The 288358-nt window shown below is 36.3% G+C and overlaps 7 protein-coding genes and 1 pseudogene across 27 annotated transcripts; 5 read left to right on the forward strand and 3 right to left on the reverse strand.

The window, feature by feature from the left end:
- The first annotated feature begins 80614 nt into the window (after positions 1–80614).
- LOC131151808 (flowering-promoting factor 1-like protein 2) lies at positions 80615–80962 on the forward strand. Its single transcript, XM_058103228.1, has one exon. The coding sequence runs from the start codon at positions 80615–80617 to the stop codon at positions 80960–80962; it is 348 nt and encodes a 115-aa protein (XP_057959211.1).
- Positions 80963–83479: 2517 nt separating this feature from the next.
- On the reverse strand, positions 83480–93421 carry LOC131151803 (replication protein A 32 kDa subunit A-like). 3 transcript variants are annotated; one of them, XM_058103222.1, is made up of 11 exons: positions 93127–93421; positions 92810–92920; positions 92483–92580; positions 92346–92387; positions 92100–92177; positions 87396–87474; positions 87170–87265; positions 86994–87073; positions 86432–86500; positions 85991–86110; positions 83480–83861 (listed from the first exon to the last, which is right to left on the reverse strand). In XM_058103222.1, the coding sequence occupies exons 1-10, from the start codon at positions 93226–93228 to the stop codon at positions 86035–86037; spliced, it is 831 nt and encodes a 276-aa protein (XP_057959205.1). In that variant the 5' UTR covers positions 93229–93421; the 3' UTR covers positions 83480–83861; positions 85991–86034. The 3 variants fall into 3 exon arrangements, with proteins under 3 accessions (XP_057959205.1, XP_057959204.1, XP_057959203.1); XM_058103221.1 differs by having other exon boundaries at positions 86333–86500; positions 93127–93369; XM_058103220.1 differs by lacking the exon at positions 83480–83861 and having other exon boundaries at positions 85768–86500.
- Positions 93422–96262: 2841 nt separating this feature from the next.
- On the forward strand, positions 96263–99462 carry LOC131151481 (auxin-responsive protein IAA13-like; annotated as a pseudogene).
- Positions 99463–111167: 11705 nt separating this feature from the next.
- On the forward strand, positions 111168–182902 carry LOC131152090 (protein ACTIVITY OF BC1 COMPLEX KINASE 1, chloroplastic). 2 transcript variants are annotated; one of them, XM_058103717.1, is made up of 14 exons: positions 111168–111615; positions 112069–112275; positions 112881–112970; positions 113055–113201; positions 133897–134061; positions 134348–134488; positions 134603–134782; positions 135986–136181; positions 137656–137783; positions 156897–156968; positions 181830–181942; positions 182033–182180; positions 182274–182343; positions 182474–182902. In XM_058103717.1, exons 1-14 carry the CDS (start codon positions 111319–111321, stop codon positions 182539–182541), a joined length of 2022 nt encoding a protein of 673 aa, XP_057959700.1. In that variant the 5' UTR covers positions 111168–111318; the 3' UTR covers positions 182542–182902. The 2 variants fall into 2 exon arrangements, with proteins under 2 accessions (XP_057959700.1, XP_057959702.1); XM_058103719.1 differs by lacking the exon at positions 111168–111615 and having other exon boundaries at positions 112138–112275; positions 112870–112970.
- Positions 182903–183814: 912 nt separating this feature from the next.
- Positions 183815–210151, reverse strand: LOC131152317 (pentatricopeptide repeat-containing protein At5g24830). The gene is made up of 6 exons (XM_058104141.1): positions 209889–210151; positions 209635–209786; positions 208283–208477; positions 205799–207379; positions 184855–185140; positions 183815–184778 (listed from the first exon to the last, which is right to left on the reverse strand). Exons 1-4 carry the CDS (start codon positions 210042–210044, stop codon positions 205960–205962), a joined length of 1923 nt encoding a protein of 640 aa, XP_057960124.1. The 5' UTR covers positions 210045–210151; the 3' UTR covers positions 183815–184778; positions 184855–185140; positions 205799–205959.
- A 32449-nt stretch (positions 210152–242600) lies between these two features.
- LOC131152222 (uncharacterized) lies at positions 242601–260105 on the forward strand. Of its 8 annotated transcripts, XM_058103954.1 has the most exons (13): positions 242630–243074; positions 248338–248455; positions 249509–249667; positions 250030–250251; positions 250620–250697; positions 251539–251825; positions 251934–252044; positions 252143–252275; positions 252345–252630; positions 258308–258476; positions 259169–259408; positions 259496–259630; positions 259735–260105. In XM_058103954.1, exons 2-13 carry the CDS (start codon positions 248356–248358, stop codon positions 259858–259860), a joined length of 2046 nt encoding a protein of 681 aa, XP_057959937.1. In that variant the 5' UTR covers positions 242630–243074; positions 248338–248355; the 3' UTR covers positions 259861–260105. The 8 variants fall into 8 exon arrangements, with proteins under 8 accessions (XP_057959935.1, XP_057959941.1, XP_057959937.1 ...); XM_058103952.1 differs by having other exon boundaries at positions 242601–243074; positions 252143–252630; XM_058103953.1 differs by having other exon boundaries at positions 248338–248459; positions 252143–252630.
- A 5226-nt stretch (positions 260106–265331) lies between these two features.
- On the forward strand, positions 265332–270945 carry LOC131152223 (uncharacterized). Of its 11 annotated transcripts, none has more exons than XM_058103965.1 (7): positions 265353–265645; positions 266619–266662; positions 266752–266837; positions 267020–267114; positions 267671–268735; positions 270289–270325; positions 270447–270945. In XM_058103965.1, the coding sequence occupies exons 5-6, from the start codon at positions 267816–267818 to the stop codon at positions 270323–270325; spliced, it is 957 nt and encodes a 318-aa protein (XP_057959948.1). In that variant the 5' UTR covers positions 265353–265645; positions 266619–266662; positions 266752–266837; positions 267020–267114; positions 267671–267815; the 3' UTR covers positions 270447–270945. The 11 variants fall into 11 exon arrangements, with proteins under 11 accessions (XP_057959947.1, XP_057959956.1, XP_057959948.1 ...); XM_058103972.1 differs by having other exon boundaries at positions 267829–268735; XM_058103963.1 differs by lacking the exons at positions 266619–266662; positions 266752–266837.
- Positions 270946–274241: 3296 nt separating this feature from the next.
- LOC131152225 (cytoplasmic 60S subunit biogenesis factor REI1 homolog 1) lies at positions 274242–285560 on the reverse strand. Its single transcript, XM_058103974.1, has 5 exons — positions 285202–285560; positions 275495–276073; positions 275221–275390; positions 274877–275095; positions 274242–274620 (listed from the first exon to the last, which is right to left on the reverse strand). The coding sequence occupies exons 1-5, from the start codon at positions 285481–285483 to the stop codon at positions 274461–274463; spliced, it is 1410 nt and encodes a 469-aa protein (XP_057959957.1). The 5' UTR covers positions 285484–285560; the 3' UTR covers positions 274242–274460.
- Positions 285561–288358: the final 2798 nt, after the last annotated feature.

A 288358-nucleotide genomic window follows, 5' to 3' on the forward strand; every position in this document is an offset into this window, starting at 1 on the left:
GGCAAACATTGGAGTAGCACCCTTTGGTGAAGGACAATCCTCAACCCGTCCACCAATCTTTTGTGGACACAATTACACTTTTTGGAAAAAAAAATGGAAATATATCTCCAACACATGGATTGGAAAGCTTGGGAAGTTGTTATGGATGGAAATCTTATTCCCTCTAAGTTAGTTGATGGAAAACATATTCCAAAAGAAAAGAAAGACATGACCGACTTAGATTATAAAATGCTTCAAATAAATGCAAGTGCTATAAATGCGTTAATTGTGCATTAGATGCAAATGAGTTTAATCGAGTCATGGCCTACAAAACAGCTAAGGAGATTTGGGATAAACTAGAAGTAACTTATGAAGGAACCGTTGATGTTAGACACAATAGGATAGACATGCTGACGAGTGAATACGAAGCTTTCAAAATGAATTTTGATGAAACAATATCAAGCATGTATACCAGATTTACCCACATAATAAACTCTTTAAGTGCCTTAGGAAAAACCTATACTACATATGAAATGATCAAGAAAATTCTAAGAGGTCTACCCTCTATTTGGGAACCAAAGGCCACAGCCATCACGGAAGGTAGAAACCTTAAAACTACTTCTTTGGATGAACTTATAGGTTCACTTCTTACATATGAAATGGCACTGAAAGAAAGGAATCCCGAACCAAAGCATAAAAGATCCATAGCTCTAAAAGCATCTAGCCATAGTTCTAGTGAAGAAGAAAGCGAAACAATTGACTTAGATCAAGATGAATTGGCATTCATTACTAAGAGACTAGGAAAATTCTATAGAAGAAATAAAAGGTTTCCTAGAAAATTCTACAAAAAGAAAACTGAAAAAGGAGATACAAGTAGGAAAGAAAATAAAGGTAAGAATGAATTACCAATCTGTTATCACTACAAAAAACCAGGACATATTAAACCGGAGTGTCCATTATTCAAGAAGGACAAGAAGAAAAAGAAGGAAGCAATGAAAGCTACTTAGGACAATTCAAGCTCCAGGGAAACTGAAACTGAATCAAGTGAACAAAAGATGGCAAATATATGCTTCATGGCAAACAATGAAGAGGTAAATTCTTATTACTCTTCAACAGAATCTCAAAATGTATCTTGTGATGAGTCATGTGATAGTTTGCCTTCTTACAAGGAATTACAAATTGAATTATTTTCACTACATAAAAGATTTATAAAAGTGTCTAAGAGAAATATAACTTTGAAAGATCAGAATCAAGAACTAGTAAAGCAACTAGAACCATTCAAAGTTATTAAAGAAGAAAGAAATAATTATATTAAGAAGTTGGAAGAAGAAATAAAACAAGAATTAGATAAAACTCATATAAATGGTTTGAATAAGAAAGATTTAGAAATAAATGAACTCAAAAAGATAGTTGAGAATAAGGAAAAGATTATCTATAACTTTACTAAAGGTAAAGAGAACTTTGAAAAGATGATTGAATAGCAAAGGCTTCATGGAAACAAAGAAGGAATAGGCTACAATGGTAAAACAAATAAAAAGAATAAAAAGCTATACATGGGATACTTTAATAAGGAAGCTAGGTTTTATGCTAGCACTTCATCAAATGACAAACATGAACACACCACTTGCTATATGTGCAAGATGTTTAATTGCCCATTAAAGAAAAAATATGTTAAAGTTCAAGGAGAATGGAAAACAAATAGTGGAACCAACGGTAAAACAATGAAAGTCAAAAGAATCTGGGTTCCAAAAACTAACACTTAGTGTCCCTCATTATAGGTTTGCCTTAGGACAACAACAACAACGGACAAATGGTACTTGCATAGCGGATGCTCAAGACATATGACCGGTGACAAGACCAAGTTCACTACCTTAAAACAAAAGGATGGGAGATACGACACCTTCGGCGACAATGCCAAAGGTAAAATTGTTGGTATAGGTAAAATCGGTAAAGAACCTTCACTCACTATAGATAATGTGCTATTAGTAGAAGGACTAAAACATAATCTTTTAAGTATCAGTCAATTAATTGATAAAGGGTTCGAAGTAATGTTCCTAAAAGAAAAATGTGTCATCCAAAATCCCAAAAATAAAGAAACCTTGTTTATTACTCATAGAATAAATAATGTTTACTGTATAAATATTGAGAAAATAACAAATCAAAACATAACTTGTTTAATAGCCATGAATGAAGCAAGTTGGTTATGGCATAGGAAATTAGGACATGCTAGCATGGAGCTACTATCTAAATTATCTAAGAAAAATCTTGTAAAAGGATGCTTAGGGGTTATCTGATAGAGATTCAGGGGAGAGTACTACCAGCTGACCTTATTGAGCTTAATATGCATGGATTCTGTGTAATATTGGGTATGGATTGGCTGGAAACTAACTACGCTAATATTGACTATCATCTGAAAGAGGTGATTTTCAGACCATCAGGGAAGCAAGAATTTAGATTTATGGGATCAGAGGTGAGTTCCCCGCCACAATTAGTGTCTGCCATGTAGGTGAGAAGATGACTCCTGGAGGGATGTCAGGGGTTTATGGCCTTTGCAAAGGAAATTTCTGGAAATGAATTAAAGCTTGCTAGTACGCCAATGGTGAAGGAATTTTCAGATGTCTTTCCAAAAGATCTACCTAGGTTGCCTCCCGACCGTGAGGTAGATTTCACTATTGATCTATTTCCCGGGACGACACCAATCTTTAAAGCTCCTTATAGAATGGCTCTAGCAGAGTTGGGAGAGTTAAAGGATCAGTTGCAAGACTTATTGGATAGGGGTTTTATTTGGCCCAGTTTATCACCGTAGGGAGCTCCAGTGTTATTTGTAAAAAAGAAGGACGGGTCCATGAGGATGTGTATAGATTACAGGGAAATTAATAAGGTGACAATCAAGAACAAGTATCCTCTACCCCATATAGGTGATTTATTTGATCAGCTTCAAGGTACATGGGTCTATTCCAAGATTGGCCTCAGATCAGGCTATCATCATGTGAAAGTTAAAATAGAAGACGTCTCGAAGACAACTTTCAGGGCCAAGTATAGGCATTATGAATTCCTCGTTATGCCATTTGGTCTAACGAATGCTCATGTTGTATTCATGGATTTGATGAATAGAATCTTTCATCAGTGTTTAGACCAGTTCGTTGTAGTTTTCATTGATGACATTCTGGTTTACTCGAGGAGCTTTGAGGAGCATGAGACGCACTTACAGCTGGTACTTCAGATGCTCAGGGAAAAGAAATTGTATGCTAAGTTTGGTAAATGTGAATTCTGGATAGAGAAAGTGTCACTTCTAGGGCATGTTATTGCAGGGGATGGTATTTCAATGGATCCCAACAAGATTGAAGTAGTGGTGAATTGGGAAAAGCTGAGGAACATTCAGAAGATTAGGAGTTTCTTGAGACTGGCAGGTTATTATCATCGGTTTGTAGAGGGGCTTTCAGCTTTATCAGGACCTCTCATGCGTTTGACCAGGGAGAATATTAGGTTTGAATGGGATGATGATTGTGAGCAGAGCTTCTAGGAACTAAAACAGAGGCTTGTCACTACACCAGTACAGATGATTCCAGCGGGGGTGATGGTTATGTTATTTATAGTGACGCGTCTTTGAAAGGGCTCGGCTATGTATTGATGCAACGTGATAGGGTTGTAGCATATGCCTCCCAACAGTTGAAAAAGTATGAAAAGAACTACCCTACCCACGATCTGGAATTAGTTGCAGTGGTACACGCATTAAAGATTTGGAGGCATTACTTGTATGGTGAGAGATACGAGATATTCTCTGATCACATAAGTTTGAAATACTTTTTCACTCAAAAGGAGTTAAATGCAAGATAGAGGAGGTGGTTGGAACTTATTAAATATCATGACTACACTATCGGTTACCACCTAGGGAAAGCAAATGTAGTAGTTGATACTTTGAGTAGGAAATCAGTGGGACCAGCCCTGGGAGCTATGGAGGTTCAGCATCTGATCCAGATGGATCTGGAGAGGCTCGGTGTAGAGTTGGTAGAGAGTGATTCTCGGGCATTTGTGGCCTACCTAGTGGTGCAGCCTACTTTATAAGAAAGGATTAAGACCACTCAGAGAGATGACGCAGAATTAGTAGAGCTGATAGCTAAGGTACAAGATGGATAAGGAGAGGAGTTCAGTATTTCAGATGACAGAGCTCTAAGATTTTGCACCAGATTATGTGTGCCTACAGATGTTGATATTAGGAGAATGATCTTAGAAGAGGCTCACAGGTCCTTGTACACGGTTCATCGAGGCAGTACTAAAATGTATAGGGATCTGCAAGAGCCTTACATGTGGAGCGACATGAAAAGGGAAATTGCCAAGTTTTTGTAGCAGTGTCTGACATGCCAGTAGGTAAAAGTTGAGCACCATAGGTCGGCAGGCCAGTTGTAGCTACTTTACATCCTAGAGTGGAAGTGGGATCATGTATCTATGGACTTCGTGACGGGTCTACCACCGGAACCGCATGGTCAGAATGTTATTTGGATAGTCGTTGATAGATTAACGAAGACCGCTCTTTTCATTTTTATTCAAGTCAACTACTCCATAGACAGACTGGCGAAATTATATATTCAGGAGGTAATACGATCACATGGTGTGCCAATGTCTATAGTATCATACCAAAACCCACGTTTCATATCACGATTTTAGAGGAGCTTGCAGGAGGCTGTCTGAGTTATCTTTCGACACGGCATTTCATCCTCAGACAGACAGCCAGACCAAAAGGGTAATTCAGATATTAGAAGATATGTTGCGAGCGTGCATACTGAATTTTAGGGGTAGTTGGACCCAGTATATGCCACTGGTAGAATTTTCATACAATAACAGCTATTAAGCTAACATCGGAATGGCACCTTATGAGGCGCTCTATGATAGAAGGTGTCGTTCTCCTTTATACTAGGATAAGATAGATGAGCAGCGAGTTATAGGGCCAGAGCTAGTGCAGCTCTAAAGAGTTACGCCAATACTCGCCGCAGGAAACTGGAATTTGATGTGGGAGATCACGTGTTTCTGAAGATAGCGTCATTGAAATGAGTTATGAGGTTTGGGAGGAAGGGTAAGTTAAGCCCTAGGTTCATTGGCCCTTTTGAGATTCTTGAAAGAGTAGGGTCAGTTTCCTACTGACTGGCTTTACTACTAGTTTTATTTAGAATTCACGACGTATTTCATATTTTCATGTCAAGGAAATACGTCACAGATCCCTCCCATGTCATTAATTATGTCGAGTTAGAACTCAGTGATACTTTGGCTTATGAGGAAACTTCGGTGCAGATTCTAGACAAGAAAGAACAGGAATTTCGCAGTAAGAGGATTCAATTAGTAAAAGTCCTATGGAGGAATCACATAGTGGAAGAAGCTTCTTGGGAGCTTGAGGAAGAGATATGGAAAAAATACTCGTATTTGTTTAGCAGGGAATAGTAGTAATTGAGAAGAGATACAAGTAGATATGCAATGTTTCTTTTATGCAAGTTAGTCGGTACACGTAATAATTTTCAGTTGGTAGGTAGTGTTTTGGTTTTGGGAGAATTTTATTTTAAGTATTTGTAATCTCCTAGAACCCTGAATGTAACTACGGTATTCCTCCACCACAAGTGAGGGTAAGTAATAAAATAAGTAGCCCATTTTCTTTAAAGGATGGTGTCAATATAGATAATAAATTTTGAGGACAAAACTTTTAAAAGGAGGGGAGAATGTAGAGACCCGAAGAATTATAGTAATTAAATAATAAAAGAATGAGAGAAGGATTTCTTTAAATTCAGTAGGGTCTCGTCGATGAGTGAAGAAGTGCTCGTCGACGAGCAGGGCCTTCAGCTTATCAACAGGAACTCTTGTCTTGTCGATTAGAAATTACAAAGAGAGCTTCATCCAGAACCTGAAACTCGTCGATGAGGAGAAGGTGTTCATCTACAAGACTATCGTTTGGACTTGTCGACTAGGCCACGTGGACCAACATCTTATAAAAGGTCAAGAAACCATTTTTTTTTATGAGCAATATGCAAGAAATCTCTCTCTCTCTCTCTCTCTCTCTCTCTCTCTCTCTCTCTAACTTTGACCCCCTCTACCTTCTCTCTAGGTTTTCGGGTCGATTCTTCGTCAGTTTGACGATCCGAAACCACCACGTTTCTCCTAGGAAGATTCTCTACAAATCTACTTGAGTGATTTCTTGGTTAGGCCAACTTGGGTACCATCCCAAAATTTGGGTAAGTTGATTATTTTAACATTTATTAAGGTATTTGGTATTTCTGGGCTGTGGAAAAGAATTAGATGAGTTTATACTGAAGTTTTGATGGGGGAAATGTAAATTTCAAGGTGTTGAGTTGGGAACACCACGGGTGTAATTTTGGAGTAATTTGTGGGCTTTTCAATAAGTCAGGTAAGAAGATAAATTAAGTCAAAAATTTTTATGAAATTATTTACCATATTACAACATTTATTTTTAGAAATTATGTATGTATTAGCACAGTATTTGGGAATACTGCAATTGAACAGGAAAAGGGATTTTATGTTATTTATCAGGAAATATGATTTCAGATCAAGTCTTATGCTTAAAAACATTATTCATATTTGTGTGGCATGAGTATAATTTTCATGAAATTGTATTATATCAGAATATTGTAATTTTCCTAGTATAAGCATGTTATTCTTAGTTTTCAGGAAAATCATGAAATCAGTACAAGAACTATGTTTAAATTATGGTATTGAAACAGTATCGGGATTTCAAACTATGTATGTTAAGATATATGATGGCGTAAGGGCCGTGATTTTATATGATATAATATGCCGACCTAAGGGCCATGGTTTTATATGATATACTATGTCGGCGTAAGGGTTGTGGTCTTCCATGTTATACTATGTCGACATAAGGGCCGTGATTTATAAGATAAAAAAACTAGCGTAAGGGCCGTGGTTTATATGTTATGATATGCAAAAACTCATAAAAATATTATCTTGACAGATATTATTATGAAACAATTATGTATCATTATTTGAGATTTATTATATGTTATCAAAACCCAAATGGCTTGGTTTAGTCTTTCACGAAGCACGGTGTCGTGACGTCCCGGGAGCGCGTGTGCTCTGGGCGGCGAAATTAAAATCATTTTAAAATTTTCATGGAAAAATCATGGAAAAGGTCGGAGTCGCCACTAACCTTTAGTGTGGTTAGAACACGTGATAACTACCCCATTAGGGGTATAATAGGTCTACATTACCAGAGTTAGGCTCGGGAATTCGGTTACGCAAGGGGAAGGTACGAGCACCCCTTACGCGCCCGTTCTTACAAGCGGTACCTAATTAATTTGAAATTATCCCTAAGTTAATCTAATAAGTCTTTAAATTACTCCTTTTTATGAGTTTATAAATACATAGGTAAAATAAATAAATAAATATATACATATATTCCCTCAGAGCTTAGGGTACGTGATGCCCAAAGGCTCATACCCCCGCAATAAAATCATAGGGATAAAAAATCAAGAAATTATTTAAGAAAATACACTCCCAAATTTTGAAATTGTATATAAAATTTTTATAAGGAAATACTAGTATGGGAGGTTTTTGGAACACAAATTGTGTCAAAAAATGATTTATATGTCTCAAAATATTTTTCTTAATTTTTTCTATTTTTATGATATTTTATATTTTTCTACATTTTTCTAAATTTTGAAATAACCAAAAAACAATTAAAGAAAATAGTGAAAGTCAAGTCAAAATATTTTTTAGAATTTTCTCCTAATTTTCTATTTTTTATTATTTTCTGTATTTTACAAAAATTTCAAATAGCTTATAACAAAAAATAATGTACTATTTAAAATATAAATCATAACACGTAAATATTATGTATCATAATAGTCAAATTTTCAATGATAAAACCCCAAGTATTAATAATCAAACCCTAATGATATACTCTAGAATGGAAATAATCAAACCCTAAAAATTATGTACTTTTTATAAACATGTAAGGAGATAGAATGAGATTATGGACAATAATTCACATCATGGATCTATTATAAAATATACACAAACTCTAAAATATTAATATACCTTAATATGGAAATGTTGTACATAAATATGGAAAATAAATCAAATTCTTCCAAGCCGTAGAAAAGCCAAAGAAGTAATATACATTTTATGGAAACCCTTAAGATCAATATTCAATGGTATGGAATCCCTAAAATTAGTACACAATAACAATATGGAGACAGATTAAATAAAACACTATTCAAAACCCTAATAACGTAAAATAGTCAAAACCCTAAACTAAAACAATAACCAAAACCTTAAAAGATAATATCATGAAAATAATGTAAATAATCAAGAATCATGAACATGCATAAATGTTACAATCCTAAACAATAATACACAAAATCCCTAAATATCAAATAAACAATAAATATGATAAATATCCTAAATACATCAAAAAGCCTAAATAATGTCTACGCAATAAAACAAACACCCTAAATAATATGTAACAATAAAAATAAGTATATTACAATGATTAAAAAAAAATACAACGATAATATAAGCACTTTAAACAAATATACAATAATAAATATGGACATGTAATAAGTTATTAACAGTAAATATAATAATCCAACAATAATATTAATATTTATATACATATATGTAATAACAGCCTAAACATGAAAACTATACAGAAAAAAAAAAAAAGTCGTTAAATACTGCACATACCTGCCTAAAAAAAAAAAAAAAAAACAAAACAAAAAACCAAATATTAGATATGTAATGACCAAAATCAGAAGATAAATAAATAAAAATAAAACAAAATAAAATGAAATCGCATGCATGTGTGTGTGTGTGTGTTCCGTGCAGGGAACTTGCAGAGGAGGCACTTACAGTGTTGGGGTATCGCCGGAGAACTGGGACAGAGGGGGCAACCGTCTAGTGTCTATTCGGGTTGGTGATTCGGCTGGCAGCTGGACGGAGTGGCTCGGGCTTGTGCAGTGCAGAGGCTGCTGCGGGTAGCCTGGTGAGGAGGCTCGCCGGAGGTTGGGGTTCAGTCTGGTGTTGATGGAGAACGCCGGTGATGATGGAAGCTGCTGCTGCTATCGCTGCTGGACATTGGCGGCATGAAGAAGATGACAGAGCCGCGGGAGAGAGATGTGGCCGGCCGGAATATGGAGCAGAGGTTCGGGTTACTGCTGTTCGGCGACGACTTGCAGCAGAGGAGGTGGCAGATGGACTGGTAGCTTGGTGGTGTTGTTCGTGAGGGAGGATGGGTCTCGTGCGTGGGGCGTGACTGTGGGTGGAAGATGGCGACGGTGATGGCTGGGAGATTGGGGTCGCTGGTGTTGCTGGGTGAGCTTGACGGGAGCGTGGAGTGGCTGGTGGGTAAAGAAGCAGAGGAGAGAACTGAGAGATGAGGGTGTGGGAATGGATGCTGGTGTGTGGCCTCTGCGAGAAAAGAATGAAGAATAGGGAAAAGGTGATTTTTTTCTTTGGTATTTTTGGCTCTCCGGCTGTGTGCTGTGCACAGCCTCTGTGCAGAGGAGAAAGGCTAGTTTTTTCTTTTTTTTTTCTTTGGCCGTCTGTGCGCTTGCCCCCCCTTGGCTGTGTTCCTCCTTGCCCTCATATATAAAAAAATTGGCAACCCTAAAACAAACCTTCCCTTTTTGATTTGATTTTATTTTATTTTTTTTATGCTTTTGGTAATAATGAAGAGGGAAACAATATTAATAATAATAATCATAATAATACAAATATCAATAAGGTAATAATAATACTACTAAATAGTAAATAGTAATAAATAATTATAGTAAAAATAAAAATAATAAAGATAAAATAATAATAATAATATTAATATTAATAAAAATAAAATAATAATACTATTATTAAAAGTAATAAATAATAATAATAATAATAATGATAACATAAAAATAAAAATAATAATAATAATAAATAATAAATAATAAATAATAAATAAAATAAATGAAAAATACAAGTAATTATAGTAAAGTAAAAATAAAATAAACGTACTAGTAATAATAAATAAAAATGAAAAATAATAATAATGATAATAGATATGCTAGTAATATAGGAAAATAATAAAATATAATAATAAGAATAATAAAGTATTAATTTTGAAGAAAATAATAATAATAATAATAATAATAATAATAATAATAATAATAATAAGGTAATAGTAAAAATAATAGTGGCAATAGTAATAATCCAAAATAATTATAGTAAATTAATAATAATAATAAATAATAAAAATAATTATAAGAAAGTAATAATAATAATAATAAAATAATAACAAAAAGGGAACCCCTTGTTCTATTTGGCTAGGACAACAATAGGGTGTCTACACATGGTACCGTAACTATATGTTCACGATCATGTATATGTTAGTGCTACCACACGTCATAAGGGACTATGGGAGAACGAAAATCGATGTGGTTTTATAAAAGTGTAGGTGTTCCTCTGGTAGTCTGAACTAGGAGGGGCAAACCCATCGTACTTACAGACTTATGTTGATCAAGCATGGTCGGCCAACCATTGCTAGGTCTCGCCTTGGGGCTGCACAACCAAGTCAAGTGGGGGTAAGACATGACACTGGGTAGCTATCCATCTCTTATATAAGATGATTTCATGTATAGAAACTCAGTATGTTATACCATGTTATGATAAATTATGTTTTATCCAGTTATGATACACAGTTTTGCCAAATATGATTTATGTACTATTATATGTATTACACGTAATTACTCATGTTGCCGCACACTGATATTAGTTTATTTCCCTTACTGAGAGGTGTCTCACGCCAGCTATATAAACATTTCAGAATACCCAGTTAGAAGGGCGGATAGAGCTCCACAGTGTTAGAGGTCGTCTTTCCTACCCTGTCAGAAGGGTAAGTCGTTATGCTAGGGTCTAATGGATTTTTGGGTTATGACCTTAGGACACTTTTTGGTCTTTTTGGGATGTGTAAATGTATATGACAGGTTTAATAGAACTCTGGTATGGTTTCTGGTGTATTATGGCATGTATATGATTTTTTGTATTTCGCTGCTTAGGTGTCAGAGTTGTATGACAGGTATATCCCTGGTACACATGGGTCCAAGTCGATCATGTTTTATTTGTTGAACATGATATCAGGAGTATTATATTTATAAAAAAAAATTATGGTAAAATAAGCAGGTCGTTACAGCAAGTGCCCAACAGGATACAATAAAGGGGTGAGAAATATATAAGAATTCATATAGGGTAACTACACTATAAAATACAAGGAAATACAAGGGGAGTATACTAAGAAATACAAGGAAACTACACTGCAAAATACAAGGAAATATAGGGGGAAAATACTAAAAAATACAAGGAAACTACACTACAAAATATAAAGGAAATACAAAAAAAAAAAAAAAAAGGAAATCTGCAAAGGTGCTGAGTTGCGCCTATGTGCCATGGAATATTCCAAGGCACCTCCAAGATCCCTGTTCACCAATTCAAAAAAAAAAAAGTGAGTGAATCAAATATGTTAAATGAAAGAAATCAAAAATCCAAAGAAATGTGTGCAGAGATACCTTAACTTTGAATCAATTTGGAAACAATCCTGAAAAGAATATTGCAAAATCAATCAAAATTTGGATTGCCTCCCTTCAAACTCTTAGCCAAACTCTCCATTGAATGGAGAATTAACCATATCACAAGAATTTGGGATCTCATTGCTGTAGGAAGGAAAACTAACAATAGGATTGCTGCTTGGAAGGAAAGAATGAAGAAAGGAAAGTTCAGACCTTGCCTATATTGACCTAAAACTGACCCTATAAATAGAGGAGTCTAGCACAGAGCAAGACACACTGAGAAAGAGAGAGAGGACAGACATGGACTAAGAGAAAAGAGCAGACTGACAGAAGAAACAAGGCATACTCAGAAAACTCAGAAGAAGTATAAGGAGATTCTGAAGAAACGACAAAGTAGCATAAATCCTAAAGACTCTTGAAGTTTGGAGTCATCTCCTCAGAAGGCACACCCATTGGTGCCTAACTACCCACATTTGGAATAATACGCTCACTAGTGTATCCGTTCAATACCCAAAAGCATACTAGCCTAGAAGAATACCCAGACAAACATGATGGAGGGGAAAAGAAGGTCAGAGGAGTTAAAAGACCATAGGTAATATCAACTAATCCTTCCATTCCCTACTTTGTAATAAAGAACTATTGGTGTACGTATTTGCAAGCTACTTTTTATAAAGGAGGTTTGAACCTCAACCTAAACCAAAACTTGAACCTAGAATCCACTGAGCTAGACCAAACTCGAGAACCAAAGCAAGACCAAACCTGTGAACTAGAGCCAAACAGAACCTAACCCACTGAACTCAAACCTAACCCACTGAACCTAAGCCCAAAATCCAAGAATTGAGCCCACAAAACCCAGGCCAAACTCACTTTAAAACAGCCCGGGGGCCCAAACCCATTTTTTTAACCTAGGCCCAACGCCTTTTAAACTCTTGCCCAAAATCATTTTAAAACAGACTCGAGCCCAAAATCATTTTAAAACAGACCCAAGCCCAACCTTGTTTAGAAAAAAACCTGAGCCTCACACTATTTAAAAACTGAACCCAGACCAAATTTTCATTTTAAAACAAACTCGGGCCTAACTTTTTTTAAAACAAATCCCATACCCAACTCTTTTTAAAACAAACCAGTGCCCAACCTTTAAAAAAAAAAAACCAAGCAGGCCTAGCTCGTTTTTAAAACATAACCCAGGCTCAACTTATTTAAAAAAAACAAAACAGACCCAATCCATTTTAAATCAAGACAAGTCCAACTCATTTTGAAACAAGCCCAAAGCCCAAACCCAACTGAGAAAACATATGAGCCCACAAGGACTCGAGGGTTGACTCGGTGGGGTTCGAACGAGTTAACTCGTCCATGAACCCAGTGATCGTTCAACCAGTTCCAAAACCCTAAAACCACCATATCCAAAATAACAGCATTCAAATCACAAAAATCAGAAGCACAATCCAGCACTTGAATCACAGTCATCACAAGAGTCGAAGCACACACACAGTCACAAATCACAAAAGCAAAACCAAAAGGGAGAACAAGGAAAAAAAAGGGAGGGGGGGGTTTACTTATATTCTATGAGCATAATGCACAAACCCCCCAAAGAGGGGTAACCCCTTCTTGAAACCTTGGTCATACCGCTCTTGGGTCGCAAGTCGAGCCCCTAATCAAGATCAGAACACCTCATAGGTATTCACAGAGGGTGAACGAGTGTTGGTTGAGTGAGAGAGATCAAAAGGGGGCTTAGGGTTTCTTGTGAGAGATCAAATAGAATATAAAGAACAAACGGGGCTTAGAGTTTTATGAGAGACATCGAGAGAGAGCTAGGGTTTCGATGTTTTGAGGAAACAAAGAGAACAAAGAAGAGAGAGAGAGAAAGTTTGTGATTGTAGAAAGAGAGAAAGAGAGCTAGGGCTTTCAGGTTCATCACATGTTAGAGAAACAGAGAGAGGACAGGGAGATTTGGAGAGTGAAAGAGAGGATCTGGAAGGTGAGAGAGATAGAGAGAGAGCTAAGGTTTATAGAACCATCACAAGTTGGAGAGAGAAGCAAAGATGGGACTTAGGGTTTTAGGTGCTTCGAGATAACAGAGAGAACAGAGACGGGGGGGAGAGAGAAAAGAATGTGAAAATGGGCAAAAAAGGAAAAATGAGGCTTTTGTATGATCTGTCTTGAAAGTCACGTGTCACCACCGATGGGTGACACCTAGAAGAATAGCAATTGCACATGTCAAAGAGGCGTGGCCAATTCCCAACCATCAGATCTGTGTTTCCTCGGGATGGTTTGGATCGTGCCATGTCACTAATCCTCACATACCCACTCCCCTCCGGTCGTACGCCAACACGTGGCTGGGTGAAGTCTACGTGACGTCATCATTCCTTTCCCCATAATAGTGATATAAATAACGGAGGAAGGCTATGTGTCTTCACCCAATTATGACACGTGGCCTATTCGTTAACCTAGCCTCGTTTCTCCCAAACCGACTGACCCATCTGAATCAGTATAAACCAGTTTCTTTATTTATTTATTTTTTATAATAATTTTGCTATTATATTATTTATTTGATTTAAAAATTTTTTAAATGGTAGAAAAAATACAAAAAATCAGGAAAAATAAAAAAAATATGGAAAAATACTTTTGAGGTTAGGAAATATTTCAATTCATTTTTTTCGCTTAGGAAAATAAATTTGGGAGCTATTTTCTTAAAATATTTTCTTGATTTTTTAAATGGGGTGTCCCTATGATCATAAAAAGGGCAATGGGCCTACCACACCTAAACTGTCATAGCTCTAAGGAGGGGGGGGGGTTTCTAACGAGATCCCCACTTTCGAGGGTCTTATTAGACAATTCTTAAATCACACCCTGTTTTAAATATTCTCTTTAAAGATGTACATACTTGTTTACTTACTTAATTGTATATACTTAGGCAATGTGTTTGTTCAAAAGGAGTAAAATAAAAGGCTATTGAAATTTAATTTGGGATAATCATTCGTTAATTAGGCACCGTTTGTAGAATGGGTGTGTTGCGGGTGCTAGTACCTTCTCCTCGCATAACCAAACTCCTGGTCCCGATCCTAGTATACGCAAACCGATACTACTCTTAATTGAGTAATAATTAGGTGTTCTAACCACACCAATAAAAAAGGTTAGTGGCAACTCCAAACATCCAATTTTTCCCAAAAATCACAACATATAATTTTTATTCGCCTCCTCGGGGCACCCTCGCTCCCAAGACGTCGTGACAGTAAGGATTTGGGCTTAGTTTACATTGATATTGATTCAATTATGTGTATTCAGCTTAGGTTAGTTTGGGTTGGTCTAGGCTAAAGTCTATTTTAGTGTTTGGATTTAGGTCTAAGTTGTATTGGGCTTTGCTTTTGGGCTTTGGATCATATAGGTTTTTGGATGGGATTGGGACGAGTAGTTTTGGGCCTAGTCATGCTAGTGGGCTACGAGTTTAGGAGAGTCATGTTGAGATACGGGCTTCGAACAATGGGTTTTGATTTGGGTTTAGGTTTTATAATTTGGACTGGATTGGTTAAAATTAAGCTTGGGCCATAAGGGAGTTGTTGGTTTATGCGTCTTGGGTTTGAAATTAAGCCAAGATTCAAGGGAGGTTAGGACTTAGGTTGGCTTGGGTCAAGTTGACGCATAGTAGGGCAGGTTCAGTCAACTAGGTCACATTGACTCGGGTCTATTCTGAATTAAGTTGATTTGGATCCATATTTTATTGACCTGAGTCTAGGTAGTTTGACCCGGGTATTTGGGCCAAATTTATGTCTGTTTAGGATTTTTGTAGGGTTTTTAGTGGGGTTTTTTTTTATTCCAATCTTGGGCTATAATTTTTGCAAGGTTTTTGGTCTAATTTTGGGGCTCTATTTAAAGCATTGCAAGGGATTTAAAGTCAAATTACTGAATTCTATTAGGGTATTTTGGGGTCAAATTTTGGGCATTGGCCAAAAGTGTTTTTGTTCAATTGTGATCTGTAGCTGAAGTCTTTTGGGCTTTTGATTTTTGGTTCTAATTGGAGCTTTTGAGATTTTTATATTTGGTTCTAGTTGGGAGTTCAAACAAATATAAATCAAGGCAGCATTTAAGACATTTTGCAAAAATAGAATACTCTATTAAACTCAATCAGACCTTCAATCAAACATTCAAAACTAAAATAGGATCAAAATAGGGGATGAGGTACTGACCTTTTAGACCCTCCTTCTCTACCTCTAATTCACTAAGCTTCTCTATAGCCCTCTGAATCTACTACAATCCTTCGAAACTTGCTCTCCCTTCCTCTACTTCTTATAAATTGCTCTATGAATGCCTTCTGCCCTAAAAATCTCTCAATGCCTCCTCCTTTAAACGTCTCTTCATTGATTTCTTACTATCTTTCTCTCATCAATATTTTCGGCCCAAAGAACTCCCTTCCTATTTTCAGCCTTAGCCCCTCCCTTTTTCTTAGCCTACTAGCTTCTTACTCTTTATCTTTCTCAACGATTTTTTTCAAAGTCTCTTATTTTCCCTTTTTTTCTAGCCTACTCTTACACTCACTCTATCAATGATTTCTACTCAATATCTACCCCTTTTCTTCTTCACTCTCTTTGCATTTTTTTCCTTACTCTTTTTCTCTCAATGAACTCTCCCCCCCCCCCCCCCCCCTCCACCAAAAGTCTCCTTCTCTAAAAGCATGGTTTTCTAGGCTAGCCAGCATGGAAAACTAGCTCTCTAGAGAATACAAGGAATGGCTAGCCATTGGAACCAGCTATGTAGGAAATGCAGATTATAGGGAAAGGGAGCACCACTTGTTATAATATGGATCAAATAAGTAGAATACACAGTGGAATAAACAACAAGTAAATGCAAACACAACCAGAAAAAGAACAACAACAGATTTTACGTTGTTCGGCAAAGCCTACATCTACGGAAGCAATGGCACAAAAATTTCACTATGGAAATCACAATGTACACAATACACTTCCCAAATGAGCTCTCTCTCTCTCTCTCTCCATACATACTTAGAATGACATATAAAAGAGTCTTTCAGAGGTTGCCCTCCGTTTACCCAACCACCCAACGTTCAAATTCAAAAAGTTCAAAAAACTGCTTGCAACCTACACGTCCTTCGTCGACGAGTACAGGGCTTCATCGACGATCCATAGAAGACCACTCATTGACAAGAATAGACTTTCATTGACAAGTCCAAAACTCTGAAATTTGTCTGCTCTCGATATTTTCTCATCGATGATCTCAAGACGTTCATCGACGAACCCTTGCTATCTTCTCGTTGATGAACATAGTGCATTCGTGGACGAGCTTCTGCTGTGCTGCCCCTTCATGTTTTTCTTTCCTCTTTCTTTGCTTAAGAAAACTAAAGTATAAGAGCTACAATCAACAATCTCCACCTTGGTGATTATACGCCCCTTAGGAGAATCCCGAAAAACATGAACTACTCCACCTTGAACTTGAAAAAAGCCTGGTTGAGCATGTCTCCCTTCTATCACTTGGAGACGGGAGTAAGTCCAAGCAATGCTTGAACTTCTCTGACATAACTGATTTAGTCAGAATATTTGTTACATTTTCAAAAGTGTGAACCTTCTCCAACACAAGTTCACCTGAAGCAATTAATTCCTGAACACTGTGAAACCTCACATCAATGTGCTTGGTTCTAGCATGGTAAATTTGATTATTCGCCAAGTAATTGACACTCTAACTATCACAACGCAGCACCACTCCATCTTGTTGTAACCCTAGCTCTCTGACTAAACCAGTAAGCCATAAGGCTTCCTTTGTAGTTTCGGCAACTGCCATATATTCCACCTCAGTCATGAACAATGCTATCAGAGACTGTACCATTGGTCTCCAACATATCAATCCTCCTATAAGAGTAAAGACATAAACCATTGTAGACCTTCTGTCAGCTATATCTCCAGCATAATCTGCATCTACAAACCCCATAACTAAATGACAACCCTGTTGCTTGCCGAACATGATGTCATAATCTGATGTACCCCGCAAGTATCTAAGTATCCATTTTACAACTTCCCAATTCTGCCTTCTTGGATTAGAAAAAAACTTACTTACCATGCTCACCGCATGAGCCAATTCTGGCCTTATACACACCATGGCATACATTAAACTCCCCACTGCACTAGCATAGGGGACCTTTGACATGTCCCAAATTTCCTCGTCCGAATTTGTATAATCTGCAATAAACAACTTAAAATGATTCGCTAAAGGTGTACTCACCGGTTTTGAATTAGCCATGCTAAACCTCTCCAACACCTTATGCACATAACCGCCCTGAGAAAGCCATAATCTCCCTGCAGTCCTGTCTCGGCGAATCTCCATTCCAAGTATTTTTTTTGGCTGAACCAAGATCCTTCATGTCAAATTCCTTATACAACAGGTCCTTTAACTGATTCGTCTCAGTTAAATCTCTTGCAGCTATCAACATATCATCGACATACAATAACAAGAAAATAAGTAAGTCATCATCAAGTTTGTTCACATATACACAACAGTCATACTCACATCATTTGTAGCCAATTTTGATCATGTAGGAATCAAACCTTTTATACCATTGCCTTGGAGAGTGTTTCAGTCCATAAAGAGATTTCTTTAACTTGCAAACTAAATTTTATTTTACCAATTTAATGAATCCCTCTGGCTGTACCATATAGATTTGTTCCTCCAAGTCACTATGAAGAAACACCATCTTCACATCCATTTGTTCCAAATGAAGATCATAATGAGCTACTAACCCCAATACAACTCTGATAGAAATAGGTCAAACTATTGGAGAAAAGATCTCATCATAGTCTATCCCCTTTTCTTTTCTGAGTACCCTTTTGCCACCAACCGTGCCTTGAATTTCTCAGCTTCATTCTCTGATATTACCTCCTTTTTCCTATAAACCCATTTGTAGCCTATCAGTCTTTTCCCATCTGGAAGCTCCACCAACTCCCAAATTTAATTTTTACATAGTGACTTCATCTCCTTAATCATTGTTCCCATCCATCTATCTTTCTCCTGGCCGTGCACTGCCTCTTGAAATGTAGTTAGATCGTTGTAACTAGTAAGAAAAGCATACAACACTAAATCTTCAAACCCATGCCTTGGCGGAGGCCGAATAGTGCGTCTGGATCTTCTTAACGGAATATCATTGACTTGCTGGATTTCCAAGCTAAAGCTCCCTGCAACAACAGGACCATGGTCATTTCCTGTTGCCCTGAGCTTCCAAATCCACCTGCACGATATGTTCATCACTGCCCTACCTTTCTAGCTCTTGTTTCTGTTCATCACATTCTTGAGTACGCTTCACCATAGCCTCCTCATCAAAGACTATATCCCTACTTATCACCACCTTATTTGCCACTGGATCCCTAGCTTGTACCCCTTTACACCCACTAGATACCCTAAAAAGATGCAACGTCGAGACTTTAGGTCAAGCTTATACCTCTCCTCACTAGACACGCGGATATAGGCTAGACACCTGAATATTTTCAATTTGGAATAGTACTACATTTCCCGTCCATGCCTCTTCTGCCACTTTACCCTCTAGTGACGCTCTTGGTGATCAGTTTACCAGAAAACAAGTCATACAAACTACCTCAGCCCAGAAGTTCTTAGGTAGCCTTGCATTCAATCTGAGACACCGAGCCCTATCAGCAAGAGTTTGGTTCATCCGTTCTGCCACACCATTTTGTAAGGTGTCTGACGAACTATAAAATGTCTCTTGATGCCCTACTCCACGAAAAATTTCATAAACCAAGAATCAGCGTACTCGGTCCCATTATCTAGACCTCAAACATTTGATTCTCCTCCCTGTCTGGTTCTCCACTTCAATCTTCCAAATCTTAAACCTGGCAAACGTATCTGATTTGTGATGCATGAAGTAAACCCAGACCTTCCGTGAGTAATCATCAATGAAACTCACATAATACACATGTCCATCCTTTGATGCAACTCTAACTCGGCCCCAAACATCTGAATGCACATAGTCAAGATTACCTTTCGTCTTGTGTTTGGCTAATCTGAACTTTGCCCTATTCTATTTTCCAAGAACACAAATCCAGAAAAATTCTAGCTGACATGATTTCAAGCCCTTCAAAAATTTCCTCTTGTGTAGTTCCATCATGCCATGTTCCCCCATATGCCCAAGACGCATATGCCATAAGACGGTCTCATCTAATTCAACATTCACAGCAGCAACTCCACCTACAACGGTAGTTCCCTACAATGTGTAAATATTCCCATCCAATTTCTGCCCTTTCATTATCGTCAGATTACCTTTCCATACCGTTAAGACTCCACCTTTGGACTTGTAATTGAAGCCATTACAATCCAAAGTGCCAAGAGATATCAAACTCTTTCTCAACTTAGGTATATGTCTTACATTACATAATGTTCTTATAGCACCATCAAACATCTTGATCTTTACATTTCATATGCCAACGATCTTGCAAGAAGTATCATTACCCATAAGAACTGATCCAGAATTCACTAACCTGTAAGTGCTGAACCACCCTTTGTTCGAAGCCATGTGATAAGAACATGCTGAGTCAAGTATCACAGAGTCTGTTAGATTATCCGATCCCGCTGAAATTGATAGAACATCACCATCCGCTGAATCATATTCTTGAACAACATTCACGGATTTTGAAATCCCCTCATGCTTTTCAGAATTTCCCTTTTTCCAATCCGGACACTCCGGTTTCACATGCCCCTTTTTACCGCATTTATAACACTGGATTTCCTTCTTCTTCTTGGATTGATTTCGGGATTTCTGATTAAACTCATTCTTAAACTTTCCTTTGCCTCGCTCATTACTACCCTTTACCATTAGTCCTTCTCCTCCATCACATATCTTCAACCTTTGATGAAAAATATTAAGGCACCTGTTACCTCTTCCAGATCAAGAGTTCGTAGGTATGAGTCGAGGGCAGAGAATTTAACAGCATCAAAGCCTTACCATCCTCATCAAACTTAACATCAACCCTCATCAAATCACTTATGATTTGATTAAAGGCATTGATGTGTTGATCCAAACTTGATCCTTTAACCATCTTAAGCCAATATAAACGTTGCTTAAGAAAAAATTTGTTATTGAAGGATTTAAACATGTATCGGCTTTCTAACTTTTGCCAAATAGCCGCTAAAGAATCCTCCTCCATCACTCGATAGAGAACTTCATCGTCCAAACACAAGAATATTGCAGATGCAGCCTTTATTTTCAAATCTACCCATGTTGCCTCATCCATTCCTTCTGATTGAGTATCAAGTAGAGCCTTAGCCATCACTTGTTGCACAAGAATGTCCTTCCCTCTCCTCTACCATAAACCAAAATTTTCGGTTCCATAAAATTTAACAATGTCAAATCTTGCAAAAGATGATCCCGATGCCATAAAAACAATCTCTCTGATACCAATTTGTTGTAATATGGATCAAATAAGTAGAACCACAGCGGAATAAACAACAATTAAATGCAAACACAACCAAAACAAGAACAATGATATATTTTACGTGGTTCGGCAAAGTCTACATCCACGAAAGCCATGGCACACAAATTTGCAATGTACACAATACACTTCTCAAATGATCACTCTCTCTCCCTCAATACATGCCCATAATGACATATAAAAGAGTCTCTCAGAGGTTTCCCTCCATTTACCCAACCACCCAAGGTTCAAATTCAAAAGTTCAAATTGCTCGCAACATAGGTGTCCTTCGTCGACAAGTACAGGGCTTCGTCAATGATCCATAAAAGACCACTTGTCGATGAGAACAGAATTTTGTCAATGAGTCCAGAACTCTAAAATTTTTTTGCTCTCGATATTTTCTCATAAACGATCTCAGGACGTTCGTCGACAAACCCTTGTTCTCTTCTCGTTGACGAACATAGGGCATTCGTTGACAAGCTTCTGCTATGCTGCCCCTACATGTTTTTCTTTCCTCTTTCTTTGCTTAAGAAAACTAAAGTATAAGAGCTACAATCAACACCACTACATGCCATGGCTGCTCATAGGGAACAGGCGTGAGAAGCTTCCATTTCCATCCAAAGGCCCCCAAATCAGGCCCTTTTCTATCCTTAATCCAAAATTAGGCTTCAATTTAAAAGTAAGGCCCATTATAGGCCTTAAATTACTTGAAATAAGCCCACAAGGGCTTCCTTTCCAAAATTAGGCCCATAGGCTTTAAATCATAAAATTTTCCCAAAATGGGCCCAAAAGGCTTTGATACGTGAAACTAACTTGAAATATCTTATGTAGGAACCCAAACCAAGAAAAGAAAATTAAATAAAAAATAAAAAAAAATAGAAAGAAAGGAAACGATTTGAGACAAGACCAAACCATCGACAGTTTGAAGAACCTCAGGAAAATTGTTAACGAATTTAGATGGGCAGCGGTTTGGTAAGACCAAACCGTCGACGGTTTCAGAAATCTTAGGAAAATTGTCGACGATTTCCTACGGGTTGGGGGTCTATAAAAGGAAATATATTATTTCTTCTCATTTTAACTCTCTTTCTCTCTCTTAGGGCTTTTACTCTCTCTCTCTCTCTCTCTCTCACCCTTTCCCTAAACTAAGTCTCTCACTCTCTCTCTAGCCCAGCATCTCTCCACACGTGCTCTCCAATCCTCTCCCACTCCTCTCGGCTTGTTGGTCCTCACTCCTCAGCCAGGTTAAGAAGCTAGGATTTCCTCCGAACGTTGTAGGTAGATTTTCAAGAATAGGTAAGGAGATTAGATTATGTCAATTATTTTTGAAATGTGAACCGCTTAAACTGAAGTATATGGATATAGGTATACTATGTATGATTTTTACATGAATCAGGCGTATGAAAATGAGGGTTTGGGTATTATATATGTATTTGGGAAAAACTAAAGTAAGTGAGGTGATCATCTCTTTTTCCTAAAAAACATATATACTGAGTTAAACTAGACCCTAGAAATGATCATACCTTTATTTTCAGCAAAATATATTTTTTTCCCGGATAGTTTATTATATTATGATATATCACTTAAATCGTGTGAATGCTTATTATTATTGCATAACTAAACCTGATGATTTTTATGGTATTATACAGTGAAAGATATGGTTTTATATTGATCTTAGGAATTGTTAAGAATAAGATGGATTTATGAAATGACGGTTTTTATACTGACTTATGATATGACAAGTTCCATACAGAATTATGAATATGACGGTTTTATACCGAGTTATGATATGACTATTAGATGTCCCAGCCCCAGGAGTATATAGTATAAAGGGGGGTGAAAAGAATCTTTTCGTGGAATGCGTATTTCTCTACAAAACAAAAATTCTTTGCAAGATACAAAAAATTATATCACAATATAAGCAAATGTAAATCATGCACAAGACAAATAAAATAAGGAGGAGGGTAAAGAAAATCAACACCACTATTTTTACGTGGTTTGACACCAAGCCTACGCCCACGCCTTGGGACCAACCCAAGGATTCCACAATCCACTGAGGAACTCCTTCACCGGCGGAGAAGCCTTACAACTTGGGAACAAATCTCTACCATACTCACAAAGAGCATTCACTCAAGAACAAATCCCTCCCCACTCACAAAGAGCCTCTTCGGTTCACAAAGAACCTTCACCAAACGGTTCACAAAGAACCTTTACAAAAAGATGATGGAAATACAATATGATGCTCCTCAAATGAGCAAATATTAAATACAAAGAAAATCTCAGACTATCTCTCAAGTAATGAATCAAATACAATTAAAAAGCAAGAGAGAATGAGCACTTGTGAATGAAGAACAACAATGCAAAGTGCTAGGTGCTTAGGTTTTGGTATAAGAAGATGTTTTTCACTAAGAATGATCAAAAGAATTCAAAACCATGTTAATACAAGTCTAATAGCTTGTATTTATAGTCGAAGAGCCAAAGGAGCCGTTAACTAGCTTTTGGGGGGAAGAAAAGATATTTTATTTGGTAAACTAGCCATTTTCCGTCCGTTAGCATCATTCTGCCCATTGGACTCGTCGACTATTCGCCTGCACTCATCGACTAGTCACACACTATCACTCGTCAACGAATCCCCTGTGTTCGTCGACGAGTGCCCTAAATCAGAAAAAGTCATCAACATGAAAGTTGTGGCATTTTGTCTTACTTTCCAGGGACACCAAGATCATCCTTTTTGGACTTTTTGGAAAAAGTTATGACCCAAATGCCGAAGGGTGTTCAGTACTCAAGGCTGCACCATGTTAGTGACAATTGCTTTGTTTTTCGTTGTTAAAAAGCAATTTAATGACTTAAAACATTCTTAAACAAAATTATATGAAATATATTAAGTCTAATAGAGTTTAATACTTGTCCAAATAAGTTTCTTACTTAAATATAAAATATCTTGATTAATGAAAACATATTTAAAGTTTGTTTGATATCTTATATGCTTAGTATGTCCTTTTATAAATATACTTCACTTTCTTTGAACCTTTAGGATATAAAACTTGTTTTAACACAATCGGGACTAAGTATAAAAATGTTCTTAAAACTAGGACGTTAAAATTTGTCCCTTTGAAAACATATTGGAGTTTATGATTCATTTGACAAACTCTTAAGTTTAACTTTGAAAACCATGAAAGTTGAGTTTGTGATTTTAGTGCAATCCATAAACTTATGTGTCCTAGTATGCATGTGCATTGCTCACTTTTGCTCAAAAATCATGCAAGAAACAAAAATAATTCAACAATAATCTTCCTTCCTTGGGTTGTGCTTGGATTTTTTCTGAGTACGTGTCCATTTGATCTCCCTACTCGACGTCAACTCAGTCCGATCTTTGCCTCTGATCTTAGTACTTCATGTAATTGCCATTGAACTTATACTAAACATGATCTGCAAAGATGGAAAACATTAGAAACCACATATAGGTTAATATCATAAAAATACATAAACCATGATAGTGTAGCCATCAAGGCTAACAATGACGGTTTTATGCCGAGATATGACATGAGAATTTTATACCGAGTTATGATATGACAGGTTTTATACAGATTTATGAATATAAAGGTTTATACTAAATTTTGAAAATGAGATCATGTTACTGTTTTTACTATGTAAATTATATATATGGTTTATGAACCCTGATGGACTAGATCTTGTGGAAGCTCAGTGCCACAGCTAGTGAAAGTATTAGTGCAGCCACACTTTAGTGCAAGTGTAGGCCATAGACAGTTGATTTGGCCTGAGTAGAATCATACCCTCTTGGAGTTCGGACCAGGTAGAAGTGGGCAAATCGTACTTCAGAGCATGTTATGTTGACCTAGCAGTGGTCGGCCAGCTAGATTGCTAGGTCCAGTTTTAGGACCGCACAACCCGATCATGGGGGTTATTCATGATGTTATATGATGGCCCAATAAGGAAGGTTCTCTATTCATATATTTAATTTATGAAAAATGAGTTATATTGAGCCGAAAGTAGGTTATCAAGGAAAATGTATGTATTTTCAATGATATAGGTGTGAGTATAGTTTTCAAATGCCTTTTCACTTACAATTAAATTAATGAATGTCTTATGCTCACATTAAAACTCATGTTGGCCACACACTGATGATAATATAATTCGTCTCATTGAGAAGTGTCTCACCCCAATAAATATTTTATTTTTTAGGACCTATAGGAAACCGAGTGTAGTGAGCTATAGGATTGGGATTAGATTTTATAGTTCATTGTAAGTGTTTGCGAGACACTGGGTTATTATGTTTTTGTTTCTTTTGGGATGTAATATGAATACTTGGAGGTACATGTGTAATTATGGTGGTATTAGAACTCTAGCAAAGTTGTTTTAAGGTTTGATGTATTTTCGCTACATGTTGTTTAAATTTATCGTGGAATGGCATACCCAGGATCCCCTATTGGGTTCGGTTCGCTATAATTATGGAATTAAAGATATATGTATGGAGAATAGCACTCCAAGCCCTACCGAGTTTGGGGCGCTATAGTTGTGGTATTAGAGCCCAAGTTGATAGGTCATATAGACTTTGATAGATGATCGTACTAGAGTATAGGTTCGAGTTAGGATGAGGATAAGAACGAGTAGATAGGATACTGGTAGGTTATTTTGAGTTTTGTCTCGCAGCATAGAGACAAAAATCCCTTGACGGTCTTCTATGATTTTCCTAAAATGGCAGTTTCAGAAAAGCCACGGTAAATCCATCGACGGACTTTGTTTCTGAGTTGAGAGACTGGAACATGAAAAATTAGAACTAGAACTTTAAGTTGGTTGGATATCTCATAATTTCTATGGTGATTTGAGGCCTATTCCTTGAAATGAATAAATGTATATAAGAAAGGGATTAATGAGGCTTTATGAGGCCAAACCATCGACGATTTTCTGTGGCATCCACAAACCATCAACGAATCAAATCAAGCTCCTGGTATCTCAAGAAATCTGTTGATGGTTTCAAAGGTCTCAGTAAAACTGTCGACGATTTTTTGTCTTAACAATGAGAATGAACCTTAAATTGGGAGCATGGACGTTAAATTGGTTTGTCGGTGCGAGGGAAGTTTCTAAGGGGAAAGCTTAAGAATTTTAGTATGAGGATATATGTAGAGACCCAAAGAATTATAGTTATTAAATAATAAAAGAAGGAAACAGAAAAGGAATTTTCTTAAAGGATTTCAACAGGGTCTCATCGACAAGCAGGATTCTTGGGCTCGTCGACGGGGACTTGCGTCTCATCGACGAGAAGTTATCGAGAGGACTATTTGAGACTCTGAAACTTACCGATGTGGGGAAGGTGTTCGTCGATGAGCTCCCTTCATTGACTCGTCGATGAGGAAATGTGACTCGTCTACGAGGCCACGTGGACAAGCTTTCTATATAAGCTTAAGAACCATTTTTTTCTGCAAAAAATTTACAGAATCTCTCTCTCTCTCTCTCTCTCTCTCTCTCTCTCTCTCTCTCTCTCTCTCTCTCTCTCTCTCTCTCTCTCTTTCTCTTTCTCTCTCTCCTATGACTCTTCCCCCCTTCTCTCTTTGATTCTGGCCCCATTCTTTGTCAATTCGACGATCGGAAGCCGTCACGTCACTCCTGGGAAGATTCTTTACAAATCTATTCGAGTGATTTGTTGGTTAGGCTAACTTGGGAATCATCCCAAATTTTGGTTAAGTTGATTATTTTAATATTTATTAAGGTATTTAGTATTTTTAGGTTGAGGAAGGTATTAGATGAGTTTATACTGAAGTCTTGCTAGGGGAAATACAATTTCAAGGTGTTGAGCTGGGGAACACGTGGGTATAATTTTGGAGTAATTTGTAGGCTTTTCTATAAGTCAGGTAAGGGGATAAACTAAGTCAACATTTCCATGAAATTATTTACTAATATTCAGCTTTTATTTTCAAGGAAATTATGTATGTTATAGAACTGAGTTTGGAAATGCTATTATTAACAGGAAAATGATTTTAACACAGTTCAGCAGGGACTATGATTTTGTGTAAACTTTATGAATGAAACAATATTTACTTTTGTGTAGCATAAGTATGAAATTCTATGATTTTATGTAATATCAGAATATTATGTTTTCAGAATAAGCATGTTATTACTGTTTTCAGGAAGATATTAAAAATGGTACAGGGATTTCAAACTACGAGGTTTTATATGATATGCCAGCATAAGGGCCGAGGTTTTACATAATATGCTGGCGTAAGGGCCGAGGTTTTATATGACATGCCGGCATAAGGGGCATGATTTTTATATGATATGCTATGCCGGCGTAAGGGCCATGGATTTCATGTTTTACTACGTTGGCGTAAGGACCGTGATTTATAAGATACAAATTGTCAGCGTAAGGGCCGTGGTTTATATGTTATGATATGCAAAAATTCATCAAAATATTATCTTGATTGATATTATTAGGAAACATCTATGTATCATTATTTGAGATTTACTATATGTTATCAAAACCCGAATGGCTTGATTTAGGCTTTCACAAAGCACAGTACTGTAACTATATGATCACGATCATGTATATGTTAGTGCTACCACTTGTCGTAAGGGGCAGTGGGAGATAGGCAGTCGATGTCGTTTTATGGTAGTGCAGGCCATGGGTGCACAATAAATAAATTTACCAAGATGAATCCTCCGGCATTTTCAAGAGGAGTTGATCCTGCAGCCGTAGAGAATTAGATGTAGGAGATCAAGAAAGTTTTGGTGGTATTACAGTGTACGGAGGAGCAAAGGATTCTCTTCGCCACCTATAAATTGACAGGGGACGCTAAGAGGTGGTGGACTACTGTGAAACTTATGGAGCAGCAGAGGACGACACCAATAGTCATGACATGGGATCGATTTAAAGAATTATTTTTTTACAGATATTTTCTAGCCACTGTCAGAGAAGCTAAAGTGGAAGAGTTCCTAAATTTGAAGTAGGGACAATAGTCATTCCAGCAGTATGCGGTGAGGTTCATAAAGTTGTCTTGCTTCGCTCCGTATGTTGTCCCTGATGAAGTAAAGAAAACAAGGCAGTTTGAAAGGGGATTGAGACGAGGAATATATAAGCAGGTGGTAGTGCTAAAGATACAGGATTTTGCCGAGTTAGTTGACAAAGCAGCTTTGGTCGAGGCTATTGAGCGCATGGATGTAGAGGAGCAGGGACAGAAGAAGAGATTTACGCCTTTAGACTTCCAGCAGGGAGCCAGGCAGGGTCAGTGGAGGAGAGGAAACTATGGCAGAGTACAGAGGCAGGAGACTGGAGGTCGTGAGTTTCAGGCGGTGCGGAATTTTCATGTCTGTCAAATTTTTGGGAGAGTGTCAAGTGGGGAGAGTCGTCTGCTATTGCTGCGGTAGGTAGGGACATCTGGTGCGAGATTACCCTACACCACCTGGTACCGCTACTGCTCCCATACTGTACCGGGGAGGCCATCAGGCGCCTCGTAGAGACCAACAGAGAAATGTAGCTCCAACGAGGGTCTATGCTTTGGCACCTGGAGATGCTGAGACAGCCGGTGATGTGGTGATAGCTATGATTAACATGTTTTCATTTAAAGTTATTGTATTATTTGATTCAGGAGCCATATATTCGTTCATGTCTATAGGGTGTATTTGATTATGTGGGGTAGAAACACAGTTGTTAAACACCGAACTGTTAGTAACTACACCGACAGGGTCAGTAGTGAGGTGTAGTAGAGTGCTCCGAGGCTGTCCAGTCGATATTCAAGGGAAGGTCTTGCCAGCTGATTTGATAGTATTGGACATGCATGGGTTCAATATAATTTTTGGAATGGATTGGTTGGCAGCCAATTATGCCAATATAGACTGTTGTTTAAAAGAAGTAATATTTAAACCTTCAGGAAGACCAGAATTCAAGTTTATAGGGTCACGTGTGCAATTCCCGCCTCTGTTAGTATCAGCCATAAAGGTAAGGAGATTACTTTTGGATGGCTGTCAGGGGTTTATGGCCTTGGTAAATGAGGTGTCAAAAAATGAATCGAAGCTAGGCAATACACCAGTGGTTAAGGAATTTCCAGACATTTTTCCAAAAGATCTACCTGGGTTACCACATGACCGCGAGGTAGATTTCGTTATTGATCTACTTCCCAGGACGGCATCCGATCTCTAAAGCTCCTTACAGAATGGTTCCAGAAGAGTTGGGAGAGTTAAAGGATCAGTTGTAAGACTTGCTAGATAAGGATTTTATTCGGCGCAGTGTATCACCGTGGGGAGCTCCTGTGTTATTTGTAAAGAAAAATGATAGGTCTATGAGGTTATGTATAGATTATAGGGAAATTATAAGGTGACAATCAAGAACAGGTATCCTCTACCTTGTATAGACAATTTATTTGACCAATTTCAGGGTACCCGGGTCTATTCCAAGATTGATCTCAAATCAGGCTATCACCAGGTGAAAGTAAAAGCAGAAGATGTCTCGAAGACAGCTTTCAGGACCAAGTACGGGCATTATGAATTTTTAGTTATGCCATTTGGTCTAACAAATGCTCCTGTTGTATTAATGGACTTGATGAATAAAGTTTTTCACCAGTATTTAGATCAGATCGTTGTAGTTTTCATTAATGACATGCTGGTTTACTCAAAGAGTTTTGAGGAGCATGATACGCACCTACGGCTAGTACTTCAAATGCTCAGGGAAAAGAAGTTGTATGCTTAGTTTGGTAAATGTGAATTTTGGCTAGAGAAAGTGTCATTTTTGGGGCATGTTATTTCAGGGGATGGTTTTTCAGTGGATCCCAGCAAGATTGAGACAGTATTGAATTGGAAAAGGTTGAAGAATGTTCAGGAAATTAGGAGTTTCTTAGGACTGGCGAGTTATTACCGTCGGTTTGTGGAGGGGTTTTCAACATTATCAAGACCTCTCACGCATCTGACCAGGAAGAATGTTAGGTATGACTGGGATAAGGATTGTGTATAGAGCTTTCAGGAACTGAAACAGAGGCTTGTCACTGCACCAGTGTTGATCATTCCATTAGGGGGTGATGGTTATGTCATTTACAGTGATGCATCTTTGAAAGGGCTTGGTTGTGTATTTATGCAGCATGGTAGGATTGTAGCTTATGCCTCCCAAAAGTTGAAAGAGTATGAAAAGAACTACCCTACCCATAATCTGGAATTGGCTGCAATGGTGCATGCGTTAAAGATTTGGAGGCATTACTTGTATGGTGAAAGATGTGAGATATTCTCCAATCACAAAAGTTTGAAGTACTTTTTCACTCAAAAGGAGCTGAACATGAGATAGAGGAAGTGGTTGAAACTTATTAAAGACTATGACTGCACTATTAGTTACCACCCAAGGAAAGCAAATGTGGTAGTTGATGCTCTGAGCAAGAAATTAGTAGGATCAGCACTGGCAGCTATGGAGGTTCAGCATCCGATTTAGATGCATCTAAAGAGACTCGGTGTAGAGTTGGTAGAGAGTGATCCTTAGGTATTTATTGCCAGCCTGGTAGTGCAGCCTACTCTACAGGATTGGATTAAAACAACTTAAAGAGATGAAGAAGAATTAGCAGAGCTGATAGCTAAGGTGCAGGACGGACAGGGAGATGAATTCAATATTTCTGATGATGGGGCTTTAAATTTCCATTTTAGGTTGTGCATGCCTGCAGATACTGATATCAAAAGGACAATTTTAGTGGAGGCTCACAAGTAAAGGATGAGCACTAGAGACCGACGGGCCAGTTGCAGCCGCTTTATATCTCGGAATGGAAATGAGATCAAGTAATTATGGACTTTGTGATCGGTTTGCCACCAGAACCGCATGGCCAAAATGCTATTTGGGTAGTCATTGACAGATTGATGAAGACCACTCACTTTATTCCTATTAAATTTAACTACTCCATGGATAGACTGGCAAAGATTTATGTTCAGGAGATAGTTTGTTCTCATGGTGTGCTAATGTCTATAGTGTCAGACCGAGACTCACATTTCACGTCACGATTTTGGAGGAGCTTGCAAGAGGCTCTGGGGTCTCAGTTACCTTTCAGCATGGCATTTCAACCTCAGATGGACGGCCAGACTAAGAGGGTGATTCAGATATTAGAAGATATGTTGCAGGCGTGCGTGTTAGATTTTGGGGGTAGTTGGACTCAATATATGCTACTGGTAGAATTTGCATACAATAATAACTATTAGGCCAGCATTGGCATGGCACTTTACGAGGCATTGTATGGTAGGAGATATCGTTCTCCTCTATACTGGGATGAGATAGGTGAGAGGCGAGTGGTGGGGCTAGAGCTAGTGTAGTAGGCATATGATAAAGTTCAGCTCATTAGAGACAGGATTGGTGCAGCTCAGAGCCAGCAGAAGAGTTACGCTGATACTTGCCACAGGGAACTAGAATTTGATATGGAAGATCACGTGTTTCTGAGGATAGCACCGTTAAAGGGAATTATGAGATTTGGAAGAAGGGTAAGCTTAGCCCTAGCTTCATTGGCCCTTTTGAGATACTTGAAAGAGTGGGGGCAGTGGCTTATCGGCTAGCTTTACCACCAGCTTTATTTAGAATTCATGATGATTTCATGTTTCCATGTTAAGGAAATACATCACAGATCCCTCCCATGTCATCAGTTATGTCGAGTTAGAACTCAATGACACTTTGGCTTATGAAGAAACTCCAGTCCAGATTCTAGACATGAAGGAACAGGAATTGCGCAATAAGAAGATTCCTTTAGTAAAATTCCTATGAAGAAATCATGTGGTAGAGGAAACCTCACGGGAGCTCGAGGAGCAGATACGACAGAAATACCCGCACTTATTCAGTGGAGATCAACACTAGGTATATGGGTATAGTTAATGTAGTATGATTTAATTTTATGAAAAGCAAGATGAGACATGTATGAGTAGTATTTTAGGTTATAAAATAGGTAGTATTTTGGTTTTGGGAGAATTTTAGTTTATGTATTGTAATCTCCGAGGACCCTGAATATAACTACGGTATTCCTCCGCCACAAGTGAGGGTAAGTAATAAAATAAGTAGTCCATTTTCTTTTAAAGGATGGTGTCAATACAAATAGTAAATTTCGAGGATGAAATTTTTATAAAGAGGGGAGAATGTAGAGACCCGAAGAATTATAGTAATTAAATAATAAAAGGAGAGAAAATGGAATTTTCTTAAAGGATTCTTCGGCTCGTCGATGGGGACTTGTGTCTCATCGACGAAAAGTTACCAACATGACTGTTTTAGACTCTGAAACTTGACTACAAGGGGAAGGTGCTCGTCGACGAGCTCCCTTCATTGACTCGTCGAGACTCATCGACGAGGCCACGTGGACAAGCTTTCTATATAAGCTCAAGAACCCATTTTTGCTGCGAAAAATTTACAAAATCTCTCTCTCTCTCTCTCTCTCTCTCTCTCTCTCTCTCTCTCTCTCTCTCTCTCTCTCTCTCTCTCTCTCTCTCTCTCTCTCTCCAATGACTCTTCCCCCTTTCTCTTATCGATTTCGGCCCCATTCTTCGTCGGTTCGATGATCGGAAGCCGCCATGTCACTCCTAGGAAGATTCTCTACAAATCTGCTGGAGTGATTTGTTGGTTAGGCTAACTTGGGAACCATCCCAAAATTTGGGTAAGTTGATTATTTTAATATTTATTAAGGTATTTGGTATTTCTGGGTTGAGGAAGGTATTAGATGAGTTTATACTAAAGTTTTGCTGAGGGGAAATGCAATTTTAGGGTGTTGAGTTGGGGAACACGAGGGTGTAATTTTGGAGTAATTTGTGGGCTTTTCCATAAGTCAGGTAAGGGGATAAACTAAGTCAGTATTTCCATGAAATTATTTACTAATATTCAGCTTTTATTTTCAAGGAAATTATGTATGTTATAGAACTGAGTTTGGAAATGCTGTTGTTAATAGGAAAATGATTTTAACACAGTTTAGCAGGGATTATGATTTTGTGTAAACTTTATGAATGAAACAATATTTACTTTTGTGTGGCATGAGTATGAAATTCTATGATTTTACATAATATCATAATATTATGTTTTCGGAATAAGCATGTTATTACTCAGAAAGATATTAAAAATGGTACAGGGATTTCAAGCTATGAGGTTTTATATGATATGTCGGCGTAAGGGCCGAGGTTTTACATGATATGCCAGCATAAGGGCCGAGGTTTTATATGACTTGCCGGCGTAAAGGCCGTGATTTTCATATGATATGCTATGCTGGCGTAAGGGCCGTGGATATCATGTTTTACTATACCGGCGTAAGGGTCGTGATTTATAAGATACAAATTGTCGGCGTAAGGGCCGTGATTTATATGTTATGGTATGCAAAAATTTATTAAAATATTATCTTGACTGATATTATTATGAAACAGTTATGTATCATTATTTGAGATTTACTATATGTTATCAGAACCAAGATGGCTTGGTTTAGGCTTTCACGAAGCACGATACCGTAGCTATATGATCATGATCATGTATATGTTAGTTATACCACTTATCGTAAGGGGCAGTGGGAGATCGGAAGTCGATGTGGTTTTATGGTAGTGCAGGCGTCCCTCTAGTGTCTAGACCAGGAGGGGTAGACCCATCATACTTACAAACTTATGTTGATCTAGCGTGGTCGGCCAGCTATTGCTAGGTACCGCCTTCGGGCCGCACAACCTAATCATGTGGGGGTAAGACATGACACCAGCTAGCTATCCATCGAGAGTATTATTTCATGTACAGTTATATATGATGATTTCATGTATACAAACTCAGTATATTATATCATATTATGATAAATTATGTTTTATCCATATATGATACTGATGGTTTTGTCAAATATGTTTTATGTACTGTTATATATGTATAACACGAAAATACTCATGTTGCCACGCACTGATGTTAGTTTATTTCCCTTACTGAGAGGTGTCTCACCCCAACTATATAAACATTTCAGGAGCCCCGGATAGGAGAGTGGATAAAGCTCCGCAACATTAGTGGTTGACTATTCTACCCTAGTAGAAGGGTAAGTCGATATGCTAGGGTCTCATGGATTTTTGGGTTAAGACCCTAGGGCACTTTTTGACCTTTTTGGGAAATGTATATGTATATAACAGTTTTAGTAAAACTCTGGTATTGTGTTGGTTGGATGATTTGGTATGTAAATGATTTTATGTTTTTTGCTGCTTAGGTGTCAAAGTTGTATTTCAGGTATATCCCTAGTACCCATGGGTCCAAGTTGGTTATGTTTTATCAGGATTATTTTATTAAATATTATTATGAAAAAAAATGGTAAAATAGGTAGGTCGTTACAATATAGCACATTTTATAGTTTCTTAGTTAGATGATTGCACCGATCATGTTATGATATTGGGATTCTAAGATTAGTTTTTGTCATATCTTTAGGATGGATCCCAGCGATGGCAAAGCACTCTTTCATATCTCTGGGGTATATCAAATTGTGTGGGGTAGAAACTCAGTTATTAGACGCCGAATTATTTGTAGTCTCACCAACGAGAATAGTAGTGGTATGTAAAAAAGTGATTAGAGATTATTCAGTGGGTATTCAGGAAAGAATGCTACCTACTAGTTTAATAGTGTTTGACATGCATGGATTCGATGTCATTCTGGGAATGGACTAACTAGCCTCTACTTATGCTAGTATAGACTGTTACAGGAAAGAAGTAGTGTTCAAACCTCCTAGGGAGTAGGAGTATAAGTTTGTCGGGTCGTGCATGCCCTCCTCACCACAGATTCTGTCAACTATTCATACAAAGAGGTTAATCCTCGAGGGATGCTAGGGGCACCTAGCATGTGTGAAAAAAGCACCAATGAAAGAACTAGAGCTGGAGGATATGCCAGTATTAAGGAAGTGGAGTTTTCTATTGACTTACTTCCACGAAAGGCCCCAATCTCTAAGGCTCCGTACAGAATGACTCCAATTGAATTGAAGGAATTGAAGAAGCAGTTACAAAAATTACTGGACAAGAGATTTATCAGACCTAGTGCGTCACCCTAGGGAGCACCGGTGTTGTTTATGGAAAAGAAAGATGGGTCGATGAGGATGTATATCGACTACCGAGAAATAAATAAAGTAACGACCAAGAACAAGTACTCGCTACCCCGTATTGATGATCTGTTTAACCAACTTCAGGGAACACAGGTCTTCTCAAAGATTGATCTCCGATCCGGGTATCATCAGGTGAAAGTCAAATTAAAGGATTTACCGAAGACTTCTTTCCGAACCAGGTATGGCCACTATGAGTTCTTAGTTATTCCATTCAGACTGACTAATGCTCCCATTGCATTCATAGGCCTAATGAACAGGGTCTTCCATAAGTATCTGGATTAGTTTGAGGTGGTGTTCATTAATGAAATTTTGGTTTATTCAAGGAGTCCCAAAAAGCATGAGACTCATTTGAGACTGGTACTTTAGGAGCTTAGAGAAAGGAAACTTTATGCTAAACTCAAGAAATGTGAATTATGGTTAGAACAAGTTGCATTTCAGGGACATGTAATATCCAGGAGCGGTATTTCTGTGGACCTGAGTAAGATAAAGGCGGTAGTGGATTGGGCGAGACCGAAGAATGTTCACGAGGTCAAGAGTTTCCTAAGTCTAGTAGGGTATTATCATCGGCTCGTGGAAGGATTTTCTAAACTATCATGTCCTTTGACACGGTTGACAAGAAAGAATGAGAAGTGTGAGTGGACTGACAATTGTGAGTAGAGTTTCCAAAAATCTAGACAACGACCTGTCATTGCTCCGGTTCTGACCATTCCATCAGGAGATTGGGGTTTCGTGATTTATAGTGATGCGTCTCAAAAAGGGCTTGGATGTGTTTTAATGCAATGGGGGAAGGTCATCGCATATACTTCTCTTCAACTCAAGGAATACAAGAAGAACTATCCCACACATGATATGGAATTGGCGGCAGTAGTGTATGCATTGAAAATCTGGAGGCGCTACATGTATGGTGAAAGATACGAGATCTTTACGGACCATAAAAGCCTTAAGTACTTCTTCATGCAGAAGGAACTGAATATGAGACAGAGGAGATGGCTAGAGCTAATAAAGGACTATGATTGTACCATCAGTTACCATCCAGGGAAAGTTAACGTAGTAGCTAATGCGTTGAGTCGGAAGTCAGTTGGTGCATCAGTATCAGTAGTTGTAACTCAACATCAAATCATGATGGATCTGGAAAGATTTGGTGTAGAAATAGTGGAAGGAAATCACCAGGAGTTCATTGCTAGTCTAGTAATCCAATCGACCTTGCTAGAGAGGATTAAAACCGCTCAAATGAAAAATGCAGAGTTAGTGAAGACTATGGATAAAGTACAGAGTGGGCTGAGGGCGGATTTTAACATCTCAAACGATGGGGTTTTGAGGTTTTACACCAGGTTATGTGTACCCAATGATGCTAATATTAAAAGAACCATTCTGGAATAGGCATATTGCTCTTTTTATACAGTACATCCACGGAGCACTAAGATGTATCATGATCTGTGAGAATCATCTGGTGGATCAACATGAAGAGAGAAATTGCATGATTCATGGAATAGTGCCTGACATATCAGCAAGTGAAGGCTGAGCATCATAGACTAGCAGGACCATTGCAACCACTTCACATTCTTAAGTGGAAGTGGGAGCACATTTCCATGGACTTCGTCATGAGGTTACCACCGACACTTCATAGGCAAAATTCCATCTGGGTAGTTGTTGACCGACTGACAAAAACTGTCTATTTTATTCTGATTAAAGTTAACTACTCCATGAATAGACTAGTAGAGTTGTATGTTTAAAGGATAGTTAGAATACACGGCGTATCTATGTCCATCATTTCAGAACCCACGGTTTACCTCCCAGTTTTAGAAGAGTTTGCAAAAATCTTTGGGATCTCAATTGATCTTTAGCACAGTGTTTCACCCACATACTAATGGGCAATCAGAGAAAAATGATTCAGATATTAGAGGATAAGTTGTGGGCTTGTGTGCTAGATTTCAGAGATAGTTGGATTCAGTATCTGCCACTAGTTGAGTTCACCTACAACAATAGCTATCATGCCAGTATTGATATGGCACTGTATGAAGCATTATATGGTTAGAGGTGCCGATCTCCATTGTATTGGGATGAGATTGGTGAACGGTGAATTTTGGGGCTAGAAATTATACAGTAGACTTCTGATAAAATCAAACTCATCCAGGAAAGAATTAAAAAAGCTCAAAGTGGACAGAAGAGTTATATTGATACTCACCGATAAGAGCTAGAGTTTGATGTAGGGGATATGATATTTTTTAGAATTGCGCCAATAAAGGGAGTTATGAGATTTGGGAAGAAGGGTAAGGTAAGCCCTAGGTATATCGGGTCATTCAAGATACTGGTGAAGGTTGGTCCAATTGCTTACAGGGTAGCATTACACCCGACATTATCTAGGATCCATGATGTGTTTCACATGTCAATGTTGAAAAATTATGTCCCAGATCCTTTGCACGTTATAAGCTATGAGTCTTTGGAAGTCAGAGACACATTATCATATGATGAAGTGCCAGTTCAGATTCTAGACTGTACGGAGCAAGAACTACGTACCAAAAAGATTATGTTAGTGAAAGTACTCTGGCGTAATCACACAGTTGAGGAAGTTTCGTGGGAATTAGAGGAGGAAATACGTCAGAGGTACCCAAACTTATTCAATGAGACCCAATTGTAACGCCCCAACCTGGGTTAGCCAAGGAGCACTGCGTCTCTCCTCCTCCACCTGGACCAGACAATAGGGAGCGGGCCTTATCAGACTAATGACTGGCCCCACAGACTAACATTTGTCTTTTTTAGTGTGTTTTTTCCTCACTCACACACTTCCTAAGAAAACTTTCCGGAAAGTCACCCATCCCAAGATTACTCCAAGTCAAGCACGCTTAACCATAGAGTTCTTATGGGAAGGCTCCTGAAAAGAAAGGTGCACCTTGTTGATATGGGTAGTAACATCTAATCCTTTTAAGTCTTTCTTCCATGGGGTATCACACCAACGCTAGGCAGGTAAGTAAGACTGTTCAAGTAAGTATTTGGTGGTTTTGATTATGGACTTGTTATAGTAGGTTATTTGGTTAGGTTGTTTGGTTTTAAACTGTCTCTTTTTGGTTTTAGGCTAAGAGTGGTTTTGGGAGAGAGTTTTGATTTGCTATAGTTGTGCTACATGTAATCTCCCAGAAGCTCATATGTAACCACAATATTCCTTCGCCACAGGTGAGGGTATTTAATAAACTTGGGATAGGGCCGCTATGTGGGTGGCCACCGGCTTCTTCTAAAGTCGGGTAAAAATTTCAGTGATTTCCAGATGTTGGATTAAGTGTCAGTTAGCAAATTTTGAGGATGAAATTTTTATAAGGAGGGGAGGATGTAGGAACCCAAACCAAGAAAAGAAAAAGAAAAGAAAAGAAAAAGAAAAGTGAAAAAAAAAAAAAAGAAGAAAGGAAACGGTTTAAGACAGGACCAAACCGTTGACGGTTTGAGGAACCTCAGGAAAACAATCAATGATTTCAGCAGGGCAACGGTTTGGTAAAACCAAGTCGTCAACAGTTTCAGCAATCTTAGGAAAACTGTCGACGGTTTCCTGCGGGCTGGGGGTCTATATAAGGAAATTTATTATTTATTTTCATTTTAACTCTCTCTCTCTCTCTCTCTCTCTCTCTCTCTCTCTCTCTCAGGGCTTTCATTCTTTCTCTCACCCTTTCCCTAAACCAAGTCTCTCACTCTCTCTGTAGCCCAAAATCTCTTCACACGCGCTCTCTAATCCTCTCCCTCTCCTCTCGGCTTGTTGGTCCTCGCTCCTCGACCAGGTTAAGAAGTTAGGATTTCCTTCGAACGTTGTAGGCAGGTTTTTCGGAATAGATTATGTCAGTTTTTTTTAAAAAGTGAACCGATTAAACTGAAGTATATGGATACAAATATACTATGTATGATTTTTGAATGAATCAAGTGTATGAAAATGAGGGTTTTGGTATTATATATGTATTTGAGGAAAACTAAAGTGAGTGAGGCGATCATCTTCTTTTCCTAAAAAACATATGTACTGAGTTAAACTAAACTCTAGAGATGATCATACCTTTATTTTCAGTAAAATATATTTCTCCCCAGGCAGTTTATTATATTATGATATATCACTTAAATCGTGTGGCATAAGAATGTTTATTATTATTGCATAATTAAACCTTATGGTTTTTATGGTATTATACAGTGAAAGATATGGCTTTATACTAATATCGGGAATTGTTAAGAATAAGGTGGATTTATGATATAACGGTTTTTATACCGAGTTATGATATGATAGGTTCTATACAGAATTATGAATATGACGGTTTTATATCGAGTTATGATAAGACAATTTTATACCAAGATATGACATGACGGTTTTATACCGAGTTATAATATGACAGGTTTTATACAGATTTATGAATATGACGGTTTATACCATTGTGAAAATGAGATCATGTTACTGATTTACTATGTAAATTATATATATGGTTTATGAACCCTGAGGGACTAGATCTTGTGGAAGCTCGGTACCGCAGCTAGTGAAAGTATTAGTGCAGCCACACTGTAGTGGAAGTGTAGGCCATAGACAGTCAATTTGACTTGAGTAGGATCATACCCTCCTGGAGTCCGGATCAAGTAGAGGTGGGCAAATCATACTTCAAAGCATTTTATGTTTACCTAACAGTGGTCGGCCGACCATATTGCTAGGTCCAGTCTTCGAACCGCACAACCAGATCATGGGGGTTATTCATGATGTTATATGATGGCTCAATAACGAATATTCTCTATTCATATATGTAATTTATGAAAAATGGGTTATATTGGGCCCGAAAGTATGTTATCAAGGAAAATGTATGTATTTTTGATGATACAGGTATGAGTACAGTTTTCAAATGCCTTTTCACTAACAGTTAAATTAATGAATGTCTTATGCTCACATTAAAACTCATGTTGGCCACACACTGATGATAATTTAATCCATCTTACTGACAGGTGTCTCACCCCAATAAATATCTTCGTTTTTCAGGACCTACAGGAAACCAAGTCTAGCGAGCTACGGGGTTGGGATTAGATTTTATAGTTCATTGTAAGTGTTTGCGAAACACTGGGTTATTATGTTTTTGTTTATTTTGGGATGTAATATGACTACTTGGAGGTACATGTGTGACCCCCCCCCCCCCTTTTTTCTTTAAAATACCCCAGATACCATAATGATAATAAACAACCAAATCCACCTAATCCCAAGCTGAGGTACCGGGGATAGACCTGTCCATAATCCCATGTGTTCTAAGCAGCGAAAAACATAAATATATATCTAAACTTTTATATACAATACAAGAGTACTTCAGTCTCCCAAAAATATACGTACAAACCCCCAAAGATCATCTGACTTCCCAAAGCTTCATACAAGCATACTCCAGTCCCAAAATATAACACACATACCCTACACTACAAGGATGACGTCTCCTCTATCTCGGAGCTCGCTCTGCTTGACGTTCTGGATTTGTGAGACACCTCTCAGTAGGTGGGAATAAACTATTATCAATATGTGGCAATGAGTTACAGTGTATCATACCATGTTCATAAAAATATTAATTAAACTGAAGTATCATGGAAATCTGTACACAAATTCGCAAACATATACATAAATTTGTAACCATATACTTTTCTCGAAAATAACCATGCTGAATAAATATCTCTGTGTTTAAAATGTCATATCTATCAAAATACCATCATATGAGTGTGTCGCATCTGTTATGAGGAAGCTCATTCATATCTCCGTCATGTAATTACCCCCACATGACTGCGTTGTGCGGCATGAAAGCGGGACTTAACCCTAGTTAGCCTACCAGGTTAAGTCAATATACCTCGTCCGTAGTACGATTGGCCCACCTCAACCTAGTCTGAACCCAGGGGCAGTCAACATCTCTACGCCGACTTAATCAACTTTCTATACCTACACGCTCCCTGAGCTGTGTGGTTGCACAAACTTAATCACTAGCTACAATATCGTGCTCTCATATAACAATCGGGTTCTCATTTCCATCACTCATTATTATGCTCAATCTGATAAAAGCATGTCTGTATGAATCTCATTTCGTCATATCTATATAAAATCATATCTGTTCATATTTCATATTAATATAACTTTTTAAAACATATCTATATATATACATATATATATATATATATATACATATCATCATACCCATGTAAAACATATATATTCGAATCTCAACATAAACCCCATTTCATCATATAATATATACGCAGATTTATTTTTCCAGTAATCAAAATTGCTTCTCATGCCACATAGGTTTCTACTAATATTTAACCATATAATATTTATTTAGTAAAACATTAGATATTTCAAAAACTACCATATCATATGTATACCTGATAAGTCAGAAAATTCATATATAATATTTCCATAAATTTCCCAAAAGTCCTGACATAGTTTATTCCTCTTACCTGCTTTCCTATGGGAATGCTCGCGGGTATCCTAAGTCAATGCCTGCAACGGTCGCACAAATCCCTGTATTCCACAAATCCTAATTTTATCAGTTCAACCCCAGAATGCATAACATCCTAACATTCCTAAGGCCACCAAAATCCCATTAGTTATTTAAACTTAAAAACAACTCCATTACCCTATGTTTGGAGTGGTGCCTGAGGTTCTCAAAATACAAATCCACCCCAATTAAATTGATAGGAATAGCTATTAGGCCTTAAAAACAGTATCTGATCATCAATCTGGGGCTTTTGGAGTGAGAAAATGAGGGAAGAGAGAGAGAGAGAGAGAGAGAGAGAGAGTTTTAAAATTTACAAAGAAAATGACATGCAGCCCCTTTTATAGATTCTGTACTAGGATAAAACCGTCGATGGTTTTCTTTGGCTCTCAAAAAACCGTCGACGGCTTGGTCTTTAACCAAACCGGTTTTCATTATTTTACCCTTAACCTAACCGCAATAAAACGTAATCGCCGACGGTTTTCTAAACACTCCCCAAAACCGTTGATGGTTTGGTCCTCACTAAACCATTTTTCTCTTTTTCTTTATATTTCTTATTATTTCTACTTTCGAGGTCTCTACAACATGTGTAATTATGGTGGTATTAGAAATCTGGTAAAGTTGTTTTAAGGTTTGATGTATTTCCGCTACATATTTTTTAAATGTCTTGTGGAATGGCGTACCCGAGATCTCTTGTTGAGTTCGAGTTGCTATAATTATGGTATCAGAGATATATGTATGGAGAATAGCACTCTGGGGCCCCCGGGTTCGGGACGCTACATCTTATGTGCATGCAGGTGAACATATGCGAAGAAGGCCCAATGCAAGTAGCCCCAAGAATGAAGCTCAATTTTATTTTATTTTTTGTATTTTTTATTTTTTTTTTCCACTTAAATATTGTGCTTGTAAAGTATATGGATGAATGAATGTAAAAAGCACTTGTAAAAAATCCTTGATTAATGAAATCTCCTTTCAAGGTGGCGATGCTAAAAGCATTGAAATGAGAGATCTGATTAGGTGAAGATCTTGGATGGCATCTCTAACTATTAGCAAAAAGGAACTAAAAGTTAAAAAATAAAATAAAAACTATTAAAGTTTTACCATATAATGGTCAAATAAAATGGAGTGTCTACAGCTACCTGTCTTTATGTGCTTATTACTTAGGATGCTAGGAAAGCGCTACTTCTGACATCCTAAGGTAACAAACATATGAAGACAAATGCATGAATTTTGGGTTGAACATTATATAGAAAAACTTGCAAAAGTGTGCCCTCTACTTTGAATGTTTGTCTCTCTTTCTTTTTCTTTTTTTTTTTCTTAATGTTAAATGAAATTTGGGTCATTTCTACAAATTTACAGAGTAAGGCATAGACTGCCCTAGTTTAAAAAAAAAAAATGCTAACTAGGATTTGGGAACTTAGCCACATGCCTCCTAAATAGGATGTCAACCATACCAGTCTACAAAAGGGAAAACTACCAAGGGTTAGGGAGAATCAGCCCTTATACCCAAGATAGATAAACCTACACAATTTGTAAAGAAAAACTACTTGGAACTTTGCCACATGCCTCCTAAGTAGGATGCAAACCATATTGGTCTATACAAGGGAAAACTACTTAGGATTAGGGAGAATCGACCCTTATACACAAAATAGACAAACCAACAGGAATTGTAAGGAAAATACTCAGATTTGGGAACTTAGCCTCATTCCTCCAAAGCAGGGTGCATACCCTATTGGTCTACAAAAAGAAAACTACCAAGGATTAAGGAGAATCGGCCCTTATACCCCAAGATAGACAAGCCAACACAATTTGTAAGAAACTACTCAAATGTCTCCTCCTTTAAATATCTTTTCTACTGATTTCTTACTATCTTTCTCTCAACAACCCTTTTTGCCCCCAAAGAACCCCCTCCCTTTTTTCAGCCTCAACTCCTTTTTTTTTAGCCTGTTGGTTTCTTCCTCTCTATCTTTCTCCATGATTTTTTTCAGAGTCTCTCTCAATTTCCCTTTTTTTTCTAGCATGTGTTGGAATTTGTGTATTCCCAAGAGGGGGTGAATTGGGTATTTAAAAAATTATGTCTAGATCAAATTTGAATCCACAAACAGTAATGTACAACCTAGGGTCTTTCTTATGCAAACAGAAATACCACTAATAAAAAACTAAGCAAATGATCAACACAAATATCGCAAGCTTAGTATTCCCCAAATAAATATGTATGCAGATATATAAAGTAATTAAAACATTCACAGCAGTTCAAGTACTAGCATACATGTGCAAAATTGAAAGTGCGGAAATTAAATAGAGAGCCAACACAAAAATATCTTATTGGGGTTCGGCCAATACTGCTTACGTCCCCGCCTTAGGCTCACAAGCAAGAGGATTCCACTATAACTCACTTAATAGGTGGAGCGGCACCGAATATAATACCTTACCAGGATGGTGCACCTAGTTCTCCTAACCGGGTCTGAACTAGTCTGATGCTCTCCTAACCGGGTCTGAGCAAGTCTGGGACGATTCACACGGCTAGTCTCCCTCTTCCAACCATAGGGAATACAATAATAATCAAATATTATGTAGAAATATAATGCTTCTACAACAAGCAAATATGTACAACAATAAGCACAATGCCCTCACGTATGATATGAAAAATAAGCTCAGTGTGAGTATGTGATAACTTCTCAAAGTATTTTGAAATCTTTGAATACTAACGTATATGATAAAGCACTTCAAAGATTTAAACCCTAAAAATAATTTTCTCTAAAAAAATAATTTTTCAAATGAATATATATGATTTTTGATAAAAATGAAATATGTGTTTTTAAAGATCTAAAAAAAAAACTTCAAATGAAATCTCCAAAATATATTTAATAATAAAGTGCAGGCGATCTAGGGTTCAAGCTCAAAAAGGATTTTGCAATAAAACAATATGAGCTTTGAAATCTTGCAATAGATGCGCAAGATTCACAAGCATAAAAAGTTTACTCCCAAAGATATTTATCAAGTGAAAATATGTGGGAGAACCTAAACTTTACTCTCAAGAAATGATTTTGAAAGAAAGGAGAAAATAAGAGTAATAGATTTTAATTATGAAAAAATGAATGCCCAAATAAATGTTCTCTTGAAAGATTTTCAAAAATAATAAGGGTTGGAGAACAAGAATGAATAAATTTAAAAAATAATTTGGGAGGATTTTCTCTCTAATCTAATTGTTGAAAATGAGTAATGGAGGAGGTATATATAGACTTAGGATGATTTTTTACCATTAAGGACATATTAGGGATTTTTAGAAATATTTAATTCAAAATTAACCTTAATTATCACGATAAAAATATGTGAACCCGAGAGGTTTGGTCACCCGGTTCATAGGGCCGATCACTTGAACAGACTTATAGACAATATTGGGTTCGGTTGGCTGAGCAAGGCACCGGTCGGCCGAGCCAAGGTGATTTCCCAATCATTCTTGCTCTCGGTCGCCTGATGAGTGGTTCGGTTTGTCGAACTTCACAATTCAATCGCCTAGGGTGATTTTGAACTATAAGTTCTGGCGGCCGAGAAAGTTTGAAAAAGTCAAGACCAAGGTTCAGTCAACCGTGAACGATACGTTCATTTTTGGACCGGTCACCCGATCCAAGTCAAAGTATTTACTTTTTACCATTTTAGTCGACCAGGGCATTTATAACACCCTCTGGTAGGCCGCCCGAAGCTCTTTCAAAGCACAATTTAGGTCTAGATTTTTATTTAGAAGTCACCCCTATTCACATAGGTATAACTTTTAAGATATAGGGGATTTTTCATGAAGAATCTTGGGACCTAAAGTCAATCTATGGCCTTGGCTTTTTAATTGAGCCCAAAAGTCCAGCGTGTCTTATCTAAGGTCTTTTTATTTCTCTACGGTCCTTCTACGGTCATCACTAAGCTTTCTTTCATATCATGCATGTCATGCATTATTACAGACAAAAATATAAATACTAAATGCATTTACATTTAAAATAATTATCTTCTTTTTATTCTTTTGCTCCTCTAATCATGGAATACGACAGACAGTATGATCATTATGTCCCATAGGCTTCCATCAATCCTCTCTCATTTGTGTGTTCTGAATTAATGACCTATTCAAGTATTAGGCACACACATTAGTTTCAAGTGCTTTGTCAGCATCAAAACAAGAATCAGACTCAAAAGGTCAACAACATGCTCTTTCACTCACTCTATCAATGATTTCTACTTAAAGTCTCCCTCTTTTCTTCTTCACTCTCTACGCATACTTTCTTTCTTACTCTCTCTCTCTCTCTCAATGAATTCTCCCCCCTAAAAGTCTCCTTCTCTAAAAAGCCTCCTTTTATCGGCCATACAACATAGGAACTAGCTCCCTAAAGACTACAAAACATGGTTGGCCATGGGAGCCAGCTATACAAGAAATGCATATTATAGGAATGGGAACACCACTACATGCCACAACTGTTCAGGGGGAACAACTGTAAGAATTCGCCAATTCCAACCAAAGGCCCCCAAATTGGGCGCTTTTTTTGTCCTCAACCTAAAATTGGGCTTTAGTATAAAATCAAAGCCCACAATAGGCTTCAACTTACTCAAAATAATCCCACAAGGGCTGCCTTTTCAAAATTAGGCCTATAGGCTTTAAATCACAAAACTGGTCCAAAATGGGCCTAAAAGACTTTTATATGTGAAACTGACTCGAAAGCTCTTATGTGCATGTAACTGAATATATACAAAGAAGGCCCAATGCAAGGAGCCCCAAGAATGAAATTCAATTTTTCTTTTCTTTTTTCTTTTTTTTTTTTCCTCTTAAATATTGTGCTTGTAAAGTATATAGATGAATGACTATTAAAAAAAAAAAAACTTTGTATAAAATCCCTAATTAATGAAATCTCCTTTCAAGGTGGTGAGGCCAAGAGCATCTAAATGAAAGATCTGATTAGGTGATGACCTTAGATGACACCTCTAGATAATGGCAAAAAAAAAAAAAAATTAGCTAAAAATTTTTAAAAAAACAAAATGAAAATGACTGAAGTTTTGCTATATAATGTTTGGACAAAATAAGGTGTCTATAGAAGTCGTTTTCCCCATGAGAAACCTGCATCTATGAGTAGGAAGGAGAAAATATTCACTACATAGTTGTAGCTTACACTATTTACAAAAATCCTAGCCTAGAACTCATTAGACATAAGTGATTTGGGAAAAATACAAAACATCTCAACGTAAGTAATGTGGGACAAAATCCAAGACACCTCAACAAATTGTTTGGAGAAAAAAAATTATTTCTTTCTTTGGAGAGTTATTTGTAATGGCTAAATTGCATCTACGAGTCCCATTTACTAAAAGTTAGTTGTTAGTACTCTTTGAACTAAAACAAACACCATATAACTACCTTCAAGTATACAAGGGAATTACAATGTTAAAATAGTTATACCAAAGACTATTATGACACTCCAACATGAAAATAATCAAAATAAAAATATTAATTAAATAAATTAATGAAAAAAATATAAAAAATAATTAATTAGATCTTTATTGTGCAAAATCATGCATTCATATCCATTCTCAACAAGATCATGAACCCATAGGCTTATTGATTACATATTTTTAATCAAAAGTGTTCGCCCTAGAGTAGAGTCTAGAGGGGGGGTGAATAGACTCTTTCGCGTATTTTTACTTTTCTCTACAAAATATAAATATTTGCATATATCACAATATATAAAATGTATATCATGCACAAAACATAAATAAAAGAGTAGGGAAGAAAAGTTTGACAAACAATTTTAATGTGGTTCAGCCTCTTGCCTATGTCCATGCCTTGAGACACACTCAAGGATTCCACAATCTACTATAAGCCTCCTTCACCGGCGAAGAAGCCTTTACAAATGGGAACAAATCCCTATCGCTCACCAAGAGCCGCAAGGCTCACCAAGAACTTTCACACGGGAACCAATCCCTTTTGCTCAACAAGAGCATCAAGGTTCACTAAGAATCCTTGCAATTTGGTTCACCAAGAACCCTCACACTTTGGTTCACCAAGAACCCTTTTACAAGTTAAGGATGAAAATGATTTACATGCAACAACAATGCTCCTTGAATGAGCTGATAATAAATACAATCAAACTTCATACAAATCTCTCCAAGTAATGATTCACAACTAGAATAAAGAGCAAGAGAGATGTTGAGCATAAAGCTAATGAAGTAAAATGAAGTGTGCTTGGTAATAATGTATAATGACTAAAATCAATGTTTAAACAAGTCTTTGGACTTGTATTTATAGGCAAAATGGGTTACTAGCCGTTTTATGGTCGTTGGGCTTGTAAAATAATTGTTTACTTGGAAAACTAACCATTTATAGTCGTTGGGGCTTGAATCATGATGCAAACCGTAGACTGTTTGACCCAATTAGTCGACTGTTTGCCCCAATTAGTTGACTGATTACCCCAATTAGTTGACTATTTCACCTAAGCCACATTATGCCCGAAACCGTCAACTGATTACCCAAAATCGTCAACTGATTACCTCAAATCAGAAAAAGTTTTCAACATGAAAGTTGTGAGATTTTTTCTTAACTTTCCGTAGATACCAAGATCGCCCATTTTGGAGTTTTCTAACAAAAGTTATGCTCCAAATACTGAAGGGTGTTTAGGAAATTTGAGAGGTGCATAACTGAGGTTTTAAACCCAATTAGGACCAAGCTTTTAAATGATTATAACACTAATATAATTTAAAATTTGCCCCATATAAAAATACATTTGAGTAAACGATATTTTTATAAAACTCTTGTTTTGTCTTTGAAAACCATAAGTTTCAAACTATGAAAAACTTATTTTTCATTTAAGAGATATACTATATACTCGTATGAACTAATATGCATATGTAATTTGCTCAACTCTTACTCAGTAATCATGTGTGAAATAAAATTGCAAGAGTTAAAACAAATACTACCTCAAACACTCCCCATTACATATGATTCTACATTAGTTTTCTTGGATGTGCTTGAGTTCTTCTGGGTGAGTGTCCTTTTGATTTTCCTACTCGAACGTCTACTCAGTCCAATCTTTGCCTCTAATCCAATACCTAGCTTCATGTATTTGTCATTTATACCTGTACTTAACGTGATTTGCAAAGGTATGATACACTTGGAACAACAAATAGGTTAATATCATCAAAAAACATTAAACATGATTATGTAGCCACTAAGGCTAACAAAAAGGACAGGAAGTAATAAGATAACTAGCACTTGTGTAGGTGACAACACAGGAAGGGTCATCGTAAGCATAAGAATAGTATTTAGGTGATTGAACGCAAAGCATGCACTCTTAAACCCCACCACCTACTTATTTTCATGAATGCCATGTACACACCAATTTGAGGTTGCTCCTGAACACTATGTTAATTTTCAAATGCCCTTGAATGCATGACTTTATGCTAACTAGGAGCTAGGTTTGTAGCCCTTGATTAGATTGAGGTTGTTGACCCCAAATTTTGTCACGGGCACTAATGAAGGGAATGACGATCCCCAAACAAAAAGGAATGAAGAAGAGGGGTAAAACATACAAAAACATATAAGACACAGAGTCAACACCTTATTTCTTTTTGAAAATATAAGAAAAACAGAGAAATATCCTTAAAAAGTCTTCAAAACTCGAGATTGAGTTTAGGAGTGCATTTGTACGAAGGGAAGGTAATTGAAACCAACATACTTATCGATATTCGTTCACAAAATGGTTACCTCAATTACATGTGTGTACCTTCAAAAGAAAAAATTGGAAATTAAAGATATAAAGGAAATTGACCTTCTGTATTTAAGAGAGAGAGAGAGAGAGAGAGAGAGAGAGAGAGAGAGAGAGAGAGAGAGAGAGAGAGAGAGAGAGAGAGAGAGAGAGAGAGAGATGAGAGCATAGAAAAATTAGAATTAGGGAGAAAGAGAGTTTGAGTGGAGAAAAAAAGAGAGTGATTAAGATAGACCCCCTGCTCTATCCCCCCCCCCCCACCCCTGTAATAACTTGAACCCAAAAAAGAAAAAAAAAATAAACAAAAGGAAAAAGGGGAAAATAAATAAAGAGAAAAGAAATTTAGAAAGGGCATCAAGCAAGGATTCATAGATGAAATAGTTCTCCTCGTCAACGAACGTCCTTCTAGGCTTCATTGACGAGTACACGTGTCTCGTCGATGAGAAATTACCAAGAGCAGGGAAAATTCATATTTTTAATAGATTCGTCGACGAACCCGATGACCTCATTGACAAATGTCCTTCGGATCATCGATGAACCTTTTAAATTTTTCGACGAAGTTCGGGTTATAAATAGGCCTTGGATCTTTTTCTTCCACGAACTCTCTCTCCTCTCTCATTTTCTCTCTCTAGGTTTCGGTTTCCTTACCTTCTTTATTCAAATCCGGCCTAGATTTAGCCTGATTCGACAATCGAAAACCACCACAAGGTTCCTAGGGAGTTTCTCTTCAAGTTAGCCAGAGCAGAAACTTCAGGGGCACCACTCCAAAACCAAGGTAAGTAGGATATTTTTAATATTAAATTAAGTATTGGGAGTGAATGGGCCTAGGAGATGTTAAATGATAAATATCCTAGGGTTAAACTAATCTAGTTACGATTTTTGGAATACAGGGTTTCATTTTCTATTCGATTTGGGCAGAACTTTAAGGAGCAGGTAAAGAGAAATAAAATTATACCAAGTTTTTATTTAAATTTAAATTGATTATTTTCAAGTATAGGAATCGTATAATTATAGTATGATTTTTCGGACGTATCAGCCAAGTTAAAATAATGATTTTGTTATAATTTATAATTTCGAAAAAAATGTGTGGCATGAGAATAATCCTTTATAATAAATTGATTAAGAATACTACTTGGTTGAGAATACTGACTACTTGTAAAATCTAATCAGTTGTGAATACTACCTGGTTGTGAGTACTGGTTGGCTATGAACATTGCTTGATTTGAATATGAGTTGATTGTGAATACTGTCTGTTGTGAGTGTAAATGTGTAGTGAAATACCTAGTTGCCCTACGTGGGTCACATATAGTGGAGTACACAGTTGCCCTACGTGGGTCACGTACAGTGGAGTACGCAGTTGCCCTATGTGGGTCACGTACAGTGAGTTGTGTAACTACCCTACGTGGGCCACGTATTGTGAGTTATGTACCTGCCCTACGTGGGCCACGTACAAAGAAGTATGTAGCTACCCTACGTGGGCCACATACTGGTAGGTATGCAGTTGCCCTAGGTGGGCCACATACTGAGTTTAATGGATTGTGTTGTAACCTGTGTGAATGAACGGTGGTGTATATGTTTGCGAACTATATGGAATGATTGATGTGAATGTGGGTGTATACTGGTATGTGAATTTAATTGTATAAATATTTATGCCAAAGTAAATATCTCCGCCGAGGGCTTGCTAGGAAAGGCGAGTGTCCTGGTAATTATAGTTTGGTACCAGAGCAGAGGGAAGCTACTTGTATGGGCATCTAAATTTCCCTATTCTCGGAGACTTTGCTTATGAATAAACCCCGAGGGCTTACTGAGTAAGGTAAGTGCCCTGATAGCTATAAAGGTATTAGAGCAGAGGGAAGATACATGTATGGGCATGTAATCTTCCCAATATGGAACTTACACTACAACTATTGGTTTTGTTTGTGTGACTGCAGTGTGTAAGTGCCTAGCTAGTGGTTGCTGATTAATTGATGAGATTATATTTTATATATGTATTAAAACTCTTCTGCCACACACTGCTATAATATATTTCTTCCTTACTAAGAGGTGTCTCACCCCGAGGAATTATTGACTTTTCAGGTCCTTCAAGTGATCGAGCTTGGGAAGCTCCGGTGTAGGGTTTAGAATTTTAGAGACTTGTGACTGGTAGTAGAACTGATATATGTGTAATAATGTGTTAGAATTTCTGGTAATGTAATATATGTGGATGGATTTTTCTTTTGGGTTGTATATAGTACTCTGGTATTTTATTTGAGGTTGTTCTTTACTTTCCGCTACGTGTATGTTAAATATGGTATCAGAGACCACACCTAGCAGGTTCGAGGCATTACAAAGGGGTATCAGAGCAATTACCCAGCGGAAAGTGTGATGAGATTTACACCGCCTGGGTTTGGAAATATGGGTTTGCAACGAGGACGTTGCATTCGGCAAGTGGGGGAGCATGTGATATCCTATGGAAGAAAGGTTTCAAAACGATTTGATGTTACTACCCATATCAACAAGGTGCACATTTCTTTTCAGAAGTCTTCCTATAAGAACTCCACAATTAAACGTACTTGGCTTAGAGTAATCTTGGGATGGGTGACCTTCTGGAAAGTTTTCTTGGGAAGTGTGTGTGAGAGGATAAAACACACTGAAAATGACATGTGTTGGTCTATGGGGCCAGTCATTAGTCCGATAAAGTCCGTCTCTTATTGTTTGGTTCAGGTGGAGGAGGAGCGACGTAGTGCTCCTTAACAAACCTAGGTTGGGGCATTACAAAATGGTATCAGAGATGATGATTGGTCTCATCACACCCCAGGCCCCACCTGGCGGGTTCGGGGCGTCACACCCACCCCCCCTTCAAGCATCTCTGCTTTTCAAGCTTAAATAAGCCTAAAAAAAGAAATAAATTAAGAAAAAAATTAAAAAGGGCAACAGAGTATGGACAGAAAGGGGGTAGGGGTATTCGATTTAGGTGGTTTTTTGGGTTTTTAGGGGCTCTAAGAGGATTAGGGGAGGTAAGGAAGTAGTTAAGGGTGTTGGGGGGGGGGGGGCATAGTGGCTTGAAATAAGGGAGATAAAGGGTAGTTGCTAGCAAAAATGGTTGATTTGGTGACCAGAGGCTTGCCAAAAATTGTAGGGACGAATAAGGAAGAAAATGGGGGCTAAATTGGTGTCAATTTGGCCCCCATATATATATATATATATATATATATATATATATATATATATATATTAAATTAGTTAACAAAACAATACAGTTCCAATAAAGGGCAGTGTGCATGCACCTACACGTGATCTTCACGCATCGGCATGTGCATGCACGTGGTCAACGATAGATTCTGTCTGGAGTGCCAACGGAGGGAATGGTGATACCCAAATATGAAAGATTAAAGAAAGGGGAGTAAAAAAGGCAAAAACATTAAAGTCACGGAGCTGTCACTTTTTAATATATATATATATATATATATATATATAAGGAAAATCAATAAATAAATAAATAAAAACCTTAAAAGTTTGCAAAAAATCAAATATTAAGTTTTTTTTTTATTTACTAAAGGAGGGCGGCACCTCCATTTATTTATTGATATACACTCACTTTTGATAGAGGAATACCGTGATTACAAGACGAGCATTGGGAGATTACAGATAATATATAAATATATATATATATATATATATATATATATATATATATTAAAGGCCTCCCAAAAACAACACCAACAGCCAACCAAAATAGGACTACAAATTCAAACAAAGCTAAATAAGAAACAAATCTAAACAAGCCTATCAAAAACAAAAATAATAAAATAAACTAAAATCAAAAAATCTAACCAATCAAACAAAAATCGAGAGGATGAACTAATGACGAAAGGAAGTGAGACCCAACCTATCCATCCAAAGGATACCTTTCAAAGAACGTGGTAAAAGATGTTGTTCTTCGTAGATGATATTATTTCCCATTTCTCCTTCTCTAGTGAAAAAATCAGTCGCACTATTGCCTTCCCTTTATTGATGGATCACCATAAAGTTCACTCCTTCTAGTTCCGCCACGAGGTCCTCCAAAAAATCTCAAAGATACCACAAGGTACATCTACCTTTCCGAAGTTAATCAACAACAATTCGCGAGTCACTTTCAATAATCACATCAAAACAACAAAGTCGTTTGCATAAACGAATTCCTTCTAGAATTGCTTTTAATTTCGCACTAGTGTTCGTACCATTGCCAAAATAGCTTGAAAAAACCGCTTTCACCATGCCATGGCAGTCCCGAATAATTCCTCCACCTTCTGAAGCACCTGGATTGCCCCTACAGCTCCCATCACAATTAAGCTTTATCCACCCTGCTAAACCCACAAAATAGTTTTTCCAGGCCTGGCGCAAAATCCCTGATGCTAAATTTCAAACTCTTTCAAAATCGTAATGTCCGATATCTTCAATTTTCGAAAAGAATTAGAACTCTCAACTAAAGAACTAACCCGGTATCAAACACTTCTCCACATTTGATCCGCACTTTGATAAACTTTTTCCATTCTCGCTTTGCATCTTCGATTCCAAAGGCACCATATAATCAAACACAAAATCAAACCGATTAAAAGACATTTAATAGATGATTTTCAAGTATAGTGGAACTTGTTTGCAATTATGTTTTTCCAGGGAAGGAACCGTTCGAAAGGAACCCCCAACACCACACTAGCCTGATGCCAAACCTCTGAAGCCGCCTTGCCTAAAGAAAGAATGTGATTAGTGTTTTCTAGGCTTCTCTACATGTAGCAATCACAAGTTGAAGTCATCGATATTCCTTTGGCCTGAATTCTATCATCTACTGCTAAGCATCTAAACCAGGCTTTCCATAAACACATTGAGATTCTACTCAGCAATAAAGAATGTCAAAACCATCCATTCCACTCAAAATTATTACTTCTGCTCCTCACTGCCTCCTATGCCATCTTTGTAGAGAAATTGTCGTCAAGGGCAATCTTCCAAATGAATATATCCTGACCACTTTTACCAGCTGGCACATTATGCAATATTTCCATTATTCTGTCGGCCCCAACCAATTCCATTAATAAATCAGAGTTCCAGTTTTTATTCAGCTAGCAATCCTTAATACATGGCTTTTTGTTCAAAATATCCTCAGTGCGCATAGCTAACGGGCCTAATGTAAGCCACCTATCGAATCAAAAAGAAGAGTTCCCACCTCTCACCAAAATTTTAACATTATCCATAACTTTCGGAATGGTGGCCATTATTGATTTCCATAACCGAGAGTAATTTGGTCTCCCCTTCCTTATTAATAAATGATCATTTCTGCAATATTTAGCCCTGAAAAAACCTTACCATAGATTGTTAGAAGTGAGCAGTCTGAAGGAAAATTTCATGAGAAGCGATTTTTGAACTTCTTTAAGATCTCTCAAGCCCATATCCCCTTCCGAGGTAGGTTTACAAATTTTATCCCAAGAGTGCCAATGAAACTTCCTTTTACCTTTCACCTCTACCCATAAAAAAATAGTAATAAGAGAGTTGATATGAGAAAATGTGACCTGGGAAACATTAATAACCGACATCAAATGTATCGGCATGTTAGACAACACATGTCTTAATAAAATCAATCTTCCACCTTTTAAGAGCAACTTAAATTTCTACCCTACAATTTTCTTCCTAATCTTCTCCACAAGAGGCTCCAAGATCCTGGAAGACAATTTTCTAGGAACCAAAGGTGCACCCAAATATGTAACTGGTAATTTACCTTCTAAGAAACTCGTGATTCTCAATAAACCACGTTTTCAAGCAGGAGTAATGTATTTAGAAAGGAATAACGCAGACTTTGTCATGCTGATTTTTTGACTCGACCACTTCTCATACATCTCGAGAGTGTAAAACAAATTTCTAATAAACCTTTTCCCACCATTTGTAAAATAAGAATATCATCTGCATAAAGCAAATGCGAACCAAAGGGGCCCCAATCGGATGATTAAATTGTTCAATACGACCTGTCTCATAGTTTTTCCTAAGCAACCTTGTCAAAACCTCCTCCATTATGATGAATAAATAAGGAGAAAATGGATCCCCTTGTCTCAAGTCTCTAGTCGATTAAAAAAACCCTTTAAAGGTTCCGTTCATCATAACGGAAAACCACGAGGACTCCACACAATTTTTTATAAGCTTGCAAAACCTCTCAGAGAAGCCAAAAGCCTTAAGAATCTCCAGAAGAAAATTCCAATTCACTCTATCATAAGCTTTAGCCATATCCAATTTTACCATCATATTATTGTCAGCCATTTTTTTGTGCAAAGAATTAACCATTTCCTATGCAAGCGTAATATTCTCAAAAATACTACACTCGAGAATAAAAGCACCTTACTCATGCGAGACCAACTTATCAATAATCTTGGAAAAAAATTTGTAAGCCACAGAGCACAAACTAATAGGCCGGAATTTATCAAAGCTAGAAGGATTGTCCACCTTCGGAATTAAAACAACAAACAAAGAGGGAAAGAACTAGGAAAGAGGAGTGCCCAGAAAAAAATTATTTGCCGCATCCAAGACATCTTTTTTAACAATGTCCCAACAAGAAATATAAAACTCAAAGTCAAACCCTTCTGGTCCTAGACTGCTTTCTTTGGGAATAAAGAACACCACTCTTTTAACTTCTTCTATCGGATTGGTACAAAGAAAATTATTATCAGCATCTGAAATTTGCCTTTGAATTAACCATCTAACCGTTAAGTTTTAGAGTGCATTTGTGTATAGGAAAGGTAACCGTCTAACCATCTTAGTGATGGTTGGCTAACCAATGTCTCTAACGACGCCCATTTATAGAATGGTTACCTCAATTAACATGTGCATTGTAACGCCCCGAACCCGCCAAGTGGGGCCCAAGGTGTTATGTGTTCCATTCAACTATCTCTGATACCATAAATATCATCCAAGCAGCGGAATATAATTAAACATCCTCAAATAAAATACCAAAATACTATATTACACGACAAAAAATAAATTTCCATCTATCCATATTACATAACCAAAATTTTAAAACAACATAAACTTAAAGACTTTAAAGTTCTTACAAACACTCACACTACACTACGCTAACCAACCCTGCCCTAAGCTCGCTAAGCTCGATCATGCGAAGGTCTTGAAAAATGAGTTGTATATTGGAGTGAGACACTTCTCAGTAAGGATGGAACAAATTATTATCAGTGTGTGATAACATGAGTTTTAGTATATACAAAATATACTCGTTTATTAATTAACAGTAACAGTAAGCACACTTGTAACTATACTCACACACTTTCAACATCAATCATATCACAGAATCTATATACACATACACCACAACACATCCACATTTACTATACATTCAATCCACATTCATGCATTCACACCCATAATTGAAAATACACATTTACTTCATAGCTCGTGGTTCTCTGAGCATCCCTCCCCATCGTTCCCCCCACGATCTTACTTCACACACTTCCATAGTCACAACACACATAGCCCTATTCATAGTAAAACAGTAAAACGGCCTCCTCATGCTTGCCAACGCCTTACCCCATCTGTATAAATGACAATATAACGACCTCCTCAAATCCTGGCAACGATATATTGCGATTTATAACAGGTACAATATAACGAACTCCTCACTCATGCCGACATTATATTACAATTTACATGAATAACAACACAACAGCATAACATATCAATTAAATGCACCACAACTTTCACAACCAGTTTATTAAAAAAAATATTAATCTCATGTCACATGATTTAAGCATTAAATCATAATATAATAACCAAAAATCATCATTTCCACATGCCTAAATAATTCAAAAAAATCATATATAGTATTTCTGTATCCAAATTCTCAATTTGATCGGTTCAGTTTTGAAAGAACAATTATTATAAAATCCTTAAGCTCACAAACGCCAGTTTAATCAACTCATAATAATAATAATAATAATAATAATAATAATAATAATAATAATAATAATAATAATCCAAAATCCAATTTCCATATATCTGAATACCTAGAAAACATATATATCAATTTCTGTAATCACATATTAAAATTTAATCGGTTAATTTATAAAAATTTCTGACATAATTTATTCCCCTTACCTTAGCCTTAGAGTGGTGCCTAAGATCCTCAAATGACGATTCCACTCCGGTTAACTTGTTAAGTGTTAGTATACTCTTCCTGAGTTACCCTTGTACCCTTGTATACTTCCTAAGTTACCCTCGTATACCCTGTCTCCTTTAGCTATAAAGCCTTGTAAAGTGTTAATAAGAGATAATAGAGAGAGTTTCTCTTCTGTCATGGTATCAGAGCCTAGGGTTCTTTAATTTATTTATTTTTTCCACCTCCGCCGTCCGCTCTAACTCCCCTTCTAGTTTCCGACAACCACAGCAGTTCCCCTCGTCCATCCTCTGGCTCCCTCTCGGTGTTCCCTTGGCTTCTCGGTGCTGTCATTATCATCGCTGCTCTCTCATGCACATCGTGGTTTCTTAGTTCATCACTTTCTCTGTTCATCCACGTCTCGGTCTCTCTACACTTGTTGTGGTCGTGGCCTGTTCATGGTCTCTTGGTTCGCCGCTCGCCTCTGTTTCTCTTTCTCCGGCATCGTCCCAGTTCTCTACCGTCTCGCAGACTCTGCTGCTGCCACTCTCCTTCTTGATTCTCCAGTGATGTTCTTGATTCTCCAGCATTCCTGATTCTCCAGCGATCTTGCTTCTCTCGTCTCTCAGCATCGTCTCGTCGGCTTCGCCTCTCCGGCAGCAACAGCACTGGTTCCATTACTGCACCTTCTGGTGGTCCCTCCGCATGGCCAGCTGTGATCCACAGCAACCCTCCTGCAACCAGAGAAGCACCCTTCTCTCTTTACTGTGCTTCCACTTTCCAATTTTTAATTCTTATTCTCCTATCAAAGCACACTACAAAAAAAAAAAAAAAAAAAAAAACAACAACAACAAAGAAAAAGCTGTTTGTTGGCCTTACAAGGCTTTAAATCTTCAAATAATTCTTGTAATGATGAATCAAGTGATGAGGGTATGCCATCTTATGATGAACTTCAAAATGATTTATTCAAAGTACATAAGATGCTTATCAAAGAAAATAAACGAAATACGTCATTAAAAAATATGAATGAAGGAATAATGAAAGAGCTAGAATCCCTTAAGGCTACAGAAAGAGAAAAAGAGTCTAGAATCAAGAAAATGGAAAGTAAGAATGAAACTTTGAAAAAGGAGTTAGAAGCTAAAAATCTTGCTGAAAAAGAGAAAGACTTGAAAATCAAAGAATTAGAAAGCAGGAATGAAAAGATGATAGAAGACCTTTGATCCTTATCCTCTACCGTATATGAGAAAGATATGTATATTTTTGGATTAGAGGATAGAATAAGAAAATTATCTCTAGAGTTAGAGAAATCACAAAAGAAGGTTGATAACAAGAAAGAGATAGAAAATCTTAAGAGTCAGATTGAAGATAAAGATAAGATCATTCATAATTTTACTAAAGGAAAGGAAAACCTTGATAAGATGATTGGCTTACAAAGAATGTCTCTAAATAAAGAAGGCATTAGTTTCAATGGAATTGAAAATAAAAAGAAAAAGAATTCTTACTTGGGATATTTCTCGAAAGAATCCAAAAACTATACTTGCACATCTTCTAATGCCTACACAAACACCATATGCTATCAATGCAAGAAAAAGGAGCATGTAAAGTTTGAATGTCCGTTTAAGAGGAAAGGTGTTAAAACCAAGCAAGTATGGAAAATAAAAGAAATCTTCCTTCAAAAATCCTCCGGACCCAAGAAAATATGGGTGCCAAAAATGAAATAATGACTTCACACATATATAAAATAGAAAATGGCATTGTTGGCCAAAATCTTAGGATGATTTTTTTTACAAGGCTTAAATTAAGAAAATATTAAGAAATAATCAAATCGAGCTTATTACTTAAGTACCTTGATTAAGAAGAAGATATTTGAGAATGAAAGCTTACATGCCTATATGATAAGCTCCCTACTTATGTGATGTATTGATATGCTATATGCTACATGAGTATGACTTGACTTAACTTGACTTATATTGATAATTTATGGCTCATTATATTGCAAACTTGAGCATGATTATGAAGCTAAATCTTGATATAAGAAAAATAGAGTTTGAGCATGAGATTATTGAGCATGAGCATGAATCTTGATATAAAATTAATTTTTGACTATGCATGCTAATAATGAATCAAGTGGATAAATTTAATTTATGTTGATCTCTATGTTGGTATCCATGTGCTATGAATGATATTTTTTTTATATCCATGAACTATGCATGATGTGATATTAAGCTTTGGTATCTATAAAGTATTTTTGGTTTCACATGTTTAAAAAAAAAAATTCAATAGATATCAAATCTTAAAAGCTCACTTGGTATCATAAAGTCAAATTATTTATGAGCATGATTATGTCTATGAGTATGATGTGACATTGATGATCTTAGCATGATATTGGTATTTGATGAGTATATTCATGAGAACATACAGGATATGAATCAATATGTGAAGCATGAATAATAAACTTAAAAGCATAATTGGTATCAAATCTGAATGTATTGAATTCAGGGGGAGTGTCATAAATCGATTAACACCATGAATTAAATTTTAAATTTTAAATTGATGTCATAAAAGCCATCAAATTATTATCAGCCGATATCTTGAATAAATGCTGTAAGTTATACACTATCCATGCAATATTGAAAAACAATAACTTGAGTGTGTACATATGTTTGGAATACATGGTTATTGATATGCTCAAAATGATATGTATTTGAATTTAAATCTTTTCTTTTCTTTTTGATTGATGTCAAAAGGGGGAGAAGTTGTGAAGCAAAAATTGAGCATAAGTGATAAGCATGATTGATGAAATTAATATTGATTTTATTAAGATGAAACTTATTGAAAGAGGGAGCCTTTTTAAGACTTACTCACATTTTTGCCTCCTTGTTTGTCATCATCAAAAAGCAAAAATTAAGCCTTTTTAAGCTTATTTAAGCCTTTTTAAGGTTTAAAATTTTGTTATCTTGTTTTGATACTAACAAACAAGTAAAATTTAATGTATTTGTGTGAGTAATGATATTTCAGGACTTATATATGAGAAAGCAAAGGTCAAAGTGCTCAAGAGGATCAAATGAAGCTTAAAAAAGTCCAAGCATGAATTTAAAGATGATATACTAAATCTTGAAGAATATGAAGACATGAATGAGTTGTTGAAAGCCAAGGAATACTAAAAGATCCAAAGAAAGGCAAAGTGATAAAGCTCAAAGTTTGAAAGCTTAAAGAAAAGATGGAAGTTTGAAAAAACAAAACATGAAGACTTAAGAATGAGAAAAGTTTTAGAAGTTTTCATGTAAGTACTTTAAATGTTTAAAATATCATTTGCAATATTTTGAAGCTCTTAGGTTAACTTCTTGAACCTAAATATCTTTCAAAATATCTGTAAAATAATTTTATAAAGTCAAAAATTATTTTAAAAGGGTTAGAATCATTTTTGGAATAAAAAGCACCAAAAAGGGTTTTTTTGTTTGCTGTCAGTTTTTATACAGCCGTATTCAAGTATATTTTTCACTATCAAAACCTCATTATTTTAAAAAGTGATCAACATGAAAGTTTTAGTATTTTCTCTTAGATTTCATTTGACACCAAGAAGATCTAATTTAGAGTTATACAAAAAAAGTTATGGTTAAAACACTGAAGCGGGGTCACTGCTGTCAGTCAACTAAACACTGTTCATGGGAGGGACTTCAGATGACTGAACAGATGACTTCGGTCGACTGAAGAATAAGTTCAGCTGACTGAAGTATTTCCAGAACAGCCAGAAAGTTGCAGCAGTGAGTTCAGTCGATTGAACTTGTGACTTCAGTCAACTGAACTTGCGACATCAGTCAACTGAACCCTACTTTAGATGACTGACCCTGTATCCAGCTCTATTTTAAAGGGGTTTAAGGAACTTCAGTTGACTAACTAAGACACTTCAGTCAACTGAACTCTGTTCAACGGGAAAATTTTTCAAATTCTAATATTTTAAAATATAGCCGTTTGAGCTCCAAACTTTCTATAATTTTGGGAAACTCTCAAAGGAAACTTTTGCAACATGGAAACAAGTTTGAAAGCCCATAAATACATGGTTTTACAAATCAAAACACATCCAAGAATTGAAAAATATGCTTGTGAAGCTGAAAGTATTCTTGTTCTTCCAAAAGCTTTCTTGCTCACTCATTGCAAATCTATTTTGCTGAGAAATTCTGAAGTGCTAATTATTCCTCCTTTGAATTCCTACTTCTAATCCTCTTCTAAGAAGGATATTGGTGAATTCTACACTTGAGCTTCATTGTATTTCATATTGGTATTTTACATTCAAAGTATATAGTGCTGAAATTGTACTAACTTGCTCTTTGAGAGAGTATACTTGTATGCAAAACTTATCTTGTGTTTCTTATAGTTCTTTGACATTCTAAGGGTTGTTTGGATCGTTGGCTAAGTAAGGGGACATTGCTTAGAGAGGCGGACTCTAACCTATGTAAGGAGTGACCGAACGAGGGAATATCGTTTGGAGAAGGCGGGCTTTAGCCTCAACCAAGGAGTGTTGTAATCGGTATTGTTCCACCCGTCAACGGAACTGAACTAGTGAATCCTTTGGTGGTTTTCCAAAGGCAATGATGTAAGCTGGGTATAAGCCGAACCTCGTAAAAATCTCCGTCTCATTCTCTCCTTCCCTTACTCTTTATTTTCAGCATATTTAAATTGTGTGGATGGTTTAAAATTTGGGAATCATATAAACTACATATATTTGGAAAATCAAACAAACTTAAGGTTTAATTTTGATTTGGGTTGCAGAAACCGAAAGGGAGTACGTTGGTGACTCCATATCTTGCGGAAACCTTACGGGAGTACGTTACTTGGTTAACATCCCAAAGATAAATTTACCAAGAGCTTATTTGAGTTCTAAATATTTGGAAAGAGTGATTTGATTCATCTATATAGGGCTTTACATCAGCAAGCATAAATTCTCATTCATTACAGGACTTGGTTCAAATTTGGTAAATATAAACAAACAACCATCTTGAGTTGTTATATTACCAAAGTGCTGAATACTTTATATCTTGGTTTGGTTGTTTGTTGTTTGACTTATACTTAGAAAATAAATTGATTGAAGATTGCGTTTAATTGATTGGTTGTTTAATTAAGTTGTTGTGTGATTGGTGAAATTAAACAAATAAGTTAAAGAATTGGTTAAGTGTTTAAAGAAGTTAAGGATTCTTAAAAGAAGTTAAAAGAAATTTTTAAAAGCCAATTCACCCCCCCCCCCCCCTCTTGGGAAGCTATTTCTAGCTAAATTCCTACTCTCTTTACTGTGATTCAAATTTTCCAATATTGTCCTTGCATTTTTTTTTATAGCGTCTTTCACCGATGTTGCTCTTCCTATAGATATTGTTTTGAATGGCTCCAACTATAATGCGTGGGCTCAACAAATGTCAGTTTTTTTGATTGGTCGGCGATTATGGCATTTTGTCACTGGAACAAAACCAAAACCCACCAAAACTGCCACGCAATCCATAGAGGCATTTGATGAGGCTCTTGATGAATGGGAAAGTACTCACTATAACATCCTTTCTTAGTTTATTAATACATCAGTTCTTACTATTCAGAGTCTACTTCCTAAGTTTCGTAATGCCAAACTTGCTTGGGATTTTTTGGCCAAACGATATAACTGTGGCAATGATGCTGCTCTCGAATTTCAGTTGGAAACTAGGCTTTCTTAGATGCATCAAGCACCTGGACAATCTATTGCCAAGTTTCATGCTCAGGTTAGTGGCATTTGGGATCAACTTTCTCATATTGACCCAGCTTTTTCTGATAAGTGGTCCATTAAGCTTTTTGCTGCATATTGGGATTGTCGTCAGTTCCTATACTTTATGATGCATATCTGGGATGACTTTGAGAACACTCGAGCTTCTTTATTACATCAATCTCCTCTTCCTACACTTGAGGTTGCTTTTTCAGAGCTCATTTTTTAGGAGACACGACAACAGACTCGTCGGGTTCATTCTACTAATATGATCTTGGCTACTGCTCCATCTAGCTCCTCTACTCCTGTTGCAGCTGTTGCTTCTTCTAGACCGCGCCATTTCAATGGCCAGTGCCACTATTGTAAGGAAGATAGTCACCGTATTTCTGATTGTCCTAAAAAGAAGGCTAAGGATGCTAGGGATGCTCTAAAGGCTAAGGCATCTTCCTCTTCCAAGCCTGTTGCTACTATCTCCACCAGCTCCTCCTTTTCTGCTCCATCTTCCACACCTACTTTGTTGTCTCTTTCTACAGCAGACCTTAAGGCAATTATCACCCAGGTTCTCTCCCACACTTCTACTGCCTTATCAGTCTCCACAGGTACCTCTACACCTTGGTTTATTGATTCTGCCTATTGCAATCATATGACCTCTAATTCCTCTTTAGTGACTCATAAGCAGTCTTTAAATCTTGTTCCCTTAATTTATACTGCTGACGGTTCACATGTGTGTGTTAGTCATCTTGGTCATGTTTCTACTCCTGTTTTTTCTATCCCTAACACATATGTTGTGCCTAACTTGTCTCTCAATCTCCTTTCTGTTGGTCAACTTGTTGAAAGTGGTTTGATCTTAACCTTTTCTCACAATGGTTATGATGTGCAGGATCCGAATACGGGCCATCTTGTTGGGATCGGGCGTAAAGTTGGTCGCCTTTTCGAGCTCACGTCGCTGCATTTGCCTCGTTCGTGTTCTCCTCCATCTCTTTCTGTTGCAGTGTCTTCCCATGTTTAGCATTATCGTCTCGGTTATACCGCTTTATCTCATGTTCAGTCTTTTGCTTCTAGTGGTTGCTTAGGAAATGTTAAGTTTGAACCTTTTGATTGTATGTCTTGTCAACTTGGGAAATAAAAAGCTTTACCTTGTAATGAAAGTAATTCTTTGTAACGACCTCAATTTTTTAATGTAAAATGTAGTATAATAAATAAAAAATTAACCCGAACCCGTGGGTAGTGGGGATAGCCTGACATAAATAGCGAAAACCTAAGCACAGTAAAAATAAAATCTCAATCATCCAACCATAAGGCATAATACCAGAGTTTACTACATCATCAAAATATTGTATATATATACAATCTCCAAAAAGTCAAAATAACACTAGGATCATACAACAAAAATCTCATAATCCTAGTTCAACGCTTACCTTTCAAGTAGGGAAGCTAAACCCACTCAACGGCGGCCTTGACCCACCGGTCCCTCTGGGTTTCCTAAAAATCATTTAATATTCGAGGGTGAGACACTTCTCAGTAAGGAAAAATAAACTAAATACAGCTGTGTGGTAATATGAATATATATAATGCAGTTATACATATACAATACATTTTATATATCAATGAACATACGTCAAAACATACTGAATCATCATATACTTCCATATTATTCTAGTAACTCATATCATTCATAAATCGTCTGTTATATCTGATAATACTAAAAACATACCCAGGATGAATAGCTAGTTGATGTCATGTATTACCCCCCATGACGAGTTGTCCAGCCCGAAGGCTGGACCTGACAATGGCTGGTTGACCACTGCCAAGTCAAAAAATGTCTGTAAGTACGATAGGCCCGCCGCAACCTGGTCCGAACTGCCAAGTGGACGTATACAACTCTACACTAGAAGCCACATCAACTATCCATCTCCCATCCCCTCGTGGGGTGGTTAGCATAAGTCTGAACATAGATATCTGATCTATATAGTTACGGTACCGAATTCTTGAAACTGAACTAAACTAATATCTGGGTTCTGATAATGTATAATATATGATATTATAACGTCTTTCATAATTTCATAATTACGGCCTCGTGCCGAACATTTCATATTCTGAAAATAAATCAATTATCATTCAATTCAAAGTCATCATATACTGCACTATTTCGTGATTCCTGAAAACATGTTTTTCTCGTAAAATTTCCATATTACATTCATGTAAAAATAATATTCATACCACACAAAGCTGAGTAAATCCGTACATTTCATTCTAAAATCACATTCCTGTATAACAGCAGTATTTTCCCAATAACATACATTTTTTCAATAATATTCATATGAAATATATGTTTTTTTGAAAATAAACTTACTCATATATAGTAGAAATTTGCATGGAAAATAACTGCTTTAGTTTATTCCCTTACCTGACTACTGAGAAAGCCCCTAAAATATCTTGGTCTAACCCCCGTAGGATTTCCTGATCAATACCTTGAAACTGAAAATTCACAGTATTAAACCTCGGTATTTCCACATGTACATCATTTCCTATAACTACCGCAAGACCAAATTTGGCTTAAAAAACCTTACCTCAACTCAGGAATGATTTCCAACTTACCTTCACCAACGATCCGCTCCGACAGATTTGGAGAGAACTTTCCCATGAGCGTCATGGTGGCTTCAGATTGTTGATCCGGCGTAAATTTGGCCCGAAATTGAAGAGAGAGAGAGAGAGAGAGAGAGAGAGAGAGAGAGAGAGAGAGAACCGAAGGGAGGAGAGAGAGGATGAGAGGTTTCTTAGTTTGGAAGTTAAAATCCAAATTTTTAGTATTTATAGGGCTGGATTCGTCGACGAGCCACACATTTGCTATATAAAACCATACATTATATTCTAAAAATCATAATTTCTAACATCTTATACATATATATATACGTTTCATCACATTGGCAGTATTTTTCTCAAACGTACATTTATTCCATAATATTCAAATATCGTAAAAAGTAACTGCGAGCCACGTCATCACGTCGACGAGTCCTTCAATAATTTCGTCAACGAAATCCACTCCTCTTCGATGAAATTCAGTCTGCTCAAAAACCTCTCTCAGTATTTTCTCATCGACAAAATTGGGCTTTGTCAATAAGGCCCTGATATTTCCCTCGATTATTACTTCCAAAATGCATTGTCGTCGACGAACGCTTCGACTTCCTCCTTTTGTCGCTATTTCCATTTCCCCTCCTCTTCATTATTTAAATCCCATTATTATTTGGGTTTTCACATTCTTTGTCTTCTGCACCTTTTGATTTGGTTCATTTTGATATTTGGAGACCTGCTCCTCTCCCTACTAAGGGCGGGTCTCGTTACTTTGTTATTTTTAATGATGATTACTCTCGATATACATGGATTTATCTTTTACATGATCGCACTGGATTACTTATTGTTTTTCGTGACTTTAATCAAATGATTAAAACTCATTTTAATCGCACCATTAAAATCTTTCAGTCCAACAATGCCCTAGAATATACTTCTGCTCCTTTCCTTGCAAAACTTCACAAGACGGCACCTTATCCCATCGATCCTATCCATTCACCTCCCAACAAAATGGCCATGCTAAACGTAAGCATCGCCACATCCTTGACACTGTTCGCTCTCAACTCTTCTCGGCATCCTTCCCAGTTGCCTTTTGGGGAGAAGCTACTCTTACCGCTGTTTACACTATTAATCGGGTTCCAACTCCTACTCTTTCCAATAAATCTCCATATGAGGCTCTCTATGAAAAGGTACCTAATTATTCTCTTCTCAAAGTATTTGGTTGTGCTTGCTTTGTTTTGCTCCCACCTCATGAACATACAAAACTTGAACCTCGTTCTCGTCTCTGTTGCTTTCTTGGTTACGGCATTAAACACAAGGGTTATTGGTGCTACGACCCCATAGCCAAGCGTCTTCGAGTCTCTCGGCATGTTTAGTTTTGGGAACATAAAATGTTCACTAGTATCTCTCCTTTTTCTTCTGATTGTCCCTCATACTCTCCCATTTTCACTGACCCTGCCATCGATCTCTTCCCCTATTTTTCCTCTAATGCAGGTCATGACAGCTCATCAGGTGATCACTCCGTGTCTGCCTCTCCCGAACCTGGCCCATCTAATGATCATGTCGTCGCATCCACTTCGCCTAAGTCCTCTGATTTGGATGTTCGTCATTCTAGTCAAGTAAGGGCACCTCCTACCTATCTTAGTGATTATCACTGTTTTTCTACTCTTGACTCCCTTTACGAGCCTCACAATTATTGTAAAGCTTGTTCTGTTCCTATTTGGCAACAAGCTATGTCTAAAGAACTTGACCCACTTCACAAAACTCATACTTGGGACCTGGTTGACCTGCCTCTTGGAAAGACTATAGTTGGGAACAAATGGGTGTATAAACGGAAAACAAACTCCAACGGTTCTGAAGTAAGACATAAAGCTCATTTAGTGGCAAAGGGCTTTACTTAGGAATATGGCATTGATTATGAGGAGACATTTGCTCATGTTGCTCGTATTACCTCCGTTCGCTCACTTCTGGCTATTGCCTCTGCTCACCAATGGCCTTTATTTCATATGGATGTCAAGAATGCCTTCTTACATGGTGACTTGGCTGAGGAGGTATATATGCAGCCCCCTCCAAGATATCTTCATCCTCCTGGTAAGGTATGTCGTCTCCGTCGTGCTTTATATGGGCCTAAGCAAGCTCCCTGGGCTTGGTTTGCCAACTTCAGCTCCACTATTGCACAACTTGGGTTTGCCTCTAGCCCTTATGATTCAGCCCTTTTTACCCGTCACACCGCTATTGGCATCACTATTCTACTACTTTATGTTGATGATATGATCATTACTGGTGATGATACTTCTGGTATTCATGAGCTTAAGCGATTTCTGTGTCAGCAGTTTGAGATGAAAGACCTCGATTCTCTTCGCTACTTCCTCGGCTTAGAAGTGTCTCCTATCTCTGATGGCTACTCTTTGACTCAAGCTAAATATGCTTCTGATCTTCTCACACATGTCGGTATCACAGATTGTAAGATCGTTGATAGTCCGTTGGAGCCCAACATCAAACTTCGTCCTACTGATGGGAAGCTCCTTCCCGATGCCACTCGTTACCGATAGCTTTTTGGGAGCTTGATTTATCTCACTATCACTAGACCATACATTGCCTTTGCAGTGCACCTTGTTAGCTAGTTTATGTCGGCTCCTCGTTCCGTTCATTATGCAGCAATTCTTTGCATCTTACGATATGTGAAGGGAACCCTATCTCATGGGATTTTCTTTTCCTCTCACTCATCCTTGACGTTGCAGGTTTATTTAGATGCTGATTGGGAAGGGGACTCTACTGATCTTCAGTCTACCACTGGTTTTTATTTTCTACTTGGTGACTCTCTTATCTCTTGGCGGAGCAAAAAGCAAACTGTTGTTGTTCGCTCTAGTACTGAGGCTGAGTATCGGGCTCTTGCTGATACAACTTCTAAGCTTCTTCGGCTTCGTTGGCTTCTCCACGATATAGGTGTTCCTCAGCCCTCACGCACTCCGCTTTACTATGACAATCATAGTGTTGTACAAATCGCTCACAACAATGTTTTTCATGAACGCACCAAACACATCGAGATCAATTGTCATTTCATGTGTCATCATCTTCAGGAAAGGACACTTCGCCTCCTGTCAGTTCCTTCAACTGATCAATTGGCTGATATCTTCACAAAGGCTCATCCACCTAGTCACCATCGTGCTTTAGTATGCAAACTCCAGTTGACATCTTCAATTCCACCTTGAGTTTGAGGGGGAATGTTAGTATACTCTTCCTAAGTTACCCTTGTACCCTTGTATACTTCCAAAGTTACCCTTGTATACCTTGTCTCCTTTAACTATAAAGCCTTGTAAAGTGTTAACAAGAGATAATAGAGAGAGTTTCTTTTCTGTCATTAAGGATTGTTGCTAGGTCCCCATAGTGGTGTTCGTTTCCTGATTTGGTTGAGAAATAGCCGAGAATTTTAGAGAGAGAGTTGAATTTGACCAGGGGTTGGGATTAGAAATCAAATTGCAAAGCTTCAGGAAACATATACATATATATAACTTTATAATATTATATTAATATTATATACATATATATATACATATTACTTTTATCCATATATATATATATATATATATATCATTTTATTCATTTAATTAATTCAATTTAATAATTAATTAATTAAATTTTTTTTAAGATCATATCACTAATCTTGTATAACTCTTTTTGGGGTCGTTACATGGATACCTTTAAAAATAATGAAAGGTTAAAAAAATAAAAGGAAAATATCCCTTTTGATCCTCCGGTATTATCATTAATTACTACCAAAAACGCTCCAGCATGACTTTGAAGAGCCCAAAGTATCGCTCTGAAAAGATGTTGACATCAGAACTCTAATTTTGAAAAAATGTGATGATAATGATGATGGGAAAGAATTGGCTTGAAAATATCAGGTTGTAGAACCGAACCAAGCTCCCCTCCCAAAATTGTTAATCGAATCAAAGTTTTTGTTTACACTAACCAAAGTTTCGGTTCATCAGAAAATTCAAATCAAAACCAAACCATTTAAAACGGTTAACCAATTGTAGATCAATATCCAATGGTTAACCAAACCAAACCGTTAAATACAATTTAAATTTTTAGGTCACTACAAATAATATTTTTTTTTAATAATACTCAACATGTAAATTTAAAATATTCAACATTAAAATTGAAGTATCAATTTTAGTGCAATATAATTTTTTAATTTAAATTATTAAAATGTTATATAATATTATATACGATATGTATTTTTAAATATATATATTTATAATAAATCGGTCTGATTCACTTAATCACGGTTATCAAAAGAGTCTAACCGAAGCCAACCCGATAATCGAAAAATTAAAATTCCGAACCAAAACCCGACTAAAAAAGTAGCCAATCAATTTTTCAGTTTGATTTGATTCGATTTTGTCATTTGATTCAATGTTTTGACTTTTCCCCCACCCCCAATAATAATATTAAACTTTAAAATTTTCAAAATCACCTTCTCACAACAATGCATAAATAACATTGCACCTTAATTCAAAATAGAATATCACACAAAAGCCTGTGGACCCCTAATTAAAAGCCTTCTATCACTTTCAACAAAATGCCCCCTTGTGGCTATGTCTTAAGAAGCATGTAGAAATTGAGAGAAACCCAATCCAACAATTTTGCTAAGCGGATCACTTGGTGTGCTCTTGTTGGTGCCATCCACAACATTACTACTAGTGCTTTTTTTTATTCCCTGCTTTTGTATTTCTTCCTCTTGGTTTTATCAGAAACAAAATCAAAGTGTGTCTAAAGCATGCAGTTCACATTGGGCTAAATGATGTAAAAGGCTTTTGCATGTCAACCACTAAATTCTTTGCTTGAAAAAAAATACTTTTTTATTATTGTCACTATCTAAAATAAGATAGGCCTCAGATCAATGGTAAGGTTAAGGTTATTCTTTTGTGACTAACTTATAGGTTTAAATCTAAAAAGAATAGTCTATGTATTAAGTAGGGATAAAGTAACATACAGAGTGAGAGGATAGGGAGCCCTGTGGTCCGAGAACACTTTTTTTTTTTTTTTTTTACTATTGAAAATACGAATTTGTTCTGATACGAGTAAAAAATCAAAAGTTAATTGCTTTCTTTTCTATTTTTCTTAATAAATAAATCAGGAAAAAGTAAAATTCATTGTAGTTTCCTTTCTTCTATCGTCTAATATTTTTATATATCAAATTAGAATAAGCAAGAGGAGACAGATAAATTGATATCTAAATATAAGTGCATGTCTCTTAATTACAACAATACATAGACAATATTGTTCCTTTCATTCAAAATAGATAATCACATAAAACCACTGACCCTTAATTAAAAGCCTTCTATCACTTTCAAGTAAAATAACCTTTTGTCAACTAGAAATTGAGAGAAACTCAATCCAACAATTTTCGTAAGTGGGTCACTTGGTTTGTTCCTGTTGGTGCCATCCACAACATTACTATTGCTTTTTTTTTATTCCTTGCTTTTGTATTTCCCCCTCTTGTTCTTATCGGAAACCAAATCAAAGTGTGTCATGTCACATGCTGACCAAATTTAGAGCAAATTATGAATATTCAATGCTCAAAACCATGTAGATCACATTGGACTAGTTGATGTAAAAGGGTTTTGCATATCAGCCATTGAATTCTTTGTTCACAAAAAATGGAAAAAAGATATATAAAAAGAAATATAAATTTTATTGTACACTATCAAAAATAGGACAGATCTTCGATCGAAGATAAAATTATTTTTTTGGTGACCAATTAATCATAAGTTCGAATTTAAAAAAATTATCTCCATATAAAATTAGGATAAAGTTGCATACACAATGATAATCCTCTCCTGTCGTTGCAAAGCAAGGAGTCTTATGACTTGACGATACCTTCTTTCTCTATTTATTTTTTTTTTTTTTTCAAACTATTGAAAATGAAGTTTTATTCTAACATGAGTGAAAAACCAAAAAATAATTGTTTTATTTCCTATTTTTGTTGATAAATAAACAAGAAAAAGTGGAATTCATTATGTTTTCCTTTCTTTTATCGCCTAATATTTTTTTAAAATCTCAAAATTAGAATAAGCAATAGGAGAAAGATGAATTGATATCTAAATATAAGTGCATGTTTCTTTTCAAAATAAGGTCTTAAGTGACACAATTACCACCCTAAATATACATACACATATAAAAATATTTATACACAGTGTGCATTGGGCGAAACTCTTCTTTGATGTCAAGGTATTAGTTATGAATAGTCATCTCCTCATAAAGAGTCTAAGAATGAGGGTATGCAATGGAGTTGTAGACAATCAAGTGAATCCAATTCATGAAATAATTTGATATATTAATAGCACCATTGTTGTAAAGTTCATATATATATTTGTATGTATGTGAATGGAGTTTTTTTCCATTTTAATTTTATTCTAATTAAAATTATTTAACAATAATTCGGATGAAACTTTATTTCTAAAATTGATGAGTCCAGAAAAAACTTTTGACAGTCTAACGTTTTTTGAAAAAAAAAAAAGATATTAGACCATCTAATGTCTTTTAACAAAAGACGCTATACCAAGTAGCTTTTTTAATTAAAAAAACGTTATTTGAAGGAGCGTTTTTTGCATAGCCCATGCATGCGCCAACTAGCCTTGTGATTGTTCCTTTTTGTTAACAATATTTTAGTATATTATTGAAATAAGTTTTTTTCCCTATTTTATTCAAATTAGGAGGTAATATCTCATTAGGGGCACGAGATAAGTAAACCGACATAATTAATTTAGACTTCAATAATGAACTTTAACTACCAATTTACTTGGATTATAAGTCATATAAATTATGAGCATATGTTACTGTAAAATTTTGTAAGTATGGAAGTAGTTTGTGTATTTAAATTGTTGATGCATGTTTTGCGATAACTTTACTACCATGTTTTTCTACATATGCAGGATTTATTCTAATTTAAAAAGAGAGTAAGTTTTTATCTTTCAATTAGGGGGTATTTGTCCGATTGAACCCTAATGAGTTGCATGCTATTATGTGCTAAGAAGGGGGTCATATTTATGGATCTTACCAGAATGATGGTCTTCAAAATGACATGTTTGATGCTATCTCTTAGGTACATTTTGTAGCTTTCAGTATGCCCATAAATAAATTTGTCATTTTATTTCAATTATAGTTAATAATTGTGTATAAAATTAAATAATGTAACACAAAAAATCAATTTTTAATATTAAAACATAACAACCAATAGCCATAAATTTTGATTCTTTTTACAAATTTGACCACAAAATTAAAATTTTAAGATACAAACAAACATATTGCTTGACATTTTTTTTAATTATTTTGCAATTAATTCTTCATCTTATTTCAATTATAATTAATAATTATATATAAAATTGAATAATTTAACACAAAAAACCAATTTTGAATATTAAAACATAACAACCAACAACAATAAATTTTGATTCTTCTTATAAATTTGACCACAAAATTTAAAAATTCAAAATACAAACAAACATATTATTTAATATTTTTATTTTAATCATTTTTAATTACTTTGTCATTTTATTTCAATTATAGTTAATAATTCTATATAAAATTGATTAATTTAACACAAAAAAATCAATTTTGAATACTAAAACATAACCAATAGACATAAATTTTGATTCTTCTTACAAATTTGACCACAAAAATTAAAAATTCAAAACACAAACAAACATTTTGTTTAATATTTTTATTTTAATTATTTTACAATTAATTTGTCATTTTATTTCAATTATAGTTAATAATTCTTTATAAAATTGAATAATTTAACACAAAAAAAAATCAATTTTGAATATTAAAATATAACAACCAACAACTATAAATTTTGATTCTTTTTATAAATTTTACAGCAAAAAAATTCAAAATTCAAAACACAAACAATATGTTGTTGTAACAAAAATAAAAGATAAAAAGACACAAGTGATACAATATAATTTCATGATATCCAACACAAAATTTCATATGCATTCATCATTTATTCAAACAAATTTATTATGCATTCATCATTTATACATGAAAAATTTAGACATGAAAAAAAAAAAACTATAAGCTCAATTTGGGGGTTCCACAAGGATGCTTCAAATCACCAAAATGACTTCAATATAACCCAATTCAAAATACAAAACACCAATTTCTACTACAAACTAATACAAATTTCAACTCAAATTTCAAAATCTCAACTCAAATTGCAAACAACAAGAACTAAGTTTAAACAGCTTGATGTAGAAAAACATACCCCATTTCCGTTCCTTATATACTACCTTCCCAACGTTCACTTGAATATTGTGACAGAACGTTTGGATTGTACAATCCGAAGAAAAAGGGGCAACCTCAATTTAGCAAACTAGTTCATTAATTTTATTAATTACTAATTTTTTTTTTTGGGTTTGAGTTGTCATTTTTTTTTCTTATTAAATTGGAGTTGTTCTTGCAAGAGTTTTTCTCATTGTTTGGACAAATTATATAGATGAGTTCAGATCATTGATTGACAGGCTTGTGAAGAGATTAACATACAAAATAAATTTAAGTTAGGAAACTAGCTGAGAAGTATAAATGAACTTTATTATCAGATACCCTTTTCATATTTATGTTGTAACTTTGGGTTTGAGATAGGAAAGAAGCAATCAATGTAGAAGATTTGATTTGTAAATCCAACTATTAGGAAAGGCTCGTATGCCACGAGAATACCGTGTCCCTTTTGCTAAAACTTTTCTACATAAATAGTTTGACCATTCACAAATATATGTGGCACAGTGTGGAGGAGGCACAATATCCCATGACACCTAGTTTTCTTTCTCAACCAACTATTATGTTCTAATATAAGTCTAATTATCACCAAACTAGTATTTAAAGATCATTTATTATCGAAGTATACTAGTGTCAGATCCTTGATTACCTTAACAATGTCAGGCATGTGGTGTTGTTAACTCATGTGCAAAGGCGATAGCACAAGAAGGTAGTCATGGGTTATCTTGTAGGATTCAATGGATTGACATGTATGTTTTTATAGAAGAAGTATATAAAAACTAACAGCGTACCCAACATGGTCAGGGATGGACATGATCAGAACCATGGTCTTTGACAGAGTGACTATAGTGGCTAGTTAGGATTGATGTTGTCAAATGCTTAACTCAAGTCCATGTCAAGTGTCTCAGCATCATATGGTGCTTATGCATATGTGGGATATTATGGATAAATAAATCATGCATGACACAAGGAGTTGACCCTTAGCCTGTGTATGGTGTCAATTAATGACAAAGGTTGCAGTATTAACATGTTGACTAGACAAGGTGATTACTTTATAGGTTTCATTGTAGGGGTTCACAAGCATGCTTATTTGAAGGATATCTTAATGTTTGATGTATGGCAGTGTTTCTAGCCACAAATATGTACATTTAGTTAATTATGCATAAGTAAAATTCTAGCTACATCTAGAACAACCTCTGCAGTTGGGGGAGTGTCAACTGTATATAATGAAGTGTGGATGGCATGGGACATCAAAGGGAATTCGTGGATCGTATTCTTGCACTTGTTTGGATTGTGTGATCCTTTTCTTATTAAGAATATGGGTTGGGAGGTGTCTCTTCTGCAAACTTGTTGCCTTGTGTAATGTCATACCCCCTTTACACATTTGCAGGATTAACCAATGAATTTGATTTTGTAAATCATTGGCTTTACCAACTAAAACTTGATCGATGCCATCACAATATCAAGGAGACGAGGTGAAAACTTGAACCTTGTGAAAACTAGTTAGATCAGGCCAATACATGTTTCCTTAAATTACTCATTCTATCTATTGCCCCTCCCTCTTATTCCAACCCTTGTAGGTGAGGGGTAAGAGTAGTAAGCTTTTTTTTCTTGTTGAACTTCCCAAACGATAAAGATAAGGAAGTGGAAGTTAGATCATCCAGCACATGTTTTCTTAAATTACTATTTTGCTATCTTAGGGTAGTAAGTGGTGTACCCATGCCAAGTCGAGCTTTGCTAGGCAATTGGTCTCATCATCTAGATAGTAAGTCCAACAGCTAGCTTGTGTGTCAATTAGTTTCCATAACTTATTCTTTATGCTATCATAGTTGGTAATAGGTGGTACCCTTATGGCAAGTTGAGTTGAGTCGAGCTTTGTTCGAGCAATAGATTTTGCCATCTATTAAGCCTGACTATTTGTGTGTTTTAGTTTGTTTCTAAAAGTGTTCTAGATTAGTCAAATTGTCCAATCTTAATTTTTTTTCCTTATTAGTGACATTCTTCATCCCTACCTATGTAAATTGGTCATGAGAGTAATAAGATTTTATTTCTTGTTGAACTTCATAAAACGGAAAAGTCCATTATAATGGATTACATTACTTTGATAAACTAAAAAAACATAGAACTTGCATTTTCTTGTTGATTTCCATTAGTAGTCTTGCAAATTGTTCAGCCTCTCCAACCTTAACCATTTTCTCATAAAACAAATTTCCATAAGTGCAAGGTTTGGAAGAAAAGTGTTTTTTTTTTTTTTTAATGTAAATTTATATGGAACCTAACTTCTTCACTAATCATGGTGGTTTGTACTTAGTCTCTCGTACTTGAGTTCCAATTTAATCAAATTACTTACCATAACTTCTTCTAATATTTGCATGTTTTCCCACGCGAAGGCTATTGAAATATATTTTCTACCTTATGTACGGGAGAGCTCTTAATTAAATTTAAATTTAAAATTTATTCAAATTAGAAATTTGTACGGTCAACAGCATAAAATTATTTTAAAATCACTATCAATCATAAAGTTTAGCATGTATGGTGGGAGAATCTTGAATGCTTGCACCAGCTGCTCTACTCACTGGTCCAACCCCATAGGGGAAATGTTGGAGAAGAGATAACCCCCAGCAAAACTTGTGGAATATTTGGACCATAAACCTATAATATACACGTATGTATACATATCATGCATTATTACAGGACTGACAATGGCTGCTCTTAAGCTACACTCAGAGTCCAATGCATATTGTCTAAGGTTTGTCTCAAAATGGGCACACAAGCTTTGTCTATTATCCACACATATTGGTCACATGGCTTGAGCCCACAAAGCTCTGACCACACACACATATATAATCTCCCATCTCTCTCTCTCTCTCTCTCTCTCTCTCTCTCTCTCTCTCTCTCTCATACACACATATATATTTATGTAGATATGATTAATTTTAGTGAAAGGAGAGAAGGGGAGCATGAGTTCAAAATAGCTGGAAATGGTTTTTATGATATGAAGCTTAAAATATCTAATGAAAGGTTCCATGCATGGCAAGATTTGACAGTGCAAGCTAGCAAACAACCATTAATGTGGGAGGTAAGGACCACTTGACCCATGTGATGGCATGTGAATACCAAGTATGATATATGGATATGTATGAATGTTCAAATGTGTATGTGGAAGGGTGGGATAAACTCTAAAAAATATTTTTTAAAAATGGAAGAAAGAAGAAGAAGAAGAAGAAGAAAGGGAAGGAAAGAAGCAAGTTTATACATAGACAAAGCTAGAAAATTGTAGAATTTTCTTTTCTTGTGGTGGTCCTTCACAAAAGGTGACTTTTGGATCATCATTGAAATATGTCTACACGACTATCATATTTATTTAATCAAATAATCACTAATGATTGAGTTGCATTTATTGCATCAATCTTTTTTTAATGTGATTTGACTAGTGTCTAAGAAATATTTGGTGGATAATGAAGTAAATAAATAATAAAAGTCTAAAATAAGGTGGAAAATCTCTATAAAAAAAAAAAAAAAATCTAAAGGAGAAGGGGAAAGAAAATATTTTTTTAATTGTCTTAAATTTTTATTGAATGACCGTACTGGAAAGAATAAAATAAGAGAAAGAATTTAGTATAATTTTTGTGCTTTTTTTTTTTAACTTTTTGTTGTAGTGTGATGAAAACAGACGATGATAATATATTCATTTACGTCATTAGTTTTTTGTTTTCAATGTAAATTTCAATAGTTGTGATAATAGTTGCAAAATAGATTTTCTAAATTTTAATTGCTGATATCATTCTTTATTGTCACCATAGTTTAATATTTAGATTTTCATTTTGTAAATTGTATGCATATTTTTTATGAAAAAACTAAACTTTATTTCAATGTGATTTAAAAAAAAATCTAAAATGACTCTAAAATTTTGAAAAAAAAAATTCAAAATATTTTCACCATTTTCAACATTCATATCCCATAAATCTTGGACTATTAATATTTAGTTTACCCATGCTATTAAATACCCTTTCAAGATTCAAATAAGACAGACATTCAAAGCATACCTACCAAAAGTTCACTAGATGTTAGTTCATAATCTTATCATATACAACGACAAACATGCATAACCCTCCAAAAAGTATGGAGACACTAGCATTTGTGCATTTGAAATTAAAGATTCAACTCAAATATTTTCCTAACATTTCTTAGGATGCTCCAGTCTTGCACCTTTGGAAAAGAAGAAAAACATATATTTCATCTTTTGTTTCTTTTGTTGAGAGCACCTCAATGCAAGTGCACGAGAGATCGAAAATGGCCAAGTTCTTCAAGAAAGCATAACAAGTTAAAGTATTGAAACTCTTAACCCCTATTATATATGTATAGTTGAATAAGGGACGGAGGGCAATTAATTGATATGAGGTAATGTACCAAACTAACTCAATATGACGGTTCCATATTACCCAAGAACAAATCATTTAACACTTTAAGAAAAACTAAGGCATGCCACACCCCCCCCCCCCCCCTCTCAGTCACTACTCTTTTATTAAATTGTCATGTAAATCACTTCCATCAACCCACTCATGATGGTAGGTTTGCTCTTTTAATGTGTTACCAACTAGGGCTAGCTATTCTCTATCCAATTTCAACACTAGCCAGTCTAATCCAACTTAAAAGAAGAGAAACCTATTTATTCAAAAACACCTAAGACTAAACAACCAAGCCATCCTCTTTCCCTTTTTCTTTCCATCAATCTCATATCTATATTAACGCTAACTTAAGCGTCAAATGGTAACCCCAACCCTAGCTAGCTTGAGCATTCATTTTAAAGAAATACTTGTTAAGTACGGCTCCTTGACTAGTAAAATTTGGAACTGACCAACAATAAAATATCATCTTAATATTTGAACACATACACTAAAGTAATGCAAGACCCACATTATTGGAACCCACCAAATCATGCACTCCTCTCACTTATATGTGTCCAAATGTTATTGTAGTATTGATATGCTCCAAATCTTATTTTAGAAGAAACTATTCCTTAGGAGTCTTTCTCGTCATTTGGAAGTAAAAACCTAGTACCTCGTTGAAACCAAAAATTATTTCAAACAAAAACAATTATCAAAATGAAACGTTAAAAGTAGAACCAAAAAGAATGTCTTCCAACTATAAATCCTTGTTGGTTTATAACCTAGAGACAATGAGGTGGTTTCCACTTCCTTGTGAGTCTACATGGAGAAAAATTATTAAGTAATAGACAAAGTCTACCACGTTATTTATGAACTAATTCAATAAAACAATGACATTTCATAATAAAAAAAATTATTGTCTTAGAAAAAAAAATTAATTATGATTTACTTATATGGTCTAACTTATGAGGCATCGCCGCTTTATTGGATTAGTCCATGAATGATGTGATAAACCCAATCTACCTAATAATTTCTCTTTTATGAAACCCCAAATCTATGTAAATTGATCCAAATCACTACATACATGCATCCCTAATAATTATCAATTGGATATATACTTTAAATTGAATTTTAACTTTCCTTGAATGAAACCGACTTCTACATCTAGTCTAGACTACATAGGATTCATGTATCATATTTTAACCCTCCAAGACTAATTAAAGCATAAAACTTAATTTTAACATGAAATGATGAAATTTTAACTATTGAAATGTCTCTCGAGAAGCAAATCAGCAGATCTACATCTAATTTATGAATATGAGGATGCAAGGTCAAGTTAGCCAACTGTTGAGTTATGACTCATATTTAGAAGGATTTATCCGCTTGAAGTCTATTCCAAACAGAAGGTTTTGCTCGGAGGGCGAGGGGAGACGAAGGAACCCTAAACCCTCCATGTGCGAAGCCTCCTCATCTACTTAAATCAAACCCGGCAAAGGTGTAAGGAGGGCTTCGCCCTCCCACGGTACAGTATAGTATATTTGAGCCTACATGTAATATAATATGTTATCATATGAGAGAATTCTAAGATCTTCATATACAAACTATATATATATATATATATATATATATATATATATTTGTACCCAAGAGTTGAAATTTTAACCAAAACCCAAAACCAAAACCAAAACCAGGAAAGAGGATTTAGCCACAAAATTAAGGAGTGAAGGGGATAAAACATTAAAGCCAACTTTAGAAGGTGTTGTAATTTTCTCAAAAAGGAGCTACAGCCGCAAACTAGGTGGTGCATCCCCACACGAAACCTGCTCCATCTGTGTTCACGTGGCCTACGCGTGAGCAATCTCCCAAGTGGGCGTGTGCTTGCAACATCTTTTATTTATTTATATATTGATTTGACTAGGAAATTAAGTCTTTTTCTTTTCTCCTTGCAAATTAATTTTAAGCATGAAAACAAAACAAAGCGTACCAAAGGATTCCAAAGCAAGCAATAAGCAGCATGCAAAGAGACAGCTTACACGCGCATCCCCTCCCCTGCTTACAATTTAAAGATTCTCCTTTAACCTAACCCCACTGAAGGTAAATCACAGGCATCCCCATATGCCCTAATATTTAAACCCATTGTGACCCACAATATCTAGATTCTATATGCCAAAGGGCACACCCCCCCCCCCCCCCAAGCCCTTTCCCCATATATATACACCCTCCCTCCCTCTCCTTCCTCATCACTTCTTCCTTCCCTGCATACATACATATATTCACTGCCTCAATATTTATAGAGACACATACCCAGTACCAAGCAAAAACTCAAAAGTAGTCATACGTAGATATCGATCGAGAGAATGTCTGGAGTTTGGGTGTTTGATGATAATGGAGTGTTCCGAATCGAAAACCCAACGGCGGAGGTGAACGGCGGAGGAGGAGGGAGGCAGGGCAGTGGGGGAAGAAGGACGGAGTTAGTGTATTTGGCGACGGGGGAGGTGGTGTCGTCGTACTCTTCTCTGCAGCAAATCTTGATGCGCTTAGGGTGGGAGAGGTACTATGATGGGAACCCAGAGCTACTCCAATTCCACAAGCACTCCTCCATTGATCTCATTTCCCTCCCCAAAGACTTCTCCAAGTTCACCTCCATTTACATGTACGATATCGTTGTCAAAACCCCCAACATCTTCCAAGTTCGAGATATGTAGTATTATGGTCCATCCATATATATGTCACTGCCGCCCGTGTTAGTCTTCAATCGATATCTTTTCTCATTGCCTAGTCGTGTGTCGTTAACATCTCAGGTCTCATTGTAGTGTTGCATGCCTGTCCTTTGTTAAGAGTACTGTATATGTTATTTAGAAGTGAGTAGGTTTTAGCTAGGGTGACTGCATGATCATCTCTGTGCATGGCTTGTGCTTCATCTTCTTGTGCTTGTTCCAGTACTATTACATGTAATAATAAAGATTGAAGATATGTAAATGATTTTGTGCGATATATACCTGTGTTTATAGCTGGCCAGGTAGCTCGCGTAGTAATGCGTGTGTATTAATTAATATTGCTTTTGCTTTCTGATTCCAACTCACATGTATTAACTACATATTGGGTCAGCATGCATGCATGCATGCTACTAATTGAACTAGCTAACTTGTTTCAGATTATTATTATATTAGCTTGTCGATTGTACATCTCACGTATTGTTGGAAGAGAGTATAGTGACTTTAATATATATAAAAGGTTGGAAAATGAAAATAATGCTAATATAATACACAAACATAAATAATATATATATATATATATGCTTGTATATATGCATGCGTGTGTATATATATAATTCAGCCAAGCGAAACACTAACATACATGTATTATAATCCCTAGACGAGCTAAGTGCGTCTTAAAGATTTCAAAAGGACTAGGTTCGATTCCTTACTTATAATTTATTTGATAAAATTATGAAAAGCGTGTGAATGGACAGGTGACAATGATTTCACTCGGCCCTATTTGGATTTGCCTAGATAGGTCCAAAGCACCTACATGTTAAAGTAGTAGTTACAATCGGGTTATATATATATAAGGTTCACCATGGATGCATGCATATGTGCATGTGTGGTTTTATAACGTACCACATTATCACCATGCACTTGAATCCAGTCCAATCTAAGCTAGCTGTAGGATTCCTAAGTTTACCAATGGCGATTAGCTAGCTAGCTAGCTACAGCTAGGTTGGAAATGGTTGCTAATTAATTCATAATTCTACAAAGCAGCCTCATACATAAAAAAAAATCTTAACACTCTGTTTGGGAAAAAAAAATAGATTTACATTTCTAAATTTAAATTGGATGCATTTGGAGAAACTTAATATTATTTTTTTTTCAATTAATTTATACCAATTAATTCATATTTAACTAACATATAAATTTCAAACTTCCAAATATATACGCCATGCATCACCCGTATGTATAAAACGGTCTATTGTATTGTTTTTTTATCAAAATTTCAGTATTTCTCATTCATATTTTATATTTGGTAGCACATATACGATCCGAAATCAGACACACGAATATTAATATTGTATGTCTACGATTGAGATAAAATTTAATACAATTTGAAAATTAATTTAAATTTTAAGTTACGTAAATATACGGAAGAGGCTAATTATAATTAAATGTACTTAACATTATAACTTCAAAAGAATAAAATTAAAGAGAGGGAACAATCAAGAAAATACTCTTCTATTATTCTTTTTTTTTTGAAATTATCCATTTATAAGTCCAAATTGATATTCCTTGTAAAAGATGGAATATAATTGACGTGGTATTCTACACCATGCACAAATTATACATATGACTTCCTCTTTAATTTCCATCTCTTTATTGGAATTTCAAGAGGGATTTTATTTTCCTTCACCAATAACAATATATATATATTTTAATTAAAAAGGAAAAATAATTGTAGAGAGAGAGAGAGAGAGAGAGGATATGATGAATATATGAGACAGAAGGCACATCCAATGATGAGAGGGATGACTCCATGAGTTAGGTCCTGATTCTGTGAGCCCCCCCCCCCCCCCCCCCTCCTCCCCAAAACACCTAATAATTTCTCTAAGAGAGATGAGCTTCACGTGAAGTGGACCCCAATGTTCCACGTCATTCATTAAGCAGTATGCCACGTGGCCTCGTGCGTTCATCCCCCGTCACTTTCCTAATGTTATCTTTGTTCATTCCTAAAAATGTTTTATAAGAATAGAGTGGGATAAATATAAGAAAGCTACTCCTAATTTTCAATTTGTGATATGATTTAATAAAACTTTTTGCAAGTCACTTATATGAGGATTGGTTTGATCAAAGATGTTACTTGAAAAACAAAAGAAAAAGAAAAAGAGAATATAAAATATTACTAAAAATAAAATTTTATTTTAATATAATTTTTTTTTTTTTTAACGACGAACGGAAATAAAGACCTCACCTATACATCCGAATAATACATTTCAGATAACCTGATAGAAGATATTTAAATAGAATCAAAACTTTATTCATAAATTTAATGTATTTTCACTTTATTTTTTAATTTTCTTGATAATCAATCAAGAAAATATAGATTTTTTGGTATATTTTTTTTTTTCTTGATATTTTTTAAGTTCCAAAAAGAACCTAAAAATGATTCATAAGTTTTTATGTCGTCAATGCTTTGTTCTTAAAAACATGCATTTTACAAAATAAAGATCATTTGGTTACACATGCTACATATATAGTTATATATCGAATACTTCAAAAACATGTAAAAGATGGTGCGGCACTAGCACATAGTTTAACTAATAAATCAAAAATAAACCCCAATCATCACCTTGAATACAAATCAAAGTGATAAACCATAAAATATAACATAATTCAGGCCATCACATCTCTGAAATACATATGTCTAGTGATGATTGAGGTGAACAGAAGATGATTAATAATAAATATGGAAAAGCAAATTGATATGCAATTCCAACCCTTAAGGCATTAGTACAAATGAGGAATATCATGGATCCTTCTCTACTAAAAGGCATTACTTCACCCGAAGAATAAAGCTTAGCTTAGCTTGCACTACTATTTGCATCTCGATTGCCTGCAAAAGGTGCACAGACAATCCTAAGGCACTGAAAATAGTGGCACTATTTTAAGAATGAAAAGAAATTGTGAGCATGTATTCCCAGCAAAATGCTATCTTACCCCGCCTCTTTTAAAGCCAATAAACTCAAAAGACCTAAACTTTTTCTTGTAAAATAGACAAAATCGCACAAATTCATTATTATGAGATGCTACCAAGTATTTCTTTAGTTTTTTATTTAAATAAATATTATTTGAAACAATTATTAATTGTGTTACACATAAATTTATTTGCATTTAAATTAAGTATATTAGAAATGTAAATATATTTATATTTTAATATTATTCATACTTTTTTTTTTTTTGTCTCCACTTAAAAAATTTTCTAAATGGGCCAGGGGTTGGGTTGGGTTGGGTTGGGTTGGGATTGAGGATGCATATTTCCCAATCTTACCCTAGCTTAAAAGCTTCTTTTTTTCTCTAACCTTGCATGTCATCACAATTCTCTATTTCTAATTTTATGTTTGGGAGTTTAATATTCCATCAGAATTGGACTTGGATTAAAATGCAATACAAAATTATGGGAATTAAGTTTCAACCAAATTCATACAAACTAAATTCAGAGCATAAAATCCATGCTGCAAAACACGATTGATCTAATTAAATTTAAACCATTAACCAACAAAAAAGACATCATACTAAATTATTATATTTTGATATCAATAAAATTTAACTTGTCATACATGTATCAATATAGGAAAGGCAATAGTACGACTGATTTTCTTGCTAAAGAAGGAAAAATGAGAAACAATATAATTTACGAAAAACAACACCTTCTACCACATTATCTGAAAGATATCCTTCAGATGGATAGGTAAATTCTCGTTTCTGTTCATCATTAGTTCAACTTTAGGGTTTCATTTGATATATTTTATTTTGATTTTGATTATTTTTATATTTTTATCTCCTTTGTTAATTATGTTTAGTTTTGTTTATCCTAATTTGATTAATTTGTTTTAACTTATAACCACGATATTCCTCCGCCAAAAATGAAAGTATATTAATAAATAAATGAAGATGCCGCCCTCTTTTAGTAAAAACAAAAATAAAAATAAAATGACACTACAAGGGATTTCTTAATTTCATTCCATAATTTTCTTCTTTTTTTTTTTTAAGTATTTTATCTTGAGATGAAATCATTATATCTCATGCTTGTTAACAATGAATAAAGCCAGTATATGTTCAAATAAATATTCTATTTCAAATTTAAGTTGTAATTTTGTTTGAAAGAATGAAATTTAAGCCTTGAATTTAAACTCAGTAAGATTTTAAAATATTTATGACCATTTGGAACTTGGAAAATATTGAAAAAGGAGAGAAAAGTTGTTTATAGGGCAAGTCCCATTAGCCACTATACATTCAATAGGAATGGTACATTTATAATATACCCTTATTTAAGCTGTTTATATAATTAATAAATTATTTACATTATTTTTTCTTTCTTTTTACAATGTAATTTAAATTTTTAATATTTCTAACATTCTCTCTAATTCATCATAAATTATTACAAGCTGCTAACTAAATTTGATCAAATAATAGTTAACTCTATTGAAATTTAAACTTGGATAAAAGCACTTTAGAATGTCAAAAAAACACACCAAAAAATTTATACCAAACAATTATTAGTTATCAATAAAAATATATTAATTATAGGACACCTAACATTTTTTTACATTTTTATTAACTTTTTGTATTCAACTAACAAGGAAGTAAGTCCTCTTTCTATTTACAGATTTTAACCTTTTCTCCTAAAAAATACACAAAGTCCTTGTGTGGGTTAATTTTTAGTCTATGGTGAGAGGATAGTTGAGTGTTATTGTTGTCTTCAATACTCATGCTGCATGCTATAGGTTCTCACTCCCATGTTTCCCCAAAACTAGGGTTTCAAATGATTAGTCCATACATAGAACAAATATTAACTACAACGACTAAACAACAGGCATAATTTTAAAAGTGAGATATGCTCTGACACTACTAACTATTCTCACACTGTTGACAAGTACAGCATTCTTTGAAAAATACCTACATCCCTTATCGTTAGACAAGTAACAAAGAACACACAAATTAGAGCAAACCAGCAGCTCTTACCAGTCCCTCCCAGGTTTAAGTTCTTCAGCATTGTCAACTGCCTTTTATGTTGACTTGTAATGCAATTCATCTATCGTGGAGTACACCATGCCTTCACTTTCAAGCGTTCTGATTGATTCCCTGGAACATATTGCTTGATGTTATTACAATAACAGGTTACACAATACAACAAAAACAATAAAAATATTATATCTGGAAGCATGGATTTTGAACTTTAGATTTAGATTTGCGTGGATATGAACAAAACTCGATACAATTTTTGTATAAATTTTGTTCAAATCCACATAAATCCAAATCCAAGGCATCCCACAAACAGAGGATAAGTCGATTGCTGCAGGGAACCATTCTCCCTTCTTTCCATTCTGTTGTATGGAGGACAGATTCTTCTCAAGTGCGCGCGCGCGCACACATCCACAATCAGAAAGAGAGAGAGAGGAGTACATGATCTTCTCCAGAGGGACTTTCAGCTGTCGAGAAAGTTCATCCCTATGTATCCCTGTTTCCTGTCCACTGCAGATGTGAAATATTCAACAGTTCATTAGAATCACCACAACAAATACATAGAGCATAACAGAATTGTTGTTGCAGAGAACCTCATTTATACCCCATCAAATTGGGAATCATATTGAGTGGGATTAGCTCTATGTTCTAAAGACCAAATGCTGAACTTTGTGATGCCATTGCATGGAGTACAAGACATTGACCAATTGCCCATTCATGCTTGAGACATCTATTATTCAGTAAGCAATTCCCTAGCCCTTAGCTTTTTCAGTGACAATGAAATGTATGTATATATCTAGTTATTCTCATTCATGTATTATCCATCATTATCCAAGTTTACTCTTTTTATTGCCTAACAACAATCATGTGTAAAGACATCAGCAGCCAACTCAACTCTTGCAAAAGAGTAAGGCAACATCAATTAAACCAAAACATGAAAAAAAAAAATAAAAAGGTAGACAATGAAATAAGATAGAAACTTTATTTTTAATGTATAACTCACGCGTTCGAAGATTGCCGCAAATAATTGAGAACAGTTTGATCAAAAGCTGCGAATCCTTCAATACTCAATTCCTCAGAGAACTAGGGGGAGAAAAGGATAATAGATAAACAAATTTAATTCAAATATATACATCAATGAAGGTATTATATTAAAAAATCCAAATTTTGGTCTCTTACTTGATTTGATTGGGAGGGTTGATATCCATTTGAACCAAGAGAGCTGGGCAGAGATGGATTTATCTCCACAGGATGAGATGAAGATTCACCTTGCAGCTTCAATCAGTTTAAATGTGAAATTTATCAATAACAAAATACAACATATTCACGTCATGCATCAACCATCTGCAAGTTGATGACTGCACATCACAGGACAGAAATATATCTATAAGTCCAAGATATCTACCTTTAGTTTAGAATTTTGCAAGTGAACATGAATGCACTGGATAAAGTGGAATGTAACCTCATCAAAGTTTGTCACTGGCCTGCAATAAATAGTTAATTCAATTCTCCAAGACACTGCCAATCTAACTATCATAAAATAAGACAACATGCAGAGTCTCAAATCTCAAACATAAAATTGTCTCGACTACCCTATCATTGGGATTCACTCGTACATTTCAGAACTATTATTGGCATTAGAGAACAGGAGGATTTTTCCTTTTTCATAGGCGAAGAATGAAGTTAGGGTATTAAAGTAGTTTGTCTTACAGATAACTTTTAGTTACCAAGAAAATTTATGAAAGCGAACACAACACATCTAAATGGTTCTGTGCTGTATTTCCAGACTATCAACAAGGAAATTCCCAAAAGCTGTGTTTGGGGGAGCATGGATATCAGGCCTTGGATTTGGATTTGTCTGGATTTGAACAAAACACTATACAAAATTGAATCGAATTTACTCCAAATTCACGCAGGTTCAAATTTAACGCCCGAAATACATGTTCCCAAACAATACTTGTAGAGTTGCAAAACTTTCTTTGAGTCTTAACATTAAATTAAGGGCCTGGAAAATTTTAGCTACAGGAAATATATTTCTCTACAAGATTGTGATTCTTCCAAAAAATATTACATTAAATTTATATACCTTGAGACATGCAGTTTATGTAACAAAGTAAAGAATATAACTTAATCGTGCTTCGACCCTTGCAAAAAACTTGGCCTTAAGCAGTTTATGCATTGGCAGACCATGGAGAAGTTGGCAGCTTCCATGTATTACTGATTTGTGAAAGTCAAGGAACCATTTAGTTGTAGAAAAGAGTTTTAATCATCCATTTTTAGTTTTCCAAAGAATTATAAAAACTCCTGCTTATTTTTAGTAGTCCAAGATTCGTATTAAAAAAAGGAAGAAAATAAACGATTTATTTAGTAGGAAAAAACAGTTTCGTTTTTCATTTCTAGATTTCAAAATAATTATAAAAAAGCCATTATTTTCTTATTTTTATAAGAAATTAGAAATCTAGAAAACAATAAAAGGAAGTATCCAATTTTCCTACAAATTTTGAAAACTTGAAAACAAGGTGGCATTTTTATAATTATAAGTGAATAGTGACAAAACCTTGATCTTCATTTTTTTATACAATTGTTGCAAAACTGAAAACTAAGATGGTTTTTTCATAATTTTTTGGAAAAGTAAAGATTAAAAATGAAAATTGATTTCCACTGCTAAACAGGCCCTAAACATTTTCCCAAAATTTCTATTCACTGGAACTTGGAGTCATATCAAAACTTCAAAGCAGGATGTCATTCACCTACCACATTCAAATGCTCACAAAAAGTATTACAAAAATATTCAAGAGTACTAGAACCATTAAGAGGGGGGAAATGTAGATATAATGTTACTAATCATTCACAACTGCGAATGCCCAATTCAGGACTCCACTTGTAATACAACTAATGGAAATGTGAGTTTTTATAGACAATTGATACTATAGACATAATTGAGTTGCCCAGATATTTTTCATACATAAATCATAAAAACACAAAACAATGTACCAAATTAGACCCCCATAAAAGTACTCAATGTCTCTCAAAACCTAATTTACCAAATCAATTGCAGTACTAGTACCAAAAACAAAATTTATAACCATAACCAAGGTAAACTCAACATTGCTAGCACTGTAGCACCCATCCTCTCCTTTAAGCAGTGTCCAGTCATTAATTTTTTTTCCTTGATGAACAACAGCATTCATTATTAATGTAACTGGGCTGTAACAAAAATTTGGGAGACCTTAATGGAAAACATAAAACTTTGATTCCACTTGAAGAATCACCAGTAACAACATCAATGAACACAACCTCAGATTCATGTACTTATGCAGGAGTTTCCAATCCACCATTTATAAGCAACCTCTTGTGGCCTATTCTTCCTAAGCACCAAACAGTGAGAACGGTAAAGAGACCTTGGTGAGGATAACCAAGCTATTGGCCCTGTCATATGAACCCAATACAAAAAAATCCTTGGTAACTATCGTATTTCATGAAATAAAACAATGAGAAAAAATATATTGGGTTTTTGGCATCAACACTCGCGATGATGGTCCCATTTATAAATAGAAGTAGGGACAGAGCTAAGGGGTGGCTGATGAGGGGCACAGCCCTCACCTGGAAAAAAATTTTCCTAGATTCCTTCTGTTATAGAATGAAGAATGGCAATACCCATTGTCAGAGGGCAGAGAACAGATGCTTTCTATGCTACTGGCAGGAAAGTGATGGCAACCCCTTGTTATAATTCAATGTGGGACATTTCTAGACCTGGCATATCAAAACCCAAAATCTGAAACTTTGATTAGAGGTGATGAAATTAGAAAGATGGGGTAGAGAATTTAGTGCTCCAGGTTGACTATGTGCCCCATTGAACTCTCAATGTAAGACTATTCAGTTCAGGAAACATAAATCGCAAGGATCATCAGACATTTACCCATTTTTGGATAGGCCTTAGATTTGGAGTTGTATTGGATTTGAATAAAATGTAACATAAAATTGTATTAAAATTTGTCCAAATCCACTCAAATCCAAAACCAAGGCCCGAAATCCATGCTCCCAAATGCAACGCTAGAATCTAAGAAGGATACACTCTTTGAAATTTGCATAAACTCTAATCCTACAATTTACTAGAAAAAAAAAATCACTCATTAAAAAATTTCCACTGAATTTTCTAGACGAAAAAGAAAAATGTGCATAGTTAGACAGATTTTGAAGGGGAGCTTAGGCGCAATGGTAAGGTTGTCGTCGTGTGATGTGGAGGTCATGGATTCGAGGCTTGAAAACAGCCTCTTGCAAAAATGCAAGGTAAGGCTGCGTACTATAGACCCATTATGGTCCGCCCCTTTCCCAGACCCCGCATATACAGGAACTTTGTGCACCAGGCTGCCCTTTTAGTTAGACATATTTTCCTTGTCCTTTTCCTTTACACTCTATTTGGATCAAGGATTATGTTTATAGAAATGAGAGGAAAAGGAAATAAATAAAAATTCAATTTTCATTTTATTTTCTCTCCACACCAAATACTATTAAAAATGATATTTTATTCTAATATCTCTAGAACTTCTACAAAAAGAAAGCAAATATTAATGGTTTGTAAATTAAATTTTCAGTTACTGATTCGTAATATATTTTTATTTTCCTTCTCACTTTCCTCGATAACCAAACATGAAAAATAGATTCTTTCACATTTCCCTAATGTTTTGCAAGTTCCAAATGTGCCTTGTCCTCTTTTGCTTCCTAATTGTATCTTTGAAATTGGATGTACAGATCATGAATTGCAAAAAGAGTCATTGCTGGGTCAGTGGTCTGCAATTTTTTAAGAAATATATTATTACAATTTAAAATATTTTTCATTAACATTATATTATTCTTCCCTTGATTTTTTGTAGGTTTATTTAGATATCTATTGAGATTGGGCAGCGTAATATGAGAATCGTATCCTCATTATCTAATGTCTAATGTCTAATGTCTAATGTCTAATGTCTCTCATGATCAATGCATGTGCCATTTTAGCTGCTAGGCCCTAAGTTATAAAACAAGATTATAACTAAAATATCTTCAACAAATGCTAAGACATTATTTTACTCTTTTTTATTATGTCAAATACCAAAACCCAGATCTTTCTTCTCGGTTAAGACTTTATAATTTAACAAAATTTTCTAAAATGTGCCATATGATGATTTCAAAATAAATTACAATTATGCAAATAAAAAATAAGCATTTATGTAATTTATCCTTTAAGGAATATTGTTTTATCTTTGTGTATTGTATATATATGAGCATTTTTGTGTATATAATACATACTTCATGTCTTCTTTGTTGGACAAAATGACTTATTATTTTTTTAATTTTAGGCATTAAATCAACAACTTTGAAGGAATATAGTATGTCTAAAATATTTTTAAAAAAATAGCATGTTTAAGTAATAAAATAATAAGTCCTCAGATTACAATAAATGTGAACCATAGAAAATGTTATATGTTAACAAATTTTTTATTAAATCCAGCCTCACCTACAGCAAACCCCTCCATGGTTTTTTTTTTTTTGGCAGAAATTGCAACACAAACTAGAGATGAATCATGGGATACACCCAACATAAATAACTAAGTGTTTGAGCTGTGGTTCATATTTAGAGGACAGCTCATTTTAAGTCTGTAAGCAAGGAGAAGGTTTTGCTTTTAGCCCCCAAGCCCTCCATGAGCAAAACCTTCCCAACACCCAAGTGAGAAAGTCTCACAGTTCATTGGTGATGTAGGAGGGCTCAATCCCCACCCCCCAAAACAGCTCTACAGTATAATATTTCTAAGCTAAGGAGGGTATGCCATATATAACATCCTCATATTGTCATGTGAGAATATTTTCAAATTTCACATAAGGAATATTTATATTTGTAGCAAAAGGTTGAAACCTTAGGCCAATTTTTGTTGACAGTATACTAGTATAATAGAGATTTTCACAACTGCAAGTCTGAGGACAAAGGTGGAGTAGCAAACCATATGAAATTGCTATATTCTTCCCTCTATTTCGGTACATGTAACATGTGTGCATGATCGTCCAGGTTATGTTTATAACACTTGTACATTTGAAAAATGCAATAATTAATAGGAAAGAAGTGAACTTATACCTGACAGAAAAGGCGGCTACTTGCCTTTGGCCTTGAAAGCTATTTAGGTGCCCAACAACACGAACATACATTCCATCACTATTACAAATGCATCAAACTTAAATATAAGTAACTATCAAGGATGAAATAACTCATTTGTAGCAAAAACACAACTATATTTTCTCCATGGCTGAACCGTTAAGAAAAACTGAAAACAATGTCTCAATTCCACCCTGATCCCGACATCCTGTAAGATTGAAAACTTACTGTATATCCTCCATTTCTTTTTTGTCAAAAGTTTCATTACACCTGAATATATAGAGAAACGGATATTAAAATTAAGTTCTGCAACTAATTAAAAAATCTGTACCGAAATACAGTATTTACCAAACAAAAGCAATTACCATCTCTTGCAGAAAATTCGACCTGTTCCATCATCTAGAGAGAAATCAACATCAGTAACTCTTTCAGATTTATCAGAAACCAATCCAATCACTGTAACCTAAACCAACTCAAAATCAAAAAAAGCACCATTTCAGAACGAAAAAAAATAAGAACTAAAAACAAACCAGTTCAAATGTTATCATCGCGACCCTTTAATCATCTTTGAATCCGACGTTTGAATAAAATCCTTTAAGAAAATATTACCCAAGAAAACGATTTCTAAATAAACATTTTCAGTGAAAACAGACAAAGCCAAACGAGTGTCGAAAGGGTCTTAGAAAGGGTACGTTAGCAACATCAACACCGTCAATGAGAAAATTGGACTTGTCACCGCCAGACTGTGAGGCTCCACTAATCTGCTTCACTGTAACTGGACGAATTCCGTGACTTTCGCGGCTCTGAATCAAAACAATAAACACTTAGCAAAATGAATCAAACCCTAATCGGCGCCCCCATTCGGTCGCTGCCAAGACAATAGAAATTGAAGAGCGAAAACAAAACAATTAAGATCTACTCCTTCGCTTCTAAGGAACCAAACAGAAAATAGGAGACAAGATAAAACTTCAATAACATTAATGAGAGTAAAAATTAAGACATAGCTGACCTTGGCAGAAGAAGGACTGGAATCAGAGGCTTGAGTGAGCTGAGACGACGTGAACCCGCCGCCGAAGAAGGCGGCGGAACCATCGAATTGGCTCGATAACATCTGCGAAACCCTAGAAAGGCGAGAGAGAGAGAGAGAGAAAGAGTGAGGCTTGAATAGTAGATGGATTTATGGAAGGATGGATGTTTCCCGCCATTTCACATGAGTTTCCCGCCTTAAATACACATTGAAGGCGGGAGATGCTAATTCTATAATTCACTCATTCGCCACACTCACAAACTCGATTTGAAATAATAAAAATAAATAAATATACATACATATATATATATAGAGTTTTTTTCCGATTTAACTTTTTTTTTTAAATATATTAAATAATATCCCATTTTGAGAAGTATTTGCCATAATAACTATAACGACCCCCTTATCTAATCATATAATAAAACATAATAAGTAAAATAATTAACCAGAACCCGTGGGTAACAGGAACATCTATCATACACAGCGGAACTTAGGCAGCAGTAAATATAAATCACAAACTCATAACCACAAAATACATAATATCAGAGTCTGACATATCTCAAAATATTATGTTTATATACCATATTCCAAAAATACAAAAACATCTCTAGGATCCCACATCCAAAACTTCTAATCTTAGTTCAAACTTACCCTCCTAGCGGGGTAACTCAATAAACTCAACGGCGGCTACGCTCCACCGGTCTTTCTGGGTTTCCTGAAAATCATTTAATATTAAGGGGTGAGACACCTTTCAGTAAGGGAAAATAAACTAAATACAGTTGTGTAGTAACATGAACATTTAATGCAATTATACATATACAGTACATTTCATATATTTGTGAACATTCATCATAACATACTGAATAATCATATACTTTCGTATTTTCTAATAAATCATTTTGTTCATAAAATATCTATTATAGCTACTAATACTGAAAACATACTCAAGGTGAATAACTAGTTTATGTCATGTATTATCCCCCATGACGGGTTATGCAGCCTGAATACGGGACCAGAAAATGGCTGGTCGACTACTGTCGAATCAAAAATATTTGTAAGTACGATGAACCCGCCACACTTTGGTTCGGACTGCCAAGTGGACGCCTACAACTCTACACTAAAAGCTATATCGACTATCCATCTCCCACTCCTTGTGGGGTGGTTAGCACCAATATGAACATAGATATCTAATCTATGAGTTATAGTACCGTACTCCTAAAACTGAAGTAAACTAACATCCAGGTTCTCATAACATATAGTACATGATAATATAACATTTAACATAAATAGATTGATAGCATTTCTATAATTTCTTAAATACAACCTTATGCCAAACATTTCATAATTATGGCCTCGCGCCGAATATTTCATAATTACGATCTCGCGCCGAACATTTCATAAATACGGCCTCGCGCCGAAATCATATATCATACATGGCCTTTCGCCTGCTATCAATCATAGTCTTGCATCGAATATTTCATACATATCATTCTGAATAAATAAATCATTTATCATATACTTCAAAATCATAACGTACAGTATTATTTCATAATTCCTAAAAACATGTCTATTCGTAAAATTGTTATATCATAATACTTTTCATAAAAAATAACATTCATGTCACATAAAGTTGAGTAAATTCATACATTTCATTCTAAAATCACATTTTCTGTATAACAGCAGTATTTTTCCAATAATATACATTTTCTCAATAATATTCAAATATAATACATGCTTTCCTGAAAATTAATTTGCTGATAATTAATAATAATACGCGTGGAAAATAACTGTTTTAATTTATTCTCTTACCTAACACTTGGAAAAAATCCCCTAAAATTTCTGGTCCTGCACTTGCAGGGTTTCCCGTTCAACCCCCTCAAAACAATAACTCCCATAACTAAATTTCAGTATTTTCATATGAGTATCATTTTCTATAACTGCGAAAAAATCAAAGTTGGCATAAAAAGTTTTACCTTAACTCAGGGATGAATTTCAACTCACTTCCACCAACGATTCGCTCTAGAAAATTTTTAGAGAACTTCCCCATAAGTAAAGTGGTGGCCTCCGATCGTCGATCTAGCAAACGACGGAACCGAAATCGAAGAAAGAGGAGAGAGAAACCGTAGAGGAGAGAGTGATTTTTCCCAATTTGCTACATTTAAACCCGAATTTCACACAATTTATACTAGTAGCTTCATTGACAAGTCATATCACCTCGTCGACGAGGTCAATAGGAAATTCGTCGACGAGCTATCTCCTTCGTCAACGAAATTCAGAGTTACCCTAGATATCTTATCAATATCTTCTCGTTGACAAGGTTAATAGATAATTCGTCGATGAACTCCCCCTTCGTTGACGAAAGTCAGAGTTGCCCAAGTTGCCGCGTCGTTGACGAACGCGAAGTCTGCTGCCACCTTTCATTTCCCTCTCTCTTTAACATTTAAATATCATTATTTCTCGGGTCATTACAATGACTCTGACGTAATCTCACTACTCCAAGTAGCGAGATTTTCCACGTGTATGACCTTATGCAAATCTCGCTACTTTGAGTAACAAGATTTGGTTGTCATGCGTCTGTACCAGATTGGGGCTAGCATTTAAATCTCGCTACTTCGTGTATCGAGAATTGCTTAAATCTCGCCATTTCAAGTAGCGATATTTATTTAAATTTCAAGTAGCGAGATTTGGTTGTCACGCATCTGTACCAGATTGGGGCTGGCATTTAAGTCTTGCTACTTCGTGTAGCAAGATTTGCTTAAATCTCGTCACTTCAAGTAGTGATATTTATTTAAATCTAGCTACTTGGAGTAGCGAGATTTTCTGTGCACCTATTTATTGTTTTTGCCTTTATTATTTATTTATTATAATAATGATTAATTAAATTATTTTTTGAATTATTGGAGGGAATAATGAGTTATTAATTTAAATTTTCACATGTAATAAATTACAGTTCGTAATTTAGTTAAAAATATATTTTTTATCATAAATTAATATAACAGTCATACACTATAAATATACACTAATTATATTTAATTAAATAGGTAAATCTTTGGTTATTTTATTGAGTAGGAAATATTTTAATATTAATTGAAAATAATTAATATTTAAATAGTTTAACATGTTCCAAACAGAACTTCTGCTTCTTCTATTGCCGTTGTCTATAGCACAAAGAGAGCCGCTGATTATGTTGCCCAAGAAGTTGCTGCTGTCGTTGGCGTTGTCAGCATAAATATTTATAGAAGCATAACGCTTCTTTTATTCTTTTTTGGTTCACTTTTCATTCTCATGTTTTCTTTTACCATTATTCATTTTTTCTCTGACAATGAGTTTTAGTGACCATGTTCCCTTTGATGGAGTTAGGATTTTAATTTTCGCATTTCTGGAATTTTCTATTTTGGGTTTGTTTGTCTATTACTCTCTCTCTCTCTCTCTCTCTCTCTCTTTCTCTCTCTCTCTCTCTCTGTTCCACAATTTTCCCTATAAATTCTAATGTCATTTTTATTTTACTGATATGGGTGTTTCAATTTTCTTCTGTTAAGGGTCAATCGTCTTTTTTTTAAATTGCATAGAAAATTGAAATAATGAAGAGTAGAGGATAAAATCTTGATTATTTTCATATGTAAAATACCGAAGTAAAGTTTCTAATTTTCCAGCATTTCAAAACGTGCAAAGAAAAACTCATTTATTAAAATAGTAATCCTTTTTTGTTGCAAAATTAATATTCTCGGCTATCAGCCAAAGTATATATCAACTAATCCTTTAGAGTTATTTTTTTTTTATGGAGTTTCATGTAATTGAGAAATTGTCCCTCTCTCCTACACTGTCTCTTTCTTGCTACCGTGAAACCATTCAAATTTAGATAACTTTGAGAAGGGTAACTCATGAGGATCTGCCTCAATTAATTTGGATTGTTAAAAGATTGGGATCATGGCTGAAACTAAAAGATTGGAATAATTGTTACTTTATGTCACTATTTATTTTCTCTCTCCATGACTCAACTAATATATTACTCATTAGTTATTACTATAATTAATTTTGTTCCTTGGGAGCAGTCAGGTTGTGGGATGGCCGCCTATAGGGCTTTTAGGATGAACAACTTTGTTAACCAGGCAAAGACTCTCACCTCTGAAGAAGATGAGACATGCGAGGATGATAAATTTAAGGTACTTCAAAGAAAAAAGTGTATGATGGTAGCAATAAGAACAATACTGCTACTATGGAAAAATGACATCTTGGGTTTGTTAAGGTTAATATGGATGGATTACCAATAGGGAGGAAAGTTGATCTAAATGCTCATGCTTGCTACGAGACTTTAGCCCAAGCACTAGAGGACATGTTTTTTAATCCCACCACGAGTATCACTTCCATTCGTGAGTTTATTCTTTATTTTCTATATTTTTTATCAGTAATGTGTAATTAACTTATTTTCTATCAATTCAATCTTAAAAGTTTTGATGTGAGACTATTGTTAAATCATTGTTGCACCTTAATCTAACGACTAGCTTTTAGAACCAAGTGGTCTAAGATGGCATAAACATTTGACCTCAAAGTCAAATTAGTAGGACTAGGACAGTAATGAGTTGCATAGATATTTCTGTTCTAGTTTTAAAATGTAATTATGATTGTGCAACTAGGTTTGAGTGGATAGAGTGAGCAAGCAAGAAAGGCCTCCAAGTTTTTGGATGGATCATTCGAATTTGTGCTCACTTATGAAGATAAAGAGGGGGACTGGATGCTCGTAGGAGATGTTCCTTGGGAGTATGCACCTTTTATTTCATTCTAAATGATTATACTAGTGCAATGTATATATACTTATGTATATATGTTTTTGTGAATGTGTCTTTGTGTGTATATATGCACATATTTATGCATGATGTTTGTATATGCACTTCTAAGCCCCAAATGGAATGATGTCAAATGACAAGGCTAGCCTTGTGGAAGAATTGAATGGTCTATTTTGAGCGACATTTTTAGGTGTAGAAGCACTAACTGCACTACTAGTAACCTAATATTAAATATTTTAGACCATACTTTTAAGACCTATTTCATTCAAGTTCTTAGATACTTTGGACAGGCAGAGACCTATGGGCAATGCATATCAAATACAACGTCATAAGAAAAGACAATATTATAGTTGAAAATTTAGATGTTCTGTAAATGCTGACAATATATATGTTTTTTTTTTGTTTTTGTTTTTTGGTTTGTATATAGGATGTTCCTCAACACAGTGAAGAGGCTTAGAATCATGAAGACATCGGAAGCTAATGGACTTTGTACCTAAAATTTTTAATTACACTGGCATATGGCATTCAATGTTTTGTATGGACATTGACCCCCCACCTTCTGTTTGCTTAATTGTTAATTTTCAACTCCAAGATTCCAAGAAACTGATGGTCGGCAAAGAAGAGAAGCTTGTGTGCTTTTATTTATCTTCCTTTACCCTATTTATGTATGGAATTACTTTTACCCCAAAATGGGAATACTTCTATTTTGCTAGCTCCAAAAGTGTATTAAATAGGCTCTGGGTCATATCAAATATCATTATAGCTTTTACCCTAAAGGTGGGGGATTGGGAGAGAGCACATCTCATTGCAGTTATAAAAGCAAATGATAATTAATCATAGTGTTGGGTTTGCAAAATACACAAGTATTAAAAGGCGAGAAAAAGATGCAAAAAAGTCACTAGTGAAGTTAAACATATATTATTTAATAATTTATATACTAGATTAGACACAAAATATTGGAGTCGGGGATTGGGTTTCAAGGGTTTGGTTTAGGGTCCAGAGGATCCGAGTTTCAATTCGGGTACGAGTTGTTTCTTAATACGGATTTGAACCCAAATTTAGATTTGGGTTATGAGTTCAGTTTTTTAAGTTGAAACTCAAGAAAGGGGGAGACCTGCACTCACATTTCCACACACAACACAGTATATTTTAATTTGTAAATCAGGAAGAGGTAAACATCTTGTTTTACCTCAGACTTGCCTCTCCTCCAGTCTTCCTTTTCTTCCCCCTGTGTCTATGCTAGTCGGGTTTGTGAGTGAGAGGGCACTACGGAGTGCCTTCTTAATGTCTGCTCAGTGCCTCTATCTCTACCTTATGGTTCTGGTAGCAGCCTTATCCTTTCTATAGCTTAGTGGTATTTGAGGCAAATATGGGGATTGCCTCCAAGGCTCCTCTCTCTTCTATAAACCTTTTTTTATTTCTGATGCTCTCAATCTCTCTCGAATTTCTCTCAAAGGCTCTCAACTTTTGCAGAGTCTTCTTCCCTCTTTCTTTCTTTCTGTTTCTGCAGAGTTTCTTTACTGTAACTCTCTGATTTTCCCATTTCTCTCCATTTTTATAGGGTTTTTCTAATACTCTGCTCCTATCCAACTATAGTGCAAGCCTCCCTATTAATAAGGAAGCTCTGAGGTGATTTTGGCGCCAAATTGGGTGCTCTTCTAACATAATTCTCCCATTATTCCCTACGCTGGCAGGGAATATTTTCCTAACCGATTTCTTTGTCCTACGCACATTTGAATTGGTATTTTGCATTTCATTTTTTTCTTCTTCTAATTTTCCTTTTAACATAATGGTTTGTTGTTCCTCTTTGTGTGCAGGTGACATGGGGAGGTCTAGTAGACATACATGGATTGGGGGGCTTTGTATTTATTTTCTTCGTAAATTTCCTTGTATGTAATGATGTATGTATCTCTATGTTGCCTTCGGTGCAACTATTCTTTGTACTTGCTTCTTTTTCCCTGCATGTACTTCATTTTTGTATTTTCTCTTTTTGTTTTTTCGATTTTTTTTTCTTGGGCATCCTTTTGCATGTTCTTCCCTTACTGTGATTGGGACACGTTCCATCCCCTTTCAATTAAAATATGTGACATCATGTGTTATTTTAAATTTCTGGCTAAAATTCCCATGTCAACATTGACCAAGCTTGCCCAGGAAGCAATTGGTAATAAATAGAACCTTAAGACTAAATCAAAACCCGGTTTTAAAAAACTCGATTTTGAAATTTAAATGACTCCACTAAAAAATTTTAAAAGACTCAACTTAAGATTTAAATACTTTGATTCAAAAATTTTGAAGGACTTAATTTAAGACCTATGACTTGACTCAAAATAACAACACTTCATTTTGAAATTCAAATTTTAAAAATAAAAATAAAAATTAAAAGGACTCAAAATTATGGAATTATGGGGTTTAATCCACAATTAGTTTTGACATTGAAGGGCGTTGACCAAAATTAGAGAAAATTTAGTTTACACTTTAAATTAAATGGATCCGGGACTCGAAAAAATAGCATAACTCAAAATAATACTGGACTCTATTTAAAAAAAAAAATACCAAGACTCAAATATGCAACTAAAAGAATCAAGGACTTGATTTTGAAAATCTACCTTTTAAGAAAAAAGATTAATTTTGCAACTAAAGGAATTCTTATAAAAACCCAACATGGAAAGGACTCAAACTTTCCTAGATTATTGGGACTTATCTTGAAAATTAATTTGAAATGACCAGGCTCTAAACGGGAACCGAATAAATAAAAACAATCGGGACTCCGATCAGTCTTAAAGTTAGTTTTATTATGCCAGGTCTTCTCGGGAAGGCCTGGTAAAAATTAGGGCGTCGACAATAGTTTTGAAAAACATTTATCTCTTTGGAGTAAAATGCTTGCAATAGGTTTTCGGTGCATATTTTTTCCTTGTTGTACATGTCAATCACTCAATTGGGTGATCATTATTGGATTTCATCGGCTTATTAAATAGTCATTTGTGACGCCCCGATTTTCATCCTTTTTTCTTTACATACAATAATAAATAAAATTTCACTCGTCATCAACAACATTTACAAATCGGCCACGTCAACAACCCTATTACCATTCATATGACCCGACTCGCATTGGGTACCAGGTAAAAAGTCATTTTATTTATACAACCTAATAGCGGAAGATAGTACATACTTAACAACCAGAATACAATACCCAGAGTATCAACATACATACATAAATACATTACCATCACATACTCAAAAACAACTAAACCCTATGGGAATTACACCTCCCTAGCCCAAGAACTCACCCTGCATGTCAGGGTCCCAGCTCCCTATGGTCTTAGAGCTCTATCACTTGGCCTATCCCTGTTCCATGAAAAATTTAAATAATTTGGGTGAGACAAATCTCAATAAGAAGGAATAAATTATTTACAGTGTGCGACCATATAAGTTCTATTATAACACACTTTATTTTTCAAATCAACATTTCATTTGAGTAAAATACACTGATGACATATTCTCATAATCATATAGATATACAACACCAGCTTTTATAAGTTTAAAAATCATTCCTTAAATTCAATCATTTCCAACACATATTTACCAGCGAAGATTCTGAGAATAGGGAATATTACCTGCCCATAAAGGTAGCTTCCCTCTACCCTAACACTTTATGTAGCCAGGTATGGCCACATCTGATACCTATCAGGGCACTCACCTTATTCAGTAAGCCCTTAGGCGGAGAGTTTTACTTCGCTTCAATTATTTATATTATTAACTTACACAAAATCATTTCTCAATTTTACCATTCTCTATTTCTCATTTTCCATTGTTTCTTTCATTTCTCATTTTAGCCAATTTTATTATTCTTTCACTTTCCGTTTCCATTTCACTATCCGGCAAATTAATATCCTTGGTATCTAATACCAACATCGCGACTAAACTCATGGCCACCTTGAGGATCTTTCTTTTCACGTCATGCTTCCCCACATGGTCAGGGTTGTGCGGCCCGAAGGCTGGATCTAACCGCGGTTAGCTGACCCGGTTAGATCAAAATATCATATCACATATCACGCATCTTTAGTATGATTGGCCGGCCTATAACCCTAATCCAGACTCAGGGGGCACAACAACTCTACAAAACAGCTTAGTTGACTGTCACGCCACACGCTTCAAGAGTCCGTGTGGTTGCACTACACCACTAGCAATGGTATCATGCTCAATATCACAACCCATCATTAGGGTTTCCACCACCATCCATCGGGGTTTACCACCACATACCCGCAATCATTATGCCGTATTGACATTTCATCAATCATATTTCAGTATATACGTTTCAGAATTCACGTTCTTATTTTCACATTTCAATATTTTCGTATCAATACATTTCTTTAATCTCATACCAGTATATCTCAATTCATCTTAATATAAATGTTCTTATCATTTTTTGTGTACGTTTCATCATCTCATAATTGTATATATTACATTTCACGTATTTCAATATTTCTCAAAATACCCATATCAGTAATTCGCAAAATCTCATTTTTCATGCAAATCACTTATACTCGCATATAAATTCCATATTTCATTATTTTCTACTAATCATATCAATAATTCTCATTTCTTTCTTAAAAATTACACATCGCTATACTTCACATTTTTTAATACACGTCATATGCCACACAGTTTTCATCTAATATTCATAATATATTAATTTCACATTCCAAAATATCACAATTTAATATTACTCAAATGCCACACAATTTATCTGTTATAATTTATTCCCCTTACCTAACTTACTGAAAGTCTCGTTAAAACCTAGATCCTACGCCCTTGGCGTCCAAAACTCAAATCTTACAATTCACATTTTTTCTATATTAAATAACTAATTTCCTCAAAATAATACCCATATAACCTTCCATAGGCTTCATATACCTCAAATTAAAATTTAAACTAATATTTAACACCCTCACTTAATTTTCTAAACTATGTTTGCGGGTCCTGAAATTACACCCGCGGCGCTCACCCGGGTCCTAAATTTTGAAAATCTTACTTTAACCTCAGAAGCTCAATATTTTAATATTTATAAATTAACACTAATTAAATAATAATAAGTCCCTTAATAACCCCCTTATCCAAAATTTGGGGTTATGCTTACGATGACCCCACGAGAATTCCGCTTTACTAGACTTGTCGAGAATTATTCCTAAATTCTCGTGGTGGTTTCCGATCGTCAATTGGACTTCAAATTCTCTAGAAATTAAGGTAAAAGATAAAATTTGGCTTACCCCAGGAGTTACGCCTACGCCGCTCCTACCACAAATCCGCTCCGGTAGAAATGACAGCAGCGGAAAATGGAGTCTAGCAGTATCTTTCGATTTTCGATCGGGTGAGTATCCACTGAGAAAAATGAGGAGAGAGGGAGAGAGAACGAGGAGTGGGAGATAAAGAAGCTGAATGGGGGGGGGGGGGTGGGGGCTACTCCTACGCAGCTTTGCCTGCATTCACAACTATTCTTGAAGCTTGAGGAATGATTATATATAATAATAATAATAATAATAATAATAATAATTAATTAATTAATATTAATAATATTATATTTTATTAATAAAAATAAATAAATTTTAATTATTATTCTTTTTTATAAATTTAATTAATTAATTATATATATATATATATATATATTGGGAATCACCCCATTAATATTGTATAACCATTTTTGGGGTTATTACATCATTAATGGAAAAAAATGATGTTTATTCACCAATTTATGGGCTAGCAGAGCTTTTATTTAGACACTTTATATGAAACACCCTATTTGTTTTCAATGAAATTAGAGTTTGAAACTTAAATACATTATAGTTGAAAAACACATGTTTTCAAGTTTTTGCTCTTCAATATACCATGTGTTGACTTTTTGAATCCGATCCCCATTTTGATGCTGACAAAGTACAAGTATCTCTTGTGAGCATTTTGTAACAATCCAGAAAATTTTTAAATAATTTGAAATAGTAAAGAGAATGGGAAAGGAAGAAAGAATAAATTCAAAAAGGTGGCAGCAAGCATTCGTCGATGAACAAACTGGTCTCGTCGACGAATGTTATTCATAGCTCATCGACGAGGGTATGTGTCTCGTCGATGAGGAATTACCGAGAGGGGTTCTTTGCATGACTGAAATTCGTCGACGAGTTGGTCTTCTCGTCAATGAACTGTGTACTAGGACTTGTCGACGAATCAACGTGTCTCTTCGACGAATTCTTGTGTATAAATAGCGGACTTCTTTCATTTCAGCGCAAATTCCTTGCATGTCTTCTCTCTTTCTCTAGAAATTTCGGCCCTTCCACCTTCTCTCTTCGATTCCGGGCCGTTTTTAACTCGGTTCGACAATCATAAGCTACCATGAGACTCTGGGAAAATTATCCGCAGTATAGGCGGAGTGGATTTTTGATTTGAGTAGTTTGGGAAACATCCCAAAATCAAGGTAAATGAGTTATTTTGGAATTGCTTTAATAAATATTGTCATTTGGAGCCTAGGAAATGTTATAGGAGTATTATACTAAGATTTGAGGAACTTGAAATTTTGGATTTCACGGTCTCGTTTTGTGGATTTTGGATCGAATTTCGAGAAGCAGGTAAGGGGAAATATTTTATAATGACTTTTCAATAATGTTAAACAACTAATTTCAATTATGAAGTTTTATATATCTACAAGTATAATTTTCTGAATTTTACTGTTATTGAAAACGTTGTTTTTAAATAGATAAGTTATATGGGGAAAAACCGTGTGGTTGAAATCATTTTTTGATAAATAAATGATTGTGAATAATGTGGAATGAGGAATTGTGAGAATGTGAATATTGATTAATTGTGAAATTATGGTTGATTGAATATGCTGATGTTGGGTATGTTGTGGTGAAATCTTGGGTGTTGTACGGTTGATTGTTGTTGATTCAGTTGTGTGGTTTATGTAAATTACGATATAGCGTTATCAGTGGTATGAGGAGGTCATTATATGGATGATTATATTGGGAGGTAAATATTGACAGTGGTATGAGGAAGTTGTTTACCTATTTACTATGAACGAAGTATTATTTTGAGTCCTGTGTGGACTAGTTGTGTGTGGACATTTATGCTGTGATTTGATTAGTCCTGTGTGGACGATTACATGACATGTAGATGTAAACCATGTGTGGGTATAATTGGTAATTTGTATGAATGTCCTTTGTGGATTGATTGTGATAGGGATGTATGTGCGAAATTCTGTGAAGCGATTGTGTTGGCTGTGTACAACATTTAATTAATTAAGTATTTTGGGTAAAGTAGATTACTCCACCCGAGAGCTTGTTGAGAAAGACGAGTACTCTGGCAATGATTTATGGATACCAGAGTAGAGGGAAGCCACTTGTATGAGCAGGTGATCTTCCCCAATCTCAGTGACTTTACCTAGACGCATAAACTGATGGCCTACTGAGAAAGGTGAGTGCCCCGGTGTTAGAATTAGAGCAGAGGGAACCTACTTGTATGGGCGGGTAGATTTCCCTATTCTCGGAAATTAACAATAAAATATTGATGGTTATGAATATATGAATGGATGATAATGACGTTGACCTTATGTGATTATGGGCATGATATCTAGGCTACTTGTGGATTGTGTGTACACTTTACATGGATATTTTAAATTGTATTATAAACACTTCAGTCACACACTATTATAAATTATTTCTTCCTTATCGAGAGGTGTCTCACCCCGTTATATGTTTAATCTTTTCAGGTTATCTAGGTGATCGAGCTTAGATAACTCTAGGGCGGGGTAGTTTTGTGAGTGAAACTGGAATAGTTATGTTTTAGTTTTTATGTTTCTTTATATTTCTTCCAAGTTTGTAATATGGTAAATAAGGATACATGGTAAAAGTTTGTTAATATAAAAATATAGAACTCTGGTATTTTATGTTCGAGGTATTTTATTATCATTTCCGCTGCGTTAATGGCATCAGAGACGCGTGTCGTCCTTATAATACTCCGGGCCCCACATGGCAGGTCCGAGGTGTTACACATTTAGTGTTTTGGAACAGATTCATGATTCAGCACACATATGAGGTAAAGAACATGGAAGTCTGGAAGAACATAAAGATAATATTATCCAGCGTATTCCATGAAAACTGAAGAACAAAAGACGAAGACATTCTTTTTAATTTGTATTGCATATAAGTTTTTATTTATTGATCAGTAATAATGCTTGCATTTGCATGATATGACTTAATGCTCAAATTTACCATAAACTGACCATAGGGGATCAAAGGCCATAGACAGACCTTAGATTGGTCTACTGATGTTGGATTTTTAGGCTTAATTAAAAAGCCTAGGTTGAACGATCATACATCAGGGCAAAAGTCAAACATTTGACTTGGCTCAATCGACTGATCTGCCTATGCCTTATACCCCTTGGTTGACTGACCGCATTGTTTGCCTAAGTCAAAGTTTTGATCAAGGCTCGGTCGACCAACCCAATCTTGAACGTAGCTTCCACGGTTGACCGACCTTCAAGAATTTGACTTTTTCACCTGTCTCGGTTGACCAACCTCTTAGTTCTACAACGTCATGGTCGACCTAACCTTATGAGTGGCTAACCAACCTTTTTGCCTTGGTTGACCAAACCTACGAAGGGTTCTCTATTGCCTTTTCATTCGGCCGATCTGCCTATGCTTAGGTTGACCAAACCTCACGGGTTTTTCTAAATTTCAGTGCTAATTACGTATTAATTCTTAATTAAACAATTTGGAAAATACCGAGCGTGTCCCTAACGGTCATAATTTTTGGAAAATCTATAAATACCCCCTCATAACCTCAGATTAGCAACTTTGATTAGTTATAATTTTCTCACAAATCCGTTATTAATAAAAGTTTCCCCAAATCATTTTTATTGCAAAAATATTTTCTTTGAGGCTAAAATTTTTAAACAAAACTCTCAAACTCTTTTTCCATTCACTTATTTCAAAATCATTTTGGAAGAGAGTATATTTATTTTAAGCATTTATTTTTATATTCACGTGCATATACTCTTACTTATTATTTATTTTTGAAAATTATTTTTGAGAGTATAGCTTTGGTTTCTCTCGGTTATTTCTTTTGATAAATATTTTTGGGAGAAATTTTCTACTGCACAAATATTTTTGAGCTTAAATCCCAGATTCTCCAAATATTTTTCATTTGCAAAAACTTTGTTGGAGAACATATTTATCATTTATATATATTTATATACATTATTTGTGCAAAAAAGAGCAAAACCCTAGGTTCTCCTATCATTCCTATAAAATTATTTTTGGGAGAAATTTTTATTAGAGTCAAAACCTTTGAGTATTCATCATACACATTATTTTTTCAAAGGTTAAGAAATATTATTTTGATAAGCACCCTTACTCTACTGAGCCTAACTCATATCATATTAGAGTGCATGTTTTAAAAACTTCAATGTTGTACATCTCTACTTGTATTTAGAAGCATTTTTATATGTACAAAAATGTTTTAATGTAACGGTTAGGTTCAGCCTGTTAATTGACTCGAGGAGTCTCTACCCCGTAAGGGAAACTAGTTGGGTTTAGCCCTTAATTGAACTGGGGTGTCTCTGCCCCATAAGGGAGACCAGTCGGCTCAATCTGGTAATTAAGTAGGGTATTCCTTGCCTCGTAAGGAGAGGTGTGAAGGTTGGGGTTAGCCCTGTAATCTGACCCAAGGTTTACCTTACTCCGTAAGGAAATATTGTAAATAGTTTTTGCTCCACCCGTAAGTGAGTAGGTATAGTAGAATCCTTGGGGGATATGCCCAAGGCGGGGACGTTGGCTGATTTGGCCGAACCTCGATAACAAATATTGTGTGTCGCTCTCTCTCTCTATCTCATTTAATTACTGCACTTTTGTTTTCATATGTGTATGTTTACTTATTTATTGTTATAATTATTTGCATGCACACATTTAATTTAAATGAGATATGCAGTACATGTGTATGTCTGCACCGATAACTTAATAGTTTTAAATACACGCTTTTAATATTAAATGAGATATGAACTATGGTGAATCAACAAATGTTTAATTTAACCAAAATGTTTTAAAATCCAATACACTCTCCTATTGGGATCACACCAAGTACAACACCATGGAATGTGCCAAATGATGTCTTAAATTGAGTGCTTCAAGGCTTCTAATTTGCATCGGTCATTTGTGCTTTCTAAAACTTAATTCTGTTAATATATACTTAGTACACAAATGAAATGTTGTGATTTATCATTATCAAAACAGGATGAGACTCAAACATAGCTAACCCAAACCTTTACATGGCTTCAACTATCTCCAAACTATGTCTTCTACTTCCCCAAGCATGCAATTGCCTCGACTCTCCATTGTAACAAATAAATCTGAAGCTCTAACTTCTTGTTTTTTTTTTTTTTTCGATTAGGCAAAAACAATTTTAGAAGCTTCAATGAAAGAAGATATTTCTAATAATGAGTATACTAATAAAAAAACAATTGTGATTTTAACTCTAAGGCAAATATTAAAGTATGTCATTATAGTTTTGAAAAACATTTATCTCTTTAGCGTAAAATGCTTGCAATGGGTTTTCGGTGCATATTTTTACCTTGTTGTACATGTTAATCACTCAATTAGGTGATTGTTCTTATCAAATAGTCATTAAAGCAGAAAATGATGTTTATTCACCGATTCACGGGCTGGGAGAGCTTTTGTTTAGACACTTTATATGAAACACCCTATTTATTTTCAATGAAATTCGAGTTTGAACTTTGAAATAAAATTGTCTTGTATGCTTTAAATTTAACCATGCACTATAATATAAATATAAGATAAAAACAAATAAACAAAATCTCCTAAATCTCCAAAGCGATCCAATATCTTTTGGTTTGATTGCGTAAATTCTTATGCAAATAGGAGTGGGTTGGGAACTTTAGGGAATGGGGTCAATCGCCTCGTAGAGGGAGATGGCCAATATCCTAATGGAGTCCAAGTTAAGAGTGAGCAAACGATTGATTTGGTAAAATTTGGTTAATTAACCAAATTTTTTGGTTAATGAAAATTGTTTACCGAACCGAACGAATAGAGGGGCCTCACCAAAGCAAACCCGACCGAATTACCTTTTCGGGTAATTCGGTTAACCGAATTTAACCAAATTAATTTGAAATTAATTAATAAAAACAGAATATAATTGTAGATTTTTTACCAAATACTAATTAACATATATTAATTAACATATTAACAAATTAACATATTTATAAATTAGCATATACTAATTTATATTTGAATTTTAATTAATTATTAAATCAGTTATTTTGGTTAACCGAATTAACATTCTTCTTAACCGAACCGATTATTTGAACTTTGTAAAACCATAACCGAACTGACCGATCCTATTTTCTTAACTAAATCGAATTGACCAATTTCGGTCGGTTAATTCGGGTTTCCCCAAATTTTGCTCACCCCTAGTCCAAGTTATCTTAATAAGCTAGTTTCAAAACTTGGACCTTGTTTAATTGTAGACATATTGTTCATTTTTTTTTACAGAAAAATGTAAAAAAATTAAATTATTTTTAAAATTGTACAAGATTCATATTAAAAAAAAAAAGAAAAGAAAATAAAGAGTTTTTTCAATGTGTAAAATAATTTTTCAATTTTATTTACTGCTATTCATTTATTTGATACAATGTCGTAAAAATAAAAAAAAATTAGTTAACTTTTTTTATAATAATTTTAAAAAACTATAATAAAAATTTATTTTCCTTAACTAAATGGACTTAGCGTTTTTATTTATTTTTTAAAACATAAATTTTGTTTTTTCTCGCCACATAATGATAATAAATCATGAATTTAAATAGTACATGATAAAAGAAAGATATAGAGCAAATCAAGGGGTCGTTTAATTATGGGAAATAAATTTTAATTTTAATTTTAATTTTTTTAAAAAACTAAAATGAAATTTGAACATTAACATTGCGTTTGGGAGCGTGGATTTCAACCTTACAGTTGAATTTGAGTGGATTTGAATTAATTTCAATAAATTATATATTGCATCTCATCCAAATCCTAAGTTTTTTTCAAATCTAGACAAATCTAAAATCAAGTCTAAAAATCCGTCATCCTCAAATACTACCTCATATATATTTAAAAAAAAATTAAAAATAATTTATTTATTGTGTATGAAATATAAAAATAAAAAGTAAATATTTATTTTGCACATTTAAGCAAACACTTTTTTTTTTTGACCTTGAATGCCAATCTTGAAAGATTTATAAATAAATTAGAAATTTTATAATTTATAATTTTTTTGTTTAAAAAAATCCACAATTAAACTAATTGTTTCCATCTTCTAAGAACATTTGGATGCAATTAGTTTAACCATTTAACATTAATTTTAAGCTCGAAAGTCATCAACACCAAATACTCATAAAAACTAGATTAGGAAACTTAGGTCTAATACTTTGTACATGTCAAATTATTTTACAACCTTCCGATTATATTAATAAATATTGCTCATACTTGAAAATAGCATATATGCTTATAGTACCCAATATTCCTTAGGGTATCTCGATAATACTTTTATTTTCCTAGAATTTTATTTGTATAAAAATTTAAATTTAAAAAATGTTACATTGCTCGGAAGAAGAATTCTATCCTTTTAATATTGAAAAGAAAATTTTAAAATAAAAAATCACAATTTTAATTTGATGATTTCAATAACAATATTGTGGAGCAAAAACACTATTTACAAAATATTAAATTTTTCCAATTAAGGATTATAGAAGTTTTCATATATATTGAATTCCTAAAATTGTTATTTTAAAATAAAAATGTGCATTAATAATAATCAATTAGTTTATATATGTAATATATATATAAAAGTACAAATAATATATATTATTTTGTGAATTAAAATATTCTTGAAATAAAAACTAAAAATCCTTAAAAAAAAAAAGAAATTTCAAATCAATTTGTAAATAAAAGTGTCATTACTTTTAAAATAAAATTTAATAAAAACATCCCCGAAAAAGTAAATTTGTATACTATATATAAAGTTATTGATAAATGAAATCATCTTATGGGCAAAAATATGTTTAGAATATTTATATTTTCATATTTATAAATTAAATTATAATAATATCAAGAAATATTTTATTCTATTATTCACACACAATATTTACTAGAAATAAAAATTTATCATGAAAAAAACACTTTAAAAAAGAGAACGTTACCTCCCACCCTGCGCAGCTGCGCAGCGCATACATCTCTCAAGTAGTACTTGTGTGGCTGAAGCTTGCCTAACTGAGTTTTGAAGCTCATGCTCTCTTTCCCACCTCTTCCCCGCTTCTCCTCATTCCTCACTTCCTTCCTTCTGCAATTTCTAGGGTTCCATGGCTGTGATTCCCGTAAGCTCTGTAACCCTCTCACCTAATCAGAGGGCAAGTCCTCCTCTTCCTTTCCTCCTTTCGAACCACTTACCTTCGTTTGCTCATCCCTCGTCTTCATCTCGTGTCCATCTTCGGAGACGATGCAAACTCCTCGCCGCGACTTCCACTGTTGTCAGCACTGGAAGAGGCCCCACTGGAAGAGAGAGCGAGGTGAGGCCGGCCGAGTCCAGTAGTGCTTTGGAGCAGCTCGATATCGAGCGCGGAGTCTGCGTGCCCTTTCGCAAGTATTCGCCCGAGACAGTATGAGTTTGTGATGATGCTATTGTGAAATTTTGATTGAGTTGCAAGCATGTTCGTCTTTAATGTAATTGTCTATGGTAATTTGGTGGCGGAATGATTTTGAAATTCTAAATGAAAGTCCATATGCGTTCATCATATTTTGTCTGATTTGTGGCGGGTTCGTTGTTTTATGATTCTTCAAGAAAAAAGATTCTCCAATCGAAAAATATTTATATGATTCGATGTGGATTTCGATGTTGTTCTAATTAATAATTGAGCTCTTACATGACCTTCCATCACTTACATGAAGTAAACTCCAATTCTTAAGTAACTATTTTCATTTTCAGCATTATTGTTGTTGTTGTTGATAGTTAAGCGATGGTGACTTTACAATATGAGAAATGAGTTTCACTTTGAGATTTAGACTTGTTCGTATTAATTTGACATGAGCTTATCCTTGCTGTTATTCATTAGGTGAGGAGCAAGGTATTGGAATCTAGAGGATCAATTCTGTTACTTGTTGCACGTGGTTTTGAAATAGTATGGAACTTGGGTCTATATTGGTCTACCTTAATGTACGACTGCTTTGTTGGGCGGGACGAAGAAGTTGTCCCTTATCGTGCCCAACAGCTTCGGAATCTCTTGTGTGATTTGGGGCCTTCCTTCATCAAAGTTGGTCAGGTCTGCCATGGTTTATTCGTAACTTTTATCTGCATAAGGTTGTTGTTGTTTGAATTATAATTTTTCCACTGCTAGTTACAGTGCTTTGTTTATCATGTTTGTCAATTTGCAAAGCTTTCCAGCAGCTCTGGATCTAACTCCTGAATTTTGTATTTAGTTATGCCTCTTGAATGCTTTTATTTTTCAGTTTAATATATATAATTTTTTTTTTGCTAAGAACTGACAAAGTTATACTATTTTATCCCAATTCATAGATTAATTATCATGATACTCTATCAATTCCAGATTTCTTCTTCTTTTTATTTTTATTTTTCTTAAATTTAAATTTAAATTTAAAGAAAACAAATTTCGACCCATAGTGATGTAGATAATAGAGGAGCACTGTTCGAAATTTTTTATGTGATGTTCTGAATTCACAGCCCAATTTTGTCTGTTCAACTAGGTTTACCTATTCAAGTTCGATTTTTGGCCAAGATGACTAGTTGTCAGAATAACTGGTTGGCATGCATGAAAAATAAAAATATAAGGTGCTTGGTCATTCTATGATGTATGCTCTTTGATCTTTAAGCTTTCTTCTTGACTAGATATTTTCAGTGTCTTGACAGGTGCTTGCAAGCAGACCTGATATTATCAGAGAAGATTATATGAATGAGCTCTGCATCCTTCAGGATGATGTTCCTCCTTTTCCAAATCAGGTAAACATTTGAGCTGTATTTAATGTCCACGCCAAAATTAAACCTTTCCCAATTCAGCTGTGAATGGTTTTGAAAAATTTCTAGGTTGCTTTCACCACAATAGAGGAGGAATTGGGCCAGCCTCTTGAAGCTATTTTCAGCAAAATTTCAGCAAAGACAATAGCAGCTGCAAGTTTGGGTCAAGTTTATCGAGCTACACTTTGTGCCTCAGGGGAGGATGTTGCAATCAAGGTTGTACAAGGTTCATCTGGTGGCCTTCCTTTGGGAGGCTAATTTGACACTTGGTGAACGTAACTGTTTGCGTTAATTTTTGTGGTTAATTTTCAATGTTGCCACATTTTCTTTTATGGATGCTATATATTAGCATTTTGGTACTGCAATAGTTGGCAATATGGAATTTTGATCAGAGTTTTATATCTTTTGCTTCTGAAATTTGGGGAAAAAAATCTTTTAGTGCAGAGGTACAACATTGTTTCTAGATTTGCATTATAAAGATTGTTGTGAAATGCAATGCTGTAGTAATGCAAAGGAAAAATTCATTGTTTAAGTGCAAGAATATAACTAATTAAAGAAATAGAGAAATTTAAAGACAGAATGCATACTCAAATTTGTGCAATGTGGCTGCAAACCCTACATTCTCTAGAGAAACTCTCAATTATGGTTTTCTCATGCTTAAGAAACCCTGACAAACTTCAGAGAATTGCTCTCAAAAGTTTCAAATGAATTCCTTCACGAATTTCATGCCTGAAACAATAGTTTCCTAGAGGCATTAGTTGATTGGTTCAATGACGCTGGACAAACAAGGAAGACTGCACATAATTTTGCAAGGCAAACTGGTCAACTAACAAATCTCCACCTTGCAAAATTTCTTCTTGAAACTCCTCATGAAAAATAGGATCAAAACACTGTTGTGACTGCAATGGTCCCAAGGACCATCGATGAAATCTGCAAAGACCAATCAAGTCCAAGCTTTGCTTGAACTTGACCAAGGTGAGAGACTTGGTCAATATTTGAGTCGGATTGTCTTCTGTAGGTTCTTCCTCACAACTGTTCTCCTTATAGGCAGCTACATGAGGAAAAAAATAGATTCAAATATCAATCTGCTTCGCCTTACTATGGAACACCTCATCTGTAGTCAAATAAATAGCACTCCAAACTCACCGCATGATACAAAATGGTCCCTCTAAATAGGCCTCTTTAATCAAATAACTTCCTTAGCTGCCTGACACTATAATGCATTTTGACTGTGTTGACAGTGTGACCATAGGCTGAAAAGAATTTCTCTGGCACTGGCTAGTAGTAGAAGCACCATCTATAACTACATAGTGTCTAATGGACCTCCTCCTATCAAGGTTTCCTTAGAATCTGAGTCAACGAAACCAACTGGATATTCCCCCCAAGCTGTAGACTGTAGTCAACATCTGCAGTACCCTGCAAACATTAAAAAATTCATTCACTACCCACGAATGCTCATTTCTTGTACTCGAAAAATCAATACTCAAAAACAAGGACTACTTGAAATATTGGGGCAAGAAAAAACCATAGCATACATAGCACTGCAGAGTACGACACATGGCACATTCTCTTCATTTTCAATTGACCTATGACATTGAACTGTGAGAGTCTAAAGTGTGTTGTGAGTTGAGTATCCATAGGCTAGGGCCTTTTCCATGCCAAAAATGTGCATTCTCAAACTTTCTCTATATAATTCTTTCATGACAAACACAATTTTCTTATTGCCTGGATCACCATACCAAGCATCTTCTTTGCTGCGCTCAAATCTTTGATCCCAAAATGACTACTGTCAGAGTACCACTTTACCTAAAAGCTTATGCTGTTAGGTTATGGGCCAACTATAATGTATATCAAGCCTCAACACTCCCTTGCATGTGCAGCTGGATTGCAAATGGAGAGATAAACCATTGACAAATAACACCGATTACATGGAAAAAGATAATTGTTAAAAAACAAATAATAAAGGCTGGCAACAAGACTAGAACCTAGGACCTCTTGGCAATCATAGATCTGATACCATGTTAGAGTACCAGCTCACCTAAATATTTAGTTGTTAGGTTGTGGGCTGGCAACGTATGTCAAGCCTTAACAACTGCTAAACTTTTGACATATCATCCACATATAACAAAAATATAGGTAGATAAACCATTTGGAAGCTTTCTGAAGTATGCATAGCCATTATGCAAACTTTTAGAGTGGTTTTGATCGTATGCATTAGAAAAAATTGTCAACGTATAAAGTTAACTTCATTGATCTCTCACTCTCTCTCCATATATATATATATGATAAATTTTTTGGGGTCCAACTAATAAAAGCATTTTGGGCCTCTTTTTGAAAATGAGCTATTTGCTCAACATCAAAATGTGATACTAACTAATTAAATATGGTTAGTTAGTTCATTAGGCCATGTCTTACACAGGGACACATGTCCAAACATGAAGGCTTCTAGTCTCATTTGCCTTCTCAAAAGGGGGAATTCCAACCAAGGGGTTCACATTGACATGTGGGGAAAATCCTAGCCTTCACTCTTTGACAACTCTCTCAAAATTAGAGCTTCCTATATTGCGAAGATCAGCCTGTGATCTTCTGTGATCCACCCTTCGACAACTTCTTCAACTAGAGCTATAAGTGCTCGAACATCAAATTTCTAATTGTTCTTGTGAGATCCATTCTTCATTCAGACATCCATCTTTCATGGTCAATATTATGCTCATGAAGTTTAAATAGAAATCCATCTTCCAATTAATTGTCAATTTTATCGTTTGAAAGATCCATCTTGTTCAAGAACTCACTCCACACTCCCTAAGCCATCGATTCGGCAGATCTCCTTAAGGAAATTCAGATCAATACAAACCTATCTACCTATAGATCATCAAATTTGTCATTCAAAGGATCCATCACCCCCTCATTCAAGAACACTCTCTTTGAGCCCTAAAAAAAGATTGAAGATCAAACACAAGTCTATCTTCTATTAAATTAACTAACCATCATTGGAAGATCCATCACCAACTCATTAAGGAACGTACTCTTGAGCACTCAAATCAGTAGATCTATTTAAGGAGATTGAAAATCATCACAAATCCATCTTCCACAATTGGAAAATTTGTCGTGTAGAAGAACCATCGCTGCCTTGTTTGAGAACACGCTCCTTAAGCCCCGAATTAGCAAACCCATTTTCAAGGAGATCAAATCATAGGATTATTTGCCTCGTTTCTTGTAAAAAAGTACATATATATATTTATTTATTTATATATATTGTACCCATTCTCTCGTTTGTATATATATATATATATATATATTTATATATATTGTACCCATTCTTTTGTTTGATACGAAATTGAAGCACAAAATTTGCGATTAGAAATATTTGCAATACCCTGTGGAACAAATCTAACCTACACCAGTGCTTAATCTCAGCAAGGTGTTGAACGTGAAAGGTGTTGCCAATCTTAGAACACTCTAAGATGGTAACAAAACCCCTATCCATAAAACAAGATATCACTCTTCCAATAGCATATACTTTGTATCATCACTTGGAAGCCTTAAAGAAGTCATCTCATTCACACAATTGGATACCCCTTGACTTGCTGGGATCATGCTTGTCATGGAGACCACCATTGCTACCATGGAAGAGAAGCTCATGGAAATGGAGAGGAAGATTATACTTTTGACCAAGACTTTCAAAGACAAATCCAAATTACCTCACTCAAGAATAAGATGGAAATGCAAAATAGTGTTGAATCAAGCCAAGATCATGCACGCCCTCCTAGTTTTACACTTACATCGTTTGCAAAACTGTGAGGAAGGAAAAGGAAGTCCTTGAGACTTCTTATAAGACCCCCTACCTTGGTTGCCTCATATCTATCCAAAAATTATAGGATATGATAACAAACACAATTTGGGCTCAAAATGAACCTCCCTTGTTTATTGGAAGCCATTGACAAAGTGCATTAATAAAATTTGGTTGCCAAATGGGTCAACATTTGAGTTCAATTAGTTTGATAAAAAAGGAAACCCTAAGCAACATGTTGTCCATTTCTCTGAAACTTGCAAGACTGCTGATACGCTTGGTGACATTCTTAAAGTTTGAAAGAATTGACAATTGGGCGCAACTTGGTAGGTAATTCCTTAACTACTTCTAGAGTTGGTTGCAATGTTTGTCTGGAACTAACAAACACCAAGGAGTGGAAAGATGAGGTTGTCGTGAACTATATCAACAGATGGTGTGCCTTAAGTATTGACTATGAAGGGCCAGTTTAGAAATTTCTGCTATAGAGATGTGTATTCAAGACATGCATTGAGGATTGCTTATATCCTTATAGAAATTAAATTACACACATTCAAAGAATTAGTGACATGTCTGCGAAAGATGGAGATAAGCATTGCAAGGATGATAACCAAAATCCTCTTGTCTTTTTCTTGAACGCATCGAGATAGCTAGGAAGAGCATGAATGAAGAAAGAGCATCTAGTAGTCGTTCAACTAGTAAATGAAAGCATCATAGCCTAAGGAGTGGGTGGAGAAATAGTACCCGTTGTTTGACTTAGATGTTTCCAAGTCCAAAATCATGCACAAGTGATAGCTCCAACATTTGCCATCTTTATATACGTTGGCGATCTTTTACAACTTCCCAAATCTATGAGAGAAAAACTTACATCCTAAAAAATCCAGAGGACCTTGTCTCTTAAACTCCTTCAAACCTCCTAGACAAAGAAGAAAATGGTGCTAGTCCACCATCTCTTTCATGGATGAAGATCTTTTGTTGGGTTTGAAACACCATAATCGACCACTTTTTGTCTTTGGCTACATTTGTGAACAAAAGGTTAACATCATGCCAAGAAGGAACTTGGAGTCACTATGAATGGATTATCTTGAAGTCGCATAGTTTACGAAGGATTTAATCAAGGTGGTTAGCAATTAATTGACATGTTTTTCTTAGAGCTCATCACAAATGATTTGAAAAGAAATGTCATGTTCCATCTCATCAACCTTAAAATAACTTTCAGGTTGTTGTTATGATGACCTTTGAACCATGAAAAAGGCATTGTGCCTTCAACCCTCTATCACCACTTCAAATAATTTCAAAGTGGTAACTAAGGTGGAGGCTGATCTCAAACCTTTCTCGAAGGCAGAAGCTCACTTTTTTAATGCCAAGTTTTATTGCGGAAATGCCCGATCCCTGATTTTTAGGGATACCGCTGCAGCAATTCTGATTTTATTATTAGTTGACTATGTTAATTTAGGAATAAAGAGACTTAGGAAAATTCTTGATATCTCTATTAGTTTGTTTCTTATTTTGTAGTTTCTGATATTTGGCTAGTTTCCTGATTTTTTGGTAATTTAGTATCTTGTTATCGAATATAGTGAAAGGAACTTTTCTTCCTTCTGTTATATACAGGCTGTACATTTATCATTAAAAAAAAAGGATAATTATTTTCTTCACTAAAATCAACATGGTATCAGAGCCACCTTTGAACCATAGATAGATGACAAATTACGGGATGACAATGGCTCGGCAAAGTCAATCCTTCTCCTAAGTCACCTTCCATCTTGAAACCTCAGCCATAGGCAGCAATGGAGGATTAGATGACAATCTTCTGCCCATTATAGGGCACAAACTCAAAAGGATAGAATTATCTTCAGTGGTCACAATTGGTAATTATGTTCATTTGCGGAAAGGGAAGAGATGATTACCTCACCGGAGTTGCAGCCCTGCCATGCAAAGAAGATCCCTAGTATAGAACATGGAAGTTAGAGAACAACATGGTGATGTCCTGGCTTATTAACTCAATGGCAAACGAAATAGGAGAAAATTTCCTATTGTATGTGACCGCAAGGGACATCTGGGACGCAGCCAAAGAAACGTATTCTAGCTTTGATAACTCATCCGAACTGTTCGCTGTTGAAAGTATTCTTCATGATCAATGCCAAGGAGATCTCATGGTCACTCAATATTTCAACACTCTCACACGGAGTTGGCAGCAATTAGACATGTTTAAAGAATACGATTGGAACTGCCCATAAGATGGAATCAAATATATGAAAATCATTGAAAAGAAAAGACTCTATAAGTTTCTGTTGAGCCTCAACAAGGACCTTGATGAAGTTCGACGAAGAATCATGGGGCTGATACTGCCATCTAGTATTCGAGAGGCGTTTTCAGAAGTTTGCATGGAAGAGAGTCGAAAGAAAGTGATGACGGGACCACCAACTACGGCTCAGCCTTGAAGGATCTACACTCTTGATTCAAGGGCCTCAACATCAAGCTGGAGACAACAGACCAAAAAAAGGACGACCTTGGTGCGATCACTGCTGGAAGACTGGTCAGACCAAGGAGACCTGCTGGAAGATTCATGGAAAACCCGCCGATTGGAAGCCCTCATGTTCATTCAACAACAGAGAAAGCTGTGGACATCTGGCCTCCTGTGACGAGAAACACACACAACCAGAATTGAGTCCATTCAGCAAAGAACAAATGGAACTTTTGCAAAAATTGATCAACTAGCAACAATGCCCCAATACCTCGGTCATTGGAACCGGATCCTTGGCTCACAAAAGTAATTTTTTAAACGCTCTCAATGCAACAAGAGATAAAATCAGCCCGTGGATTGTGGATTCAGGAGCCTCCGATCACATGACTGGAGATGCAAGGATTTTTAATACTTGTAGTCCATGTCATGAAAATTTTTCTGTCAGAATTGCAGATGGGTCTCTCTCAATAACACGAACAGGTTTTGTGGTTATATCAAAGAACCTCACCTTAAACTCCATCCTCCTAGTCCCAAACTTAGGTTGCAATTTACTCTCTATTAGCAAACTCACTCAAGAGCTTAACTGTGTTACTAAATTCTTCCCTAACCCGTGTGAATTTCAAGACTTGACTTCGGGGAAGATGATTGGCAATGCTAAGATGTGCTTAGGGCTTTATATCCTCAAGGTTGGTGATCTTCCCGAACAACGAACTCACAAGGCAGATTCAGACAAGGCAAACAATTAGTCTACAAAAATTTCTTTTTTTGTTTCTCGTTTCAATAATGATAGTGTAGTTAGTTATGGCACTATAGACTAGGTCATCCAAATTTCGTGTACCTTCAAAAACTTGTTCCCTCATTATTCAGCAATAAAAATCCAAAAGATTTTTAGTGTGAAGTTTGTCAATTCGCTAAACATGCCCGTAACCCTTATTCAATTTAATAATATAAAAAATCCCATCCATTCTCAATGATCCATTAGTGATATGTCTGGGGACCTTCATGTATCAAAAGTATTACTGGGACTCGCTGATTTATTTTATTTGTAGATGATCACACAAGGATCACTTGGGTGTTTCTCATGAAATAAAAATCAGAGGTTGGGCAAATCTTCAAAAACTTCAACACTATGATTCAAACCCAATTCCATACCAAAATACAAATCTTTAGGACTGATGATGCTAAGGAATACTTCAAACACATTCTCGGAGATTACCTACAAAGTTAAGGTATTATACACCAAAGTTCGTGTGTCGATACTCCTCAACAAAATGGAGTAGCAGAAAGGAAAAATAGACACATTCTAGAGGTTGCTAGATCACTTATGTTTTCCACTCATGTCCCAAAACACTTCTGGGGGGAAGCCATACTCATAACAACTTATCTCATAAACCTCAACGGGTTTTTCGAATGCCTTCCCGTGTCTTAAACTTCCAAACACATTGTCAACTCCTTCTTCAATCTTATCCCAACACTCGAATTGTCTCAACAACGCCACTCAAAGTATTTGGGTGCTCTATGTTGGTCCATGTCCATCAACAACATAGAAGTAAACTCGACCCCAAAGCACTTAAAAGTATATTCCTTGGTTACTCTCCAAACCAAAAAGGGTACATATGCTATTTCATGGTTACAAAAATACTATACACTTCCATGGATGTTTCTTTCTTTGAACATCAACCTTACTACCCCAAATATGATATTTAGGGGGAGAATCTCATACAGGAATACCAACTTTGGGATATTGATGCCACAACAATTAACAACCACCCAAGTCCACAAGTCACCATCCCTCCTATCTTAACTACTCCCACTCCTATTGCAAACCATAGTCACCAAACATAAACAGAATTTGAAAATCTTCCACCTCCTTCAACTCCTATCCAACGTCTGAAACCTGCAACCAATGGTGAGTTCATTGTATATTTTCGGAAGGAGAAGATTCGAGAAGATTTAGAGCAACAAGCACCTCCCGAGCGAAGTCAAGAATCTGACCCGAATGCAAGAACACATGAAACTTCACTAATGAGTCTTCTGCTAATGACCTTGATTGTCCCATTGCTTTAAGGAAAGGTAGGAGGTCATGTATTGGTCATCCAATCTACAACTTTGTCTCTTACAAAGGGTTGTCACCTAGCTTCCAAACATTTGTGGCAAATATGAACAAAGTGCAGGTTCCTAACTCCATTCAAGAAGCCATTTCAATTCTAGAATGGAAGATTACAGTATGGGAAGAAATGTAGGCACTAAAGAAAAATGGAACTCGGGAGATTTCAGACCTACCGAGTGGGAAACATCCAGTAGGATGTAAATGGATATTCATTATCAAATACAAGGCTAATGGAAGCGTGGACAGGTTTAAAGCGCGACTGGTTGCAAAAGATTTCACTCAATCCTATGGCATTGACTACCAAGAGACATTTCCTCTAGTAGCCAAATTAAACACTATTTGGGTACTACTATCATTGGTTGCCAATCTTGATTGGCCCCTTCATCAACTTGATGTTAAGAACACCTTTCTCAATGGAGACCTTACAGAAGAAGTCTACATGGACATTCCTCCTGGCTTTGAAACAAAGGCAAATATGAATAAGGTATGTAAGCTTAAGGAATCCCTTTATGGACTGAATTAATCCCCAAGAGCTTGGTTTGACAGGTTCAACAAAACAGTGAAGAAATATGGGTATTCTCAATGTCAAGAAGATCATACTTTGTTTATCAAACACTCAACCGAAGGAAAATTGGCGATTCTCATTGTGCATGTAGATGACTTCATCTTAACAAGTGATTATGAAGACGAACTGATCAAGCTTAAAACTTACTTGCCAAAGAATTCGAAACCAAGGATCTTGGGAGCCTAAAATACTTCCTTGGAATGGAAGTAGCCTGATCAAGAAAGGGAATTTCAGTGTCACAACAGAAGTATGTACTAGATCTTCTTAAAGAGATAGGAATGCTTGGGTGCAAACCGGATGAAACACCCATGGACTCAAGTACTAAGCTTGGAGCTAATAAGGACAATGTTCCAATGGACAAAGGCAGATATCAAAGACTTGTTGGGAGGCTGATTTATCTTTCGCACACCAGAGCTGATATTGGGTTCTTGGTTAGTGTAGTCCGTTAATTCATGAATGATCCAACTGAAGAATATATAGAACATGACTGGTGCTCCCCAAGGCGACATGCTAGGCCTAATAAATCCTTTATCCAATAACTCTTGCAATTGGTCTTTCAATTCTTTCAGTTCAGTTGGAGCCATTCTGTAAGGTGCTTTAGATATCGGTGCTGACCTTGGTAGTAAATCTACGGCAAATTCAATCTCTCGATCTGGTGGTAAACCAAGTAATTCCTTTGGAAAAACATCTAGAAATTCTCTGACTACTGGAACATCAACTTGTTTCAATTTTTCCTTTGGCATTTCCTTTATATAAGTAACATACCCCTGGCAACCACCCTGAAGTAGCCTTTTGGCCTGAATAGTCAACACTAACTATGGCGAGGCATGCACACACAATCCCACAAACCTGAATTCCTGCTTTCTCGAGGGTTTGAAAATCACCTCTTTTTGATGGCAATTAATGCTAGCATAGTTAGCTGTCAACTAGTCCATACCCAATATTATATCGAATTCTTGCATGCCCAACACTAAAAGATTGACTGGTAATATTTTCTCCTGAATGATCACTGGATAATTTTTAAGTACCCTTCCACATCTCACTACTGATTTAGTTGGCATGGCTACTGACAAATCTATATCTAACAACTGTGTCTCAACTTCAGTCGACTTGACATATCCCAATGATACGAATGAATGGGTAGCACCGGAGTCAAATAAAATAATAGCTTTATATGATAAAACAATAATTATACCTGTCACGACGTCGCCTGTAGACTCAGCATCTCTTGGCGTCAACGCATAGACCCTCGTTGGGGCTGTGTTCCTTTGCTGGCCGCCACCCCTGGGTGCCTGGATATTCCCTCCAAATGGTCTAGGAGCGGGAGTTATACTGCATACGACATTCCTGTGCTACATGACCCGGTCCACCACATCGGTAGCAAATGTTCCTCCTTGCTCGACATTCTCCTAGTGTCTCTTTCCACATGTAGGACAAACTGGATACGCCTGCTCGCCTTGAAACTCTTGTATCCCAGTCTCTTGCCTCTGAGCTCTGCCGTATCTGTCTCCCTCCAAGGGCCTCGGTTGAACCCTGCCTGGAATCCCGGAGGCATGGGCCTCTTCCTCTGACTCGACGACCCCACATCCTTGCTCTCTTCTGCTACTGTGGCCCTATCCACTAATTCGCAGAAATCCTGCATCTTTAAGACTGCCACCTGTCTATGGATGTCATGCCTTAAATCCCTTTCAAACATTCTCGCCTTCTTCACTTCATCTGGAACGATGTAAGGAGCAAAGCGTGACAACTCGATAAACTTTGTTGCATATTGCTGAACCGTCAGTTGCCCCTGTCTTAGATTCAAAAATTCTGCTATCTTAGCTTCTTCAACAGTAGGAGAAAAATAACGATCAAAGAACATTTCCTTGAATCGGTTCCATGACATGGACCACTGGTATGGGTCTCTGTTCCTTAAGCAATTTCACGGCTGTCCACCATCTCTCAGCCGCACTTGTCAACTTGTATGTGGCATATAGGACCCTCTGTTCATCGGTGGAATGAAGCACTGCTAGTATTTTCTCAATCTCTTGCATCCAGTTTTCAGCAATTGCAGGATCAGCTCCTCTTGAAAACGCCGGAGGATTCATTTTAGCGAACTTCTCTATAGTGCAGCCCTGGTTTGCAGCTGGTCCTCCCTGCTCCCTAGAACTCCATGCAATCTTAACCATAACTTGCTGAGCCACACTATGCAGAACTGCATCTAAATCACCACCATCCACACCAGAGGGACCTGCACCATCATCACCACTGGCGTGAGCGCTGCTACCCCCAGGGTCCATCCTGAAAAGAAGATAAACCTAGTCTGAGGACTCTGTCTGCGCAACAAAACTAACATATTTATTTAACTGAAATCTTATTTGATCAATTTAATCTAATGTCCTTATTCTTCAATTTAAGATTCAGTCCAGCAATTGAGAAACACAATTCGACAATAGTTTACTATGACTTTCCTGAAATTGTCACCCCGGGAAAAACACAAAAACCACTATGAAAATTCTGCTTCCTGATTACGAAACAAAACCATAAATACTCATCTTAATTTCCCCAGCATTGCCTCTCTAAATTCCTGATCTATTCCTATACTCTGGTATTGTTTCCGCTGCACATTAAAGTCTACAGAACCTAGTAACCTAGGCTCTAATACCAAAATGTAACGCATTGACTTTAGAACCATTTTTTTTAACATATTATTATTCTAATAATACTCTGATACCATAATGCACAGTCAAAGTCAACCCGGACCCATAAGTATTGGGGATTTACCTGTTTATACATACATATTACCTAAGCAGCTGAACCAAAATACACTATACATATATACAATACCAGAGTTTCACTGTTTCTATATATACACATATATACCCCAAAAATCCATCATGAGTCTGACTCGACTACTTACCCTACAACTGGGTAGTATCTACGAACTCCTCTATCACGGAGCTCGCTCCACTTGTCTGTCGGGATTTTCTAAAATATTTGTAATGCTGGGGTGAGACACCTCTCAGTAAGGGAAATAAACTAATATCAGTGTGTGGCAATGTGAGTATTATCATACTACATACATATACTGCAAATAATGTAACTATAATATGTACATATCTTAAGCTGTAACGATTATCATATGAAAATCTCTACTTTCAAACATACTATATCATAATGAATTTTCATATCTTAAAAATCATCTGTTAAATCTGTATTTTACTGAAATTATACCTTGGATGTAAATCTGTGTATCTTGACTCCACCCCTCATGATCCGGGTTGTGCGGCTCGTAGGCTGGACTTAACGCTGGCTGGCCTACCAAGTTAAGTCAAACATAATATAACATAACTATGCACGATTGCCCACCTAACCTAGCCTGCCTAGCCTACTACACCGACAACCTCTAGGGGTTAGTAATGCAGTGGGTATCCTACTACACCGCCTACACTTCCGGGCTAATCGGCTACTGACCCACACTTCCTGAACAGTGTGGTTGCACCGTCGGCTATACCCAAACTTGTTTGCCCAACCTACTCACCGACAACCTCTGGGGGTCAGCACTCAGTGGGTATTCTACTATACCGATTAGATTAAGTAGCTATGGTACCGTGCTCTTAACATACGTAACCATCCGGTTCTATTCCTATATATATTACATTTCACATAATATATATATTTCTGTACATAAATAACATTTTCACATTTCTGTAATAAGATCCGACTTTTACATATTCCTAAATAAAAACTATCATTTCATATTTTCTGAATAAATCATCATAATAAAACTGATCATGAAATCTGCGCCGGCTATCATATCTCGGCATTTGCGCCAGCTATCATATTATAATATACTGGAAATATCTTTAACTTCTGTACTGTCTATGATCTTCTAAAGATTACTGAAAAACCAACTTATTCTTTAGAATAATAACATTTCTAACATACTGATATTACATTAAATTTATGCTTATGCCACACGAGTGAGTATTATTCTGTATTATACTATAATATGTTATAAAACCTATTTCCTCTGTTCAACACCAGTATTCCCAAAAATACATTAATTCATAAATAAATTTCTGAAAATACCTTACTTAATATATTCCCTTACCTAATTCTTGCGAAGCCTGTTAAAAGCCCTGAATCACGCCTACAGCATTCCAAACTCCAAACCCTGAAATCACATTCACCCCAGTTCACTCCACTCAAACCCCAGTATTTTAACATCTAACACATTTTTTGGGTTCCACAATTCCAAATAAGCACATAAACCCTAAAATTACTTACTTACCCTGATTTTGGGATTTTGCCTAAGATATTCAAATCAACATTCTGCTTCGGCTCATCGTGGCAATTTCTGATCGTCGAAATAGGGAAGAATGGAGCCGAATCTGAAGAGAGAAGGAGGGAGCACTGAAATTTTAGAGAGAGAAACAGTAAAATCCTAAAACCCTTGCTGAAAATGTGATTTTTGCGTATTTATAGATGGATGGTCACGTGGCTTCGTCAACGAGACACGTGGATTCATGGTTTTAAATCGCGGTAGCGGTTAGCGTAACGCAACAGTAACAGGAAGCGGGAGTAGCAGATGTTACATAACGGGAAGCAGGTGTAACGACCGTGAATTTTTTTGAAACACGCACAACCTTGTGCATATTAGCGTACTTGCATATTTTAAGCTTTTAGCCCTTCTTAGAAAGAGTTTTAGTGTATTTTGGATCCTTTAGTTTGAGTAACTAAGTTATTTGGTAAGGGTAACAAGTTTACATTTGTTTTAAACCACCATTGATAGAAAAATTACGTGTGTGTGTGTATTTATACTCCTCATTGTTCTTATCTGTGATAAATTCTTATGTATGCTAAATTAATTAATAAAACAAAATACATTATACACTCCTTTAATCTATTAGACACATAAGACATACGAATAATACAAATATTAAGTAGCTAGAAAATAAAAAGGTTGAAGTTGAAAAATATAGAACATAAATATCACATTACTAATATTATCAAAATAAAATATTTTCCTAACAAGTTAGTATTTTCAAATTGTTAATTAATGCATCTATTGTGAGTATTTAAAGAAATAGTAAATTTTGTGTCATTGTCATCCTCATTATAATCTTTTCTCCCTTTTGCCACTTGGTATATTGGAATGATATATGAAAGAGAGGGAAAAAGTAAGAAGAAAAAGTAAAAAATAAAATAATTTTTTGGTGTAACAGTCTTGTAGCGGTTACGTAACGGCCGTAGCGGCCTTTATGTAATGGTTGTGGTCCGTAACGGCTGCTACGACTGTGATTTTTCTTCCCACCAATTTCGCGGTGTGTAACGGTATCGGTAACCCAAAAAACCATTACGTAACGGTGTTACGTAACGGTCACGACCTTTATTTAAAACCATTCGTGGACTCATCGACGAACCGAAGAAGGGAGTTCGTCGACAAACCCATGAACCTTGTCGCCGAACTTGAAAGTTTTGAAACCCTGCTCTTTGTATCTCTTCGTTGACGAGACACGTGTCCTTGTTGACAGGTCAAAGAAGGCAGTTCGTCGACGAGCTTAGGGCGCTCATCGACGAAGCCCTGTAGTTTCCCCTTAAAAATTTCTTTTTCCTTTATTAATTTCATAATTTAAATTTTCTGAGTCTGTACAGATCTGGCCCAATTTCCAGCCCAATGGAACTTGAATAAAAGCCAATGATCTCTTGAAGGGATTCTTGGCTAGGCCCAAAGTTCTTATTATCACAAAGAAGGTAATAAGCCCACTACAAATTTTAGAAATGGGTTGTATAAGCTCAGTGCAACTAACTCTCACATGGAGACAATCCTTCCCCTTTTGTAGGTTTGACGCCTTATTGTAGGAAAGGGATTCAAAGTCTTCCACTACGCGACATAGGGAGGTAGGTAGCCTCCAACCAAGGATAGTAGCAGCTTGATTAGTCTTGGGAACTTTGCTTGGGATCCCAAGTTTTTGGTTTAAGGGGGAAGTTGCAGGATGAGGGCTTGATTGAGAAGTTGCCCTCGTTAGTAGAGGGAGGGCCTTGCACTAAGGTTCACGAAGGTGGTACATGTAATATACATAAATTGGTTGTTGATGAGGGGGCGCTTTTGGTAAGTTAAGGATTTTCAAGAAAGTTCATGTTTGCCGAGTGGATGAACGAGATAATTCTTTTGGGAAATTGGAAAAGATGTAATAACAATGTTGAAAGTACTTTGGATTGGCCCTTGTCTTATCTAGGTGTCCCATTGGTAAGTAATCCTAGGTCTTTGGTTTTTTTGGGATCTAGTGGTGGAAAGAGTCTTTAAGCGTTAGGATGGATGGAAAGGTGCTTTGTTTTCTTTAAGGGGTCGTATGACTCTTATTCAGGCTTGTCTTGCTAGTATCACTTTTTTTTATTTGTCTGTTTTTAGGATCTTGATGGGGATAGCTAGTAAGATTGAGAAAATCATGTGAGAGTTTCTTTGGCCGAGGGTTGGGGATAACAGAGATAATCTTGTTAGTTGGGAGACTATTGGTCTAGGTTGGAAGGGGGTTTGGGTCTTGGTACATTGGTGTTTGAAACATTGCTCTTTTCGCTAGACGATTTTGGCTCTCCCCCTTGGAGGAGTCCTTGCTATGGCATAGAGTAATTAAAAGCAAATTGTTATGCATGTGAATGGTTAGGTTTCTAATTTAGGATATAGATGCCTTTTGGATAGCCCATGAAATTGTATTTCCCAGGTCTTCCCCTTCTTTATTCCTTGCACTAAGCTTGTCTTGGATAATGTTTCTCGTATTCATTTCTGGGAAGACTTATCAGTGGGTAATGTTGTGTCGTTTGAGTTTAAGTCATAATGAAATTATTGCCTTTTTTTTTTTTTAATTTCTAAAGGTCATTTATTTTCTTGGGACTTACATTTCCGTAGAACTCTTAATGATAAATAGGTAGAGGAGTTTTCTTCCTTCTTGATGTTATTGGGGAATTGTCCGCCCTTAAGGGTGGATAAACACTCTTGGTCTTTAGAATCTTTGGGGGCTTATTCTTGCCAATATTTTTGTGACTACTTGGTCAATGCTGTTAAAGTTTGATATACGTTGTTGGCCCACATCCTAATAGTCAAAGCTTTTAGGTAAAGTGGTAATGTAACAAACGCTAATATTTCCATTCGGCGCCATAGAATTATTTGGAAGGCCAAAGTTCCCTTAAAGATCAAGGCTTTTATTTGATTAGTTGTTCTTAGTAGAGTTAATGCCAACAATTTGTTGCAAAGTAGGAGACCTTCAAAGGAACTTTCTCTTGATATGTTTTCATTGTTTGATCATTCTAAAAAAATGTCTCATTTGTTTTTGGGCTGCTTGTTTGCTTGGAATATTTAGAATAAAATTTTTGGTCCTTTGGAAGAGAATTGAGTTTGTCCAAAGTTGATGGAGGATTTGTTGGTGACTTTCTTTTGTTGCTTTAGGTAGAAGGAAGGATGCTCATGCTTTGTGAAAGTGTGCGGTTTTTACAGTTTTGTGGGTTTTTGGGACTGAATGGAATGCTTGTATATTTATGGAAAAAAGGTTCAACGAATTTTTGCTAGGTGATAAGATTTATTATTTGGCCTTGCTTTGGTATGCTTTTGCTAGTTGTTTTGAAGGAGAAAGGTTTTCTGAACTCCAATGGGCAACGAGATTGGTTGGCTTTTTTATTATGACTGTTTGAATTTTGTTTTATTGTTATTGTTTCATTTTTATTTCTTGTTCTCCTTGTATTGGATAATGATAGTGATGGCATTAGTGAATTTGCAGATGAGGGCAGTCTATGTTTGGATAAAATTCAAGATTAGTGTGGCTATGTTTCTGAATTTACTCAGGGATTTATTTTATGTGGCTTCATCTCCAATGGAATGGTTAGATGGCCTTTTGTAATTGAGGAGGATGGTCTAGGTAAGGAGTAACAATGTAAGGAAGGTGTTTTGTCCATATTGGTTGTTGAGGTTGATTGGAAGGACATAGAAGCTCAACAATTAATGGATAAGATGGGTGTTTGGTTTTTCAGTATGGGAGGTAACGAAATTTGTTTGGATAAAAATAAACTGAAGGAGGGGCTATGTGAATTAGAAAACTTAAAGTGTTTGGAGAACTATAAGGGCAAGATCTTAAAGAGGGGGTTTCCTATGTGATTTGTTAGTTTTTATTTTATTTTATTTTATTTTTATTGAGGATTCCTCATCCTATTTTATGTTGTTATCTCCTTTTTCTCTTTTAATTTATATTCTTTCATCATCCAAAAAAAAAAAAAATTTTTGTGAAAGAGATGGTGGACAACATAGAGGACATCTTCCTTGTCTTGGAGGTTTGATAGGAGTTTAGGAGTCAAGGTGCTCTAGATTTTGAGGACATATATAAGCTTTTCTTGTATAGTGTCACAGTCTTCGAGTCTTGCGATTATGACACATGGTTTTGGGTGCATTAATCTAACTTGGAGAAAATTTTGGTTAACCTGGATACGACTATGTAGATGTCATGGGGATGATTGCAGTTTGCTGTGACGTTGCGGTAGATCCAAATATTATTTATGGTGGAATTATTGAACTTAAGATGTATGATCATTAGATCCCTGGTGGTTACTTAAATGTGCATGAGAATGCTTCAAAGATGTTGCTTTTGGGGGAGCACTAGGTTAGCGGCCTAACTCTCTTGGTATCCTATTGCGTACTAACTGAGCACTTTGAGGAGAGCTCTGGAGCGGGCTCTTAACATCCTTGAGGGGTGTGTTGGGCTTCCGCGTTTGATTGGGAGTCTAATGGATGATCCATTTGAGAATGAGGGCGTGTAGTACTCTCACCTCGGAGGTTTGATGTCCATCCCTTCTTGGCCATCAACTATACTATTAGGCAATGTCATCCTATATCAGTTGGACTATCATAGGATGTTAACCCTTCATGTGTCTTGCTCTAGTAGTGTATGGTGTCACTTAGTTTCAGCTATAGGGTGGCAAGTAACGGGTATTTTGACATGAGGATTGTTCTATGGGGATGAGAGTTACTCTCGTGCTGGTGACACATGAGTTTTACTCCCTTAATATTTTATTCTGGGTTCCTCAATGATGACTTAGTTGGATCAAGGGCTTTCGGACCGTAAGACCTGACCACTAGATTAGACATTTGAGTGTTTCCTTGGATGAGGATAAGTTTGTTTGGGCTGGACTTGATGTAGTCTCGTGGCCTGATGGGCATGATTCCTTCACTCTTTAAGCAAATCAAGTCAAGGGTGATTCCTCAGGGACTTGGAACTTTGCAAGTGCATGACACATAGCTTTGGGAAGTTGTATGAGATCCCCAACACATATATGGGATGTCAAACCATGGAGTTATTCGTGGTTTGGGACTCGTTAGCGGGCTTTGTGGTGTTCTCCCTTCATTTAAGTGGTCTTCATCATGGACCTCATGATAGGTCAACATGCTTGCCGCAACTTTATTCTCCTTGAAGAACCCTTCTGAGATGTACTCTTCAAATGTAGGTGCTTATCACCCTCCACAACTCTGGCCTTGTGAGCTGTTGGTTTCTTTCCGCTCTTTGTCTTTGAATGAGAGTGTGAATTTCTCTTATTCTTTTGTCACTTCAGTGAAGTAGGTCTCAACTTGGCAGGACGTGGCTTCCCCTATTTTGCACTATCTTTTTTCTTGTGCTTGCTAGTAAACTTGCTAAGCATTTTAATTCCTCTGTCATTTTCTTTTCTAATTATGTTGTAACACAGATTTGAAGACTAGGGAGATGATTGATGGAGGACATGAGCCCCATGTTTTCATTACTTCAACTCGCTGCTTACGCTGCTTCGGCCTTGCCATTACAGATTCATTGTTGTCTTGGATTTCTGTCCTTGAAAAATTTGAAGAAATTAGGGTCTGGTTTAAGTCATTTGTCATGTTTAAAGTGTGAGTCATGTCATATAGGAATTACCATCATGTTCTTCTTGTTTCTTCAAGTCTCATTTTGTTTGTTCATTTTGATGTTTGAGGTCTGGGTCATGTTACTTCAATGTTGGGGATGCGTAACAGCACTGAGGGTCTAATGGAAAGAGAGAAACAAAAAAGGAGAAGGAAAGAAGAAGAAGAAGAAAAAGAAGAAGGAAGAAGGAAAAAGAGAGATGGGAAGAAGGAGATACAAGAGAAAATCACATTTTGATTTCCAAATTCAAATTATCAAAAAACTATCTTTACATGATTTCCACACTGGTACACCCTAATAAGAAAGACTAAAATACAAGAGAAATACAAATAAAGCACAAATATTTAAACCTATACCTTATACACATAAGTCTAACTGCTAATTATACTAAACACGTTTGGGTTTAGGGCTCAGCAACACTTTGACCTATTCTTTGAAATTGGCCTCCAAATTGATTCAAAATGATTCATCGAGTGTACTGGTTCCATCAGACATCTTTGGGTTTCAGTATTTTGTCAAGCTGAGGATGATTATTCAATAATCACATGGCTTTATTTAATGAAAAATTGTTCTGGGTTATTTTCTATTTTCTTTGAATTTTGTGCTGAAATTAAGACTTGGTTCAACTTATCTGTTTGTGTGGTCAGCAGTGATAATGCTCTAGAGTATTTCTTTACACCTTTTTATATCTTTCAAATATTTTAGAGTGATGTGATTCTTATAGCATGTTATCTCATCAACAACATGCCTTCTTTTTGTTCTTATTTGAGTCTTCCAACTCCTTTCACTTTCCTCATGAACGCTTTTTATTGCCTTCTTGAATATTTGCTGTTTCCTTTGTTTTAGGAGTGGGAAGACATGTTGACATCTGTTTTTACATTGTCTTGTCAATTTGGTTGTTTGGAATTAATAATTTGGTATTTTTGGTGAACCTCCACATTGAAGTCTTTTTTGTATTATTATGTTTAGTGGTTTGGTAAGGAAAGAATAGGAAAGCTTTGCGGTGATGTGCTGTTATGGCAATTATTTGGTGTGTTTGGTTGGAGTGGAATGCCAAAATTTTCGAAGGCGTGGCTACTTCTAATAACTTGCTTTGGAGTAGAGTGGTGTTTCTTGTGTCGCTGTGGGTTTTGGCAAATGGTTTCTTACGTCATATTTCTTTGGAAGACTTATAGTATGGTTGGTTGGGTGCTTCATTGGGTTTTTTCTGTCTTTGTTTTTCTTTGTTCTTCTAGTTGTTTTCTTGTTGTAAAAGGAGGAGACACCTTGTTCTCCTTGTTTTTCATTTTTCTCCTCTTTGGTTGCATCTTCTTTCCCTTTCCAATACAATTCTTTGTCTAAAAAAATTACTACTTTGTTTGTTTTTTTTTTTTTTAAATTTCTAAATCAACAAAGTAATATACTGGTAATAATTCTTTGGTGCATTAGTTAAGCAATATGTGGTATGTATCAGCTGAAAATGTTAATCACATTCTGCGCATCATTCTTTCAATGTGGTTTCTTATCAGTATCCAGCATTACCCATTTCTTGATCTGGAGATCCATTTCTTAAATATTGTTGCAACTCGCAAGGTTGAGCATGACTACTTGGATTGGGGTTTGAATATGCTTCTTTACTGGAATGATCAAGCGAGTAAATTGATGGTTCACAACTTCTCATTATCTTTCAATTTTTACAACATTGGTGCAAAAAGTTGCCTATTTCTTTGCCATGACAATATTGCCTGAGAAGACCTTTTTATGTGGATAATTATGCTTGTTACTTGTGGCCTTGGCCATCCAAAGAAGAAGAAGAAGAAGAAGAAGAAGAAGAAGAATGTAATCTATGGCTTTGAATCCTTTGATGCTTCATGAACTCCTTTTCCCTTTCTTAATATGTATGTATACACACATTTAACGTTTCCTTCTGCACATGATGCTACCTTCAATTCATCTACTTTTCTCATTTATGTTTTATTATTGAATGTGTTACGTGCAAAACTTATCTAGTTTTAATTGGGATCATATTTGTTCCCAGCAATAAATAAATAAATAAATAGAGAAAAAGCTGAACAAATTCTAATGTGTAAAATGATTCACTGACTTACAGGTTCAAAGGCCTGAGATAGAACCTATAATCTATAGGGATCTCTTCCTTTTCCGAACTCTTGCATCATTCTTGAATGGCATTAGTCTGGAGAAATTGGGTTGCAATTCTGAGCTGATAGTTGATGAATTTGGTGAGAAGCTTCTGGAGGAGCTTGATTACACCCTGGTACCTTTGAGAACTGCCCTTGTATTTATATGAAAATGCTATGATGTGCTTCAAAAATATCCATAATTTGTTCCGAAATTTGAATTGCATCACATGTGAACTCTAAATTTGCTTTTTTTTTTTTTTTCCTTGCATGATTTTTATATCAATGTGATATATAACTAGGTGCCTTGTGGAAATCAAGCTAGCAAAGTAAATTCATTCCCATGTGTTCAAGCATTTTGTGGTTTTAGTTGTATATTTGGTATTTAGTTACCTCTGCCTATCCTTTTCTCTGCTTATGCAGGAAGCTCGTAATATTGAAGATTTTTTGGAAAACTTCAAAGATGATCCCACGGTCAAAATTCCTCGGGTTTATAGAAATCTTTCTGGTCCACATGTTTTAGTAATGGAATGGATTGATGGTATTCGATGCACTGACCCTCAGGTTTGAATGATGTTGACAGTTCTACACTTTTGTATGATATTCCTTTTGAATTGAGTATCAGGAAAAATCACGTAATAGCTTGCTATACTGATACATTTTCCTCATATAACTCAGGCTATTAAGGATTCTGGCATTGATGTAAATGGGTTTTTGACTGTTGGAGTCAGTGCTGCTTTGCGGCAATTGCTAGAATTTGGGTTATTTCATGGTGATCCACATCCTGGAAACATCTTCGCCATGCGTGATGGACGCATTGCATATGTGGACTTTGGGAATGTTGCTGTGCTCAGTCAGGTGAATTGTGTTCCTAGACAAGCAGTGTAAAGAATATGAACAAATCAATAGATGCATTAGCTATGAAATGAAGCTGAACTTACAGTTTTTCTTAGAGCTTATTCTTGAGCCAATTTTTTAGTCAACCAAACCAATTTTTCTGGAAAAATTGATTGTCCTTTCTCTCTATATATATACATGACTAATGACCTTAATAGTTCGAAGTGACTTATATTGATGGTGGAGCATAGGCTATTGCTTCTATTACTATAGTGGACCTTTTCTTAAGGTGAAAGATAGCAAACCATTTCCCAGCTATGGGCTAGACTAGGCCTCTGTAATTCCCTTTCTTAAGAACCAATAAATGGGAGTCAACAGTAGTGCTGCCCCTTTTTGAGAAGATATGCCATTTTGGCCAACTCGTTCACGAGATGGCTTCAAACCGTCTGCTATTGTAACCTCCTCTCCCCATCTCTTCTCTAATTCTTCCCTCTATTGTCTTCTATTTCTACCTCTTCTTTGTCTTTTTTCTCTTCTCTCTTCACTGTTCTACTGTCCTACATCACTCTCTTCTAGATCTGGTTAGTCTCAAGTATCAAGTTAACTAAAATCTTGAGATTATATATTGGATACTACATATTGAAATTGTGAAAGGAAAAAATCCAAAGAAAACAAATTCCAACTGATGATTATTATCATGGCAGTCCTAAGGGAGATAACTTTCTAGGTAGTGGTATTAGGGAAGTCACATCATCAGCAGATTCCAAAACAAGGTTAATACCAACCTGTTCTTTATGTCCTTTACCCCCTTTTTGCCACATGCACTATTTGATAACTTTGATGGTCAATAAGAACTCTCTAATTTGATAATGTCCTAATACCAATGGATAAATAAGAACTCTCCATCATCCAATTGATCAACTTTTAAAAGAAATCATTGTAACAATTTGTAGTTTCAGAATCCTGCAAACTCTTGCTTGTGGCAATAAGACTTGGTGACATAGTCATGCTTATGTATTCGAAAGTGCAATCTACCTGCTAATGTAATGAAATTCAATACTATTAAATGGACATTTAGTGCTTATTTTTTTTATTCTTTTCTTGATTATTTTTTATTCTTGTTTACTCTTCAGTTCATAGTGTTTTTATTGGGAAAAAAAAAAATGTTAAGGTTTCTATTATATCATAGACCTGTAAGAAATTGGTTGCTATGTTATTTTTCAGCAAAACAAACAAATTTTGATTGATGCTGTTGTCCATGCTGTGAATGAGGATTATTTTGAGATGGCAAATGATTTCACCAGGCTTGGTTTCCTTGCTAGTGGGACTGATGTCTCCCCTATAATTCCAGCTTTGGAAGCAATTTGGCAGAACTCTCTTGGCAAAGGACTTTCTGATTTTAATTTTCGAAGTGTTACTGGTACATTCCAGCTTTCCTATGTTTTTTACAGTTTGCGTATATATCGCACATATTTCAGCACTTGTTTCTCTCTCTCTCTCAGGAGGGGGGATGTAGCTTATTTATTTCTCGATAATATGTGATGGGGAACCATCAATGGAGAACTTTAGATGTTTATTGTAGCTAGGTTTTTATTTTCGGTTTGGAAAACTTTGGTTATATTAGAAGTTTAGTTGATTTTGGTTTGTTTTTTGTATTTAAATACTTCGAGGTCTTTTTGTAATTTCTTGATTCATTGGGGTTTTTGTGTAAATATGTGTTAGTAGTAGTCGGTATAAGTGCTGGACATGTAAGTTATTGTACAGTTAATGTTTTGAATCAGATTGCAAGTGCAGTTTCCCTCTCTCTCTCTCTCCCACGGGTTCCTGCTGCTGCTTCTTTTTATTCCCTCTTCTTTCTCCTCCCATCTCTTGTCTGCTCTTTCTCTTTTCTGTCTTTCTCTTCCTCTGTTCTGTCCCTGCTGCCTGCAGCCCCTTTTCTCTTCTTTCCTGTTCTACTCGCCTTCTCTTCTTCTCTCTACTAATTCTGTCAATTCTCTCCCTATTTCTGAATTCTGTTGCTTGTCCTACATCAACATGTGGACATGTAAGTTATTGTACAGTTAATGTTTTGAATTGGATTGCAAGTGCAGTTTCCCTCCCTCTCTCCCACAGGTTCCTGCTGCTTCTTCTTTTTCTTCCCTCTTCTTTCTCCTCCCATCTCTCGTCTGCTCTTTCTCTTCCTCTATTCTGCCCCTGCTGCCCGCAGCCCTTTTCTCTTCTTTCCTATTCTACTCTCCTTCTCTTCTTCTCTCTACTAATTCTGCCAATTCTCTCTCTATTTCTGAATTCTGTTTCTTGTCCTACATCAACATGTTTCATACTTATTTTTAGAACTCGTTCAAGGAACCACAATAAATTATTTTTGGCTTGAAAATGTCACCATTGTGAATTATTATGCAAAATACAAACCAAATGACATTTTTTTTTTTAGTTTTAGTTCTAGTTCATATTTCAAGTATATTTGTTTTGGATGCTAATTGATAGTTTCCCACGTATTAACATCTTTTTTTCACCACTCATATTTTTTTTAAAAATGCTCCTTGGCCAAAAAAGTTGGGTTTTTAGTTGAATAGTTGTTTTTAAAGTTTATTTATAATGTTTTTGTAGGTTAGGTTAATAAATTAGCTATGAAGTTCACTTTAATTCAATATATGTTGATGTTATGAGTCTTTGTCACAGTAGTAGATGAGTGGACTTTGTTATCAGTAGCCCATGGAATTTTTTTTAAAGACCAATAAACTTCCAGTCAATTACCCCCCAACCCACCACCAAAAAAGAGGAGAGAAAAAATGAATTTTCAAGACCATTACTTAGCATGAATATTTGTATTAATTTATTTATCATTATGCACTCTCTATTGGCATCTGGTTTAAATTTTTCTGGATATGCTGCAGGGAAGTTCAATCAATTGGTTTACCAATACCCAATCCGTATCCCAGAGAGATTTTCTCTTGTTATCCGTTCTCTATTGACACAGGAAGGCATTTGTTTCACAATGAAGCCTGATTTCAAATTCTTGGAGGTGAGGACCAGTACATATTTCTAATATTCTAATATGACTACTTTACTACTACAGCTTGCGGCCCATGCAGTGGTTGGAGGTAGGGCTCTAATTTGGTTCTAAAAGGAGCTGAAACAGTTCAGTTTGAAAATTTGAAAAATGATGCTAAACCAATAAAAATGAAATTCTAATAAAACAACCATCAGTTTTCACCTGCTTGGTTCAGTTTTGTAGTTAGTTTTTAACTTAATGTCCCATTGCTGCAGCATGGCTAGGCTTTATTAAATTATTAAAATCTGAACTTAGTAAGCAACCTGTAATCTGGCAATTGAAACATGTTTAGTTCTTTTTTTTTTCTTTAAGAAAAAAACAATAGAGGCTAAAATAAAGGCCCAGGTTTGGGGTTTAGGGTTTAGGATTTTGAGTTTAGGGTTTTAGGATTTAGGGTTCGCCCAACCCTCAAGCAGAAGAGAAAGATTGGGGCAATTGTTGTTCATAGGAGACGAGGAGCTCCTGTCCTTCATCCTTGATTGATGTGGGATGGAGGGAAATGCCCTCCCTCACTCTCTTGCACACACATGTGAGGGAATTGGGGGAAGGCTGTTTCCCTACCTCCCTTTACCCCACATTGATCAAGGATGAAGGAGGAAGTCTTGCCCCTAGTGCTTCCCAAACCTACCTTCCTTTACCCCACATTGAATCCATCTCCTAGCTCTATAAATAATGTTGTAAATTTTGATATGGAGGTGAGAAGAAGAAAAGAAGAGAAGAAGAGAAGAAGAGAAGAAGAAAGAAAAAGAAAAAGAAAAAGAAAGGAGGCGGTGGCAGTTTACTGGAGTTATGTTCAGCTCCTGGTCTGCCCTTTTATATGCTAATAATAGAAAAGACTGAAAGATAAAAATACCCCTACATGCACCACATAATTACTAAAATAGCCTCTCTCTTGTAACATTCCCCCACAAGCTGGAGGTGTATAAATATCTCCTAACCCAGCTTGCAACAACTGCCAAACAAGGCAGGCTTAAATAAAGCCTTCGTGAAAACATTGCCTAACTGATCCATTGATTTCACAAATGGAGTCCTTACAACCTTCTTCAAGACTTCAACACAACATTCCTCGCAAAATGGCAATCAACTTCAATGTTCTTCGTCCTCTCATGAAACACAACTTGATTGTTATAGAACATATCTATGGGCTTCTTAACCAAGAATCTCATCTCTGACATGAGAGACCTCAATCACACAAGCTCACTCACAGTATAAGCCATAGCTCGGTATTCTGTTTCAGCACTAGATCTAGATACAATAGTTTGTTTCTTGCTACGCTAGGTAACAAGATTACCTCTCACAAATGTATAGTATCTAGTAGTATTCCTTCAGTCATCAATTGAGCCAGCCTCATCGGCATCAGAGTATCTCATGATCTGTTAGTTTCTGTTACATTTATATATCAAATCTCTACCAGGAGAGCCTCTAAGAAGCCTTAAAAATCCTACAAACAACTTCCTACTCTGGTTGTTTGGGATTTTCCATAAGCTGACTCACCACCTTCACAACTAAGGAATAATCAGGTCTAGTGACAGTCAGCTAGATCAACTTGCCAAAGAACTGCCTATATCAATCTTCAAAGTCCAATCCAACATCCCTAGTCAACTTCACATTGGGATCCATAGGAGTATCAAATGGTTTAGTCTGCCTTAGCAAGTCCAAGGCATATTTATGCTAAGATAGATTCAACCCTTTGTTACACCATACAATCTCAATACCAAGAAAGTAATGTAGAGTACCTAAGTCCTTGATTTGAAATTTTTCCTGAAGTCATTGCTTGACATCTGCAATCCCACTTTTGTCACTGCCAATGATGATGATGTCATCAACATAAACTACTAGGAGCATTATCCATGCCTCATTTTGGTGAACAAAGATGGAATGATCAGAGTAGCACTAAATGAAACCGAATGCAGCGACCACCTCACCACCAAATCAGCCTTGACGAGACTGCTTAAGATCATAAATGGCCTTATGCAGCCTACATACCTTACAATCCTTCCCTTGAGCAACATACCGAGTAGTTTGATCTATTTATACCTCTTCTTGCAAATCTCCAAACAAGAAGGCATTCTTCATATCCAATTGTATAAGGGCCAATCAAAACTAACTACCAATGAGATCAATACACGAATAAAATTTTGTCTAGGTCTAGCAATAGGAGAGAAGGTCTTAGAATATTCAATGCCATATATTTGAGTCTAATCCTTTGCAACCAATCAAGCCTTTAGCCGTTCAATAGAGCCTTTAGGAAGATATTTGACATTATAGACCCAATAGTACCTAACCAACTCCTTACCAGGAGGAAGATCCACCAAATCCCATGTTCCCCAGTGCTTAAGGCATCCATTTCTACATCCATTGCATTCTTCCACCCAAGGTTAGCAAGTGCTTCAGCATGTGAAAAAAGGATAGAGACAGAGGTCATTGACAAGGCAAAAGAACACATAGGACTAGGAAGGAGTTGAACTGAAACAAAATGAGCAGTAGGATAAGCCATTAATGATTGTTGAGTACATGTTTGAATACCTTTCAGCAGTGTTTTAAAAGGCTCAATCGAGGCTCGCCTCAAGCCAAGCCCTAAAACGCCTTGAGGCTCAATCTAAAATACCAAATTCCAAAAAAGTTGACGCATTACATGCTGAGGCTTACGCATTTGTGTGTGATTCTCAAGTTGGAATTGGTAAAAAATTTTAACTGCATGTTTTTATCAAAAGGAATATCATAATATGAGTTGATTTCTAAAACTCTTAAACCTCAACCTTTCCAAAATAATTCAGAGTTGTATCTTAGATCATGAAAATAGTTTGAACTTTGTTATAGCATAACTATCTTTTGTCATGATTTATGTCATGTATTCAAGTTAGAAATTTTTAAATGGCTTACAATTAGTTTGCAAAGTATATATAATTTTTCTTTTTTACATTATATTTATGATTTTATTAATTTTTCCATATTTTTAAAAAATATATAATATGTTTACATATTTTTATCTTAAAAACAAATTCTCAAAAGGCTTACACCCCATTGCTTTAAAGCTTATGCCTCGCCTCTTAAGGGTTAAAATGTCTCGCCTTACACATTCGCCTTTTAAAACACTGCCTTTTAGTATGAAATCAGCAAATCCAAATCTTGTTGGGATGGATCTCCAAAACTAGAAGTTGAAACAATGGAGGGCAGGAGAGGCAGCTGCATATTGGCATCCGGAGGAGGATCAGGATTTTCTTTAGAGGGATAAGGGTAGGGATTGTTGGATCAATGCTCAAAGGGCAGCTAGAAATTATTGATGGACTCAGAATGTATTCATCCAATGAGGACCTAGCACTAGAGAAATAAGGTGTCCCCTAAAAGAAGGGAACATCTGCACTAACATGTTTCTTGTGAGGGTGGGGATCATAACATCTATATCCTTTTTGAGTTCTTGAGTAGCCAACAAAGACACATTCAACAGCACAAGGAAAGAATTTGTCTTGACACGTATGTGGATCATGAACAAAACACGTGCATCCAAAGACACGAGGCACAATAGAGAACGTGGATGTTTTTGGATACATGATAGAGAAGGGAATTTGTCCCCCTAGAACACTTTTGAAAGACATCCTATTAAGTAGAAAACAAGATGTAAGAAGAGCATCGGTCCTAAGGATTTTAGGAACATGCATATGAAAGAGTAAAGACCATGCTATGTCAAGTAAATGTGTATTTTTCCATTCAACTACTCCATTTTTCTAAGAGGTATGTACACACGATGTTTGATGAATAATTCCTTTGGCCAAGGGAAAAGTCTGAAGCTCATTTTGAACAAGTTGTAGTGCATTATCAAATTGAAAAATTTGAATACTAATGTCAAATTGGGTTTTTATTTCCTTATGGAATTGAGTAAATACATTAAGAAAATATGACTTGTCTTTTAACAAATAGATCTGGGTCATAAGTGAAAAATCATCCACAAAAGAGACAAAATATTAATGACTAGTAAAATTCTCGACCCTACATGGAGCCTAAATGTCTAAATGAATGAAAGAAAACAATGATTTACTACAAGACTCAACTCTAGATGGAAAAGATTTCCTAGCATGTTTTCCTAATGACACGCAGAACACTCAAAACGAGAAGTAGACATGAACATAGGAAAAACTTGTTGCAACTTTTGAAGTGATGGATGACCCAAATGAGCATGCCATTGATCCAAAGAAACACTATGGATAGAAATTGAAGAAGCTATATGAAAATAACCAGATCTACCATTACTACCATTGAAACAATACGTATCATCCTTCTAAAACCCTTCACCAATTCTCTTCTTTCTTTGGAGATCCTGAATAACACAATGAAAAGGAAAAAAGGTCACAAACCAATTATGTGATTTAGTTAATTAACTAACTGATAACAGGTTCAAGGTAAATTTAGGCACATATAACACAGAAGAAAGAGGAATAGAAGGAAAGAAACAATATTGCCACAATCAGAGACCGGTGTAACCAAGCAATTGACAAGAGTAATCTTGGAGTTTAAACTTGTGGGTTTTATGGACCGAAATAAATTAGGACTACCTGTCATATGGGAGGAGGCACTAGAGCAATAACTCATGGTGAGGAGGATTAAGAGGCAAAAAGCCCAGTTGTACCTGAATAGGCCACAGTAGCACTAGATGTAGTGGACTGGGTTTGAAATTATTGAACCATGCAAAGAAGATTGTTATACTCCTCTCTTGACATGGTAGATGATGTACTCAACTCCCTAATGGAGTGGCTAGGTGCACTAGAAGTGTCAACTATTGAATCACCCTCAGCAAGAGACTTATTGGCCCAAGTAGGTTTCCTATGGTGATTCCAACATTAATCAATGTTATGATTGTCCTTGCCACAATGTGTGCAAATGTGAGAAGTGCAACGGTGAATTCCTTGTCCCGATACACTGTTTTTTCCACAACCATCATCCAAACCTCATTCTAATTCTCTAACACTTCCCCAACAATGGTTAAATGTGCTGCTAACCATGTCTAAACTATCGCATGAAGAAGCTTAAGAAGAAGACTTGGAGCCATCTTTGGTGATCCTCTGAATTCTAGCTGCTTCATTCATAGATAGAATGGATTCACTGGCAAGAATCTGATCGTGGATGGGTTGAAGCTTTGCACTCAAACCACCTAAAAACTAGGCAGCCAAGAATTCGACCCTTTGCCTCTTAATCATCTCAATGTCGGAACTAATTGGTTGATAAATGTTGAGTTCGTCCTGCATACCCTTTAGAGTGCTGTAATACTCACTATTCGGTTTACCTTCTTGTACATATTTGGAAAGCTTCTTATATTGGTCAAGTTTGATTTTTATCTTGAGAAAATCTTTCATGGAGATCATCCCATATGGCCTTTGCTGTTCTATGAAACATCATGTTTGCAGCAATCATGGTTCCATGCTATTCCGCAACCACACAAGAAATATACCATTCTATTTCATCCTATCTTCGTAGTCCTTGGAGTCTGGAGACGGAGGAGAATGCAACTGTTAGATTACCACTTAACCTAAAAGCTTTAGCTGTTAGGTTGTGGGCCAACAATGTATATCAAGCCTTAACACTCTCCCACACTTGCAGCCCGACAGCACGTAGGAAGATAAAAACACATGATAAATAAGACCCATTACAGTGAGTACAATAATTTTTTTCAACACCAAACAGTAAATGTGGGCAACAAAACTAGAACCCAGGACCTCTTGGTAACCAGCTCTGATACCATGTTAGATTACCACTGTACCTAAAAGATTAAGCTGTTAGGTTGTGGGCCAACATTGTATATCAAGCCCTAACAGCAACAATATTTGGACTTTCCTTTCACACTAATATACACACAGCTGAGACCATAACAGGTAGTTGGAGGATCCAACCAATTTTATGGCTATGATCTGTACATTAACAGTATCAGTCGAAGCCCTCTCTCTATAGGCCATCAAAACCACCCCTAATAAAAGAAATGCATACCAGTACTGGGAATGAACAACACAGCAACAGTGAGAAATCAGGCAGCACACACTAGCACAGAGCAGGCACTTGATAAACAACCTGATATAAGCAACACTTCAAGAGACTTCTCTGACTATGGAACATAAGTTACAATATCCTACAAGGAATTACTTTACTATGCAGATGTGGGCAACCCATGACAAGCACCGCAGGCTCTTGATGGACAACCTGGCAGTACAGCAGCTACAACTATGATGGCTGGAAGCAACTAGAACTGAGTGCTGGCAAGAGCAGGAAATAAAGTCTTTGAACACCAATAAAAAACACCAGAAATTGATACAACATTGCAGCAATCGATCACAAACGCACAAAATCATCATGCTACAACCAACCAGCGAACAGCAACACAGCAGCAGCAGATACCATAAACAGAGTTCCACACAGCAACATCGGATACAGAAACAGAGTGTAACTTCACATCATAAAATCACCATGAACACACATGCACAGCGAATCCAAGACGAAAAGTCACCTTAAACAACTCTCAAACCAACCTGAAAATCAGATTTGAGAGCTGATTAGGGAAAGAAAAGAAAGAAAACGAAAAAAAGAATGTCAAGGAAAAAAAACTCAGAAAAATAAGAATTTAGGAGATTAGTGCTCCAATACCATGTTGTAAATTTAGAGATGGAGGTGAGAAGAAGAAAAGAAGAAGAAAGAATGAGAGAGGAGGAGGTGGCAGTTTCCTGGAGTTGTGTTCAGCTCCATTTTGGATAATTTCATTATGCCCTGGCTGTGGAGAGCTCTAGAATAAGACTGTTGTGTGGTCCTTAACAATGTAGAGTGTAATTGGTAAAATAAAATAGCTAAAAGTAAAGATAAATCAAAATTGTTATGCAGTTAGATAACACTTTGAGAAAAAAAACTGCTATATGGTTAGAGTGGGTAAAAGAGAGTGGTGAGAAACCAAAACTGTTGTTGATAACATTGATACAAAAATTTAGGAATCACATGTAGGTTGAGAATAACAGAAAACTGTTTAAATAATTATTATTATGGGTACATTATCCTTATTTAGATATTTGCTATCAATTTATCAATGAGAGTTTATAGGCAATTCAAGCAGCAGACTGAAGGTGGAACCATTGTTGTTGTTGTTGTTATTATTATTATTATCTGCTTTGTGTTATTTTTAAATGTTCTTTGTATTTGTGAAGTTGTCACATGTAGAACTACTATAATGCCGGGCCACAAAAGGAGGGCTTCAATGTTGGATTGAAAGTTTACCTTATATCCTACGTGACAATCAAATTTAGACTCCATTTGATCATGGGTGTGTTTCAGTGGAAGTAGTAAAAAATTGATTGCTTAAAGAAATGGCTGAAAATTTTCAAGGATACTTTGCTATGATGAAATAGGGTCCATATTTAATCAATGGGCATGATATTATGTAAGAAGTTATCTTATCAGCTGATAAGCACACACACACACAAACACACACACAAACACACACATACATACATAGTATGTATAAATAGATAGATATATAGATAGATAGAGACACAAACACGATGTAAAACCATGTGGGATGGTGGAACATAAGGCTTGGTGATAATTATTGTTGAGTATGATGTAAAACTATATATTTTAATTTTTGCAGGAACCATGATACCACCAAAATGGATCTCTTCGATTGGATTGAAAATTTTGTTGATATCATGCTTGTTGATCTACTTTGGTTCAATTGGAAGACCTACTCACAGTGACAGGACTCTCCCTCTATTAATAATGCACATCAAGAACATGCAATGACCACAATACCCCTAGTAACTCACGCTTACTAACATAGCAGTAACACATGCTAAATGACCAAAATAACTAGTAATACATCCTACCATGAATCCGCCTTGGTGAAGATAATCAGACTTAGTGCCTTTTGGATGGAGCCCAAATTTAATCAGCAAAGAACCCATGATACAACAATCCGATCCAATAGTGAAATTTTCCATTTTGAGAGATCCCTCTGTGTATGTGAAAATATTCCATTTGAAGTTTATTTTACACGTGTGTCATTTAGAATTTTGGAAATTCATACTAATCCTATGATCAAGATCTTAAAGTTTGATTTTGACTAAAAATTTGAGGCTCCAAAAGTCTAGAAATTTCCATGGAATTTCAATTTCAATGTTAATTTCGATTTTCTTTTGAAAAAAAACGATGGAAATTAGTTGTAAAGCATGGAATTCTTTTATGAAACTTTAGAAATGGTCAATAGGGAATGTAATGTGTATTAAACGTATTTGGCTAACATAAATGAAATTCATTAATCAATTAAATATTATTTTTTTATACAAATAAAGATAATTTAGGTATGAATGGTTGAATAAAATGTTGTTGTAAGTTCAACTTTTTTTTTTTCTTCATATAATATCAAAAGCCTTTGTAATAATCTTTTGTTTCAATAAAAAAGTAAGATAAATTAAGATAGGAATTTCATTTCTAAATCTCACATTTGAATTCCAAAGAAATTTCATTCAATTTCGACAAGTTTTGCTAAAATTTTGAGATTTCAATAAATTTAAGATGATGCGTCAAAATTTTGAAATAAATTATGTAAGACAGAAATTGATTGGCATTTCAATTTGGAGGGCGATGGAAAGCAGAAATTTCGACAATTTGGTGGAAAGTTATGACCATGCTTACAATTCAATTGTTGATTCTATAGATTGAGATTTCTATAAAAGATTTGAATCTCAATTTGATAGCTAGGGTTTCGGTATATCTTTTAGTGGCCAAGTGAACTTTTTACCTTCCAATAGTACCATCTAGCGCATACTAGATAGCATAGCATAAACCCAATGATTCCCCACAATTGGTTTTCCTGGTGGTAATTAGCTTAGTTCTCAAGTGTTTTTTGTACCATCTATTTTATTTTTGTTGCAAACTTAAGAGATCGAATTTGATTATGAGTCAGGGTCATAAAATTGAAGAGGAGTGAAAAGAAGATGATAAGAGTATGGCCAAGAGATCTCTATGACGCACATGCATGCATAGATGATAACCAAGATATCCTTAATAGAATGAACAGTAAACCCCAACCTGTAATGCTCATCTCCTAAATGATTACAGAACTTGACAAAGGAAGTAGCCACAATCTTCTTCATCACAACATCCCTCACAAAGTGGCAGTCTACCTCTATAGGAGGAATATTGGAGATAAAGTTAAACTTGATGATGAAGAAATAAATAGCACTTGTAGATTTCGATACCTTGGATCTATTATGCAAGCTAAAGGAGAAATTGAAGATGATGTAATGCAGAGTTAAAGCAAATTGGGTAAATTGTTGAAGTGTTTCAAGTGTGCTCTGTGACCGTAGAATATCCTTAAAATTGAAAGGGAAGTTTTATAGGACAGCTATAAGACCAGCTATGCTATATGGATCGGAATGTGGGCGACTAAGAAACATTATATCCAAAAAGTAAAAGTTGCCGAGATGAAAATGCTTAGATGGACGAGTGGTATAACATTGAAAGATAAATTTAGGAATGAACATATTCGTGGGAAGTTATGTGTAGCTCCTATAGAAGATAAGATAAGGGAGGAACGACTTAGATGGTATGGACACTTGCAACGTAGGTCGCATGGTGCACCAGTGAGGAAAAGTGAGTTAGTTACTGTGGGGGGCAATAGAAGGGGTAGGGGTAGACCTAAAATAACTTGGGAGAAGATAGTGAGTAAGGATTTAATATCCCTGAATCTGTCAAAAGAAATGGTCCATGATCGCATAAATTGACGGAAAAGGATTCATATAGCCGACCCCATCTAGTGGGACTTAAGGCTTGTTTTTTTTTTTTTTTGACCGGCCGTGACTCCATCTAAAATCCAATGGGGTCATTAGGTCTAGTATTGAAATTGTTCTAATTCTAAATTATTTGAAAATCAAGAAAAGTAGTGGATTTTGAATCTGAAAAATAAAATAAACAACAAATAAAATAAAATCAACTAAATACTTAAAAAGAAGAAGATTTCACCCAAGAAGAAAACACTAAGGCATCTGACTCACCTAACCAATCCAATCCCAAATCCTAGTCATGCAATCAATCAATTGTCATCCAATTTGACGGTGAAATATTCGAACTTATCTAAGACCCTCTCTTAAATAGAATTAGGATTACCCAACACACGATAACCCTCTATATGTCTATGCGAATTTAAAAGCATTTGAGTACATTAAGATTAATAACATTTCACATAAAAGCCGCACAAATCACATTGGCACATTCCTGTCTTTCATTCAATTCATGGCATACATCATGTGAAGCTAAACTGCATGCATCATCTATCAAATTAACATGCACAATAAATCACTCAACTATTGGTCAGATAATTGAAAGCATTAAACTCAATGATGTATACTCAAAAGGAATGATAAAATTATGATCCCATAGAAATAAGATTCGGAATTGTCATGGAGAGGTTACATTGTAGCCTTAGCAATAGCAATTAGCTCATACTAGAATTAAAACAAACCATAATGATTCTAGAATTCATAATGAAAATTGTACGAAGAGAAGATGAAAGACGTAAGAAGAAAATTGTATGTAGATCGAGAATCTTGATCGCCAACAACTCCAATCCGGCTTCTCTCTTCTTCTTTTTCTAAGCTTCGAATTCCTCTCTAATGGTGAAGAAAATCCTCCTCCTTTTTCCTAGGTTCAAATCCCCTCCTTTTATAAAGCTCTGGTCGTCCTCCCTTCTTATCTCCCTAAAACAAGATCATCCAAATCTCCTCCTTTTCTGCCTCCGCCTTGATGTGTGATTTTCTCTATCGAGATCTTCCCATCTTCGAAAATCTTCAACACGAATGTTGTAGGATTTTTTCTTAACTTTCCGTAGATACCAAGATCGCCCTTTTTGGAGTTTTCTAGCAAAAGTTATGCTCCAAATACTGAAGGGTGTTTCAAGAAATTCGGGAGAGGAATTTGAGTTTGAGAAAGACTCTTGATGAAGGGAATTTGAATTTGAAAAGTAAAGTTTCCTCATTATCGCATGACTCCTTTAATTTATCTATTCCTAAACAAAAATAAACAAAAGAAATCAAAACTCTAATAAATAATAAAATTAAACACAAACTAGCATAAAAATTAGAGTGAAAGTATGACAAAACTTGTATAGAAATTAAACACATCACCTAGGCAAGAAACTCCTCCTGTGATGCACTTAATGTCCTAATTTTTTCACGCACAGCCGGTCCCAAGCCCAGGTAAAGGAGGAGGGTTGCATTAAGCAGCTAACAGCCAGCGTTGTAAAATTTGTCAGATCACTATGATATGAATCCTTACCGAATATTTGCTGGGGCGTCCCCTATGAGCGACGCGTTGCACTTGAACCACCCAGGTGTAGCGAAAAGTGGGTGAGGGTGGGTTAGGTCGTCGCTCCAAAGCGACACGCCACGTTAGCGCCTGGGTACAGTGTCAAATATGCGAGGGTTCATGCATTATTTTGGATGTGGGTAAGGTAAAGACGTTAGTTCAGGAAACTAGGATTACATTAGCAATTGGAATATAGGGACAATTATGGGTAAAAGCATGAAAATTGTTGATACAATGATCAGAAGAAGAATTATATAATTTGCCTTCAAGAAACTAAGTAGGTGGGGGAGAAAGCTAGAGAAATTGATAAATCAAGATTTAAAATTTGGTACACTGGAAAAGAAAAACATAAGAATGGAGGAGGCATTATTATAGACAAAAACTTAAAAGATAGTGTTGTGGATGTCACTAGAGTAGGGGATAGAATTATAAAAATCAAGATGGTATTAGGACAAGAGATAATAAATATCATTAGTGCTTATGCTCCTCAAGTCGGTTTAGCAGAAAATCTTAAGAGACAATTTTGGGAAGATATGGATAGTATTATACCAGGAATACCAGGGACCTTGAGAAAATATTTATAGGAGGAGATTTGAGTGGACACGTTGGAAGGGATAATAAAAATTATGAGAGGATACATAGAGGATATGGATATGGAGACAAAAATGAGCCTGTGGATATGATCTTAGACTTTGCTATGTCATATGATTTTACTATAATGAATAATTGCTTTAAGAAGAGAGAAGAACACTTAATAACCTTTTAAAGTGGACAGAATAGAAGTCAAATAAATTTTTTTTTTAACTAGGAGGGTAGATCGTTTATCATGCAAGGATTGTAAAGTTATTTCGGGTGAAGGCTAACCACACAACATAGAGTCTTAGTGTTAGATATATGTATTAAAAAAATAGAAGAAAAAGGATAAAATAAACCAGTGTAAGAGAACTAGATGATGGAACCTAAAAGGAGAAAATATAATAAAATTTAAAGATAAAATGATCAAATATGGGGATTGGACTATAGAGGATGGGATAGATACAAATACTTTTTGGAGTAGATTAGCTAGCTCTATTAAAAAGATAGCAAAAGATATTTTAGGTGAATCAAGGGGAAGATTCTCGAATAGCAAAGAAAGTTGGTGGATGTCCAAAAAGTCATAAAGACAAAAATAATTTAGTATAAAACGTGGCAAAAATGTAGAAACATGGATAACTTGGAAAAGTATAAGGAGGCGAGAAAAGATGCAAAAAAAATTGTCAGTGAAGTTAAATACAGATCATTTAATAGTTTGTCTGATAAATTAGTTACAAAAAAAGGGGAAAGAGATATATTTAAACTTGCTAAAGTTAGAGAAAGAAAGAGTAACGACTTAGGAAACGTAAAATGTATAAAAAGTGAGAATGATATTGTCTTGGTTAAGGATGAAGACATTAAAGAAATATGGCGAAGTTACTATAGTAAGTTGTTTAATGAAAACCAAATAGAAGACTAAAACTTAGATTTGAAATATGAGAAAAAGACTAAAAATATGAGATTTATTTGCAAAATTAGAGTTAACGAAGTTAAGTTTGCACTAAAAAAAATGAAAAATAGGAAAGCTATAGGACTGGATAACATCCCAATTGAAGTTTGGAAATGCATAGGTAATAACGGAATTATATGGTTAACTAATTTATTTAATACAATTATAAAAGTTAAGAAAATGTCAGATAAATGGAGGAAAAGCACTTTAATACCTATATACAAAAATAAAGGAGATATTCAGAATTGTAATAACTATCGTGGAATTAAACTTATGAGTCATACGATGAAACTATGGAAAAGGGTAGGTGAACAAAGATTAAGGTTAGAAATGAAGATCTCAGAAAATCAATTTGGTTTTATGCCTGGGAGATCTACCACATAAGCTATTTATCTTTTAAGAAGGTTAATGGAAAAGTTTGGGGAAAAGAAGAGGGACTTGCATATGATATTTATTAACCTTGAGAAAGCATATGATAGGATACCTAAGAAAGTTCTATGGTAGGTTTTAGAAAAAAAGGGTGTATGTAGTAGGTATACTGATGTCATTAAGGATATGTATGATGGAGTAATAACTAGTGTAAGGACTATAGATGGAGAAACTAGACAATTTCTAATCACCATACGTGTACATCAAGGATCTTCTTTGAGTCCTTATCTTTTTGCTTTAGTGATAGACCAATTGACTAAGAGTATTCAAAAGGAGGATCCATGGTGTATGTTGTTTGCTGATGATATTGTATTAATTGACGAAACTAGGGACGAAGTAGAGGCCGAGTTAGAATTATGGAGAGAAGCTTTGGAATCTAGAGGTTTTAGGATAAGTAGAAATAAGACAGAATATATGAAATATAATTTTAGTAATGATAGGAGGAATATTGGAGACAAAGTTAAACTTTATGATGAAGAAATAAATAGAACTTGTAGATTTTGTGTCCTTGGATCTATTATGCAAGCTGAAGGAGAAATTGAAGATGATGTAATGCATAGAGTTAAAGCAGGTTGGGTAAAATGGAGAAGTGCTTCAACTGTGCTCTGTGATCATAGAATACCCTTAAAATTGAAAAGGAAGTTTTATAGGACAACTATAAGACCAGCTATGCTATATGGATCGGAATGTTGGGCAATGAAGAAACATAATATCCAAAAGTAAAAGTTGCCGAGATGAGAATGCTTAAATGGATGAGTGGTATAACATTGAAAGATAAATTAAGGAATGAATATATTCACGGTAAGTTAGGTGTAACTCCTATAGAAGATAAGATAAGGGAGGGAAGATTCAGATGGTATGGACACTTGCAACGTAGGCCACATAGTGCCCCTGTGAGGAAGAGTGGGCTAGTTACTATGGGGGGTAGTAGAAGGGGTAGGGGTAGACTTAAAATAATTTGGTAGGAGATAGTGAGTAAGGATTTAATATCCCCGAATCTATCAAAAGAAATGGTCCATGATCACATAAATTGGCGGAAAAGGATTCATATAGCCGACCCCACCTAGTGGGACTAAGGCTTGGTGTTGTACCCAGGCAAGAATTTGTTTTACAAATCATCATTTGGAACCAAGTTAAAAGCCAATTAAGAGTGAACATTAGTTGAAAACACAAAACATATATATATTGGAACCAAGTTAAAAGCCAATTAAGAGTGAACGTTTGTTGAAAACATGAAACATATACATATTTCATAAGCAGCTAAAAACGTTTTTCATTTAGTAACAAGCTCTTTATATTGGGCTGTACTTTTCATACAACATTTTTCTCACTCCCTAGTCTACATACATAGTGGCCCAAAACGGGCCCAAAACTGAACCCACACTTAGTATCCTTATTGCCTTCCTTCCAACCTGTAATACATGTCAAAATGGTAACAAGTGGAGTTCTCCTTCAGTTTGAACCTGAAATCATTAAGGAATAGGGTGAGCAACCACAAGCTCAGTATACATTCTTAACTCCCCCTTATTCAATTAAGGATTTCACATGATTTCATACATGTATGCGTGATCATAAGGTGCATGAACACAATCTTTATTCAAAGAAATCTATTAATTTAAAGTGACCAATGCAAAACATTCAAATAGCTGGCATTTACACATTTTTTCCAAAACAACAGTGCTGTCCCTACAAGTACACATTTTATTTTAAACAAGTGCCGAATTCCAGATTGGCCAACCACCGCTTAGTGCGGAAATACTAACAAGTGCCAAATTCCAACCTAGCCAATCACCGCTTAACACGGAAATACTGACAAGTGCCAAATTCCAGCTTGGCCAACCACCTCTTAACACGGCAATACTAACCAGTGCCAAATTCCAGCTTGGCCAACCACTGCTTAACACGGAAATACCCTCCGGAGGTTTAGGGCCTTTCACCCAAGGGAGACACAATCCCTACTTGCTCAAATTCCACAATATCATAGCCACAACAACACATGGTGCCATCTATTTCACACAATAACAATTCAACATATGCATACACGAGCTTTGCCATGGCAAATAAAACCATCATCCTTACAAGATGAATATCTATCACATGAAAATTTCGCAACTAAACAAGATATGCAACTATTATAACCAAAGAAACATATATGTACTATGCAGCCATATCAAGTAATTAGAGATAAAAAACTTAAATCTTCCTTACTAGGATTCAACTTTATACAAGCTTCTACCCTTGTTTCCTTTAAATATCCAAAATCTCTAGGTGAATAAATGAAAATTAAGAACGCCTACCTTGATTTTCAGCTTCTTCAACTTAGTCTAAGTTCCCCTCTGAATTTCCTGTATTTTCTCTTGATTTTCTCTGAATTTCCCTGATTTTCTGCAGAGTTATCTTTCCCTTTCTCTCTCCCTTCTTTCTATCTCTCTCTCTCTCTCTCTCTCTCTCTCTCTCTCTCTCTCTCTCTCTAGAACTAGGGTTTTCAGCAAGAGTTTTGGGGTATTCTTTTCTATGCTATAATCACGGTTTTCCTCTGCCATAAGTGAGGGGTTTTCTAATAAAGAAAGGAGGTGCCGCCCTCTTTTAGGGTAAAAAAAAAAAAAAGGCTCTTCTGCAGGCTGGAAAAGTCAAGACAGCAGCTGGACACATGACAGGACCATAGCAGCTGGTGGCAACAGGGGTCCTGCAGTGCTAACAGCTGTGCATGAGGTGTCTACTGCTGGTTTTTCAGAACTACCAGGTGGCAGCTGCTGGTTTGTAGTGCTGCCAGGTGTCACACCTGGTTTCAGCATGGCCCATTTTTTTTTTCTCTCTCTGCCCCAACTCTTATGCTATTTACGTTTTAGCTTGGCCCTCATAATTTTCTTCACCTAAGCCCCTCCTACCACTAATAAGTCAAAAGGAATTTCCAATATCAGTTAACAGAACTCATATAAATGAATAACATGGCTAGTATGAACTTATTTATTAAAAAACAAAGCAAGTCATGCAAATTTATCAAAGTAGTTTAAGTTTACCATGGCCTAAAGGGTATGGTTATCACAATAAGCGTGTGGATTTTGTCCTTGGAAATCTGAACTCCAACATAAAAGACTTAAGCCACATTAACTCACTGACCTTGTGAGCCACAATTCAACATTCAGATCAGCACTAAATCAAGCAACAATTCAATTCGAGGGCCGTACATCATCAGAACTCCTATAACACTTGTACTTCTGTCTTTTATACAAAACTCTTGTGAAACTGAAGATTCCTACAAGGTGGGATCCTAATGAATCTTTACGAACCAACTACTTCCCTAGAAAAAGACATTAGGTCTAATGACGGTCAAGTGCATCAGCTTCCCAACCAACATCCTCAAACCATGCTTATCTTCAAACTCAAGGTTGTCATCCCCTAAGAAAGTTTCACGTTTGGGTTATAACATCAACCGGTTTAGCTCCTAACATACCAGTTCAGTCAAAAGGTCTAAATTGTACTTTCTTTGTGATAAAATTTGACCTTTGATGCACCAAACAACCTCAAAAATCCAGAGAACATTGAAGAGTTCCTAGACACTTGGTAAAAAAAAAAAAAATAACGATGCACCAAACAACCTAAAAAATCCAGAAAACATTGAAGAGTTCCTAGATACTTTGTAAAAAAAAAAACTTTTGAAGCCAGCACTTCTTTGCACTCCTCTGAGTATAACTGCTAGTGAAAAATGATATTGTCAACATAAAACCATGAGAAAAAACCACACCTGTCTCCCTCACAAAAAAGTAATGAGCAGAATATTATTATGCACAGCACAATCGTCATTGTTCACAACTTGCGAACTTTGCCACACTTCTTGAAGATAATACACTGGAGGTTGTTTCATGTACACCTCTTTATGAAGGTCCTCTAAATGCCTATTTAACAACAAGGGGCCTCTTGAAACAACAATCGAGGAAATTTGAACCCAAACAGAATTCAGTCAAGCTACAAGCCTAAGTGAGAGAATGTCCCAAATTAATCAACACCACAAGTCTTAACTGTACCGCTTGGCCACCAACAAGGCTTTCCACCATTTAACAGTTTCTTGAAATGATATATAATGCTATATACCTAGCAACAACAAACAAGTTCTTTTCCAGGAAGACTAGGGAGATTTGCCAGATCTCATGTCCCACAAGAAAGCCTCCATCTCTACATTCATAGCATGCTGTATACCTAGTAGCATCAAGCAAGTGTGCCACCATCTCTACATTCATACCATGCTTCAGCCCTGTCACCTAGGATTAGCAATCTCCTCAACATGCAGGGAAGGGATAAAAATAGGGGAAATGGACTACGAAAAAGTATGAACAACTTGACAGAGATGGGTCAGAAAAAACATAATTAGCAACAGGATAGGTGACTAAGCACTTCAAAGTAAGAATGGCAGCAGACTTGGGTTTAGGTATTTTGATGATCTGATAAAGCAGATTCTCTGACGGAACACCTTCTCTCATTTTATTCTCCCTGTTTTCTTCTATTTTCCAACCCTAACCCTGATTCTTGCAATCAAGTTAAACCTTTAAGGTTTGCAACACAGTATAAGATCAAGCTATGATCCTCTGTGTTCAAGTCTCATCTTTGTTCACCGTTCACGTTTCTGTTCATCATATTGTCCACAGTGGCTGTTCGCAGTCCCTGTGCATAGCATTTGTTCATTGATATTGGTCGCACTATGTTCTCTCATTGAACACGACTCCCCTTCCCCAGGCAGGTGTTTTGAGTCCTTTAGGTTTTTTAGCCACTTGCATTCCTTGTGGATGCACTGTGTATGTATTTGTGTCTCTTTTGTTGTGTGAATGCAATGATTCAAGGTTATCAGAAAACTGTACCTATGTTGTGATGCGTGCTTGATTCGTAGTTGCTGTGGGTGATCTTTTTAAGATCTAGAGTGTGTATGACTTCTCTTTGTTTCTGGCAGATTGCTTTGAGAAGGGGGGGGGGGGGGTGCTTGATCCAGCTTTCCCTAGTGTGTTTCTGCATAGTGCTGTTGCTGCTCCTTTATGGTTGTGTTGAAGCCCTACCATAACCACCCTGATTTATTCCAGAAGCTGATAGCTGATATGTGCTGCTGCCAATTTTCAAGTGCTAGTTTGCTGCCAATCTAAACAATTTCTATTAATGTGTGTGTGTGTGTGTGTTTTATATGTGTTCGCACATGCATGTGTATGAGATAGATAGAGAAAGAGAGAGAGAGAGAAAGAGAGAGCGAGAGAGGGAGGATGTATATCATTAATATATTCCTGATCAAATTTTTACTTTTGGGTCAAGCAGAGGTTTAACGTGGCCTGAATTTCTGGGAGGTATTGAAATAGAACTTCATTGCCTCCATTCATATAAAGCTGAACTGGGTTGACTCTAGCCTTAAAGCTAAAAAAGCTTGTGATTATCTTCTTTGCATGAAGGCATATGGTCTGTCAAGGATGATGTTGTATTCCATGCCTATTATTGACATGTGTGTTTAAACATACACAGAACCCCAACTCCCCACCCCCACTTTACAGCAAGAAGAAAATATAAATGGCAAAAGTAATTTTGAGTACTTGGATGGTTATATTAGATTTGGCCTATGATGACGAACTATGCTAATTCAAATTTCTCAAGCACAATATTAGTCCTCATCGATCCTTTTATCTTTCAATACTTATATGAAAATATGCATACTAATTGTGATTGAAGACCTTCAGTATTTATCAATATTATCCAAATCTTTTTAGCTTGTGATAATTATGTCCTATAATTATTTTCCATAATTTTATTGATAACTAGCACTGTGCTAGGTTGCCTACCCATATGTGGCAAAACGCCTCCTGACAGACCCAAATCCTGCTTTACGTGAACGCCTTATACAGGTCAGCTAAAACCATTTCTTTATGTACAAATTATATTACATTTTTAATGTTCAGCACTTTGTTTTTTTTTATATGTTAAAATGTTTATTGCTTTTTTTTCTTTAACCACATGGTAAAAAACTATTACGCTGAGTGCAATGTTCAAAGTCACACTTATACGTCACAGATCAGCATATGGTTATAATATTTATATTATCAGCATGGGGATATAATAGCTGTGTTTTGCATTCATATTTTATGAACAGTAAATACGTCTATATTCATCTTTGAGTACCTTTACCTGTCTTGATAGAATTGCCTTGTGTATATTCGTATAAGGACCCCATGGCACACTATGACCTTAAACCATGGCTTTTGAGCCGGCATTGTACACTACCCATTATTCCAGTCAAGGCAAAGGATTTGGATCTTGGATTCAAGATTACAAATCCATAGTAGGTAGATCGTAAGGGCTATATCTTTGAGTAGAAAGGCCAACAGAATATGCAATCACTGGAATAACTTTTTGGAGTTCTTCCCCTTTTTGTGTGCAGGCATGTGTACACATGTTTGAGTGTGTGGGGGGGAGGGTTACTTTAATTCAATTTTTTAAATATCTATGGTTCATACAATTCCAGAAATGCTTACTTGTACAAATACATAATTATCACAATATCACATCAATCTTAGATTGAAAAAAAAAAGGTCAAAAAAACATAAAATGACTTGTTGCAGGATTAAATCTCAGTGCTATACCATCCTTTCATGGATATGCCATCAAATAATGTTGTAGAATTTGTGTACTTGAGGATATCTGCCAATGATTAGGGTGGTATGTTTCAAGTATGTGTTCGGTTCATGTCATTTGCAGCCTCCTTGGTCTGCACCCAAAGAAAAGCACCACACTAGTAACATTGTGTGTCCAAGTCCTGGCATCAGGTTTAGGAAAAGCCTTCACCATATTTTTCGAGGACTTGCTGACTACAATAGTCCCTGATGGGAGGGGATTCACCACTATCTTTGAAGACTAGAAGCTGTTGCTAGTAGTTGTTTGGAACTATTTTTGCTTACTTTCAGTGGCCAGGCTGCAGGTTGCATGATCTCTTACCACCATGCATGCCAAATGAATATGTTGTGTCTGGGAATCATTGTAAAGAACTTGATCATCAATCTTTAATTTGATGCCATAGCTAGAATTTACAATTCACTCCATCTTAAGTTTCTTAGTCTTCTGCTGAGCTAACGTGTCATTATATATGTTGGCCTTACAAGGCTTAAAATCTTGTTTTGATGATAACAAATCAGAGGAACTTAACATATTTGGTTAAGTGATGATATTTCAGAACTCAAGTATGTGAATACAAAGTCAAATGCTCATAAGGATCATTGGAAGCTTATACTTCAAAGAAATATGATCAAATGAAGCTTAAAGAGTCAAGGCATGGATTCAAAGATGATCTAATAAAGCTTGAAGATAATGAGAGCATGTATGTTAAAGAAGACTTGCTAAAAGCTTAAAGAATATTGAAACTTGAAGTCAAGATGGAGCCAAAGAAAGACAAAGCAAGAGAGCTAAAGAAAGACATACATGAAGACTCCAAGAGTTGAAGGATTTAGAGTCTTAAGGAAGTCTTTTGTGAGTACTTCAAGTAAAACTCAATATAAAAGCATTGAAGCTCTTTAGGAAAAATTAAAATCCTAGAAACCATTTTTTTAAAAAGACCTTGAAATATAATTTCCAAAGTTATAAATTATGAAGGTCTCAAGATAAAAGAGTTTTTAAAATCAAAATCTTAAAAAACGAGTGTTTTGAAAGCCTTAGGTGCTTGACCAAATAACCCCAGGCGACTGACTCTTTTTATGTTTTTAAGACTGGCAGATAGAAAGGTGATAGGCGCCTCACGATAGCCAGACAGACGCCTGCCTTGACCACTGAGGCGACTGCCTGTGTTTTGATAGGAGCTTGCCAATATTCTGACTTTCAAATTTAAATGAGACAGGCGCCTGACACAGCGAGACAGGCGACTGCCATTAGAAAGTATTTTTAAAATTACTAATCGGAAAGTTTCAAAAATTGGTTTCTTGGGCTCCAAACTTCGTCCAAACTTGACCAACACTCCAAGTAAACTTGGGGAATAAGGAATTAATTTTTTAAACTCTATATATAGCCCCCAAGGCATAGATTTTAATAACCAAGAAATATTTTCAGCAACTACAAACTCTCAAGTGCTCTCAATTTTCAAAGGTATCTTGCTCACATCTTGCTATTCTCTCAACTGAGTTATTGCTGATCTTCTCATTCCGAAATTAAGCTTTAAAGTATGAATCTTTCATTCAAAGAAAGATTATATTGGTAATAGGTTTAAGTTGAGCTTCAATTTCTTTACATTGATATTTATATTGAAGTATATTTTGTGCTTATAGTTGTACTAATCAGCTCTATTTGAGAGCATCTTTTGTACACAAGTTCTTGTTCTTCTTCTTGTAGTTCTTGACGGTTCAAGGCTATTGGATCGTTGTAACCAAGTGTGGGGTATCTCTTGGAGAGGCGTTGTTCTAGCCTATTGAAGGAGTGACCGAGTGTGGGGTATCACTTGGAGAGGCGTTGCTCTAGCCTAGTGAAGGAGTGTTTAAGCGTGAGGTATCGCTTGTAACGGTTTGTTCCGGCCGGAAAGGAATGGTATAGTGGAATCCTTTGGTGGTATTGGCTAAAGGCGAGGATGTAGGCTGGGGATAAGCCGAATCTCGTAAAAACGTGATGTCACTCTCTTTCCTTACTCTTTTTAAATTCCAGCAAATATTAACTGTGTGGTTGTGTTTTAATTTTTGATCATAAACACTATGTGGATTGGATATTAAATAAACTAAAGATTAATTTGATTTTGGGATTTGCAGAAACCGAAAGGAAGTACATTAGTTAATCAATACAAATTGCGGAAACCATAATGGAGTACGTTGATTGGTTAACACCCTAGACTTATTAACTGAAAGTTTATTTAAAGTCTAAATTCTTGGAAAGAGTGTTGGATTTCATATTCAGCTTCATATTGAGAAATCAAATCAATTAACCATAGGGCTTACATATATTCACAGTGCTACAATCAAATACCTTGAGCAGAAAATTGCTAAAGTGCTATAGATTATATTTTGTGATTGATTACTTTAAGTTGTTGATTGGTTGGATGTTTGTTTAAGTTTTGGTTTATTTGTGTTGTGTTGTGATTGGTTTGTGGATTGATTAAAGTAATTAAGTTCTTGCTGTGTATTTGATAAATTAACAAGAGGTCAAAGAATTCATAAAAAGAATTAAAAGAAATTTTAATAATCCAATTCACCCCCCCTCTTGGGACAACTCCTTTACTTTCAATATAAATGACTATTCCTCATACTTGGTCTAAGGTTAACAGGCATGTAGTTCTTCCCTCTTAAATCTTGTCCAATATGCATCATTATGCATAGATTATTGTTTACACAATTACATCACTGTTGGAAAGTTTCAAATCTGTTTAGTCAACTTTCCTATTTTTCTAAGAGAATCTCGATTGTAAATGTGTGAATATCCTAGAATATTTAGTTTCCTTAGAAGTTAGCATTTTGGTTCTTTCCTTTTATTCTTCTGCTGTACATCTATTTATACAAACCTGTACCTATGTTACGATTAATGAGAATTATTTCCACAAGAAGCTATCTCATTCTAGATGGTATCAAAGCTAGGTCCGGCTCTTGGCCTTGTGTAAACCCTAGTTTCCCTTGGTGGCTCCAATCTGACCCTAATCTCTATAGGGTTTTCTTCCTTGTTCAACTCTACCCTAATCTTTTTTGTTGTTGTAGCCATGGCTGAAACTTCAAACAAAGCTAAACCCGAAACCAAGCCTGAAACCAGACCCACTCATTCTGAACCTTACTCTATCCAAATTACCAATATACGATTGAATGAGGCCAACTTCATGTTGTGGTCACAATCTGTCAAGATGTATATTCATGGAAGAGGGAAGATAGGGTACTTGACTGGTGAAGCTAACAAGCCCGAGAAGACAGACCCATCTTATGCTATATGGGATGCTAAAAATTCCATGGTGATGGCATGGCTTGTGAATGCTATGTATGAAGAGATTAGTGCTAATTACATGTGCTATTCTACTGCAAAGGAACTTTGGGACAATGTGAGTAAGATGTACTCTAACCTTGGGAATTACTCTCATATTTATGAATTGCAGCAAAAGATCAGCAATACTTATCAAGGAGATGGCACTGTAACAAGGTATTTCAATGTTCTTAAGGGCCTATGGAAAGATCTGGATTTATTCAATGATTATGAATGGAAAATCCTACTGATTGCAATCACAATAAAATGATGGTGGAGAATGCAAGAATTTTTAAATTCTTGGCTGGGCTTAATGATGAGATTGATGAAGTAAGGGGAAAAATCCTAGGGAGACAGCCTCTACCCCCACTCAGGGAAGTATTTTCTAAAGTACGACGAGAAGATTGTAGGAGTGTAATGATGAAGAAAAAGGAGGATGAGATTGTGGAAAATTATGCTCTACTTGCTGCCAATAATCCCGCTCCTCATGCTGTTGGTAACACAGATTTGGCTACTGCCAATATTTTTGCACAGCGGCCTTACTCTAATTAAAGGAGGTTGGAAGATAAGCCTCCAGTATGGTGTGACTATTGCAATAAGCCACGCCACACTCGAGAAAATTGCTGGAAATTCCATGGAAAGCCAGCAAACTGGAAGAGCAACAAATATGGACCCTCTGGTAGCAATCATGCAGTCCCTAAAGCCAATGAAGCTAGTTTCCTAAGTGCTGAGCAGGTGGATCATCTTCTTCAACTGCTGAAATCTACTTCTGCCTCTGGTCTTCCTACTGGTTGATTGGCCCAAACAGGTGATAACTCTAGTGCCTACCCTTTTTGCTTATATCTTGCACCATGGATTATTGATTCTAGTGCATCTAATCACATGACCAGTACCTCACAATTGTTTCAATCTTATTCTCCTTGTTCTGGTAATAAAAATATTAGAATTGCGGATAGAAGTTTTTCATCCATTGCTGGAACAGGTTCTATCCAAATCTGTGAAAAAATAGAACTCAAATATGTCCTTCACGTCCTTAAACTTGCTTGTAACCTGCTGTTTGTTAGTAAACTCTCACGGGATTCTAATTGTTGTGTCATTTTCTTTGATTCCCATTGTGAATTTCAAGACCAACTCTCGGGGAGGATGATTGATGGACTCTACTACTTCGATGAGACTTTATTCAACAATAAACAAGCTCAAGGTTTGAGTAGTAGTACTAGTTCTGTTTCTGTGCGTGAACAAATAATGCTTTGGCATCTTAGACTAAGACATCCTAGTTTTCTCTATTTAAGACATTTGTTTCCTAGCTTATTTAAAAAACGGGATTGCAATTCTCTTCATTGTGATGTTTGCCACTTATCCAAAAGTCACCGAAGCACCCATCAATCAAAAGCTTATCATTCTTCCAAACCTTTTTATTTAATTCATAGTGATGTTTGAGGTCCCTCAAAAATCACCACTTCTTCTGGTAAGAAATAGTTTGTTACATTTATTGATGATCATACATGTTTGTGTTGGGTGTACTTATTGAGTGACAAATCTAAGGTTGAAATTTTTTTTCAGGATTTTTATAATATGGTTGAAACCCAATTCCAAACAAGAATCGGTATCCTTAAAACTTATAATGGTACTAAATATTTTAACAAATGTTTAGGAACGTTTCTTTCAACAAGGGGTATTCAACATCAATCTACTTGTCGTGACACCCCACAACAAAATGGCATTGCTGAGAGAAAAAAATCACCATTTGTTAGAGGTTGCACTGGCCCTAATGTTTTCAATGCAAGTTCCTAAATATCTATAGGGTGATGCTATTTTAATTGCATGTTATCTTATTAATAGGATGCCTACTCGAGTGCTAAAATACATCACTCCCTTAGATTGCCTAAAAAAACTGTTTCCTACATGTCAGATAACATCAGACCTGCCACTAAAAGTGTTTGGATGCACTGTTTTTGTTCATATACCTACCAATCTTTGATCCAAGCTTGATCCTAGGGCCAAAAAATGTGTTTTCCTTGGATATGCTCCTAATAAAAAAGAGTACAAATGTTTTAACCCTCTGACCAGAAAAATTCATGTCAGTATAGATGTTGTTTTTATCGAAAACCCGCCCTTTTTTGGTAACTATCTTCAGGGAGAGAGAAAAAGGAAACTGAAGATGAGTTCTGGCAAACCTCTAAGCCTCTTCCAAATGTTTTCCTTGACATTAACATCCACTCTTTAAAGGGTCAGGAAACCAGTACTTTAACTGGAGAAAATAATGGAAATGCTAGTCTACCTATACAAGGCATACCTGATTCACAAACAGGGGGAGAAGTACTATAAAATATTCCCTCATCTGAGCTTCATGTTTATACCAGAAGAAGAAATCATCAGAATAATAGAGCTCATTCTTCAAATCCAAAGCGAGGCCAATCATCATCACTTACTCAAGTTGGTCCTCCTTCACATACTCCAGGTACTTTTTCTTCTTCAGATCCTTGTTTTGATAATTCTTCTGATCTTGACCTGCCCATTGTCCTTAGGAAAGGATTGTACCACACATCCTATTTCCAACCATCTATCTTATCATAGACTCTTCGATTCTCATAAGGCCTTTACTTCAAATGTTTCTCATCTGTTTATTCCAAGAACCATTCAGGAAGCACTAGATCACCCAGAATGGAGATTGGCTATTCAAGAAGAGATGAATGCACTAATTGCTAACGACACTTGGGAAATTGGTGACCTACCGGAGGGGAAGAAGACTGTTGGCTGTAAATGGGTATTTACAGTAAAATTCAAGGCTGATGGGAGTATAGAAAGGTACAAAGCAAGACTTGTGGCAAATGGGTTCACTCAAACATATGGAATTGACTACCAGGAAACATTTGCTCTTGTAGCCAAGATGAACTCAATCCGTGTGTTGCTCTCTCTAGCATCTCACTCCAACTAGCCCTTATATCAACTAGATGTGAAGAATGCATTCTTAAATGGAGACTTAGAGGAGGAAGTCTTTATGGATCTACCGCCAGGATTTGAAGGGAAAGGTGGCAAAGGCAAGGTGTTCAGATTGAGGAAATCATTGTATGGACTCAAACAATCTCCTAAAGCTTGGTTTGAACGCTTTGGGAAGGTAGTAAAGAGTCATGAATACAGCCAAAGTCAAGTCGATCATACTATGTTCTATAGACACACAAGTGAAGGTAAAATGGCTATCCTTATTGTCTATGTAGATGATATAATTCTAATAGGTGATGATAGCAATGAGCTAGAGAGGTTAAAGAAGATCCTTGCTCAGGAATTTGAGATCAAAGACTTAGGAAACTTGAAGTATTTTCTTGGTATGGAATTTGTAAGGTCAAAGAAAGGAATTTTTGTTTCCCAATGCAAGTATGTGCTTGATTTACTTGGAGAAATAGGTCTGCTAGGGTGCAAAGCAGCAGAAACACCTATAGAGCTGAACATGAAACTCCAACCAACTAAGGCTGAAGAAGTGATCAATAGAGAGCGATACCAAAGATTGGTAGGAAAACTCCTTTTATCTCTTTCATACACGTCCTGACATAGCCTTTGCAACAAGCGTGGTAAGTCAATTTATGCACTTACCAGGACTCGAGCATTTTGATGCTGTGTACAGGATTCTAAGGTACTTAAAAGGGACTCCAAGTAAAGGTTTATTATTTGGAGGACATGGGAATTTATAGGTTGAAGTATGCACTAATGCAGATTGGGCTGGAAGTATAGAAGATCAACTTCTGGCTATTGCACCTTTGTTGGAGGAAACCTAGTAACATGAACAAGAAACAAAATGTGGTGGCAAGGAGTAGTGCGGAGGCAGAATTTAGGGTTGTTGCTCATGGAATTTGTGAAGCACTATGGATCAAAAGGTTGCTAGAAGAATTAAAGATTACTAATTCACTACCAATGAAACTGTATTGTGACAATAAAGCTACAATAGCTATCGCTCACAATCCAATTCTTCATGATAGAACTAAACATGTGGAGGTAAACAAGCATTTTATCAAGGAGAAAATAGATGAGGGAGTAATCTGTCTGCCATATATCTCGACAACTGAACAAGTAGCAGACATATTGACAAAGGGACTGTTGAAGAAATAGTTTGAAAACTTCATTAGCAAGCTGGCAATGGAAGATATCTTCAAGCTAGCTTGAGGGGGAGTGTTGGAAAGTTTCAAATATGTTTAGTCAACTTTCCTATTTTTCTAAGAGAATCTCAGCTGTAAATGTGTGAATATCCTAGAATATTTAGTTTCCTTAGAAGTTAGCATCTTTGGTTCTTTCCTTCTATTCTTCTGCTGTACATCTATTTATACAGACCTATACCTATGTTACTATTAATGAGAATTATTTCCACAAGAAGATATCTCATTCTAGAATCACTATTTTAGCCATTGAATTTGTTAGAGATATATAGCCAAATATGTTATGCAAAATAATTTGCAAAGCACATGTAAAATTTTTCAGCTGAAGTTGAGGTGTCTGGTGATAACTGCTTAACACCCTCAATAATATGTCTTAGAAGAGAATATGTTATTTTAGTAATTAGGTTGTGTTAATGGGGGTATGTTTGCCCTTAAGACTTTTATTATTAATAATAATATAGAGAGCAGACCTAGAGCTGTATGTAGACTCCAAGAAACTGCTGCAATTATTATCATTAATTCTAACCAAATTAACCTAGGTTAAGAGAATAGACCGGATCAATATTGAAGGGAAATGGCTAATAATTTAGCAGTTAGCACAAGAAATTAAGATTAGATTAGCAGTTTGGAATATAGGGACTCTTACGAGCTAAAGTATGTAAATAGTGGAAATATTGTTTAATAGGAAAATTAACTTAATCTGCCTTCAAGAGATGAAATGGCTAGAAGAGAAAGCTAGAGAAATTGAAAAATCAAGATTTAAACTTTGGTACACTGGAAAAGTGAAACATAAAATTGAGGTGGGAATTATTGCAGACAAAGATCTAAAAGATAATATAGTAGATGTTAAAAGAATAAAGGATAGGATCATTAAAATCAAGATAGCTCTAGTCCTGGTAATAGTGAATGTCATTAGTGCGTATGCTCCCCAACTAGGCTTGGCAAAAAATCTTAAAAGACAATTTTGGGAAGATATGGATATTATTTTACAAGGGATACCAATGCCTGAAAAGGCATTCATAGGAGTTGATTTGAATGGACATATTGAAAAGGATAATATAGGCTATGAGAGAATACATGGAGGCCATGGATTTGGAGATAAAATTGAGTCCAATGATCTAATCTTAGATTTTGCCATGTCTTATGATTTGGTTATATTGAATACTTTGCTTTATAAAAAGAGAAGAACACTTAATAACTTTCATGAGTGGACATAATAAAAGTCAAATACATTTCTTCTTAACTAGGAATGGGGATCGTCTATCTTGTAAGGATTGTAAAGTTATCCTAGGTGAAAGTTTGGCTGCACAACATAGAGTCCTAGTATCAGATATACATATTAAAAATTGGAAGAAAAAGAGTGACATAAATCAACACAAAAAAGATTAGATGGTGGAGCTTGAAGGGAGTTAATTTAGTAAAATTCCAAGATAAAATGATTAAAGAGTGTGATTGGACTATAGGAGATAAGGTAGATGCAAATACTATTTGTAATAAAATGATTAATTCTATCATAAGGATAGCAAAATAGGTTTTAGGTGAGTCCAAAGGAGGATACTCGGGTAGCAAAGAAAGTTGGTGGTGGTATCAAGTAGTCCAAAAGCTGTTAAGACAAAAATAAATTGGTATAAAATATGGAAAAATTGTAGAACTATAGAAAATTTTGAAAAATATAAAAAGGCGAGAAAAAATGCAAAAAGTTAGTGAAGCTAAACATAGAACTTATGATACTTTGTATACTAGACTAGATACGTACAAAAGAAGGACAAAAAAGCGTTTATAAACTTGCTAGAGCTAGAGAAAGAAAATGTAAAGATTTGGGTGATGTAAATGTACAAAGGACGAGAATGATAATGTCTTAACTAGAGAAGAAGACATAAATGAGAGTTGGTGAAGATACTTCGATATGTTATTTCATGAAAACGAAAATGAAAGATTGAACTTAGAAGTGACAAATGAGAGAAAGACTAAAAATAAGAGATATATTCGCAAAATTAGAGTTCTTCAAGTTAAAATGACATTAAAAAAATGAAAAGTAGGAAATCTATAGGAACAGATAAAATACCAATTGAAGTTTAGAAATGCTTAGGGGATAAAGGAAATATTTGGTTAACTAATCTATTCAACATTATTATAAAAACCAAGAAAATGCTAGAAGAATGGAGGAAAAGTACATTAGTACCTTTATACAAAAACAAAGACGATATTCAAAATTGTAATTACTATCGTGGAATTAAGATTATAAGTCATACAATGAAATTATGGGAAAGGGTAATTGACCATAGAATAAGACTAAAAACAAGGATTTCGGAAAATCAATTTGTTTTTATGTTTGAGAGATCAACAAGAGAAGCTATTTATCTTTTAAGAAGCTTAATGGAAAAGTTTAGGGAAAAGAAAAAGGCCTTGCATATGATTTTTATTGACCTAGAGAAAGCTTATGATAGAGTAAAAGGGGCAGCCCGGTGCACAAAGCTCTCACGTATGCGAGGTCCGGGGAAGGGGTGGACCACAATGGGTCTATAGTACGCAGCGTTACCTTGCATTTTTGCAAGAGGCTTTTTTCACGCCTCGAACCCGTGACCTCCAGGTCGCACGGTGACAACCTTACCGTTGCACCTAAGCTCCCCTTCAAAGCTTAGGATAGAATACCTAGGAAAATTCTTTGGTGGGTCTTAGAAAAGAAGGGTGTTTGCAATAGATATACTGAGGTCATTAAGGATATTTATGATAGAGTAGTGACTAGTGTTAGGACTATAGGAGGGAAATTTAGAGATTTTCCAATCACAATAGGTGTACATCAAAGTTCTATTGAGTCGTTATCTTAATACTTTAGTGATTGTTGAACTTATTAGGAATATTCAAAATGAGATCCCTTGTGTGTATGTTGTTTGCAGATTATGTGTTGATTGATGATAGTAGGAGCGGAGTGGAATCTAAGCTAGAACTTTGGAGAGCCACATTAGAGTTTAAAGGGTTTAGTATAAGTAGGAATAACACAGATTATATGAAATGTAATTTTAGTAATGTACGGAATAGTAGTGGAGAGAAGATTAAACTTGATAATCAAGAGATTAATAACAATAATAGATTTTGATATCTTGGATCTATTATGCAAGCTAAATGGGAAATTGAAGATGACGTAATATATAGAATTAAAACTGGTTAGGTAAAATGGAGGAGTGCGTCAAGTGTGTTGTGTGATTGTAAAATACCCTTAAAATTATAAGGCCAGCTATGTTTTATGATTCAGAATGTTGGGCAACTAAGAAACATGTACAAAAAGTATAAGTTGCTGAAATGCAAATGTTAAGGTGGATGAGTTGTGTAGCATTAAAATATAAAGTAAAAAATGAACATATTCGCAATAATTTAGGCATAGCACCAGTTGAAGACATGATAAGGGATGGGGCAGCTTAGATGGTTTGGTCATTTGAAACGCAGGCCCTAGTAGAGCACCTGTGAGGAGGAGTGAGTTAGTTATTGTTTGTGGCATGAAAAGAGGTAAGGATATGCCTAAAATAACTAGGAATAAAGTAGTGAGGAAAGATTTAATAGCCCTTAATCTAATAGAGGAAAGCGCTCTCGATTTGGTGAATTAGCGGAAAGGATTCATGTAGCCTACCCCACCTAGTGGGACTTAAAGGCTTGTTGTTGTTGCTTGGTGTTGTCTCTTGTCCTCCTCTTCTCTCGTTATCTTCTTCTCTCCTCCATTTCTAACTTTATGAAGTGGTATCAGAGCATTGATCTCCTTCAAATCTGATATATCTGAATTGGTTTTGATACTTTTTAGTTTTTATTTTTTTCCCTTATCCTTGCCTAATCAGATCTCAAATATGATTTTCTGGTTGGTTTGAGAGTTGTTTAAGGACACCCTCCCTATGGGTTAGGTTTTGCAGCATCCTTGGGCGGGAAGCTGTGTGTTTTCATAGTGATTTGCTGATGGGGATGGGGCAGCTTAGATGGTTTGGCCATTTGAAACGCAGGCCCTAGTAGAGCACCTGTGAGGAGGAGTGAGTTAGTTATTGTTTGTGGCATGAAAAGAGGTAAGGATATGCCTAAAATAACTTGGAATAAGGTAGTGAGGAAAGATTTAATAGCCCTTAATCTAATAGAGGAAAATGCTCTCGATTTGATGAATTGGCGGAAAGGATTCATGTAGCCTACCCCACCTAGTGGGACTTAAAGGCTTGTTTTTGTTGCTTGGTGTTGTCTCTTGTCCTCCTCTTCTCTCGTTATCTTCTTCTCTCCTCCATTTCTAACTTTATGAAGTGGTATCAGAGCATTGATCTCCTTCAAATCTGATATATCTGAATTGGTTTTGATACTTTTTAGTTTTTATTTTTTTCCCTTATCCTTGCCTAATCAGATCTCAAATATGATTTTCTGGTTGGTTTTAGAGTTGTTGAAGGACACCCTCCCTATGGGTTAGGTTTTGCAGCATCCTTGGGCAGGAAGCTGTGTGTTTTCATAGTGATTTGCTGATGTGAAATCAGTTATGCTCTGTTTCTAGTATGCTGCTGCTGCTGCTGTTCCTCTGTCACTCTGTTTTCGGTTTGCTGATGATACTGTTTTGATGACGTATGTTTATGATTGATTGCTTGCAATCTTGTACTGATTGTTGGTTGGTTTCAGTTGGTGTTCAAGTACTTATCTAGTGTTCTTTTCTGCATTCATTTCCAGTTGCTGCCAGCCATAATGCCTGGATCTGCTGCTAGGTCGCTTATTAAATGCCTGCAGTACTTTGCTGTGGTTGCCTTGTTCTTGGTGGTTAAGTAATTCCTCATAGGGTATTGTAAGCTTAGTTCTGTAGTCATAGCTGCCTATTGAAGTTCTGGATTTTAGGGAGTTTGAAATGTTGCAAGTTCTGGTTTTTTCAAGTCCTGAAAGTGCTGTTTGTGCTAGCGTGTGCTGCCTGACATCTCAAGCCCCTTCCTGCAATAAATCAGCAATGGGTACTACCTCTAACCTTAGAAGGGGAAGTTTTGGAGGATGAGGACAAGGTTTGGATTGTGGTCGTGGCAGTGGTTGTGTATTACAACAAGGAGTTCATCGTGGAAATTCTCGCTTTTTCACACATTGTGGCAAGGAAAATCATACCATTGATCACTGATGGGATCTCCTTGGGAAACCAGCTTGGGCAATAAGTCTCTTGCAAAGGGAAATTCTATATTGACACTTAAAACGCACTTTGCCACTCCACTAGGGAGTTGAGTAAATCATCCACCGTGTTTCGAGAGGAGTTTAACAATCCTTTTTGCATGGTTCAAAAACTCCAAACTCAGTCTTTTGCATCTATTGCTACTATGGCCCCCATTCAGGCCAAGCTGGCGCTTGCCTCTTCATCCTCCTCACATTGGGTTATAGATTCCAGTGCCTCCTCCCATATGACAGGTAGTTCTAATTTGTTTTGAGCCCTTGAACCCCACTACCTTACACTTAAGGTTACTCTTGCTGATGGTTCAGTTACATTGGATTCTAGTTTTGGCAATATTCTTTCAATTCTTTCCATTCCTCTTTCGTCTGTGTTATATGTGCCTAAATTTCCTTTGAGCTTGCTATTAGTTAATCAATTAACTAAGTATCATAATTGTTTACTGATCTTCTTTCTTGCTTATTGTGTTATTCAAGATCTCCAAACAAAGAAGAGGATTGGTGGAGGGCTTGAGAAGGATAGCCTGCACTATTTCGATGGTGATCATGGACTCATGATGAATCCAATTCTTGTCATACAACTTCATCAGTTCCTGCTTATGGTGTTTCTATTGATCAATGGCATGCTTGTTTGGGTTATCCTCCCTTCAAAAACTACAAGAAAATTTTCCTATGTTTAGGTCTATTTCTCGTTTTGTGTGTTCCATGTGTCAGTTGGGAAAGCATATTTGAACATCTTCTCCGTCTAGAGTCAAACCTCGTAATAAATTATTGTTTTCTCTTATTCATTCAAATATTTAGGGTCTGCGTAGAATTAACAATTTGACTGGTGATCAATATATTGTGTCCTTTGCAGATAATTTTTCTTGTATGATCTGGATCTATTTGTTAAAAGATAAGTCTGAATTTTTTTAATGTATTTACTCAATTCTACCAATAAATAAAAACTAAATTTTCATTGTTATTCAAAATTTTTTGATCTTATAACATGCTTGAATTTGTTCGAAATGAGCTTCAGTCTTTTTGCTTAGCCCAAGGGATCATTCATCAAACATCCTATATGCATACCCCTCTGTAGAATTGAGTAGCTAAACAAAAAAAATGGCATTTACTTGAACGACATGGTATTTACTCCTTCATATGCATGTTCCAAAAACCTTTGACTGATGCTATTCTTACAACCATTTTTCTGCTTAACAGGATGCCCTCAAGTATTCTAGGGGGACAAACTTGGAGACATCCATGTTCTTTTTTATGCCTTACGTCTTTGGGTGCACATGTTTTGTTCAAGTTCTGCATAATAGTCAAGACGAGCTCTCTCCTCGTGCTGTTAAATATGTCTTTGTTGGATACTTGAGAACTCATAAAGGATATGGATGTTATGATCCCCACACTCGTAGGAAATATGTTAGTGCCAATGTCACCTATTTTGAGGGGAAACCTTATTTCTCTAGTGTTGGGTCCTCTATGAATGAATCTAATTTGATTCCATCAACGATTTGTGGTCCGCCCTTCTTGTGTTGATCCTCCTATTCCTACCTTTATCCCTTTTTTAGAAATCATCCATTACTCTTCCAAATTAATCAGTTACTAATCCAGAGAAACAATTGAGGGTTTATGAACGATGGAAAGTGCGTACACACATCACTATCACCATGTTGGCACCTCATTTGCCCATACTTCTGGTTCTAAAGATCTATCCCACTGTGACTTGGATTTGCACATTGCTTACTAGAAAGGTACTCGAATATGTGCTTAGCTGTCCTTGATTGCTTATCAATTGCTATTATGTTTCAATTCTTCACGTTCCTAGTCCTATGCGTTCTTTTTCCTTGTTTGTTTCCTCGATTTTTATCCCTTCCTTGTATGTTGAAGCACTTGCTAACCCTAGGTGGAAGCATGGAATGTATATAGAAAGGGATGCCTTGACCACTCAAGGGACATGGGATTGGATAGATCATCTTCTTGGTAAGGAGTTGGTTAGGTATCGTTGGGTCCACACCATCAAATATCTTCGTGACGGAATTGAATGACTTAAGGCTCGGTTGGACATTCTCCCTTGTTGCTCGATTAAATTTTGTTTATGTATTGATCTCATTGGCAGTTAATTTTGGTTGGCCCTTGCACCAATTGGATGTGAAGAATGCCTTTTTGTACGGAGATTTGTAGGAAGAGGTATACATGGAGCAACATCCTAGATATGTTGCTCAAGGGGAGGATGGTTAAGTATATAGATTGCATAAAGCCATTTGTTGTCTTAAGCAGTCTCCTGGAGCCTGGTTTGACAAATTTAGTGTTGTAGTCCTTGCGTTTGGCTTTACCTAGTGCTACTCTGATCATCCAATTTTTGTCTGCAAAAGGGAGGCAGGTTTGGTACTTCTAGTAGTTTATGTTGATGATACCATCATCATTGGCAATGACTAGAGTGGGGGATTGCAGATGTTAAGAAATGGCTTCAAGCGAAATTTAAAGTCAAGGACTTGGATTTGTTGCTTTACTTTCTTGGTGTTGACTATCACTAGACCTTTCATATCTTTTGCAGTGGGGGTGGTAAGCTAGTTTATGGAAAATCCCAAACAACCACATTGGGATGGTGTTCATAGGATTTTGTGTTATCTCAAAGTTCTCTTGGTAAAAATTTTTAAATATGAATGTAATAAAAACTGTGAGATATGGGATATTCTGATGCAGATTTGGATGGCCCTGTTGATGATTGAAGGTCTACTATTAGATATTGTACATTTGTTGAGGTAATCTTGTTACTTGGTGTAGCAAGAAACAAACTATTGTAGCAAGATCTAGTGCTGAAGTAGATTACCGAGCTGTGGCTCACACTTTGATTGAACCTATGTGGTTGAAGTCTCTGATGTTAGAGATGGGGTTCTTCATAACAAAGTCAATAGATATGTTTTGTGATAATCAAACCGTAATTTATAATGCCAGCAATCCACTGTTCCATGAGAGGACAAAACACATAGAAGTTGACTGCCTTTTTGTGAGGGATGTTGTGTTGAATAAGATTGTGGGGACTCCTTTTGTGAAATCAATGGATTAGTTAAAAGATGTTTTTATGAGGCCCTTGTTTAAGCTCGCCTTGTCCTAATGATTGTCACAAGCTGGGGTTAGGTGATATTTATACACTTCCAGCTTGAAGGGGAGTATTAGAAGAGAGCATGTTATTTTAGTAATTAGGTTGTGTTAATGAGGGTGTTTTTGTCCTAAAGACTTTATTATTATTAATAATATATAAGAGGGCAGATCTGGAGCAGTATGTAGACCTCCAGGAAACTGCCGCTTATTTTTTTTCCTCTTTTTCTCTTCTCTCCTCCATCTCCAACTTTACAACAATATTCAAATGCTGCACTGAATTTTTCTGGCTTCTATTAATTGTCTTCAGGTATGTCATACCCAATTTAAACACTTTCTTTATCCCTCTCTCTATGTGTGTACAAAGGTTGAACAAGACGGAAAGAAATTAGATGAGTGGGCACTCTTGTCATTTGTATGATTTTTCCTCTGCCTGTAATATATTTGCTTATATATTGAATCTAAAAACATAATGTAGCACCTGATACGGAAGGTTATGCTAGTAATGCAGCATCAAGGTTCTGGGGAGGGCATAATCTTAATTAATGTTACATTAACACTACCTAAAAGCTTAAGTTGTTAGATTGTGGTCAACAATGTATATCAAGACTTCACACTTATTCACACATGCAGCCCAATTGCACGTTGGAAGATAAACAAATGATAAGTAGCACCTATACAGGGAACTAGACAATTTTGAACAACCAAACAATAAACCTGAGCAATAAGACTAAAACTCATGACCTTCTGGCAGCCCTGGCTCTGATGTCATGTTAGATAATCACTTTACCTAAAAGCTCAAAATGTTAGTTTTTGGGAACAATGAACACCAGGTCTTAACAATGTACAAAGGCCTTATTTTTGCATTTTAGTGAGGCTGTTTTCCTGGCTTAAACCTATGACTTCTAGATTTTGGGGTAGATCCCTTAGGACCCTTACCATTGGACTAAGGCTTGCCCTCTTGAAACATTCCTCGCATGCATTGTTATGTGAAGGGACAATCACTGTTCCAAATAGTGAACATGCAACAAAGTTGAACTTTAATGTATATAATAGAAATGCTAAATGTTATCTTCTCAGCTTTTCGTTGGTGAGGTATTGATCAACTATGACATGCTTGTTAATTGTTAACATTCTGGATTAGATTATAGCGTAAATGGTCTAAAGTATTGTTCTTTATCATGATAACTTACCATTATGATCTACTTGGACTTCTTGTATCCAGTCTTGAACAAGCTTTTGATGCGAAACTACAAATGTGACCAATAATGACAAAAATAGAGACTTAATGACGAAATTGACAATCAGATAGAATGAGAGAATGTGGATCTTTAGTGGAAGAACTTCTAAATAGTAAAAATTATCTTTGTATTTCAGTGCCGACAGCAATTTCTACTCTTTTATGAAGGTCATGCTGTCATGTTGTGTTTTAGGTGAATTGAGCAATTCTCAATTCTGATCTGTTGCATCTTTCTGCTGAGGAGAATCGGTTATGATGTGAGGTAAAGAAATGGATAATGTGACAATACAGGAGACAATTAAAGTATAATATGTGACTTAGTCATTTAACAGAGTTTAGAAGCATAATTAGCAATGAGATGTTGCAAGTCAAAGATTAGCACTTTAAATAGCATGAGTAAGGTCAAGAGTACTTCAGAATTTCTGTAATAATTGAAGATACAAAGTCCTCTCTTAGTCTGGTTTTGAAAGAAAGAAATTGATTTGAAGAGCATCACATTAAGAGCAAAGAACTCTTGACATGTGGATGGAAACACTTTATCCCTCCTTGATAAGAGAGCTGCCAGCAGAAACATGTTTCAAGACTTTGAAATCTAGCTTTTGGTGGTCAAATTTATGGACATCTACATAACATGCACTTAAATTCGTTGTACCGAAATGAAAATGCGATGACCAAGATATAGGAGGTGTAAAAGGAGTTTAAAACCTAACTATCTAAGAAGAACGTGATTTGTGGGGCAAGAATTAGTTTAGACAACACTCCCGTTGTTTAAAAACAAAAAGAAAAAAAGGAAAACCTGAAACAAACAATAATGCCAATTTGTGATCAATAGGACACAGTAAATGTGTTCTTTCTGCCATGCTATTTGGTCATGAGAACAAAAAACAAGAAGTTTGATTTTTGGCTCCTAGATAAGAGGTTTTGTGTTCAGTTCCTAAATCAGCCAGTTAAAATGATAACCTTCATGTATGTATTCACACCCATGATCTGATTATGTTTATATTCATATCAAACTAAGCAACTGTGAGTATATGATTGTTCTTTCTTTTTCTTTTTGCTATGCCATTTCATTTTGAGAAGCACAATAAGCTCTGCATATGGTTCCTTGCTCAGCCTGTTTAAGAAAGATGATAATCCTCCATAGATGCCCTCCACCTGTGATCTGATTTTATTATGCTAATACTCTTATCAGATTAGGTACTAGCCATCTTACGAAGTGGTTGAAAGGAAAAGAAAAATTCACATATTTGTTTGACAAGGTCTATCCAAGATGTACAATAACAATCATCTTGCGCACAACATTTATAAAAATTATAGAGGACCCAAAAATCTAAAGTCACCATATTAACAAAAGGTTAGCTGTGTTGCCATTGAGAGGGCAAAAAGATAATGCTGTTTTATCTAGTCTACAAGTTTTTATAAGGAGGTAATAATAAAAACAGATCTGTTCAGTTTTGGAAATAAATGACTGGACTACTATAAATGGATGTGAGGTGTTAATTCATGCCATCATGGGATCATTAGTTTGTGTACTAGCATAACTACCCTGATGGTGAGGTGCCCAAAATCATCCTTGATTAAGTTAAGTAGGGAACTTGAGTTGCAATCTGCAACTTTTTGTTGTCCTTTGTGCTCTGATTAAGTTGTTGGTGACGAAAAATTGCTAAAAATGTTTTGCTGAAGTTTTCTAGCAAAGCGAGGGTGATGTTGAATTATGGCTCATTTCTAGTAGCTCACCATTGTTAAACTTGAGATTACCATGGAAGTCTTCAATGGTGAGTGATGGGTTGTTGTAATAATGTTATTCTCTACCCTATATAAATCTACCACTTCCATTTGTAAATCCATCCCCAAAATTGCCTACTTCTCTCTTAGGCACATTCTCTCTTTTCTCTCTTTGTAATATTTCAGCAATAGAGAAATATTAGTTGGTAGTGTCCGAGGATGTAAGCACAATTAGCCGAACCTCGTTAAATTCTGGTGTTCTTCCTTTCATCTATTCAATAGTTAGCTATTGTCCGGTATAGTTGTAGTAATATATTGTGCTAATTACGTATCCAAGGAAAATTGTGTCTAGGAAGGTGGGACTTAAGCGGACGATTTTGACCTCCCGCTTCCCTAAGAATTTACCTGGTGTATGTTAGCACAATCATACACTCTCTATTCACCTGTGCAATAGTAAACTATGTGAATTTAGGTGGAATAATTCTGAGTTTCACAACAATTGGTATCAGAGCCAAGGTTATTCTTAGTATGCTCTATGGTTGCAACTTAGTCTGATCTTCCACATCAGAAAAGTTTCCCTTGGGCTGTTGGCATTCCGCATCGTTAGCTATTGAATAGCATTTATGGCAGAGATGGTAGATAGCGCAAAAACATCCACATCGAACTCATCTATTCTAGCAAAAACTACTATGACAAATGCTAGATTTGCAGTGGAGATTTTTTACGGTACCGGTCATTTTGGTATGTGGCAAAGTGAGGTTCTAAACGCTCTTTTTCAATAAGGTCTAGACATTTCCATTGAAGAAGAGAAACCAAAAGATATTAAGAAGAAAGAATGGGGGACCATCAATCGGTTAGCATGTGGTACAATTCTATCATGTCTTACAAGAGAGCAGAAGTATGCATTCTGTAAGGAAACTTCTGGAAATAAGTTGTGGAAGGCACTGGAGGAAAAGTTTTTGAAGAAAAGTTGTTAGAACAAACTCCATATGAAGAAGAGACTATTTCACTTCACTTATGTCCCAGGTACCACTATGAATGATCATATCACCAACTTTAATAGGTTGGTTTCTAATCTAGTTAATCTGGATGAGACTTTTAAAGATAAATACCTGGCTTTGATGTTGTTGGGATTCATCCCTTCCTGAGGAGTTTGAGTTTCTTGAAACTACTCTACTCCATGGAAAGGATAAAATGTCTCTTAGCGAGGTTTGTGTTGCTTTGTACAGCTATGAATTAAGGAAGAAGGACAAGCTCGAAAGCACAAGTAAAGCCAACAAAGCTCTAGTAGTTCGAAGCCGTTCACAAAGCCAGAATAGAAGAAATAAAGAGAGATCCTAGTCAAGGTCCAGACCAAACAAAGATGAATGTGCCTTTTGTCGGGAAAAAGGGCACTAGAAGAAAAACTGTCTGAAGTTAAAGAATAAAGGAAAACCTGATAAAGGAAAAGCCGTCTCAAATGTGGCTAAGTACGAAGATGGAGGCTCAGATCTTTCACTTGTTGTTACGCCGCCAACTAGTTCTTCGAGTATATGGCTACTAGATTCTAGGTGTAGCCATCATATGTGTCCCAATCAGGATTGGTTCTTTGATTTTAAAGAACTAGAAGGTGGAGTCGTCTACATAGCAAATGATATCCCTCTAACCACACATGGAATTGGTTCAGTACGCTTAAGGAATCAAGATGGATCAATAAAAATATTGACGAACGTTAGATATGTACCAAGTTTGATGAAGAATCTTATTTCTGTGGGAACCCTAGAATCAAAGGGGTTCAAAGTAACAGCAAAAAACGGAGTTAGGAATATCATCTTTGGTGCACTCGTGGTAATCAAGGGAATTCGGAAGAACAATAACTTGTATCACTATCATAGTCGTACAGTTATTGGGACGGCAACAACAGTTTCTACCGATGATAAGGAAATAGAAGCAACTAGGTTATGGCATATATGCTTGGGGCATGCAGGTGAAAAATCCTTGAGACTTCTTACAAATCAAGGATTATTAAAGGGATCAAAGACCTGCAAACTAGATTTCTGTGAACATTGCATCAAAGGGAAGCAGACAAGAGTGAAATTTGGTACTACAATCCATGATACCAAGGGTGTTTTGGATTATGTTCACTCTAATGTGTGGGGACCTTCCAAGACAGCTTCATTGGGAGGAAAACACTACTATGTGACCTTTGTTGATGATTTTTCCCAAAGAGTATGGGTGTATACTACGAAAACTAAAGATGAAGTGTTAGGAGTCTTCCTTAAATGGAAAAATACAATGGAAACTCAAACAAGCAAAAGGATCAAGCGCCTCCGTATAGATAATGGTGGAGAATATAGAAGTGATCCATTTCTTAAAGTCTACGAAGAAGAAGGTATTATATGACACTTCATAGTGAGGAATACACCACAACAGAATGGAGTGGCAGAACATATGAACCGAACGTTGTTGGAGAAGGTTCGGTGTATGTTGTCCAATTCTGGGTTGGGTAGAAAATTTTGGGCTAAGGCTGTAACATATGTCTGCCACCTCATCAACCACCTACCATCTACTGCTATTAGTGGTAAAACACCATTGGAGAAATGGTTTGGAAAGCCTACTACAGATTATGATTCCTTACATGTATTTGGTTCCATTGCCTACTATCATGTCAAGGAATCAAAGTTGGATCCGAGGGCTAAGAAAGCAATCTTTATGGGGATCACCCCTGGAGTAAAGGGATATCACCTTTGGTGTCCAGAAACAAAGAAGATAATCTTCAGTAGGGATGTTACCTTTAATGAATCTACCTTTTTTTTAAAAAGGTGACAACAGAAAGTGTTGAGCAGACAGATGGTGCTCCAAAATAGGTGGAGTTTGATAGAAGAATTGTTTTCCCAGAAAATGAAGAGACAAAAGACTCTCCTATGGTAGAAGAAGAGTCGCCTGAAGAAGAGGTTTCAGCCCAAGAACCTCCACAGCAACATGAATCTATTGCATTGAGTAAGCCAAAGAGAAAAATTAGAAAACCTGTTCACTTTGTTGACATGGTGGCTCACGCGTCTCCAATTGCAAACGATGATACTCCTGTCACTTAAAATGAAGTAATCCAAAGTTCAAAAGAAGGAAAGTGGAGGGGAGCTATGAATGAAGAAATGCGATCCCTTCATAAGAATCGGACATAGAAGCTAGTTAGTCTTCCAAAGGGAAAGAAGGCAATTGGGTGCAAATGGGTATATACAAAGAAAGATGGATTTCCTGACAAGAATAGTATTCGCTACAAAGCAAGATTGGTGGCTAAAGGCTACGCACAGACGGAGGGAATTGATTACAATGAGGTATTTTCTCTAGTAGTAAAGCATTCCTCCATTAGAATCTTATTGGCTTTGGTAGCAAAATTGGATATGGAACTAGTTCAATTGAATGTAAAAATTGCATTTTTACATGGAGACTTGGAAGAGGAAATCTACATGACTCAGCCAGGAGGTTTCAAAGTTGCTGGAAAAGAAAATATGGTGTGCAAACTTGAAAAATTGTTGTATGGATTAAAGCAATCCCCAAGGCAGTGGTACAAACGATTTGACAAGTTTATGATGGGGCAAAAGTACAGAAGAAGCAAATATGATCATTGTGTGTATTTTCATAAGCTACAAGATAGATCTTACATATATCTTCTTCTCTATGTTGATGATATGTTGATAGCCTCCAAGAGTCAAATAGAAATTAACAAACTGAAGGCTCAGTTGAACAGGGAGTTTGAGATGAAGGATCTAGGCGAAGCAAAGAAGATTCTCGGTATGGAGATAAGTAGAGATAGGAAATTGGGGAGGCTTTGTTTGACTCAAAAACTATATTTGAGGAAAGTACTAAAGCGTTTTGGTATGAATGAGAAGTCAAAACCTATTAGTACTCTACTTGCTCCTCATTTCAAGTTAAATGCATTTATGTCTCCAAAAACTGAAGCAGAACGAGAATACATGTCAAAATTACCGTATTCAAGTGCTGTTGGTAGCTTGATTTATGCCATGGTGTGTACAAGGCCCGATATTTCACAAGTCGTTGGAGTTGTGAGCAAGTATATGCATGATCCCTGAAAGGAACATTGGCAGACTGTGAATGGATTCTACAATACATTTTGTATACCGTAGATGTTGGACTGATATTTGAGCAAGATAAGCAAGATGGTCATAGTATTATTGGATACTGTGATTCTGACTACGCTGGTGATTTGGATAAGCGTCGATCAACTACTAGCTATGTATTTACTCTTGCAAAAGCGCCGGGTAGTTGGAGGTCTACCTTACAGTCAACAGTTGCTTTGTCCACTATAGAGGCAAAGTATATGACAGTCACAGAAGCTGTGAAGGAGGTAATTTGGCTTCAAGGATTGATGAAAGAATTGAGAATTGGATAGAAACACATCAAGGTGTATTGTGATAACCAAAGTGCTATCCATCTAGCAAAGAACCAAGTCTACCATTCAAGGCCAAAGCACATCGACGTTCAATATCACTTTGTACGAGAAATTATGGAAGAAGGTGGAGTAGTAATCTAGAAGATTCAAACCATTGAGAATCCTGCTGATATAATGACAAAAGTGGTGACTGCGGTCAAGTTTCAACATTGCTTGAACTTGATCAACATTGTTGAAAATTGAAAGATTGATGCTACAAGTGCGTTTGAAGACACTATGGAATCCATTAGAGTTTTTAAGAGATGGAATTTCGCCAAGGTGGAGATTTGTTGAATTATGACTCATTTCTAGAAGCTCACCATTGTTGAACTTGAGATTGCCATGAAAGTCTTCAATGGTGGGTGATGGGTTGTTGTAATAGTGTTATTCTCTACCCTATATAAACCCACCACTTCTATTTGTAAATCCATCCCCAAAATTGCCTTCTTTCTTAGGCACATTCTCTCTTTGGTCTCTTTGTAATATTTCGGCAATAGAAAAATATTAGTTGATAGTGTCCGAGGACATAGGTACAATTAGCCGAACCTCGTTAAATTCTAGTGTTCTTCCTTTCATCTATTCAATAGTTAGCTATTGTCCGGTATAGTTGTAGTAATATATTGTGCTAATTACGTATCCAAGGAAAATTGTGTCTAGGAAGGTGGGACTTAAGCGGTCCATTGTGACCCCCCACTTCCCTGGGAATTTACTTGGTGTATGTTAGCACAATCATACACTCTCTATTCACCTGTGCAATAATAAACTAGGTGAAGTTAGGTGGAATAATCTTGAGTTTCACAACAGGTGACAATGTCAAATGATGCTTGAGCTTACTTGCACTGATAAGGTGAAATAGGAATTCATGACATTTTGTTACTGATATCTTAGAGCCTAATTTGTTTTCTTATGTTCTTTTGAAATTTATTTTGCAGCGACCTGCTGTTTAAGTTAATTTTCAGTCCGAAATCTGTATGGGGTCGGTGGTTTCCATTTAACAATCTGCTTCCTGTGTTAGGTTCTATTCAAAGATGGCATCTTCCAATGGAAACGACTTGAAAACCTAATAGTTCTAGCAAAAGACAATGTGGCCAAGATGAGCAGCAATCCTGCATTGCGAGTGAAGAGCATGTACTGTCTTCTTACAGCCTAATTTTGTTTGTCATTTTGCCTGAGAATTTTATAAGCATGAACATTTACACCGGTGGCCTGTTATTCCAGACAAAGATCAAGAGATTTGCAAGTTGTAAGGAAACTGGATCTTACAGACACCATCAAAGATGGAGCTCGGCTTTTCCTGTTTGATGAGGCAATCCGGCGACAGCTTATTCTTGCTTTGACTGAAGACTCCAAGCTCCACATTCAAGAGGTTGGTGTTTCTAGAGATCTATTCTTTGTACTTTGGTGCTAACAGTGCACATTATTAGGTAATACCACTGAAATGTCATTTGTGTTTGTATAGCTTGTGGATGTATACAGATTGATTGAAGATGAAATTGACATACCTTCACTAGCTTTTAGAGCAATACAAGGTAAAATTTTATTGAATTTGTAAATTTAAGCTAATGGCTGATTTAAGTAGTTCTACAACTATATCAGAAACTAGGTCTCTTTTCTTCTTCTTCTTCTGCTGATCGATGTTTGCTTTCTAAAAACTTGCAGATTTTCCTAATGTTGCCCGAGATATAATGCTTTCATGGAGTGATTCGGTATTGTCTGACAGACGATAAAAGTTTTGGATTGGTTGCGTGCAATTAATGAAACTTCGTCCTTTCCTCATCTGGAAAAAGCCTCTTGATTTGCCTAGCCGGAAGGAAAAAAAAAAGGCTTCTTAGATTCAAGTTTTTACACAAATGCATTGGCGCACACATATTCACACAGCGATGTATATAAACTACTATTTTGATTATATTTGTATTAATATCCGAGATGAATCTGTCAACTATTAGACTTCATTATCTTCAACATGTATATATATAGACAGGATTTTTCCACTTTGACGTCAATTTTTTATTACGCTAAAATATCCTTGTAAAGATACTGGTCAAGAGAGTAAATTTGATAGCATAAGAAATATTATTAATCTTGTAACTATAGTTATTAATCACTTGTAATCAACACACAAATATCTTACGATCCATAATAATTAACAGCTTTCGTTGGTGTTCACTTTTTATTCTCAAATATATATATTTTTAAATATTTGTTTTGATAGAAGAGGAGATTTGAAATAAGAGAAATGAAAGTAATTTTAAAAAGAGCCTTAAAAATCCTCCTTAAAAGATGTAAGAACAAGAAGAAAATATTGGAAAATGCATAATTGCCAATCAGCTGAGTTTGAAAAAATAATCCTGTAAAACAATCAGCTACAGAAGCCCACAACGATACCAAATGCTAAATCCTATCCCACCTATGGAAATACATATTTTTTTTCTTATGTAATATACACGCGTTTTTCATGTTCTCTTAGAGATATTGATCAAGTAATAGCCCATGCAGATCTTCTCCTTTTTAATTTAATATACTTTCTTTTACTATCAAAAAATTATAAAAAAATATTCTGCAGACAGAAGAAAAAATATGTATTTTGTATTTATCTATATTCTAAGATCCTACAACTAAATGTTTGTATTCTCATTAATTTTGAGTTTGGTACCCCATGAACCAAAAATGACATGGGATTTATCACGAAAATAGGAATTAATATTACTCATGCTTTGAACATCTAATATGATTAGCGCTAATATTGTACTTTTACACAAACTTGATCTCTAATTTCAACAATTTTCTCTTACCAAAATGCCGACTTATTTTAACTTCACCCTCAATTATCATGACATTTTTTTTTATTTTCTTTTATTTATTTATTTTGGTTTATTTATTCGAGCAACTTCCTTTTATTTGATATTCTAAATTATTTTCAAAAGTATTTATCTTTTTATTAAAATTATATTAATCTAAAAAATTACCATTAGTTGACCACATTGGTCAAACAACTTACAATGGCTCATAGTAAGCTTTAGAAACATTAAAAAATGATTAAATTAATTTGTAAATACAAACAAAAAAACAGTCGAACATTAAGAAAATGACTAAAAAAATTAAACACCATATATATGATGCCTAGCATATATACTTCTTCATCAGCCAAACTGCGCGCCAATGCTTGTATATGTTTTCCAATTGCAAATATTCATTGGCAAAATTTTGGGCCATTCTGGGAAGCAATCAATGCCGATTTGTTTATCCAATGCATCAATGACCCGTCCCACTAAAACCACCACATTTTCTGACCTTTGTTGACAGTGGGGAAGAATGTCTAGATTTGATCCATATGAATTTGGCATCTAAAGGTACCAACTACTAGTTTGCATCCTGAAAAAACTCAAACATTCCCGCAAGATAGAAAACAATATCCCGACAATGAATACTTTCTGTTTAAACAGAATCCCAGCCAAAATGCCTGTATGTAGGTAGATGACTTAGCTGAGGACAACGCATCTCAGCGGGGATGCCGAGGTGTGAATTCTGTTCAACAGCCTTCAAATCACCTGATGCAGGACATGGGCAGACTCCTGCCTCTGCATTTCTCACAGGCGGTGAGCAAGAGAGGGGGGGGGGGGGGGCATGTCATTGAAAAAAATAAAACAAAAACAAAATCTCCACCAAATATCTCAGCTTGGCCAATGGATTGCAAATAATTGTCATCGATGATTCACGATATACTCCCAAGAGTTCTTGTTACAGCAGCAGGATCCATTGCAAATAATTGTCCTCCATGATTCACAATATTCCCTCAAGAGTTCTTATTACGGAAGTAGCAGCAGCAGCAGCCCTGGGACCCAGATTGGCCACAATCTTAGCGGCACTTGTGGACATTTTCTTATTCCGCGCACAACCAGTCGATTCTTGATATCAACTAAAAGTTCCAAAGCTCAACAAGTTCTGTGACCTCATCCACAAGAACCTGCAATTCGCACCTAGATGTCAATCTAGCATCCAAATATGGAAAGCTATAAACAATGTCCTGTAACTGTAATTACCCTTTCTTGTTTCCGTGTCAATATGAGATTGTAGACCAAGCCAAGTAGAGAACCAAATGACTCACAAAATTTCGAGCACCGGAGTGAGTATGCCGTAATCCAAGCCAATATGGAATAGCTTGATATATTTACACTCCCTCAATTTACTCCCCAGTTATTCCACCAGCCCAAACATTCATTAGACAAGTCTTACCAACTGTTGAATCCAACCAGAGTAACAATCATAATAATTCACCAATGTCCCGGCGCTAACATTGACTGACTGCAATAATTGCTGATTTAGTTCCTGCAGGGAAGAGTCAAAAATCACTCACTAAAAAGATTTCTATCATGACCTGGTCAATATTGCTAAGCAATGGGATAATAGAGTTCGAGCCTTGAATTTAGATTTGTATGGAGTCTAGGAAAACTCAGTACAATTTTTATAGTGCTTTGTCCAAATCCAGACCCAAGCTTTGAACTTCATACTCGGACAGCGTGAAAAAATTTAATCACTAGATCCAGCTCCCCGTCCCCAAGGTTTGGTAATTACAGAGAAATATGAGATCATTATGACTTCAAAAAAAAAAAAACTATTGACTGTAAATCCCAATTTAAGAAAAACACATAGAAGTAAGACATGCTTCAGCATTCACATTTTATGAGTATAGCAGTATAGCTCCTTGAATTGTTCCAATATGTGAATTTGTAGAATGGGTTGTTAAACTTGTTTTATTTTTTATATTACAAACACACATGCATGCATCTATTTATGTATGTATGAACCATGCATGCATACAAACATATGTAGATTCATGAATCTATGCGTGCACGTCCAAGTACAACTTTTATTGTGTCATTCATGCATGTTGGATACAGAGAACTGGATACAGAGAATTATAAGATCATTATGACTTTACTTCTTGTCTAACACAATTTAAAATATAAAATTAAGAATAAAAAAAAAACAATTGACCATAAATCAATACGTATGTGAATTTTTGTGGAATCAGATGTTAAACTGTCTTTAAAAAAAAAAAATAAGAGTTAAACATGCCTTTGCATTTTCACATTTTATGAGGATACTGATATGGCTACTTGAATTGTTCCAGTATGTGAATTTGTGGAATCATGTGTTGAACTGGATTTACATTTTATGTTACACACACACATGCATATGTATGCATATGTGCATACATAAATAGACACATAAATCTGAGTGTGTGCGCGTGGGCACATGTATGCATTTATGCAGTAATTTGCATGCAGCTTTACTTCATGACAAATCTAGCGATTTTCAATCGGCTTCTGATTGGTTCATATATTTCACATATCATGGAAACATATTATTGGAGCTTTTATTAAGCCGATATTTGATCACCAGAATAGTGTGTTGTAAACACCCATTTGTTTCCAGGCACTAATGGGACAAAGAATTCGCAAATCTAGAATTTCTGTAATGCAATAAAATAACTGTATGGAAAATGCTCTAAGAAATACCCAAAAAAAAAAAAAAGTAAAAGCCCTATACAATATGCTTCACTCCTTTCAGTACTTGAGAGGGCAAAGAGAAAGAATCTCGATTGAGAGTTTAGACTCCAGTTGCCATTTTCTGCCCTAGATAAATTCTAAGTTGCTGCCTTTTGTGTAAAAGACTATTCAACAGTGTGTGTTTTTTTTTCAATTATTTTTTATAGAATTAACAGCAGGTTTTATTAAATAGCTGTCAAATGTCTGGAGTGGGTTGGATTGGATGGTGATGTTGCACTACAGACGGCACTACAGAGCACAGGGACATGGTTGGGGGCAGAAAATCCAAGTTTGTTAATTTTCATCAGCAGGGCTGGAGATGATGCCAGAAAGGCCTGGCCAGGCTGCCAGGCACAGGATGGATACAAGGGTTGAAAATTCTTTAAGCAAGGTTAAATTGGATGCTGTGTGTGAATTAGGATGGTGGATGATGCGGTGTCACGAGAGCCTAGTCACAGAAAAGGAAGGAGGCAAGGGACAGAGGATACAAGTTTAGCAGTTAAGTAGAATATATGCGATAGAAAATTGGCAATATGATGCAAGAGGCTAAGTAAAGGGAAGACACTAAGTTTGATCTGAAAAGCTTCTACTCTACAAACAAAACCGTAAGTTAGGCCATACATGTTGGTATTTTGTGTAAAGGTATTTCAAAAGCCTTTACTACCCTCCTCTAATGGTCGTTTAAATGTTTAATTTTTTTTTTCCACTTGATCAAATCCGAGATCTTTGCATAGATTAATCCCTATAATAATCGCTTTCAATTCAGTCATATTATTGGTTCCATAACCTAGTAATGAGGAAAAAGCTGTTTTGAATAATCCTCTTTCATCTCTTATCACGCTTCCATCACCACAATTACGTGGGTTACCTCTACAGCTTCCATCCACATTCAACTTAACCCAACCTATCCCAGGTTTACACCATCTAACTACACAAGGAAGACGAACCCTCACATTTTTACTTAAATATCCAAAGCATGAAGGACTGCAATATCCGTGCAAGAAGCAGGTGCACATTTAGTTAACTTGTTCGAAATGGATCTCAACTAATATTTAATATCAAGTCCCAACGTTATCACCGAATCATGAATTGATTGCATCCTGACTCTCCAAAGTCTCCAAATGATGAGACTAAGTATGAGACCTACCAAAATGCCTAACTATGAGGCCCGTCTTGCACAACTAAACCAAAAATTAACTCTGGCTTTCCATGTATTCGTTGCCATACAACTAACACCCAACGCCACTGCTGCTTGTTTCCATACCTCCTGAGCAAAAGATCCCATGCAAAACAAATGGTCTAGAGATTCAATCTTGGCATTTGAGCAACAATCACACCAAGAGGCCATCTGAACACCTACTTCTTGAATACGAGTATCAATCGGATGACAAGCGAACCAAGACTTCCACATACAAATTGATAACCATTTTGGCAACATAGGATACCAGATCCATTTTGAAACTAAGATTTCCTCTTTACGTTCCCTTATAATTTCCCAAGCACTTTCGTGGTAAATTTCCCATCTATTGAAGGTTCCCAAATTACTGTATTTGGACCCTTCTTGCAAGAAATAGCAGAATTCATTACTTCCTCAGCCTGTTCTTCACCCAATAGATCCACTAATAAATCAACATTCCACTCATCTCTGTCCCAACAATCTCGTGTTCGAAACTTATGGTTTCTGATTTCCTGAACCTTAGCACAAAGGGAACAAGAGGCTAACCATCGATCAAACCAGAAAGAGGCCGACCCTTCTTTAATTTGAACACGAACATGCTCTAATACTTCAGGTATCACACGAGCAATCGATCTACAAAATCTAGTTCCTTTATCTGGCTTCATTTAGTTTTATTAATCATTATAAAATAGTATTGACTGTTGATCATTTTTGCAATAATTTTTTGACCCTTTTTGTGATAGTTTTAAAATCAATTGTTTATATATATATAACAACAACGACAACAACAAAACCAAGCCCTAAATCCCACTAGATGGGGTCGGCTATATGAATCTTTTTCCGCTAATTTATGCGATCATGGACCATTTTTTTGACAGATTCAGAGATATTAAATCCTTACTCACTATCTTCTCCCAAGTTATTTTAGGTCTACCCCTATCCCTTCTACTGCCCCCCACAGTAACTAACTCACTCTTCCTCACTGGCACACTATGTGGCCAACATTGCAAGTGTTCATACTATCTAAATCATCCCTCCCTTCTCTTATCTTCTATAGGAGCTACACCTAACTTTCCGCGAATATGTTCATTCCTTAATTTATCTTTCAATGTTATACCATTCATCCATCTAAGCATTCTCATCTCGACAATTTTTAATTTTTGTATGTTTATATATATATACACACGTATATCTCGAGAGATAAAGATATATAAGATCACAACTACTCTATCTGAAAAATTCTCTTATTTCTGATCTGATCGTCATCTCTTTCATTTGGTTATTATTGAAATATATCTATCCGGATTAACCAAGTCGTACCATTCTTGTCTCTCAATTGGTGAGTGCACACCAATCGGAATGGCTGTTGTATCCTAGAAGTAGACGCCAACGAGCCTTCTGCACCATATTGGGGGGCAAAATCTTCCCCAAGGGAGATAAGTTTCTCAATTTTATTTTTTGCATCCTGTTTCCATATTCATTTTTCCAACAATCTCAGGGAAGATTTAAAAAAAATATAGGGTGATCATATGGATGCTACACTGCTCACTATCAAGGTTTTTTTCCTAACATGTTTAAAATTGAGACGATTAGTGACATTTTTAAATTGTGAAATTATTTTAATTGTTAATGTATGTTTTGGGGCGTTGTCTATATTTTGTGTTTGTTCTCCAGTGATTTCAAGGGGTTCCATCGATGCTTGTAGCATCATTTCTTTTGTTACATCGCTGGTTCTCTTAATTGAGCCGATTCAAGTAATATTGGAATATGTTGATAAAAGCTTCTTTTGTCTATTGCTGCAACTGATGCATTCCCCGCCACCCACAACCATTATGGGTTAGAGTTCAATCACAAGTGTATGAGGTGGAAGGCATTTTCATTGACTTTTCCTTTATACAAATTTATCATTTTAAGATAAATATTCTATTGCAATATTACTCCTCATATAGTTTGAAAGTTTACTTTGGGTAGTATAGATAAGTCCTTTTTTTCCCTACTGAGGTAGGTTATTTTGGTATGTTCATGAGAAGCAAGGTGAACGATCTTGGTCAAAATTTCAAAGATTGGCTAATCTATGATGGCATTGGAAAGTTAAAAAATAGAATTAATTGTAAAGAAATGCTGAAAGCATTGGTTGACCAGTAAACTACTTTATTTTTAACCTAATACAAAAGCAATTTCATTAATATTATTTTTATTATTTAACAGTGATGCATGATGATTGATAAGTCTTGGAAATTATTATTTACTATATGAAGGAGTGTTAAGTCTTGGAAATTATCCAGACAAATTATTAAAGCTTGGTCTACCATGGAGTCTGATTATATTGACTTAAAGATGGCAGGAACTGAAATTGAGTGGCCAAGAAATTTCTTAGTAAATATCCCTTTATTGATGAAACCAGTTCCATTTATGTCAATGCATTGTGTTTGTGAAGTTGCAATAGATCATACAAAGAATAAAATTTATAATAAGAAAACATGCATATGCACCTAAGACATGATGCTGTCAAGTAGCTTGAGTGAGGGATTTCCCTACATATGTGAGCTTAAGGATGAATTTAGTATATCCTCAAGACTAAACTACTAGGCAGAAAGCTAGTGTGTGATTCATTGGAGGGGAATGGGGCTTATGCCTATAACCGGAAGATCAAAGGTGATGGTAACCCAACCTATGTGATTGGAAATCCCATGAAGTAGGTTCATATGGGTAACAAAAGTAGGTTGTCTTCGTATACACTATCATTGAAAAAAAAAAAAAAAAAAAAGGCAGCCCAGTGCACAATGCTCCCACATATGCAGGGTCCGGGGAAGAGGCGGACCACAATGGATCTATAGTACGCAGCCTTACCTTGTATTTTTGCAAGAGGCTGTTTCCACGCCTCGAACCTATGACATCTAGGTCACACGGCAACAACCTTATCATTGTGCCTGAGCTCCCCTTCTTCATATACACTATCATTGAACTTATAAATATTCATTCCTATGCTGAGGGTAGTGTAAGACTACAATGTGTGATGTTGAGCACTTGTTCTTAATGAATTCTGTTGCCTTTATGGGTGATGTGCATAATTGCAGTGCATTGTACCTATATAAGTGTGGAGTGGGGCAGCTCCTATATAATCTGAGGCAAGATTGTTAAAGCACTCATGAAATCTAGGTGAGACACATGGCCTATTCGCGCCAATCCGTGTTGAACAGCTAAGCATAAGATTGTAATGGGGATGGTAAGCTTGTTCGACTTACAATAGGAATTACGATTCATAAGACTTAATGTTTCACCATATTTTTGTGGGGTACATGACTTTTCTTCCTAGTTTGGTTCATAGCCCAAAAGGCACTAGATATGATACATTACATTACATTCTAGTTGGTTAATCCAGATCTTCTTTATTCTTTTGAAATAGAGAGGGATTATTGGTATTTTGTGTAAAGGTATTTCAAAAGCCTTTACTACACTTCTCTAACGGTCGTTTAAAGAAGAAGATGCCATAGAATCCACAAGTGCAGCAAAGCAGACTTCCCCTTCTGAGATTAGCAGCTCTTTTTGTTTGAATGTCCATCTGATATCAAAATCCGATTAGAGACCAGGCACAATAGACAGCAGGCATATCTCTTAGTTCTCTGCTGCTATTGAATCTGCCGTTCTTGTTCAATAATCCACTGCAAATGAATCTATAGAGGCGCTTATGGCAAAGAAGGGCTCTCTCTTTCCTAAAAGAGGAATAAGCGCTCTTGGAGCTAGGCTTCCCCTTAGCTTAGTTCTTGGGGCATTAAAAGATGAGTTAGAAGGATTCGCAGGCGATACAGAGATTTTCATGTCCATAGTAGCTTGACTCTAAGTCTGCATCCACCCATAGGACAAGACTAAAGGGCTTTTTTGTTTTTTTGGCTGAAGCCTTGGACCAAAGGATTGGCTTGACTGCAATTAAGAACAGGAAACCAATGCCACTGAGGTTTCTATCAAAGGAAGGATTGCTCAAGCCATCTTGGGTTCTGTACATTGGGATAGTAGTGGACGATTAGGGAAATTTCTCTCCAACCTCAAATGAAGTCCTTTTCTCCCAGATATAAAAGGTTTTAGGTCTCTTGCTGGTTGTGACTCTTTGTCTTGGCCTTTATTGCATCTTTATCTTCCCTTAGGGACTAGGGTCTAGAGGGTAATCCTTTTAACTGCTGTGTTTTGGGACCTATTGCTCAAGAGAATGCAGAGGAAATTAGAAGGTTGGAACTAATTTAGAGTTTGGGGGTGGAATTACTCAAATTAGCGCCTCCCTTTCTAATAACCCCATTTATCTTTTATCCCTTTTTTAATTCCCATGAGATTGGCGAGGACTTTGGAAAGAATTATGAGAGATTTCCTTTGGTCTGGTTCTAGGGAAAATAAGATGGATCACCTTGTTAGCTGGGATGTTACATATGAGGGGGAACTGGGGCCTAGTAATGTAGCATCTAAAAACGTCTCTTTTTAATTGAAACTGGTTATGGAGGTTTCCCTTAGAGGTTAATTCCCTATGGCACAAGACTATTAAAAGTATGGAGTACAGAGAAATGGATGGGACACTGAAGTGGCAATGTTTCCCACACAAGTCCCAAAAAGTTTGTTCCTTATCTATTCTTTCCTCATACATTTTAAAGTGGGTAATGATATTAGAATTTGTCTTTGGGAGCATATTTGGGTGGGAGAGATTCTGTTGGAGCTGTTGGTGCTCCATTTTTTAGACTATCCACGTTCCTATTGCACAGATTTCAACTTTTCCTTTTTAAAGAAGGATTCTCTTTCATGGGATTTCCGTTTTTTCAGTAATCTCAAATCAAAGAGATTCTGTTGGAGCTCTTGGTGCTCCATCTTTTTAGACTATCTATATTCCTATTGCAACCAATTTCAACTTATTTATTGGGTGTGCCTCATTCTTTTGTTCCTACTGTTAAGGCTTGATATACATTATTGGCCCACAACCTAACTAAAGTTTTTGGGTAAAATGGTAATTTAACATGGTATCAAAGCCAGATTACCAAGAGTTCCTAGGTTCTAGTTTTGTTGGTCATGCTTATTATGTGGTATTTAAAAATTACAGTATTCCCTCTAATGGGTGTTATTTATCATTAGTTTATCTCTCCAAATGTTGTCAGGCTGCACGTGCTGGGGAGTGTTAAGGCTTGATATACATTGTTGGCCCACAATATAATAGCTTAAACTTTTAGGTGAAGTGGTAATCTAACACCTACTATGTGGAGCAATGCTCAGCTTTGGATTGGGAGTTCTTCGGGGTCTTTATCTTTTAAGCCTTTCTTTATTCATATTCTAAAACCTTGAAGTCCTAGGTCTTTTCCCTTTGAATAAAAATGTTTTCCAAGCGAAGATTCCTTTTAAGATTCAGGCTTTCATCTGCACTTTGCTTCTCAATAGGATTAAATTCTAATGACTTGCTTTAAATAGGGAGACCTTATAAGGACCATAGTTACTGCATCCCTCCCGTGGGACCACAACAAGATCGAACATACCAGTTCAAGGATCGATGGCATCCTAGATCAATGGTGGTCGAGATCCAAATCGCAAAAATATTCAACATGCAAAACTATGCAACATTTCAAAGTCAATTGTGAGAAAAATAGCAAATTGAGTTGTGCTTGAACCTTGAATGGTAGAACTGTAGAACAGAGAGATGAAATAGCTGCTACAAAATTGCGGCCAACCCTATGATGGTGAGAAAAGAGGGTCTCCTGCTGCTGCAAAGCCTATGACACTAAGAGAAGAGGGCTCCAGTTTCCTGCTGCAATAGTGGATGGATTCCATTCGAATGTGAGAGAGAGAGAGAGAGAGAGAGAGAGAGAGAAAGAGAGAGAGAGTGATGATTTAGAGACAAAGAGATTTACCACCCACCCAAGAGAGTTGTTTTGAGTGAGCGAGGGATTTAAACACCCACCCCACCCCCCACCCCCTCAAACTCTCTCTCTTTTGTTGTTTATTACTAGTGGAAAGGAATGCCCAGCATTCACCACTCAATTATCTTTGAAAATTGTACAACCGATACTAATGAATTTTATTTTTCTTAATATTAACTACTAATGAATTTTATTTTTCTTAATATTAACTTTTTTTATTTAAAGAGTCCAACAAATTTATTCATTCAGTAGTATAATATTTTATTATTAAAAAATTACAATTAATTTACATTAAAAGAAATAAATCAATTTACTAATTGATTTTTTAATTTATATAATTTAATCAAGATTAATAGTGGCATAATTATGTTTCGGTAATTGAATTTTGTAAAAATAAAATTAAAATTAAAATGAGTAAAAAAAATTGTAATTATTAGTTTAATACATATTTTTTTTCTCAAATATGAAAAATAATGATAAAAAGTAAATAAATCAAAACCTACCATGATCCGAAATAAGTGTATCATGACCCAAAATGGCATACCAACTAAGCCTGCCACCCCGAGAATCGCGTACCTCTTAACTAGCATACCCTGTTCCCTAACCCATACCGCAACCTGGACGCATTGAATTCCAGGTAACTATGATAAGGACCTTAACCCAGATGTGTGCATGACGTGCAGATTTGTGCTTTGTATGCCATTATTTGGACTAATTGAAACAAAAGGAACGCAAGAATTTTCAAGGATCAGAAGACTCCTGCGAACTTGCTTCAGGATAAAGTTACTTTTCTTGCTTTTTTTCTGGGCTCATTCTTTTGGGATTTTTGGGGGTAAAGCTGTATGACCCTCAAAAGGATTGTAAGGCAGAGGTATTGTAATTATTTGTTTTAGCAGAATATTCCTTATTCTCCATCTATTGTACTGTTTTTTAGTGAATTTTGTTATCTAAAAAAATTAGGCAGAGGTTGATAACATTCAGCTCGCTATGTAGTATGTAAGGGCAGACTCACTCGGTTGCTATTTCAGATTGGAAGTGTGCATGCACTTGGAGAAGAATCCATTCAACAAAACATAATAAGATGACTTATTTCTTTTTACTATCTATTTTGTCATTTGACACTCTTTATCTTCAACTTCCCATTATTTTTTCATTTTTGTGATTGAATACAACAATCAGGATTGCATACCATTGCAATCCATCCAAGACATGCGAAGTAACAATCCTGATTCAAGGCGGAGTATACAAGTAAATATGGTACAATCTACCATTTTTCTTATCTTGAATAGCCTTAGATCCTAAAACTTTCTCTGAAGAATGAAGTGAATCCCTATCTTTTTTTTCTTTCTAACTCCTACGCTTTTTTCAATAGAAAAAGAAGAGAACAATGACCACAGGAAAGAATGCACAAAGAGGAGAATAATACATCCTCCTATGGAAAAAAGAAACCATAAAAGAATAGACAACAATCAAAATAAACCTGCCTTCCAATATTGCTGAAGATCCAAAAATGACACCCCTTAAAACAGCCTGCTGCAAATGACCAGAAAGAAGTCCAAAAAACCAAACCATCTCCACTCTTCCCAAGTGTAAAAGATATATTTAATAAATCCTCCACCAAACCGGACTAACACAATTCCCACTAAAAACATTGAACAACTTAGTCCAAATCTCCCAAGCAAAAGAGCATTGCAACAATAGATGCGATGCGGATTCTGCGCCTCTCACAACATGAGAAACAAGCATCCAGAGATAACACCATCAAAGACCTCATTAATATTAGAGAAGATTTCTAGCTTTCTAGATAGAACAATGAGAGGAAAGGACTCACAAGGTTTGAATCAAATGCTCAAAGAAAGATTTACAAGAACAGACTCCTGAAGAATCCAAATCCCATAACCAATTGTCTCTCCCACTTGGACGATGACATCAAAAGTCTTATCTTTTCTTCCACCTCCCTATCATTTAGAACCTACAAAAAATGACAATCCACAAGGTAGTAGACCCATTTGAAGTAAGAAAGAAAGCAATGACATTATTATGCGCTAAGAAGGGACAATATAAACAAGGAAAAGAAATGAAAAGCTCATAATTCCCCAGCCAAGGGTCTTCCTAAACATAAATCCGAGACCAATTGCCCACAACATATTTGATATATGGATAAACAAAGAATAGATCTGTGCAATACACTTTTTTTTATTAAAAAGGAAGAAAAATATTACATAGAGAATGAGAAATTACAACCTAGACAAGGACAGGAACCCCTTCCAAAAAAATTGAGAAAAAGAGCCAAGAAAACGCCTCTTTAAACACTTTCCATCATAATTGACCGAGCCCTTCAAATTAGCTACTTCTCCGTTGCCCTTTCTCATCTTACCTTACCACCATCGAGACGAACTTCATTTCCTCTAGGATTAGACAGTCAGAAACCCATCTTATCCACCAATTGTTGTGCTTCTAAATCCTTCACAAAAAATCTCCTCCATAGTAGTAGGCAGAATTCCATCCTTACATCGTAGCTTATCTATCATACATACCACCATATCCTCAAAATCAGGAATCCCTACCTTCTACGGAGATGAAGGCACATACGATACAAAGCCAAGTAAATTAGAAGAGTTGGAACCATATCCATATTGTTCCCAATTTCATTGAAAAGCAACTTCATGTCACAGTCAAACTCATTAAGGACTTCACTGTCATTATCGGAGAGATCCCCCATTTCTTCTTCTCCTTACCTTTCCCTCTTGCTGGCAATAGCCCTTTGAGCATTTGAATCTTCCACAATACATAAATTTCCTTCTATACCTCTCTAAAACTTTGGTGATATTCTACCAAATACCCTTCTCAAATCTTTCCCACATTTCCACACCCACTTGAACCGCCTTCCGAGTATAAACCTTTGGCCCCTAAACTTATAAGATTACCTTCTCATACCAAAAGATCCCACACCCCCACCCCCACAGGAACCATCATTTTTCCCTTTAATTTTGTTAACACCACCTTCTAGGTCCTTAATAATAGCCCCCTACTCAATAGCCAACACTGGAGACTCATTTGTATTTCTCACTTACGTGCAAAGTTGCTCTGATCGACTTTTGTCCTTTAAACTTAGCCAGACTGGAATCTCTTCCCAGTCAAGAGAAAGTAGCCACCCACACTTTCTCCATCGATGAACCAAAAAATAGGAGGTGGGCTTGCTTTAGAGAAAGAGAAGACTGAAGAGTCCACAGGCTGCTGATTAAAAATAATAATAATAAATAATAAAAGAGATTTGTGCCTGAGCTATCAAATCCAAACTGCTAAGCCTGAGATAAATGGACCAGATGTGGATTAGTTTTTTGGGCCTGAGACGAAGGCCCATTCCTATATGCTGGATCTGATATAAGACTGCCAAAAGCTGGCCCAGATTTAGTGTAAAATTAATAATACTCGGCCCAGCCATTCCAAACCCACACCATTCCCCTTGGGTTCCCACATCCCCATTCTTCACACAAGCCAGCCCATTCCACTCCACACAACCATCCTTCAAAGAAACCCTAGTGGCATTTAGATGCACAGCACTACTGCAGAATTTACAGTTGAGGATGCACAAAGAGGCATCGCAACGTGCATCACACCCCCACACTGATAGCAAACCTTGATGCTTCCTGCTATTACCACCTTGCTCCACAAGCGATTAGTGTTCTGTAGCCCCTCATCAATAACAGGAACCATTGCACCAAATGTCTTGGCCATCGCATGAAACTCCAGCACAAATCCATGCCATCCATTTCCTTTAGATCCTCCGGGACAAAGGATGCACAACGAGGCATCACAACGTGCATCACACCCCCACACTGATAGCAAACCTTGTTGCTTCCTGTTATTACCACCTTGCTCCACAAGCGATTAGTGTTCTGTAGCCCCTCATCAATAACAGGAACCATTGCACCAAATTTCTTGGCCATCGCATGAAACTCCAGCACAAATCCTTGCCATCCATTTCCTTTAGATCCTCCAGGACAACCAAATATTGCTTACCACGCCAACCCAACACTAACTCCAAGAATTTTTCCACTGTTGTTGATCAAAACGCCAACCAGTACATGATACTACCAATTCAAATGCTCCAGAAACCCCTACTAAACCTTCCAAACACCAACGACAAGCCCTCCAGGAATCACTTCATCAATGACAAAGACAATCTCAGCCATCAATCACAGTATGGTACTGATCCAATACAAAGAGAAACTTGCCCTTTCCCACTCTATCCAGCCTCAGATCGAAGGTTTTCTCTTCTGTTTGGATTGAACAACTGCGATTCTCTTCTTTCATGACCAACAGCTGCCATAGTGACACACTAAACCAGGAAGGAGAGAGGGAGAGAGGTTGCAAAGGGAGAAAGGACATGTTTTGATATATGAAAACTTACACATTTGCTTATGAAGAAAAAATAAAACCTGATATGAGCAATACACTTCCAAGGACTCCCCAGAACATCTTAATGCCAAACTAGCATCCTACCCATTAGCCTGCAAGCCTTTTGGCCAAAGAGAGTTCTCCTCAAAGGGGAACCACCATACTCACTTCCACAATAAGGCAGTGTTTTTTACACCAATTTTCCAAGACCCCCACCTGCCTCCACCTTAGATCTAAACAGAAGCTCCCAACTAACTAGGTGGTCTCTCTTCTCCCCTACCCCCAACCAAAGGAATCTTTCATTGCTTCCTCAATTTAATAAAGAGAAATGCTAGAAAAACAAGCCTAAACAAGGGTGATACAACCACCTAGAGACAAAACAAAGTTCTATTATAACCATCCAAACGCTTCAAAACCCTCTCCATCACTGAATCCCAAAACCCACATACTTAGCATTACCCCCAAAAGAACTCATGAATAAGTCAAGGGCAGCCACTCTCGGTACCACACCCAAAAGACTAATTCCAAAGATCCAACATTACTGAGACTACTATGTCCTAAATTTATTTTCAAGAATGGAACCACCTCAAAAAGCAGGGGTAAAGCTGCGTATACTATGACAACCCCCCCCCCCCCCCCCCCAAACCCTTGCAAGGCAAGGAAAACATTGTGGCCCAAGGGTGTCCTTTTTTAATGGAACCACCTCAACAAGTTGGAGAATTGTGAAAGCATTCAAAAGACCATCTATGATAACAAAAGAAAAATATAGTATCATAAGATGAGATTGTGAAACACAGCATACCCTCACACCCCCCCCCCCAACCCCAAAAAAGAAAAAAATAAAAAGATCCCTCTCGCATTACCTCGGTCAACCACACTATCTAACAGTCTACTCAAAGTATAAATACATGGACAACAAAAAAGGAGATAGAGGGTCCCCTTGGTTAACACCTCCTCAAAGCCCAAAACCACTCAAGTTCACCATTGATAATGATTTGAGTAGAAAGCATTTGACAAACACTCCCTCATCCAACCCTGGCACCTCTCCCCGAAACCCTTTATAGCAAAGATCTTGTCCAAGAAATTCCAGCTAACCTAACAATAAGCCTTTTCAAAATCCAATTTAAATATAATACCTTACTTTTTCATCCTATGAACATCCTCTACTCCATTTGCCACCAAATAGCATCCACAGTCTATCTTCCCCCAATAAAAGCACTTTGGGCCTAAGATATAGTGTCCCCTTTACTCAGCCTATCTGCAAGCACTTTTGCAACAATTTTATACACACTAGTAACCAAAATGAAAGAAAAAAAAAATATAGAATCCCATTTAGGCACTAAAGTGATGACAGTAGAACAAATAATTTTTCCTAAGAATCCATTAAAGTAAATAACATTAAAAATCTTCATCAAATCAGCCTAATCACAACCCAGCAATCCTGAAAGAAAGCTATAGTAAATCCATCCCTGGCTTTATCCCTTTCCAAATCAAACACTATATTCCTAACTTCATTCTCCTCAAAAGGCCTCTTCAACCACCTTACCTATTTCCGCTGCAAGCCCCCAATCATAGGCCTACTCTCATCCTCCTTGGAGAGTAAAATTGGAAAGGAATTCCAAAGTCTAATTTGCAATCAATCAAATGTCAGAAGAAACTACTCCCCTCAACTCCAATTCCCTAACCATACTTCCTCTCATTTTACCATCAACCAGCCTTTGAAAAAAATTTAGTATTACAATCACCCTCTCTAACCCATTCAAAGTTAACATTCTCCTCATTTCCCTAGATAGCACCTCCTCTAACTCAGTTTTCAACAAAACCTGCTTTGCCACCTCCAACTACATTTATACTCCTTCCTCTTTTCTATCGAACAAATCAATCTCATAAAAAAATAAAAATAAAAATGCTAGCCTTCTTAACCCTATTGTCTCCAAAGGCTTCAACATTCCACATTTTCAGTATATCTTTTAAATGTTTTAAGTTTTTTATGAACTTAAACCTTCTTAACCTCTTACAAACACCTCAACCCAAGTATTCTTAACCAAAGAATGGAGAGACTTATGATCCAACCACATGTTTTCGAACCCAAATGGGATAGGGGCCCACCTAACCTTGCTTGATTCTAATAAAATAGGGAGATAGTCCAACAACTGATCTACACAAGGTAACTTGACAAGACTAGGAAAATCATCCTCTCAATCACTACAAAACAAAACAAGAATAGATCTAACGAGTACAACTAATCTCTCTCTATAATAGACCAAGGAAAAAATGCATCATTCCAATGGAAGATCCCTCAACTCACACTCCCCAATGAGCCTATAAAAACTCAGCATACTTAAGGTAGTCCTCCCACCCCCCACCCCTTCGCATTTCTTCTCCCCAAAAATCTCACCAAATTAAAATCACCCTTCACAATCCACTTCGGATAACAAAAATCAAACAGCGCCATATAACTCATACCAAATTTAGTTTCTTAAAGGAAAACAATATCAGGAGAATTTCTAGACAAAACTTCCTTAGTTAGCCTTCTCTTCCCAGCATCCCCAAGATCACTCACATTCCAAGTTTCCAAGTAATTATCTTCATAGTTTAATTACTTTTCCCCTCATACCTCAACCACCCCCCCCCCCCCCCCAACAAAAAAAAATAATAGTAATAATAAAAATAATTAACATCAATTACTAGCTTATCTAATTCTTTTCCAACTCTCTTCCCCCCACCCCCCATAGGTTTTTGAAATGCTCTTCCCCTAAAAGACTAACTTTATACCCATTCCCTCTAAAATAGCATGCAGGTCAGGGTTCCCTCTCACCCGCCCCGCGGGGGGGGAAGAAACAAATGGACAAACAGCTAAGACTCCTCCCTCATTAAATTCCTCCCTTTCGCATGCAGAAATATCAGCAAACATAGGCTTTATTGGAAAAGGCAGAATACCTGGTTGAGAATTAGAGTTCGCTGGATCTCCTTTTCAAAGCTACCTGACAATTTCTAAAATTGGATCAATCTCATTGAAACATCATTCACAAACAGTAACAATAGCTGAAGTCTCCTCCTCAATTAGACTATCTACTTGGTCAGCATCTTTCTTCAAATGGAAAAAACCAACCTGTGCTGTCTCCCTGTTCCTTCTGTCCAGACAAATCACACTCCTCCAAAACCACCTGACAATCTGTAAACTTCTCCATTTTATTCCAAGAAGATGAAGAAGACTCAAACTCATTGTCTATCCCATTTTCTCTTATCATCTGATCTACCAATAAATCCCTAACTCACAAGACTCTCTACATCCTAATCTGACTATGGAGATAATCTATCCCTCATCTACTCCTCTTCCTCACTATGTTAATTAGAGATGGTCAATGCGGCCTTCCATGCAGAGATTGCTTGCTTCCTTCACAGGGATTAAGATCTCTAAATCATGGTGTAGACTGTGAATCAGAACGAAACACTTCCCCTTGTTTTGTTGATTCAAGCGGAGATGGCTCTTGAACATTTTGAAGCTTTTCATGAGCTGCCATATGTGTAAGAGCTCATGACCTCTGCACCTCCCTTCTCAATTTTTAAGATAATTACGCCTCTTGGGCTCTAAAGCACATGCAATGAATTGCCGAACCATTCCCTAGTTCAGGCCCTGTTTCACCTGGGCTTATAAGTCCTGCTGCTGGAAGCTCCTTAATTATTCATGGTTGGGCTGACAAATCAGCTTGTGGTTGGGCATGGGCTGATTCTGTCATTTGTTTTTCAACAGCCTATGTATTAGATGCCATTCAGTGTAAAGAAAAAGGAGCCCATAGAGGTCAGCCCAAAATAATTGAGCCCAATTCTATTATAACTGCTTGTTTTTAAGTGTAAAATCTGCCCCTATATCCAAGATCCTCATGAACACAAACTTCATTGCCTGGATAAAATCCCTTTTTATTTGGAATCAAATCCTTGCAATCACATTTCCTGACTATGCTGAAGACTGTCGCATTCTTCACCGGAAAATAAGTAAGACCTGTTTCATTCCTAATTCTGCTGGATAGTTTGCTTACTGCACCAGGAATTTCTGAAGAGCATCAACTTAGCATGTGTTTGAAAACCCCTTGCAACTCTCTGATTCATTCTCTTCATGGATCCTTTGAACATTTGAACAGCAAAGCACAAATGCATCTTCCTTCTTTTTGTTTTCTTCCCTGATTGCAGAAATTTTCTCCATGGTCGTAAGAAACAACCACATCCGGAAGCTTCTTTCCCTTTAGGAAAATAAACGGAAATAGTCCAGCCCTCTGCTCTTAATCACTCCAGGCACAGAAATCTTCCCCAATATTTTGCAAGCAACTTCAGGCAACAGAATCCTCCTTCAAACCCTTAGAAACAGTCCCCAGATCCCATATATAAACCACAACGACATACTACCAGAATGAAACGAGTTAAAACCAATTGAAAATTAAACAAAATTAATTTAACAAAAATTCTGTAATTCAAACTAATCCCCAACTCAATTTATCAAAATTAAACACCTTTCCATCATCTTTAAAAGAATGATAATAACCCATATTAAATCACCAAGAACAGAGGTGACTGGATCTCACCAGATCACCCTCAAGAATCCACATCCAAGTTGACGATCAGTCACCGTGAGAGAGAGAGAGAGAGAGAGAGAGAGAATTTAGTCATCATGTTAGATCATGGTTTTGCAAGATTGCACCAAATACCTATCATTTTTTAACCTAGGTCTAATAGAACAGGGTTTGCAAGAAGTGGCCAACAAACTGGAAAGCACCGCTGGTCCACTACATGGAGTCAGCTAAATTAACTGTTTTTTCAAAATTCAGCCGGACTCAGGACAACATCCTTGAAAAGCCGAAAATGCAGCAAAACCGTATCTTCTAGAACTCCAAGACTAATAGAATAGGGTTCCAAGATTAGTTTCCATCAATAATGCTATCAGTACCACTACAAGGAGTTGGCTATATGAATCTTTTCTTCAAATTTGGCTTCACCCAGGACAGCATTCCTTCAAACTTCAAAGTTGGAGGCCATCAAATTCTTCTTTGGTACCTCAATTCAGGTTCTTTTTGAAGTATACCCTCCTCCCTCCTATTGCCTCGAACATCAATCAAATCACTGATCCTGAATCGTGGTGTCCTGTCTACCCTATTTCACAAATGCCCAACATCTAAAGCACCCTTCCCTTATCTAATATTCTAAAAGTGCTACTCCTCACTGCGAATTCATTTACTATGTTATCTTTTAAAAGTCGAACCTTTCATCCATCTTAACATTCTCATTTTAGCTACACATCTTCTTTGCATTGTCTTTATAGTTGCTCAACGCTCTTATATTTATGACATAGCTTGTGTATATAGCCATTTCTATAAAATTTTCCAAGTAATTTTTAGATCAATCTCTAAAATTTCCTTTTAATTTTAGGGAGACGTCACTGCTGTCTGAAAATATATAAATAGACCCTCCAATCATGAAAGGTATGTAAACTCTGCCTCTCACAACTATACGTTTCTGTCTGACTAAGCACTGGCGGTTCTAAGTAGAAGAACTCCAGCAGCCACTTTCTTTGATCTCACAGCAGGACTGGGTTTGTCAGAAGATTTCCATCAAGTTTACAGCACTGGACAACTTAGCACCATCCATACCCTATATGGAAGGAGGTAAATCATGGCTGATACACATTCAAAAGATCCTAACCAAGGAACCCTCAGATGCTTACATGGATATAGCTCTATCTCTGTTATCAAGAAATTGAGTAGATTCATTTGATGGTACAGCTTTATCTCCAGTAATATTCTGACTTTAACTTTCAATAACTAATGACTGTAAATCATTTTAACGCATCAAAATTATGTTTCAATATCTTCATGAATATTCCCTTATTTTTTGAACCCTACCATGATTATCAGCGTTGATATTTTATTCATTGCCCAAGACACTACTTTTAAAAAGTGTCAACAAAAAATTTACTACAGGATAGAACTGGCAATTTTTCCCCTAAGGAAGGAGTAATGTTAAGGCTTGAGGTATATTCTTGTCCCACAACCTAATAGCTTAAGCTTCTAGGTAAACTGGTAAAGTGGTAACGTAACATGGTATCAGAGCCATTGTTGCCAAGAGGTCCTGGGTTCTAGTCTTGTTTCCCACGTTTAAAGTAAGTTTATTTAAAAAAAAGAGTTATGTGCTCCCAATATGGGTGTTATTCATTGCGTGTTTATCACTCCACGTGCAATCAGACTGCATGCGCAGAGGAGTGTTAAGGCCTGATATACATTGTTGGCCCACAACCTAACAGCTTAATCTTTTAGGTGAAGTGGTAAACTAACAAGTTAGAACTTTTGTGCACCATATAAAATGCAACTTGTAACCCATTCTTAGTAGGTAATCAAGACACTTTCCCAAAATACAATGTCTTGGCTAATGGTAGAAAAACATCACCATGTTTATCCAATAAGAACTGTGAGTTCAACAAATACCACCCCAAGAGGAAACAAAAACTGCAACCAAATCCCAGGAATGCTCAATTTTGCAGTAACTAACGAGTAGCAAGCAAATAATCATATTTATATTATAACTCTATCCAGTGTCCATTAATATTGATTATAAAATTCTATCTATTACTGATTTATGGAATCTTTCAAAACCAATATAATCTGATAAACACGTCATTGATTCACTATGGCAACAGATGAGCTAAGAAACAAGTTCATGCCCAAATGGCAAAAAGTTCTTATCCATAGTTCCCTGTACAAACACAAAATGAAAAGCAAACCACACAGAATGGTGAAAAAATTTTATCTACTCAGCCCAAGGACAAAACCTACCCAAAAAGAAAATGGTGCAATCAAAAGGCACCTTAGGGGCTGTTTGTTACCATTCTGTTTTCTGTTTTCGTGTCGTAAAATGAAGAAATGAATTATCAACACATTTGTTTATGTTTCCAATTTTCTATTTGTATTGTCAGTTTAGCCACTCTTAGCATCCAGAATAGACATTTGTGGATTAAATCATTCATTCTATAAAAAAAAATTAATAAAAACTAAAATAAAGTAACAGTGTGAATTTAAAATATAATCAAAAAAATATCCACAAATTTTTAAAAATTGAAAAAAATAATATCCAAAATTTTATTTTTGCCATTTCAATTGTCACGTACAATAGAATTTTCTTAGATCACTAAAAAGTCAGTTTAAAGTATAATAAGTAAATAAAATAATTATAATTTACTTCTATTTTTATTATAATATTTTATAATTTGTATTCTTTTGCATTTTCATTATTTTAATCATATTTTTCAATTGTTACTTGATCCGAGGGCAAAAATGAACATGAATTCAATTAGGTTTCTAATTTATTTAGTTTTGGAAATAAATTATAAAAAAACTATAGTGATACCAAACGGCCCTTACTTTGTGACTAAAGACACTTAATTTCAAGCCAACAAGTAATGATAAAATACTATACCAAACAAGGCTCTCAGTTTTATATCCTTGGGGTACATACTAAAAATTTTCAACAAGTTGAACACTAAAAATTAAAATTTTTAGAATCATATAAAAAAGTCTGAAGGGGAGCTTAGGCGCAACGATAAGGTTGTCGCTATGAGACCTGGAGGTCACGGGTTTGAGGCGTGGAAACAGCCTCTGGAAAAAATGCAAGGTAAGGCTGCGTGCTATAGACCCATTATGGTCCGCCCCTTCCCCGGACCCCGCATATGTGGGAGCTTTGTGCACCAGGCTGCCCATTTCCTTTTCTTTTTTTTTAATCTTATGCAAAAATCTCACAATCATTTTCCATCTCACCCTAGCATTAGCACTAAAAGCAGCACGGTATTCAAACAGAAATTTGCGACCAAAATTTTCTCAATACTATGTTTTCTATTAGATACCAAGTCACAAAATGGCAGATATAATACTGGGAACCTTTCAGCAGAACGAGAAGAATACAGGAAAAAAGAAATGGTAAAAAGACATACCTATGACATTTCATATGTAGCTTGACAAATTCCATCATGCCATTAGAAGATAGTTGCCACTATTGCAGAGATGGCTCGAATTTGGGCACACAAATTGCACATGGCAACCATAGCAGGATATTGTTTGTCAGAAGTTGTTATTCTGATGTGCCAATGCTTAATCATTTCTCCCTTGTTAACCATTGTTGATAAAGGTCAAAAGCCCTATCCGGCTCTCTCATTTTGCAGTAATTTATAAGCACTTGAAATGGAACGTGATCTATAGGTAAACCAGATCTCTGTATTTTGGCAAAAAGAACTTCTGCCTCTTTCAAGTTGCCTTTCATACAATAACCTCTAATTAGTTCTGTGTAAGTTATTATGTCGGGATCATAACCCCTTCTCAGCATTTCATGATGTAGTTGGAGTGCAAAACCGATGTTTCCTTTATTGCAAGCAGCACCTATCAACATATTATAACTGATGACATCTGGAGAGATACCATTTAAGAGCATTTCTGCTTTTAGGGAATGAGCATCATAAATACATCCAGCTTTCACTTGTGCATGAATTAATGCATTATAAGTGTATACATTTGGCAGAACACCAAATGCCACCATTTGATCTTTAACAGAGAAGGCCTTATTAACATCTCCACATCTCCCATAACCATCAATCACAACATTCCATATCAAAACCTCAGGCACCATTGACTTCTCTAGCATTAGAAGAAGAAGCTCATAAGCTCTATTAACACCTCCATGAATACATAGGCCATGAATAATCAATTTATATGAAATGTGGTCTGGAGCAACTCCCATTCTTGACATAACACCAAGGGTATAACAAGCTTCATCATACTTTCCTTCTTTACAAAGGGCACTTATGAGAGTATTATAAGTGAAAACATCCGGAAGTATACCTCTTTTAAACATGTCACAGGAGTATCCATACGCAAGGTTCATGTCTTGGCTCAAACAAAATCCATGGACAAGGACATTATATGCAACCACATCTATTTGGGTAACCTTTTGAAATATCTTATCCCAAAGACCAAGACCATTAACAATATCACCATTCTTAAAACAACCATCCATAAGTATAGTTGAGGTAATTAAATCTGATGTTTCCTGGTCATGATTATCATTTAGTATTTCTCCAAGAAGCTTCCTAGCATCCTCCAAAAGGCCTTTCTCGCAAAGTGCATGCACAAGTATGTTACAAGTAACTCGGTTTGGCCTAATGCCGCTACTAGCCATACTGGAAAAAAGATACAGAGCTTTATCCACATTATCAATAAGGCAATAACCTTTGATAAAAGTGTTATAGGTAGCACAATTAGGTGGGGGGCCAATTTCTAACATTTCTCTAATAAGCCAGTCTGCCTTCTCCAAGTCACCTCTTTTGCAAAGTCCATTTACAATGTAATTGTGAGTAAGAACATCAGGAATAACATTTTTATGTATCATTTTGTTCCGAAGCCATAAAGCTGATTGCAACTTTCCTTCCAAACACAAGTTCCTGATTGTAAATACATGACCACTGTAATCAGATCTAAAAGTGTAATCCTTGAGACCTAACTTTGCCAGTGACATGCTGTCCCTGAAGAATTCAAGAGATACATCATATTCAGGTATGCAGATTGTAAATTACTTAGACTGAGATAATATATTCAATCCCTTCAATAAAGAAAAACAAGCACCGAAATCATGCCAACCAGAGAAAATCAAGAAATTCAATAATAGAGATTTAGAGAAATCATTTGGGATCTCATAAACTGTGGAAGGGGCTGAGAAAAAGCGAAAGCAGCAACAATGAACAATTACTTTCATGTGCACTTATTAAAAAAAAATCAAATAACTTCCATGTGCAGTCTTATGCAAACAAAAACATAATTGAAACTCAATTAAATTTGATAGATTTGGAAAAAAAATTAGTGTTCACTCCTCAATGGTGTTTGAAAGAACTTTTATGTATTCAAGTAGCTGAAATGACCAATCAGAACTCTAAACAAGAAAATGGCTATCCAATCTTTAAGTTGCCGCAATTCAGCAAATCAATGCACAAATGCTCTAATTATAATTATATATCAAAAAAATAAGTTAGAGAGAGAGGGAATCCAGTACTATCTTAATATTGTATGGCAAACTAACAAGTTGGCATCTCAAGAATTGGTGACATTTGTTGAAGGAACGAAGCTGTAAAAGATTTTACAACTCGGTAAATAATTTATCTGCGCAGCTTCCCTAAATTATTTCTGATGTAGATGGAAAAAGTGCACCTCTCTTGACAGCTTGGCTGCAAAGAAATTATCTAATACATCTGGTGCACATGCACGCTTCAGCAGAAAAATAACACATACACACACGCACACACACACACACACAGCAGGAAAAAAATACAAATTTCAAGTATCTAGTTGAGATTAAGTTTCATTTATTTCTTTCAACATCTAAACAATTCTTCAAATGTTCATGTAAAAAACGATGAATATTAAAAGCTGACCTCATTATTTTCAAACGTTCCAAACTGTCTTTCAACATTGCATCCAATACATTGAAAACTTCAAGAGAATCTCCTTTATTATCATAGTCCTTCTTTTGTGAAAGCCAATCTTGTGTTCTTATTTGATATTCATCACCAACAGACACGATAATATCTTTGAGAACAGAATGCAGTACTTCATCATGCCTTGATGTCCTACACCAAACATTTAAAAAAAATAAAAAAGGAGTAGCCTGATAAGGTCCATAAAATAAGGAATGCAGTATAGGTATAAGTTATCACAGGTCAAGTTCATTAAAACTGTAACATGATTTGAGACAAATACAAAATATAACCATCCTGCACAACATTCATGCAAAAGTAAACATGTAAAAATTGGTGGAGATCATGCAGTGATATGGCAGAATTTGAAAAGGTTTGCAAAAAGACAACTATCAAACAATTTACACACTTTTCAAATAACTAGTACTGGCTGCATGTCAAATCTTTCACCACAATAGAGATATATGACTTGTTCATCATGCACATGGCGATCCAGCTTCTTAATTTGAAAATTATTTACCAGGACAATTGCACTTTTTACATTCGAAAGGCCAATCCACGATATTATTAAATTTCTCAACAATTATTCATCAAACAAGTGAAGCCTTAATGAGATTGATAAAAACCTTCAACAAAATCTCTGCTAATATCATTACAAATAGCAACAGAAACACCAGATTAGACATATTAAAGGCCCATGTTGTAGATAAATTCCCAGAGCACATACTTCCAAAACCACAACTCAACATAACAACTCCTGAATATGATATCCAAGTTCAAGCCTATTAATACCCAGGTGATAAAAAGTGGGTAGTAATTGTATGGATCTGGGGTAGGTATAGGGACTAGTCTAGGAAAAAAATATATGTATTACAGGTTTACAACTATTTCAATACCTTTCTACCTTCATGCATACATTTACAAGCACACAGACCGCCTGAATTTCCCAACATCCATTTCAATGCCAAGAAAATGCAAAAGAAGTTTTTCTTTTGAAATGGTTTTCTGGAATGGAAAGCTCAACACGGTTGAGCTAAGCAGTGAACAAAGTTCAGTCCCAGTAGAGATTTTACATTAACTGAGTCTCAAATAATGAAAATATACAACTCAACACTGTTTGGATTGCTCAGATAACATTTTGGAAATACACCAGTTTCTGAAAGCAAAAAAGTGTGTTTATTTTAGCACTTGGAAACAGAAAAGGCACTCACAAAATGCCAATCAAACAAACCCCAGTCTCTTACAATCCATCTTTCACTTCCTCAGCAACCACATATCTCTAGAACAACTAAAGAAAGGGGGGGAGTTACCTTTGATGCAGATCGACGTAGGGCTTGCAGGGGCACATGTTGCTAAACAAGTGAGAAATGCTGTCCTTGATGAGTTCGAGGGCTTGTATACCGTTGCTGAACAACCGAAGAAAAATGTGGGAAGAATCTTGAAAGGCAGTTGACAGATGGAGCTTCGCGAATCAAATCAAGAGATAATCAAACCAATGAAATGTAACAAATAAACTCATATAAAAAAAAATTTTTAAAAATGAAGAAGATTTTTCTTAACTCACCGCCATTAAACGAAGCTCTCCCCTACTCCAATGTTCTAGAACATGAAAAATCTTCAGTTGTCTCCTCTCCCCCCCACCCCCTGCTTCTCCTTCTTTGTCCGTGTTCAGAAGGTTAGAGTACGTGTGTTTCTTCTTCTTCTTCTTCTTCTTCTTCATCTTCTTTCATCTATTTTGCTTAAACACTCAGAAAAAAGCTGTGGAGTTTTTTCCAATTTTAATATTTTTTATTATAAATTATTTAAAATAATTCGAGCTAAAATTGATGCTTCTCAAAAATTACTGATCCATCTAGGGTTTAATAAGCCAAAAAAGCTATATAGGTAAAAAACGTTACTCTATATATTTCTTATTAAAATATGCTAAACGGACCAATGATTTTTACATGTGCTATGGCATTTTAGTCAAAATTTCTTTGTAACTTCAAATATTGAAAATTTCAATTAATTTTATATCACATTGAAAATTTAAACAACATGAGATTAATGACTTATGTACATAATTGTATGTAAGATTTAAAAATTAAATTTTTACACATGCTTATCAAATTTGTTCATGAAAAAATCATACTAATAGACTCTTCATTCATATAGAAATCAAAATATTAATTAGTATATTTTTTTTGTTTTTTCAAGTTTTCCATCCTTAGAGGTAGTCTATGCAAGTAATGTTTTAATAACCCTTAAGCTAATGTTTTATATTCACATTTTTTAAAAAAGTTTTGCACATAATGCTTTAGTAATCCCTAAAGCTAATGTTTATATTCACGTTTATTGTAAATGAATTCACCCATTGATGACACCTATGATTAGTTCCTTGTTGGGTAAGTCTATAAATTTTTTATTATTCGATTAGAAATTTGGGTTTTTGTTAGGTTTCAATGTTCTTTCTCTTTATAATTAAGAGTTGTATCTTTTGCGGACTATTAGTGGTTTCCTTCACCGTAACTAACAAATGCAAATGATTAGGACTCTTATTTTCTTTGTCTATTTAGGGTTTCTCAGCAATTATCTCTTCTTATGGTCATTGAAGAAGGAGACTAACAGTTGAGGGCCAAGGAAGCTATCGTTGAATCTGTTGTTGAAGTAGGACAGAAGAAGGGAGGAGACACATTTGAGAAGTAGGACAGAAGACGGGAGGAGACACATATGAAAGAGGGAAAATAAAGGAAGACATCATTGCAAAGAGAGGGACAGTCATGTTGCATACCTTTTGAGTAACTAAGAGTCAATTAGAGGTAATTTATAGTCATTGCCAAGCAACATCAGTCTATAGGTTGTTGATCTCAAGCACCCACTTATAATTTCCATTTCAATCTCTAGGGTTTTGAAGTGTAGAACCCCTTAAAGGTATAGAAAATCATGCTTTCTAGTTCAACAGTCACTAGTTTCTTCTATCAAAATTCACCTTTTAAATCTTACTAATCAGATATAATTTCTTCTTCTTCTTCCCACACTAATGCTTATTTATCTATTTTTGTAGGAGCCCTAACAGAATTGGTATGTCTTATTCTCTTTGTTATTGTTCTCTTATTCTCTATCTATTTGCTTATTTTCATGGGCACTGAAGCATAACTATTCACAATGTAACACTATTTACTTGGGCCACACGGAACTGTTATGTCTTATTCTCTTTATACATTCTAAATGTTATGTTATTTTTTTCAGTTTGGGAAAGTTCAATAATGAGTTTATCAATATCCTCTAATTGTCTGTTTTCTTTTTCATTTCAAAATCTTTTAATTTTCCTTCGTCCTTTCAATCCTTAACTCTTGCTTTCTAAATATCAATTTAGTATTAACGTTGTTTGCTTGTTGCAGTACTATATAATCTATCAAATACTATCATTCTAGAAAATATCATGATTCCATGTTACATATAATTAATTCCATATATGTTCCCACAAACAACTTGATTAGGTAACCAAGATGGCTTATAATTAACTAAACAACATTGTCAAATATAGGTAAGACAAATTAAGGACACCTAGCTATATATATATATATATTGAGAGAGAGAGAGATGCACACACACACACATATACAATATGATGTATATGGTTAATCTACTATCACTTACTTACATTTCACAAGATAAGGAGCTATGGTTAATTATTCTCAATTAATATGACATATGTATGTGGTAATTATATACTATTTAGCTTAATTTAATTAAAATAATTTATTAAAATTATACCAAGTGATACATGATGGAGGTCCAGCCCATGAGGCCAATTATAGCTATTTCATCATTCACTAATATGCTTTTGAATAGAATTCCTAACTATATTTAATCAACATGGATTATACTCATAATTATACACACACACACACACACATATATATATATATCATATTTATATATACAACAAGGAAATATTTAAATTTAGTCATCCTCTTACTTCTATAATTAAGTTTTTTCAGACAATATACGTCTTCTCTTATATATTGATTTAATTCATCTAACTACTTGTGTCACCTTTTAAGTATGAATTACAGATATTTTTTTTTCATTTTCAATTTTTATTTATTCTTTTTGATTAATGTTGTACCACTACATACTGATAATATTATGATAGCATTTAGTGCAAGTATAGTTATAGTTGAATTATATTTTTGCTATTTTGTATGTGTATGACCCGAAGAATTATAGCAATTAAATAATAAAAGAAAAGAGAGAAAAGGAAAATTTCAAGAGGGACTCAGTAAGGTCTCGTCAACAAACGTAGAACGCTCGTCGACGAGAAGCCTTCATGGGCTCGTCAATGTGGACTCATGTCTCATCTACGAGAACTTACCAAGAGGGTTTAGCAGAGCCTGAAGTTCATCGACAAGGGTTACGAGTTCATCGACGAACTCCCTTCATGGACTCGTTGACGAGGTGACATGTCTCGTCGATGAATCCGCATTTTATAAATAGGCTTAATTCGGGTTTTTCAGTGAAAATTTTTGCATGAAACCCTCTCTCTCTCTCTAAACCTCGCCTTTCTATCCTTCTCTCTATGATTCCGACTTCGTTCTTCGTCGGTTCAACGATAGGAAGCCGCCACGCTACTCCTATGAAGATTCTCTTCAAGTTTGCTGGAGTAGATTGTTGGTTAGGCCAACTTGGGCACCATCCCAAAATTAGGGTAAGTTGATTATTTGGGTATTCTCGGTATTACTAGGCTTATCTGAGTTTAGATTTTGTGTTGTATGGGAATATACTAATGTTTAGTGGAGTAAAACTAGGGTATTATGTTTTCAGGGTTAGGGTGTTTTGGGGACCCTGCAAGTATGGGTTGAGGACCCCAGCGGGTATCTTTCCATGAGCTTAGGTAAATTATAGTTTAGAAATGCTAGATATGTGGAGTTAGGGAAAATATGAATGTGATAATTATTATGGTAAATTCAGTTGTGTGACTGGCAATTATAGGGGTGTTATTTTAGGGTGTCGAAAATTATGAACGCCGCATGTGTCAGATTGTTAAATGGTAGCTAGAGCTAAATAGTCAGGTAAGGGGAATACATGTTATGTCGGCATTATTAGACATTTTACCAGTATAGCATAGTATTTGATTAGAGCATGAAAATTATACAATTTTATAGAATATATGGAATTTTATTTAGTTGTGTGGCATGAGAGTTACTGAAATAGTATACATTATTCAGACAGAGTACATAATTATGCTTATATATAGTTTCTATAGAAATATGTTATACAGTTTTACATAAATATGATTATATAGCTTACAGAGTTATGAAACATAACTTATACAGTTTTATATACAAAGCTACGACTATATAGAATTATACAGAACCACAGTTTATATGATATACAGTATTTTACACAATTATGATTACGTAGAATATTTCAGAACAAGATTGTACAGTGTTTTATAGAGTTGATTATACAGTGTTTTATTACCACGATTATACAGAAATATATAGAACCATGATTATACGGAATTTTATAGAACCATAATATATAGAACATAGAACTGTGATGTATAGAAATACAGATTATACAAAATATAGAGCCATGACATACAAAATACAGAATTACAGCTACAGAATATACAGATATTACAGCGTCATGGCTATACAGTTGATACAAAATCATGGTTATTACAGAAATACAGAATCATGGTAAAACAGTTAGATTTATATAGAAATATTGTTATACAATATCAGACCCCGATGGAATACAGCTATTTATAGAGCATGGTACCGTTGCGATATAGTAAAGACAGTGCAACCATGCGTCTTAGATAGAGTATGGTACACCGGATTGTGCCCTCAGGTAGAGTTGTGAGCTCCTTGGCATCCGGACCAGGTGGAGCGGGCCTTTTGTGCTATAGGCATCTAGATATGCATATAGTTAGGCTAGCACTAGAGAGCCAACCAGTGTTTACCCCAACCCACGGGCCGCACAACCCAGTCATGAGGAGATAAGTCATAACATATAGCCATCTAGAGGGAAGTTTACAGATTTATATTTATGTATACTTATTATAGATAGAAGTACTTTTGAGTAGATAAATCATAAATTTTCATATTCTAAATGACATAAGCATGTGTTATTATACAGATATTTTTCTTGGTGTATATCGTATACAGTATTAATTAAATGATATGTTGCCAATTAACTTATATGTCACACATTGGTAATAACATGTTTCTCCTTACTGAGAGGTTTCTCACCGCAACATTATTAAACATTTCAGGTAATCTAGAGAGGCGAGTAGGGCTGGCTCAGATGTAGAGGTGGTGTAGAGTTGGCGTAGTCTTGGGGTGAGTTTTGGGCTGGTCTATGGAGCCCACAGTACTTTGGGATTTTTGGGAAGCATTATATATGTGTGTATGTGTACAACTAGGAATATAGTACTCTGGTATTGTATTTTGGAATATATTGGATATGTATATACTTCTACTACTTAGGTATTATATGAAATGCATAGGATACCACGGTCCCACTTCGGGTCACGATGATGTCAGCTATGCTCATGCAAGGTATCAGAAATTATATATTAATATAGAAGGAAAAAAAAATGGATGGAAATTTCAGGTCGTTACAATTTGGTATCAAAGCCTAGGTTGTTAGGTTCTGTAGACTATAGAGTGTAGTGGAAACAATACTAAAGTATAGGAATAGATTAGGAATTTAGTGAATCAATGTTGGGGAATGAAGATAAGTATTTAGGGTTTTGTTTAGTGAATTTAGTGAATCAATGTTGGGGAATGAAGATAAGTATTTAGGGTTTTGTTTAGTGATCGGGGAGCAAAATTTCAGTTGTGGTTTTTGTGTCTTTCCTAGGGTGACGATTTTAGGAAAGCCATAGTAAAGTATGGTCAGGTTGTGTTTCTCAATTATTGGATTGAATCCTAAATTGAGGGTAAGGACGATAGATTAATTGATGTTATGAGATTTCAAAATTTGATGAATATACCAGTCATGTTATATGGACAAGGTCCTCAAACTATGTTTGTCTTATTATAGGATGGACCTTGGGGGTAGTAGTGCTCAAGTTAGTGGAGATGATGATACAAGCCCCTCTAGTGCGGGCGGTGGTGATTTAGACGCGATACTGTGTAGCGTGACTCAGCAGGTTATGACTGAGATTACACGTAGTTCCAGATAGTAGGGAGGGCCGTCAACAGATCGAGGTAGTACTATTGAGAAGTTCACGAAGATGAATCCTCCAGCATTCTCAGGAGGAGCCGATCCTGCAGTGGTTGAGAATTGGATGTAGGAGATCGAGAAAATACTAACGGTCCTCCATTGCACAGATGAGTAGAGGGTTCTTTATGTTGGCTATAAACTAACAGGTGAGGCCGAAAGGTGGTGGACAGCTACGAGATTACTGGAGTAACAGAGACAGGTACCAGTAGCTATTACCTAGTGCCGATTTAAAGAAATCTTCTTTGATCACTATTTTCCCACCACCATTAGGGAGGTGAAGGTAGCAGATTTTCTGGGTTTGACTCAAGGAAATCGTATAATCCAATAGTATGCAGCAAAGTTTATTGAGCTGTCACGCTTTGCCCTTTATATTTTTCCAGATGAGGTGAAAAAGGTTAGGATATTTGGGAGGGGTTTGAGACGGGATATTTATAAACAAGTGGTGGTTTTAAAGCTACAGGACTTCTGTGAGCTAGTTGACAAGGCCACTATGGCGGAGGAGAGCGAGTTGAAAGATGTAGGAGCACCAGGTCAGAGGGATGTGGGGACTTCGAGTCAGAGAAAGAGGCCTGCGTCTTCGGGATTTTAGACAAGTTCTAGACAAGGCCATTGGATGGGAAATAGATTTGGTAGAGTTCAGAGACAGGAGGGAGGAGATCACGGGTATCGAGGTGAGCAAACATACCCTATTTGCCCTATTTTTGGTAGGAGGCATATAGGAGCATGCCGGTTGGGGTGTAATGTTTGCTATAATTGTGGAAAATCTGGACACATAGCACAGGAGTGTCAGTGGTCGTTGAACAGAGCACCAGCCCCTAAACAGATCTAGAGACATAATCAAGTACCCAAGGGTGGCAGCCAGTAGAGGAATGTAGCCCCAGCGAGGGTTTATGTGTTGACACCGGGAGATGTTGAGATTGCCGTAGACATCATGACAAGTATTTTGCTACTTTATCATATAAAATTGTTGTTTTGTTTGACACAGGTGTCATCCATTCATTTGTATCATTGGGTTATGCTAAATTATCTGGGATTGAGGCACAACTATTAGATGTAGAGTTGTCCGTTGCCACGTCGACTGGATCTACGGTGAGGTGTAGAAAGGTACTTAAGAATTTTCCAGTGGCCATTCAGGGGAAAGTACTACCCGCTGATCTCATGATACTAGACCTGCAGGGGTTTGACATGATATTGGGTATGAATTGGTTGGTAGCTAATCATGCCAGCATTGACTGTCATCAGAAAGAAGTGATCTTCAGACCCCCCAGGTGAGCAGGAATCAAGATTTGTGGGATCGCATGTGTGTGCCCCACCGCAGCTAGTGTCGGCTTTACAGGTAAGGAAACTGCTTCAGGGCGGTTGTTAGGGATTCATAGCTTATGTAAAGGAGAGGCCAGAGGGAGCATTAAAGCTTACTGATATTTCAGTGGTTAGAGAATTTCCATATGTTTTTTGGGAGGAGTTACCTAACTTACCACTTGATCGAGAGATAGAATTTTCAATTGATCTACTTTCAAGGATGACACCAATATCTAAAGTGCCTCACAGAATGGCTCCAGCAGAATTAAAAGAGTTAAAAAATCAGTTGTAAGATCTGTTAGAAAAAGGTTTTATCAGGCCCAGCATGTCGCCTTGGGGAGCACCGATTTTATTTGTGAAGAAGAAAGATGAGACTATGAGGATGTGCATTGATTACAGAGAAATAAACAAAGTGACGATAAAGAATAAATATCTTCTTCCCATAATCGATGATTTATTTGATTAGCTTTAGGGGACTCTAGTCTACTCCAAGATTGATCTCTCGTCAGGTTATCACCAGGTGAGAGTTAAAGTGGAGGACGTTCCGAAGACGGCTTTCAGGACCCGTTATGGGCATTATGAGTTTCTCGTTGTGCCATTTGGTCTGACGAATGCACCGACAGCGTTTATGGACTTGATGAATCGGGTGTTCCATCAGTATCTAGACCAATTCATTGTGGTTTTTATAGATGATATACTGGTCTATTCGAAGAGTTTTGAGGAGCATGAACATCAACTAAGGCTGGTGTTGCAGGTATTGAGGGAAAGAAAGTTGTACACGAAATTCAAGAAATGTGAATTCTGGCTGAGGTAGGTCATTTTTCTAGGACGTGTGATATCCAAGAATGGTATAGCAATTAACCTAGGCAAGGTAAAGGCAATGGTAGATTGGGCAAAGCCGAGAAATGTTCAAGAGATCAGGAGTTTTCTAAGACTGGCAGGGTACTACTAGCGCTTTTTAGATGGGTTTTCCAAACTGTCAGGTCCCTTAACACGAATCACGAGAAAGAATGTAAGGTTTGAATGGTCTGATGAATGTGAGCAGAGCTTTTAGGAGTTGAAACAGCGGCTAGTTACTGCCCCGGTGTTGGCTATTCCATTAGGAGAGGATGGATTAGTCATTTACAGTGATGCGTCTCAGAGGGGGCTCGGGTGCATGTTGATGCAGCACGAGAGAGTTATTGCTTATGCATCTAGGCAACTTAAAGAATATGATAAGAACTACCATGTGCATGATTTAGAGTTAGCTGCAGTGGTATATGCCCTCAAGATTTGGAGACACTATGTTTATGGAGGAAAATATGAAATCTTCATAGACCACAAAAGTTTGAAATATTTCTTCACTCAGAAAGAACTGAATATGAGGCAAATAAGATAGCTGGAACTCATTAAAGATTATGATTGCATTATTAGCTACCACATAGGGAAAGCAAATGTGGTAGCTGATGCACTAAGCCGATAGTCAATGGGAGCAGCATTGTCTGCAGTGGAGATTCAGCACCCTATCCAGATGAATTTGGAGAGATTAGGTGTGGAGCTAATAGAGGGTGATTACCAGGCATTCAATGCCAATCTAGTGGTACAACCAATATTGCAAGAAAGGATTAAAGTTGCCCAGAGAACTGATCCAGAACTGGCAGAATTAATAGAGAAAGTGCAAAATAGACAGGGGGAAGAGTTTAATATTTCAGATGATGGAGTTTTGAGGTTACGTGCCAGACTATGCGTTCCTGCAAACGCCAAGATCAGGAGGACGATCTTAGAGGAGGCTCATAGATCTTTTTATACCGTGCATCCGGGTAGCACAAAAATGTATCGAGATCTATGAGAATCCTTCTAGCGGAGCGGCATGAAGAGAGAGATTGCTGAATTCGTGAAACAGTACTTGACGTGTCAGCAGATAAAGGCTGAGCACCAAAGACTGGCAGGGTAGGTGCAGCCACTCTACATCCCTGAGTGAAAATGGGATCATGTTTCCATGGACTTCGTGACAAGGTTGCCACCAGCACAATAGGGACAAAACGCTATATGGGTGGTCGTAGATCGGCTGATGAAGACTGCTCACTTTATCCATACCAAAGTTAACTATTCTATGGAAAGACTGGCAGAGTTATACAGTCAAGAGATAGTGCGCTCTCATGGTGTGCCAGTATCTATAATCTCAAACGAAGACCCCTGATTAACTTCATGGTTTTGGAGGAACTTTCAAAAAGCTATGGGGTCACATTTAGCATTCAGCACCGCTTTTCATCCTCAGATACTTGAGGATATGCTGCGAGCGTTCGTGCTGGATTTTGGGGGTAGTTGAACTTAATATTTGCCGCTGGTTGAGTTTGCGTACAATAATAGCTATTAGGCCAGCATTAGGATAGCATCGTATGAGGCTTTATATGGTAGGTGGTGCCATTCTCTATTATACTAGGATGAAGTGGGAGAAAGGCGAGTATTGGGACCAGTGTTGGTGTAGTAGGCGTACGATAAAGTCCAGCTTATTAAAGATAAAATCATGCAGCTCAGAGTCGAAAGAAAAGTTACGTAGATACTCGTCGTCAGGAGTTAGAGTTTGATGTGGGAGATCGAGTATTTTTTAAGGTAGCTCCACTGAGAGGAGTTATGAGATTTGGTAAGAAGGGTAAGCTGAGCCCTAGGTACATTGGCCCATTTTAGATACTTAAGAGAGTGGGGTCAGTTGCCTATAGGTTAGCTCTACCACCAACTTTATCTAGAATTCATGACGTATTTCATGTTTCCATGTTGAGGAAATACATTCCAGACCCTTTCCATATGATAAGTTATGCGGAGATAGAGCTCAGAGATTTACTGTCATATAAGGAAGCACCAATACAGATCCTAGATAGGAAGGAACAGAAATTGCACATGAATAAAATTCAGTTAGTAAAAGTCCTGTGGAGAAATCATGTCATAGAGGAAGCTTCGTGCGAACTTGAGGAGAAAATCAGATAGAAATACCCACACCTATTTAGTGGGGGTATAGCAAGTCAGTATTGTTCAAATAAAGACAATTTTATTTTATTCAATACAGAGTGATAAATGTATAGTTTTATTTTAGATTATAGGATAGATAGTATTTTGGTTTTGGGAGAAATTTTCTTTTATGGGTATATTTGTAATCTCCTAGAACAGCTTATGTAACCACGATATTCCTCAACCATAAGCAAGGGTAATTAATAAAATAAGTAACCCATTTTCCTCAATGGATGGTGTTCAATACAAATAGCAAATTTCGAGGACGAAATTTTAAAAGGAGGGGATAATGTAGAGACCCAAATAATTATAGTAATTAAATAATAAAAGAAAATAGAGAAAAGGAAAATTTCTAGAGGGACTCAGCACGGTCTCGTCGACGAACACAGAGCGCTCGTCGATGAGAAGCCTTCATGGGCTTGTCGATGTGGACTCATGTCTCGTTGACGAGAACTTACCGAGAGGGATTTGGCAGAGCCTGAAGTTCATCGATGAGGGTTACGAGTTCGTCGACGAACTCCCTTCATGGACTCGTCGACGAGGTGACATGTCTCGTTGATGAATCTACATTTTATAAATAGGCTTAAATCGGGGTTTTCGGTGAGAATTTTTGCATGAAACCCTCTCTCTCTCTCTCTCTCCTTCTCTCTAAGATTCAGGCTTCGTTCTTTGTCGGTTCGACGATCGGAAGCCGCCACGTTACTTTTGGGAAGATTCTCTTCAAATCTGCTGGATTAGATTGTTCATTAGGCCAACTTGGGCACCATCCCAAAATCAGGGTAAGTTGATTATTTGGGTATTTTCAAGATTACTAGGCTTATCTGAGTTTAGATTATGTGTTGTATGAGAATATATTGGTGTTTTGTGAAGTAAAACTAGGGTATTATGCTTTCAGGGTTAGGGTGTTTTTCGGACCCTGCAGGTATAGGTTGAGGACCCCAGTGAGTATCTTTCCAGGAGCTCAGGTAAATTATAATTTAGAAATGCTAGATATGTGGAGCTGAGGAAAATATGAATGTGATAATTATTATGGTAAATTCAGTTGTGTGATTGGGAATTATATGGGTATTATTTCAAGGTGTCGAAAATTATGAACACCGCATGCATAAGATTGTTAAATGGTAGCTAGAACTAGATAGTCGAGCAAGGGGAATACATGTTATGCCAGCATTATTAGACATTTTACCAGTATAGCATAGTATTTGATCAGAGCATGAAAATTATACAGTTTTACATAATATTTTTATATGGAATTTTATTTAGTTGTGCGGCATGAGAATTACTGAAATAGTGTACATTATTCAGACAGAGTACAAAATTATGCTTATATATAGTTTCTATAAAAATATGTTATATAATTTTACAAAAATATGATTATATAGCCTACAGAGTTTTGAAACATAACTTATACAGTTTTATATACAGAACTACGGCTATACAGAATTATACAGAACCACAGTTTATATGATATATAGTATTTTACAGAATTATGATTACGTAGAATATTTCAGAACAAGATTGTACAGTATTTTACAAAGTTGATTATATAATGTTTTATTACCATGATTATATAAAAATGTATAGAACCATGATTATACAGAATTTTATAGAACCATGATATACAGAACATAGAACTGTGATGTACAAAAACACAAATTATACAGAATGTAGAGTCATGATATACAGAATACAAAATTACAGCAATAGAATATACTGATATACAGATATTATAGCGTCATGGCTATACAGTTGATACAGAATCATGGTTATTACAGAAATACGGAATCTTGGTAAAATAGTTAGATTTATATAGAAATATTATTATACAGTATCCGACCTTGATGGAATACAACAGTTTACAGAGTACGGTACCATTGCGATACAGTAAAGACAGTGCAACCATACGTCTTAGATAGAGTATGGTACAACCGATTGTGTCCTCAGGTAGAGTTGTGAGCTCCCTAGCGTCCGGACCAGGTGGAGCAGGCCTTTTGTGCTATAGGAATCTAGATATGCATACAGTTAGGCTAGTACTGGAGGGCCAACCTGTGTTTAGCCCTGCCTACGGGTCGCACAACCCAATCATGAGGGAGTAAGTCATGACATATAGCCATCCAGGTGGAAGTTTACAAATTTATGTTTATGTATGGTACACACAGAAAGTAAAGATTACTTATTATAGATAGAAGTACTTTTGAGTTGATAACTTAGAAATTTTAATATTCTAAATGACATAAGCATACATTATTATATAGATGTTTTTCTTGATGTATATCGTATACAGTATAAATTAAATGATATGTTGTCAATTAACTCATATGTCACACATTGATAATAACATGTTTCTCCTTACTAAGAGATGTCTCACCCCAACATTATTAAACATTTCAGGTAATCCAGAGAGGCAAGTAGGGCCGGCTCAGAGGTAGAGGTGGTGTAGAGTCAGCGTAGTCTTTGGGTGAGTTTTGGGCTTGTCTGTGGAGTCCACAGGGATTTTTGGGAAGCGTTATGTATATGTGTGCATGTGTACAGCTAGGTATATAGTACTCTAGTATTGTGTTTTGAAATATGTTGGATATGTATGTACTTCTGCTGCTTAGGTGTTATATGAAATGCACAGGATACCACGGTCCCACTTTGGGTCATGATGATGTCAGCTATGCTCGTGCAAGGTATATGGGTGAGCAAATGGTCGGTTCGGCCAAATTTAGGTAATTAATCGAATTAACCGAAAATTTCTGTTAATTGATTGTGCTAACCGAATCGACTGAATTGCTGAATCCCACCGAACTAAACCCAACCGAATTACCTTTTAATCGAAATTATTTGTAATTAATTGCTAAAAACATAATACAATTATAATTTATTTTTTACCAAATCTAGCTTAATTAAACGCCTTAAGTTTGTATAGAAGCACTTGTAAGTTGTAATAATTAATCATTCAATGAACAAATGAAATTTTTTGACAATATATAAATATAATATTACCTTTTCTAGATTTTCAAGGTCATCTATGTCTTCTTCAACCTTAATTAGAATATATGAACCCCGGATTCAATCTTGTGTATAGATAAGAGGTTGAACAATTTTAGGAGTCAAAGAACTCCTAAAGGCATCGAGAACATGCCCCCCTGTGCTAAAAGCAGACTCTGAAGCAAGTATAGAGATGGGTACTGCTAGAACATCACGAACCATATGTGAAAGGACGGGAAACCTTTGACTATTTAACCTCCACCACTCCAAAATATCAAAGCCCTCCACGTCCTTTTCACCTTGACTAGTGGAGCAAGTGGAGCTTGAAGTTTCACTTCTGTTTGATTCTTCATTTTTAGATTGTGACAACTTCTTATACTCAGCAAACAATTCAAATGTTGTATCTTGAACCTTTTTCCCCACCAATAAACCTTTGTTACCTTCATACATCGTAGAAAGAGCATATTGCATAAATCCCAACTTACGTCTAGGGTCAAGAACATATGCAACAAAAATCAACATATTCATTTTGTCAATGTTTCCCCAATACTTGTTGTATTTATCCTTCATTTTCATACTCATTAAACTCAACTCTAGGTCATCACTATTTTCCCACTCTTTTAGAAGACAATTAATCCCACTAATTTCATCAAAAAATGTATTACTTGTAACATACAAAGAACCTGAAACTCGTATAGTGAATTCATAGAAGTGTTCCAAAAACATCACAAATTTTCTGACTTTTTCCCAATCAAAACTAGCTCAATTCTAAATGAAGGATCTTCATCCCTAAACCTATCAAAAGCCATTTCATATCTTTGAGCTGTGTCTAGCATCAAATAAGTGGAATTCCATCGAGTGCTAACATCTAGGCATAACATCTTTTTGCATTCTATTTTTTCTACTTCTGCACAACGCTTGAAATTTTTCAAATTAGCAAGTGAATGCCTAACATATCTGATTGCGTCTCTAACACGAGCAACTGAATCCCCCATTTCTTTCAAACCATCTTGCACAACTAGGTTAATTATATGTGCAATGCATCTCATGTGCAAGAATTTGCCCCCTAGAATGTCTTTTCTCCAATTTGAAACTTTTCTTTTTATGTAGGCAATTGCAACGTTATTTAAACTTGCATTATCTACAATCATTGTAAACACATTATCAACTCCCCAGTCAAGCAAACACCTCTTAATGGCCATACCTATCTCTTCACCTTTATGACTATAAATTAGACAAAAGTTAAGGATCTTTTTGTTCAATTTCCAATCATTATCTATAAAGTGTACAGTCAAACACATATAATTGACCTTTTGCAAATAAGTCCATGTATCAGTTGTGAAACTAACCCTTTGAGAGGAGGTTTTCAAAAACTTTTTCAACTTTAACCTCTTTTCTATGTGAATGTCATAACAATCCCTAGAAATTGTCCATCTTGATGGAATTTGAAAACGAGGACATGCAACTTTCATAAGATGTTTGAATCCCATATTCTCTACAAATTTAAAAGGCAATTCATCAACAGTAAGCATGTGAGATAATGCCTTTCAAATTGCCTCTTGGTCAAATTTCTAATTTGTAAGAGTTGCCTTTGAGCCCTCTACATTTTTTGAGGCTGGTTGATAATTTAGTTGTGTCTGTTTTGTTTCTTCAACATGTGGATTTTGTGCACATCTAACCATATGGTATCTAAGTGTGCCCGTACCATTCTTTTTAGGAAGGGGTTTATTCGGTCCAGTGTATCGCCCCGGGAAGCGTCGGTTCTGTTTGTGAGGAAGAAGGATGGGTCAATGAGATTATGCATCGATTACAGGGAAATAAATATAGTGACTATCAATAATAAATACCAACTCCCTCATATCGATGATTTTTTTGATCAGTTACAAGGGACACAGATTTTTTCGAAGATAGACTTACACTCTGGGTACCATTAGGTGAAAGTCAGGATGAAAGATGTTCCAAAAACGGCATTCAGAACACGGTATGGTCACTATGAATTTCTAGTTATGCCATTTGGTTTGACAAATGTTCCTACAGTGTTTATGGACTTGATGAACAGGGTCTTCCACCAGTATTTGGACCAGTTTGTGGTAGTATTTATTGATAATATACTAGTGTATTCAAAGAACCCACTGGAGCATGAGGAACATCTGAGTGTAGTGCTTTAGGTGTTGCGAGAGAAGAAGTTGTATGCAAAGCTCAAGAAGTGTGAGTTTTGGCTGGAGTAGGTTACCTTCTTTAGACACGTTATATCCAAGGGTGGTATTTCTGTTGATCCGAGTAAGATTGAGGCGATAGAAGACTGGGTACGACTGAAAAATGTGCACAAGATTAGGAGTTTTCTAGGATTGGTTGGGTACTACTATAGGTTTTTTGAAGGCTTTTCTAAATTTCCAGGCCCATTAACCAGATTGACTAGGAAGGGAGTGAAGTTTGAATGGTCTGATGAGTGTGAATGGAACGTTCAGGAGTTGAAGCAGCGACTCATCACAACACCAATGTTGACGATTCCTTTAGGAGAAGAGGAATTCGTAATTTACAGTGATGCATCCTATAAAGGGTTCGGATGCATGTTCATGCAGCGGGGGAGAGTGATAGCCTATGCCTTATAATAGCTGAAAGAATATAAGAACAACTACCCTACCCATGATCTGGAGTTAGTAACGATTGTCTATGCATTGAAGATTTGGAGGCACTATCTATATGGGAGCAGGTGTGAGATATTTATTAACTATAAGAGTTTAAAGTATTTCTTCATGCAGATGGAGTTAAATATGAGGTAGAGGACATGGATGGAACTGATAAAGGATTACGATTGCACTATCAACTGTCACTCAAGAAAGACTAATGTGGTCGCTGATGCTTTGAGCCGAAAATCAGTGGATTTATCTATATCTATAATGGATATTCAGCATCCGATCTAGATGGATCTAAAGAGGCTTGGTGTGGACCAGGTAGAGGCGATTACTCGACATTTATTACTAACCTGATTTTGCAGCCAAGTCTATAAGAGAGAATTACAGCAGCTCATAGGAATGATGTATAACTAGTAGAACTTATGGAGAAGGTACAGGATGGTCAGGAGACAAAATTCAACATCTCAGATGGTGAAGCCTTGAGGTTTCGTACCAGATTGTGTGTTCCTGCCGACCCTGAGATCAAGAGGGTTATATTGGAGGAGGCACTTTGGTCCCTATATACTATATATCCAAGTAGCACTAAAATGTACAGGGATCTTTGAGAGTCTTTCTCGTGGAGCAATATGAAGAGAGAGATAGCCCAATTTGTGGATCAATGTTTGACATGCCAGCAGGTGAAAGCTGAGCATCAGAGACCAGTGGGATCATTGCATCCACTCCACATTCCTAAGTGGAAGTGGGAGCATATAACGATTGACTTTGTTATAGGACTACTGCCAGCTTTGCATGGACAGAACGCTATTTGGGTAGTTGTTGATCGACTAACAAAGGTTGCCCACTTTTTGCTGATCAGAGTTAACTACTTTATGGACAGATTAGCTAAATTATATATCCAGGAGATAGTTAGACTCTATGGCATCCCAGTGTCCATAGTTTTAGATAGAGACCCACGGTTCACATCTCAATTTTGGAGGAGTTTGCAAGGGGCCATCGGTTCTCAGTTGTCGTTTAGCATAGCTTTTCATCATTAGATAGATGGGCAGACGAAGAAGATGATACAGATTCTAAAGGATATGCTGCGAGCATGTGTGCTGGACTTTGGAGGTCATTGGATGTAGTATTTGTCACTGGTCGAGTTTGCGTATAACAACAGCTACCAGACCAGCATTGGGTTGGCACCGTACGAGACATAATATGGTAGGAGGTGCCAATCCCCATTATACTTGGAGGAGATTGGGGAAAGGTAGATTTTGGGGCCAAAGTTGATACAGCAGACTCAGGATAAAGTCAGACTCATTAGAGACAGAATCAAAACAGCACAGGGCCGGCAGAAGAGTTATGCAGATACTTGCCGGCAATAATTGAAGTTTGACGCAGGAGATCACGTATTCCTGAAGGTGGCATCCTTGAAGGGTGTTATGAGGTTTGAGAGGAAGGGTAAGCTGAGCCCTAGGTATATTGGACCATTCGAAATTCTTGAACGGGTGGGTCCAATTGTCTATGGGTTGGCATTTCCACCGATCCTATCTAGGATCCATGACGTATTCCACTTTTTTATGCTGAGGAAATACGTCTCAGACCCCTCCCATGTGATCAAGTACGAAGCATTGTAGTTGGGTGATACCTTAGCTTATGAAGAGGTTCTAATGCATATTTTAGACTGGAAGGAACAAGAGTTACGCACGGAGAAGATTCCACTGGTAAATGTGCTATGGCACAATCATGTAAGAGAATAAGTTTCATGGGAATTAGAAGAACAAATGCACCAGAGGTACCCACATCTATTCAGTTGAGCTTAGAGTTGAGTCAGTGAGAATAAAAGTGAATAATAATGTTGTATTTTGATTTGTATAGTGTAATATAGGATAAATAGAGTTTTTAGTTTTGTGGTGTAAATGGCTTTGGGAGAATTTTGAATAGTTGTAATCTCCCAGAACCCTCTTTGTAACCACGGTATTCCTCCGCCATAAATGAGGATAATTAATAAAATTGAGATGTTTTCCTTTATGGATGAAAAGGTGATGAATAGCAAATTTCAAGGACGAAACTTTTATAAAGAGGGGAGAATGTAAGGACCCCAAAAATATTTAGGTGTAGTGATCCTAAAAAAAATAAATAAATAAAAATAAAAAGATAGTAATTATAAATTAAAATTTAATTAAATAAATAAATAATTAATTAAAATAAATAAATAAATATTATTAATTAAAATATTATAATATAATGATATTATACTATAAATATATATAAAGTAAAGCTTCATGAAGTTAATTCAGGAAGTATCTGAAATCCAAGAAGAAGCTACGTGCCTGGTCTCTCACGCTTGCTCTCTCACTCCTTTGTCTCTCTTTTCCACTCTGTTCAATTTCTCGACTGATTTTCGGCCAATTGAAAATCAGAAAATACCCTTAGACTCCATTCTTCGCCACCGACATTTCTACCGGAGTGGATTTATCATAGGAGCAGCGTAGACATATCTCTTGGGGTAAACTAAATTCCCACTCTTACCTTAATTTCTTGTAAATCTTAAGCCTAATTGATGATCGGACACCATCACAAGAATCTAGGGATAATTCTCTACAAGTCTAGCGGAATGGATTTTTCGTGGGGTCGTCGTAGGCATAACCCCAAAATTAGGATGAGGGGGATATTGAAAAGCTAATTATTATTTAATTTATATAGATTTAGAAATGCTAGAATATTAGGCATTCTGAAGTTGAATTTGGGTTATTGAATTTAGGGTTCGGGTAAGCGACGTGGGTGTAATTTCAGGACCCTACAGGCATAGTTCAACAAACCGGGTAGGGGTGTTAAATATTAGTTTAAATGTTAGTTTGGAGTATATAGAGCCTAGGGAAGGTTATATGAGTTATTTTGGGAAATTAGTTAATTAATTTAGGAAAAACACGAATTGCAGGATTTGAGTTTCGAGCGCCGGGGGCGTAGGATCTGGGTTTTAACGAGACTCTCAGTGAACCAGATAAAGGAAATAAACTATAGTAGTATTTTTTATATTATTGATTGAATGAATATGTGGAAAATGAAGTTAAGATATTTTTTCTTGTGAAATTAATATATTATGAATATTAGATGAAAACTGTGTGGCATATGATGTATACTGAAAAATGTAAAATATAATGATGGGTAATTTTTGAGAAAATAATGAAATGAGAATTATTTATATGTTAGTGGAAAATGATGAAATGTGGTATTTATATGTGAATAGAAATGATTTCTATGAAAATGAGAATGTATGAATTACTGATATGGGTATTTTGAGAAATATTGAAATACGTGAAACATGATATATACTATTATGAGATGATGAAATGTGCACAGAAAATGATGAGAACATTTTTATTGAAATGAATTGAGATATACTGATATGAGATTAATTGTGTATATTGATATGAAAATATTGAAAAGTGAAAAATAAAAACGTGAATTCTGAAATGTGTTTACTCGAATGTGAATATGGGAAATATGAAATGAAATATGGAAATTGAAGTGTGATGATTGAAATGAGAATACTGATTGTGAATACTAGGAAATGTGAACATTGTAAAGTGCGAAATGTAGTGATCCTAAAAAAACAAAAATTAAAAAAAAATTTTTAAAAATTATTATTAAAAAATAATTAAAGTTAAAATTTTAAAAAAAGTTAATTAATTAATTAATTAATATTATTAATTAAATAATATAATATAATAATAATAAAATATTATAACTTGAAGGATCCTGAGATCCTTCAGGAAGAAGAAAACACAGGGGCAACAACTCGTCCCCTCTCTCCCACTCTTCTCAATCTCGTCTTCGATATTCGGCCGATTGGAAATCCAAAAATACCGTTAGGCTTTGTTTGCCACCACCGAACCTTCTACTAGAGCGGATCTGTCATGCGAGTGACGTAAGCATATCTCTTGGGGTAAGGTCAATTTTCAAACTTACCTCAATTTCTCTTAAACTATAAGCCCAATTAACGAATGAAAATTGTCAGGAGATTCGTGGGGAGATTCTCTACAATCTAGTCGGAGCGGGTTTTCGAATTGGAGTTCTGATGTATCAATCCTAAATCGAGGGTAAGTTTAATAATTTAGGCTTTATTAGGCTATTTAAAGTATTCAAAGCCTATAGGATTTTTAGGAAAAATTACTCTAGGAATTGTAATGAGTAATGTAGTGAAATTTGAATTTTAGGGTTTCAGGGATTTGGAACGTTGTGGGGCGTAGGCCGGGGTGTTAGCGGGCTTTTTTCATGAATCGGGTAAGGGGATTAAGTTAAGTCAAAAATTTTATTTAACTTGAACCGATTAAATTAATTAATTTATTTATTTATTTAAGAATTTGAAGGTTATTTCGAAAACCAACCGTTTGAAATGGATTTTACAAACCTGGGATATATGGTATGGTATTTTGAATAGAAACGAACGGTGGAAAGTTTGGTTGTTTGTATGGTTATGTTTAAATGTTAAAATCGTGTGACCGATGATTATTTGGTAGGATTTATTGTTTAACTGGATTTGAGAATGTTTGCGAAATACTGGAACTGTTTGTAAAATACTGACATTATTGCGAAAATACTCGAATTACTTGTGAATAATGTAGAAATTTGGTATGACGGCCGAGGGCTGAGTTTTAATTGACGGCTATACGCCGGGTTGTATTTTGTGGCCAAGGGTTAGGTTTTTTGGAATAATAAGAAAAATATGTGAAATGGTGTTTTAAATGGTATTTTTCTATTATCTAAATTGCATGATATGCTTTAGGACCCTGGGGACCAGTGTATTGTGAGCATGATACTGTCACGCCCCGAACCCGAAAATGGGACTCGAGGGTGAAAATATAATCTAACATGTCCCTGTATCATACAAATCATCACAGACACAGTACAAAGGATGAGGGTCCAACCCCGTGGGGTTCCCAGGCACCCTAAACTCATCCAATCATAATCACATATGCAGCGGAAAAAGTCATTCTATATCAACAAATGCAGTATCATACCAAAGTCTATACAAGAGCATAACATGGCTCTAACAAAACGTACAAACTAGGTGCCTAAATACAACTCAAAATGGCAACCCAACAAAACTATAGTCCTAGCACTTACCCAAGTGCTAACGCAGTACACCGGCCACTACGCTCCCTACACCAGGACGCTAGTTCTGATTACCCGAAGGACCTGTAAAAATGTACATACAGTAGGGGTGAGACACCTCTCAGTAAGGAAGAACACAGGTTATATCGGTGTGTGACATTTGAGTATTATCATGATACAACATACATGCAGTTAAATGTATTCCAGTACTAATTTACACAGTGCATACACGCACACATACGGCGGCCATTTATACGCAGCCCCGTCACAATACATACACATGATTAGTAATCCTCAGTGTCGTCAACCCGCGAACACGGCGCCACCGGCACATGGCTAGTCCCTGACTCCAATGGCATTGTACTGGCGCTAAACTGGTGGATCCACACCCTTCGGCCTGATCTGCCGAAATAGGCTCACGCCATCGAATATAGAGCCGGACACTTTTGCCTACGTGGTAGGCAATAAACACACGCCCTCGGATATAGAGTCGGTCACTCTCAGTTTCTAGAATCATTTTGGAATCGCGATCCTATCAACAATTCCGCATATCACACACACATGCATGCTTATATAACCAAACAAACCACACTCATTTGGTAATCTAAATCATGGTTTTCCAAACAAATACAGTTTAAACAAAGTCATGGCACGACTATCCCAATATCATAGTATAAATCACACATATACTCGGTTTTCAACAAAACCCAGGATTCAGCCCGTCGCCCCCTTTTCCCCATAACTACAATAATGAAAAACCTATAGTTTTCCCTGTTAGATCCTCCCAAATGAGTAGCCAAAACACACACAGGACCGTGGACCACAGTTCCACCAAGTCCGATTTCAAAAATAACCAATATAAACATAGTTCCCCTTACCTTAACCCCGTAAGCAAATCCTGAACTCCAAGGTCCCTAAACAGCGAACCGAGTTTCAAAACCTACAAATCACAGTACAGAATATGTTCACAAGACAATTACCTAAAAATCTACAGGATCAGAATTGAAAATCGAGCCTTACCTCGATTTTACGCCGAAATCCGAAAATCTCCGAAATGAGATTCTGATCCGTAAAAGTTGTAGAGAATCCTTCCACGATCCTCATGGTAGCTTCCGTTTTCCGATTCCGTCAATGATCGGCGAAGAATTCTAGAGAGGAGTAGGGAGAGGTTTAGAGAGAGAGAGAGAGAGAGAGAGAGATAAAAATCTAAGTTTGCTTAGCTTGGAAGAAATGAGAATTTCCTTTTATAGCCCTTTGACCCGGGCAATTTTCAATTTTGCCCCTCTCTTAATATTTAAACCATTTTTCATATTTCGGGTTCTTACAATCTCCCCTCCTTACAAAAATTTTGTCTTCGAAATTTGCCATCTCTCATTCCCAGATTTATACATACAATCAAATACATAGACACAACTTAAGAGCGAACTGGCGATCATCACAGCGCAGTCCCATCATACACATACACATAGACACAACTCAAAAGCGAACTGGTGATCATCACAGCACAGTCCCATCATACACATACATATACATACCCTCACTTATGGCGGAGGAATACCGTGGTTACATATACAATAGTCTCAGGAGTTCACAATACTCACACTCCCGACGACTAACCACCTATCCCAACCCACAGTAGGATCATGTACAAGTGCTCAAAATAACTGTGGATATTTCCGGCGTATTTCTGTTTCTAGTTCCCAAGAAACTTCCTTAACCTCGTGGTTTTGCCATAGTTCCTTCACTAATGGTATCTCTTTGGTACAAAGCTTCTGAACTTTACAATCCAAAACCTGAACAGGTATCTCCTCATACGCTAAAGTATCCCCAATTTCCAACTCATCATAACTAATAACATGTGAAGGATCCAACACGTACCTCCTCAACATGGAGACGTGAAACACATCATGGACCCTCGAAAGTGCTGGAGGTAAATGCAACTCTGTAGGCTACCAAACCCACTCGCTCAAGTACCTCGAATGGTCTGATATACCTCGGGCTTAACTTGCCCTTCCTGCCGAATCTTATCACTCCTTTCATCGGAGCAATACGCAGAAATACCTTACCTCCCACTTCAAACTCTAACTCACGGCGGCGAACATCTGCATAACTCTTCTACCGACTCTGAGTCGATTTAATCCTCTCCCGGATCAAACCCACCTTCTCAGACGCCTGCTGCACAAGTTCAGGTCCTAACACCTGACGTTCACCAACCTCATCCCAACACAAAGGAGATCGACACCTCTGACCATATAAAGCCTCGAACGATGCCATCCCGATACTAGATTGGAAGCTGTTGTTATAAGCAAACTCCACAAGTGGCATAAACTGTGGCTACCACCGAAGTCTAACACACAAGCTCGCAACATATCTTCCAATATCTGTATCGTCCTCTCCAACTGTCCATCAGTCTGGGGGTGGAACGCTGTACTGAAAGTAAGTTTCATTCCCAATGCCTCCTGCAAGCTCATCCAGAATCGTGAAGTAAACCTCGAGTCCCGATCTGATACTATGGACACCGATATCCCGTGCATTCTCACAATCTCATGCACATACAAATTTGCTAGCCTACTCAAAAGATAACTAACTTTCATCAGTATGAAATGAGCATATTTCGTCAATCTATCCACGATCACCAAATAGCATTCTGCCCGTGAAGCGCTGGTGGCAAACCGGTCACAAAATCCATGAAAATATGCTCTCATTTCCACACCGGAATAGGCAAAGGCTGCAACGGCCCTGCCGACCTCTGATGTTCAGCTTTCACTTGCCAACACGTCAAACACTGCTCCACAAACTGAGCAATCTGCCTCTTCATACTAGACCACCATAAGGTCTCGCGCAAGTCCCGATACATCTTTGTACTACCAGGATGTATAGTATACATAGAACGATGTGCCTCCTCTAGAATCGTCCTTCTGATCTCATCATCGTTCGGAACACACAGTTTGGTCCCAAACCTCAACACACCCCTTTCAGAGATGTTAAACTCTGTAGCTAATCCCTGCTGTACCTTTTCCATAGCCTCTGCCAACTTTGCATCACTAGCTTGCGCGGCTTTTATACCCTCAAATAGGGTCAATTGGACCACCAAACCAGCAAAATAAGTCCGATGATCACCAACCACCAACTTTATATCTGAGTTCTCCAAATTCCGTCTGATGTGACACCGAGTTACAACCGCAAATACAGCTGTAGGTCATGACTTCCGACTCAATGCATCAGCTACCACATTTGCCTTCCCTAGGTGATAAATGATCGTGCAATTGTAGTCCTTGATCAAATCTAGCCACCGTCTCTGCCTCATATTCAACTCCTTCTGCGTGAAGAAATACCTGAGACTCTTATGGTCAGTGAAGATCTCACAATGTACCCCATATAAATAGTGTCACCAGATCTTCAGTGCATACACAACAGCAGCCAACTCCAGATCATGCATAGGGTAATTCTTCTCATACTCCTTCAGTTGTCGAGAAGCATATGCCACAACCTTACCCTGCTGCATAAGCACACATCCTAAGCCCTTCAGAGACACGTCGCTATAAATCACAAATCCACCATCCCCCGAAGGAATGGTCAACACAGAAGCAATAACCAGCCGATGCTTCAACTCCTGAAAGCACTGCTCGAAATCATTGGTCCACTCAAATTGAAATCCCTTCTTGGTCAATTGAGTCAAAGGTCCAGACAGTTTAGAGAAACCCTCTACGAACCGACGATAGTATCCCGCCAGTGCTAGAAAACTCCGAACCTCCTACACATTCTTCGGCCTTAGTCGACCACAGCTTTAATCTTGCTAGAATCAACTGATATTCCATCCCCAGTAACCACATGGCCTAAGAACACAATCTGACTCAACCAGAATTCACATTTCTTCAACTTAGCATACAACTTCTTCTCTCACAGAATCTGTAACACTAACCTCAAATGTTCCACATGTTCTTCCATACTCCTCGAGTATACCACAATGTCATCGATGAATGCCACCATGAACCGATCTAGGTACTCATGGAAAACCCTGTTCATCAGATCCATGAACACCATTGGAGCATTCGTCAACCCAAAAGGCATGACTAAAAACTCAAAGTGGCCATATCTGGTTCGGAAAGCCATCTTCGCTACATCCTCCGCTCTAACCCTCACCTGATGATATCCTGACCGCAAATCGATCTTTGAAAAGACCCGCATCCCTTACAACTAGTCAAAGAGATCATCTATACGAGGTAAAGGATAACGATTCTTCACAGTTACCTTGTTAATTTCACGGTAATCAATGCACATCCGCATCGACCCGTCCTTCTTCTTCACAAATAGTACTTGAGCTCCCTAGGGCGAAACACTAGGTCGAATGAATCCCCTGTCCAGTATTTCCTACAGCTACTCCTTCAACTCCCGAAGTTCTGTTGGAGCCATCCGGTACGGAGCTTTAGAGATCGGCGCCTTACCAGGTAGCAACTCTATCGCAAACTCCACCTCACGATCTGAAGGTAAACCAAGTAAATCATCTAGGAACACATCTGGGAATTCGCTGACTACCCAAATATCCTCGAATCTCAACTCATCCTGCGGCGGTTCCTCCACACAAGCTAAGTACCCCCGACATTCGTCAAAGAGTAGCCTCCTCACCTGTAGTGCCGACAGAATCTGTGGCGCTGAACGCACACAATCCCACGAACTCGTACTCCTGCTCCCCATGAGGTCTGAAAACTACCACCTTTCTACGACAGTCGATCACGGGATAATTGGAGAACAACCAGTCCATCCCCAGAATGACGTCGAATCCTGACATGTCGTATACCACAAGATTCATTGGTAATAACTTTCCCTGAATTTCCACCGGGCAGTCTATCAACATCTTCCTACAGAAAGATACATTCTCAAATGGCGTAGTAACAACTAATACCTCATTCATGTCTCAGGTCTTAATCCCACACCGTCCCACAAAATTTACAGATACAAAAGAATGGGTTGCACCCAAATCAAATAGAACAAAAGCTTTATTCAAAAGCAATAATAAGGTATCTGTCACCACATTACCTGCATGCTCAGTGTTTGCTGGAGTAAGAGAGTATACTCTGGCCGGAGCTGTATTCGTCTAAGCGGTTCCCCGAGGTATCTGATTACTCCCTCGATCCCCACTAATTGTAGGCACGTCTCGCCTCGGTGCTCGACAATCGCGAGACATGTGGCCTGGCTGGCCACAATTGTAGCAACTACCCCCAAATGATCGGCACTCTCCCTCGTGCCACCTGTGATATCTGGTACAACGACCACCGGTCTGGCTCGTCTGAGAGTCCCGACGCTCAGTATTCTGGCGGTAACCCGAGCCCTTGCTCCTCTTCTTCTATGATCCCTGACGAGATCCTGTCTGAGAACCAAAAGGTACCGTCCTCTTCCTTGATTCCTGATGCACCTCGTCCTCTCGGATACCAATCACGATCACCGTGGCTTTATCCACCAACACCGAGAACTCGCGGATTTGAAGCATACCCACTAGTCTGCAGATATCCTTCCTCAAACCCTTCTCGAACCTCTGAGTCTTCTCATACTCGCTCGAGATCATACATGGTGCAAAGCGAGACAGCTCTATGTATCGAGCCGCATATCCCTGCACCGTCAAACTCCCCTGAGTCAGCACAAAAAACTCATCTACCTTTGCATCATGTACGAAAGCCGGGAAGTATCTGTTAAAGAACACTTCCTTGAAACGACTCCATGTCATCTCCTCAGGACCGGCTCTCTGTCTTTCCAGCAGACTCACCGCAGTCCACCATCGACCCGCCTCCCCAGACAGTTGGAAAGTAGCATAGAGGACTCGCTGCCTATCCGTGCAGTGCAAGACTCCGAGAATCCTCTCAGTCTTCTCCATACAGTCCTCTAATGTTGTTGGGTCTGGTCCTTCAGAGAACGTCGGAGGATGCATGCGTGTGAACATCTCAATGGTGCACCCCGCAGCAGTAGGAGAGTGCTCGCGTCTCCTCACACTTCGCCCGATCTCCCGTAACACCTGCCTCGTCAAACCTCGAGGCACGGAAGGAGACTCATCACTCACAGTCCCTCGGAGTATCCTTGGGATCCATTATATAACACAATAGGAATCTATCAGTATCCCTACAACACATACATTTAACACAATAATCTACACTAATCGTGTTAATTACTCCCTGCCAGGTCTAGGTCTGTCCTATCACACCGACATGAAAGTCATCAATGATCTGCCCTACTTTTACTAGAATCGTCATCTTAGGAAAAATACAAAATATCGTCGACAATTCCCGGTCTAGCAACCGAACAACCCTCAACCAACTCTACCCATATCAACATCCTATACTTTGGTATGTACTCATAACTAAGCCTAACAAAGTCTACAAGATCTAGTAACGTGGTTAGCTCTGATACCAAGCTGTCACGCCCCGAACCCGAAAATGGGACCCGAGGGTGAAAATATAATCTAAATTGTCCCTGTATTATACAAATCATCACAGATACAGTACAAAGGATGAGGGTCCGACCCCGTGGGGTTCCCAGGCACCCTAAACACACCTAATCATAATCATATATGCAGCGGAAAAAGTCATTCTATATTAACATATGTAGTACCATATCAGAGTCTATACAAGAGCAGAACATGACTCTAACAAAACGTACAAACTGGGTGCCCAAATACAACTCAAAATGGCAACCCAACAAAACTACAGTCCTAGCACTTACCCAAGCGTTAACGTAGTACACCGACCACTACGCTCCCTACACTAGGACGCTAGTTCCGGTTACCCGAAGGACCTATAAAAATGTACATACAGTAGGGGTGAGACACCTTTCAGTAAGGAAGAACACAAGTTATATCGGTGTGTGGCATTTGAGTGTTATCATGATACAACATACACGTAGTTAAATGCATTCCAGTACTAATTTACACAGTGCATACACACACACATACGACGGCCATTTATACGCAGCCTCGTCACAATACATACACATGATCAGTAATCCTCAGTGTCGTCACACTCTTTGGCCCGAAGCCGGCCCGCGACATACGGAGTTGGCCCGTAGCCAACCCGCGAACACGGCGCCACCAGCACATGGCTAGTCCCCGACTCCTATGGCATCGTACCGACGCTAAACAGGTGGATCCACACCCTTCGGCCTGATCTGTCGGAATAGGCTCACGCCCTCAGATATAAAGCCGGACACTTTTGCCTACGTGGCAGGCGATAAACACACGCCCTCGGATATAGAGCCGGTCACTCTCAGTCCCTGGAATCATTTTGGAATCGCAATCCTATCAGCAATTCCGCATATCACACACACATGCATGCTCATATAACCAAACAAACCACACTCATTTGGTAATTTAAATCATGGTTTTCCAAACAAATACAGTTTAAACAAAGTCAAGGCATGACTATCCCAATATCATACTATAAATCACACATATACTCAGTTTTCAACAAAACTTGGGATTCAGCCCGTCACCCCCTTTTCCCCATAACTACAATAATGAAAAACCCATAGTTTTCCCCGTTAGATCCTCCCAAATGAGTAGCCAAAACACACACAGGACCGTGGACCACAGTTCCAACGAGTCCGATTTAAAAAATAATCAATATAAACATAGTTCCCCTTACCTTAACCCCGTAAGCAAATCCCGAACTCCAAGGTCCCTAAACAGCGAACCGAGTTTCAAAACCTACAAATCACAGTATAAAATATGTTCACAAGACAGTTACCTACAAATCTACCGGATCAGAATTGAAAACCGAGCCTTACCTCGATTTTACGTAGAAACCCGAAAATCTCCGAAATGAGATTATGATCCGTAGAAGTTGTAGAGAATCCTTCCACGATCCTCGTGGTCGCTTCCGTTTTCCGATTCCATCAACGATCGGCGAAGAATTCTAGAGAGGAGTAGGGAGAGGTTTAGAGAGAGAGAGAGAGAGAGAGAGAGAGAGAGAGAGAGAGATAAAAATCTAAGTTTGCTTAGTTTGGAAGAAATGAGAATTTCCTTTTATAGCCCTTTGACCCGGGCAATTTTTAATTTTACCCCTCTTTTAATATTTAACCCATTTTTCATATTTCGGATTCTTATAGATACCGTTGCTAGGGATTTGTTATGTGGCCGTGTGCGCCCACACCTGTGCTAAGAGGTGTAGGGTGGCCTTGTCCGATTTGCTTACGTGAGGTGAATGCACCCCCTGGGTGAGGGCAATCGGACCAACAATTGGAGCTACGTATACTCGTGGAGTATGTTAGCAGAGAGTACAGATGACTACTGTCTGGGTGGATCCTCCAGGACATTAGTCCAGCCTTCAAGCTGCACAACCCGTGCCATGGGTGAAGTAAATGACGTGTTTGCCACGGGGAGTGTCTTCTATGCATATCTATTAATTTATGTGAATACAAATAATTAATAAGATAATTTCGAGGGCTTACTGAGAAAGGCGAGTGCCCTAGTAGCAGTAATGGTATTAGAACAGAGTGAAGCTACTTGTATGGGCGGGTAATCTTCCCTATCCTTGGCTAATTGTGTCTGTGAGTGTAAAATAAGAATGTTTTCATAAGTGTGTTTTTCTACTTAGTGAACTGGTTATTTTATGTACACTAAATGCATACTGGTCACACACTGACATTAACTTAGTCTTTCCCTTACTAAGTTGTGCCTCACCCTTACTTTACAAACTGTCTTTTCAGGAAATCCTAGAGATCGAGTCTAACAGGATAGAGGAGCCTGGCTAGTGGTGTAATTTTATGTAGGTAGTGTGTAGATAGAGATTTTATTTTTGTTTAGTTTTATGGGATGTAATTATGTGAAAATGAATATATTTGTGTATAAAGATAGTCAAAACTCTAGTAATGTAATTTGAGGATTTTGTATTTTATTTCTACTGCATATATGTGTTTTATATATGATGAACAAGGTATTAGGTACATAGATGTCACTAAAGTAGCACTCCGGGTCCACGTGACGGATTGGGGTCATTACACGAAAGCTGCAATGGGATCATTGAAATATGATTGATGAAATGTCAATACCGCATAATGATTGTGGGTATGTGGTAATGATTAACCCTAATGGACGGATATGGAAACCCTAATGATGGGTTGTGATATTGAGCACGGTACCGTTGCTAGTGGTATTAGTGCAACCACACGGACTCGTGGAGCGTGTGGCGTGACAGTCAAATGAGCTGTATAGTAGAGTTGTTGTTCCCCCTCTAAGTCTGGATCAGGGTTATAGGCCGGCTAGTTGTACTATAGAGACGAGATATGTGATATGATATTTTGATCTAACTGGGTCGGCCAACCGCGGTTAGATCTAGCCTTTGGGTTGCACAACCCTGACTGAATATCCTCAAGGCAGCTATGAGTTACAGACATAGGTATGTTGATTACTTAAGACACTCATGAGTTAGATGAGAATGAGAATGTAATGAAAGTGGAAATAAAATGAAAATGGAAATGTGAAAGAAAATGAGGAAAGAAATAGTGAGTTAATAATATAAATAACTAAAGTGAAGTAAAACACACCGCTTGAGGGCTTACTGAGTAAGGTGAGTGCCCTGATAAGTATCAGTTGTTACCGAACCTGAGTTATCTGGATAAGAATACAAAAGATATCAGGATAGAGGGAAACTGCTTGTATGGGCGGGTAAACTTCTCTATTCTCAAGAATTTTGCCGGTAAACATGAGTTGTGTACGAATGATTTTGGAAACGAAATTGAAAGCTTTTAAAAACTTGTGATGTATATCTATATGAGTATGAAAATGAACTTGTATACTTTCTCAGATGAAAATTACTTTAATGAGCATTTTAATATAATTGAACTCATATTGCCACACACTGTAAATAATTTATTCCGTCTTACTGAGATGTGTCTCACTCAAATTATCTAAACTTTTTAGGGAACAGAGATAGGCTAGGTGAAAGAGTTCTAAGACAATATGGAGCTAAGAGCCTGATACACAGGGTGAGTTCTTAGACTAGGGAGATGTTATTTCACTAGGGTTGTATCGTTTTTGGGTATGAGATGGTAATGTATATATATGTATGTTGATACTCTAGGTATTATATTCTGGTTGTTATGTATATATTGTTTTTCGCTGTTAGGTTGTATAAATGAAATGACTATTTACCGGGTACCTAATACGGGTTGGGTCATATGGGTGGTAACAGGATTGTTGACGTGATTGATTTGTGAATATTGTTGATGACGTGTAAATATTTATTATTGTTTATATATATAAAAAAATTGGTACGAAAATCAGGGCGTCACAAATCATGCACAAGTTTTTTGGGAATGTTTTTTTTTTTTTCTGAATCACTTGAAAAAACAATAAACCATAAGTTTATTCTAATGTCTGTAAACAATATAAACATAATAAATCACGTCATAAAATTAATGTAAACATGGGCATATGTCAAAAGTAGATGCCTACCATTGATGGTGATCATATGCTTTATTTAGGAGGGAGCTTGGTTTGACAGGAAAAAAAAAAAAAATCTCTATATAATGATATTCTATGGAATCTTGTTATAGGAAATAGGATCATGAGAACATTTTTATTTGATTCAAGTTATAAAATTCTCAAGAATGTAGACAAAATTCCTATGTTAATGTTCGGTTCAATATGAAAATTGTTGTAGGTACTTTAAAAGGATATATGTAACTAATATATAACGAATAGTTATATTTTTTTACATAAGAACCTATTAAGAATACATAATTAAAACTATATCCTAAAATTTTTAACAATTATAATTTGAAAATAATTAACTCTTGATAATTGATTAACTAAAATAATGAAAGATATTATAGTGTCTAAAAATTAATTATTACATTAATTTTTATAAAATAACAATAGTATTACTTTTATTTAATAAATTAAAAATGTCACTCAAATGTTAAATAACATAAATATTAACATTTTTAATAGAAATTTAAAATATTATCTAATTGAAAAAAATAAATTTATTTATTAATATTTTTAATTAACAAATCAAATGATATTTGTGTTAATTAGTATTTTAATTTCCATTTTAATATTTTAAAAAATTATTTAAAATTTTAATTCAAAATTTAAGTATTTTACAATAATTAAAACTTATAATTAATATAATAAATTAACATTTTATATATTTTTATAATTAAAAATGATTAATATATGTGCTAATTAAAAAATTTATTTTTTTTATCAATAAATTATTATATTAAATATAATAATATAGTGTGATTCTATTATATTATAGGGGTATTGTTGTCTAAAAGCCAAATTATAATTCTCATGAAACTTACAAATGGAATTAGATTTTCATTCTAGATTTCATGCTCAAAGGAGCAAGGGAATGAGATTCCACTGTTATCATCTTTTTAAAAATTTTAAAACTGACTCGAATTAAATGTCTTTTAGAAATTAGGACAAAAACCCTATTAGATAACTGTTTTTAATTACCACCAAGATGTGATAATAATATTAATTATCATATAGGATAAATATGGTCTTATCTAGATATGTGTAATTATTATAGTACAAAATATAAAACATGTACCTAGAAGATTACTTTTACAATTTTTTTTTTCAAAACTCAAGAAATTAAATATCCTATGAAGTTACATGTCCCGTAAACTACTCTATCTAGATTTTACTTATTTATTTACTCTTTTAAAAATCATTTAAGTTGTAATTTATTTGAATTATGGTCAAAAGGAAAATGATTTTTGAGATCGAAAATTTTGTATGCACTTGCCTTGTCGGAATGCGCCACATCTACAAGGGAAGTGTCTCGATAAGCTATAATTATAAAAAAATTATGACGAATAAATATCATAGCAATGGACAAAAATAAATAAATAAGCATTGATTCAAAATTAATTTGATTATGATAATTGTAAATTATCTTTGAATTTTAATTTCTAAAAATCTATTAAGAATCATTTAGGTGTATGGATTTGAGAATTTTGATTTGAATTTAAATAAATTTTAATACATTTTTATGTTATATTTTATTTAAATTTAATACAAAATAAAATCTAATAAAGATAGGGTTATTGAATTCATTAAAACTATGTTTCTATGAACATTTTGAATTATAGATCGGAAAATTTGAACGTGGGTTGAGAATTTCAGATTCCGATAAGATGGGTTAATTGGAGCACGGCGAGACTCGCCGGACACTGATTTAAGCTGAGGCACTGCATTATGCTTCCTTCGTTCTCTAGCGTAGGCGCGACTCCCGTCGAATCTCTCTCTCTCTCTCTGACTCCCACTGCTCCTGGTCTTCTTCTTCGCCCGGTTTGCCGGAAATCTCAGGCTTCGTCGGAGCCCTAGCGGACTTCTGACCCACCCCCGTTGAACCTGTCTCCCAGCCTTCTTCTTCGCCCTGTTCACTGGTCGTCTCAGGCTCGCTCGACGACGATTTTGGCTGGGTTCGAAGCCTCTTCTCTCCTGTCGAAGCGGCCTATTCTCTGTCGAAGGGTCGAATCGAAGCTCTTCTCCGTGTTCCTCTCGAAGGGGCGAAGTATTTGGATTTTTGCTCCACGTGAGTCGCCTTTTCTTTTCTCACTTGACCAACTCTTTCTGTTAGATACTCCTTCTCTGTTTTTGAACCATTGATTTCATCAATTTTATGATGGTCATTGGCGACTAGCTTTGAAGCTTCTTTGACGTAAAATATTGAAAAAAAAAAAAAAAACACACACACAGGAACTTGATTACTTGAAGGAAAATTCTGGTTGATCTTCGAAGCATATAATCATAGTTAGCTTATCTTAGTTAACTTGAAATTTTGTATGATGGGGAAAAAAATGCATCTTCGGGAACTAAAATGAAAATTTTGTATTTTATATTTTGTATTTAGCTTAACTTAGATTTGTACTTGGGCAAATATTTTTGTATTTTTATCGGAAGCCTTGGAACATTTTTCAGTTGATGATTGATGAATGTTTCTTGAGTTCTCCAATATGAGTGCTGTTAATGATCATGCAATTCATAATTGAGCACCAAAAATGCCTATTTCATTCAATTTGAACTAAATGATTGAAAAACACGAAATTGTGGAGATCAATTCAATTTCTAATTAAGATTTTAACTTGATTTACACCTTGATTTTCAGCAATTACAAATGAATTTGATGTTTGAATTCAATGAAATTTCTAATGATTCAACAATTTTATAGAGTTTGTTGAAGTATATTTTGGTCAGTTGGAAGACCTAATCACAATGATACCCTCTTTCTATTTTATATATCAAGCACATAACAATGTCCAAAATACCCTCACTAACTCATGCCTACTAATATAGCAATAACACATACTAAACGACCAAAATAACTAGTAACAACCAAAATTAACTAACAACTTTCCCCCTCAAGCTGGACTATAGATATCATATGCTCCTAGCTTGTTACAAATGAATTTAGCTCGAACATCCCCTAAATATTTTGTGAATAAATTTGCAAGTTGCAATTCAAACTTCACATAAGTGGTGTAATGAGCTTCTGAGCAAGTTTTTCCTGAGCAAAATGACAATCAAATTCAATATGTTTTGTGCATTCGTGGAAGATTGGGTTGGAGACAATATGAATTGCAACTTGATTATTACACATCACCTCCATAGATCTAGAATGTGCAAAACTAAGTTCTTCCAACATGTGTGATATTCTAACTCAACTTGACTTGGCAACCACAACCTATTTTCCACCACAATCTATTTCGCACTCTTCTCGGATACCAAGTTATCACCAACAAAGATAAAATACGCACTTGAGTTCATGTGTCAGAAAGTGACCTAGCCCAATCTGTATTTGTATATTTGTGAATATAAGTGTAACCTTGAACCTGATATAAGAAACCTCCCCTATGTGCACCTTTGAGATATCTTAAGATGTGAATTACAATATTTTGGTGACTTGTTTTTAGAAGAATCAAGAAGCTGGCTCACTGACACTCTTTCAACCTTCTAGCAAGACTTCGATATCGTCTAAGGTCCCCAATAAATAACCCAAGTGCTACCTTATTATTAGAAACCATGGGTGTATTGACATGTTTGTATCCCAATAATCTAGTCAATATCCAAGAGGTCATAAGCACACTTTGTGACAAAATGATTCCCAATTGTGATCTAGATACTATTGTGCCCAAAGAAGTGTCTCAATGGTCCGAAATCTTTGATCTGAAATTTAGTCTATAGAAAATACTTTAGAGCTAGATAATTTGATTATCACTAGTAATTGAAATATCATCCACATGCACGACAAGCAAAATCTTACCAAATGTGCAATGGTGATAAAATATAGAATGATTTGCTGCTCACTATTGATGAGCCAACGCATTAAGCCTGACTCCTCCTTAGTAATAAATACAGGTGATTACTTCATATAGACCTCCTTTTGAAGATCACTATGCAAGAAGACATTATTAACATCTAACTAATGCATGGGCAATGACATGTGCTGACTATGGAGATGAAAAAACGAACTGACGTGACTGGGAGAAGGCGTTTGAGTAACCCAAATGAGTATATCCCTTAGGAAAAAGGCGGACCTTCAAACTAGCCATAGAATTGTTAGGATGGACCTTCATTGTATATACGCAACCATAGACTTATCAGGAGGAAGAGGTACCAATTCCCAAATATAATTATCTATATTGCTGCATTTGACCATTGCAATCTTTTATCTAGAATGGGCTAAGGCTTCGTAAATATATTTAATAAGCACAATAGAAATAAAACAATAATATAAAGGTGATAAAAAATCATAGAAAATGAAATTAGATAGGTGCATTTGCTTTTTCCGGGCAACAATAAGAAGATCAACATCTTGGGAAATAGGATCATTAGACGAGGAAACCAGAGGCATGGTAGTGGAAGCTTGAAGAAGCTCTCCTCCCTTGAGTTGCCATCATGTATACACCTGCAAATTAAGATGATTAAAGTGACTAGAAGGACTGAAACTAGGTGAAGGTGCAGGCGGATGACTAGGCAAAGATAATACGCTAGAATCAGGAAAGTTAGGTTGGAGGATGGACTCATCAAGGTCAGAAGTGCTCAAGGACTTAGAATAGTATGTTGTATATGCAAAGAAGGTAAAATCAACAGAGACAAAGAAACTATGCAAAAAGTAGGAGTATAATAGAGATATTTCCATTTTGAGTAATTGAGTAGCCTAGAAAAACTCATTTTATAGGACAAAGATCCAACTTATCCACCCTAGGGGTTAACTGATGAAAAAAAAAAGGAGGCATGTCCAGATATACAAAGAGGCAAAGAGAATAAAGGAGCATTTGGGGAAGAGAATAAAGTAGATAATTTCCCTATTAGGAGCTGAGGATGGCATTCTATACTAGGCAGTAAGGACAACATCATTCCAAAACACATTAGAAGCATTCATATGGTAAAGTAGGGTACGAGTGATTTCGAGGATATGCCTATTTTCCCCCTCTGCAGCTCCATTTTGTCATGGAGTGTGGACGCGAGATGACTAATGAACAATATATACTTAGTCATGTAGGTAGTCAATTGGGTAATGAGTACTCAAAAGCATTATTAGGATTGAAATTCCGACTGTGTCACAACTCGGTTATGATCCCAAACATCAATATCAACTAATATAAAAGGGCTTACTACCTGTTTTTAACTTGGGATGCAAATGGAGCACAATGATACTTTCCCAACTGACAATACTCAGACTCTAAGACTAGACACAAAACTCAAAAGTAGGAACTAGTGTTTTTAACTCCTCAAATGATGGACGACAAGATGACAATAGATTTTGAACAGTGTTGTAGTAGTAGTAGTAGCGAGGCTGGTAGAAGGAGATAGTGATTGAAAGTGTTAAGTCCACCAGCTTCACGTCCTCCACCAATTATCTTCCTTGTCTTCAAAATCTTGAACAACAACATAATTAGGAAAGAATGTTATGGAACAGTTCATGGATTTTGTAATCTTGATAATTGTCATTAGATTGAAGGGGAAGTTGGGGACATACAAAATAGAAGAAAGAGAAAACAAATGAAGTGGGATTATTGTCTCCATTCCCTTGACAACAATATTGGACCCATGAACGAGGGCAACACGAGGTTTGCTTTTAGAATATTGGAGGATGGGAAAGAAATTAGTTATACTTGTATGTGATTATTATCAATTGAATCTACTATCCGAGGGCTAGCATGAGAATACTGGACTATAGGCAAGTTGTAGGGTTACCTATCTGAGCAAGAGATGCAATGGGAAGAGAAGGTTGCTGGGATACTTGATAGTGTTGGAACTCGGAAAATTTTTCTTTCTTTATTCCCAATTCCCCATCGAACACATATTTTGAGGAAGACGGGCTCTTTCTATCTGAATTGGGGAGATGGGGGTAATGCAGAAGAAAGAGCTCGTAGATAAGGAGAATTTCTACCCTTTTTTCAATTTCATCGATTGACATTAATATAGCAGCTTTCTAGTTGAGCTTGAAAGTGTAGAATTTGTGGTGGTTACATTGGCAGTGCATGGTGGTTTACCATGAAGATCCCAACATTGTTTGATTGAGTGACCTGTTCACCCATAATGAGTGCACTTGCAAGGGGGGACCTCTACCATGTCCATCCCTTCCAGCATGACCACTATACCATCTTGAGAACTTAGACAAATGACAACAAGGTTAACAGCTGGAATAACCACTGACAAGATGACCACCACTAACGAGTCGCAAATAAACCAGCCCTGACAGTACCAAACAACCATTTAACAAAGTGCTTCAAGTGAACAATTGAAAAAGGTGAATCTTTTGAACAAAATACATGACCATATCAACTTGACATTGTGATTTATGGAGGTATTTAAAACATTCTGAAAGAAATCGGTGCAAAAATATTGCTCATAGAACACTCAGGCATTGGCATGTGGGGTCAGAGCTGCTGGCTTCTGGCTTCTGGCTTGCGCATGGTGGCATGTAAGGCACCCTCCAGCTGTGAAGTTTTACTGGATTGTAGATCAGCAGCAGGTTCTGTGTGTACTCATGTTGTTGGTTTTCCGAAGTATTAAGGTTTTCTTGTGTTCTGAAAGAGAACAAGAAGAGGAGACAGAAGAAGAAGCAGCAGAGAGGGAGCAAGAAATTACAGAACACAGGAGAGAAGGGAAGAAGAAGAAAAGAGGGAGAAGAGAATATTGTAGAAGAGAAGAGAGAAGGGGAAAATGGGGGGGGGGGGGGGATATTGAAATGGAAGAACTGTGATCGACATTGAGCTCTGATACCAAATTATGCAGGGGCAGCATCAATGGTCTGCAGCCATGGGAGAAATAAGAAGAAATTGAGGAAGGAAGGGGAATGGAGGAGAGAAGAGATACTTTCCCATTCTCTTTTCAAATTCAAATTGAACAATAACTGCCTACATCATGGCTTTCACTGACTATTTATAAGAAATCCTCTTCAAATGAAATTACACATAAACCCCTAAAGTTACATTACATTAGAAACATACCCCTAGAATATACAAATACTACAAACAATCCCCCAAATACACATAATACACCACTAATTAAACTAAAAAGACACAATAAACTTCTAATTAAACCCAAAAATTCCTTGACCCAACTCTTCTTAATTATTCTCCAGCAAGGATCTTCCCAAGGTATTGCTTCTTGTCCTAAATGGCTGCATCACTTGTTCTCCTAGCTGTGATGTTTTCATCAGCCTTGTACAGAGTTGTTTAATTAATTGTAATTTTGTGTAGCTCTTTTAGGTATCTTCAGATAACTTGCTTGTCTATAAGATTTGCCTATGTGAGTCTAATTCATATTCAATTTCCCCCTTTTTGCAGCTTTGAGATCCATGAAACATGCCTCGCAAAGTAAACAACAGAATTGATTATTATGATTACTATGATGACTATGATGCCTATGAAGATTTTGATGATGATTTTGGCATGGAAGAAAATGGTTAGTAATCCTTTTGACTCCAATGTTTCTCTTTGGTTAAGTTAGGACATTTTATTGATGTTGGGCTGTTAGCTCCACCTCCTGCCTGCAAGGCAGGGCTGAAGTGCTTCATTGCTGTTTTTTTTACCTGGTACCTCACCACTTATTCTTTAGCTAGTCAGTGTAGCTTAATTTTTTGGATTCAGGTGTGGTTGAAAAACTCATGCTCTTACCTACTAAAATTAGATTATTAAGTTTATATCCTGTCAGTATATTTGCTTTTTCACACATGTATTAATGCCTATTTGATTTACTTAATGTGTTACTTTGTGTATGCTAGGTACACTTTTTCTTTATAATATGATATTAATGTTAATATAATCTCTTCTTCTTTATCCTGTTAAAAATATTGATAATAAAATGGAGGTCATGGGTTTGAGGTGTGGAAGCCTCTTGCGAAAAATGCAAGGTAAGGATGCATACTATAGGCCCATCATGGTGCGGCCCTCCCCTGGAGCCCGCATATGCGGGAGCTTCATGCACTGGGCTGCCCCACCAATAATATTTGATAGCTGACTGATTTGAATTATTACCATATAGTTTATAATATGATAAGTTGTGATGAAGCATTGTTTAATTTTTCCCATATCTGTGATAATTTGGGTTTATGGATTCTGAATGTGGAAAAAATGAAATTTGGCTAGAGGTGGTAAGCTAAGGGAAAGAGGTTGGAGGAATCAGCAGCTATAAAGTGTTTGGTGAATCACAGTGGGAAGGGTTTGAATGGGGGATTTTTGGTTAATTTTTGCTATTTTTTTTTAATTCTTATTCCTTTTTTTTTTTTTTTTCTTTGAGGATTTGTATCCTTGCTTAGGTTGTAATTTCTCTCTCTCTCTCTCTCTCTCTCTCAATTTATATATATATTTTTATAAAAAATGCAGTGTTGGTCTAGCACTCTAGCTTACTTTTGGGGATCCTATTGTCTCCACTAGAATCATTAAATTCATATTTTCTAGTGGATTGGTACTCACTTCTTACTTTACTAATAATTCCACTTTTACTTCATCGTAACAGATGAATCACCAGAGGCAATCCAGGAAACTACAAAGCCTGGGGTTTGGCATTGCGCAGTTTGTACTTTTGATAATGATGAAAGCATGCCTGCGTGTGAAATTTGTGGAGTTCTTCGTAATCCATTGGTGAATATTAGCAGCAATAACAGTAAGGGAACAGGTAAGCAAGTGTGTTATTATCTAATGTGCTGTTATCATTGTAATTGCTATTTATTTGAATGTGGATAACTATGCTATCATATGGATTGAATTTGTTTGTTATGACTTACGTCAGTTATGTGACAAGGACATAGTTTATCTAAGTATCTATTGCTTGTTATTAACTCTTGCAAGTGTTGGGCATGATTTAGGATTAATACTTTATTTTTGTGGCCATGCGGACAGTTTGCATCCGTTTTGGGCACTGATCCCTCTGTCAAATGTCCTTGTTACATGCCAGCTAGCCCCCATGTTAATGCCCTTGTTATATAGGTTCCATTTCATGATCATTGCCCCTTTTTAGAGTAGATCTCTTTCGTGCAGTTGATGGCATGTGCAAAGATTCTGGAGCATCCATAATGGCCAAGTCACTTTTTGCATCATTGCCGCAATGGTCACCGAAAAAAGCTGTAATCTGTCAACAACAGAATGATGATTTTGTGATGGAAGAAGGCAATAAGTTCCACAAGCTTGGGATTATCCAAAGAAATTTTCTTGAATTTATTAAGGCTTATAGTTCTCATAACCATTATCGCATTGATATAGGTCTGCATATGTTAAAAAGATGGATGTGTTTCTGTGTTAATAAAACAATATAATTTCCTCATAGTTGAGAATATTTTGCCACCAACAATTGAATCTCTCGAACTTGAAAATTTATTTGTCTTTCCTTGAGTAGATGGCCATTTTATTGAAATATTTTTCTGTTACCTCTGAAAATGGAAAAAAACTTCAGTGCTAGGGGGTATGTGCCCGTCCAATAAAACAGTGCCACATAAGCTTATGTGGAGTCACACCGATTATATGGCACCATTTTATTGGACAGGGTACCATGCCCCTGTGGCATGTAAGTTTTTTCTCCTGAAGACATTAAGTTGGTGTTTGTTTTCTAATTCTGTTGTTGATGATGACAGCCCCTTTCAAGTTTGATTTTCCATCTCCAGATGATTTGGTTACTAACGGAATGCGTTCTTCAAGAATGGTCTCGAAAGGTATGCATTAAGTGTGTGAACGCACGTGCATATGTGTGGTTTGTATTGTTTCAAATTTGTTTGCAATGCTCATATTCGCTAGAGGGTTGATTGTAAGTCATACATACTTGTAAGACATGAAAAGTACTAGTATTCTTTTTAATAAGAAAAGTTAATTAAATGTTGGAAAGGTGTAAAATGAAGTTTTGCATCCGTGAGATGTAGTAGAAGGATGATGAATGGAAATTTGTATAGTTTGGAATTGCCAATAATGGGGAAATAAATTGTTTTAAAGTTTAGTGAGCTTGGATAAAAGCTGGTTGATTAATTTCCCAATTTATTAATATTTGAAGTTCCGAGAAAAATACAATCTTTATTTTTTTGAATCTGTCTCTTTTATCCACTTTAAAGAGATGGGGTGATAGATTGCTGCCCTTCTCTTATTAGATGGGTACTCCGTCTCTATTTTTTTTCTTAGGCGTAAGTGTAGTGTGTTCATGAAGCCCTTTTATGTGGTCCATGTGTATAATATATCAACTTATTTAACTTATCTCATTTACCAATATTGTCTGCAAAGGTTGTTAGTGGATTACTCAATCTTTTCTTGGAATTTTCAATTTGGACTAGTAGTGTTATTTGTGTATCCCTAGTTGTGTGCATCTTTTTTCTTCTTAAGCTTTCTTGAAATTCACTTTCTTCCCTCACTGCCAATTTATCCTCGTACTCCTCTCAACTGTTACTGCTAAAAATGACACCATTAAAATAGCACCAATTGCTAAAAAATTGGATAGCTCAACAGTATCAATTCCAAAAGTCATGGATGCTAGTATGGATGACAATGATAGTTCCTATGTAAACACAGGAAACCCAGCAAAGCCTACTACCAGCACTAAAATGTTGGATGGCTCATCTTTGTCGATGCCAATTGGAAGAGAGGAAAGGGTCAACGAGAGCAACTGTTCTTCAGTGACTGGGGGCACACCAGAAAGTTTTACCAGTAGCTTTGGTAGTATATCTTTGAACACAAAATCTGATCGCTCAAAGAATGCTACTGCTAGAAGAGCTAAAACACACGTACAGTATAAACCTGAGAAATGGATGCTTCCTGTCCAGTCAGAAGAAGGATTGACTCAGCTGAATCTAGCAATTGTACGTCAGTCGTCTAATGCTAGTTATAGTATTAGAGAGTAACTTGAAATATTTCCTTATTATTGATTTTTTTTTTAAGAAAATATATATATTTTTTTGTCATTATAGGTTGGCCATGTTGATTCTGGAAAATCAACACTCTCAGGGAGACTGCTGCATCTTTTGGGACGAATTTCCCAAAAAAGCATGCACAAATATGAAAAGGAGGCTAAAGAACAGGTGATCTCAGTAGAACTGCAGTTAATTGCTTATTTTGAGTGTAGCATAAAGTTAAGCCTGGTTTTATTGGATTTATGTGTTGTTCATTGTACAATCAGGGAAAGGGCTCCTTTGCGTATGCTTGGGCTTTGGATGAGAGTACTGAAGAAAGGGAAAGGGGAGTTACTATGACTGTGGCTGTTGCCTATTTTGACTCCAAAAACTATCACGTTGTTGTGCTCGACTCCCCAGGTCATAAAGATTTTGTTCCAAATTTGATATCTGGTGCAACACAGGCTGATGCTGCAGTTCTTGTTATAGATGCCTCCATTGGTTCATTCGAGGTAGGCATGGACAGCACAGGGGGGCAAACAAGGGAGCATGCACAACTCATTAGAAGTTTTGGGGTTGATCAAGTCATAGTTGCTGTTAACAAAATGGATGTTGTCAAATACTCTAAGGAACGGTTTGATTTGATTAAAGTGCAACTTGGATCATTTCTCCGTTCTTGTGGTTTCAAGGATTCTTCTGTGTCCTGGATCCCATTGAGTGCCATGGAAAATCAAAATCTAGTGACTCGTGCCTCTGATGCTCGCTTGTTGTCCTGGTGAGTGTACTTCTACCTATTCATGTACAGAAACTTTTATTAATCTTTGCCATTTTTATTTATGGAGACTTTTTTTAATTAGCAGCATACAGAAACTGAAGTTCAATGGTAGTAGAATCACAAATTGTTACCAACACCTAGTGCACAAGGCTCCTGTCCTGTTTTGGGTTTGGGGAGGCATTATATTATCATTACCTCTACCACTGGAGAGGTTTTTTCAGTGATTTAAACCTGTGACCTTTCATGTTTGACTGTAACACTTGGTTGACACTCAGAAATATAACACACACAAAAAGGGGAAAAAAACTGTAAGCAGGGACTGAGCCATTATGACGAAGTATTGGGCTGTTTTAGCCTGGCTCAGGCATAGTTGTATCAACGAGTCTGGCTCCAGCTTGATCCAGGACATATGCATGCGTTTCATACTTGGCATAATTTCTGGCTTTTCTAGTCTTTGAGGAGACATCCAGTGAAAGCTTGGAACTTTTGTGTTGGAAGCCTTGGGTTTGAATCAGTGTTTAAAAACCGGACTAGACCTGCTGGTCCAACCTGGTTGGACCGGACCCAGTCAACTCACCGGTCTGGTTGAAGGGGAAAAACCAGATTTGAGCCAACCTGGGAGAGAACTGGCCGACCCGGTGCAAACTGGTCTGAACTGGCCCAAACCAGGTTTGATGCCGGGTCAACCCAGTTTCATAATTTTAAAATTACATCTATTTTTTAAAAAAAAATGTGAGAAAAATACTGAAATGTAAATTAAAAACTGGAAACCCTAAGCCCATCTCTCATTCTCTCCTGTGGCAGCCCCTGCGGCAGCCCTCTCTCCTCCCTTCTGCCAGCCCATGCGGCAGCCCTCTCCTCCCCCCTCCCGGCAGGCCCATGGCAGCCCCTGCAGCAGCCCAACCTGTGGCAGCCGATCTGGTGAGTTGGTATGTTGTGTCATGTGTGCAGATGATATATATATATATATACACACACTATTGGGAGTTGGTGTGCTGTGTCATGTTTATATATATATATATATCCATATATACCATTGGGAGAGATTCAGAGCTGCAAATGGTTTCTATGTTGCAATTGGTCTAATTAATTTCTAAAAACATAAAATAGGTGTTATCCCTTAATCTAATCCTCCTCCAAATTTTGATAAACTTGAATTTTATTACCATTACATTTCAAATTGTCATAATATGGAATTTAAATAAGGTTCTTTGGTGTATATGGTGATGAAACTCATATTAATTGAACAATTTTGAGGACTTAATGTGGAAAACCCTATCCTGAAGGGTTAGAATTTTTTGTTTAATTTGTTATTTATTTTAAATTTCTTAAATTAGTGAATGTTTTTAATTTACTTTTTTGATTTAGGCAGAAAAATGACCCTCTGTTGATTAGAACTGAGGAGCTGCTGTTGTTTAATCTGCTATTGTACATTAGTTTTATAATTTAAATATTATGGTCAATCCACAGAGGCTTGAAATAAAATGGCAACTCGTGAGGGAACAAGTGGTGTGGATGAATCATTACTTCGGTTCACTCCTACTTTTAGTTTAGGAATTGATTCAGCAAAGTATTAAATATGAATTTATAATTCTAAGGGGCTTGAAGCCTTTAACATTTGTAATATTGAACTTTGAATTTGATGATGAAGTTGAAAAGTCTAGACTTCGTTGTGCATTCTTATATTGTAATACACTAATATATGTTTGAGTTCGAATTTTATTTTGATTGATATTTTGAAGATGAAAGCTAGTACTTACTAGGGGTGTACAAAATTTACCGAAAAATCGAAAACCGGACCGAAACCGAACCGAAACACATTTTGGTTCGGTTTTTCGGTTTGCGGTTTCGGTTTTGGACCAAAACCGAAAACCGAATTAATAAATAATAATTGTATAATTTTATACAAAAGATGCTACGGTGCTACGGGCCTATGGCTGCTATGGTGCTACCTGTTGCCTTGGTGTTGGATCGCTAGTCGCCGGCCAGAAACCACCTCCAAATCCACCTCTAGTCGGTTTGGATGGCGGAGATTTCTGGGACGAAGTCCATGTGAGTCTGCGACGCTCGCACTCCTCTTCTTGGAGCTTGCGACTTGAGAGAGATGCCTCGGAGTCTTGGACAGAAACAGAACCCTTGGACAGATGCCTCAGAGTCTCAGACAGTCACAGAACCCTTCTTGGAGCTTGGATGATCTTCTTGTTGGTGTGGAAATCCAGGGTCATGCGAATGCGAGAGTAGTACTTCTCGATCACCTGCCGAGAAGATTTCTTCACCGTCTTGGTGCGCACATGCCCCATCTGTGTGTGTGTGTGTGTTTGCGAGAGAGAGAGGCCACCGGCGAACTGCAAAGAGGGCAACTGGGGAAGTACAGATTTGCCAAGGCATATGCAGGAAGCCAGGAACCACATGCTAGCCATCGGCCCATCCCACATCGGTTGGAAATGGAAAGAGAACTAGTTTCCCACCCTATATATTTTATGTGGATCCTCCTTTCAACATGTCTTACGTTTTGGGCTTTGCTATTGAAGCCTTTGCCTAGGAATTTTATAATTTCACAATGGGCTGTGGCCTGTTGATGCAGCCCAGCTCAAGTAATATTTTGTTTTGATAGTTCAAAGTTCGGTAAAACCGAAAATAACCAAACCAAACCATAGAGTTCACGGTTTGGTTTGTTCATAAACCGACGGTATACGGTTCGGTTTTGGTTCAGTCATTTTGAAAACCGAGGAGTTCGGTTCGGTTGGCGGTTTTGGTAAAAACCGAACCGAACCGAACCGTGTACACCCCTAGTACTTACTATGATCTTGCTTGAATTTGAGAGATTAATGTTAAGTACACTGACAAAATTCTTAGACATCTTATGTTTTTCATTATTTTTAATTATAAATTTATATATAGGTATATATTATATATAAAAATATGTATAATGACATCATGTTGATGTCACCGGTTCGATCGGTCTGACCAAACCGGTGACTTTTCCGGGTCAGTCACCGATCTGGTTTTCAAAACATTGGCTTGAATATTGGGACAGGGCGGAATAGGTTATGGGCCATGGAAGATGGGCCATCTTCCGTTTTGTAGGTAAACTCTAGTGGGCATAAAAATGTTTGTCTAAGCTTGACCTCTGGGAGATTTGAACAAAGGGAGAAGGGTATAAAAAGATTAAAGAAAACATAGTGATGCAAAGCAGTAACATGGATTTGCAGCCATGAGAGAATGTAGGAGAGATAGAGGGGAGGGGAAAAAGAAGGAAGGAGATACCAGGGGTAGGGGTGGGGGTGGGGCTGGGGGTCCAACATTTCACCATCAATTCAAAGTCAACAATAATCTCTTCTTACATGGCTTTCACACACTATTTATAAGAAAGTAAAGAACACGAGAAATTACACACGTACCCCCTAAACTACATGAAATTACAAGAACACCCCTAAAATACACAAAAATTACAAACTCACCCCCAGATACACATAATCCTACTACTTATTAAACTAAACATGGTAAACAAATTAATTAAACACGACAAGGCTTGTCCAATTCTTTTCCATTGATCTCTCTCCACAAGGGTTAAGCCATGGTCTGGCTTATTGTTCTACATCACATCATCACATAAAGTGGAGGATTCTTTGAGCACTACATTTCTTGCAATATTTTCCAAAAATAAGGTGAGTGTCTATGTTTCTGTCTTTAATTTAAGAGAGATACTCCACCAATTCACCAAAAGGATCAAAGATGACACCTGTAGCAGGAGTTGGAGAGATGAGAGGGTGCCTGAGATTTAAAGGATTCTCTTGAACATCATCTACTAGAGATTTGTAGAGATTTTGTGCTAAAAAATTGTTTGCGATTATAAAGCAGGAACAAGAGGAGGCTGGTTTTTTTTGCCCCTTCTTTGGTGGGGGGAGGGGGGGAGAGGGCGGGGATGGGTGTGGACGGGTAGAATGATTTTTCTTGATCATCATCTTCTTGAGATACATAGAGATTGTGTGTGAAAAACAAAAAGGGATTTCCTGAAAAAAAAATGTTTGCAATTACAAAGCAGGAAGAAGAGGAGGCAGTTGTGAGGGAGGTGGAAGAGAACATGCTGTGGTTGGGACCAGAAAGATTCTCTGGCTCACCCCCTTTTTAATGACCCTCTCTCCCTCTTCCCCCCTCCCCCCTTTTTTCTGACACCGAATTGAGATACTAGACAGAGTTCAGTTGTTTCAGTGGGTCGGTGTACTTGTATATCATTTCTTTCTGAAGGAATTCTGCTGACTTTTACATGACCTTACTTGTTCGAGCTTAGTTTAGTGCAGGCTATGGAGTTTTAATTTTAACATTATTGACCTACTTGTGTATCACGATCTTTTGATGCAGTAATTGTTTTTCAAATGTGCAAAAAAGATGCTACTTGATGAATGTCTGATTGATGGGAAGTAATGGAAAAATTTTGTGGGAAGCAAGTACTTGCAACAACTAGTCACTGTTACTTGTATTTTGCTTCATTGCTACGCGTCATTTTTAAACACGCTTCCTAGTAGCTAGTATTATAGCACCTTGGAGCATTACTTGTATTGCATCTGTACATTTGTGTTGGTTACTGCCTATCTCTACTTGAGATAACATTATTTTGTTCATTAAAAAAAAAAATTGGACTGTTGATGTAGGGAGCTGAATTTAACTTGGAGCAAGCTTTTGGGTTAGCTTGGCTTGGTTCGTTTCTTGGTTTATGACTTCCAGTTTTTTGTTGTGAGCTGTGAAACTTGTAGGCTTACCCTTTTACACTGTAAGCAATTATCACAGTAAATTGTGACAGCGTGGCAGTTAACAACTTGATGTTTACATTGATGACTTTAAGCTCCATCAAAAGACTGAATTGACTACCCATTATGAATTCATGTGATCGTAGGAAAAAGAACTTGTTTAATCCTCAAACCTGAAAGCAAATTGAGTTGCTTGGTTCTGATGTTCTATTGCTTTATGAATAGGATTGGAACTGATAGCGTAGAGAACTTGATTAAACCAAATCCTTGAGATTGGGTTGTTGCAATTTCTTGGAGACACCCAAATTGGCATTCATTCCTTGGATAAATCAATTTACATTAAAATGGACTGCACTTGGGAACTAACCACTGTCATCCTCTCTCTCTCTCTCTCTCTCTCTCTCGCTGCTGCTGCTGTTTCTTGATTCATCTCTAAGTCAATAATTGTTTCGCATATTGTAGTCTCTTATTCATCACAAGGGAAAAATCATGAATGATGTGGCATCTTGTGATTTGGAATTAGTTAACCTTTCCCCACTCAATAAATTCTAACAAATAATGGGCAGCCACGTCACTTGTGATTTTTCTTATGATGATATTTTTTATGATGAATGGAGTTTTCCATTTGTATATATTACATGGGGAGCCCAAATGATATATATAGTATCTCGCATATCAAGTTAAAATACTAGTATGTAATAGGGAAACAATAAAACAGTAGACGATAAAAATGATTGTGAGTACAATAAGCATATAAGATTAAGGGCTTCCTCATTGCCACTTAATCAGTCACATGTTCTTTCTATAAGGTTTGCAGGTTTTGTATAAGAGGTTATGTGATACTCTGTTATGAATGAGCCAATGATAGATATCTGAAGAATTTTGTGCATGTTATTACCTAAAATGTTGACAATATGGTTGACATGCAGGTATCAGGGACCTAATCTGTTGGATGCAATAGATTCTTTCAAATCTCCAACAAGAGATTTCTCTAAACCTCTCATTATGCCGATTTGCGATGTTGTCAAGTCACATTCAATGGGGCAGGTATCTGCATGCGGTAAATTGGAGGCTGGAGCTCTTCGAAGTGGATCGAAGGTACATAACAGGGGGTGTGGGTGGTTTTTGGATATTATTTTGAAGATTAATTTGGTCAATGCTAAGATAAGTTTAATAATTTATTTTAAGATGTTGGTCCATGATACTAAATATCCATAAATAAAGCTGAAGTTTAATTACATTTAGTATGCACCATCATAGATTGGAGTACACTGTACAATCTTTGTGCCTTGCTGCAATTTCTTAAAGTTCCATTCTGCATTATCTGCCAACATGGATGAACTTTTAAAATGTGTTGATATCTTCTAGCCTTTTCTTCTCTTTAGAGAGAACTTTCTTCTGCATTGATTAACCTGAAAATAATGGTGTTGTGGTCATTTGGAGCTTGCATGTTGCTTGTATTTATGAGGTGCAAATTTTTTAGAACATTCAAGACCGACCACATGTATTGATGGCTGCATAATTAAAGATTGAAGGAACATGGAAGTACCCAAATTGTGTTTTACTATCTCATTTCTCTGTTCTGGTTTACAATTGTTTAGAATCATTGTTCTTAAGCTTTTGGCTCTTGCTTATGATTCACTGATTTGATTGGTTAGCCGATCTGGTGGTCACTGTATGCACGGCATGGGCTCGTTCTTCTATTAGTTTTTATTCTATAAGTTGTGCATGGATTCAAAGCTTGTTCTGTTTTCTTGATCCTTGTTGCTACTTGCTCTTTGTATGTGTAGGTTCTAGTTATGCCATTTGGGGATGTAGGGACGGTGCGTTCCTTGGAGCGTGATTCTCATCCTTGTTCCATTGCAAGAGCTGGGGATAGTGTGGCCATCAGTCTACAAGGCATTGATGGGAGTCGTGTGATGGCTGGTGGCGTGGTATGTCACCCTGATTTCCCAGTTGCAGTGGCAACCCATTTGGAGCTGAAGGTCCTCATCTTGGAGGTTTCAACCCCCATTCTCATTGGCTCACAGGTAAATTATTTCAGTACAACCTCATTTATTTTTATTGCGACCATGATCTGTGAAGTTTCTGAAAACATTCTTACTGGAAATGAGCAGCTGGAGTTCCATATACATCACGCAAAGGAGTCTGCGAGTGTTGTAAGGATATTATCACTTCTTGATTCAAAGACTGGCAAGGTGACAAGGAGGGCACCCCGCTGTCTTATATCCAAGCAGCATGCTTTAATTGAGGTAAAATATGAGAATTAGTTTCTGCGCTTATAATTAAAGTGCCCCAAGTGTCATTAGCCCAACAACATAGTAAATTTTTGGTTTGGTGTTGGTCTCCTTTTCAGGTTGCTCTGCATAGTGCTGTTTGCGCAGATGAGTTCTCAAGTTGCAGAGCTCTTGGAAGGGTGTTCCTTAGAGCATCTGGAAGAACTGTTGCTGTAGGCATTGTAACTCGCCTCATTGAGCCGTAGTTACACCTCAAGACATTCCTTAATCCAGAGTTTTTACTTGGCTCATCTCTACGAAGCCTCTCCAGAAGTTTTGCTGATAACTGGTAAATGATGTTTGCCTGATTCACGGGGAGCTCCCTCACACATTCAGGATAAGAAAGTATAGGTTCACTCATGGTTACAATAGTTTGTAAAAAAAAATTGACTGATTATTTGTTCTTAAATAATATTATTTTTTTATTAATTATTATATTTATGGGCAATTGGTATCAATTTGGATCTTATTCTATTGGAACTCTAGTTGGGTTACTCCTTTGATACAATGGTGCCTGTTATAGAGGGAATGGGGAATTGGAATACTTAAATCACATAAGAAAATAATATAATGAGACAGCCCATTACTTTTAAAAAAATCTTTGCAATAATTCTTTTATGATTTGAGTATAATCTTTTATTGCATTCCGGGCTAAAAGGTTCTAATGGCATGGGTTGTAACAAAGGTACTAAAGCTGTTATAATGCTGCCGTGCAGGCATGGGTTGGTGGGTTTAATGTTGTTCTGGAGTATGTATCATCATTGAGCACGCAAGACGCGAAGGTTGAGGTAATAATAATAATAATAATAATAATAATAATAAAGTTAATGTTGCAAACTTACCAGTAAAACTTGAGATGGGTCAATTTTGGGTTAGTGCTTTTAGTCTCAAAGTGCAACTCATCCCCGGCCACTACTTAGAATGTGGGATTGTACAATTGCATGTGATGTGGGATACTCAAGCATGGCGAGATAGTTTCCCAAGTGGTTACATGTACAAGAGGAGATGTGCATCATTGCCTCAGCTTGGGCCACCACTATTGTAAATTATCATGTAAATTACTTCTCTGAGCTAGCCTCTTGGTGCCTAATCAGTCTAAAATAATCATTTTAACTTTAAATCGAGATCAACTTTGTAACTTTATCCTAAACCAAAAGTCGAATCACCAATTTGGGACTATCTATGACAACCATAGTAAATAGTGGTGAGTTACTCGTGTGCTTATTGTATGCTCTTGTTCCTTTCATACTCTAAACACAAACTCTTTATTTGCAACAACCATCCTTTGGACTCTTCTAATCCACATTACCGCACACTTGTACGAGTTACACTAGGACAATTTATGTTTATCATGCTTTTCTTTGAGCAACTTTAAACCACATGGAGAAATGGGGATCTTGTACCACCTATGAAATGCTCTAACTTGAAAGAAAAGGGACTTCACTTCACCATGGAGGGTAGCATGCAACCCATGTTTGGTCCTAAACTCCCGAGAAAGAAGCAAAATTACTAAAATGGCAAGTAGATCTAACTCCTCTTTGGGATGTCAACTTAATAAGGAGTTTGTGAATAGTGAGGAGCTAAAGAAGAAGACCTTTAAAGTTGGAGATGGTAGAAAACTGAAGCTAGAGGCGTAAGAGCTACCACACCTCCTTCCATGGCAACAAAAATATATATATATATATAAAGGGTAACTAAAGAATCCTTGCCATAGGAGGTAAGATGTCGGCCAGGATGTGCTATTACAATAGTATAAATACCACAAACTGATTAGAGATTTTTTGGACTTCAATAGTAGCCCTCCACATAATTGTTGTGCCATCATGATAGGGCTTCCACCATCACCTTGAAGAAGTTAGTTTGTACCAGAAACTTAGGCCAAAGGTCAACCTTAGTATGGTCCTCCCAACAATTTTGTACTTTATTCATTTGCCATTTCAGTAGTTACAAAAGAATGCGAAAGACCTTAACGAATTTCATAAAATCAAGTGAAGCTATGAGAATCATTGCGATAGTACCCAGGACAAACCATGAAATGTCAATAGTCCTATTGACACACATGCTTTTACTATCTAACTTGAATTTTTCTCTATCTAGGAGGCTCCCAAAGTCGAGCTCTTTAAGAAAACAAAAATATACTAAAACATGAAAAAATTGTGCATGCTAAATAGGAGGTGTAGTTGAAGAAGACAAAAGGAGGAAGTAAAGAAGCACGAGGAATATTGCAAACCTAGGATGACAAGCATAGAGAAGAAAAGAAGGATTAAGAAAGGAGAAGTAGGAGCATAAAGAGGTGCCTCAAGAGAATAAGTATTAGTGAAGATAAAGAGAGATCTTTGCCTCTTATTATTATGATCCAACTCAATCCACATGATGGTACATGAGTAGATAATGTCGTTTTGCTAGAAATTATGCCACAATGAAAATTATTAGCAACTAAAGTATGAGATAAAGGTCGTTATATGATACATTTTCTAGGGAGATCTGTAGCACAACCTCAACAACAACAAGAAGAGAAGAAGCTTGGCTTTGATGATGAGGACTTCCTAGATATTATTAATATCACATTTAGGGGCCTAGGGTGAAAACACATATTCAATACAAAGGGCCTTAACTTGAAACTCATTTGCTAAAAAATAAATTAAGAAGATGACAATATGCCATTGTGAGTTTGTTTCTATTCTCTCATGATGACAATTTGGTGGTCGCCATGACTATCGATAGCTTATTAACGTTGTTTTGGTAAAGAAAGCAAAAGCTAAATAATCAATTTTGCACAAGGTTTAATCGTGGTGCATTCTTATTAGTAATGCCAACTCATTAGTTGATCTACATTGAAAACGAATATAGAAGGAGAATGGCTAACATATACATAAATGAGTTCAATACCTAAATTTAAGTTTTAAATTAAGATATCTCATTTATACATATCAAGTCAATGCATAATAAATTTCTTGCCATAGAAGAGTTGACAATTTGAGTTAGGGCTTAAATTATCACTTACACAATTGAATGAGTGGGGTTCAACTCCATCTCAACTGTCAAACAAAGACTCCTTTGATTTGCCTTTGACACATAAACGCCAAGAATATCTTCTTTGGACCATGGCTTTTGATTAATGGTAAGCTACGCCTCATGATAGTTAGAATTTTTACTCTTGCTTAGGAGACTTTTGGTGGAATTGGAAGAAAAGTAGAAATTTATTAGTAGTTTCTACACATAACTTCTCCAATGTTAAAAAGAATTGAGATATACTTAGATTGGTTCAAGAACATGTTTAAGAACTAAGAGCACGATGTTTTTATCTCAAATTTAACTACCCATTCATGTCTATCAAGTGCGTGCACAATAGACTGCTAAGCATAATAATTTATAATTATTTTATAAAAAACAAAAAAAAAAAAAGTAACTTTAATAGGTTACTATGTTTAAGCTTTTTAACTGCATTCAAGGCCCCCACCTCAAAGGCCTCAAGCATCCCTTAATCACTGATAATTTTTTATGATTAAAATATATATATATGATTAAGAAGAAAATTTGCTTTGCATATATGACTTTGTAGCTTAAGAACATGAATTTCAATCTCCCACAATTCATAAAATGTTTACAAATTATTAATCACAAATGCTATATTAATGCTCGAGTCTTCTAAAATCGTATGGACTTAACTGTCAAGATCTAGCTACACCAAATCATACCTCTCTAATGTGTCATTTTATAATTACTAGATTTTAAATCATATGCATAAAAATCGTTCATTATGAGTATATTTCGTGTATAAAACCTTTAAAACATTGAGATGGACATCCTCTTATTTTATAATCTAAATCCAGTGTCAACTTCCGATCGATAAAAAAAAAAGAAAAAAATCATAAAAGTCAAATCATTGGTTTGTACGTGCCCATTAATACTTTTGGATTCGTTACGTAATATGTCGGTTCGGTGATTAATTACTAATTAATATATTGATTTTTCTAATAACAAAAAAAGAGAATAATTAAAGTTAAAAAGGGGGAAACTATGTAGAATTTTTTTAATCAAGGCGATGCAGCATGCTCACAGCCCTACACCACTTACCTACCTATCTCATGATTTTAAAATTTTAAAAATGGTAAAACCCTAATCCATTCTCCTTTCATACTCAATAACTTTCTGGGAGTGTTTAGTTCTACCATGTTCGTATGCAATCCCAAATAATAATAATAATAATAATAATAATTATAATAACAACAAAGCTGTATACAGCCGTTATAGTACACTCCCCGTACATGTAAATATATTATGTGTATATATATATATATATATATATATATATATATATATATATATATAAAGTCTCCAAATTTCAATTTGCTCTGTTAATGAAAGGAGAGTCTTTCTTATGCGTCATTCTCTCCTTTATTCCATAATTATTTTCTCCTTTATCCCATTATGACGATGTAAGAGTATATCATGATCTTACATCGAAAATGTACTAAGAAAATTTTTTACTTATCTGACAAAATCGTGAAACCAGTGAGTTAAAAAGAAGAATACCTTACTTGAGTTGGTCCGAGACCGATGCATTAATCATTAAATCATGCACAATTTAAATACAAAGTAAATATTAAAGATTTCATAAGTTGGTAATCTAATACATCTTACAAATAATATAATATTCAAACCTCCTAAATTAATTTCACACAAATTATTTCCTAAAACCAAGCATCTTAAAATAAAACATCATTATCTTTTAAGATATTATTTCGAACTAAATTTTGTATGAGATTATAAAATAAATCTAATTATAATTTCTAGAAAAATATATTTCAATAGTTTATACAATTTTTACTTTAGATTTTTAATTGTATAAACTATTAATCAATAACATCTTAAGTAAACTATTGTAATTTTATACAAAATATTTGTATACTAATATATATATATATATATATATATATGTAATCAATTCAAAAATACGAATCAATAATGAAAACACATTTAGACTAACAAAACTAATCATCTACATTCACCATAATCCCAAAAAAAATATGTGTATAATATAAATAACATTGATAATTATGCTAATATATGATAAAATAAATAAGTAATTAATAGTGAAAATAATAATGAAACTAATAATTTACAATCACGAGTCCTAAAAAATATGTCTATGATTGCAATAATAAATGAAATAAGTAATTAATAATGAAATGAATTATTTACATTCACTAGTCCTAAAAAATATATCTAAGATGGCAATAACATTGATGATTGCAATAATAAATGATAAAATTAGTAAGTAATTAATAATAAAAATAACAATAAAAATAATATAAAAAAATTTGGATTTAGAATGATATAAGAGATAAAAACATTAAAATCTTAGGAAAATGAAAACAGTATATCTCAAAATAAATGTTTCAAGGAATAAAAATAGTCATAGAATACAAATGATAATACGATTAAAATTAAAATAAAAAATAAAAAATAAGTTAAAATATTCAATTGAGAAATGGGTAAAAATAATAAAAATACTAACAATCATATGTAAGTGCAAAACAAATGAAAACATTTTTAAAAATTAACAGTTATAAAATTAAAAATATGAAATAACTAATAATAAAAAAATGGGATAGACAAAAATAATACCCACAAGGGGGTTATATATGAAGCCTAAACTTTTGGGAGAAATTTTGTATGTCGTGGGTAAATGGCAGCAGTCGTGGGTAAAGGGTAAGGTCATGAATGTAATTAGGGTTGGAGAAAGAATGACGTGCTTTACCTTTGTATCGCCTGCTTTTGGCGAAAGACTCTCCGAGTAACTGAAGAAGAGGAAGAAGAAACAGACCCTACCTACTCCCCCACCCAAACTGACCTCTCTGTCTCTCGGTTTCACCATAGACAGCCACACCCATCTATCCTCACGCCGCCCCCCTCCCCCTCCATCTTCACTTTTGCAAGACTCTCCCTCTGTGTTCTGTCGGTCTTATCTCCATCTGGGTCTCTGAGGTTAGATTCCTCCCTCTTCCCTTTCCCAAGATTTTGCTCAATTTCGTAGGTTTTGACCTTTTTTTCCCATATCCCCTTCTGGGTTTTATTGGATTTCTTTGTTCTGAAATTAAACGGTTGTGATTTTGATTCTTTCTTTCTCATTTGTGCTTTTCCCGTTATCATGGATTGGGTGATTGATTCTGATTTTACTGTTATTTTTTACTGCGTTTTTCCTTTCAAGGTTTGAAGATTTTTTTTTAAAATTATGTTGTTTTAAGTGTATGGATAGGATTTCTTTTGTATATAATCTATTGTTATCAATGGAGGATTTTCATTTATCTGTGTTCTGGATATTTGAGGGGGGATGATGAGTTGTGCCCCTGGCGATTATATTTTATCCGATGAATATGTGTTTCTTGATATATTTGGTAATTGGATTGTTTGTTTGCTAAGAAAAAGTGGGGGGAAATCAAAAAGGTGGGGGTGGGGGGGGGGATGAAACTTTTTAGAAGAGATGCTTCTGCGCCGACCTAAACTGTATTTCTTTCCATTACAACAAACCTGTTGAGTAGACCGCATATGATACCAGCTATTAAAATAACGATCTTAGTGTGAAGATAGAGAATGACAACTCACTACCTCATTTGTCCCAAAGAGTCTATGAAGCCTTTGGAAAAGCAGTTAGTTGATGAGTTCAGCCATTTGATCATAATATTACTAATAAATGATGGATCATTGGTGGAGCTGAATAAAACTTAGATACATTATGTGCTTGATATGAAGTCATATGGTTGATCTGCTGTCTGAAATTCATAAGATTGGGTGATAAACTCGGCTGGCTGACTTTATTTATCAGATAAAAGACAGATTTTGTGTCTTTATCCTAACTGTCATCATGTGCTTTCTATAAATAATACAATACACTTAACCGAAGTCTTGCCCAGTGGAAATTGTGTAGTGTTATCTATTGCCAAATGTTTCCTTGTACCAGCCCAGAAATTGATCCTTTTGGATTGGCAGAGGCTTCGCTTTCAGGTAATTCATAATTGATGCTTGGTTTGATGAAAAGCTGGTGTAGCAGTGCCTGATTTGAGTGTTATGTTCTTTTTTCCTCCTGGTTTCAGAGCATTGAGGCTTCAAGTGAGTGGAGCTTGGATGAGTGGAGTTCATCCTTTTAGTGGGTGCTAATTGCTGAATAGAGCTAGGATGAGTAGATTTCATTCTTTTAATGGCTGTTAATTTAATGAGAAGTTCAGCATTAAACCCTGGGGGGGTTGCCTAGTGGCAGCAAGAGCCGCCATAGGCACCATGGGACTGGGAAGATTAGATGCTTTGCTTGAATTTATTTACGTGCTATTGACTTATTGAGGCTTTGTTCCATTCTTTAATCAGTGCCTTTATTTTGGGGGGCGGGAGGGGGAGCTGCTAATCTGTAGCTGTGGCGAATGCCCTCTATTGCCAAATAATATTAATAAATAAATAAAAAGGTAAATTCAGAGGTTCAATTACTTTTCTTTTTATTCCTTCTTTATCCCAGCTACCAAATGGGGAATCAAAAATGATTTGTTTGGAGATAAAAATTTACAAGTCACTGTATTCATTATTTTTCTACTGTTTTATTTTTTTGTTCTGCTATTTGTTTGCCTTAATTTTTCATCTAATTGTTGGTGAAGTGACATTGTTCATAGGTGAAGAAAGGCCAGTTCAAGCTGTACAATTAGTTGTAAATTTGAAATGTTATTTTGTATTCCCCAAACTTTAAATTTCATTGCAATTAGTCTTTCCAGGCAGTACAGAAATATTGCGTGTGAATACAGCTTCCTCCTCTTTCACTTCTCTTGTTATATTTTCATGTTATTAGTACCAGTAAATCAATGAGGGCCCTGATTCTTTATCTGGGAACCAATTATCAGTGAGCATTCTGTGCTTCATTTATGCGTGGTACATATTGGTTGTATTAAATTATTGAGGAATCGAAGCATGGCTTCCTTCTTCCTCTCTATTTTATCATTGTCCCTAATTGTTTTCCTTTTCTATGTGCAGTAATTTATAATAGCATGTCATGCTAGAACCAGTGCTTGTTTTACTTGGTTTTGACCTACACTGCTTGTTTGGTTTGGACATTCTTATCAAGCATTTGGCTGAATATCTCTAACCTTTTAAAGGCAGTGTATTGAATAGTTTGTTCATGGCTTTTGAAGATTCCTATAAAAGAGGGTTCAAGGACAACAGTTCTATTATGGAAGATGTTCAGTTGACCACCAAGTGGGAAGATGTGATTTGTCCTATATGCTTGGATTTCCCTCACAATGGTGTACTCCTCCAGTGCTCATCATATGAGAAAGGATGCCGCCCTTTTGTGTGTGACACAGACCACTTGCACTCAAATTGCCTTGACCGTTTCAAAAATGCCTATGGAATTTCATCTGATTTTAAATCCCCTTCAGCACCCGCTCCCATGGATAGCATCCAGTCAACATCATTAGAAGACAATGGCAGGCCAAGCTGTCCTTTGTGTAGAGGGGAAGTCACTGGGTGGGTTATTGTTGATAAGGCACGTGTACATTTGGATGAGAAAAAGCGTTCTTGTGAAGAGGATCAATGTTCCTTTACAGGAAACTACCTGGAACTTCAAGAACATGCTCAACTAGAGCACCCTCATGCTCAACCATCAAAGGTAGATCCTGCTCGGCAACTGGATTGGGAGAATTTCCAGCAATCCTCAGAGATAGTAGATGTTTTGAGCACTATCCATTCAGAAATTCCACGTGGGGTGGTTTTGGGCGATTATGTGATTGAATATGGAGATGATGAAACTGGAGATGAGTTTGATGACTTTCCAGGGGATGAAGGCAACTGGTGGACATCATGTATCTTGTATCAGGTATTTGATAATTTTAGGACTTCTAGAAACAGAAGAAGGTCAAGAGTCAGTGATACAAGAAGAGGAGGTCGTCGATCAAGTTATGATGCTTCAAATTCTGATGAGGGTTCTGTGACTTCTGTGGAATTTCCCGAGTACAGAATTGATGAGACAGATGATGAGTTTATGAGTTCAAGTGCCCCTTCTAGGAGCAGTGGTTCTTCAAGGAGTAGTGGTCATCGCAGGTCAGTACGGCCTTTCCCTCCCCCCTGCATCCTGGGGCAGCTTTCCTGTTTGTTTTCATGTTCACTTGTCTCTTGAATCAGTTTTTTGTACATTTTTTTGGATGTCTCTGTGTGTGTGTGTGTGTTTTGCGTGCTGTGGTTCCTTTTTAGGGGTTGGAGGAGTTTTAGCCCTTCCTTGCCCTGTCCCACTGGGCAGCTTTCCTTTATGTTTTTGAGTGGTATGCTCAATTTTCTTGGGAATCAGTTCTGCGTGTGTGCGCGCCCAAGCACGTGTATACGTAGGTTTCTACATTTATGTGATGTGTGGTGTGGCTCTTTCGGGGCTTGGGGAAGTTTTAATATGCTGATATTTTCCATGGCTAAGGCCGCCTACTAGTCCTCCTGCTGCCATTTCTTTCTTACGTGTATTATTTTGTGATTGAATATTGCACATTAGAATGGGCATTTCCAAAACTGTTGGTTTTTCTACACAATCCTGACAAATTTCTGCAGTGACTCTTTGATTAGTGCTCTAAAGGATGGCTAAATACTGCCATGGAAGTTATTCTTGCAGCAAATCCAATGCTCAACTTATTGTTGTATTTATCCTGGGAATTTCTTGGATAACTTGCCTACAGTATTCAAATTGCTTTTGGCAATTTCTACCATCACTTGTTTCACAAGTCTGTACAATTTGATCACTCATATTGGCCGTCATTGAGCACATTATTATTTTTGACCTGGAAATGGAATTAACAGTATATTCAAATCAAACTGTATAAATTGATGAAATTATTTGAGTGAGTGACCTGATGGTTTGTATTTCCTGTTTTGCTTAACAACTTGGGTGTGAGCAAGCTTAGTCCATTCTTATTTTTACACTAGAGCTTTGGTTTGAGTTGGGCTTTTGAGTTCGCTGAACTGGTAACTAAAATTGGTTTTTTTCATTTTTTTGAAGACAATTGTTTTATGTTTGTAATTGGGTGGCTGTTGACTTTATAATAAATGACTGAAATAATGTAATTTAAGTATAGCATTAATAGCAGGTTGTTTTGGTTAATAAATGAAAGGTGAAGTCAAGAATTTCCTTTTGCAGTAATTGGCATATTGTGGGAAGATGCAAACCCAAGGCATATTGTGGGCCTTATGCAGTAATTACATCTCGTTACTTCTTTAATTGATTGAAATTTTTTATGGCTTATCAAATCCAATTTTCCAAAATAGCTTAAATAAAGTTTGATGGCATCACTTGTGATAATTAATGTAATGCACATAAAGCACAATAAAAGCACTTTTAACCATGCATAATTTGATGTGAGCACGCCCATATGGGTAGACCATGTCTATTGCTTGGCCCTGGAATTGCTCTTAATGAGAGCCATTGAACAGTGGTTACCAAGACATTTGCATGCCCATTGTAAAATAAGTTGGTAATGGTGGGATAATTTTGACATGCAGGTAGGATGTAGGCATGTTAATGCTGCTAGGCTATTTTTATTGACCAGCTCAAAATTTCAAAGTAGTATTGTCACTAGATCTGTGCATGATTTATGAAATGTTCTTGTATTTCACAGTTCTCGAAGACGGCGTTCCCGCTTCTATGACAACTAGGTATGCACTGCCCTCAAGTTAAAGTGACATTTCTTATGACCTTAAAGGTGGTCGAAATGTGTGCCACATCAAACCCTGTTTAGATGAAATTTCAATTATATATTTTCTCTGGATTATGTAGGAGGTGTTATGCCTGAGACTACATTGTTCATATGTTGGAAGTTTTGGTTATACAAACGTCATTATCCTTTGCTGGCTTAAGAAACAGAGTGATTGTAGGGGGGAAAGCGTAGAGATGATGATCCACAGAAGTGAAAAAGCCCTGCTGCTGCACTTGCTGCAACTCTTTTTCACGTCCAAAACAAACATGTAAAAGCTACATCTGGATGGTAGTTTGGTAGGTTTTTGAGATTAAATGTGCTGGTTAGATGTGGTTGTCAATGCCATGTGATTATGTGTGGCTATTTCAGTTCCTTAAATTTGTTTTATTAAGTTAGTCTCTTCAGCCATTCTCTTTTAGATGCTTCAAGGGATGGGGAGAAATGTTTGTCAATGCTTTAATGTCCTGAACCCACTCAGCCAAACTTTTTATGATAATTGGCTTGGTATCACCACTATTCACCAGTGCCCACTAATCCTGCTGATGGATAAATATATCAAGCATTTTCATCTGTTATGATGTGAGTTGATGTCCTGGAATGATATCTCAGTATGCAGTTGCTTGTATTTGTTGCTGAACTATCTCTCAGGATTTTGTCTAACAAGTTCCAATTTTCAAGGTGCCATTCTAGGAAATTTGTTGCCATTTAATTTACTTGTTTGATTTTGAAAGTCATGATTCTCAATGCTAAAAAAAAGCAAATGTACCTGAGTGATTTTATAATTGAATCTGTATTAAATGTAATCTAATTATTTAAGATTTAATAAAAGAATGAGAAATGAAAAGAAAAAAAAAAAAAAACAACAGGATCTATAAAGTACCCAACCTAACCAAAAATCCATCAAACGAAACTTAAATTAAATATAAGAAGTAAATAAAGAAGCAAAACAACCAAAACAAATAACTTATTATCAGAATATTTTGATACCCCAAGCAATATTTTTTGGACTAAATCATTCATTCTATATATACTTTTTAATTAGAACAAAAAATGAAATGATCATATGAATTTAGAGTATAATTAAATAAAATGTCTAAAATTTTAAAAATCTAAAAAATAATTTACAAAATATTTTTATTATTTTTCAGTTGGTCATATAAAAAAAAATTGCTCTTGTAAAGTAAATTCTGAAATATAATGATTAAGTAAAATAATTTTAATAATTTTATTTTTTATTGTAATATTTCTTTATTTGTATTATTTTGTGCTTTTATGATTTTAATCATATTTTTTAATTGTTGGTTGATTGAAGAACAAACATGAGCATTTATTTTTCCTCTAGTTGACAATAATATTCATGTATCAAATTTCATTTTCTATTTCCCCTTGATTTTTCACATGTTTTGCAAAATTTTAATTTCAATTATATGCTCCTAGTTATTTGTTTTTATTTTTTTTTATAAATATTAATTAAACAAGTTGCTAGTTTTTATTTTTATTTTTTTTTTAGCTTCACTTTCTGATTATAGTTTTTTTTGTCATAATTTTTTACAGTTATAACAAATGACCCTCGAGTTTTTTAGACTTATTTTCAAGTTCGAAGAAGTAGAACTTGGACTAGAAATAGTTAGAATTGGACTCCTTGCAGTATTAGTTTCAGTAACATTCATTTCTTCTCTAGTTGCCAATAATATTTATGTATCAAATTTCATTTTCTAGTTCTCATTAATTTGCATACTGCGAAATTTTAATTTCAGTTATTTGTTATTGAAAAGTAAAACTAAATTGTCAACTTGAATCCCAAACCAATCCCCACCACATCCAAAACAATTTAACTTTGATGTGGAATTTTTTTTTTTTTTGTCAAACCCACTATGTCCATTTGGCTAGAAATTTGAACCCAAATTAATCGAGACTGATTGGCAAAATTATTTTCATATGCTATTTTGAAAGGCAAGGGAAGGGCTAATTCTAAAAATTGAAGTTGGATTATGCATAAAGGAGTTTATTGATAATGCTCCACCTAGCCCAATTTTGGAACCCATTTTCAATATGTGATGTGCAATGTGTATTAGAAAAAAAAAAAGGAAAAAAATTGGGTGAGGAAAGTAGAAAACTTGAAAATTAAGACCTAGTCCTGATACTACTAAGAAAAAAATGACAATGTCACAAATAATATATGACTAAAATTAAAAGAAATTGATGTAAGATTTCAAAATTAGTAATGTGATATTAAATTAAGAATATGGGTGTGAAAAAAACCCGTATTAACTTTGAAAATTAAATAAAAATATTACCATTCATTTTGATGAGAAGATTAAATATGATGAAAGGGAGCTTATTGGTATTGTTTTAGAGATGTTTGCTTCGGAATCTCTAGGGATCTCTCTAGAGCTCAAGTTAATAAGTTGCCCTCTTAGTAATCAAAGATAAATAAGAGAATGCATGAGTAAACACAAAGATACCTTTCATTTGTGAAGGGGATTCCTTTATTATACACATGCTTGTTCGTGGGAGGGCATATGGTTGACCCTAATTAATAAGTTGCCCTCTTGAGTAATCAAAGATAAATAAGAGAATGCATGAGGTGTGAACATAAAGATACCTTTCATTTGTGAAGGGGAATCCTTTATTCATATACATATGCTTGTTCGTGGGAGGGCATATGGTTGACCCTAATTACTAAGCTCATGACCATGAATTATTTTTTCACACCTTCTTTATAGAGGAGTATATGATCTGTCCCTCATTAACCATCTACAATTTCCTCATTGTTTTTAGTTAGAGGATCAAAAAAACAAAAAAAATTCCCTCACTTGGTGGCGCCTTTGGTTTAATCCCCAAGAACAACTAAAAATTCCCTAGAATAATTTATATGATGGGGAAAAAAAAAAAAAAACCCTACTAGTAAATAGAGGAGGTTTGCTTAACCAACAAAATTATACTCTCAAGATATTCTTTGATAGTTGTAAAAAGGATCAAGAGTTGCAGATCATGATTAACAGAGGCTGGAGCTTATTTCTTTAAATTTGCTTTGAAATTCCAATAAATTTGACATTTTAAAATTAGGACAGAGAAAGAAAAGTCAATAAGTGACCATGATTGTTTGCAAAGTCAACTTCCCCTTGTTGACACATGTACATATGCAGCAAGTCTTCAATTGTTTGGAGCCTCATCTCAACTAGGAAAATATTTGGCACCAACTAGTTCACATGTCATTGTCCTAAATCATACCTTTCATGAAATGGCCATCATTGATTTGTATGGAATTTGCCCTCCTCAATTCTTTTATTCTTTTTTTTTTTAAAAAAAGAAAACACGCTAATTGGGCACATGTCTTGACTATCTTGTCAATGTGAATTAGAACAATAACATTATACCTAATTGTTACCAAATATTTTTCCCAATTTATTGCCTTTTTAAAATATATTTAGAGCAATATTAACCACCACATTAATAAAATTAATCAATCTTAAGACATACATATAAAACACACTTCACATAAATGATAGACCTAACTAGTCAATTTTAATTTCTTTCTTGAACAATATATATATATTTGTCATTTAAAATCATTAAGTTATAACTGTCTACTAAGAATCTAATCAGCCTATGATTAATTGTAAAAATAACATGATGAATAGCTTATATTATAAAGAATGAGCCAAAGGACTGGTACCAAATTTCCCAATTTTATTACTACTCTCCTTTTTTGCAAGAATTTAACTTCAAGCTTCAATAGCTTCAATTTTGGCATTCTGACTTGGGAACTCAATACATACATACATACATATAAACATATATTAACACACACACACACACACACATATATATATATTATCATTATATCATGGTCATTTTTATGGAGGAGCATATTGTTAAATGCAGTGATCTTTGGGGGGTCATTCAATTTCTTTTTTAAAATCACGCATGGTAAATTCCAAAAGATAAATACAAGTTCTTTTAACTATCTCAAAGAAAGGTGAAATTAAAAAAAAAAAAAAGAAGATATTAATAAGAAAAGTTCTATATAAAGCAGGGAAAACAAATATACTCATGAGAGTAAAGAAACTTAGGAAGCTTGCCCCCAAGACCTAATAGGGGACATTCTTAGGAAGGTTCCGAATGACATTGCTCTTCATGCCCATCTTACTGCGCATGGCCTCCACCCCTGACCGGTTCATCTCCTTCATCACCTTCATCCTCACCATTTGTTCCCTTGGTTGCACGGTTGCCAACCCCATGCTCCTGTACCTGAAAATCATAACACAAATTCCCCATTGTCATATAATTGTTCATCACTTTTCCATGTTGATATGATCATTCCACTCTCAAGACGTGTTATTGTTGGATTAAACTCATGCTCAATATGTCTATAGCTCAAACTCTTCTGTGGATAATGTTTCTCATGAATCAGAGGCATCAATACTGAATCACCTTACTGTTACTATTACAGACCTTATTGTTACTATATAGGCAAAATGAGTAACAACAAAGATGAGTAGCAAACCTGGCAGCCAAGGCAGCAGTGATTGCAATAGCATTTGTCGGGGAAGGGCGTGGCTTCTGGCGGTAATACCGCATATATTCTCGGGATCCAAGTGTTTTCGTCGAGATACCATTACTAGTTTTCGTGGTTATGACAAGCTCAGAACCGCCACTTCCAAGTCCCACAGTGTTGCTCATATCATCCAATGCAACAAGTTGTTTGCCTTCACCATCAACGTAACTGTTTAAAAAAACATATTTCAATGCATCAAAATGCATTTACCAACATGTAATAGAAATTACAAGAATAATCAAATCAGGAAACAGGTGAATGAGTGCTTGGCTGAACCAAGGTTGTTGAAAAACCTGCTACTGTAATCATAGAATTCTTCCAACTCTGCTTCTTCACCATCATCGCCATCACCATAATGAACTTTACAATGACTTTTTGCTGCCATATGCTTTCTTACTGCTTCCAAGCTGTTGAACGGATGACACCTATCGTTGCAGTACAAACACATGAAATCCTTTTTGACCTATAGAAAAGAAAAGGAAAATTAGTAGGAAAAAACATCTACAAATAAAAATAAAATAATAATAGTAAAGGGGCAGGTAGAAATATGAGCATATAATGCATTACCTTAAGAGCAAGATAGGTAAGTAGGCCTTTTGGATCCTTAAGATACTCAACATCAGGAATGAAGAAGCCATGCTGCTTGTGCATGTGAACCATGCAACTTTCTATATTCTCATGCTCTTGATCGCACATAAAGCAACAGGATGGATCCAACTCATTTTCATACTCGCTGCCATCATCATCTTCCTCATTCATCTCATCATCAGACACCAAATCATTTACATTCAAACCATTCAAAGACTTAGTGGCCTCACTAATCGAGTCCTCTGGGTTCACCTCCTCCCACTCATCTTCACTTTCTTCATTGTCTGCCTCCCTTTGAGAAGGTAGCTTCTTTTCACGGCGTGTGAATGGCTTGATTATTACATTTCCCCCATCCTGATGATTTGATCCTTGAGAAGCTCGCAAAATATGAGCTCGTGATTTGAGATGCTCTGCATGAGCCTTGGAACTTCTATATCCTTTACCACAAAGACCACAGGTATATAGCATAGGGGTCTCACTCAACTTATTCTTCTCTTCAGCCAGGGCAGATTGTCTAGCTAGAAATAGTGTTTCTGTTACCCCAGGAACCCCAGCAACCTGAAAAAAAGAAATAAATGCAAAAAAAATTCAGAATTGATTCAAATATATATACATTTTTTTAAATGCATTTACTGCTAGCTTAATTAACAGAAAAATCAATCCAAGTTTTGAGGCCAACTAGCTTGGGAAAGGGTTAAGACTCTGAAGCAAAATACAGGCAGATTTAACAAGACAAGCCTAGAGAGAGAGAGAAAGAGAAATTACTGATTTATTTACCAGACGTGTCAATTGAAACATGTATTCTAAACTAAGCAGCTCTCATTAAGTGGACAGAAGTCAGCAATTAAGCAAGTCATTCAAGATCGTAGCATCAAGGCCATGTTTGCAGCCTTCGATAGGTTGTGCATAGCAGAAATTTCAGAATGTTCAACGAGGCCTCTATGTCAAGGGCCTCAAGACCAATGGCTATTTCTTTGTTATTACTTCTTAAAGGGCTGACAGCATTTTTTATAAAGAACTTCATAACAGAGAGGGCTAAGATAGGTTGCACTAAGTATAAAAGTTTCCTCGCATAGTAATATGCTGAAACACAGTACTATGTTAAATAACAAATGCATTTTAACTGTCCCCCAGAAAGTAGACAGATGAGCTTTAGTGGATCATAGTTTATAATAAACCCCATAACCTAATGGCAGCAAATTATTCCCTATTTGGTGGTCTATTGTATGTCCTTTCTTACCATCCCATGTTAGATGGTCAAATCACCTAAAAACATTCAAAAAAGATTATTTTGGGTAGTACAAAGGTGAAGTTCAAATTCCAGTTCGTTAGTAAGGGGTGGTTAAGCAACTGATTCAGCTGGATGGTTTGGGGGTTAAATCTCTCACCTTGTTCAACAAAGTACTCCTCTGCAACTGGATTTAGATGTTCATGATAAACAGTGAGCAATTTTACAGAAAATGTTTTTGCAAAATAAGGCATCACTCACACTTTATGGATCTCTAAAGAGGCTAGGGGAGTCTTATGGAGCTGGTGTTTGGAAATGGATTAAAAAGTGGCGAGAGAATCTTTTTTAACCTCATTCACTTTAAAGTTGGAAATGCACTTGGATGGGCTTGCAAAGTTCAATTCCCCAACATTTTCAACTAGACCCTGCAAGATGCTTTGGCAAGTATGAACATTAATTTTTCAGACAATGGAATTATTTGGAATATCCTTCTTCAAAAGAATGTCAATACTGGGAACTTGAAGCCTTTGCTGATCTCTTTGCAGTAATGTTGTGATCAGACTAACCATGATGAACCACAAGATGCCAATTAAAAATGATTATTGCAAGATTAGTTCCTTCTACAAGGAGCTGGACAGAACAACATTGCCAGAAGATTTAACTTCCCCAGAAGCCTATCTGGAAAACAGGCCCCAATCAAGTTGCCCTGTTTGCTTGGAAAGCAGCTTTGTGCAGAGTTTTAACAACTGATAATTGCAGAAAGAGGGAAATTTTTGGTGAATAGATGAAGGAAGCAGCTGAATCTGTGGATCACATTCTGCTACACAGCCTAATGAGTACAGACTAAAAACCTATGGGACTTGGCCATGGTTCTAGTTGGCCAATCCCGGGTTATTGCTGGGATTATGGAGACAAAAGATTTTGGCTTGCAAAGGCATCCAGCCAGAGTTTATGGGATTGTGCTATTATGGCCAGGTCCTCGCCCCGAAGCCATGCGCCATGCCAGTGCCCAGGTCAGTGTCCAATATGCGAGGGTTCTCACAACATTTTGGACGTGGGTGGGTAAAGAAGTTAGTTCAGGAGACAATGTGTAGAGAATCGAACAGGTAAAATAAGGAAATTAAATAAGAAAAGGAAAAAAAGGATTTCAGCAGGCTTCGCCGACGAAGTCTATGTTCTCGTCGACGAAAGCCCTTACGTGGTTCGTCCCCAAAATTAAGAGCATCGTCGATGAAGATATCTAGAATGACTGAAAGTATTAGGCCGTTCGTCGACGAAAGAAGGGCCTCGTCGACGAACAGCCTTCTGTAGTTAGTCGACGAAGGCGCCATTTCGTCGACGAAACTGACTGGGTCAAGTGTCTATAAATAGATTTTCAATTGCTTCTTCATTAAGAAATGAAAATATCTCTCTCTCTCTCTCTCTCTATCCAGCGCCCACACTCTCTCTCTCTTCGATCTTTCGCCGATCGTTCCCCGTTTCAACGATCAGAAGTTACCACGAGCATCAGGGAGCGAATATCTACAAGTTTAGCAAAGTGGATTCTTGATCTCAAGAAAAAGCTAGGGTTCGATTTTCGAGCGTCTCGGGTCGTTTTTTAGGAAATAGGTAAGGGGATTATATTATGTCAACTATGTTTATGAGTTATAACAGAATGAAATGATAAAACGGTTCTTAGATAATCAATTACGGCTTTTCTAGGGTTTCCGGGCCTAGGGTTCGGTTAACCGACTTTATTTTCAAAACCAACCATTTAAATTTAATTATGATATTTCTAAAGTATAGTAATGAACTTTATGAACGTTTTCACCGGTTGGAAAGTTGTTATTTCAAACTATAGGCCAGTTTTTAAACCAACCAAATAAAGTAAGGTTGATTGTCTCTATTTTTCCCGTAATTAGTTATAAATCTATATTTAATAAAATAACAACCTGGAGATATTCATACCCCAGTTTTAGCAGCAGTATTTACCTTCTCAAGCAGATGATTTATTTATGAGTTACCAGATAAAAATTGCGTGGCATGAGTATAGTTTTTAATTGGTATTAAATGAACAGGTTTTGTGTAATACTGAAATGTAATGGCTATATGCCGAGATATGGGATATGAGATATGAGATATGATGGCTATATGCCGAGAGATGAGATATGACTGCTACGTGCCGAGTTATGAGCACGGTACCGAGGTCATAATGTGGAGAGAGGTGCAACCACACGTCTTAGTTAGAGTGTGGATATGGAAAGGCGATTGGTGACTTGAGTAAAGTACTCCCCAATGTAGTAATTCCAGGGCTCCATCCGATGCAGTAATTCAGGGTGACTCTATTCCGGTAGCATCTCCGGGTAAGGGTAGGCACCATCGTACTACTTCAGAGATTGACCTAGCTATAGTCGGTTGGCTATATGCTAGGTCCCGCCTTCAGGCCGCACAATCCGTTATGGGGGGAAGCATGTTAGAGCAAAGTATGTAAACGTGCGTGATGACACTAGTTCTATAGACCAGATTATATCTTCTAGGCATATATGGGCACATTTACTATAGAGAGGGCCATATTGAGCCAGCAGTATGTTAGTATGAAAGTATGTATTTTCAAATTTACAGAATTATACAGATTTTAAAATGCCAATTAAATGTATTTAAATGTTAGCAGTATATGTACACACGAAATCTCATGCTAGCCACATACTGATAATAATATAATCCGTCTTCCTAAGAGGTGTCTTACCCTAGCATACAAATGTTGTTTCAGGTAATCCGAGGGATCGAGCCTAACGTCCTGCCATGCTAAGTTGGGATAGTAGACAGTCCTTTTCAGAGCTAATGAGATATTAGATAGTGTCAGTCTCTTTTGGGGATTGAAATATATAGCAGATTGTGTTTTCAGTTATGTATGGATGTATATGGCAAACAGTTAGAAACTCCGGTAAGTATTAGATGATGTATGTATTTCCACTGTATATGTTTATACAGATCAGTATAGAACACTCGTTTTTCCCTTGTTTGGGCGGGTTGTATATGTATGGTATCAGAGAGATGTATGTTATATATGTTTAGTAGCACTTCGGGGCCACCTAGAGGGTCAGGGTGTTACACTATGGCTAGGTTAGCAACATGAAATATAGGAGCACTTACAGCAATATGGAGATAGTTGACACAATGATTAGAAGAAGAATTAATGTAATCTGCCTTCAAGAAATTAAAAGGGTGAGGAATTGTTGTAGACAAAAGCGTAAATGATGATGTTATAGGCATTAAAATAGTGGGTGATAGAATCATAAAATCAAGAAGGTCTTAGGTCAAGAGATAATAAATGTCATTAGTACTTATGCTCCTCAAACAACTCCATTGAAAACATTAAAAGACAATTTTGGAAGATATAGATAGTATTATACAAGGGATATAAAGGATTGAGAAAAATATTCATAGGAGCAAATTTGAATGGACACATTGGAAAGAACACTAAAGCTTATGAGAGGGTCCATAGAGGACAAGAGTTATGGAGATAAAAAAGAGATTGGTGATATGATCTTAGACTTTGCCATATCATATTGCCTTTCTTATAATGAAAATATGCTTTAAGAAGAGAGAATAACACTCAATAACCTTCAAAAGTGGACTAAACAAAAGTCAAATGAATTTCTTCTCAACTAGGAGGGTAGATCATTCATCATGCATATATTGTAAAGTTAACCTAGATGAAAGTTTAACAACACGGCATAGAGTTCTAGTATTAGATATATGTATTTAAAAAATGAAAGAAAAAGGGTAACATAAATCATTGCAAGAGAACTAGGCGGTCAAACCTAAAGGGGGAATTGGTACTTGAGGCATACACTTATGCTGATTATACTGGATCAATTGTTGATAGAAAATCAACCTTAGGATATTGCACCTTTCTCAGAGGGAATCTTGTGACATGGAAAAATAAAAAACAAAGTGTGGTAGCTCAGTCGAGTGCAGAGGCTGAATTTCGGGCAATGGCTCAAGGTGTGTGTGAACTACTTTGGCTGAAGATCATCCTTGAAGATTTGAAGATTAAGTGGGATGGCCCTATGAGACTTTATTGTGACAACAAATCTGCAATCAGCATAGCTCATAACCCAATACAACATGACCAAACGAAGCACATTGAAGTTGACAGACACTTTATCAAAGAAAAGTTGGAGAGTGGATTGATTTGTACACCTTACGTGTCTACACATGGTCAACTTGCTGATGTCCTTACCAAGGGGTTGAGTAGCTCTGTTTTCCAAACTATTGTTTCCAAGTTGGGAATGGAGAAGACCTATTCACCAGCTTGAGGGGGAGTGTGGGAAAACCGTGTATAATTAGTAAGTTATTTTAGGATATTCTTTTAATTACAAATTGTATCCTTAGAATTAGGCCTATACAGCTAAGTTTCCTATTCTATTAGGGTGTCCCATAAATCATGGGATTTCCTATTCTGTTAGGGTGTCCCATAAATCATGGGATTTGATTTATTAATTTACTTTTTAGGAATGCTAGGATTGTTGTATATATTCACATGTAATGTTCAGATCAATAAATAACTCTTTTCAATTTCCGACAATAAAACATGACAAAAATATAGAAACAAAACTTTGAAAAATATAAAGAGGCCAAAAAAATAAAAATAAAAAGATGCACAAAAGGCTTTTAGTGAAGCTCAACATAGAGCATATAATAATTCATATGCTACATTAGCTAAAAAATAATGGATAAAGTACATATTTTAACTGTGCTAGAACTAGAGAAAGAAAGAGCAAGACTTAGATAATGTAAAATATATAAAATATGAGGATGATACTTTCTTGGTTAAAGAAAAAGACATAAAAGAAAGGTTGCGAAGTTACTTTAATAAACTACTTAACAAAAACCAAGTAGAACTCTTAAACTTAGAATTGACAAATGTGGGAAAAGCTAAAAATTTAAGATTTATTCGCAAGAATAGAGTTAATGAAGTTAAGTTTGCGATAAAAAGGATCAAAAATAGAAAAGCTATAGGACTAGATTATACCTAATTGAAGATTGGAAATGCCTAGCTAGTAATAGAATTATATGGTTATCTAATTTAGTTACCAGTATTATAAGAACTACAAAAATGCTAGACAAACGGTGGAAATTCACTTTAATACCTATAAACAAAATAAATAAGATATTCAAAATTGTAATAAGCATCATAGAATTAAGCTTATAATTCATATCAAGAAGCTATAAATAAGAGTTTAACAGAAACCAAGGTTAGAAATGAGGGTCTCAAAAAATCAATTTGGTTTTATGCCTGGGTGATTGGCTATAGAAGTTATATACCTTTTAAGAAGATTAATGCAAAAGTTTAGAGAAAATAATAGAAACTGACATATGGTTCTTATTGACTCAAAAAAAGCCTATGATTAGATACATAGCGAAGTTCTATGGTGGGTTTAAAGAAAAAGGGAGTACGTAGTAGGTATATTGATGTCCTTAAGAATATCTGCAATATGTAATAACTAGCATTAGGACAATAGGTTGGGAGTCTAGGAAATTTCCAATAACGATAGGTGCATATCAAGGATCTTCTTTGAGCCCTTATCTTTTTGCATTAGTTATTAATGAACTTATTAAGAATACCCAAAACGAGGTTCTAGATATTTTCCTTATTGATGGAACTAGGGGGAGCAAAATCAAAATTAAAATTATTCTGAGAAACTTTGGAATCTAATGGTTATAGAATAAATAGAAATAAGACAAAATATATGAAAATTTTGTCATTGTTGGGCCATGTGGTTAACCCAATGCTTACCCGATGAGACTTAACCACACATGGCCATGCACAAGCATGGTGTGGGCATTGTTGACATTCGGATTTGTCATCGTTGGGCTATGCGGTTAGCCAAATACTTACCCAATGGCACTTAAGCACGCGTGGCCATGCGCAGGCGTGTTGTGGGCGCTATTGACATTCGGATTTGTCATCGTTGCGCCATGCAATTAACCAAATGCTTAGCTGATGACACTTAATCATGTGTGGACATGCGCGGGCAAGTTGGTGGCATTGTAAGCGCTCAGATATGTCATCATTTGGCCATGCAGTTAACCAAATGCTTACTTGATGACACTTAACCACACGTGAACATGCAACACGATGGTCAAAAAATTAATAGCGCTACTACATTTAGATACCTCGGATCTATTATCCAAGTTGAAGGAGAAATCAAAGATGATGCTATGCATAGAATTAAAACAAAGTAGGTAAAACAGAGAAGTGCTTTAGGTATGTTGTATAATCATAGAATAATCTTAAAATTAAAAGCAGAGTTTTATAGGACGGATATAAGACCACTTATGCTATATGTATCAGAATGTTAGGTAACTACAAACAAAATATCCAGAAGCAAAAGTTGTCAAAATGAGAATGATAAGGTAGATGAGTGGTAAAAAGTTGGAAGATAAATTGAGAAATGAACATATTCATGATAAGTTAGATATAGCACTTAGACAAGATGAGGTAAGGGACCCAATGCTCAGATGGTTTGGGCATGTACAACGTAGCCAAATAGTGAGGAGTGAGCTAGTTAATGTTAGTGGACGTAGATAAGGTATAGGTAGATTTAAAATAATTTGAAATGTCATAGTGAGTACTGATGTAATAGCCCTTAAATTGTTGGAAGAAATTGCCAACTATCATGTAAATTAGCTAAGAAGAATTCATGTAGCCTACCTCACCAACTGGGCCTTAATGTTTGGTTTTTTGTTGATGTATGTTGTTTACTATTATGGCCAATTGTCAGACGCTTGACATTGCCAAGCCACATGGAGTGGACATACCATGTGCCAAGGTAGCAACTTGAGATGGCCAATTATAGGTTATCTTGATAATTGTTGGTTGGCTAAACAATATTGTTTAGGGGAGCACATAGAAGCGATGTTGCCTACTTGACATGGTCAGGGATGGACATTGTTGGGGTCATGGTCCTCAACAACGTTGCTTACTATTAAAGCCTGATATACATTGTAGGCCAATATCTAATAGTTTAAGCTTTTACGTAAAGTGGTAACCTAACATGGTATCAGAGCTAGTTACTAGGAGGTCCTGAGTTCTAATCTTGTCGCTCGTGTTTATTGTGTGGCGTTTAAAAAAATTATTGTGTTCCCCAATATGGGTGTTATTTATCGTGTGTTTATCTCTCCACATGCTATAGGGCTGCATGTGCAGGGGAGTGTTAATTCTTGATATACATTATTGGTCCACAACCTAATAGTTTAATCTTTTAGGTAAAGTGGTAATCTAACACTTACAGAGACTGACTTCAATTAACATGGTCCAATGTGGTTAACATGGTTGGATGGTTAACTTGGTTATATCAAGTGTCTCAATGAGATTTGTTGTTATTGGCATCAAGTCATGGTTAAAAAAACCATGCTAGGCACAAGTATTGACTCATAGGGAGTATACATAATCAATGTCAATTGCTCACAATGTTGACATGTTGACCATACAGGGCAATTACTAGATAGTTTACCCTTGCATGGTTGGCAGAAAGGCTTGGTTGGTGGGTAAACTTGTGGGTGGACACCTGGGCATGTTTTTAGCCATTTGTTTGTAAGCGTAACTTGTTTTAGCCTTGTTGGAAATTTCTAGTTACATCCAACACAACCTAAGCAGTTGGGGTTGTCAACTGCAGAATCTAGGCAGTTGGAGGTGTCAAATGTGTATCAATTTAACATGTGAGTTGCAGGGAACATGGGGAGGGTGTGCGTTTCGTGCGCATGTTCAAATGTATTTCCTTGTCTTTGAATAAAGGTTGCGAGGTGTTGCCCCTATAATGCTTGTTGCCTCGTAAATGTTTACTTGAATTGCTATACACTTGCAGGATTTAACCAACAATTGTGTGTGTGTCACTTGGTGCCACACAGTGTCAAGTTAGCGTATTGTGAACTTAGATTCTGTGACACCAGGCATGTTGTATTTGGTTGAAAAGGAAATCAAGAATCTTTTTTGGGACAAGGCCTTTCCCAACCATTCACTGTGGGATAACTATTTTTGGGCATTAATGGCATGCTTCTCCAAGAGTTCCATTATGTCCTGTTCAGAGTGATTAGATCAACTCTTGTTTTGAGTACCGTTTTGCTTCATTATTATTTTGAAATTTCTCCAGGCAGTTGCCTAGTTGGGTGGACTTCTGACCCTCGACTTCGCATATTCTTTCTTTTCTTAATAAAATCTTTCTTCTCTACTTGGGGAAAACAGTTACCGAAAAATTTTAAAGGTATTCTTTCCACACAAAATTACAATAATAACAATATGATGATGATGATGATGATGATGATTCAAAATTCCTCATAGAAAACCTAAATCAATTCTGAAGATATCGATTACAGCACCATATTAGATAAGAACGAACAGAACCGCAATGAAAACCCTAAACCTGAGTCTGAAGAAAATGAATAACGAACAGATATTGAGAGGAGATACCACCTTTCTTTTGAGATTGTAGCGGTGCCATTCGGACTTGTAATGGAGCTTCTGCTCGGCATCGTTTTGGAACTCCTTGTTGCAAGCGTTGCAGGTGAGCCCTGGCATTTTCTCTCTCCCTCTCTTATCTATGATTGAGATACTGAGCTCGGATTGACGTTGAAAAACGAGGGGAAGAAGAAATGGGAGGAAGGTGAGGAGGGCTATAAATATTCGGTCTGTCGGTGGTAAGCTTGAAAAAGTTACGTGCTTTAGCAGCCATCTTATCTTAATTGGGCTCTTCATTATGGGCTCGACCGAGTGGCTGGGCTTGGGTTAAGCTTCATATAGTGAGAAAACTGGTAGTGATGCGCAATTAATTTGATCTTTACAATTATATGGTGATTTGTTGTTATTTGAATTTTTTATACCATATTCTTAACTTGTCTTTTTTCAATCTGATTGGTCTGATCATCACTTGGAAGTAATTTGCAGTGATTTTTGTCTATTGGACAGCAGTTTCTATTTTTTGTGAGACCTCTCCATTTTTCTTGAAGTTTAATTCCACCTTTTATTGACGATGATTCATAATGATTTGTATGTTAAGAATTTCTTATTCTTGATGAATTTAGTTTATGTATAACTCTAATTTTAATTGGAGATGACCTATTGTAATATACTATTTAACATAGTGGAAGAATGGAAATCGACTTCAATCACATGGTTTTTCACATAAATTTGGCCTTCCCATTGTTATGTGGTTAAGTTATATTTTTTTGGCTGTTGATTATTTCAAACTATTGGGTAATTAATTATTCTACGTAATGTTAATTGAAGTAGAGGAAGATTTGTTTTGGAATTTTGTGCTTTTATCATTACCTCTATATCTCTCATTCCCTAGCAGTGGTATTAGAGCTTGGTTGGTGCGTAACATAAAGGTGACACAAGTAGGATGATTAGTTTAAATTGAAGTAATTATCATATTTGGGAAATGAAAATGAAGGACCTGCTTCATTGTGAAAACTAGGGGTGGCAAAACGAGTGGGCAGGCAGGCAAGGTTCGAGCTGGTCGCCAATGGGTCAGGTCATAAATGGGTCGAATCATAAAATGGTCAATGTTAAATGGGTTACACACATGTCAACCCTAATGTAACGCCCCGAACCCATAAACCCGGGTCCAGTACGTTATACCTGATAAATCATAATCCATAACATACATACGCAACGGAAAACATAATCATAATCTCCATACAACATATACCATAATACCGTAATACCAGAATTTGCTATTTTCTACCTATAATCCATAAAATCCAACCATCGCCTGCATTTCCATAAATACATAATTCCATAACATTCCAGTATGTCCACAAACATTCTTTTTCCACAGACTTAAAACATAAAGACTTACAACATAACATATACATCCCCAAAACATTATCAGTATTTTCACAATCATTCATCCCTTAACATCTATAAAACATAAAGACATAAATATTTACATCCAAACTGTCACTAACATATACTGTAACGCCCGGAACCCTTAAATCCGAGTCTGGTGCGTTATACCTGATTATATCCTGATAAATCATAGTCCATAACATACGCAACAAAAAACATAAACAAAATCTCCATATAACATAATACTAGAGTTTACTAATTTTAACTATAATCCATATTAAATCATCCATCACCCGCATTTCCATAAATCTACATAACTCCCAAAACAATTCAGTATTTTCATAAACTTTCTTTTCTCCACAGACATAAAATATAAGGACGTAAAACATAAATATTTGCATCCCAAAATTAACATAGAATTATACCATTTTCTTTTTCTATTTCCCAATAATGCTATAAAAATCTCGAGCTCTCAAAGCTCGATCTTGAGGAAATCTTGAAAAAAAAAAAAATTCATATTCGGGTGAGACACACCTCAGTAAGGGAAGAAACAATATATTAAAGCAGTGTGTGGCCAACAACAACAACAACAAAAACAAAACCAAGCCTTAGTCCCACTAAGTTGGGTCGGCTATATGAATCCTTTTCCGCCAATTTATGCGATCATGGACCATTTCTTTTGATAGATTCAAAGACATTAAATCCTTACTCACTATCTCCTCCCAAGTTATTTTAGGTCTACTCCTACCCCTTCTACTGCCCCCCACAGTAACTAAGTCACTCTTCCTCACAGGTGTACTATAAGGCCTATGTTGCAAGTGTCCATACCATCTGAGTCGTCCTTCTTTTATCTTATCTTCTATAGGAGCTACACCTAACTTACCACGAATATGTTCATTCCTTAATTTATCTTTTAATGTTATACCACTCATCCATCTAAGCATCCTCATCTCGGCAACTTTTACTTTTTGGATATTATGTTTCTTCGTCGCCCAACATTCTGATCCATATAGCATAGCTGGTCTTATAGATGTCCTATAAAACTTCCCTTTCAATTTTAAGGGTATTCTACGATCACATAGAACACTTGAAGAACTTCTCCATTTTACCCAACCTGCTTTAACTCTATGCATTACATCATCTTCAATTTCTCCTTCAGCTTGCACAATAGATCCAAGGTATCGAAATCTACAAGTACTATTTATTTCTTCATCATCAAGTTTAACTTTGTCTCCAATATTCCTTCTATCATTACTAAAATTACATTTCATATATTCTGTTTTATTTCTACTTATCTTAAAACCTCTGGATTCCAAAGCTTCTCTCCATAATTCTAACTCAGCCTCTACTCCATCCCTAGTTTCGTCAATTAATACAATATCATCTGCAAACAACATACACCATGGAACCTCCTTTTGAATACTCTTAGTCAATTGGTCCATCATTAAAGCAAAAAGATAAGGACTCAAAGCAGATCCTTGATGTACACCTATGGTAATTGGAAATTCTCTAGTTTCTTCATCTATAGTCTTTACACTAGTCATTACTCCATCGTACATATCCTTAATGACATCGATATACCTACAACATACACCTTTTTTTCCTAAAACCCACCATAAAACTTCCCTAGGTATCCTATCATATGCTTTCTCAAGGTCAATAAATATCATATGCAAGTCCCTCTTCTTTTTCCTAAACTTTTCCATTAATCTTCTTAAAAGATAAATAGCTTTTGTGGTAGATCTCCCAGGCATAAAACCAAATTGATTTTCTGAGATCT

This window comes from Malania oleifera, chromosome 3 (genome assembly GCF_029873635.1).
Source record: "Malania oleifera isolate guangnan ecotype guangnan chromosome 3, ASM2987363v1, whole genome shotgun sequence".
Classification (NCBI taxonomy): domain Eukaryota; kingdom Viridiplantae; phylum Streptophyta; class Magnoliopsida; order Santalales; family Ximeniaceae; genus Malania; species Malania oleifera.

Bases quoted from the DNA above. Each gene is read 5' to 3' on its own strand.
- LOC131152223 (XM_058103961.1), top strand. From the start codon at position 267,816: ATGGCTTTTGAAGATTCCTATAAAAGAGGGTTCAAGGACAACAGTTCT.
- LOC131152090 (XM_058103717.1), top strand. From the start codon at position 111,319: ATGGCTGTGATTCCCGTAAGCTCTGTAACCCTCTCACCTAATCAGAGG. The intron at 111,616-112,068 runs GTATGAGTTTGT...GTTATTCATTAG, and splicing joins GCAAGTATTCGCCCGAGACA to GTGAGGAGCAAGGTATTGGA. The intron at 136,182-137,655 runs GTACATTCCAGC...GATATGCTGCAG, and splicing joins TAATTTTCGAAGTGTTACTG to GGAAGTTCAATCAATTGGTT.
- LOC131152225 (XM_058103974.1), bottom strand. From the start codon at position 285,483: ATGAAGAGCCCAATTAAGATAAGATGGCTGCTAAAGCACGTAACTTTT. The intron at 276,074-285,201 runs GTGGTATCTCCT...TCTTTTTTTCAG, and splicing joins GCTACAATCTCAAAAGAAAG to GTTGCTGGGGTTCCTGGGGT. The intron at 275,096-275,220 runs GTTTTTCAACAA...TTTTTTAAACAG, and splicing joins TTCTATGATTACAGTAGCAG to TTACGTTGATGGTGAAGGCA.
- LOC131152317 (XM_058104141.1), bottom strand. From the start codon at position 210,044: ATGAAGAAGAAGAAGAAGAAGAAGAAGAAACACACGTACTCTAACCTT. The intron at 209,787-209,888 runs GTGAGTTAAGAA...TGATTCGCGAAG, and splicing joins GAGAGCTTCGTTTAATGGCG to CTCCATCTGTCAACTGCCTT. The intron at 208,478-209,634 runs GTAACTCCCCCC...TGTTTGGTGTAG, and splicing joins TACGTCGATCTGCATCAAAG to GACATCAAGGCATGATGAAG.
- LOC131151803 (XM_058103220.1), bottom strand. From the start codon at position 93,228: ATGTTATCGAGCCAATTCGATGGTTCCGCCGCCTTCTTCGGCGGCGGG. The intron at 92,921-93,126 runs GTCAGCTATGTC...GTTTTGATTCAG, and splicing joins CCAGTCCTTCTTCTGCCAAG to AGCCGCGAAAGTCACGGAAT. The intron at 92,581-92,809 runs GTACCCTTTCTA...GAGTTGGTTTAG, and splicing joins ACGGTGTTGATGTTGCTAAC to GTTACAGTGATTGGATTGGT.
- LOC131152222 (XM_058103952.1), top strand. From the start codon at position 248,356: ATGCCTCGCAAAGTAAACAACAGAATTGATTATTATGATTACTATGAT. The intron at 248,456-249,508 runs GTTAGTAATCCT...TCATCGTAACAG, and splicing joins TTTTGGCATGGAAGAAAATG to ATGAATCACCAGAGGCAATC. The intron at 252,631-258,307 runs GTGAGTGTACTT...GTTGACATGCAG, and splicing joins GATGCTCGCTTGTTGTCCTG to GTATCAGGGACCTAATCTGT.
- LOC131151808 (XM_058103228.1), top strand. From the start codon at position 80,615: ATGTCTGGAGTTTGGGTGTTTGATGATAATGGAGTGTTCCGAATCGAA.